This window comes from Pristis pectinata, chromosome 24, assembly GCF_009764475.1.
Source record: "Pristis pectinata isolate sPriPec2 chromosome 24, sPriPec2.1.pri, whole genome shotgun sequence".
Taxonomy (NCBI): domain Eukaryota; kingdom Metazoa; phylum Chordata; class Chondrichthyes; order Rhinopristiformes; family Pristidae; genus Pristis; species Pristis pectinata.
In genome coordinates this window covers 18,322,832-18,571,956 of record NC_067428.1, presented here as the reverse complement: position 1 = coordinate 18,571,956, position 249,125 = coordinate 18,322,832, and the positions used below count along the sequence as shown (strand labels likewise).

Below are 249,125 nucleotides of genomic sequence, written 5' to 3'. Positions count from 1 at the left end.
GATTGGATTCCAGATTTATTGATGCTTAAGTTTAAACTCCCTGCCAGCCATTGGTGGAATTGAAACCTGGGTGTCTGAATCAATGCTCCAGAACTCTCGTTCTTCATCCAGTAACTTAACCACTGCCATATCCTCCTTCAGTCAAGCCTGCTCAGATTCACATTGTTTTGGGATAAGGGGCTGCTCATTTTGGATGGGGTGAGAAGAAATTCCTTCACTTAGAAAGTTGCAAATATTTGGAATTTTCTACTTCAGAGGGCTGTGGCTGTTGAAAATACCCAAGACAGAGACAATAGATTTTGAATACCTAAGAAATCAAAGAATTTGGGGACAGGGACGGAAAGTGGACTTCAGGTATAGGATTAGATGTGGTCTTATAAGATGTGAATACTGTATCTGCCTTTGTAGGTTGAATGCCTGCTCTTGCTTCTATTTCTTATCAGTTATGCCCTTTAACTTTCTGTCATCTTGCAATCCCTTTCATTAATTTTATTTAGGTCGTTGTTTTTCTTCCTCCCCACCCCCAACCTACCATGAAATGTCTGTGGAGATATTCCTTATGAAAGGTGTAATAAAAATTCAAAGTTGTTGCTGAACTGGCTAAATGCAGAGAATGCTATTTGATTTCTTTGTTGTGTTTAATGTATTTTGTATAAGGCAGTGCAATGCATCAGTTCACTGATGGTGTTAGGGGTCGCTGTATTTTATATTGGATATTCACTCCTTTCCCTGATCTAGCAAGATACACAGGCACATCAGAGGTCAAGAATCTAATGGTAAACTGAAGGCTTAGAGGAATATTGATCTTGAGGCCTGAATGTGGAAAGGCACCTTTTTTATTAGTTCTTCTCAAGGGCAGCAGGCACTTTTCTGTTGCACAGTAATACTCACTTTCCAATTTCCAACCAACTCCCAACTCGTACTTGCTCTCCCTCCCCAGTCCAACCTATAGAAAATGAAAAAGATGATATTGTACTATGAACACAAGGCTTAATCAAGCGCAGATCTTCAAATGAGCCATAAAAATAGTTTCACTTTACCCAATCCCCATCAACAACACTCAGTGGTCCAATGTCCAAGGTCTTTGAACTTTATGCTGCTAATGCATGAACCATCTTTGTTTATGGAAACTCACTAATCAGTACACAATTAACCAATAAACTACTTCAAATAAACAAACAATTAGGGGAGAAAATAATGTCGGGCGGTAAGCAATAAATGTGTATGAGTGTATTGTTAGGACCCACCCCTGCAGTCAGTTCTATTGGTTTCTTTAGTCGCACTTGGAGGTGAGAGTGAAGCCAACTGAGCCACAACTGCCCTGGTACAGAGGTCATCATGTTTTCTGCTAGGTTTTAGAAACACCTGCCTTAAACAGCCCATTGCTTTGATGCAACATTAGTATGGAGGCAGTGATTTTCTACAGGACATTCCTTGGCATTCTAGCAAACAAGAAGTCAGCTATAAATCACGTCAGTGTGATTACAGGCTGCAGAGTTCCTAGGTAATTGTCAGTGTATGGTAGATCATGAAAAGACAGCCATATAAGAAGTACTTCAACTACATCTATTTTCCTTGTTTTTTTTAAACTGCCTTTGTGAGAGTCTAAACAGATCCCATCTGGGAATTTGTAGAAGAATTGTAGATCTATGGGACAGAAAAAGGCTATTTGGCCCATTGTGCACATTCTGCTCAAAGGAAAACACTAATTAGTCTCACATCCCACTCTCATTTCACAACATTTTAAGTGCTCATCTAGGTACTTCTTAAACATGGAGATGGTTTCTGCCTCCACCTCCCTTTCAGCCAATGGGTTATAGACCCCTACCGCCCTCTGGGTGAAAGAAAGTTTTCCTCATCTCTCCTCTAATCCTTTTGAACAATGTAAATTGATGTCCTCTGGTTATTGTTCCCTTGCTCGAGGAAGTGGGCCCCTCTTAGTCACTCTGTCTCAGTTTATAATTTTGATTAAATCACCCTTGTTCCAAATAAACCAACACCATTCCAGACAATCTCCCTTGATAACAATAATTCTCTAGCCCTTGCATGTGGTATTTGACAATGGTGTCATCGACAGGGTAAACTGAGTGAGGCTGCAGGATTAGCATGCTCTGTTCAGCCTCCGACACTGAATAATATGCATCTGCAGGCAGAGAGGTACAATTCTCACCTTGGCCAGTTTTAAATATTTGTCACAGCTTGAATGATGGATGGATAGGAAAGGATTAGAGAGATATGGATACTGAAAGGCCTAGATAGAGTGGATATGGAGAGGATATTTCCATTAGTAGGATAGCCTAGGATCTGAGGGCACAGCCTCAGAATAAAGAGATGTCCCTTTAAAACTGGGATAAGAAGGAATTTCTTCAGCCAGAGGGTGGTGAATCTATGGAATTCGTTGCCACGGAGGGCTGTGGAGGACAAGTCATTAAGTGTACTTAAGGCAACGATTGAAAGGTTCTTGACTGGTAAGGAGGTTAAGGGTTACGGGGAGAAGGCAGGACAATGGGGTTGAAAAAAATTAGACATGATTGAATCGATGGGCCGAATAGCCTAATTCTGCTCCTATATCGTATGGTCCTATGGTCTTAAATGGGACTAGCTTAGATGAGCATCTTAGCACGGACGAGTTGGGCTGAAGGGCCAGTCTCCATGCTGTATTAATCTATGACTTTATGATCCCTACCAGGGATTGTGTACAACCAAGGACTGTTACTGCTTGCCTTGATTTTGAACCTCCTCCTCACAGGAAAGGCAATTATATTGAGTCCAGGTTTAGGGGCAGTGCCATTGTATGCAAGGATGCATGCCATGATAAACAACGGCCAATGCATCCTGCACCCACAAATAGATTCAGCACGCATTAGCTCCTGGTGCGTCTGTCAGCAATAGCTTCACAGGCTCCACAAAGCAAGGCGCAGAGACCTTTTTGCAACATAGAGGCTTGCAACTGTCCGGTGTAATAGGATGATCACACCTGGCTGAAGAGAACGAGGGCTGCTGTCAGCTGAAACTTGTCTCCACCATCTTGCAAATACTGCAACATTGACAAGGAGAATGGAACTTGTCCTTCCTCCTGTAGCATGAAAAGGGGGCAGTTACTGCTCTTGTTCAGTGTCTTAGCTGTGGCTCACTGGGTCACATTCATATCCTGTGTCAGAAGGGTGGTATCCAAAGGTTGAGTACAAAAGCCAAGGTTGACACTCTTATGCAGTACTCAGGAACTGCAGCATTGTTGAAGGTGCTGCCTTTCGGAAGAAATTTTAAACTGAGGTTCTGCTTTATAAAAGTTCCATGGAATTATTTTGAAAAAGATCCTGAGATTCTCATGTGCCTGGGCCAGTGTTTATTTCTTAACCTACTTCACAAAATCAGGTTATCCGGCATGCACAAAGTAACTGGTGCCTTCACCACAGTGTCTCAATTAGCTATAAAACATTCTGGGACCTTTTGAAAAGTGACATGTAAATGCAAGCTTTTTAAAAATGGTTACAAGTGTGTATGGGTCTTGGGTTTTCCCTGCCTTCAGTTTTATCTGTTGCTTCTTAAAACCCATGTCTCTAGCTGAGTTTGTACCCTTGACATTGGTTATTTTGTTCAACCAGCCAATGCTCATTGAGTGGAGTGATGTGTATATGAAGCTGCTCCAACTGTTTAATGTGCAGTGAGGTGCTATGGCTCAGATCCATAAATAAGGGATGTTAGGATCCTGCATTATAGATCTTCACTTGGGTGGAGAGATGCAGGTAATGTTACTGGAAAAGCTTTGTTTGGCTTCAATACAGACAAGATTCCAGACAAACTTCTTTGTTCAGGAAAACATCCCCTGAAGATAATGGTCCCCAGGGCTGGAGCACATTTTCCAACTGGATGCTGTGAATGGCAGTCGAACAATTTCTGGAGCGAGGTGCCGGTTGAAACGCGATCTCTGTCTTCCTGAGGTGGATAGCAAAGTCAAAGAGCTGGGATACCTCAAACTATCAATCGTGGATTGATATTCCCTGATTTACGTCTCTTATGGTATGATTAAGGACGAGGTGAGAACAACTGGCCAACACACAACCATGCTTCACTTCATTTGAAATTTTGAATTTCTGAGAAGAATTACCATTGGGGAGTACTTATCAAGTCACATGGCCATAGAAGACTTTTATTAACTTTATCAGTTTATGTAGAATAACTTAGACTTTAGACAGTAAATGTTAACAGCATACCTGCCCACGTTCTACTCGTTTTTTAGACCTGCCTAATGATGAAAGCCACATCTGTGTGATGAATGGTCTAAAACCACACTGCAATGATTCTGTTTCATAGAATGCTACACATAGGAGGAAATTGCTTCTGCGGTTTTTACAGTCAGCTTGTTGCTTTTATCTTTTAACCGAAAGACAAAAGTAGCATCCTTGAAGCCTTGTGGCATTTCTGCTTCCCATCCACATAACTGCTGCTCAAGATGACATGAACTAGCATTTGAACCTGCTGCTTTAAATAAGTTTTCTGGATTCCATTCTTGTCAGGCACCTTCCTATTTTACAACACTTCAACAAGTGTTTCAGTGCCACTAAAGTACATGGAAAGTTCCAAGGTCAAGAAAGGCATTACAGTCTAGGATTTCAAATTGTGGGGTTTAGGCAGCCATTGGAAAGTTAGAAGTGGTGGCATGCAATTATGAAGACAAAATGTTTTTATTCAAATTTAGAATCAGAATGGAGAATTGTTGGGAGTCAAAAAAAAGTGTCTTTGAAGTGAGGTGCAACAAAAAATTTGGGAAACTGCACTACAGAAGTGCAAATTCTTTGTTTATTTTGATATCCAGGGGTTGAGATGTGTGTTGGACAAAAGGGAATGTCCTGTCCATTCTCCATTTTGAGGATAGCTCATTTGCATGACCTCAAGTGTAGATTTTGACAGATATGCACTCTACCTGTGTGAACAGTCATGTGTAGGTAAAAGTTAAATGAAAGGTGAGTAGGTCATCAAATGTGATTAAAGGCTTTGGATGCACACAAAGGGCAGCGCAACTCATCAAAGAAACACCGCCGCAAACACACTTGGGAAGAACCAGATATGTCATCAAAATGGAAATACATTACCACTCAGAAAACATGTCCTGAATGGAGAAATGAGACAGAACGGGTGAAAGAAGGGTCATTTGTTCATGTGCTCCCAAACCCAACCTGAAGAACAGTCTCCAGTGGGCTGAGATCAATACCAAAGAGCACATTCAAATAGTTTGATTCAAGACTCACCAGCATGAGATCAGCAGACAATGATTTCAAGCAAGTTTGAGTAAAGCCACCTCCAGGCAGGATGTGAATGGAGGCACAGGGCTACATTGTCGATTGGTAGAGTGCAGGAAACTTTTGTGCTTCAGAGTATAGACTTCAGAGTCTTGCGTTCAGTTACAGTCAAGATTTGTGACAACATGGACATTGTTTTTACCAACAGATATCCAAGAAGAAATGTGGAGTAACCCAACAGCCACTTGATACCAATATGGAAATTGCCGAGTTTGTTGTCTGCAGATCTGAGTGAAGAATGGCAGGGGTACTGAAAGAACTGCAGAGTCATAAGAAATCTGGTGAAAAGGTCGATAGTTGCTTTAATATCTTTATTTGCAGCTCTGCAGACAGAGAAAGATTCCTGTGCTTGCCCGTTAAGTGCTGTTGCCCTGAAGCAGGATGCAATTCAGAGAATCCCATCTCCAGAAGTGTCATTGTCTGACTGGAGGAGCACAGAACCTGACAGAATTTGTTTTCTGCATTAACACAGCCACTCTTGCTAGCTTGATGCACATTATGTCAAAGGATCAGGCTCCTGTCTGCATACTAATTTACTGCAGGATGATGAGACCTGAATTCCCAATCTCAAGCATGCTCCAATATAATTAGAAAGGAATAATTGTAGGTGGGGTGAGGGATCGGTCACAAAGGGTGAAGGACATCGATAGTCTCATTGCATTGAATGTATCTACTGGCCCTTTCTAAATGTAATTCTTTTTATTATTATGGAATTTAGTTGGTGTTAGCCTCTGAAGCAGGGCTTATGTATATGAAAGTATTCAATTTTCCTTTTATTCCTATTAATATGATCTTCCTTTACTCCTGAAGGAAGGAAAGGTTAGATTTTCAACTGCTTTTTTTTTGCTTAATACATTCCAAAGCACTTTGCAGCCAATTAAGTACTTCTGGTGTGTAGTTTTTTTGTAATTTTGAAAAATAAAATGCACAGAATAAGATCTTAGAAACGACATTGAGATAAGTAACCAGATTTCCTTTTTTTTTAAGATGATAGAAATGATGTAAAAGTACTGTCCAGGACAGGAAGGATGCTTCCCTGCCTTTCAAACAATGAGACGGGCAGATAGGGCCTCATCTTAATGTCACATACCATATCTTCTTCATGGACTGTCTCTTGGCATTGAGGATGACTTAGTTTCACTCTGGTTTTGTGGGTTCTGAGGTGACTGTGGTGTCAATGTGGGAATCACAGACTCTTCTGCTGATGCAGCAGGAGGTACCAGATAGGTGTGGTGGATTGGGGAGTTTGTAAGATGGTGAGCTCCTTCCATTGTTTATATAGGCTCTGATGGCCCAATATATTGAATGACAGCTTTAATATTGTGCTCAAGTCTTTGGAGTGCGAGTTGAACCCATAATCTTCTGATTCAGGAATGGTCTCTTTCTGTGTCATACATTTTCTATGATTCTTCCCACTAAATCAAAGGTGGCCGTGGTGCACAGTTTGATGTCTGCTTTTCTTTGAAGCAGGGCTCATGGAAACAGGCAGGGGCAGTGATGTCTGCCCTCCTGTATGCTTCTGAGACATAGGATACATATAGATGGGTGCTCAAAACACTGGAGAGATAACACTAATGCTGCCTGCACAAAATCCTCCCATCCCACTGGTTGGGTAGGTGAATCAACATAAACGTTCTCTCTCCAGGTCAACATCCCCAGTACCAAAGCTCCATTTGTACTCAGTTGGCTCTGATGGGCAGGCTACGTCATTCATATGCCCAACACCGGACTCCCAAAACACTCTATTCCAAGCTCTGTAACAGCAGGGGGTTGTTGATGGACAGAGGGGAAAAAATTTAAGGATGTTCTGAAAGTCTCCTTTAAGGAGTGTAACACATCTATCAACTTATGCAAATGCCTGACCTTCATCCAACACAGAGAAGGAGCAAATGGAATGGCATTATGAATCTTGAGTCCATTTGTTAGGAACACACACAGGCTCAGCCTAAGCAATATAAAGAGTGTACCACCTCTTAAATGATACATTCCTGTGGGTGCAACACTGGTCCACCTCAGAACTCAGAACTGAAGTGGAAGCAAGTCAGCCTTAGCCCTGAGGGACTGCCGAAGGAGAACCTGTGGAAATTTCACATCCAGAGACCATGGACAGGCACCAAATGTCTACTCATGCAGGCATGAACCTGGAGAGTGAAAGAGGCATTTTCTGGTAAGTGTTGTTGAAAGGCATTCATGAGTGGCACCCTTGACTGATTTATTCACCCCTCTTTTGAGTCCAAGTTCATTGCAGCCATTGGTTGTGCTTTTGATTGGCACCCTAGCTGTGCCACCCCCTGGACTGACCATGGAAGGATCCCTCTGGACCTCAAGGTTTAGGCCAGGCCTGTCGAGCCAGCCCACCCATTTCCCTTTGTCTGAGACGGGAAAAAGAAATTTAAAGATTTTAAGATATGTCTGCGTGTAGGTGGGTGAGTGAATGGGAAATATTTTGGACATTCTGAAACGTCTTCCTTCACATCACTCTGTGCTGATGAGTCCAGTCTTGCTCTGCTGGTGCCAAACTTTCAAATAACAAGTGCAAATTAAAAGTTTGAATGCAAAATGTCTCAGCCCCACAATGACCCTATTTGTGTCACAGATTGTCCAGATAAGCCCTTTGTCAGGATTCTGCTGCTCCTACCTAATGCCTAAAGAATTTTTTTTTGCTGAGAATCCTGCACAGATACGGAATCGAGAATGGTTGGAGGGGGAAGGTTAAGAAAATTGATGCATTTTGTGGGGCAATTAAATCATCTCATCAGCCAACAGCAGCTGTTTTCTTTTACAGAGAAAAGGCTTCAAAGAGAAATGAATCTCAGATGGCGATGAGGAGGCGTACAGGAGTGAGGTAGATCGGCTGGTTGAGTGGTGTCGTAACAACAACCTTGCACTCAACGTCAGCAAGACCAAGGGATTGATTGTGGACTTCAGGAAGGCGAAGTCTGGAGAACACACACCAGTCCTCATAGAGGGCTCAGCAGTGGAAGGGGTGAGCAGCTTCAAGTTTCTGGGTGTCAACATCTCAGAGGATCTATCCTGGGCCCAACACATTGATGCAATCATGAAGAAGGCATGCCAGTGGCTCTACTTCGTTAGGAGTTTGAGGAGATTCGTTGAGTCACCAAAGACTCTTACAAATTTCTGTAGATGTGTGGTGGAGAGCATTCTGACTGGTTGCATCACAGCCTGGTATGGAGGCTCCAATGCACAGGATCACAGAGGCTGCAGAGGGTTGTAGATTCAGCCAGCTCCATCACGGGCACAACCTTCCCCATCATCGAGGACATCTTCAAGAGGCGTTGCCTCAAGAAGGCGGTATCCATCACTAAGGACCTTCACCATCTGGGACATGTCCTCTTCTCGTTACTGCCATGAGGGAGGAGGTACAAGAGCATGAAGACCCACACACAGTGATTTAAGAACAGCTTCTTCCCCTCTGCCATCAGATTTCTGAACAATGCATGAACCCATGAACACTACCTCTTTATTCCTTTTTTTGCACAATTTATTTATTTTTGTAATTTATAGTAACTTTATGTCTTTGCACTGCACTGCTGCCGCAAAACAACACACTTCACATCATATCAGTCAGTGATAAAAATCTAATTCTGATTCTGATTCTGAAATAAGGGCACCAAGCCAATGAAGCATCAAAGGCCATCCAATAACATAGAACCACCATGTATTTAATGCCAACCAACAAACAATGAATTCCAACTGACTTTTCACCCTTTTAATGTATTGGTACACCCACAATTACAGCCATCTCCAAGATATTCAGCGCATAGATGCTGCCTGACCCATTGTGTAACTCCAGCACGTTTGGTTAACATACCAATAGTACATTCACCCACTTTTATTTTACATGTTAATCCCCAGATACACTTAAGTTCGCGCCAAAGGATATCTGTGGGTCAATTCTCCTTCCCATTTCAGCCTGATGGTAACAACCTCTCTAGAGTATGTGCACGATTTGGGACTGAGATGAAGGGGAGTTTCTTCATGCAGGGGGTTGAGAATTCTTGGGGTTCTTTAACCTGGGATGAGGCCAGGCTGGCCCCAGTGAGTGGAACAGAAGCGGGCTAGGGTGCAGTGGATGTTTAACCATTGAGGAGATTCACCAACCATAATCATATTGAATGGTGGAGCAAGTTCAGGAGGAATAATGGTCTACTTCATTTCCTATTACTTTTTGTTGCAAAGCCAGTTGCTGTTCTCATTTAATCTTTCAACCCCAGGACCTGCATGAATTCCTTCCCATTCTGCAGGCAACAGACAGAACCAATTACAGCACCCTGATTGTTGCTTCTCCTCAGGTTAAATAATTGAAATTTTCAGAACCTGCTCATCAATGCTCAGCTGGGGTTCTGTCAGGACCACCCTTTCAAACTGGCCATGGACCAAAGAACTGAATTCAAGATAAGAGTGACTTTCTTTGGCACCATGGCAGCGTTTGCATGAAAATGGCATCGAAGAACCCTGGTAAAATTGAAGTCACTGGGATTTAAGAAAATTAACTCTCTACCAGCTCGAGTCATCCCTCACATAAAGGAATATGGTTGTGGTTGTTGGAGGACAATTATCTCAACCCAAGGACATCCCAGCAGGAATTCTTCAGAACAGTGTCCTAGGCCCAACCATCTTAAGCTGCTTCATCAATGACTTGCCTCCATTATTAGGTCAGAAGTTGGTCTATTTGCTGATGATTACTTGCTGTTGAATTCCATTTGCAAGACTTCAGAAAATGAAACAGTCTTTGCCTGTATGAAGCAAGACCCAGGTGACATTCAGGTATTGCTTGATAGGTGACAAGAAGCATTCCCATCTTACAAGTTCCATCTTCAACAAGGGAGAATTTAACCACCTCTGGTTGACATTCAATAACATTGCCATCAATGAGGCCTCTACCTTCAACATCTGGTGGTTCACCATTAACCAGAAACCAGTTCACCATTCACCATTAACCAGTATTTATGTGGATCAACCACATAAATACTGTTGCCACAAGAGAAGATCAGAAGCTGCATATCCAGCAACAAGTGATCCCCTAAAATGTTTCCACCATCTACAAGACACATCAGGAGTGTGATGAAATGTTGTCCAGTTGCCTGGTGAGTGCAGATCCATTAACAGCAAAGCTCAGCACAATCCAGATAAAACAGCTTGATTGATCAGCACCCACTCCAGCATTCTAAGCATTCACTCTTCTCCCCTCTCCTACTCTATTGCGCTATGACTCTTGTGTTTAATATCTACAAGATGTGCAGTATTAATTTGCCAAGGCTTCTTCGGCACTCTGCTGCATTTCCTAATGCATGGTTCTATATGTCTTCGAGCTCTGTAATTGTACTGATCATTTAGTGTAGAGTTTGCTAGAAGACCAATTCCACGAGAAATATTCATTACTAAAATATATTACAAATGACAGCAGACAAGGCACTATTCAAGGCTATGGGTTTGTTATTATGCAGAGGAGTTCTTGGTGTGCTGGCCAATATTTATCCCTGAAGCTATACCCAAAACAGATTGTCTTGTCACTTTCTCTTAGCTCTTTGTGGGATCTTACTGTGTGTCATTTGGCTACAGCATTTATTGTATTTAGAAGAACAAAATAAACGGTACTTCAGTGGCTGTACAACATGTTGGGCTGGCTGTGGTTATGTAAGCCAAAAAAATGAAAATTCTCTTGCTCCTTATTTCTCCTTTTTAAATATTTTATTTCATCTTTCTCTTTCCTTCCGTAATTCTCACTTTCTATAAACCACACACTTTCCTTTTGATGACACTCCTGTAACAATACCAACTCCACCATACCCCTCACTACCTTATCCACTGTTTTGCTCTCTTTAGCATTAATTTTACTGACACATCATTTTCAACCTCATATACTTCAACTTCAAAAATGATATTGTCCAGCTGTCTTACACTCATGCCTTCTCCCACATTAACCTTTGCTCGACTATTGTCAGCATGTTTCCCAACATAAATTGGCTCCTTGCATCTCTAAACGGATTGAAGTGAGAATTGTCATAGACGTATCCCACCCGCAATGTTGTCACCTCCTTCAGCACCAGGTCAGAATGGTTTCCCGTGGCTGTGATCTGCTGTGCATCTTTCTCCTACCGTCTACCTGCTATGCAGAGCCTATAGCCCTCTCTCTGACACTCTCTCACTGCTTTAAGCTTTTATAAGATAAGATAAAATCTTTAGTAGTCACAGGTACACTGAAACACACAGTGAAATGCATCTTTTGCATAGAGTGTTCTGGGGAGCAGCCCGCAAGTGTTGCCACACTTCCGGCACCAACATAGCATGCCCACAACTTCCTAACCCATGCGTCTTTGGAATGTGGGAGGAAACCGGAGCACCTGGAGGAAACCCATGCGGATACGGGGAGAACGTACAAACTCCTCACAGACAGTGGCTGGAATTGAACCCAGGTCGCTGGTGCTGTAATAGTGTTTTGCTAACTGCTACACTACCTTGCCTGCCCTACATCTATACAATGGGGGAAAATTGTTGATGAAAATGCCAATAAGGCCAATTATCACCCATGTCTATTTAAAAAATGAAGTGCATTCATTAGCTTACAAATCCTATCAGAAGTGATTACTCTTGAAGTTAAAATCCTTCCATGAGCTCATCTTATGTTTTCTGTCTTAATGTTAATTTTCAGATTTGAGACCACCATTCAAAGTTTGCTCTCCCAGTGGTACTGCTTTCTGAGATTATGATTTCCTTACCAACCACCTGATGCTGTGCTTGATTTTCCCTGTGTAAGCCTGACTATTTGGCTATATGGGGCACACCCAGTGCTATTTCTGCCTAAATATGACAAACTGCTCTTTATAGCTGCAGTCACTGGGACAAATATTTCCCATCTCTGGATGGTAACCATAATATTCTCATGCCTTCCTGACTGAAATCAGCTGTAGCCTGGTGGGTGAAAATCAGAATATTGCAAATGCTGGAAACTGTCAGCAGGTCAGGTGGTATCTGTGGAAAGACAAACAGAGTTAACATTCTAAACTGGAGTTTGATTTGTGATTGTCTTGACCTGCCTGGTTCTAAACCACAGCAACATTGTGCAGTTGTCCATTGGGAAAATTAAGAAACCCTTCCCCATTGCCCTCCAGGTAATGGTGATGTGGTTGTTGAGATCAGTGATCCTCCTCCAAATTAGAATGCTTTCTTTCATAGAACAGAATTATAGAAAAGATGCCCATTTGGCCCATTGTGTCTGTGTTGGTAAAACACTCCTTGCACAAGAGATTTTTTTTATTTTGTTAATTCCTCACCGCCACTCCCCCATTGCCAACATGTCATAATTCCTCACTTCCTACTTGTGTTACTAAGCAGTGTCCATGTCTGAACATTATCGTATTCCTTGGGACTGTAATACCTACCTAAATGGTGTAGGTGGGACAGAGTAACATGGTGGTTTACTTAATGGACACGTGAACTGTTGATCTGAGGACATAAGTTTAAATCCCACCATGGCAGCTAGAAAATTTAAATTCAAGTAATTAAAAATAATTGGGGGAAAAAATCAGTTATCATGACATGAAACCACAGCATTGTCTTTCCAGGGAAAGAAATCTATCACACTTACCCAGTTTGACTTATAAGTGACTCCAGACCCAAAGCAAAGTGTTGACTGCTGGCTGCTCTCTGGAATGGTCGAGCAAGCACACCGTTCAAGGGAAATCAGGGATGCACAATAAATCCTGATTCAGCCAGCAACACACACATCTCGTGAACAAATTTTACAAATCCTTGCTTTTTTTAAAGGTATTTTCTGCCACTTGCATAAAAAGTCACAGGGGTGAGGTCTCAACTGCAAGTGTTGGTGCTGCATGTTTTGAAGGATATACCACAAAGGTTGAAGCTTATCACTTAAAACTACATTTTAGGATTTACAAGCTCTGTGCAGAGTCTGAGCTGCATTGAAATGAACAACTAATGAATGAAGATAATTAAGCCATTAATCAACCAACTTGGGTGACATTTCATGTTAATTAGTGGCAACCTTTCATACCACGTCATCTTACATGATCCCTTTCTGACCTGTTTCAAACTGATCCTTCCAGACTTCAGAGCAATTTTGTATGATGTGGTGCTGTGGACACCAGATGTATCCCGGAGAGCTGCAACATGTATTAAATAAGTAGAATAAACCATGACCCAACCCATTACACTGCACAAAAAATGAAGCATGTCTGATCGAGTCTGTTCAAGATTTGAAAACTACACCCATTTATGGCAAGGTTCTTCAAGTATTAGTTTCTTCTTCACCACAGCTTTTTGGGTTATGCATACTTGTCCTGAGAAGCAGAAAACCTTTCTTTCAATTTTTAGCCTCCATTCTTTCTATCTCTTTGGAGCCTTTAATGCAGCCTTTAGTTCGATTAACAGCCATCACTTATTAGCATCTTCTTTTCTGCTTTCTTATTCCCAATAGACATTCTGGGGTAGAAATTTGTTATTGATTGCTGGCATTAAAGAGACCGAAGAAATGTTAAAGAAGACCAACCTCTACAAAGTATACACACCCCACTGTGCTGCCGCACAAGTCAGGGATGTGGTCTGTGACAGAGTACTGATGCAGGAAACTGGACGCACTTAATTATTGGTGCCAGTGGCAGATACTTGTAATCCATGTCAATAAGAACCTTCCCCGTACCGAGCTCTGTTGTGGGAAACGGTCAAAACACTTGATTTGGCATGTTACCTGGTTCTGATCACACCAGAGCCTTGTTCACCATCGTCAACAACATATGCCAGGATGGGAGCTGATCTCGGGGCAGCCCATGATGACAATGCTTGGTTGGGATTCACTTCAAGTACTGCAGGCTTGGACTGTGCTCAGTGTGGTGCAATGCTCAGCATTGTCTCCTAGGTGCCAGCATCCTCTGACCAGGGACAAGCCACTAAAAGTACGGAAGGTTGTTTTCATAAGTTGGCCTTTTATAGGACCCTCCATGGAAAATTGGAAAGTAAGTTCACAGAGATTTATAATATTAATCACTGTCTGAACGGCAAAACACAAATTTGTACCATGATTTTTCCCACCTACATCCTTCGGGTTGATTCAGCCACATACGCAAAAGTATGTATTCTTTGACCTTAAACTTGTGTTTTATCCAGCAACCTGTAAATTTTTAAATCCTATGCTAATGTATTGCTGGAGCAATAGATTTGACTTCTCTTCCCTTCCAATTGTCTTGTACCTTTTTAATGTTCCATGCATTGCCCTTGATTGTTCTTCACTTGAAGACAACAGTTCATGAGTTCTTGGGAAGGTTGATTCATGCAGATGCTTGCAGTCTGGTACACCAATGCAAAGCCTGCCTCTACGTGTTTGCCATTTTAACTCCACCGCTGTAATTCCTAGAATAGATATTACAGATTTGGATTTTACACAGCGCATCATCTCCTTTATTTCATAGTGACCAGTGTTATCTAACAACATCTCACTTGGAATTCTTCATGTATTTCCCTCTCAACATCGTCTTTCAATGAGGTGTGGGGCTGTCATCTGATCAATCACACAAGAACCTCCCAAAAAATTCCCAAAAATTTCAAAGGGAAATATTTTAACTATGACAGGATAATCAATCCTTCAAAAATTCCCCTTGTGACAATCCCTTTAGATCAGCATTTTGCAAAAATTCCCTATGCATTGGACACCCCCTATATCAAACATCACATTCTTCAATTATATATGAAGTATATTTAAATCTCTTAGGTTATATCCTATGAAGAAGTATTTGTGGTGCTGTTAGATTATGAAGTTCCCAATAAGTTGCTGGATCATCTGCTTAATAACTAGGTCTTGCAAACCAGGTCCAGCCCTAACAAAGTTTCACTGATCTGAGACATTAATTAGTTCGACACTGGTGTGCTGGGTATTTCCTGACTTATCTGATTTACAAGTTTAGGTTCTATACTCGAGTAGCTTACCTGTTCTGATTTGCCCATTTCAGCAGGTATTACTAGCTAGCAACAAGGTGTAAGGAGCCTGTGAGACGTAGGCTCATTGTCCCATGAACTAGCAAAGTGGAATCCGTTGAGATTTACCACAGACTAATCTAAACATCTTAGGATCTGGAAGCTTCTACCATTAATTCAATTTGTCACAAAAAGAGGGGTATTTTTGGCAGAGCATTCTGAATGGGTTGCTGTCAGATCACTGTGTGATCCGGAAAACCTTGTCTGAAAAAGTAGTGGAAGCAGATCTGATAGAAACATTCATAAGGGATTAGATATTTGGAAAGGAAAGCATCAAAAGACTTTGGGAAAAGAATAGGGTATTCAGACTACTTAATAACTCTTTCAAAGGTCTGGCATATCCATGATGGGACAAAGAATTACCTCTTGTGATGTATGATTCACAGGTTCCTTTTTTTACATTTTTGGAAGACATGGTGGAAGGGGAAGATGGTGGTGCATGGGATGTGATTAAAACTAAACTTCAGCAGATAGATGAGGTTGTAGGCTGGGTACTGCTGTTGAAGCTATAGTGAATTGCTCTAGTGTATCCTAGTATATCATTCCGTTAGATTTACTGGACAATGGTTGAAGTTGGTTTGACCACCATGAAAGTTGGGGTGGGGAATATCCATAAGGTTAAGGTCTTTTAGTTCAGTGAGGTAAACATATATTGTTATTGTGCACAGCTTCAGAACAACTTTGATGAAAGGTCATCAACCTGAAACATTAACTCTTTCTTCCTCCACAAATACTGTCTGACCTGTTGATAATTCCAGCTTTTTGTAACATTTCTTCAGAATAGTTTTGTACATTCAGTGTTTTCAATGTTCTGGTGATAATGTGTGGTGTAAACTTGCTTTTATGGAAACTAAAATTAGGCTATTAGAACACATTGCCACAAATTAATGTTTATGCTAATTTTACATTTGTACTTTGAATTCAATTAAAAAAAAGATGTTACTAAGCACATCACGACACAAACCTCAAAGTTAACAGGAGAGGTAGAACACAAGCAAGTTCAGAGAGAAACAGGATAAGACAGGATAAAGTTGCTTTAAATAAGTAAGGTATGCAGCAACAAATAATAACAAATTCTGGAAGAGAAACGGAATGTTGGAAATACTCAGCAGATCAGGTAGCATTTGTGAAGAGAGAAAAAGAGTTAACATTTTAGGTTCGAAAAAAACAGAAACTTTTTTCAATCATACCTTTTTAGGTTGCAAAGAAAGGGGAAGGTCTAATAGAACAAAGGGAATGCCTGTGATTGGGTGGAGAGAATGAATGACAGCAACAGCAGTGCTCACTGAAAGGGCAGTGAAGGGTATTAGTTATAGTTAATTTGTCTGAAGGAGACGTAACTAGGAGATGGTAAAAACAGAAAAAGAGCAAGAAAGAATGAACAATAAACAACGCAGAAAATGTGAGATATGAACCACTGGAGAATCAAGACACTGCACATGAAACATAAAACGTAAAATGTATACTCAGCATGTCTTCCAGCACCTGTGGAGAGAGACACTGAGTTAACACAGAGATAACATTGTTAATGTTTCAGGCTCATGACTTTTTGTCAGGACTGGTTAGTTTTGAAATTGTTGTATTCAATGTTAAGCCCTGCGGACTGGAAGATGAGATGCTATTCCTTGGGCTGTTGTTGGGCTTTATTCAATCAAAGGTGTAAGAGGTGCACAACAGAGAGATCAGAATGGGAGAGGGATGGAGAATTAAAGTGACAGGCAACTGGAATTTTAGGATTACCTTTGAGGACTGAATGGAGGTTGTTTGCAGCCTAACCTGGTGAGTATTTCTAACAATTTCTGGTTTAATTGCAGATTTCCAGTATTTGCAGTTTTTTGCTTTTTGATGAGTGGCTCTGGTTCTGACTAATCCAAATGATGGTGGACAATTCACTTAATTATGAGAGCACTTTTGACCATTGGAAGCAACAACAGGCAGAGGGTAACAGGGTTGTGGCAAAGTAGACACAATCATTTTGTTATGAGATTTTATTCTCAACTTCTCCCAAATATGTTTCTGTTTGTCTTGACTCATCATTCCGTTATTGCCTCTACCAAGTTACCACTCTTCATTGAATGGAGGGGCATAATAGGCCAGCCTGATGCTGTCTTAGCTAATGTTCACATGTAAGCATTTCCAGTAAGGATTGCTAGATAGCTCTATGGATGGAAAGCCTGCCTGATTTATGCTCCCTCTAGCCTGGGGGATGCTAAGGCTAATTGTGATGGCCTTATTGCAATACCACATAAGACTGACAAATTTTGGGTAGAACAGGAATTAAAATTGCGACATTCCTCATTTTTACATATTAGTGGCCCACGCTGCAATGAGCCACTGGGACAGCCTGAAGCATAAACAAGACTAAGCACGCTGCATTATACACGTGTGCACACTAGTGAATCAATGTCTAAAAGGGATCTGTACAACAAGTTTTTGTAAGCAGAATAAAACTTGTAGGTAATATTCTGCAACCATGGTTTTGTGCACACATTTGCCTTACTTTCATGTGCAGAATGCCGTCCTTCAAAAAGTTTACTTCTTATCAATTAACATTTCCTGCCTTGGAAAAGATCAGTGTTTTTTCAAAGCATTTTGCCAAGTCCTGTTATAAACATGCCACTTTATCACAGGAGTTTAATGAGGCACATGTAGCATAAATGTGCCTTGACTAAGTTTTTAATCACTTCCATCGGCTCTGAGTTCATTCTTCTCCATTGTTGCTTCTGTAAAGTGCTTACATTACTTGCTTTAAAGGGACCATACAAATGCTGGTTGTTCTGTTTACCTCTATCATCATGTTGTTCTTGGGTCTCTCTCTGCTTTTTACCCTGGACTTTTTAAATTCTTTTATGGGATGTGGGCATTGCTAGCAAGGCCAGAATTTATTGCCTACCCCTAATATTTCTTTAGAAAATTAAACATTTTATTTCATAATGTCGGGTCGCGTAGAAAAACATACTAAGCAATCTATCTCATTTTTACACATACAAACTCAACAGGCTTTGTGTGCAAAGGAGTTTTGGTGGCAATAGCATAACACATTATCTTTTCCTCGTTGTCCCTCCATGTAGGTTGCCTGCTGCTTGATGAGACTTGCGGGATCTTTGATTGTGTTAGTGGACAACACTCAATTGTGGAAGCTCCTTCTTCTGCCCATTTCCATTCACCCGAGCCACCTTCCATTTCATACAGAGGCCCAAAATGAAATGAGTCTGCAGGGATACAATGAAGAAATCGCCAGAGAAAGGGGAGAAAATGCACCCAATCTAGCCCCTTCCTGATTGTTACCTTTGTATGTGGCTGCATCAAGCTGTGCTTAGGTCCTAAGTGTGCAAATACCAAATGGTACTATATGGTAAGGTTTATCTGTACCCAGTGTCGCGAAGCATGGGTCTTGCTGTGTTGCTGTGGAATGTTCCATCCATTTGGACTCTGCCGTTAAGGGAAGAGGAGATGATGGATCCTGTTGGATATCACCCAATGCAGATTGTTGAAGTATTTTGGCAGAATGTCTCAACACGAGAACTTCCAAATAAGCGCCAAGCCCTTGCTTGGCTGGTGGTGAGAGTGGCCCTCCCCATCAGATTTTTCATGCACAGCTAGAGTCACAATGCCACTGCACACTGCCCTTGTGGTGGCAGTGGTACAGATGAGACCATCATTTCCTTTTGGCATGTGCCTTTGCCACAAACATCTGGAAAATGATGCAGTATTCTTTGTTGAGGTTCATCCCGAGCAGCTGCATAACATAGGATCCTGCGCTCTATGGGCTGTTCCCAGGGTTGTACACTGAGACAAACATCGGCTGCTGCTGGAAGATCATCAACTTGGTGTAAGATGCACTTTGAGTTATCTGAAATTTGCTGGTCTTCCAATGCAAGGCACTATCCACAGTTGAATGCTACAGACTGGTAAATACCAAGTGCAGGACCACACGCTGAGGGAGGAACTGAAGCTTGGTGCAGCCGCCGTAAAGGCTCTATGGGAAAAGCCCACAATTTGGGTCCCCTTACTCTGGATAGTAAGTAACTGGGCCCCGTGTAATAACCTCTCAAACCTATCACTAGTACAATGTTTGGGATCAGCAAATTGATAGCATGTTGATGTAATGTAAATACTGTAAGCAAATATGCTATGTGATTGATGACAAATGAATTTTCTGTGTTGTATAATTGGACATTCTATGAACTAAGTATATTTCTGGTGGAAAAAAATGCCCTTGAACCAAATGACATTTTAGACTTTCACAGAGGGAAGTTAAAAGTCAACTATAATGTTGAGTCTGGAATCGCTTATCAGCCAGTTAGGGTAGGGGTAGCAGCCATTAGTGAAGCAGCAATCTAGTAGTTTCATTGTCACCATTACTGTAATTAATTGTTTTATTCCAGATTTATTTAAATAACTTTATTTAAGTTCCCCAGTGTCAAGGTAGCACTTAAACTTATGCCTTGGGAATACTAATTCAATGCCTTCATGACTACATATTCCCATTCTTCCTGGTCTAACAGAATTTGACTCTGGATTTTACTTGTGATATCTATCTTTACTAACCTGGAAAGTTCTATTTCAGACCATGCTTTTGATATTTTCATGACTTGGAGCAAGAAGCGGGATTCTCGGTGCAAGAAGTGGGAGCCATATAAAGAGGTGAGTGTCAGGACCCAGTTCTTTTCCAGGTAGTGAGGGCCGTGACTTGGAACGAGAAGCAGGACTCTCGGTCTGTAGTGCCTAGCTAAAGCAGTGACAATGGATCCAGGGTCAGTAGTGTGTTCTTTCTGCCAGATGTGGGAGATCTGGGAGATCTGAAGTCTCCCTGACAGCTACATCTGCGGGAGGTGCATCCAGCTGCAGCTCCTTACAGACCGTGTTAGGGAACTGGAGCTGCAGCTGGATGACCTTCGGTTCATATGGGAGAATGAGGAGGTGATAGATAAAAGCTACAGGGAGGTAGCCACACTTAAGTTACAGGAGGCAGGTAGCAGAGTGACTATCAGGAGAGGGGAAGGGAATAGGTAAGTAGTGCAGAGTACCCCTGTGGCTGTTCCCCTCAATAACATGTATAACACTTTGGATACTGTTGGGGGGGACGACCTACCAGGGGAAAGCTGCAGCAGTCAGGTTGCTGACACTGAGTCTGGCTCTGTGGCTCAGAAGGGAAGGGCGGAGAAGAGGAGAGCAATAGTGATAGGGGACTCTATCGTTAGGGGAGCAGACAGGAGATTCTGTGGATGTGGAAGAGACTCCCAGATGGTGGACCTGATCTGAGACGTCCCAGGGTCAGGGACGTCTCAGATCAGGTCCACAGCATTCTAAAGGGGGAGGGTGAGCAGGTACAAGTTGTGGTACACATTGGTACCAACAACGTAAGTAGGAAAAAGGATGAGGTCCTGAAAAGTGAATACGGGGAACTAAGTAAGAAGCTGAAAAGCAGGACCTCAAGGGTAGTAATCTCTGGATAGCTGCCTATGCCACGCGCCAGTGAGGGTAAGAATAGGTTGATTTGGTGGATGAATGTGTGGCTGAGAAATTGGTGCAGGGGGCAGGGTTTCAGATTTGTGGATCATTGGGATCTCTTCTAGGGAAGGTATGACCAAGGGACGAGCTACACGTGAACTGGAGGGGGACCAATATCCTGCAGCAGGTTTGCTCAAGCATTTGCGGAGAGTTTAAACCAGTTTGGCAGGGGGATGGGAACCCCAGTGATAGGCCAGAGGATGGGGCAGTTGGTGTGCAGGTTGATGCAGTGTGTAGAGAGACTGTGAGGAAGGATAGGCATTTGACTGGGCAAAACTGCAATCAGCTGGATGGGTTGAAGTGTGTCTATTTTAATGCAAGAAGTATCAGGAACAAGGGTGATGAACTTAGAGCATGGAACTACGATGTCGTGGCCATTACAGAGACTTGGCTGTCACAAGGGCAGGAGTTTAGATGTTTCAAAAGGGACAGGGAGGGAGGTAAAAGAGGTGGGGGAATGTCATTGCTAACCAGGGATAGTATCACAGCTTCAGAAAGGGAAGACGTCCTGGAGGGATCGTCTACTGAGTCAGTGTGGGTGGAGGTCACAAACAGGAATGGAGCAATCACTCTTTTGGGAGTGTTCTATAGAACCCCCAAGAGCAACAGAGATACTCAGGAACAGATCGGGAGGCAGATTTTGTAAAGGTGCAAAAATAACAGGGTTGTTGTCATGGGTGATTTCAACTTCCCTAATATTGATTAACACCTCCTTAGTACAAAAGGTTTGGATGGGGTGGAATTTGTTAGGTGTGTCCAGGAAGGATTCCTGACACAATATGCAGACAGGCCAACTAGAGGAGAGGCCATTCTGGATCTGGTACTAGGCAATGAACCTGGCCAGGTGTCAGATCTCTTGGTGGGTGAGCATTTCGGAGACAGTGACCACTTCTCCCTGACCTTTACCCTTGCCTTGGAGAGGGATAGGAACAGATGGTATGGGAAAGTATTTAATTGGGGGCGGGGAAATTATGATGCTATTAGGCAGGAACTTGGGAGTGTAAATTGGGAGCAGATATACTCAGGGAAATGCACAATGGAAATGTGGAGGTTGCTTAGAGATCACTTGCAGGGGGTTCTGGATGGGTTTGTCCCATTGAGGCAGGAAAAAGATGGTAGGATGAAGGAACCATGGTTGACAAGAGATGTGGAATTTCTAGTGAAGAGGAAGAAAGAGTTCAGGAAGCAAGGATCAGACAGGGCTCTAGAGAATTACAAGGTAGCCAGGAAGGAGCTTAAGAATGGACTTAGGAGAGATAGAAGGGGGCCTGGAAAGGCCTTGGTGAGTAGGATTAAGGAAAACCCCAAGTTGTTCTACTCGTATGTGAAGAACAGGAGGATGACTAGAGTGAAGGTAGGACTGATTAGAGATAGGGGAGGAAATATGTGCCTGGAGTTGGAGGAGGTAGGGGAGGTCCTTAATAAATACTTTGCTTCAATATTCACCTGTGAGAGAGACTCTGACATTTGTGAGGACAGCGTAAAACAGGCTGATAAGCTAGAACATGTCGATGTTAAGAAGGAGGATCTGCTGGAAATTTTGAAAAATATTAGGATAGATAAGTCCCTGAGGCTGGATGGGATATATCCCAGGATAGTATGGGAAAAAAAGGAAGAGCTTTCTGAGCCCTTGGTGATGATCTTTGCATCCTCACTGGCAACCTGAATAGTACCAGATGATTGGAGGGTGGCAAATGTTATTCCTTTGTTCAAGCAAGGGAGTAGGGATAACCCTGGGAGATATAGACCAGTGAGTCTTACTTCAGTGGTGGGCAAATTATTGGAAAAGATTCTTAGGAACAGGATTTATGAGCATTTGCAGAAGCATAGTCTGATCAGGGATAGTCAGCATGGCTTTGTTAGGGGCAGGTCATGCCTCATGAGCCTGATTGAATTCTTTGAGGATGTGACAAAACACATTGATGAGGATAGAGCAGTGGATGTGGTGTATATGGACTTTAGTAAGGCATTTGATAAGGTTCCCCATGATAGGCTCATTCAGTAGGTCAGGAGGCATAGGATCCAGGGAAACTTGGCTGTGTGGATTTGGAATTGGCTTTCCCATAGAAGGCAGAAGGTGGTTGCAGATGAGCGTATTCTTCCTGGAGGTCAGTGACCAGTGGTGTTCTGCAGGGATCTGTTCTGGGACCCCTGCTCTTTGTGGTTTTTATAAATGACTTGGATGGGGAAATGGAAGGGTGGGTTAGTAAATTTGCAGATGACACGAAGGTTGGTGGTGTTGTGGATAGTGCAGAAGGTAGTCGAGGGTTACAACTGGACATTGATAGTATGCAAAGCTGGGCTGAGAAATGACAGATGGAGTTCAACCCAGAAAAGTGTGAAGTGATTCATTTTGGAAGGTTGAATTTGAAGGCAGAGTACAGGGTTAATGGCAGGATTCTTAGCAATGTGGAGGAACAGAGGGATCTTGGGGTCCAAGTCCATAGATCCCTCAAAGTTGTTGTGCAAGTTGATAGGGTTATTAAGAAGGCATATGGCATGTTGGCCTTCATTAGTCAGGGGATTGAGTTCAAGAGTCTCAAGGTAATCTTGCAGCTCTATAAAACCGTGGTTAGACCACATTTAGAATATTGTGTTCAGTTCTGGTCACCTCATTATAGGAAGAATGTGGAAGCTTTAGAACAGGGGCAGAGGAGATTTACCAGGATGCTACCTGGATTGGAGAGCAAGCCTTATGAGGATAGGTTGAGTGAGCTCGGGCTTTTCTCTTTGGAGTGAAGGAGGATGAGAGGTGAATTGACAGAGGTGTACAAGATGATACATAGCATAGATTGAGTGGACAGCCAGAGACTTTTTCCCAGGGCAGAAATAGCTAACATGAGGGGGTATAATTTTAAGGTGATTGGAGGAAAGTACAAGGGGGATATCAGAGGTAATTTTTTTTTATACAGAGAGTGGTGGGTGTGTGGAACACGCTGCCAGGGGTGTTGGTAGAGGCAGATACATTAGGGACATTTAAGAGACTCTTAGGTAGACACATGGATGATAGAACAATGGAGAGGTATGTGGGAGGGAATGGTTAGATTGACCTTAGAGTAGGTTAAAAGGTCGGCACAACATTGTGGGCTGAAGGGCCTGTACTGTGTTGTAACGTTCTATGTTCTATGATAGTAAGATCTGATTACACATGCCAATACTTTCATAATTCCATTATCTTTTTCTCAGTTTTTTATTTGACTAAAATTCAATTATAGAAAACAATTTGCATATAGCATCCTTAATGTTGCATAAAGTCCAAATGTTCACAGGAGTGTTACTGGACGAACTTTGGTAATGAACCACAAAACAAGATATTTGGACGCATGATCAAAAGCCGGGTCAAATAAATTGATTTAAGAAATATCTTAAAGGAGAATTTATGGCAAGAGAGATGGAGAGGATTAGGGTTAGAATTCCAAAGCTTAGGTCCTAGATAGCTGAAGATATGGTTGGTACTCATGGGGCAATTAAAATTGGGTCTAGGTAAGAGGCCTGAATTGGAGGAGTGCAGAGATTTTTGAGGCTTTAGGTGATGGCAGAGCTGAGAGCTGGCTTCTAATGACAGAGGGCACAAATGTTCACCCTTTGGGCCTTCCTAACAACACTAGTCTTTATAAATTACTCAGCAGCAGGCAGTTGTAAGGGGCCCACTAACCTTAATCTTAGAGCCTGAGGGAGGGGGCGATGATGACTGCCCTCACTTCCTCGTTCTGCATGTGTGTTTGGAATTTGAAGATGTTGCAGAGAAGAGGAGATTAGAGAGGCATTTAAAATCAAGGATAACACCTTGAGGAGATATTGGACTGGGAACCAATATATGTCAATGAGCACAGGACTGATGGTGAACTGAATGATGTGAACTGGAACATGTGTAATAGATTTTGGAAGAAGCACAAATTTTACAGTGTGGAAGATGAGACACCATTTGTCTAAACAAAATGGCTGTTGTAGAGTATGACAGAAGTACCTTGGTGGTCCAATAGGTGGTGTTCTGAGGTATGGTCAGGATAGGGGTAATGGAACTTCAATACAGATGAAAACTGTGTTATACCTGACAGCACGACGCAGACAGTAACTACACGAAATTCAAAAAGGTACAGCTTCACAGTAATAAATATTGAACACAATGAATATAACATTTGAACAGAAAGCAAAGCTTAGAAAAAATATCTTGAGAATACAATGTAAAATGTATGAATTTAAGAACTTTAATTGGCTGCCACCTTCCCAATTTTCCAACACTGAATATAATTCAAAAATGCTTAATTGGCTGTAAAGCTCTTTGGAGTGTCCTGCCATGATAGGTTCTTTATTACTGCAAATGAAAATCCTTTCTTTCTTTGAGATTAGTATGTTTATTCATACAAAAAGTTGCCTCACAGGTGGATAGGGTAGTTAAGAAAGCTTATAGGATGTTAATATTCATAAGTTGTGGGATCCAGTTTAAGAGCCGTGAGGTAACAAAACTCTGGTTAGACCACACTTAGAGTACTGTGTCCAGTTCTGGTCACCTCATTATAGGAGGATGTCGAAGCATTGGAAAGGGTGCAGAGGAGATTTACCAGGATGCTGCCTGGCTTGGAGAGTATGCATTATGAGGAGAGACTAAGGGAGCTAGGGCTTTTCTCTTTGGATAGGAGGAGGATGAGAGGAGACATGATAGAGGTGTACAAAATATTAAGAGGAATAGATAGAATGGACAGACAGCACCTCTTTCCCAGGGCACCAATGCTCAATAAAAGAGGGCATGGCTTTAAAGTAATGGGCGGGAAGTTCAAGGGAGATATCAGAGGAAAGTTTCTTACCCAGGGAGTGGTTGGGGCATGGAATACGCTGCCTGGGGTGGTGGTGGAGGCAGGTACATTGGTCAAATTCAAGAGATTGCTAGATAAGCATATGGAGGAATTTAAAATAGAGGGATATGTGGGAGGAAGGTGTTAGATAGACTTAGGCGAGGTTTAAAGGTTGTCACAACATTGTGGGCTGAAGGGCCTGTTTTGTGCTGTACTGTTCTATGGTTCTATGATTCACTATCTTATAAACAGGAATTTTCAAATATAAATTAATTATGAAGTAGTAAAATATCCCTAGCATTAACAAACAAAATTTAATTCCAAGTTACACAGAGTTATAACAGGTGCCCAAAAACTGGGTTAGAGATGAAGGTTTTAAAAGAGAAGGGAGAGATGGAGAGCCTCAAGGTGAGAATTCCAGGCAACTGAGGACAAGGCTGCTGAAATCTGGCCTCTTGTGCATTTAAATTGGCAATGCACAGAGGCCAGAATCAGAGAAGCCTTGAGATTGTGGAGGATTGTACAGTTGGAGGAAATTACAGAGATAGTGAAGGGAGAGACCATGGAAGGATTTGAATACAAGAAAGTTATTTTTCAAAAGGAGGTAATACTGCATCAGAAGCCAATGTAGGTCAGGAAGTAAAAGGGTAATAGAAGGATGGGACTTGGCATGTTAGACTTGGCAATGGAATTTTTAATGTTCTCAATTTTATTAAGAATACAAAGTGGCAGTGGCATGTGTAAGGATTTAACTTTGCCATCTTTTGTTAGGGTTGCTTGTGTGCCCTAAATATGAACATGTGGCCATATTTCTTCCATAACCTCTTACTTTTTTTACATTGCTATGGTGAATCCCCCTTCCTCTTGCAAAGTGGAAAGCCAGGCAAGAGCGTGTGGCACTGGAAATAAGAGTGTTTAATACATCTGTTAAAATGGCAGATAAAGAAAATGTAAACATCCTCATGAAATATTCACACTTTACTACATCAGTTATCCTTTAATAAACAATAACTCTTTAGATTATTTTCCTTAATTCCAATCCAATGAGATCAAAGCAGCCTTTATTTTCTTTATCATTGTTCAGTCCCTTTCTACGAATCCTGTTGTTTGCAGCCAAGTCCAGATATTTAATTTGCTTTTCGTTGCACTCCGTGTTTTTTTTTAAATATCAGAGTCCGGTCCATGAAGCTGTTGGTTCCTGGTTCATGTTTTGCAGTCGTCCCGTCTCCCTTCCCTTTCCACCCCCTCTCTCTCCCTAGGCTGGCGGCGCTTGTTTACTCGACACAGCTAGAAGAAGTTTGCGTTTGGTCTGTTGGTTCGAGGCTTTTCGATTCCTCCTGGTCGTCTGTTTTTTTTGGTGTTGCATACCTACTAAAAAAATAAATTTCATTTCATTTTTAAAGAAGCATACGAAAGGGAGAAAGAAAAACAAAAAAACGTTGTTGACGAAAAAATATTGGGGAAAAAACAATCACTTTGGAATGTGTTGAAGCCAAAGGGGAGAAAAAAGCCTTCAAGGATTTCTGGCGTTGTTGATCAGTTTTGCGCCTGGTGTTCTGATAATTTATTAAATATTTTGATTGATATCTTCCTCTGGTGAATTGGGCACTTGTGCTGATTCTTCTTGTGGGGATAGTCTGCAATATTAAAAAAAGAACGCAGGAAACCAGAGGAAAATCAAGTTTGGATCATCTTGGAGAGGATTTTGTTGCTGATTGATTTTCTCAACAGACTGGATTTTGTTTCTTCCTCTTCTCAGGACCTGGTAAATGTGACAGGAAAAAAACCCCAAACAATTCCATCTTCTTCCAGTGATATCATCGGGCTAAAAGGAAATTACAACAAAAAAAAGGCAGTTTGAGGATGAAATAAAAGCGAAGGAAATGAGGGCTTTCTTGTATTGGGCAGTGAAGCCACAACCTTTTCAACTCAAATGTGATTTCCAGAGAAGATTTTGTCTTTGAAGAAACAAAAGATTGCAGAAAGCTTTTTCAGTTGTTGTGGAAAAAAATAATCCTACAAAGAAATAAGAGGGAAAAAAGCTGCAAAACCTCTAACAAACTCTCTCGAAAAAGACTGGAGAAAAAGGAACGATTAATCTCATTTCCCTCTCTCATGGACAAAGTGAAGGATTTGATCCAGCCTAACTGTCAAGATCACTTTATTTAATCTTGTCGAAAGAGAATTCAAGATTTTTTTGTGCTGGGGAAAGTTGTACTTTTATTTGCGAGATATTTTTCTTCCTTCTCTTTCCACCCCTAAGTATCCCCGAAAAAAATCTAAAAAGAAAACAATTTTTATTGCTGGTTGCCCTTCAACCCAGCGTTTTGTTTTAGTTTTTATTCTGTTCTATCCAAGGATTGTGTGTGTTTGGGGGGGAGGGGGGTGTGGGAGTTAATTTGAAGTAGGAAGATTCCAGACCCAGAATGGGGATAAAGACTTTGATGTTAGCCTTGGTGACTCTCTTCATTCTGGCCAATACTGGCCCAACAGAATCAAAAAGTAAGTATTTGCTTAAAAGCACCATTAAGAAAATATTACATTTAAAGAAAGCTTTACTTAACATTCAGGAAGGTTTAGCGCTAATTTCGATAATGGTTTTCTTCATTTATTTACTGTTTACTTGTGTGGAAACATTTCTTACCTTGTTTTTTTTAAATGTAATTTGAGGCCTAATATAGACCCGAAAGCCTGTGACTCGGTTAGAAGGGTAAAGGCGGCAGCTAACCCTACTTGGGCGAACCTAAAACTGAGAGCCGTGGATTTGGCAACGTCTGGGCCCAGGGTCTTCAAAACGCAACCAGAATAATAAATTGAACCTTTAATTTTGCAGTCTGAGGAGACTTGAGATTTTCTAATAATAAAGATTGGTGAGAGAACAGGGTAGATGCAAGCTGTTTAGAGAGATCTCACAAACTAAATTTTAATTGCTTGCGATTAGTTGCAAAAGGAAATTCTAATTTGCTATTGGAACAGGCTTGCAATATGATTTAGAAATAGTATAACATATAACTGAAAAGTTCCTTGTTTGCTCCTTTTCCCAGGAATGTGAAAATATATTGGTTGTAAAGAAATCTACAGATGTTAAGATGCTTACTTCTAAGTCTAGCATTTATTGTTTTTTAATTACAGAATGGTGGTACTCAGACCTAATCAGTTGATTATGATGATTTCTTGGATGGGTTGTGTACAAGGACATGACTTGTGTTCCACAATTTTGATCGATCAAATTCACCTTCCTCTGCTCAATTACCATTGAATGTCGAGGAAAAATAAAATCGAGATCTGATTGCTATAGCAGTCTGTCCAAAATATTGGACCAAGTTGCACTCAACATTTCAGGAACAGGTTCTTCCCCTCCGCCATCAGATTTCTGAATGGTCCATGGACCCATGAACACTAACTTGTTATTCTTCTTTTGTACTATTTATTTATTTTTGTAACTTATAGTAATTTTCAAGTCTTTGTCTTGCGTTGTACTGCTGCCACAAAACAAAAGATTTCAAGACAGATGTCAGTGATAATAAACCTGATTCTGAAGTGAGCAAGGGTTGATAAGAGAGACAAAGCACTCAAAACCTCGAAATCCAGTGAAATATCCTGGGATCTCATACTCAGTAAAAGGGAATTTTTGCTTTTTTGCTTTTTTGCATTACTGTGAACTGATACTTTTTCATGGAGGTTGGGATTGCCTTCTGTCAGCTCTTGTTAAAGAATATTTTTTGGTTTTAATGATGCATAATACAATGTGATCTGATTTCTCTCTACCACTGGTAGTATTTATCTTAAAACATGGATGTTTGCTTGTGTAGCCAACCTCATTACTCTGATGGCTTTAATTTGCCCCAACGAGAAAGGTAGTAGTGTGTGTCTAAGGTTTATTTTTCGAATATGAGTCTTGTTATTGTGGGTGACCATTATGATGCTGGTACTGACCGTGCTCTCCATGAATATGTTGTCACTTGTCTCGGGTTTTTGTCATTGAATAAAAAGTAATTAGGAATGAGAGTCTTATTCACAAATAAGGACTAGAAGGATATGATTATATGCATTTGATAACAATTCTTCTCAAAGCCACACCCTGTTGAAGACTTTGTTAATGATGTGTTCAGATCTCAGGACTTTCCATATTCTTGATAGCCCTTGTAAATGTTCCTATTTTATATTTTCGAAAAAATGCTTTGCTTGTCTGTGAAAACTTTCATTCGGATGAACAAATTGCTCTGCTGGAGTCTTGAGTTCAAGGTCTCTTAGTCTAGGATAATAATTGGTCTGTGGATGGGATTGTTACAGTGGGCATCATTGAGAAAGGAGGGAATTGCTGATGATCTGTTTACCAGGTCTTAACCTGTTGGGGAAAACTAGAGCAGGAATCGCTGGGAAAATTAATGTAAAAGCCTGTCCAGATGACACAAATTATTTCTCCACTTCCTTCAGCCACCTCTTACCCTCAATCTATTTTGTGGGGAAAAATACATGAAATTTAAATAGTTACAATTAAAAGGTAATTTCTGAAATGTGCTAAGTTAACCTAACATGGTGGCAGTAAAGACTATGCTGGAGGTAAAATATGATTGCATGTTATTTGTTTTTCTAAGACTAACTAGTGACGAGGCCACTTTCAAAATGACATACGTAGACTTTGAGAAGAGGTTAGACTTAGTTTTTCTGTGCTGATTTCTTAACTATTGTTACTTTGCTTGCTGACATAAATTTGAACTTGAACAGAAAATTTGATGGCTCAGATGGTACAAAACTGATCATCAACCTTTCGAGGCTTAGAAGGGGAAGGTGGAAGTGAGGCAAAAGAAAGTTCAAGAAAAGCACATTGTTTGCTGAAGGTTAAATCTCCTGTTGAGCTCCAAGGAGACATCGTGTACAAAGCAGATCTTGTTTACTGTTGTGGCACAATTCTCATGTAAAATATCTGATGGAACAAGTTACATGATATTTTTATTTGTGGATAAACAGCAATAAGTGAACAGTGATTCAGTTTCTCTTTGATGTGAATAAAGGAGGAATATTGGGCAGGCCATTGGCCTTTTTAGGCTGACCGAGCCATGGCTTAACATTTCACAAATTGATGATACCTACTTTGCTAGTGTCAAGCTTGGATTTGTGCTTAAATCCATAGAATAGTACCTGAACCCACCCCTCAATATTCTGTTTTTCATTCATTCATATATAGCATTCTCATCACCACACAAGCTTTAATTAAGGAAGCTCTCTTGTAAGCAATTGTAAAGGATTTTAATTCCCATCTTGGGCACTTCAAGGCAGTTTAGAGTGTCACCTTTCTGTGCCTGAGTCACAAGTTTGTGATTTCATTCCTGACCACAGGATTTAATGATGTAATTTAGGCTGACAGTACTGATGGAGAGCTGTATTGTCAGAAGTAATGCCCCTTTGGACTAGTACTTCAATTATACAGGAAACGAATAAAGAAAACTACATGTTTGTGTTGATCTTTATCCTTCAAATGAGAAGATGTCCTATACCTTTATGATCACTCTGTCCTCCCATATCTTTTCCATCTTCCCTCTTTCCCTTCAGAACTTTTCCTTAAATGTTGACATAATCTCTGCTTTGGTCTCATTAAACTGAGGCCCAGTCTGTGTAATAAGGTAGGTGGCAAAAGATCCCATAGCACTTTGGAAGAAAAACTCTTCTGGTGCTTTCAAGTTAATGCCATGGTAAAATGAATTGGTTCCTCATGGTTGGAGTTTGTGGGATCTTATTGTGCCTGCATTTTTCTTTCCCTAGTACTTGATTTTAGCTTTCCTTTCATCTTCTGTAGATGTTTTGATTGTTTCAAAGTATTGATTTTTTTGAAGGCATTATGGGTAAATTTGGTCCTGCAAATGTGTTCTCTTTCCAACAGAGGGCAGAAGGATTTGGAGTTCACTGGTTAGAGTTCAGGGACTCTCAATTCCCCACTTCTTTTCCACCTTTCTCTTCCACTGTCTTTGGGGCTCCTGGGGCAAACACTTGTGGAATATAATAGCAGATGTTCTTTGAAAAATATTCTGTGGATTAAAATCCTTGGTATGGGAAGCACGTTCTTGCTGCTATCTTTGCTGCTTTCACTATTTTTGATCAAACTTTTTGTGTCAACGTTTATCATTAATGAATTCCTACACCAACATTTCCCATTTAATTTTCCTGCATCAGTTGTCACCAAGTACATTGCAGATTCTGACTCATTGGCTCTTTAGAGTATCATGGGATATGTGTTAAATAAATGAAAGTTTGTGTCTCCCATGTCTGCAGCTTCTTGGAAATCAAAAGAAAAGGCATATTCATCAGGTGTCTGTGGTTTATGAATAAAAATATTTTATTTGTTCTTGGGCGTAGGCAGTGCTAGTTCTGAGAAGCTGTTCTCTGCTGCTCTCCTTTTGGTGATGGGCTTCTGCAGTAATGCTGCTTAAGAGTCACTGGAATCTGATCCAGTGACCATGAAGGAATGGAAATATATGTCCAAGTTAGGATGATGTATGATCTGGAGATGGTGGTGATATTATGACTGTTGCACTTCTCAGTGGTGTAAGATTACCATTTTTTTTCCTGAAGTTAGTAACATCAATAACTTGCTTTGTGCAAGGCATTTTTAACATAGTAGTGTGAGCTAGGAATGCTTTCCATAATTCATAATTGAATTCTGAGCAATTGCACATGAGAGTTGTTACAAGTGTCAGACATGTTCTAAGGAAATTAGGAGAGTAGTAGCAGGGTTTGAAGGGTTTTGGGAGAGCAATACTTATGTACCCGTAGCAGCTAGCAGTGCTGTCAATGGAGGAATGCAAAGGAGGCCAGAATGGGTAGTGCACAAACTGCACATTGGTATGCTGCTGAATTCTTTAGTAAAGCGAAGGCTCATTTATCTCTCTGTAAACAGATAGGTGGAGTTCAAAAAAAGGTGTATTCTTTGAATTCCGAATGGGCTGTTCAGTTTTAAGTTTTGAGTTTCATATTTAATGTTTGTGAATGAATGATTTTCATATAAAATTCTGTCAAGTTTTTATGTATAAATAATTATTTTTCTTACTGATTGGAATGCAGTAAGGGGAAAATGTTTTAAATATTAGCCTTTGCATGGGGCTGGTCACAACCAGCAGAAATGCACTAGGACATGAATCAATTTATCATCTGCTATGTTCCTTGCTGCCTTGAATAAAATTTATACTTTCTGGGCTTAAGACAAGGGCATTTCGGAATGAGATTGTTCCAAAACAGCCTGTGTTATTCAAAGATTAGAGCCTATTTAACCGTACAAAATGTCATTGTGTTATTGCAATGATTTCCTGTTTTGAAATTGCACTGTGTCTTAAAATTCTTTATATAAATTGTTAACTGATTATTGTAGGTTACTTCCATATTACTCAATGGGAATTTTGTGATTTATTTTCTCCATTTGTATCTTTTCATTGTTACTGCTTATTTCTGCTTGTTCATATTCATTGTTTCATATATTCTTTTCTACTGCATCTAAAATTCATTGCCCCACCTTCTGCTCTAGTTTAATATTTCCCAGAACCTCAAACTTTTGAAATTTTAATTATAGAATACTACAGCAAAGCTAGGAACCATTTGCCCCATCAAGTCTGCATCAGATCTTAAAGATCAATCCAATTTGTCCTACCCCCAGCTCTTTCCCTATATCTCACCAGGTGTGTCTCTTTGAGTATTTATCCAACTCTCTTTTTAAAGCTACAGTTGAATTTAGCAGTGCATAACAGATCCTAACCTCTCTGAATAAACAATGTTCTTCTTTCTTCTGCTTCATTCACATGCCAGTCACCCTAAAACTGTGTCCTCGGGTTATCAACCCATTATCCATTACTTTATGTAGGCTCTTCATGATTTTAAACACCTCCAGCAATTTGCTAATTTTTCTTCTGTCTTTCTCAGAATCAGGTTTATTATCACTGACGTATGTCATGAAATTTGTTGTTTTGCGGCAGCAGTACAGTGCAAGATGTAAAAATTACTGTAAGTTACAAAAATAAATAAATAGTGCAACAGAGGAATAATAAGGTAGTGTTCGTGGGTTCCTGGACCATTCAGAAATCTGGTGGTGGAGGGGAAGAAGCTGAAATATTGAATGTGGGGCTTCAGGCTGTTGTACCTCCTCCCCAATGGTAGTAACGTTAAGAGGGCATTTCCTGGACAGTGAGGGTCCTTAATGATGGATGCTACCTTCTTGAGTTGCTACCTCTTGAAGATGTCCTCGATGGCAGGGAGGGTTGTGCCCGTGATGGAGCTGGCTGAGTCTACAACCCTCTTCAACGTTCTGCAATCCCATGCATTGGAGCCTCCATACCAGGTGGTGATGCAACCAGTCAGAATACTCTCCACTGTACATCTGTAGAAAGTTGTAAGACTTTTTGGTGACATACCAAATCTCCTCAAACTCGAAATAGAGCCGTGGGTGTGCATTCTTTGCTCTGAATACACATTTTTAAAGCTTAAACTTGGGATTGGTTAATTTCAATTTCCTAATTTAATTATTTTTTTCCCTGCTAAGTTAGCAGACTCTTATATTTTGAGTCATCCTTCTAATAATTTACATATTAGCCATTATATGGACATGCAGTGGTGGTGAAAAATTGTCAACAAATCATACCTTTTGTCACTTCACCTAGTCATCTGGTTTGTTTTATAGGACCAGCTTCCCATATGTATGTATATGATTTTCAGCACTACCTTCCCAGTCCCTCCGACCCTTCCACTCTCTTGGCTACCTGTACGACATCTGCTCTTGGGACTTAAACTTTCTCCATTTAAGCACTGGGGAAACCAAAGCTATGGTCTTGTTATCTGACCAAAAAAAATTGTACTTTTATCACTAATTTCATATTCCATTACTGGACATCATCTTAAATTGAGCAAGATTACATTCTATCCATGGCATCTTATTCTACCACCTGGGATGTGCATCCAGCTCCATAAGTTCTCCACAGTAAAGGTCATCTGCTTCCGTTAATATTGTTTACCCCTTCCTCAGCCCACCTGTTCTGCATCCATTTCATTCTGGTTTGACTATTCTGTGCCATCTTACAACCACTAAACTTTTTATTTCATCTTGAACTCTGCTACCTTTATGTGTATCGTTCCATTCACCACGTGCTTGCTAACATAAGTCAACTTCCAACTCAAAACAGTGAGCTTTAAAACCTTCATTATTAAATCTCATCTAATAGTGCTTATCCTCCAGCCCTACAATACCACCCTTAATTCCCTTTCATCAGTGGACGCCAGGGTGTGGAATTCCTTTTCTGACTCTCATGTTAAGATGTTACAAAACTTATTTCTTTGATCATTCTTTTTAGCTCCCTCTCATATCATGTCTTGGTGCCTTGATCAAGTGCTTTGAATACCTCTTTCCACCTCTTGAGTTACTGCTTTATACTATTTCCTTTTAAAATTCATTGACCCATCTTCATTTTTCTTCAATGTAATGTTGCTTGGTTAGTGAATGTTTGTGAAGCATGTTCTTCATAGTGAAGACAGTTGGTAAATAAAATTTGTTGATTGTAGACAAGCCTCAGATTTGAACACACAATACACCTTTGTGCTTCACTGTAAGAGCTGTCCTTCAGACATGATGCTTCAGTAATTTAGGTTGACTTTAATGATCCTGAGGATTTTTTTGGTCCAGATTAAGCATCTCTCAATCATCACAAGTAGTGACAACTTCAGGTTGTATTTATAAGGTGCTGTTAACATCGTAGAGTGTCACAAAGTTCTTCGCAACTATAATCAATCAAACAAAGCCACATAAAGCAACATTTTTACAAAACCCAATCAAAGTATTTGGTTTTAAGCAGTATCCTAAGGAGGAGGAAGATTTAGGGAGGGAATTTTACAATTTAATAATATTTGATGATATGATCATCACCGATAGAATGAAGATTATTGGAAATAAGCGAAGATCAGAATTGAAGGAATGCAGAGATTTTGGATAGTTCTGTGGCCAAAATATAGATTAACTGGCCATTCCCATTATTGTTTGTGGAACCTTGCAGTGTGCAAAATTTATTTCTTGCATAACTTTGATGATTGCATTCAAAGGCAATTTGTATCAGTATAGCATACTTGAGTAAATCCAGCAATTTGTTGTTCTTTTAGGTATTTCTGAGATACCATAACATAATATGAATATTTAAAGTTTATCCGTTTTTGAGGGAGGCCTATTGCAAGGAAATCACTTAAAGTATGATGGAATTGGTATGTACTCTTGAGTGGCTTGTGTAAACTATTCTGAGAGATCCAGTTTCTTGTAGAAACATGCCTTAGAATGAGTTAGTGTTTTTAGGTGTGACAAATCTTTGTCTGTGGGGGAAATAAAACAAAAATCCTTTGGTTTTGTTTCATTCAAACTTCAAGACACCCCAAAGTCTGTTGTTAATAGGCAGAGATTTCCATTTCATTCAAAATGCCAAATCAATTCTTTCATCCAATCAGTACAATAGCATTTAACCACCAGGCAATAAAGTATTTCTGGAATGAAGTCAGAACTGTAATGCGGAAACAAAACAACCAATTTGCACATAGCAAGCTTCCACATTGTGTTAACAACCAGTTGATCTGTTTTTATCAATGTTGGTTGAAGGATAAATATTGTCTAGAATGGCAGGGATTACCAATCTGCTTTTCTTCAGAAGTGCCTTTGGATCTTATACGCCCAATCATGGGAACATTTGAGACTTTATTTTTGACATATCTTCTCAAAAAAGACACCTCTGACAACGTAGCACAGGAGCGTCAGTCTTGTTTTATATGTTTGTGAACCTGAAGTGGGACTTCAGTCCATTACTCCGAGGCAAGAATATCAAGCCAACTGTGTGTGTTTTGAATGTCTTTTGCTGTTTTAGTTCCTGTTCATAATCTAAAGAATTAAAAGAAAGATAATCAAAATAAGAGATGAAGTGAAATGAGGGGTATGAAACTTGCAGTGTAGATGAGCGATAAGTATTAAGTCCATGTACTGTTCAATATTTTGATAGCATTTTGTGACTCAACTGGTTATGTTTATGTGCATTAGGACTCCATCCCTAGCCTGTGGTAATCCAGCCCATTTTGGATGGTGTCATATGATTTTCTTTAAATCATTCTTTATTACCTTTTGACTTTTGGGGAGGATCTGAAAAAACAATCAATTTAAATGCTGCAAGACCTGAAGAAAAACCTTTGCAACTTTCCAAGTGGTTAATGTGTCTCAGAATTTTATTACTTTAACTGATTTACAAGACATGAAATTTAGGTTATATTGACACACATGGATAGTAAGTTATGAAAAAAAGAAATCAAATTGGCAGCGTTTTTGCTTGTGCTGCATTAATTGGCATATATGCACCTACTATTGTTCATGAACTCTGTGTTTGTGGGTACATGTAAAGAGCCCTGTGTAACTGTTTAAAGGGTTATGTGATATTGTTCCTACCATTCTTGTATTTCTATTCTTACGTTTAATGGAGTATGTATAATCCTTCCCATTGTTGCTGTGTTTGTATTAATGGGGTATATGAAATGTGCCATCATTATTTGTGTGATGTCACTGTTTAAGATTAATTTCCTAGTTTTCTGTGGAATTTTTGACAGGTAACGTGATTAATGGGTAGAAATGTCCAATTCAATCAAAATGCCATATTAATTCTTTTCTTCCAGTCCATACACTTAACCAACTCTTGCTCTTATTTACTGTCTAATTCCCAAAACACTTGCCAAAGAAGGAATCCCTACCAATGGAGTAGGTTACCTTTCTGCCTTGGATGTATTGCAGTGGATACATTCCACTGTTTTCTTATTTTGTGCATAATGTCAAAGGTTTCCCAATCCATTTTTCTCAATGTAAGCTTGTTTTTCCTTGGGGGCAGCCTATGTCTATTTGTGCGATATAGTGGTAGCTTTCCAGTTTTGCTATTGCCTTCCATTATTTTGGCAGCAGCCTGGGTTCTAAGCTCTGGAATTCCCTCCTTGAGCCTTTCTGTCCGATGCTTTAAGGATACATCTTGAAAACCTACCTTCTTGACTGGATTCTGCTATGGTTCAGTCTGTAGGTATTTTGCCATTTTAGTCAGAAGGTTGGAGGTTCTAATTAAAAAAAATGCCTGACACTCCAGTACATAACTGAGGAAATGCTAGACTGTTGGAGCTGTTTTAGGTGAGATGTTAAATAGAGATCCATTCTGCTTTTAAGCAGACTTAAAATGATTCTTTTGAAGAGCACTGTAGTTGTACCAGTGCCCTGGCCTATATTTATCCCCATCAATCAATGTTGCTGAACTAGATTATCTGATCACTATCATGTTGTATTTTGTGGGATTTTGAAGTATGTAAATTGATTGCCACTTTTTCCTACGTTACAACAGTGACTACACTTTAAAAGTACTACATTGGCTGTAAAAAGCTCTGGGATATTGTAAAAGAATAGAAGAGGATCATTTCTTTCAAGATGGTTATTGATTCTTTTGGCTCACTTAGTTTTTGTTTGATTGTGCCTTTGTAAAGTACCTTGGAATATTTCACAGTGAGAGGCTATACATAGATGCAGATTGTTGATAACATTAGCTGAGGGACAGTAGGATACTGAAGACTGATGGACTGTCTGCTGTCCAGGTGCTCATCTTTAACAGTAGTCAGCAATTGGATAATATTCCTAACTGCAGATGTTTTTATAACCTACTCTTTAACCTAGCGGGAATGAATACTGTTGCTGCCATAAATGAGATCATTTAATTCAGTATAAACCAATTATTGCATCATGTACCCCCTGTGTTTTGAATGGATCAGTAGCATATTGCCTTTGCGAGGAGAATCATTTTGGGTACGCTATAGCACTTTTGACTCGTACAGCTTACTACAAAAATGTTAGAGTAGATGGGGTAAAGTGGAACAGGATGTTGTCTAGTGCCCCAGATTGCATGGATTTCAAACTTCATCTGGGTTAAGGGGTGAGATGCTGTCAAGTACTTGTATGTATTCAGCAGCCTGAGGTTTAAGATCATGGGCAAAGTCAGCTAATTAGCATAAAACTAGATTGTTGTGCACATGTTGCTTTGAGGCATTGGTCATTAGTTGCAGTCTGAATTTGGGCAGAAGAGAAATAACTTGTCATGGATAGCTTCTAGCCATTACGTGTCAGTGAATGCCATTTTTGAGTTACAGCCTGTGCTAAATTGACCTACTTGGGATACACTTAGCAAGACTGACTTTATGGGATCTAATACATATAGGCTTTTCCAGCCATGAAAGTTAGTCACTAGAACCCTTGATCTCAAACATTTCAACTGAATATTTTCCTATTTGGGGAGGAGAGAATTGTTTTTAAAAAAAATTGATTTAATTTTGCTTTTTGTACCTTCCATGCAGGGACTGAATGTTGATCCCCTGTATTTTTATAAATAAAAAAATAATTCTTGCAGTGTTTCTCCATCCCCAATCACTTCTGCCAAAATTGGATTTCTCACTGTCTGAGAATTGTTCAGGAGCTGGCTCTTTTGGACTTCTCTGAAGTGCCTGATTTCCTGTGCAAGCCCAAGGCTACATGTGTCAGCAGGCTGCCTGACAGTAGGGATGCTGCGCAGCTCGACCTGATCCTGGACTCTGTGCACATGTAGACTGCGCTGGCTTGTTTATGCACTGATTTGAAGCCCTGTCAAAGTGTTTTTGTATCTCTACTCTTTGTACTTTAATGTTGCTAAGCTGAGATGCTCCCTGCCAAGTCTTTGTTTTCTTTAAATGAAGAGTCAAAATTCAATAAAAGCCGTAACGAGGCAAAGGAAAACTGATTAAAATCAACTGTTTCCACCCATCTTGGCAAGAAAAATATTGATAAGGGAGCTGATTGAACAGTGCAATTACCTGTCTGATGTTCAGTATTCCAGAAAGTAAACACTTGAGTCAGCTGTCTTTATAGCCAATGCAGAGCCCTTAGAATAGATACAGACTGTTTAATCCTTTAATCCTGATATATGGTGTCTTGTTGGAAAACTACTTCTGAGGCTTACAATGAGTTGGGAGCTCCTTTTTTTGGGAGGCAGCTGTATTGCCACTTTAGGGATGATGCTTTGTAATTTTTGACTATGCATTGAAATAGCCCACAACATAATTCAAAATGTAATTAGAGTAGTACTCTGACTTTGGAAGGCACTGCAGCCAAGCTTTGGAAGCATTGGTTGTGGGTTTGGAGAAATACAATGAAGGGCTTCTATCTCCTTCGATTGGGACAAAATTTAGTGATGAATATAGTTGGGCTTTTGCAAAAATGGATTAAGGAGTGCCTTGTTGTTAGATCTTTTGAGTTGTTTATAAATACTGATCTTTGCTATAGTTTGAGAGAGTGAAGTTACCTACACTCTCAAAATGAATCCATCATGGCATGGAGCTCATCCGGGCAGTACTTGCTCCAGAGATGGTGCTGTAGGTTGATCTTTGCATGCTGCAATATAGCCTTGGCATGTGACCCTGTTTGTGTGCATCTCTAGCAGTACAAATTACACACTGAATGTATTTGAGTAGGTTGTATGTTGACCATTTGAACGCTGTGTTGACAAAAGATGAGAGTACATCTGTTTTAAGAGCAGAAAGAAAAATCCTGTATTTATGAAACAGCCTATGTACTTGAGACAATCAACAACATTTTGGAGATAAATATGGAGATTCTGTATTACAAAATTGCACAAACAACAAATAAAATTAATACTCTTAATTGAGATTGGAATCTTGAGTGAGACAACAGCAGAAAAGTGACATGAGATTTTTCTTTATGTAAACCTGAGGTACAGTTGCACCTCATTTTAATGTCTTGGTCCACACCTGGTACATGTAACAGTTGAGTACGGCTTGACTTTTGCTTCCACTAGCCAACAGTCTCTCTCTATATCTGCTTTTGAATATGACAGCATTAGGGGTGACACAATAGCACCTCGAGTAATGCAGCTGTCTCTCGGATCCAGTGACCTGTGTTTAATAATGACCTCTGATGCGGTTTGTGGAGTTGGTACATTCTCCCCTCTTCCTCTGTGAATTTCCTCTGGGTGCTCTTGTTTGCTCCCATATTGGAAAGATACACTAACATAGGTGATTTGGCCACTGTACGTTGCTCCTGGTGTAGTTGGGTGGTAGGAGAATTGAGGAACAGGGGGACAGTGTTAATGGGGCATGTGTGAGAAAATAGATTGCAGGGAAATGTGAAAGAATGGGATTGATCTGAGAGCTGACATTGACTTGATGAGCTGAATGGCCTCCTGCATTGTAAGGAAAAGTATATGTGATATCCAGCAATATAATGCTATCAATTTTGAAGGAATTTTCACTATCTGAGATGTACATTATATTTTTTTAGCTATTGCATAGCTGCATATAGCTGAGGAAAAGACTCTCTAGCCCATCTGGTTTAGTCCAGTATTTCATGATCCATGAAATTCATCTTGTCCTTATTCATTTTATAACCATAATCCTTTATTTATTTGTTCCTCACCCTTTCTCTTAAAAGCACCGATGCCACTTATCTCAACTACTCCGTGTGCTAGCAAGTTCTACATTCCAGTCACTCTCTAGGTAATGAGATTTTTTTTCACGGTTCTTTTTAGATTTATTGGTGACCTCTTCATGGAAGCTCTTTCCTCCATTTATTCAAATACTTAATATTAGAATCCTCTTTTGGATCACTCTTTCTCTTTCTTGGAGAACAGTTATTTTTCCCCTTTATTCTGTTGTTGAAAGTTGAATTTATTCACGAACAAAACCATGGCCAAGAGCTTCAGTTTCTGTGTTAGAGTATTTTAAATTGATTTGTAATAAATATTTCATATCTGCACTCTACAGTAACCCTCAAATTATTTAACTTTGTAAGTTTGCAGTTCCCTAAAGTATTTTGACAAAGGGGAAGTCAACCCCTGTGTGCACTTATCCAGAAGGAATGCATTTTGCCCAAATTCCTGTTCTCTGCTTTGACTCTACAGAACCTCGTGGTGCAGTGAGTTGGCAAACAACTGAAACAGCAGGTATAATCTGAAAAAGAAAAAATATTTTCCTCAGTTTGAGATCTTGAAAAATAAATACTTTCTTCATCAACACTGCTTTTTCTGAAGAGGCTGATTTGGTATATGCCTCCAGTGTCTCTCCCATTGGTTAGAAATGTCTATCTTTCATGCATGAGTGTTGAAAAGTTATGTGGCTGTGCAAGGCTGATTGTTTTCTGTTAGTTTTGGAAGATTATTTGCCCATGTGGGACAATTTTTTAGGCACAGTTAGACACAGTACTGCCAGTTTGAGTACATAAGGGAGTACTGTAGTTATATTCTCACTTGATATTCACATGTACATATTTTACGGTAGGAGTCACTTAGGGCAATCAGATGGGAAAACTAGCTGATTATCTCCTTTTTCCATACCTCTCATCCCCACCCGTTCATTAGACCATAAGATGATCTTGATTTGCAGTTAACTAACTGCTCCAAAGGGATTAACCTGGAACTTTGCTCATCTTCATGGCTGAGTTACCACTAGATGTATGCTTCCAACTAAGCCATTGGGGAGTGATATCTTATTTTCCTTTAACTCCTTTTCCAGTTTTCCAGTTTTAAGTAGCTTCTGGAAACTGATGTATGACCTCTGTCTAAACCTGACCTGTAACATCCGAATGCAAGCTCACAGGAGGTGGCTGAAAGTCGACTTCATAATATATGTTTAGACAACAAGCTTTCAAATTTTACAGAGGCTATGCATTAGGGAATAGAGGTGTCAGCAAGGGTCTCTGTTTTTGTTTTAGAAGAAGAACCTAGCAAATTAAGAAGAAAATGCATGAATTAGTGGCTGATCTTTTGAACATAAGTATTTATTTAGCACCTTTCAATGTAGCACAACATTCCAACAAGATTCACAATTGGACACAATTGGCCTTTTAAGTTGATGTTAGTTAAACAAATACCTGGTCCAAGAGGAGAGGCTTTAAGGAACAGCTTAGAGAGAGGACATTTGTAGCTTATGGCATCATAGATGAAGACAAGACCATCAATGATGGAGCCTTCTGAAAGAGGCTCATTGCATTCCAAGGCTCGAGGAGGTCAGAAAGACAGAAGGACACGGATTTGTAAAACAACTATGAGAGTTCTGTATTGGTTTAAATGGGAGCCAATGTAGGTCAAGGAGTTGATGTAGCTTACACAAAGGTGCAGTTCAGGATGGCTTCACATTTATATAAAGTAAGAAAATGAAGCCAAATCTAGTCTAGGGGTAACAAAGCATGAGAGTTTCAATGAAGGTGAACCAAGGTATAGGTGGAATTGGGCAATATAACCGAGGTAGTAATAACTGGTCTTTGCAGTGGGATGAATGGTAGTCTGAAGATCCACACTGAGGTCCTGTATCACACCAATGTTGTGACAATCAGAATCAGTTTCTGATAAATATCAGAGATCTGAATCGCAATTCTGGTTATCGGTTTATTATGTTTTATCAGCCATTTGGGAATGTGCAAGAGCAGCTTTTTGTTTGGTAAAGTATACCACAATTGCTGACAAATATTGGCCTAAGTTTTGGAACTGCTGTGAACCTACTTGCCTACAATTGTAAAGACTATAAAAATTTGTGGTTTTATTCAGTGCAACAATGTGCTCATAATTGAACTGTTATATAACTTGTGGTTGTGAAACGCGAGGCAGCAAGGTCAGTTTTTCAGATTGCTTTGAATAAATGTGTTTCAAGCAATGAATGCTCTTAGAGGTTGCAGGATTGTTTTTTTTAAGTTTTCTTATCCAGCTGCAGATAAAAGCTAATGAGGCCACAGCTGTTGGCAGCATCAATAGTTTATAGTTTAAATATAGTTTAAACCCGTGTTCTTACTAATTTTCAACTTTCTGAACCTTTTAAACTTCAACGCGGAACTAGACAGGGATGCACTTTGAGCCCTCTACTATTTGACCTAGTCCTAGAACCTTTAGCTATTGCTTTTCGAGAATCTACAGAGATTGCCGGTATCTCTAGGAGAGGTACCATCCGTAAAGTTTCGCTCTATGCTGATGATTTACTGCTCTTCATTTCTAATGTTGAGACTTCGTTACCTTCTATGCTTTCTTTACTTTCCCATTTTAGCCAATTTTCAGGATATAAATTGAATTTACACAAGAGTGAACTTTTCCCTTTGAACAGTCTGATACCATTCGATATTAATCTTTTAAAACTGTAAGAAACCATTTTACCTATTTGGGTGGAACTATTACTAAGAATTATAAACATTTATTTAAAGAGAACTTTCTTGCCTTATTGAATTATGTGAAAAGGATCTTACCAAATTGGTCACCCCTCTCTATATCGCTGATTGGTCGCATTAATTCTATTAAAATGAATATTTTACCTAAATTTATGTATTTATTTCAGGCTTTACCCGTTTTTATTCCTAAGTCTTTTTTTGATTCTCTTGACTCAATTATCTCTTCTTACATATGGGAAAATAAACATCCTAGGTTAAATAAAGTTCATTTTCAGAAAGCTAAAAATAATGGAGGGTTTGCTTTACCCAACTTTAGGTTATATTACTGGGCAGTCAATATACGAAATCTTACTTTTTGGCTACATGATATTAATCATGAAGCCTGTCCAGTATGGGTCTCTTTGGAAGTTAATTCTGTTAAAATTTTTTTTTATTATTTCTTTGCTTGGCTCTCCACTTCCTTTATCAATAAATAAATTAACTGATAATTTGGTAGTTAAACATGCTTTGAGGATTTGGTTACAATTTAGAAAATACTATAGTTTATTGAGGTTTTCTTTGTCTATAGTCCCATTTTTGCTAATTTTTTCTTTAAACCTTCTATGAATGATACAGTTTTTAAAGAATGGGATAGATTAGGTATTACTTGTTTTCAGGATCTGTTTGTTGGAGGAAATTTCTTAACGTTTGAACAGCTGGCAACTAAATATAATTTGCCAAAAACTCACTTTTTTTGATATTTGCAAATTAGAGATTTTCTCTGATCTCAAGTACATACCTTCCCTATAAGTCCTGATAAGAACTTATAAGATGTAATTTTTAATTTGAAGCCTTTCTATGATAGAACATAGAACAATTACAGCACAATTCAGGCCCTTTGGCCCACAAAGCCACAAATGCTTCAATATCTAAGATTTATGGTAGATTATCAGGAATGAATAAGGTCCCTTTAAACAAAATTAAAAATGCTTGGGAACGTGATTTGCAGATTTCAATTTCTGAGGAAACTTGGAATCAAATTTTTAAACTGGTTAATACTTCATCATTATGTGCACGTCACTCCCTCCTTCAATTTAAAGTGGTGCATAGAGTCCACTTGTCCAGAGACAAGTTATCGCGTTTCTATTCAGATATATCTCCTTATTGTGATAAATGCAATAATGGAGAGGCTTCCTTAATCCATATGTTTTGGTCATGTCTGAGTTTGGAAAAATTCTGGATGGAGGTATTTCAAACTTTTTCCGTACTTTTTAAAATAAATTTTAAGCCAAATCCTTTAACTGTATTATTTGGGATTGTTGGAGAAAAAGACATAATTCTGGAGACTTCCGACTTACACATATTGACTTTCATTTCTCTTATAGCCAGGAGGGCTGTATTGCTTAAATGGAAGGAAACTATTCCCCCTACTCATGCTCAATGGTTACAGGATGTTATGTCATATCTAAATTTAGAGAAGATCCGTTGCTCTATTTCTGGATCTATTCTGAACTTTCAAATATTATGGGGACCTTTTTTGAACTACTTTCAAAACCACTGATTTGGTGCTAAATGTACAGATATTGGCCAATACTACTATGTCTTTAGGATGTTACTAAACAGCTTTGGTTTTGGTAGTGGGGTTAGATTTTTTTTTATAATAAAATTATTCCGACTTATGAATATCAGTCGATTTTTTTTTTGTTTATCAATATGAAGCATTGTGATTTCTTGTGTGATTCAATACAATCTATTTTGTAACATTTTCTTTTTTTTCCTTTGTTTCATGCATTTTGTACTTCTTATTTGAAATTAATAAAAATATTGAGAAAGAAAGTAAATATATAGGGAAACGGGTAGCTGGGAAGGAATTGTATGATTAGAATGCAAAGCCTATAAAAATGGAATTGTGCTGTTTGGTAACTTAAATCTGATTTTATTGATTATATTACAAATTTACACTCTTGTTTGTGCATATATGCATTTCTAATTGTAAATTTTGAACTTAACAATATTGCTGATCAGAATCACAAGATTGGGCTTGTTTAGTTGCAGACCAACATTTGTGATGTGTTGCGAAGATAGGAAGTGACTCATTGTTGTCACTTGCAGTGTATACAAGGGGATTACTATTCAGAATGTTCATCAGATGGTGTTATGAACTGATAAGGTATTATGAGCAAAAAATTGAATTTAACATGTTACTTTGCTGTTTCAGTAAGTCTTTGATGTTCTACAATAGTAGAAACACTTATTCATATCGTTGTCAATGGTTGGCTGCACTTCTAAGCATTTTCATCAGTCAAACATTTACAACTCCAAATCATAACTTCTACTGCCTTTGTTCTATCTTGTACTGCTTGCCTATCATCACATCCTTACTAACCTCCATTGGCTTCTAATCCCCCAAATACATTGAACCCAGTATCTTGATGCTTATTTGCAAATGGTGTGGCTTTTCCCTTCTGATATGTTTGCAATGCACAGTCCAACATGCTAGGCTTCAGCCTTAATCTCTCTTATGCTTTCACTCCCTTTACTCCACACTTTGCAATGGAGCCCTCAGTCATTATCAGGAATATTACTGTTGCATGTTACTTTTCAAACTGGGTTATTTTTTGCTTGGGTCCATAACTGATTCTTGGCTAATTCCCGTATAGTACCCTTAAAAATCAGACACTACGAGATACTTATTAAATACACAATATGAGAACAAAGTATCAGTAACTTGATTCATCACCTGACAGTCCACTACAAGTGACAAACCTTTAAACTACATCCTTGCAATATTCAAAATGTCCAGATGAAGTAGGCACAAAGAAACCCATTACTGTTGAAGTCTTATTGAGATGCTGAGGTATAAAACCATTACTGATGCAATTTTATAACACCTCTTTGCTTCAAAACTGAAACAGTGACACAAGTTATACCATACTTCTGAAATACAATGATTCTCATTTTTTACTTGGTATCAGATGGACTCATCGGAATGAAGAGAATGGCACATTTAGGAGAAAGTAAGCACATTAGGGGGAATGGACAGGCAAATGGGGAGTGTGAGCACAACCATGGGCCGGTTGGGCTGAATGTCTCTCTATGCTGTAAACTCAGTCCTTAGTCAAAACTGATGGTTATTTTGCATGCAGCAATTCCGGTTGTGCAGCTTTCATGAAATCTTATGACTGTAGTTGGAGATAATTAGTGTTTTACAAGCAGAAAACTTTCTTCTTGGTGATCAACAAATTTCAAAATCAAATTATAAAATTAATCTTTAAACTCTTGATAAACACTTATCCTTAACTAAATTAGAGGAAGGGAATAGAATCTTGTATTTATATTATGTTTTAATTATTCCTTCCATAAATTGCATTACAACAAATCACCATTAAAATTTAGATGCCTTTGTACCTTTGGGATTAACAGGAAGTAACCATAATCACTTGTTAAAGTAGTGAAAATGGGAGAACAGAATAGTTCCTGCCAGAGTTTGATGTTGAATAATCCAGATGTTCAATTTAAAATTTCCATAAGCAATTAAACTTTGTTTCTGCATTTCTTTAACTTCATTGATTTAGTGTGAGTTTTTAAGATTGCAAATATTTTTTAAGAATATTCCTTTTTTGTTTAAAACTTTCCTAACAACATTGTTTAATATAAAGGCCAATCTTTGAGTGACTCCTGTGATTGGTTTAACAGACTCTTAACAAGCTTTGTTGTGCTTGATTCCTAGAAATATGTATTTTAGACTGGGCATATTGCCATCTCTATAATTCTGTTTGAAGTATCTGTTAATGCATTTAAAATTTATTGTCAGCTTTTTATATTCCTGTGTTTTGCTTGTATTTATACTAGGATATGATGTGCCTTGGCCCCTTTACTGCTGAAATCCTGAAATCCCATGCCTTTGTCATCATTTGGCTTGATCAACAATGAAAAAAAAGATACTTTATACTGTACTGTGATGGTACCATCTTTCAGATGAGACTTTAAATCTCTAATTTAGTTGTTTAAGCATAAGTGCTGATCAAAAGTTTAAAAATTAATTTCAAAATTTGTTGATCAAAAAATAACTTTCTGCTTGTAAAACTCTAATAATCTCCCACTACAGTCATAAGATTTTATTAAAGCTGCACAACCTCATCTATCCTCTGAAATGGATACAAAAATTTGCAAAGTACCACCACATTCAGCATGCTCTTGTGCAGAGGGACTTGGGAGTGCTTGTGCATGAATTGCAAAAGGTTGGTTTGCAAGTGCAACAGGTTATTAAGAAGGCAAATGGAATGTTGGCCTTCATTGCTAGAGGGACTGAATTTAAAAGCAGAGAGGTTATGTTGCAACTGTACAGAGTACTGGTGAGGCAGCATCTAGAGTACTGTGTGCAGTTCTGGGCTCCTTACTTGAAGAAGGATATACTGGCTTTGGAGGCAGTGCACAGGAGGTCCACCAGGTTGATTCCGGAGATGAGGGGGTTAGCCTATGAGGAGAGATTGAGTCGCCTGAGACTATACTCGCTGGAATTCAGAAGAATGAGAGGGGATCTTATAGAAACGTATAAAATTATGAAAGGGATAGATAAGATAGAGGCAGGAAGGTTTTTCCACTGGTAGGTGAGACTAGAACTAGGGGACATAGCCTCAAGATTTGCAGGAATAGATTTAGGATGGAGATGAGGAGAAACTGCTTTTCCCAGGGAGTAGTGAATCTGTGGAATTCTCTGCCCAGGGAAACAGTAGAGGCTACCTCATTAAATATATTTAAGACACAGTTAGATTTTTGCATGATAGGGGAATTAAGGGTTGTGGGGAAAATTCAGGTAGGTGGATCTGAGTCCACGGCCAGATCAGCCATGATCTTATTGAATGACGGAGCAGGCTTGATGGGCCGGATAGCCTACTCCTGCTCTTATTTCTTGTGTTCTTATGTTCAAAGAAGAGCAATTGAGTTCTTGCAGCTGTCTTGCCTAGTATCTGCCATGATTTGTACATTTACAGCAATTTTCTGCACTTTAAAATGTGCCTCAAAGGCTGTAAGTTGCATTGAGATGTCCTGGGGTTGTGTAAAGCATGATCTTCCTTCCTCTTTAATTTGCAGTAATAAAGTTCCTGGTCATCTGGGAGTTGTACTCTGTCCAAATGGCAACCTTCCATGTGTTAGACTGGACGGTGATTCTTGATGGTCTGCTTGGCAGGGAGGAGACTGCAGCTAGAGCCAGATCTGAACATTGTTTGACATCCTTTCATTCATAACTTGCAGTCAAAAGTCATAGGATAATAATTTCTTCTTACTGATTTCTTCTCTTCCCCTTCCCACTCCTCCAATTACACCATGTCTTTTTTTTGTTCATCCTTTAGCTCAGGATTGCTCAGATCAAATACAGTACTTCTGCTGTGGCAAATGAGATGCATAGATTCACTAAGGGCTGCTTTTCTCACCACGAGCCTGCGACATGGTGGAACAAGAAAGACGAGTTAGCATCTATATGGCGCTTTATATGACCTTGAGTTTCCCAACATGCTGGCGCCAATAAAGTACTCTTTTTGGAGTGAACTACCTGCTAGAGTGTTGGGAACATGAGGAAATTCAACAATGGTTTGCATTTCTAATGTAGGAAATGTGGAGAAACTTACTCTTTGGAAGTGGGAAGTGCATTCTTTGCAAGCACAGTTCTTTTCTGCTTTTCTTAGTTATCTGCTGAGGCTGTGCCAAAAGGAAGTGCACCAATGGTAACCAGGTATAAGAGTGTATGCCAGCACTCTTACAGGGCTGAAACAACTAAGCGGCAAATTAATCCAGGATGTACAGTAAATGCAAATAAAGTAGTTTGACTTTCATTGTAACAAACAAATGTGTTTATTGATAAATCACCATGTGTTCATTTTAATTGTGTTTCACTTGGTACAGCTGGTTGATAGAGGACCAGAGGCACTTCAGCTTTTTATTTTGAACATTGATTTACATTGTCACTAAAAAGCCATTTAGAATTTTATTTTTCATTTTTTGGGAATTGGTGGAATTTATTGCCCTTCACTTGTTGCCCTGTGAGGTTTGTGGTGAATCACTTTCTTTGTTTGACAGAAATGAGGAGTGTTGGGTCATTATGGAGGGCAGTTAAGAGTCAGCTGTTTGTGTGGAAGTGGAGTCAGTCAGTTTAGGTAAATAATCATAGCACTTTCCCTTTCTTCGAAGAATGTTAGTAAACCAGTTGGCATTGAATATCAATCTGACAGGGATTTTTTAAAAACTGAATTCAAATTCACAAACTGCCCTAAGAAGTTAGAAACTTATGCATTGGATTACTAATTCAATGATAAAATTAGTACATTGTTATGCATATAAACTCATTATTTCTGTGTGATACTCTCCAGTTTAAGCCAACATACTTGCATGGGTGTAATTTTCTTTCTGTGGTCTGCAAATTTTAAAGGGATGACAACTAATAGCATGTTTATACAGTATATCGCTATGATTTTTTACAGTCCTCTGGTACTGTGTTCAATTTCTCTATACCAGTTTATAGAATGATTTTATTACTGCGGGACATCACTAACAGGACTTATTCTGATGTGATCACCATGGTCGAAAAATACCACTTTTTTTTAAATACACTTCGTTTTCAATTCCCTTTATGGCCTCTCCCCTCTCTATCCCTGTGAATGAGTCTAAGCCTACAACCTTCTGCAAGATCTGCACTCTTCCAATTCTGTTTTTTTTTGTGCATCCTTAATTTTAATCCAAGGGCTGATATTGGAAAACTGAAACAAAGCCAGAAAATGTCAGGAAAACTCAGGTCAGGCAACATCTGTGGAGACAGAAACAATGTTAACGTTACAGGTCAATGACTTTTCAATAGAATTGGAAGTGTAGCCGAACCTTCATTTATTAAGCCATAAGCTCTTGAATTTCCTTATGAACTTCTCCCTTCCCCTCTTTCCTCCTTTGGCTGCCCATTAAAATCTTCTCCAGTATATCTTTATGTGGCATAATGCCATATTCTGTTTGATAACACATATGAAGTGCCTTGGGACCTTTATATTACATTAAAAGCACTATATAAATGTCAGTGGTTTTTGAATCTTGTACATGTGTGCACTTATTCACCAGAGCTTACTGACTGGCAACAAGGAAGCCCTGGCTGCAATCAGTCAACTTGAGAATGAAACTCTTGGCCTTACTGGTTTGTGTGGCTCAAGAGAGCATGCTCTTCCTCTAGTTGAACGGATTAACCAGCCATTCATCTTGCGTGCATTTGGTTCAGACCTTGGCTGACATATTTACTTGGATGAGAGCTGCTGCACTTACAGTATAATTCATTGGCATACAGAGAGTTTTGGATTGTGATGATGCGTCATATAACTTCAAACTAGTTTGTAATTTTGTTTTATAATCTTTCTGTCCAAGTTAAAATTTCAGTTGTGTTCTTTACATACACACTCAGGTTTTCTATCGAAAGCAATTGTGGCATTTTGTTCCTGACAAAGCAGTTTGGTGGAAAATATCATGTACATAAATTGAACTTGACCAGCAGAACAATCTGTGACAAAGACCCTTAATCAGTCAGCTCTTGTTTTCAAATCTTTATTTTCATATAGCTGTTTTCTTTTGCCTTTAGATATAGGAAATATTATGTCATACAAATTGATGAGAAAAAAATCTTTGTGGTGATCCAAGCAGTTATTAATATCTGTCCTATTGAAGAGATCAAATGACACAGACACTGCTCCCATGGTACTGAAAGTAAAAATAAAGTTGAATTGCCTCGTCAGTACTGCTGTGTCTACTGAAGATAAAGCTTTATGTTGGCAGATTCTGTGAGATTTTATCTAAACTGGATTGGTTGAAGAGCAACTGAGCCAGTCTAGCAAATGGTTACGCAACAATTCTTTTTTACAAAGACGAATAATCCTAAATGTATTTCGTGCCTTGGAAACTAAAGTAAATAGAGGACATAATTAGTGTATCTTTTTTTTCCTGTGTTTTTTTGAGAAACTCTGAATATTCCTCTTCTCTGTGTTTGAACTTTGAGCTTATTAGCGGAGCATTTTCCATTCTTGGTATGATTGTGTTTCTGTATCAAATCTTCACCAGTCAGGCATAGCCAAGTTAAGATTTTAGAGTAAAGTCCTATTTGTTCCTACCACAGAAATGCTAAACCAAGCCCTTGACTGCTTTGTCAGGTGAATGTGTGAGATTCCTTGGCACTATTTTAAAGTGCAGGAGTATTGGCTCCATTGACTTGGCCAATACTATTCAGTTAATTAGCATCCCATTTTTTTTAAAAAAAGCTGCTCTTTGTGGAAACTTGCAGTCTTCAGGCTCATGAGGTTCTTGCATTACATCAAGACTGCACTTACAAAATACTTTGGATGTAAAGCACTTTGGGGAGAATTTAAGTTGAGAAAGGTATTTTATGTATACTAGGTTTTCTTTCATATGAGTTTTGTAGCTGAGTTTGGGATTGCAAGGATTTAGATTGCCAGATTAAAAATAAGATCAATGTGATCTTATATGTGGATTACAGTTTGATTCTAGGTCTTTTGTGTGGGAACAAGAACAGGCTACATTGAGAAACAGAAGGGGTGCCAGGGATGGAAGTATTTAGTACATTTGGCATTTTCAAAATCTGCCTTGCTCAGTCATAAGTTTAATTGTGGCACTGCATTTACTCAACTAGAAGTCTTCCCTGCTTCCAAAATCAATGCCTTTGTTTTCTTGTATTTATCTCTCAAAATGATTTGAAAGCTAGAATAAAAGACGTATGCATCTACTCAATCCTATCCATGTAATCTTTAGGTAAACAAATTAAAAATGTAGCCAGTATAAATTTACTTGTTTGAGTCTGTCACAGCTGTGTGGGCTGATGATGAGGTCACTTATCAATTGGCATCTGCAGCTTAGCTTGACGCACATAGATCTGTCTGTCTGGATGACCTGAGCGTATCTGTGACATAAGCATGTTAATCATCTATCCTGGTTTTTGACTGATTTAATGGATGATATTTGAACTACTTTTGAACTTTAGAGCTTTGTTCAGTCGGTAAATGCAGTAATGAGTTTTGCATTTAAAACAAGTTGCCAGAGCTGGCTGAGAGATAAGTGACTAGTTAATCACTTTTTGTGTTTAATTGAATTGGTTGAATAAGATACTACCGAGTTACTTGCTCTGTTCAACCAACCCTGGGGTCTACAATTACATTGGGGCTGCACCTGGAGTATTGTGTACAGATTTGGTCTCCTTATCCAAAAATGGAAAAACTTGCTATGGAGGGGGTGCAGTGAGGATTCACAAAACTGGTTCCAGAGATGGTGGATTTTCTGTCTAATGAGGGATTGAGTGGACTAGGCCTCTGTTCTCTTGGGTTCAGAAGAATGAGAGAAAATCTCATTGAAATACAAAATTCTTACAGGGCTGAACAGGCTGTTTACCTAAGAGGTAAACCATTTAGGATTGAGATGAAGGAAAATTTCTTCAACACAGGGAGTGGTGATTCTTTGGAATTCTCTATCCCGAAGGGCTGTGGATGCTCGTTCATTGAGTTCATTTAAAAAAAGAGCTTGAGAGGTTTCAGCTAACATCCAAATGAACAGCAGAGTAGGCTTAAGGGTCAAATAATCCACACCTAGTTCTAAAGCTCTTGTACAAAATACACAGAAATGAAGAGACCACATTATCCCCAACTTGTGGTGGTAAGAGAATTGGAATCAAAATTCATATAACATGGGCATTGTTATTCTCATTTCCACATAAGTCAGTTCTTCTGTGTAGCAGGGTGAAGGGCTTAATGCCCACTCCATTGGTAATGCTTATATGAAGCTATGTTATTTTGTAGGTTACGGGAACATTACTCTGAAATTATTTTATTCTAATTTTGTTAGAGATTTATCAGAAATAAGTTCAACAGAGGTAATGTGAAAATCAAGTACTGATCTTGAAAGCTGAGGGACTTTCTGAATTTGACATGTTAGAATCTGTGGTACATTGGAGAAATGGTTCAGGAAACTTTAAATCTGCTGATGTAACTTCTGAAAAATGTAATCTAATTTCCACCTGACATTTTCCATTCCTGTTGCTTCCTCCCTCAGAAATGTTTCCACATTTTCTATATTTATGTTAGATTCCAAAAGTCTTTTGAATTTTGGTTTTAAAATATTTATCAGTGCTTTTTTGTGTAGTGGTGAAGAATGATTGTTAGTGCTATGATTTGATATTGCTCCTTGGGTGTTTTATTGCGTTTATAAGTGTTGTATGAATGCAAGTAGTTGTTTCAGAAATGCTGGGAGTTACAGCAATAGAAGCAAAGAGCAGCCTCGGGGAAACAATTACAGAAAATTGAGGTGAAAGTTAGTTTATCGATGTGTTAGATAGTTTAATAGTTTCAAACTTCTCTCCCTGATGCAGATAATGGATAGGATATTTATAATTAGCATTGTAATTCAGCAGAGTAGAAACTAAATACATGACAAAGAAAACCTGCAGTTCATTGTTGAATTTTTATAGTGCCTTTCAGGTACTTTCTATAATAGGCTTTTACTGATTTGTGATAAATACTGTACTGGCCATTCTAAATCTTATACTCTGCTTAATGTATCCTAACTTGTACCTTTCTTCCATTAAACTTATGTTCACTAGCCCATGTAAACTTCTAGTCTCGTAGTGTTCCAGTTTTCAAATTCCTCCATGCCCTTATCCCTCACTCTGTTCCCTCTTCAACTCTATAAATACTGCAAGATCTCTCTGAGCTCTTTGTGCATCCTCAGTTTTACTATTCCATTGGATGAGTTATTTTAGGCTACAAATCCTGGAATTAAAACAGTTAATAAAACTTTGTTTTTGGCCAACCTTTTGGTTACCTGTTTTAATATATCCACATGCCACAATAACATATATTCTTTTGTAATGCTGTTATGGCACACCCTGAAATGTTTTACTGTGTAAAGCACACTGTATATATACATAAGTTGTTGGTGTTGTTAAATGTGATTTTATTTTTCGTTGGTTTAAAAGTTTTATGGAAATAACCCTTTTGGCATTGCACACCAGGATACACAAATTAATTTTGAAATGGGTAGCTTTCAGCTAGCAATGCAGGAGCAAGCCAAATGGTGGATTAAACCTATTTTGCCATCTTTTAGTAGAGGCAATGTTTTGCTGCCTTAATTCTAAATCACAAATCCTAAGTAAGTCTCTATAAGGACACTTCCTGAAAGCCCTCAGTGGAATTGGAGCCTTAGAGTTAATGTGAGTTGTTAAAATTTTAACTTGGAACCAATGTTTCTTATGTTGAGATTCATTTTGTGATGCTCTAAACATTAACTTTTTTCCTTCTTTCTCATAGTTTGTCAAAGCATAGATATTCGAAACAACATCACACACTTGGAACGACTAAGGAACTGCACTGTTATCGAGGGAAGTCTGCAGATCCTGCTGATGTTTGGCACAAAATCTGAGGATTTCCGTGGTCTGAGCTTTCCAGAACTCACCATGATAACTGATTACTTGCTTCTGTTTCGTGTCTATGGCCTGGAAAGCTTGAAAGACCTCTTCCCAAACTTGACTGTGATTCGAGGGACACGTCTCTTCTTCAACTATGCGCTGGTCATCTTCGAGATGCTGCACTTCAAAGAAATTGGCCTGTACAACTTGGTGAACATCACCCGGGGTGCTGTACGAATTGAAAAGAACCCAGAACTTTGCTATCTGTCTACGCTTGATTGGTCAAAGATTCTCGACTCAGTGGAGGATAATTACATCAAGTCCAATAAAGATGACAGAGAGTGTGGCAACGTGTGCCCAGGCACGCTGAAAGGGAAGACCAATTGTCCCCAGACCGTCTTCAACGATCAGTTTAACCACAGATGCTGGACGAGTGAACATTGCCAAAGAGGTAGGATTGACTGAAGAGTTTGGGGTTATCGAGTGCTTTTTCTGAATGATGTTTTATTCGTTGTGAATGGAAGATTAGCTGAAAGTACAAGGTCAAATCTGTGAGTGTAATTCTTGCAGGATCCTGTACTGTCCTACGTAGATGCTGTTTTTCCTGGATCAACTGCATAAACGTTGTGGTTGCCAGAACAAGTCAGACATGGGTAGAGCTGCGTATTCTGTGCATGATTTGCAAGATGTGCTACATTAAACCTCAAATGCTTAACCTCCACAACCAAGGGGTTCAAATGCAACAGGTCCATGGGCACATCACAATCCCCATGTTTACCTCCAATTTGCGCCCAATTCCTGACTGTGATATGGATTGTTATTATCTTTATTGTGGATGTGTCATGTTTTGGAAGTTTCTATCTAAGATCACTAAAGGAACACCTTCACCTTACAGACTGCGGTAGCATTCTGCACTGGTACTTTGGAAGTCCCCAGGCTGTTTGAATGTGGTGAGAATGCTGTGACTGTGTAGCTGACTCTGTGCTACAGTGGTTTTAAGGAACCATTGTCGATTAAGTGTGTAACAATGCTGTTGGCTTTGAAATTGATTTCATGGCTGCATAAAAGTGGCAGCACAGCTTTGGATTCATGGCTTGATCAGAGTCCAGATCTCAGCAGCATGAGGCCCCTGTGCCAACTGGGGCAGGCAGTAGTGAGCTATTGCTCAAGTGCAATATCAAGCCATGTTAAAAGTGCTGGGCCTCCATTACTAAGTTTCCTGGGCACTTTATAAACTTTATCAGTTTGTAAAATGCACACATTTCACAAACTTATTGTATTCCATGCATGTGCCTGCTCTTGACCCTATAAAAAGTGCTATCTCCAGGGATCAAAGCCTTTGGGAAGGTATCCTTTAGAACGTCTTGCAAATATCAGTCTGCAGTGATCTATTTTTGTTGCTATTTGGGCACTCAAGTTTTTTTAATAAAAATGTTGTTGATGTAATATTTGTGGAGGTGGAGAGCTGGGACTGGTTGCCTCTTGCATATCATGTGGCACTTGCAGTGTTTGGATGGGTGGGGAAGAGGAGGTGGAGGTGGAAAAAAAGCCCCCATCTCTACTTGGAAGCAGTTTAGTTTGTGAGGATTTAGCTGCGATTATAAACTGTTATTCACTCAGTGGTGCACGTGATTTCTTGCATGTCTTTCAGTTTGTGAGGTTTATGTAACCATATAATAATGTGTTCAACTGATGGACTAGATTTTTTTGAAGCCACGTATATAGCTTGAATAGCATATAATGCAAAGACCCATGGAGACAGGGAAGACTGTCTCAACAAAGGAAATTAAAGGCAGATTATCCATGTGCTGTCAATTAAAACAGGGTTGCTTTATTTGATATTGATAGTTTTAAACCAGTAAATTCTTTTAATAATACCACAGTAATAGTTTCAGAATATTGTTAGTTCTACTCTGGGTGGAGATCAGTCATGGAAAAAAAACCTGCAGTTTTTTTAAATCACTGAAATTCCTAAAATTCTTGGTTTTTGATCTGTAGTTAGTTTTGTCTGTTCCCCAGTCTGCAGGATTCCACTACAGTTCTTTGTCTTGAGAGTTAGCATGAATGTCCTGTGGAAGGCAATGCCCCGGCTGTTTAATCTGTGATAAAATTCAAGAACATGGGCAGGAGATGTTCCACACTCTCAGCAATGCTTTTATTTAGGGTTGGATAGGAAAGGGATGTGGTAAGGAAATTCTTCTGAAGGCCCAGGTGGGCTCTGAGAACTTTAAATTCTAGAAATACTTTGTTGGAATTGTTTTCTGTGCATGACTGGAAAATCAAAGCCCTCGTGCTATTATGTGCGTGTGTCAGAAATGCATCGGGGCCTGGCTCCAGAGTTACACTGCCTCTTGCTCTCACTTGGGTTCTTTTTTTTGCAGAGATATAACTATAATTATGTAACAAAGTGGTTCTCAACATGCTGTGTGCAACCCCCAGCACCCCCTGCCACTCCCCCAGGCGTGACACCAAGGATTATAGATAATTTAATTAGGAAGTTCACAGAGGAAGTAAAAAAAACAAAAGTATAAGTACTCGGCAAACTTGCTGCCATGCCCATTAGACTGCTAGCAGGCATTGGGAATCCCTTGGGCAGCTCCATCTCCTTAAAAGAAGCAGCCTGTAGCATCGGGGACTTTTATTTGGGATGGGGTGTGGGAGAGTTGGTGGTGGGGGGCGCAGGTAGGTGTGTACAATTTACCATGAACAAGTGGGACTTCTATTCAAAAACATTCCACTGAATGAATATGGGAGGCAAGGACAACACCTCGAGTGAGTTTCACTGCACAGGCTGCAAATAGTTCAAGATAGAAATTTGTTCTTTATGATATGGACTAAATGTTTGATTTGGTAATCTATTTAGTCTTCTAAGATATGGCTTCATAGTACATACAGCAGATGAATTTGCACTCCTATATCTCTTATCCAAATTGAAATGAAAAGGCTGAATAGAATAAAATGCTTTAGGTGCATGGTGTTCAATTCAAGCAAAGGATTCATGCAAAATATGGGTTACTGAGATGGCTGTTTACAGTCAGGGGGAAAAATACCTACCTAATTTTGTAGCTGGTAGTTGTCCTTGGATTATTGTATCCAAATATGGGGTATCTTGTTCCCAAATGAAGACTTTCTCTTTAACCACAGGTAAGATTGTGACATTTTCACTGTCAAAACTTGATGCAAGTAACCTTAGTCTTAGAAAGAAAATAGTGCTGGAGAAATTAATGGCATTGAAAGCCAATTAATTCCCAATTAATAATTTTATCCCAGAGTACTAAAGGGTAGGCGCATTAGTTAGAATCTACCAGAATTCAATGGGTGATGAGATAATATCTCCAGATTGAAGGTTGGAAAATGGAGCCTACTGTTATAAAAAGGGGGAGAGAAAATGGGAATCTAGACTGGTTTGCAGAATGTCATTAATGAGAAAATGCTAGAGGCTATTATAAATGATGTGTTAACTCTATATTTGGAAAATATCTATGGGATTAGACAAAGTTAATGAGGATTTCTGAAAAGAAATTTGTTTTTGATAAACTGGTGGAGTCTTTTGAGAATGTAACCGATAGAATAGATAAGAGAAAGTCAGTAGATGTGGTTAACTTGATTTTCAGAAAGCTTTTGATGAAGTCCCACACAAAAGCTTGGTGTGCAATATAAGACGTCTGGTAATGTACTGAAAATTGGTTGACAGACAGGAAGCAGAGATTAGGAACAAATACGTATATTGGACTTCATAGCAAGAGCACTTGAGTACAGGAACAAGGATGTTCTGTACAATTATGCAGTGCCTTGGTGAGACCACACTCACAGTAATGTGTGCAGTTTTAGTCTCCTCACTTGAAAATGGATATAATTGCCATAGAAAGAGTGCAATGAAGGTTTGCCAACCTGAATCCTGGGATGGCAGGACTGTTGAAGGAGGAGCATTTAGATCAACCAGGTTTGCATTCACTGAAGTTTAGAAGAATGAGTGCGAATCTAATTGAAACTTACAAAATTCTGACATGCTAGAGAGACTGAAGAGGGAATTTGTTCTGTCTGAGGTATCAAGAACAAGATGTCACAGTCTTATGATTACTGGGCAAGAGATTTAGGGCCGAGGTGAGGAGAAATGTTTTCACTTGGAGGGTGGTGAACTTGTGGAATTCTCTGCCAAAGAGGCCAAGTCACTGAATACATTTAAGAAGGTGGATAATTTTCCAGATGCAAAAGGCATCAAGAAGTCTGAGGAGAGAGCAAGAGTATGGTATTGAAATAGATAATGAGCTATGATCATATTAAATGGTCAATTAGGCTTGAAGAACTGAATGGCTGACAATTATTTTCTGTATTTCTAGTCTCGATCTGTAGTGTCAGCTGTCAGCACCTTTGAACCTGATGTTGTGTCACCAACACTAATTAACTCCAGAAGTTATATGGTTAAATGTTTTCAGAGCTGATCTTTTGGCTGCCTGTTTAATTTCCCTCTGACTTTTTTTTTGTGGGGAGATGGCTGGTTAGTACCCTCTATTACTTGTGCTGCTTCTGTAGTTCATTATTATGTACAGTAAGTATTCCTTTGTTAAAACCCTAATTTTTCAATTGATAGGAAGATATTAATGGAAGGACTTGAAATTGTATGATGTTTCAACATTTCAAAATATATGCACAATATCTTAAAGGCGCAAACATCTTGTGCAGATCACAATACCACAAATCACGACACCACAAGTATAAAAGAGGTGATTGACCAAATCAATTTTTAATTGGAAAAGAAAATGTTGTATTTGTAATACTCCTTTCATAATTGACGTCATTGTTTCAAAACACACACCAGTTAAAGGCTTTTTGATGTGTAGTCGCTTAATTTAGGAAATGCAAGAGCCAATCTCCATGTTGCAAGCTCCCTCAAACTGCATGGTGATATAAGACTCTATATTTGTTTTGTTGATGGGGAACAAATATTGGTCAGGGCAGAGGGAGTAATTCTTCAGCCCTTCAAAAGCCCGGAGCGTGGCGACACTTGTGGCCTGCCCCCAAAACACTCTATGCAAAAGATGCATTTCACTGTGTGTTTTGATGTACATGTGACTATTAAAGATATCTTATCCTTTCCATCAGTAGTTGTTGGTTGACGAGAAGAATGTTGGATTCAGTGCTCATGACTTGCATCTTCTTTGTACAAGTCTACTGGGAGATTCAGCTTTGAGTTGACCACTGCTACTGTCAGATGAAATCTAAAAGTGTAACCTCTCATCCAAGAATTGGCATTTATATTTGTTCTTTCCAGAAAACAAAACAGCAACATTTTTTTCTGTCTCAATTTGTGTATCTGGTGGATGCTTTGGGGGGGGGGGGGGGGGGGGGGGAAATTCCAGACTCCCTGGTTGTCACTTTTAAAAGATAAAGCTCTTTATTTGCACAGTATGAAACAAACATTAGTGTTAAAGTCCCTCTCAAGTTTGAGTATTACGATGTATTGAAATATTAACCATATATAAATTATAAAGAGCAATTGCGCTCTATCAGACCACATTTAGTGGCCATGATGCCACTTGTTACGAGTGTTATTTGTATATGTCAAATAATATCGTAAACATTTCATTTCCAGATATTTTAAGAAGTTGGAGAACTCATTCATTATCACTGAGTTAAAATCCTGAAACTCCACATTGAGCAGTGTTAAGTGGATCATCCCCAACTGTTCCCAGCTCCTGAGTCAGGCCAGAAACTTTGCAGAGATGCAAATTGTGTTGGCTTAGCTTGGTGTAAGATAGCAAATAAAGATGGAAAGTTTGCATAATTTTTCAAACACATGGGAAGAACCAGTTAAAAACAAATTTAACTTCATTAAACACACTATGTTTGGAATTTGGGTGTATTCTGATCAATGTGGGGCTGCAGGTTTGGGGATGCTGGGAAGGGGAGATTCATAGAATAGCTCATGATAAAAAAAATCACAAAGCTGTGAGAAACTGTTGTTAAGAAACTTTTTCTTAAAAAAAGAATTGGTTCAGGTATTTTGCCTTTTAAACCTGCCTTTGATAAACAGATGATGACATAAAACATGGCTCTTAGACAGCTTCACTATTGCAGTATGTATTATGAGCTGGAGTGAGTTGGCTGTTGGGTTGTAAATTTACATACTTCAGTCTTCCCAGCACAACTCTTCATTCTCCCAAACTCTGAACAGCTTTTAGTGTTGGTGGCATTGATTCCATGTTACCATGATTCCTTTTAGTTACCATGTGCTCTTGGTGAATGAAGGTTTTTGCTTCTGATCTTGAGTCCTTTTAACATTATTCTTGTTAATTCAGTCATTTAAAGAAAAGTTTAGATTTGGGACCCAATAAGGGAAAACTTCAGGAAATTAAAATAATTGAAAGATGGTTTTGAATGTATTTGAAATTTGAACTGAGATTTGAATGTGTTATATAAACTTAAAGGTTGCAATTTGGATGTCTCTGGAAGAGATTTTGTAAATTTTGATGGCCTCTGAGACACCAGGGCTTAGATTTTGTTTCATTCCCAAGGGTATTGTCCATGTGGTCTGTTTTTGACAATTTGGCATTGGGATCTCATCGGTGTTGCTGTTCAGGCATTGTAATATTTTAAGGTGAAGATGGTCAAGGATTGGTGCTTGGAATTGTTTTCTTTGACAAGTGTTCTTAAGCCCCACTACTGCAGAACAACAATTTTCCTGGTGTAGGATATTGTTGGTTCACAGATGTCCATTTCTTGATGACAGACCATGAAGATGAACAATAGAATGTCTGCCACTGGGTGAACAGAACCCTGCATGGAAATGAAAGAAATGAGTTTCATTTTTTTATGTCCTATTTTATACCCGAGAAGCATTTCGTATAAAAATTACATAGAAGGGCAGTAGCTGTTAAGTAAACAAAAAGCTGGTCACTTTATTTACAGAGTTTTACTGAAGAATAATTACTACCACTGGTTGCTTGGTATTATTATTAGTATTATTGAGCATGTGGATGGGTTGAATGACCAGTTGGTCTATTTTTGGTGACACTAGCCATGAGAAGAATGTAGGGGGAGCTCCAATTCACCTTCCCCTCTCCCTGCACCCACCCATGCATGCACAGACTCACATGCTCAATGTACACACGCTTTCTCTTTGAATGGAATCCTTAATGCCCACCAAAGGAAGCAAAGAAATACTGGTGTTACACTCACTCTGGATACAGTGCAGTGTCTATCTACAAATCTCAGGAGTGGGGAGGATAGGAAGAATCTACTGGCATTAGATAAACACGGAATAAATTCTGAACAAGGATTAAAATGCAGGGAGGAATAACACACAAGGGTAGTATTAAATGGTGCAGATGAAACAGTGATTGGATTAAAATTTTCAAGTTAATAGGAGGAATTGATTGGTAGGTAGAGGAAAGTTATGTCTATCTATCGGAAGATCTAGGACTAGAAAGCATAGTCTTTTAGGACTGAAGTTTGTGAACATTTTTCCATTTGGAATTTTCTCACAGTCGGCGATTGATGCTGCGTCATTTGTTTAATTTTAAATCTGAGATTAATAAATTTTGGTTAAGGGATACAGGGAAAAGATGGTATCAAATTATAAATCAGCCATGATCTCATCGAATGGCTGAACAGACACGAGGGGCTAAATCGTTAATTTCTATTCCCGTGTTTAACTAATCAGACAGATCACTAAAGTAGACTAATTGGTGCTGAAATTTAGTTAATTTTCAAAGTTTGTAATTTTGGATTCAATCACTGAAGTCTCGTGATGAAACACTAAATCAGGCTTGTTCAGTCTCTTTTACATAGAGCATTTGAGTCAGTCATGGTAGTTCAGGCCATTTAATTAAATGTGTTTGTGGTGAACCACACTGTCTAAACAGCATGTCAGATTACATTAAAACGAAATACAGTGATTCAAGTTTCAACCAAGAAATAATGTTCCAGAGCAGTGGATGCTCTATGACTGCTCAAAAGAAATTGTTTTGAGGTGTGTTGCGTAAATAATTTTAACAACAGTGATGGGATGCATATTTCCACAATTTGCAGGAGCTCATTCTTCTTTATTCTGGAAGTTGTACATAAAAAGATAAAGTGACTTCTAGTTTAGGGTCTGTATTTATGACAGCTGCGTTACTATGTTTCATCTATCTCCACTAGGCTAGGAATGCTAATGTTCTGTGGACTGTAGCATAAATATTCTGGGACTGTTGATCTGGAGCCATGAATTGAAAACTTGCCGTACCTGGGAAATTTAAATTCAGTTAACTAGATATATCTGGAATAAAATTATCATATCAATAATGATAACCATACGAATTTGTAGTTTAAAAACCCATTGGCTTCACCAGTCATTCTGCTACCCTTCTATAATCTGGCCATAGTATTCACAGAATCATAGAAATGTACAGCACAGAAATGAGCCTTTTCGGCCCACCTCATCCATGCAGACTATGATGCTTGTCTATGCTAATCCCATTTGCCTGCAATAGGCTGGTATTGCAACATGTCTTTAGATCCAAGAACCTGTCCAAACACCTTTTAAACATAATTGTATCTGCCTTTACCACCAGCTCTGGCACCTTGTTCCAGATAACCACCATCCTCTGGGTGGAACAACCTACCCCTCAGATATCCTTTAAATTTCTCCCCTCTCAACTTAAACCTGTGCCCTCTAGTTCTGGATTATCCTACTCTGGGGAAAAAGATTCTGACTGTCTATCCTATCTATGCCCTTCATAATTATTATAATCTTCTTTAAGGTCATCCCTCAGCCTCCTACATTGTAGTGAGAATAAAGCCAGTTTATCCCATCGTTCCTTATAACTACAGCCCTCCATTCCAGGAACATACTGGTGAATCTCTTCTGTACTCTCTCTAATGCTGTCCTATCCTTACTGTAGTGTGGCAACCAGAACTGTACACAGTACTGTTAAGTGTAGTCTAACCAATGTTTTGTAGACCTGCAACATGACGTTGCAACTCTTGTGCTCAAATTTGATTTTGAATTGTTTTCTGAAGTTGTCTAGAAAGTCATTCGGTACATGGGAGTTTGGTGATGGGCAACAAATGGAGCAATGCCTGCTTATCTATTTAGTGAATAAAAAAAATTCAAGGATTAGTTATTCAGGGAAGTTTAATGTTTCCATTATCCCTGTGGTTTAGGAACAATATCAGTTTCACTTAAAACAAGTTAAATTATTTGGGTTAAATTAATTCATTGACTGAATTATTTCACGCCTCTTTCTGTCCAGTTGTATTGCCACTAGATGAGAGAGACTCCTTTTGTTCAAGGGATACTCCATTGGAAGTAAATGAATAAACTATGGTTTAGTAGCTTAGCACATTTTCTTCTGAATCAGAAGGTCATGAGTTTGCACCCCACTCCAGAGACTTGGATACATAATTCAGACTGACTCCTGCACTATCAGAGCTGCCCTCCTTTGGTTGAGATATTAAATCAAGGACTCAACTATCCCTTGGGTAAGCAGATGCCACAGGCAAGAAAATGTGTGGAGTTTTTCCTGGAATCTGAGTCAATATTTATCCCTCAGTCATCAATTATTTCCATAGTGCCTCTTAAAAAAGCAAAAATGCTTCAAGGTGCTTCATAGGAGTGTTATGAAACCTATCCACATAGGGTAGTACATTTTAAAATTTGAGCTCTTGCTAACTGGTAACAGGTGACTAATAAGGCTAGTGAGTTAGAAGCAGAGTTTTGGAGAACCAGTTTTATCAGAGTAGAACAAGGAAGGCCAGCTTGGAATGTGTTTGAATTATTGATCATGAGGGCACAAAAGAGTGATGATGAGTTCCAGCAGCAGATGAACTGAGATGGGTGGAATTTGAGGGTGTTAAGTGGAAATTAGAAGGCTTAGCTTTTGCATGGATAGCTAAACCAGCATCATGAAGAAAGGAATATTTGAGATGGTATTGATAACCTTGGCCTGCATCAGGAGTACACAGAAGTCCTGCATAAGTGATAGAAGGACCTTACCACCTCACAAACTGCCCACTCTGTCAGCCACTGCTTACCCATCTGTGGAAGAGTCTGCAGTTTCACCATTGCCCTTACTAGTCTTCTCAGAACCCACGAAACCAGAGTGGAAGCAAGTCTTTCTCAATCCCAAGGAACTGCCCAAGAAGGTTATGTTGTCATCTTGATAAAGTTTCTACTATGCTTCCTGCATTAAAACAGTAGCTACACTTCCAAAGTGTTTTTATGGGCTAAAATTTGCTTTGATTTCACCTGAGATTGCAAAAGGCACGATGTAAATGTTCTTTCTTTGATCAGAAGCCATTTGTGGGAAGTTGTGGAAGATGTTGCTGTTAATATTTTGGAAGGATCTGTAATTGATTGTTATTTGTAATTTCCATACACTGGTCCCAGACGCTATATGAAGGAAATGAAGTGATGAATTGGCGAGTGTGAACTCATCGTCACGACAGATTATTGGCTATTTGATGCCATCTGGCATGAATTGTTACAACAAAAGAAGCTAAGTCTTACCTGGAGAGTTTGTCTCTCATTTGTCTATTAGGATTTATACAATCCTCACCTGCATTCTTACCACCGGGTATTGGGATTCCTTGTGAGCAATATGGCCCAGAATTCTGAGCAGTGACTGAATTTGTGATTTAATTATTTCAAAATTCTACTTTTCCCTGGGCTTGTGATACATGGTCAAGTAGAACAGCTCTAAGTTTTTAATCTTGGTATGGCTCTTTTCAGCACAGCAAGAATTATTTGAAGACTTTCTTTAACACTGCCAGAAATGAATGATTCTATGTTGCAAATAGCTTGAGGAAGGACTTACTCTTGTTGACTTGTACCTGCATGCTAACATTTTATGTTTCATGTGCTAGGACTACCAGATCCCTTTGTACTGTGATAATTTGTAATCTCACTCCTTTTAAATAATTGTTTTTTTTTAAATTTTTACTTCTTTACAATATTTTTATTAAATCCATGAAAAAAATAGAGTACATGCATCAAAAAAGAAAGTAAAAATACTACTGAATACATTGTATTGAGTCGTACTTAGGATTACGATACTCTAAATCAATAATCACATATAGTAGTTAGTTAATAAGGAAAGAAAAAATTGAAATATTTTATTACAAAAAAAATCTGCCCCCACTACCAAAACCCGAAGCTGTTAGCTAGAAGAAACAGCAAGGCAAAACTTAAAAAACGTAACAGTGTCAGCCAATATCTGCATTTTAGTCCCCAAATCAGAGATTTAGAAAATAATTCAAGAAGGGTCCCCACAGGGTTTGAAAGTCTAGGTTAGATTCAAAAACTGAACAGCGAATCTTCTCTAGATTCAACTATGACATAACATCCCGTAACCATTGAACATGCGTAGGTGGACTAGCTTCCTTCCAGTTAAGCAATACTGCTCTCCTGGCTATAAGAGAAATAAAAGCCAGAATATGTAAATCAGAAGCCTTCAAAGTTATATCTTTTTCTCCAATAATCCCAAATAGTGCAGTCAAAGGATTAAGTTTAAAATTTATTTTAAAAAATACAGAAAAAGTATGAAAGACCTCTGTCGAATATTTTTTAAGACTCTGACAAGTCCAAAACAAGCCACTCTGTTATTGCATTTATCACAGTAAGGAGATTTTTTACTTCTAAAGAGGATAATTCTTGGATTTTCCCACATTGGCTAAATGCTTGTCCACTCATTTAACCTCCTTGTCTTCCTTTGCAGTATCTTTGTATTCTCCTCACAATTTGCTAACCCACTTATCTTTGTGTCATCAGCAAATTTGGCTTCAATATACTCAGTCCTTCAAATCAAGTCATCAGTATAGATTATAATTAGTTGAGGTCCCATGGCATCCAACAAGTTACTAATTGTCAATTCAAAAATGATCCATTGATCCTGACTCTCCTTTCCATGGCAATGGATGGCCTAGATTTTTGTGTGTCAGCTGGTTCCAGAGACTTGAGCAGAGTTAAGAATGGTTTAGCAACTGAAACGGAGAGTGCAATGGAGCATTGGTCATAATTGTGCTTGGAGAGATGGGAAATGCCACAACAGTTAAATAAGAGATAGAGTTTGGCGAGGGAAAGGATGACCTATTAATTCAGTATGGAATTTTTATCTAGGTTTCATCCAAGATGAAGTAACTAATCAATCTCCTGGTTCTTGCAAAGAGACAGCTTTAGGACTTCAAGCTGTGCAATATGTTTTGCATTGCACTATATTTTGTATTGTATTGTATGAACGATCTGAGAGAGCTGTAGTTTGCCATTTTTATGTGGATATTATTTGAATCCTGCATCACAAACGAGGTTCTTTCTATGCCAGATGTGTGTTTAATTTTTATTTATCTAATCACTTCAATTTCTTCTGATTTGGGAAAGTGGACTTTTTCTGTGGGCTCCTTGATAAGAGAATTATTTTGAGTAGATTAGTGGGATGAAAGGGAAAAAAGTACTGTTTTTAGTCTGTTTATTTGTTCAAGGGATGTGGACATTGTATGCAAAGCTGACATCCCTAATTACCCCAAACAGAATATAGCAGTCCGCTTGATAGGCACCCCTTCCATAACCATTCACTCACTGCACCACCAACGTATAGTAGCAGCAGTTTGTACCATTTACAGGATGCATTGCGGCAACTCATCAAGACTCTTTAGACAGCATCTTCCAAACTCATGACCTCTGCTAGAAGGAGAAGGACAGCAAAAGCATAGGAACACCTCTAGATGGAAGTTGCCTTCCAAGCCACATGCCATCCTGATTTGGAAGTATATTGCTGTTCCTTCACCATTTCTGGGTCAAAATCCTTAAACTTCCTCCTTAACAACATTGTGGGTAAACCCACGCCTCCAGGACTGCAGTGGTTCAAGAAAGCAGTTCACCACCACCTTTTCAAAGGCAATTAAGGATAGGCAATTAAATGCAAAGCCCACATCCCTTGAATGAATAAAAAACACTGTAGATGGTTACGAGTCAACCACATTGGGTCCTCTATCAAGCTGACATATTAGTGGCCAGATTGTTTTTTGTAATCTGGTAGTTTCAAATTCAGCAACGCTGATGGTAGTTTTTTATTCCAGACTTATTTTTATAATTTGAATTTAAATTCCCTGGTTGGTGTGGTGAACTTGTGACTCAGGGTCTTGGTCCAGGACTTTGAATGCTCGTCCAGTAACTTTATTATGCTGCTGTATCTTGCCAGTTAATTTTCAGGAGTTAATAACTTTTGAAGAAGACAAAACACTTCCTGATCAATCTTTGTTGATCAAAATGTTATCAAATGAACACCTAGTATTCTGTTCCACTTAACTACTCTCAAACTGGCAAAAAATGGGCTTTTTCCCAGGACAGGGCAGTCTAGAACAGGAAAGCACAGTTTCATTGTGAGAGGGGAGAAATTTGAAGGAGATCTGAGCCATTAAGTTTTTCACACAGGGTTTCTGAATATCTGGAATGAGCTGCCAGTGGAGGTGATGGGGGTAGATATGATTGCAACTTTTAAAAGATATTTGGACAAGGACTTGGATAGGAAGGGTGTAGAGGAATACTGGCCTAATGCAGGTAAGTGGAATTAGGCATTACGGTTGGCATGGGTGAGGTGGACTGAAAGGGCCCGTTTCTGTGTGCAGGATTCTAAGATTCTATTATCCCTTTGTGTTTTAGTAGGATATATAGATTAACTATAAAGTTTGTCAGCCTAAAGACTTGGACTTCAAAGTTAAAACCAGAAGCCAGTTCTGGGAAACTTTTGCTTGTTTTTATTTGACCTGCTATCCCTTTGTGTGCCTGGTCAAATATGCAGTTGAACCACGTAATGGTTTCATTAGAAATCTGATAAATTAGCAGTGTCACTATTCAGATTTTTACCTGTTTAAAGATTGCAAAGTACATCATATTTGGAAATGGCAGTTATTTTGAATGAAAGGGTGATAAGGAAATAAGTCACAATTCAAATGAACCAGTATCTATTTGGCATTGACTCGCAGTAAAATCCGTGTGCATGACTCCCTGACAATTATTTTGACTAAACGTCAAAATTCCAAGTTTATTTTTCAGAAGCACTTTGCAAAGACAGCTGCCTGCTTAATCTTATCCATGGGGAAAAAAAGAACTGCGCCTCCACATGTAGGCAGATGTCTGTGTGTGCATGTGCTAAAGTCCCAACAGTAATTCGATACGATTCAAATGAAATGATGCTGCCCTTTGTTATGATTTCTCTCAATGTTTTCCCTTTTCAAACACATTTTGTTTTTCCAGATAGTTCCAGTAAAATACTAATTGTGATTACAAGACAAGTTGTGATTCCCTTTTGTTATTAACCCTAATGTTTGCAACAAATTTAAATGTGCAAGAGTATAAATGCACACTTAATATTTCCTAGGACTGATTGACCCTGTGTGGATGAATAGGGTGGAATTGGAAATGGCTGGTTATGCAAATTGATTCGGTACCTAGGCATTCCAAGAAAGTAGACTTCGTAATCTAGATATGGGTAGTGTTAATCTTTCAAGAATAGATTTAGTAACATTGCTGGAAAATCACAGTTTCATAAACTGGTTAGCCCTTTCAAGATGAGCCCATATATTTTTTTTGTTCAAAAGAATTCTTCAAATGTTATTTATCTCAAATTCACCTGTGTGTATTGGTATTCTTTTTGTTAAAATAAAGGATCGAGTGACAAAAGCAGAAGCCAGAAGTCTGTGTGTATTTGGGAAATTTTGCCATGAAACGTTTACTTACAAGATATTGATTTGGCAAAATCATTGTGATATCCACCACCTGATCTTTATAATATCCAAAAATGTCTAGGGGAAGGTGAGAAGAATTTTTATCAAGTTGTTGGAATAGGGCACATTTGACCTGTAAATCTTGTGGAAGTTTAATCTATAAATAATTTTTAAAGGGAAATTGAATAAATGAGGATGAGAAACTTTGAAGGTTGCAGCCAAAAAGTGAGGACCAGACACAAAGCTCTTTCAAAAGTAAGTTGGTAGACCTACTTATAAGGAAAATAAACAGTAGGACAGGGAACCTCTGGAAACTGCATTGTTGATCACTCATTAAAGCTCACGCATTTTATTTTCCAAAGGTTGAAGCTTGAAGTTCTTCCTTGTAAAATCTGGGTTTGGCTAATGATATAACTGGCTGACTGACCACCACCTTTGCTGAAAGTTTCTAAATAGGCGAAATGCTGAAATATTGGTTGCTTTAATAAATCAGCAAGCAAAAAGAGGGATTGATAGATAACTTACTTGAATATTGAATCAGTAGATTTAAAAATCAAAATCCATTTTTTGACATCACATTGGATTGGAATAGTATATGAATTTACTATGTATAACAAATATATAGAAATTGCAGCATAGAAACAGGCCACTTGGCCCCACTAATCCATGTCAACATTTACCCCTTATACAAGTAAAGTGCCTTCATCATGTTTATCCACCCTGTTGCTACATTTATTCAATCCTAAATGATTCATTTACCAAAGCAAACAATCTAATCTTGAATATTGACATAATTGAAGCAATTTCTGGCTTAGCCACAACCATGGAATTTTGTTGTAAAAAGAATTTGCTCTAGTCCTCCTCTAAATCTTTTGCATTTAATCTTACATCTGTGAGATCTTGTTCTTGACCCTTCAGCTGCTAGAAAAGATCTATTTACACAATCCTTATTCTTCATTTTAAACATTTTTGTTATGTTACCATTGTAGATTGTTCTAAAATGTCACATTTGTATTTTTTTATGCCATCATACCTTTTCATTGTTCTTTTCCTGAAGTTTCAATATCCTATAGTAGGGACCCCAATAATGATTGAGCTCCCTGACGTCTTAATTTTGGTTGTATGCCAGCTTCATAATGTTCCTTCATAATTTTTATATTTCACAATCCCTGAGTTAAAACTGGAATTTGATTTAGCACTTAAAAACAAAAGTTTGGGTGCTACCCTTTAATGTTCTTTTAACAATATCCCCAACACCCTGCTTTTCCACAGAACAGAACCTTGTTTCCTTTGGAGAAAATGTTTTGCTCTTTTATAAAATGTACTGCCTCCAACTACTGCATTATTCCGTTCATTCAATAAATCATTGCTACTTCCCAGGTGTGAGTGATGTCAAAATTTTGAATTTAGCATGTAACATGGCAAAGGAATGATCCATGTTATGAAGTAATTTTTTTTTAAATGCATTGAGTTGGGGATAAAAGTGTAAATTTGCAAAGCGTCAGTATTTCTTTTGGATCCAGGAGTTCAAAAACTGCTTATAAATAATTCAGTTCTGTGACCTGAACCTCACTCCCAAAGGCTGGAGTAAAAGGTTCAAGGCAGTAGGAAGAGCAGGGGAATTCTACTGCTCAACTTCCTGTTCAGTATTTCTCCTTGATTCAGCATCATCGAAGTAGATTTCCTGCTTGTCATTTTGCTATTTGTAGAATCTTGCAATGTGTATATAGCCTAGCATGTTTCCCATCTTGCAGCAGTGATGCACTTGAGAAGTATTTAATTATCAAAAAGTATATGGGACAAACCAAGGTCCATAAAGGTACCTGTTTACCTTGTTTTTCTCTCTCACTGACAGAGTAATTGAGTTTAAGATTTGAGCATCATCCAGGTTGATAGAAACTCTGCTCAAAGCTAGATGAACCTTTGAACATCATCTAGGTTGTTAGATAGTATTTCCTTTGCACTACGGAGATACTTTCTAACAACCTCTCGGATATTGGGATCAGGACAGGATGTCACCCAGTGGTATTGCTAAGTTTGAGTAATGTACTGACAATTGAGGAGTATCCGCAAAGCTGAAACAGTCAATTTTCTTGAATGGGGAAAATTGAGTGGGATTTTTTACAAACATATGTTCAAACACAGGAATTGATTTATTCCAGGCTAACATAACATCCTATTCAAACTCTAGTGCTGCGTCTTTTAATGATTGCATCAAATAAAGTGAACCATAGCCATGCATGTCTGACAGCTATTTTTTTTAAATATTAGTGATACTTGCAGAATATCTGCTTCTCCAAACAAACAGGATTTAATATTCAATGATTGGAGACTTCGGTTTCAAATTTGGTCTGATTATGGCAATGAGTGTGCAGGAGGATTGTATGGCCGTTAATGTCACAATCGTCAAGCTGTTCAGGATGTAACGTGATATTTTCTCATGTCCTATTTATAGCGTCAGTCAGATCTGGACTGTTCCGAATCCCTGCGCAATTTGCTTTCCTGTTGACAATGAAGTTATTGCTTGATGTGCTTGTGGAGCCTCTTTTAACACCTCACAGGCTCCTGAACAGGATATAAACAAAAGCTCATTGTCCGAAAGGAGATCATTGTTCACCTCTTGCATTTAATCTCACTTCTTAATTTTTCTACTTGGCTTTTAATTTCCCCCTATCCACTTCTACTTGCCATCATTATCACTCTCCCCTCCATTCGTGGAAGAATTGTTCAGTTCTTTTGCCAAGATACATTGTGTAGCATGGTTCCAGTTGAATGAAGTGCAGCAGAAATTACCTTGGGATGCTTTGGTCTTCATCTGGGGGCAATATTGGTCTGGCTTCTGTTTTCATCCTTGCATGTGCATACACTATCAATATAATTTCGTTTAGAATAATGGGTGGTTCATGATGAAAGGTTAATCTCATTCAAATATTCACTTGCATTTTGACCAATATATTCTTGAAATGTTAACAACCACAGCACATTTCCCCTCCAGCCCTCACCCCCTGCTTCTCCATCGGGAGGTTGCTAGGCAGAAGGCTAATTTGCCTTGTGGCATTTTAAAATCTTGTTAAACACTGCAACGAGTGACATGGGGTTAGTTGACATGATGCAGAAGTTGTGAAACTAATTGTACGTCCCTGGCCATTGCACTGCTTCGAGCTGCTAGCTCTAAACAGATTGCTTATCCAGACTGCAACTTTAAGGTAGTCCAAGAATATACTTTAATGCAAGTGTCCAATAGTTAAGAATTTGTTATATTTGCTGAGCAGGAAAGATGTTTGGATGGATATAATAGTAATACAAGGAGAAAGGAAAATTAAGATAACGAAGGTTAGAGGACAAAAGAAAGATGAAGATGATGTCAATAGATGTAGAAAGGAAAAGGATATTGGAAAAATAAAATATGTGGTGAAAGTAAACATAAGAAAAAGCAGTAGGAATGGGCCTTTATGTACTATGCACCAGCTTTGCCATTCAATAAGATCTTAGTTTTTTTTACACCATCTCTACATTTCTGTCCCATCTCCAGGTTCCTGAATTCCTCTGCTTCCCAAAAATCTGGGGTTGAGAAATCCAAAGCTTCATATCCCTCTTAGTGAAGAAATTTCTCTTTACCTCAGGTGGAAGTGACCAAACTGTTATCCTGTGACTCTGAATGACCCTGAGTTCTAGACTCTTCATCTACTTTGTTCCAGTCTGACAAATTTATCTGTTTAATAGTATCAGCTAATGGAAGAGTAATGAAAAATAAGAACACATTATATTTCCCTTTTTGCATTTTGGGTATCAGCATCAAAACAAAAGAACTGGAGACATCACCTATGTAAGAGAGCACATGAAGCCTGAATAACTAAAACCTGCAGACAGAAGAGGATTGATGGCTATTGTAGACTAGAATGTATCAAAAATTAAAGTTGGGGGCACAGTAATGAAGTAGCTGCTGGATAGACATTATAATGCACAAGGCATATTAGAAAGGATTGAGACAGAATCCATATTGGTTGTGCTATAAATAGCAAGGGATCAGTCAGGTTATTTGGGGCACAGTCCATCTCAACAAAGAGTGGAAATGAAATGAAATGTAGGCTGATATGTGAAAGAAGTAAAAGTGAAAAAGAGAATTATTGAGGATGGTGGATTTGGGGATTTGAACTATCCCTGAATAAACCAGAATAAAGATAAAGTGACTGACAAACAAGGGAATAACAGCAGGTGGCTTTGCTGCATGCAAGATGACTTTCTGATTCTTTCATAAAAGGCCAATAATGGAAAAAAAACACCACTATGACCTAAGCATGGGAAATAACTTGAGCTGATTGCAATTATGAGGAGCCAGTCATAACCTCAGACCATCTCAAAGGGCGATAGTGAATTTCATCACTGATATATTCCTTCGCTGATGGATGGCTCCCAAGGTATGAGAAATGTTCCACTTTTTTCCATGGTTTTGCCATGAATCTTTCTTGTCAAAGGGCAGTGTTGTACAGCAGGGGTAGGTTATTTGAGGATCTTTGTCTCGTGGAAGATAGAGTGTAAGGCTCATCCTCTCATATGCTTCAGTCAACTTGTTGACAATAACTTGGAACTTGGCCTACACATGTGTGCATATGTAAGTGTGGAGGAATTAATATTATTCAGGTCACCAGGGAGACCTCGCTTGCAGTTCTTTGGGGGGAAAAATTTTTATGGGATATTTTATGTCCACCTGAGACTGCATCTAGGATTCTTTACTCCAACTGCACAAATTACTGAAGCTTCAGTACAGATTTTTCTGCTGAAATTTCTGCAGTGGCACTTGAGCCTACAACCTTCTGATTTGGGATGGGGAGAGGGGTAAGACATATGACAGATAAGAAGTAAGTTGTGAGGATATCTTGAGATTAGTGATTGTATTATAATATTTATGATGAAGATCAAATAGACTGGATGTCCAAAAATGGAAATATGGACTAATTGTCTTAATTTATTTGTTCACAGGATGCAGACATTGCTGGAAAGCTGGCATTTATTATCCATCCCTAATTTCCCTTGACTAGAGGAGGCAAACTAGATATGTAGGTCTGGAGTTGTATAATAGTGGAGTAGTAGATCAGGATAGTAGATTTATGGTTACTCTCATTAGTTTTAATTCCAGAGTTAATTACTGTACTTGAATTTAAAATCTCCAGCTGTCGTGGTGGAATTTGAACTTGTGTCTTTCAGTCAATGGTTCAGAACCCTGTCTGCTAGTCTAGAAACTTAACCACTGCACTACTGAACCCCATAAGTTTGGTAAATGTAAAAAAAACTGAGAGTCCAGAAAAACAAAATAACATTGTGCAATGTTTAACTGCAAGCAGATATAGCTCAGAAGTAAGAGACTGTACAAATGAGAAGTGTGCATGAGTCAAGAATAAGATATACCAGACAAATGCAGGTGAGGGTCAAACTGAACTTCAAAATAAATGTACATGAAGGTATACAAAATAGTAAAAAGACAATGAAAGAAGGTAATATGAGGAATTGAAGAAATTGAAAGTGCAATTAGGAAGGCAAAAGAAAAGGTAAAATAAAACAGTTAAATAATAATAAGGACAGAGTTAGAGATTCTCTTGGCATGTGAAACATGGGGATGAATGAGTAAAATAGACAGGTGAAGGTATTAAAATAGCTGGGATATTGGGCAGATGTTTACTTAGGTTTACATCCAAAGAGGCTATCAGAGAGTGAGTGGCAACTACTTAAGTAGTCAGGAGATAGATTACAAATATAAAGATGGAATGCGTTGAGATATCAGACCAACACCTAAATTGAACTAGGATAAAAACCTGGATCCAGGTGGATTACACCTATGTGATGTATACTCAGGAGGAGATTACACAGGCTATGTACATAAATGATTTCAATGAGTAAAGGAATAATGCCAGCAGACTGGTAGTTCCTCCCTTCAGTTTGGGAGATGGAACTAATTGAAGGAACTAGAGGTCAATTAGATTAATATCCATGGTAGGAAAGACACTAGAATGTTTAGTTATTTGATTTTTCAAAAACATCTAGAGATGGGAGATAAAATAAAATATAGTGACTATTATTTCTAAAAGGAAGGTCATGTTTAACCAACCTTACTGAATCCTTTGAAGGCATAGCAGGAAGGTTAGTCAAGGGCAATGCACTGTGTATAGAACTGAAGAATGATACAGCACAGCACGACAGCTCTTTAATAGAACTTTTCAGTTAATCCCACTCCTGTACTCTCTCACAATAGTGCTATGAATTTTTTCCCTCCAATTATTAAACATCTAATTTTCTTTTTGTATGTTTTGAATTGAACTGCTTTCACCACTTCTTCACATATGATATATTTGGATTTTCAGAAACTGCCACATAAGAGACCTGTAACAGGTTGAGCACAGAGTCAAGGACCAGATAGCAGAATGAACTGAAAGGTTGCTACAAAAGGAAATAATCAGGGTGTAGGGGTTATTGTTGCTGATGGACAAAGTGAGAAATGACTACATATTGGAAGTGTGAGGAGGAGCAATAAAAACTTACAAGGTGAACTGAATGAGTTGAGGCAGTAATGACAACTAAAAGTCACTGAAGCAAAGTGTGAGGTGGCTTACTTTGGGAGGAAAAATAAGGCTGTCATTTATTCCTTGGAAAGTTTAAAATCTTAATGGGGTGAAGGACAGTACAAGAATTGTATCTGAGAATATGACTTGTAAATTGCTCTTTGACGTCCATGAAATGTGCACAGAATGTACTGGGTATTTGTTTTTAGAAGGTTAGGCAATTACAGCAGGGAAGTGATGTTAAATTTATGGAGAAACTTTGTTAGAAGACATATGGAGCACTGCAGAATTCTGGTGTCCATATTACTAAAAGGATATTGAAGCAATGGTCAGTTATAGGTCTTGCATAAAGTTGGTTTGTGGTTACGAAGGGAAAGTTTTACTGAAACACATTTCCAATATTGCATGTCCTACCAAATTCTTCTACGCTGGTGGCGGGCAAGTTGGGGGTGCACAGTGGATGCTTGCTAAATCAACTTGGACTAGGATAAAGTCTTTGACAGGCTGTTACACACTTCATGACAGAAACCTTCTTGAAAATGGGTTTTTGGGGAGAGAACCCACAGTTGGATATCGCTGTTCTAGATGGGTATCAGTAGTCCAATCCTAGTTAACAGGTAGGAAAATGAAAGTTTCTCGATTAAATCTTGCCTGTCTCATTTTGTGTTTTACGTCAAGTCTTTTGCCAAGTATATCAGGAAGGATGCAAATGTAGGAGAGGTGGTGATTGCAGGTAGCAGAGGCACTCAGATTAAAGCCTTGCTGGACAATGTTGCCATCTTCTGCTCTGATATAAATCGGCTGACAGATTGATGAGCCTCTGATTAGTATGAACTTGTCTTGGGATTGTGGGATTGAGTTAATTGTAGCAAAAGTGAGGCCATATTCTTTTTGCAAATGGCCTGACTAGTCCTTTGTGCACTTCACTAACAGGTCCAATTTAGGTGCTGGTAATATGGTTCCAAGGAACTGGGGCATCTGGTATTGTAGAAATTATATCTTCTCTTGATTGTGGGAAGGAACCTATTACCAGGTGTAACTGTTGCTGTACATACTGCAGGCTGTACCTGGTGCCTGCACTGTTGTTGAATATCAAAAAACTGCAGATGCTGGAAATCTGAAATAAAGTAAACAGTGGTAAAGTAACATTAGACTGCATTCTATGAGCTGATTCCAGGGAAACACATAGAGACGAACATCACCTGCTGCTGAAAGATTATCTGTTCTGATGTTGGGTCTCTAACCTGAAGTGTTAACACTGATTCTCATTCCATAGGTGTTACCTGACCTGGTGAGTGTTTCCTTCATTTTCTGTTATTGTCCTTACACTGTAGCATTTTCCCATTTTATCTGGAGATCAAAAAAGACCATGTCCACTGAGATGCAATGTACAAATTTCCTGAGAAAAATATGCCCATTATGCTCCTCATCCTTTTGACTACCTTTGTGTGTGCCTGCATCAAACTGTGCATTGAACCTTAGCATGCAAACTGTGCATTGAACCTTAGCATGCAAACGTCAAGTGTTGATTAGCACTGAGATTTTATCTGCCTCTAATGTTGTGGAGGATGGGTATGGCCATGTTGCCTTGGAATGTCCTTTTCAGCTGGACTGTGCTGTACCATCTGTCCCTCAAAGAAAATGTGTGCTGAACACCTTTGAATGTAAATCACTTAGGTGGTAGTCTGCTTAGAATGTTCCTGAGACCATGTGGGAAAAGTGGATAGTGGATTCTGTCAGTTGGTTTCCCAAGAAAATTGTCAAAATCATTTGGCAGAATGCTTCATCACCAGAACTTTCAAATCAGCTTCATGACATTGTTTGGCTGGGGTGTGAAGGGTGCTTATTGTCAGCTCTTCCATGCACAGCTCGAGTCACAGCAGAACCATACACTGCTCTTGATGCGGCTGTGGTGCATTTGAGACTGTCATCCATCTTGCCAAGAAGGTCTGGAAAGAGCTGCAGTATTCTTTGTCGAGGTTCATCCTGAACAGCTGCATAATGCAGGACTCTGATCTACAGGCTGTTCCCGAGGAAACACATTGAGACAAACACCACCTGCTGCCAGAAGATTATCAGTTCAGTGAAAGATGTCCTCTAGTCTGTGCAAAATCTTCCAATGCAAGGAGCTGTCTATGAATGAATGTCATGGGATGATGCATTCTATGGTCCAATATTACATGCTGACTGACCAAACGAAGTTTGTTGCAGCCTTCACTGATGGGCTATGAACCTCTCGGTAAATAAAAATCAGAAAACTGCATATCCGAAATAAAAACGGAATATGCTGGAAATACTTAGCAGGTCAGGCAGTATCTATGGAAAGAGAAACAGTTAATGTTTTAGATCGGAGACCTTTGCATACTCCTCAGAATATTTGCTCAAGGAATATATGTAAAGGAAAATTTGCTATCATGCAGATGCAGTGTGAAATGAATAATGTGGCTTGAAAATAATGTAACTGAAAATGACAACATGTATCATCATCATGGGTGAGTTCACCTCTTTCCACCTTGGTTACATTGCCTGCTTTCCCTTCTGCTACTGAAGTCCTCACTTATCTCTTGTCTATTCCACTGCACTCCTAGCTAGGCTCCCTCATTCTATCCTCCATAAAGATGAAACAACCTTGGCTTATGTTCTTGCTATCCCTGTGCTGTGCTTAATGACCAGCAGTGGCTCTCAATTAATCATACTTCCATTTTAAAGTTCTCATAATTTTCCATCCACAGTCCTGCACCTTCCTAACTGTAATCTGCTCCAACTCTTTCACCCTCCCAAAGTATTGGTGCCCCTTGATTTTGTGGTCTTGATGGGAATCTGATTGACGTCGTCCAGTTGGGCCAAAGGGCCTGTTTCTGTGCTGCATAAATTTATGACTCCATGACTCTATGAATGAACTGTCATATCTAATTTCAAATTTTATGAATGAAATATATTTATAAAAATTAAAAAGGTTTGTTTTTGCTTGGATATTGGCGCTTTAAATAATTTTTGAGATCTTAGTATGTTGCTTAAAGCCTTATTCATAAAATGGAATATTTAGCTTTATGCCATTGGATATGTCATTGGTGAAATGATAAAATATTGGTAATTTCTGACTGGAGTAGTTAGAGTTCCTTAATCATCCAGTTGAGGCTTGAGAAGTTCAGAACTTGTGCTGCATTGTTGATTGAATTCTTTGGAAAAATGCCCGATTCCTGCTGAAGTAGCTAATTTCAGATTTTCTAAACGCAGCTTGCTCTTCTTACTGTATGCTGGGGTACAATGACATGGTAATTAAGAACTCTGAGGCAACTTTCTTGAGTGGCCACTCTTCCTACTATTAAAACTGCAGGTATCAATAAACCACATGAATGATGTTTACGGCTGCTGATTTGAACATCTGAGATGAGACCATCGGATGGCTCCGTAGAACAGATGCAATAGGTGATTATCCTTTTCCTTAATGAGGGGCACCAAGGCAAACAAGGTCTTGTCACCTTGAAATGGGTCAATCTTTGTGCTTTTGGTGAATAGTTTGACCCAGACCCCTTGATTCCGTGTGTTGTGTTGTGTGCTCCAGTCCATTTTAATTTACATTTATTGTGATTACGGTTCTGCATTTGAAGTGAATATTCAGCAGGTACCTGCTTAAAAGTTTGTGGTAATTTCATCAAATATATAAAGAAATGGATGGTGAGAGTTGTGTTCAAAGGAGGGTTTACGTCAAAGACAATAACCAGTTGTGATTGCAGCTTTCTGTCAGACTAAACATTGAGTAGTTATTTAATGACCACTTCTTTGCTGAGTAATGTTGGGTATCGAATATTCAGCTGCCAAAGGTTAAACCTCATCGCAGTTATGCAAAATAGTTGAATCATTATTTAATGTTCAATTTGAAGTTTACATTTGTAGCCTATAGTCTGTATATGAAGCTCCTGCTCCTGTAAATGAAGCCCCCTGTCCCAACAACCTCCCACCTTGCATAACCTTCCTGGCTTTTTGATGTTTCTATCAAAATAGGTTGGTTGAAACTGAAGCCAAAGTGATGTATTGAATGGAAATTCTTATCAATCCCTGCATTGTTGCTGCAATAAACATGTCCATTCTGTGAATGCTGATACTTTTTCCTGTAAATATTTTTTCTTGTTACTTGCCCAGATAATGGGGGGGGGGGGGGGGGTTCTGTCTGTGATTTACATAACATTTATCCTTCAAACATTATCATGAAAGAAAAGATTTAATGGTCACTTGGCTCATTGCTATTTGTGGATTTTTGCAGCATAAGTTTTGTTTTCATGTATTTACACTAGTGACTGCACTTTTAAAGTCATTTATTGGATGTAAGCAATTACAGCACCTGCAGTAATGTGCTGTGTCAATGCAAATCTGCCCTCTCTGTTTGCATTTCAAAAAAAAGCTTAAATTTTCTTCTTCACAATCCAATTAGTGCCGCAGGGACTTCACAAAACAAATCTTATTTTGCTCCCAGGCTTGTGAATAATTTTTGCAGAAAAAATGGTTTAGGTTAGTTAAATGTACTGTACAGAATTTGTAGTATCCAAGTCCCCCTTGTGCTCAGTCTTGGGGTGTTAAAAGAGTGAAGGCATGCCTACCTCTTACTTTGTTATTCTGTGCCTATATTTGTCTGAAGACCTGTTACCAAATATTTCCAACACTGAAGTAGGCCATTCAGTCCAACAGATCCATGCCCTAAAGCTGGCTGCTCACATCCTCATCCAGCCATGAAATAAGTTTTGGGAATTTACAGTAGCAGACTTTGGAAAGAGGAATCAAATTTAGAACATAGAACGTTACAGCACAGTCCAGGCCCTTTGGCCCACGATGTTGTGCCGACATTTTATCCTGCTTTAAGATCTATCTAACCCTTCCCTCCCATGTAGCCCCCTATTTCTTTATCATTTATGTGTCTAAGAGTCTCTGAAATGTCCCTAATGTATCTGCCCCCACAACTTCTGCAGGCAGTGCGTTCCACGCACTCACCACTGTCTGTGTAAAAGAAACTTACCCCTGACATTCCCCTTGTATCTTCCTCCAGTCACCTTAAAATTATGCCCCCTCGTGTTAGCCATTCTTAGGCACATCCTTTTTCTGAAAAAAAAATTGGAAATCAATGTATTTGGTATTGAAGTACAGTGAGGTGGTGTTGCTTTCTGAACATTTATTGGCCTGAAAAGAGTAGGGAAGTGTACTTGTCTTTGTAGTGAGTTGATGATTTGGATTTGGCTGCCATATTTAACCAGTGTTTGTGTGCTAAGTAAGCAATATGTCCTTACATGTTTGTAGTCAAATTATTACACATACTTTATTTGTTTTTCATACTGTATCTTAAATAAAACTGAATATAAAGCTGTGTCTGTTCAGGGAATGTGGAAAGTATCTGTGTTGGAAAAATGGTGCAATATCAAGCCTGCTGTTCCCAGTTGGTCAGATGGCATGACTCAGTGATTTATAATGGCAGCACATGTGAGACCCAGAATAACTAAATGTGATAGACAGGTGCTGATATTGGAAAAGTAGTGTTCCAAATAGTATAGTGATAACAGGGTAACTGGACTACAAGCCTATTGTAAGTGCATATTAACAGTTTGAGCTGGAGTGTCTAAATCCTGCATAGTGTTGAAATTGCGTAAGGTTCTTGTTTGGCAAAAAATAGTTTTTTAAAAGCTTCTATCCTTAATTAACTTTTTATGCTCCATAGCTGTTAAAGTTGTTAGCTCTACTCTGCCCTCTGAAATATTCTAGCAAGCCATTCATTTGTCTCAAAGTTACCAAGAGATACCAAAATGACCACCTGGCATCAACCCAGGAACTGGATTTGGATGTGATAAAGGGATACTTAGCCCTGCAAAATTCTCATCTTCAACATCTATGAAGTGCCAGAATGGGAAAAACTGAGACTAGTTGAGCAACAGCCTGGGCATCAGCATTCTCAACAGATCCGTACCTTTTAGTCAACATTACACACTCTTCCATTACCATCTCTTAATGTCCTATATTCCATCAATAATAGAGGTGGTGTCACATCAGTGAGAGGGAGTAGGCCTGTTCTTCTCAACGTTGACTCTGTACCCTACAATGTCTCATGCTATCAGTTCAAGAAAAGGCAAGCTGCAAATGATGATGTAGAAATTGATCCTCTTCCATGCTGAACACCACTTGGAAGAAGCAGTGAAGGTAACAATGCTGCAGAATGTATCTTGAGTGGTGGGGGAGCTTCAATGCCTGTTAGAAGAGTGCTTCAGTAGCAGCACTACTAACCTAACTGTCTGATTTCTGAAAAAAATGAATGGGCATACTGGGTCTTCAGTAGATGTTGAGATGAAGAAAAATCGTACTTGCTCTAGTCCTGGTGGATCTACCTGTTGCATTTTCATCTGTCCATTGCTATGTTGTTAGAGTAACCTTGACACAGTTCTTAGAAATTAAGAATAACCCAGGTTCAATGTAGAGTCAAGAAGAGCACATCAAAAATGAGATGCCATTCTGGTGAAGCTATAATGCATGCATAATAAATAATGGAAACAATTCACTATAGGCAAAGTGAGTGACTACACAAATGATTGATCAGATCAAATGTCTGCAGCTTTGCCATATCCAAAAGTGATTGGTGGCGAACAATTTGATGGGTGATGGAGGTTTCCTGATCCTCTGTTGATGAAGCCTACCAATAAGAGCAAATGAAACATTTGCAAGCACGTGGCAGGTAGAGTTACTGGATGGTAGGTCTCTGTTTGATTCCTCCTCAAGTCCCAAGGGCAGCCAGTTTGATCCATTCCATACATTCAGTTCTATAGCTTATACAACTGCACAGCAAGTGTCCATAATCAGCAGTTTGATGATGATGATCCAATAGAACCATAGAACAGTACAGCACAGAAAATAGGCCATTCAGCCCTTCTAGTCTGTGCCGAAACTTTATTCCGCTAGTCCCATTGACCTGCACCCAGTCCATAACCCTCCAGACCGCTCCCATTCATGTATCTATCCAATTTATTCTTAAAACTTAAGATTGAGCCCGCATTTACCACATCAGATGGCAGCTCGTTCCACACTCCCACCACTCTCGGAGTGAAGAAGTTCCCCCTAAACCTTTCCCCTTTCACCCTAAAGCCATGTCCTCTCGTACTTATCTCTCCTAATCTAGGTGGAAAGAGCCTACTCGCATTTACTGTCTATACCCCTCATAATTTTGTAAACCTCTATCAAATCTCCCCTCATTCTTCTTCGCTCCAAGGAATAAAGTCCTAACCTGTTCAATCTTTCCCTGTAACTCAACTCCTGAAGACCCGGCAACATTCTAATAAATCTTCTCTGCACTCTTTCAATCTTACTGATATCCGTCCTATAGTTAGGTGACCAGAACTGCACACAATACTCCAAATTTGGCCTCACCAATGACTTATACAACCTCACCATGACATCCCAACTCCTATACTCAATACTTTGATTTATGAATGCCAGGATGCCAAAAGCCTTCTTTACAACCCTGTCTACCTGTGACGCCACTTTCAGGGAATTATTCATCTGAACTCCCAGATCCCTTTGTTCCTCTGCACTCCTCAGTGCCCTACCATTTACTGTGTATGTCCTACCTTGATTTGTCCTTCCAAAATGCAACACCTCACACTTGTCTGCATTAAATTCCATCTGCCATTTTCTGGCCCATTTTTCCAGTTGGTCCAGATCCCTCTGCAAGGTTTGAAAGCCTTCCTCGCTGTCCACAACGCCTCCAATCTTAGTGTCATCAGCAAACTTGCTGATCCAATTTACCACTTTGTCATCTAGATCATTGATATAGACAACAAACAACAATGGTCCCAGCACAGATCTCTGAGGCAAACCACTAGTCACAGGCCTCCAGTCTGAGAAACAATCATCCACTACCACTCTCTGTCTTCTCCCACACAGCCAATTTCGAATCCAGTTTACAGCCTTTCCATGGATACCTAGTGTCTGAACCTTCTGAACTAACCTCCCATGTGGGACCTTGTCAAAGGCCTTACTAAAGTTCATGCAGACAACATCCACAGCCTTTACTTTCTTGGTAACCTCCTCAAAAAACTCTACAAGATTCGCTAAACACGATCTACCACGCATAAAGCCATGGTGACTATCCTTAATCAGCCCTTGGTTGTCCAAATACTTGTATATCCGATCTCTCAGAACACCTTCCAATAATTTACCTACTACTGATGTCAGGTTCACTGGCCTGTAATTACCTGGTTTACTTTTAGAGCCTTCACTTCTGCGGCCTGGAGGAGACAGTGTACCGCGTGTACATGGAGTGCGAGAGGTTGCAGCCCCTCTTCGTGTATCTGAAGGGGCTGCTGCTCAAGTTCTGGCTGCACTTCAGCCCAACGCTGCTAATCTACGGTCATCCAGGGGATCTCCTGGTGGGTCTTCTGCTGGGCTTGGCCAAGCTGGCCATCCGTGGGTCCCGGCGGCGGGTGGCCAAGGGCTCCGGCTGGTCCGCCTGCCTGCCCGTCTTCCGGGCTTATATGCTTTAAAGCAATAATATGCTTTGAAAAGATTAATTGAGAGTTAAATATTGTCCAAAACACTGGACTTAAATCCTCTTTCTTTGAAATAAATGTAATTGGATCTTTTGCCTCCATCTGGGAGAGCTAACAGGCCTTGACTTAACATCTTATTCAAAATATAGCACCTTTATCAATGCAACACTCCTACAGAACTGTCAGCCTAGATTTTTATGCTCAACTCTCTGGCCTGATAAGTGGCAAGTAACATTCGTGCTATGGAAATGCCAGCCCATGACTATCTCTAAACACCTACCCTTAAACATTCAGTAGCATTAGCATTGCAGGTCATCATCATCCCCCATCCCCCAGAAAACTCATTTTCTCCACCACTAATTGCAGAGGCTGCAGTGTATATCATCTACAAAGTGCATTGTTACTTGCCTAGATTACTTGGACAGCACGTAGCAACAGGTGCATGAACACTTCCTCCTACAGGTCCCCTCTAAAATGCATGTTTTCCTGACATGGAAATGTATTGCTGGTCAATGTATCTAAATTCTAAATCTCCTTACCAACATTTCGTGAGAGTACCTTCACTAAAGTGAATATAGTTGTTCAAGAAAGTGGCTCACCACCATATTCTCAAGGGCATAAAGAGATGAGCAATAATGTTGGCCTTGCCAGTATTTCGCAGATCCCAAAAAAATGAATAAATTGACAGTATGTGGCAAGATAGAGAGCTAGTAAAATTGAAGTCAGTGGGAACTAGGGAAGAATCTCTTCCACTGATGTAATACCTAGCATAAAGAAAGATATTTGTGGTTATCTTTGCTGAGATGAATAGTCTGCAGGACATGGCTGTGTGGTTACCCTCAGGGGGGTTACCCTTAGCCCAGCCATCTTTCGGCGCTTCGCCTTCCATCAGTCACTCCAGAGCTAATAATCTAGACCTGGAGAGCATTGTTTCATAGATACTCTGCCATCATGATTGGGAGCTTTTGCTACTCTCACCCCTGGCTTAGGGTCACCCTTTGGCTCTGACTAGAAAGATGAGAGTTGAACGTCAATCCTCAAGAGACTTGAACAGGTAATGTAAGCCATATTTTTAGTGTAGTACCAAGGGAGGGCTGCATTCAAGGGAAGAACTATCTTGCAGATGAGATTTTAACCATGGCCCCATCTGTCTTCTCAGGTGAAAAATCGCATCCTAATTCAAGAATAGTGATCTTGAGCAATATTTCTACCTCATTTTGTTACTATTTATGAGATCACTTTGGCAGCTCTGTTTGCTGGTATTTTTGCAGGAACTGGGCTTCAATTGTACTACTTTGGCATGCAAGGTTTTTAGGAATGTCATGAAGTTTAAAGTACAATATTTAAATGCAAGTTATTATATGTGTGTGTTTCAGGATTATTGAACGAACAATGTGTTGTATTTCTATCATTGTTTCTGAGTTGAATTTCATCATTGTGCCATAACTGATATGACTCTGGGTTGACACGATTTAATAATGTAAACTTCTGAATTGCCACCTATTTCTTTTTCCCTTGTGTATTTTAATTACTTTCACAGCAAAATAGGAAGTGATATTGGACACAGATTTTATAGTTACATTTTCTTTGGGAACTTTCCAACTGGAATTTCAGGCAATTCAAGGGTTTAAAAGCAGTGAGAAGAGTGGGTTTGGCGCCAATTTGCTTTCAAGCCCTCACAAAGGCTGATTAAAAGTTCATTGAATGAGCTTCCTTTCTTTGTGTTAGGGTTCCTTTTGGAACAGGATGAATGAAGTTGTTGAGACGAGTAACTGACTACTAATGGCACAGAGTAACAGTGTTGTACAGCAAGAAAACAAGCTCTATGGCCTACACACCCATTCCAACCATTAGGCACCCATCTACCCCAATCCCATTTCCCTGTCAAATCCCCCTCAACTGTCTCTGACTCTTCTGCCACCTACCTAAACTAGAGGCAGTTTACAGTTGCCCATCACATGCTTCTATGTATATATAAAAAAAATCCCAAAGTAGCTTTTTGGGTAGAGTGCTTTTGCACCACATAATGACTTCTGTCTGCAAGATCACATTGTATTAGGCCTAAACTGGGGACAAATCTCTCCACTGCCTTGCGTCATACCTAACACAAAAGTAGATGGTTGTGGTTTTTGGAGATCAGACATCTCATCTCCAGTACATTGCTGGAGTAATTCGTCCAGTCCTTTGTTAGTCAGAATCTCTGCCTGAGCAAATTGTTTAAACAAATAAATTGCTTGCTAATCATTCTGCACTTGCCCTCTCTCAAGGATTCTCACATTTGGTGCATTCAAGTAACAAATGTTGTAGGTTTAATCTGGACTTCTTACTCATCTGGATAGAGGGCTGTGCTGTTGCTTACTGCTTATGCTTATAAGGTGGTCTGGCTGGGACATTGATGGAACTTGCCCAATAGAAGTCTACTATTTCAAAAGGCTGGAATGTGAGCTCTTGTGTTTTCTGGATGGAGATGCTGACATTCATTCTGCTAGTATTGTTGGGTCCACATGGCTATTTATTTAAATGAACGGCAGAATAATGTTTGTATCCAAACTTGGAAAAGCTTTAGTGAATGGACAAAGTTTTATCTGACTAGGTGTGAAGAAATTACATAAGGTGAGGAGTGAATAAAAGTGCATATTTAGCCTTACTATGTGGTGAGTTTTAAAAAAAATACCTTGGGCTAGTTTTCCCCTCATCCTCAGTTTGCAGGCAGTGGATGTGCAAGGCAGAATTCTGTCATAAAGTTTCTGAATGGCTCGCTCCCTAGCCTCCCCACCAAAACACATCCAGACACAAATATCGGATGGCCAGGGGTACCTCATCCTCTCAGCAGCTATGCGATGAAGTAATGCAATACTTGGATGCACTCATATTACTTCATAAGTAACAGCAGCCTGTTGTGCAGGAGCTCCCATTGCTCGCCTAGTTACGTTGCAGAGGGGAAACGTGCTCATTGTGTACTTTTTTTATTTTGACAGATTATTCAGAGTACAATGCAGGCTTTGGTCAACTGCCAACAGCAGCTGGATGACGGCATTCTTTTTTACAGCTTTGTTTAACTAAATTTTCTTTTCCACATTTGCCAAAGAAAAATGCTCAGCGATTGGCTTGGGAGTTAACATAGATCTCAGCATTGGCTCTGAAATTGAATTGAGTAAAAGATGCACCTTGACAGAGCCTCATGAATGTAACAAAAAGTACTGGTTATTCGTGAACTTCTTCAAAAAGACTACTGAGGGTTGTAATAGCCAAAGATATGAGCAGAATTGTCATTGCCGAGAGTAGTGAAGTGATATCCTAGTAAACCAAATGCATTGTTTTGCTGTTTGAGTTTTTAGAATGATACAGTTCTGGAGGCCATTTGGCCCATTTTGCTTGGGTTAGTTCTTAAAAGGAACTATTCTCACTCCTCTGTTCCTTTTCCCATGCTGTAATTTTTTCCCACTTTGTTCAGCTTTCAATTCTATTTTAGAAAATTACTATTAAATCTGCTTCCAAATACCCTTTTGTATATCTCACATCATGATAAGTATCGGCAATTAAAAAAAATCTTTCTTCTCCCTTGTCCTATCACTTAAATCTTTCTTCTCTCCCCTCTGTTTCTCCTGCCACTTAAATCCATATCCTTTTGGACCTTCCTGCTTTTGGAAAGGTCCCTCCTAATTTGCAACTTCAAAAGTCCCTCTAATTTTGAATACCTGTATTAAGTCTAACCTTAATCTTCTGCGCTCTAAAGATGAGCACAATCTCAATTTAGACCCATTAAGTGCAAACTTCACTAAGTTGGATTAGTTGTTGTTTTCTTAATAATCAATCCACTAAAATTGAAGCCAAACACTCCCTGGCAAAAATTAGTAATTTGGGGCTACTTACGTGGTTCTATTGTGTTCTGTTAGCTTGACTGATGTTGTCTAGCTCAATGCTTTGACTATACAGTATTCTGAGCTCTGATCATGTTGTAATTATTTCTTTTTAAATGGGAAGGAAGTATTCTGAAGACTTTTTCCCCCTTCTGTGGGTATCTGTACAACTAGAAAGTGAACATGTACATTTATTTTGTTTCCCTCTCCTCTGAAAGCATTTGGAATAGATATACTGGTATCTAAATTAAACATTCAAAAAGAACAATAGTCAGTGAAGGAAGTGAGTCCCAAAATATAAGCTGAGTGCTTTCTTCTCCCCTGCCATATTCCATAAAATAAGATGGAATATTTAGGTTGGTAGTCACTTTACACAAATATTTTTCTAGAACTGGAGAATGGGACTGATAGAATTACTTTGCAAAGAACCAATACAGACTCAGTAGGTTGATTGCCATCCTCCTGTGCCATTATGATTGTGTGATTTGAAGCAAAATAGAGTTTTAAGTTCAGTGATGATGTTCTTAAGTTTTGCATATTGGTGCCTGCAGATATGTGCCGTACTTAGGGCAAGGATGGCCAACATGTAACTCATGAACCAGCCATGTTCAACCTTCATGAATAGGTTATATGCCTGTGGGAATCCAGACAAATCTGATTGATGTTTAGATTTTCATCTTACTGACTTAATCTGCTTTCAGTATTGTGGGTTTGTAGGAATGTCTTTCCTGGCACAGTTGTCCCTTGATGGCTAAATAAGGACACCAGCATTGGTTGAAATGGAATGTCAACAGAAAGGTAATTAATTTCAACTGCTGTTTTATTATGTTGTGTACTTTATGTAATAAAGGGCAATATTTATCCAAAATGAGTGACCTTAGATGAAGGTTAATTGAATCTAATTGGAAAGTAAAACACAGATCAAGCTTAATCTCTACTTTTTGGATTCCAAGGGTAAGGTTTTTTCTAAATGCCTGATATTCTCAAATCTTGTATCATTGCATTGAAATCTTGCATTTCTTTGAGTTTTGAATTAATTCACATGTGGCTTAGGTTGTAGAACTCTTGTCTAGTTCATTAGGTGGGGCCAAATCTGATGAGCAGATTCTGCTTTCTGCCAACTGCTGTATCTCGTGACAAATAAAGCACTTTCTTTATACATCCCTGAATGTCAAATTCATTTTGTATTGTAGGTTTCTGATACTAACTCTTTCATACAGACCCAACAGGAATTTAAAAGGAACATAGAAGACAGGTGCCCTGAGTCCAAGGGCATTGTATACGATGAGTAATGATGGCAGCAGAGTGGGATCCTCCCACTCTCACGTGGTGACTCTGCCTCCATCTGCCAGGAGGTTGCCTGGCAGAACTCGCAGAGCAGCAAGAAACTGTAAACAGCTGGTATTGGGCAGGACCAGAAGGTGATTGAAGATTCTTCAAAGGTTTTCTGGGAGAGGTCTGGGGTATCAGGGCATGGCTGCTATGATTGGGGCCTGGAGGGGAAGTAATTAGCTTTCGGTGAGCAACTTTGAAGAAGGCTAGCTGCAGCAATCATTGAGTGGCCTTGTTCTTGGAGGGAATGAGCAGACAGTAGCTGAAGAGGGAAGAGAGGCCATGGTGAGGAGCAGATAGGGGGAATTGAGAAAGTGCCGTGAAAGAAAGTGCTAAGGTAGAATGGGTTGAAGAGGAAGGGGACTGAGGGAGTGGTGATGCCGAGCTTGACAAGGGTAGGAAGACTGAAGAAGAAAGGAGATCAGGGTGGACAGGGGTTGCGAGGTAGGGGGAAGGCTGAGAACTTGAGCAGGTATTACATAATTTTTTGTGTATCCACGTGTACATAGTATGTATGCGTATTAAGTGCTGGTTTTAATTGCCTTGGGCCTCCTTGCCATTGGACCAAGACCTTGCTCAGCCAGCAACAGCAATCCCATATTAAAAGAATTCATGCACTGGCATCTTCCACTTCTCAGAACAGGACTGGAAGGACTACCTAAGATGAAGAAGAAAGGTTTGGGTTTAACACCAGAAATGACCAAATATTTTAGGCTGATGCTCTTGGTTCACTTTGTTAAAAAGGACTGAATGTTAGCCAAACAAAAATGTTCTTTGATTGGTAGTTCATTAAACATAGCAGTACATACATTAATATATATATAATATATATATATATAGTTTCAGAATCATTTTCCCTCATGAGCCATGAGAGAATTGATTGGCTATAGCCTTGACCAGCAATCTCTACCAAGTTTTCTGCCCTTCCTTCACCCACGAGGATGGGTGCTAGTACATGTGAAGAGGGTACCAGCTTAGCTGCCGTGCCTGAGGGTGTGAAATGGTCTTAGCTCCTCTTTGGCTTTATTGCACATGTTCTTTTGCTTGTTTAATGCATCCCTTTATCAACTAGATGAACAGTTATAGATTTATTTGCCAACCTGATTTTAGTAGTGCTTATTTTGGTTTGTGTGGACTGACTGATTTAGTCAATTTTCATGAGAGATTTATTCATTGGTACAAAGGCAGTTTTCAAAGACTGATTTTTGTGTATCATTGGAAGCAGATGCATGAGTTAAGTATGCAACATGAGAAATCTGAGCATGAATAGGCTATAGCATCCCTTGAGCCTGCTTCACCATTTAATAAAGTTATCGCTGAATCTATATACTAACTTCATTTTCCTTCCCTATCCCTATATCTTTATTATCTTACTGTCACTGACTATTATTTTAATGTCGTCTGTGACTCATTTGATACCAGTCTTCTCACTTCTTGAGTTCCGTTCTGGGTGCTTGAGCACAAAAATTCATGTGATGTTCTAGTACTGTGGGCAGTTGAATCTTTCAAATGAGATATTAATCCAGGATCCCATGTGTCCCCTCAGGTGAATGTAGAATACCCCTTAGTACCATTTTGAAGAAGAGCAAGGGTTATTATCCCTGATGTACTGGCCAATATTGGTGCTCTAGTCTGTGTTACCTAAACTTACTATCTAGTCTTCATCAATTTGCTGTTTGGGTTGGGGGGGGAGCCTACAGTGGGCAGGCGCTTGTTGTTTTGTCCAAATTTATTTTCTATATTGCAATAGCTGCTACGCATCAGAAATACTTCATTGGTTTAAGCATTTTGAAGCATTGTGAAAGGGAGTTAAAAGCTAGATATAAATGGAAGTTTTCTCTATTTGTTTTTGTCTTTGTCTTTCTTTTTCATTTTCTAACTTTGTCTTTTATTCTTTCTACTTTCTTTTCTCCTTATTTTAATGCACTTTGGAGTTGCCCCTTGTTTTATATAGTCATTCTTCAAGAAACATTGGCAATACTGCATCTAAGTCCTGCACTTGAAATGTGTGGAATATTGGGTGAGAGTTGCACTTTTTTTGGTGGGGGGGTGGGGAGACATTGTTTGTAAGTTATCCAGTAATTCTTGCAATTCCAAATCCATGAAAAATAGTTTATTGGTCTGTCTAGATTTGTGTCTTCCTGTTTGTTCAGACCTATCCATGTGGTCTCCTGTAGGTGACCTCTTGACTTTTTTCTCCCTAAGTGAAATGATAATGGGTGTGATGTGACCTTTGCTGAATTCTTGAACTTTGTAGTCACGGGACTCTGAGCAGACTGTAAATTCCATTCCAGATGGACCTAATGTGATTTCTCTTGTATCATAAGTGGATTATTTCATAATTTTCCCTTTGTTGCTTCATTCTGATTTGACAGAAAAATGACAACTCATGACCAATCTATTTATGATCATAAAATTGTATCTTCTCTTTTTTTCCACACAATGGCTGCTTATTTTGCAATTTTGTAATTTGGCAATATTCATCAACTGGCTAATCATCATAGTTCTTGCAATTTTTCTGATTTTTTTTTTATCTAATCGTTATCATGATGACCAAAGATCCACTAAAACCAAATTCTACACAGCTGTCTGATCTTAATTAAATGAATAACAGCAGAAGGATGTGAATGAATACTTAAGGCAAATATGTGGTTTGCATTGAGAACTAGTGGAGGGGAAGAAAATTCTTGTTTCTGGCAAATAAGATGATCGGAACATGTTTGGTTGTGCTGACGATATAACTGCTTCTGATGTCTATGGGACTTTGTTGCTTGGTCCAGATAGATTAGCTTGGAAATTCTGGTGCACCCAAAAGGCTATGCCTGGGTGGTGCCAACAATTCGAATCAAATTTTAACTTAAAGGCAACTGACAAGCTGTACATTTGTGATAATGGAGATTGGGACTTTGGAGTGTTACAAGGGGGCACAGATGATGAGGGTATTGGTGCCCTCATCATCTATTGCTTGGGTGTGGGAGGAGATAAGTTATTGATGTGCATAATTTACTTGACGAGATCCCAGTCTGGTAGTGCGCTGGAACGACCGGTTTTGTCCTTGGAGTGGTCTGATCAACATCGTAATTCCATTGGGGATAAGGGTGACTAGTGCCCAGAAATGCCAGGTTAAATTAGTCCAGGTCATTTGGATTAATTCAAAACAATTCATCAAAGGGTATCTCCAAGTTGAATTTCCAGGCATACACTTTTTTAGGCAGGATAAATTGCCTTTTGAGGAAGTGAGGTTTAGCTTTATCAGAGTGGTATTGTACTATAAAAGTTAAATTATAAATTGAGATTACACACAAATAGGACTTTATTCCCTTTGGAATTTGATCATTTGCAAAATGCTAAAAGGACAGAAATATAGATAGAGATGTAGATAGGTTAGGAAAATCTAGGACTTGGGTGCATAGTCTAAAAATTAGAGCCAGGCTTTTCAGGAATTAAGTTGGGAAACTCTTCTGGATAAGAAACTTGGAGGTTTTTTCTTCTTCAACAAAGAGATTTCAACTGCAAATTTTAATCTGTAACTTTTAAATCTGAGATTGAAAGATCTTTATTGGCCATGCCCTCTTCTCAATGCTGCCATCAGGCAGGAGGTACAAGAGCCTGAAGACCCACACCTCAGGGTTCAACAACAGTTTCTTCCCCGTTGTCATCAGGTTCTTGAACCAACCTGAAAAACCCTAACACTAACTCAGACTATATTTCTTCTTCTCTCTGTCAACGTGCACTGGTATAATAATGTTTATTTTGTCATGTAAGTTATGTACAATTTATGTTAATTTAAGTGCATGTTCACTGGTGTTTGTCATGTTTGTAATGTACTGTGCTGCTGCTGCAGAAAGCTAATTTTCATGGCATTTATACCCTGTGTATATATACCTATGACAGTAAATTTGAACTTGAACCCAAGGGATATGGCATATATGGAGTTAGGTCACAGGTCAGTTGTGATCTCATTGGGGTACATGGATGGGGAAAAACATTCCTGGGTACTTTTTTTTAGTTCCATTGGCCCTTCTCTAGCTCCACAATCCTCATGGTGTGTATAAATAAATACAGAAGTCATCTGTCTGAATTCACAAAATACCAGGCATCTCCATTAGATATTAAAGGGATATCAGTATTTGAGGAACTTGATCCCATTGAGAATTCAAAGGTTTGAGGTGGTGGTGGGGAAAGGGGGAAGCAGGGAATGGGAGGGCAGTGGTGGACAATGGCTAAGTTATTTGAGATTTGTAATGTTAAAATTTTAAAGGAAGTTATTGACTAGCTGACACTTTCTCTAAATTCTCTATATTGCTACATACTCTTAGTCATGAAATAAAATAATCTGAATTCTGAACAGTTGCAGGTGCAGCTCTGCTTTCAATTGGATGGTCTAGAGCAACCCAGAAACATTTTTTTCAGTTCTTTTTTCAGCCGAACATTAATTTTCTTTCAGCAGCTCACTGCTCTCCATCTTCTCCTGCTTCATCCAACCAAAGCAAACTTCTCTCCATTGCCTTAAGTAGAGATTGTGCTGAGGGCTTTTGTTCAGAGGATTCCCGAACTTGCAGATGTGCAGCACGACCCATGGTTGACAGGCATTGAATCAATAACTTAGATGTCAGCATGGCAAATTATGAATACTGAATTGAATGAATCTATTTATTTGTGAGCTGTTGGATTGTCATAAAATTTCATTTGTTACTTGTGACTTCAGTCCTGCATGACTTGATGGACTCTTAATGCTCTGAGTGAATCTGTTGATGATAGGAAATTAAATAATTTATTAGTTTTATTCACAATACTAAGAACAATTACAGATTTAAAGAAAGATTGCTTCTGTATCTGAAATGCAGAGGATGGAATGTTTGTAAGTGGTCTCTTACAAAGTGTTTGCAAAACAAAAACTGCTCCATGGTATTCAATATGCTGCACATAACTTTGCTGTCTTTCTATGAATATGTTCTCCTATTTCTTTCTTCCATATGTGCTTATCTGATGTTCCCTTGGAGTATCCAGAAATGCACCTCAATTACTCCTTGTGGTAATGAGTTCCATGTTCTGACCATTTAATGTGTTGGAAAGTTTTATCGGTGACCATCTTGTATTGAATGATCCTGTTTTTGTTTTAGGAAACCAAGTTTGGAGAAATAATATATCAATGAGATGACTCACTTTCTTTTTTAGTATTATGAAGCAATTTTGATAAATCTAGTTCCCTATTTAAGCAACTGTTAGATTGCATAATTTCATGTGACATTGTGGTTTGGAGAAGTGTGGCTATGGGATTTTCTTTTCCTATTCTTATGTGCCTTCCTGGCTTCCAATTCTTGCTTGAATTGAGCCTTTTGTGATCAATGAGCCCCAGTGGAATAATTCTATCCAGAAGAGTTTCTTCATCCTTCCTTAGAATTGTTTTGCATATGCACAGTGACATGCAGTATTTTTAATTAAAAAATGTTTGTGGTAGGTCAAGAGAATGAATCCCTTGTTTTGGCATGTGGATTTGCTGATAGGCTCTGGTATGTAGACATGTGAGAATTTTAGGGTCTTAAAATGACAGGGTTTTTGGAGGAATAATACTGAGAATGTACATCTTTTTATTTCTGTCAATCACACAAGCAGTGGAATGGATTACATTAAAATGGATGTCATATCGCTGCTTTTGGTGTTGACTTTAAGTGTGAGAACATATTAAATCATTTGATGAAGACACTATAGTTGAACTTGCAGACCAGAGACTTGAAGTTTTAGTTGTCTCATTTTAGCTGGATTGGATGGGGTGCCTAGTCTGGGGAGGTTGAAGGTCATCAAAGGTCCCTCCCTTGATCATTGACCCCTGCTTAGAAGTGAGCAAGCAGAATAGAGTCATAGATAGAGAATGGAAACATACTCTTTGGTTTACCAAGTCTGTGCCAACCACCAAGCACCCATTTGTATTAACCCTATACTAATGACGTTATATTCTTCCCACATTCCCTTGACTCGTCCCTCCCCCCTCCCCCCTCCCTCCTCCCCCCTCCCTCCTCCCCCCCTCCCCCCTCCCCCCCTCCCCCCCCTCCCCCTCCCTCCCCCCCCCCTCCCCCCTCCCCCTCCCTCCCCCCCTCCCCCTCCCTCCCCCCCTCCCCCTCCCTCCCCCCCCTCCCTCCCTCTCCCCCCTCCCTCCCTCTCCCCCTCCCTCCCTCTCCCCTCCCTCCCTCTCCCCCTCCCTCTCCCCCTCCCTCTCCCCCCCCCACGTCATACTACTGCTTATCTAATCACTTGGGACAATTTACAGTGGCTAATTAACCTATCAAAATGCATGTCTTTGGGAGGTGGGAGGAAGCCAGAGCACCCAAAGGAAACCCACATGGTCACAGAAAGAATGTTCAAACTTCACATGGACAACATTGGAGATCAGGATTGAATCTGGGTCCCTGGAGCAATGAGGCTGAAGCTCTACTAGCTGCACTACTGTATTGCCTGTGCCCTAACAGCAGGATGTTGGATAATGGTATCTGCAGTGATTTTTTTTTGATATAGCTTGATTGCTGGACTTGGATTTGAATGGCCATTTTGGGGAGGGTCCTGAAGGATGCCTGGAAATGCTGCAAATTGGCAAAAATTAGCTGATAGTGTTTAAAACTCAATTTACAACGACATGAGAGGATCTCCAAATGACCTAAGCAGCTTTGTTTGCATTCAGTCTTTTTTTTTGTATATAGTTTTCAAAGAATTTGATATCTGAGTAGTGTGTATGGGAAGTATACAGCATTGGGACAAAATGTAATTTACGATTTTATTTACACTGTGAATTTGTTTATAAAAAGTGCAGGAGTTTTTTTTTACTTTGCTTGTGTACGTAGGCACACGTGTTGCTAACCTCTGCAGCACTTGACTAATTGATGTGAGGAAGAAAAAATAGCTTTTGACAGGAGGAAACAAATATTCAATTGCTCAGAAGTCACTGAAAGGATTCAGTTTTTGCTATTTGTGGTTCATTGTTCTGTGGAATGCAAGTCTCTTCTGGACTGGCAAAAAAAACAAGATGTGTTTATTTAGTGCCTTTCTCAACCTTCATGCCCCAAAGCTAATGAAGTACTTTTAAAGCATAGTCACTGTTGCTTAGCGAGAAATATGGCGGCCAATTTGCACATAGCAAAATCCCACAAACTGCAAATATGGTCATGACCAAATACTCCTATATACAATGACAATTAGAAATTTGGGAATTTCCAGAGTTGGGGATTCTAAGGCTATCCAGATGTATGAATGGGAGATAAATTGGTAGATAGCATTTGGAGTCTTCTTCTGAAAATAATTGTTCTCTGACCACCCATCTTCAGTTTATCACTATGTATGTATGTTGATAGGTGCTTGCTGCTCACGTTATTTCCTTACCTTTTTGATTTAACTGTGCCTTAAATTGTTGAATTTTCTGAAATTACCTTTTAAAATGTCATAAGATGACTCACCCCAAATATTAATGCTCCCCTCTGTTTCCTGAACAGCTAAGTAATACAGTCATTACCATGATGCTCCTAGCCAAGTCACTCTAGCCCTGACCAAAAGTTTAACATCATGACACTGGACATCTCTCTGACATTGCAATCCTTTCCCACATGTTGCACTGAAGTGTCAGACTATATTATGTGATGAAGTAAGATTTCTGGCTCCAGTTACGGTGCTGTTGAATGCCAGGTTTGACATTTACAAGAATTATTATTTTAAAATGTTAATACTGAAATTTGGACTTTGTATAGCATGTCTGTATTTGAAACATTAAACTTTCTGTTAGATATTATGTTTATTCCCAATGTTTCCTGCTCTTATTGCAATTTAAAGTTAGCTCACTTTATCTTCCCATGCTGGCCCTGCTTATGGGACCCCTGAGTACAGATACAGCTCTCTGTTACGCTCACTTTGGAGCTACGTTCAAACTTAACTTATATTGGCATGAGAACTTTTAAAATTAGTATGGAGTGAAGACTATCAACACCCCACCTAACTTACCAAGTATTTCCAAAGCTGAATGCACTTGACACTCTGCCTGTGCCATTCACAAAACATTGAAGTCTAGAAGAAGTTCATTGGTGCAATTGCTTGGACTGCTTCAAAGAGGAATCCCAGTTTGTTGCACTCTACTACTGTTGTACTATAGACTATCAAGTTTTTATCCAGTTCTTTTTCTAAAGCTGCTACTGATCTTTTTCCATCATCTTTTTCCGACAATGAATTCAGAATCTAACTCCACTGATTTTCCTCATGTCACTGATGGTTCTTTTGTCAATAAGCATAAATCTATATTGCTTGTTTTCAGCCCTTAAATCATTTAAAGTGATTTCCCTTTGTTTATACTGTCTGAATCCTTCACGATTTGAAACATCTCTGTTAGATTTCCCTGCTATAGACGACAACTCCAGATTCTCTTGTTTTCCCAGAAATGGTCATAATACTCCACCTAAGGCTGAACTAATATTTTATATGTTTAAAGTTACTTCTTTGTACTTGTACCTGTATCTCTATTTATAAAGTTCAAGATCCTTTGTTTTATTCACTTCCCTTTCCCTTCAAATTTTTTGGGAAAAATCCCCTATGTCTCTTTCCTCCTACACCCCATCAAAAATTGTATTGTCTCCCCATTCTTCCTGCCAAAATGCACCATCTAACACAGTGCCGATTTTCTATTGCCATATGTCCACCCATCTCACCAGTCTGTTAGTGTCTCCTTGAACTCTAATACCATTTTGCTCATTTTGTTTTAAACTTCAAAATTTGGGAAACCAGAGTAATACTAGTAAGGAATCCTGAGGAGTATTACTGTACGCCTCATTCCAATCTGGAAGAACAGTCATTCACCACAAATCTTCTTTTAATCCCTTTACCAGTTTTGTATTCATGCTGCCATTGCCCTTTTATCCCATGGCTTAATACTTTTCCTCTTGAAGCAGGACAGTTAACCCTCGTAGTTCATGGTGAATGAATCATCTTTGATTATATGGCTAATTCTTGATTAATTTCTTTGTTCAATGTAATTGATATCTGATACCCCTCAGATTTCTAGTAAGTATATTTTAATAATTTTTTTTCTCTTGTATGATCTAATCAGTTTCCCTCTGGAATCACAGGAGCACAGAAAGGGGCCATTTAGTCCATTGAATATTTACTGGTTTATTAAAAGCACAGTTGTGGTTAATCCCTCCTTGATTTGTTTTTCCAAGGTAGTTTGTCCACATTGGCTTTGATTGTATTTTAATTTAACTTAACAGAAATAAAATGACATTGGTAGTCAATTTGTTTGCATTCATGTTAAAAATGTTTAAATACACTAAATCATTGTTATTTGTGAGGGAGGGGGCGCGGACTTCCCACAAATACCACTATGGCTGCAATGATGTACAATGGGCAACCCTTCCATGAAGAAAACAACTGTAAATTTTAGCTGGTCAAAACAAGCTGAAATATAAAAGCACTCTGGCCACACATCTGAACTCCAGTGTTTCTGACTCCAACCCTGATCCACACTGACTATTGATATTTCACCATTTGCCATCACGAGACTTCCATCACATGGCAAATAGGATTTACTGGACACCACAGGAGAGGGCACTGGAGGAACATACTATATTTAACAATATTCCCAGTAACACATGGCCAACCTTGCAAGTATGCAGATCTGTGGATAGGAGGTCAGTAGATAAAAGGGACTTGGTGTAGTCATGGTGACTGTGAAACTCAGAGGGTTCAATCTCGAGCCAGTCTGATTTCACCTGTTGCTTTGCAGTTGGCTGTCAGTGGCCCCAAGTTAGAAAAGAATTCCCACCTTAACTACTACCTGTTATCTCTCACAGATAAAGGGCAGGATTGGATTCAATGATAATGCCATATGCAGTTTAATAACCTGCTTGCTTCCTGGTTCTAGGGTGAAGAACAGTGACTTTTTTTATGCTTGTGGCATCATAATTCTGCAAGGAATTGATACTCTTCCCCAAGGCAGAGAATGAAAGAGGAGAAAGATGTATCTTATTGACAACAGAACAGAATGATGACTGAATCAGATTCAAGTGAGGAGTAGTTTGGTTTCCTTGTTTGGAGTATGGAAACTTGCTTGTAGCCAGCTGCTGCCAACCTTGCAATCACAAATAACTACATGTAAATGTATTTTAGAATGTTTGTTTATTAGTTGGATAGTAAATATCTCCATTGGCTCGAAAATATCTGCATGAATAAAGGCCTTTTGGTTCTGTTTCTTAGTAACTGGGTTCAACTAATTGCACAGCAACAGATTGTTGTTAGGCTGAATGAACAAACTGAAGCTTGAATGTATTTGGATTTTGATTTGTTTTTAACTTGGTGCAAAATATTTAGTTACAGACATGAATTCACTGCCTACAACTGTTAGTGCATGTAATGGGGTAGTGATATGGCAAGTGGACTAGAAGACGCCATTCATCCAAAGCCAAGTTCATTAATTGCAAGTCTAAAGAAGTTATCACTGGAGTGTTCTGGAGAGTGTAAACAGCACAGCAGGGACTGGATGCACACTGGTTTGAAAATGAGAACAGAGACTGAAACAGGAGACTAAAATTCTGTGGCTGGTTGCCTGACAAGAGATACAGAATAATATAAATAAAGAGCATAGAAAGAGACTACTCAGCCCATCATGTGTGTGCCAGCTGTAAAAACACTATTCAACCTAAATAGACTTTCCAGTTTTTAGTCCACAGTGTTGTAGATGACTGCACTTCAGCTATATACCCAGTATCTTAAATGCAATCATGTTTTCTGCCTTTTGCGCCCTTTCAGTCAGTGCAATTTCATTCCAGATTGCAGCTGTGCTCTGGGTAAACAAAGTTCTCCTTGTCTCTCTAATCCTACCAATTACTAATTGCTAAGAGAAATATGCATATAGAGAAAATTTTGAGTTTTTGGAATTACATTTTTGTTCTTTTTTAAAAAAGCTCCCACCTTCCATTAATTTTTCTCCCCTCCACCCTGGGTGGCATTTCTGTCAGGATACTATCCAACTTATTGCCCAAGTGGTCATTCTTTCCCTGTGCTTAAAGTCGATACAGGTCATTTGTCCGTGAGTACAACACTTAAAAAAGGAAAGCTTGCATGTATATAGCTCTATCATTCCAATATACAGTTCAGCCCTTTTAAAATTTAGCACTGTAGGAAATGTGGCAGCCAATTTGCAAACAGCAAGGTCCCACCAACAACAACATGATAATGACTGGATGATCTGTTTATTTTCAGTACTTTTGATTATGGATGAAATATTGGCCAGGATAATTCCTCTTTCCAATATTTGAAATCATGGAGGGCCACTCAAAAGGGCAGCTGGAGCTTTACTTTTAACTCTGGTCTGAAAAAGAGCTCATGCAATGATGCACCTCTTTCTCCGTTCTGTACTAAGAGTGTCTTTACACTTTTATGCTGAGGTCTATGGACCCAATTGACAGTGATCTGCAGAAACATGGGGCAATATTTAGGAATGGGAACCCTCTCCTGACATTGAACTCTCTGACATTGGTCTCTGCATTAATTTCTAATTTTCACCACAACTAATGTTTACTCAGACTGTTTATAGCTTTGGTTCAGGTAATTGATTGCCCAAAGCTTCTCACTGAGGTGGCTAGGATGTTTTTGAATTCTGGGGTTAGAAGCAGCTGCTGAGGTTAGATATTTTTTCTGTGGTTTTACGTGGAATTGTGGGGCCTCTGGAGCAGATAAGGTTTATCTTACAAGATAAAGTTGGAAGTCCCAATTTGTTTTGATGTGGGATTAAATTTTGTTCAACGTAGCAGATGTTCGGATTAGCACCTTATCCTCATTTGCACTTGTTGAAGATTTTGCAAGAATTGTCTTCCTATTGTCATATTTGATAAAGAGTTGCAAGATTTTAATGAAGAGTATCAGGTGATAAAGAATAAATGGAAGTGCAGTAAAACTCTATAATCCACTATCCAATTAGAAATCCCAATGATGTGGCATTTGGATCACTGGATACTGATCCATTCAACACATCATGGCCCTGGTTTCTACACCCCCTTTAGCACTCTAGGGCCCTGATTCCCATGCTTCCTTTAGCAAATCGGAGCCCTGGTTCCCACACTCCCTTTAGTCCATCAAGGTCCTGGTTCTGGCACTCCCTCTAACACACTGGAACCTTGGTTCCTTTGTTCCCTTTAGCACATTGAGGCCTTGGTTCTCACACTCCCTTTAAACTTACTGGGCTTGCTGGAAAATGTATTATACTACAGTGTAACACTTAATGAAAAGTGAATTCAAAGTGGGTTGGATTATTAATTGAAATAATCTACAATAGTCTGGAAACTCTGCCAGTCCATCACCACGAAAGTCCTGAGTGTGCTGAATTTATGGAATTTTATTATAAATGAGATTGAATTACAGATCAGCATGCACTTGTATGGCTGGATAGTTCAGTGAGCTGATAGACTCCTCATCTATCCAAGTGTCAATGTGGAGGAAATGATTCGATTTGACTGAGATACCCTTTGCAATCATATCTTTTGAAGTGTATATGGAGGCACTGCTCTGTGTATGAAGGAGACATCATTAGTCTATTTACATCTTTCAGTTTGAACTAGTCTTAATCCCAATCAATTGCTGTGCAGTTAGAACCCTCCACTTGAAAGGGGACTTCTGTAAGTTCTTCCTGTCTGCAACACTCTGGCATGTGTGTTGATCTCCAAGTTTGGCATCTGTAACTAACCAGACGCCATTCAGACTGCTAGTTCCACTAAGCAACGCCCAGAAAGAAGCCCACTTGTTTTCAAAACAAAAGTATTTTCACACTTTGAAGAGTACCAGCATGACTCTGCCGTAATCAGCAATGTATAAACACAGACCTCTGTTCTGCTAAAGCCATCTTAACCTGATCTTAATTGCTTCTGAAGTTTAGTTTAAAAAGCAAAATATTTTCCTGTAAATACTGCTGAAAGCAGTTACGTGCGTCATTCACTCGTTTCCTCTTAAGCTGTGTTTCCAGTTCATTGAGTGAGGGAGGATTTGTGCATTACTTAAGATGTTCCAAAGGTTGAGATTATGACTTTTCTTGACATTGAAGTTAGGCAGGGTCTTGAGTTATTAGCTACAAGATCTGTTACAGAGTGTTGAGTTATATTTAAAGAAGACTAATGAAGTTCTAGAATATTAAATAATGATTAAAATTTGGAGGTGGAAGGGCAGAAATGGGGAAGAAATTCAGCAGCACTCCCTTTCCCCTTCCAGAAAGTGTAGACTTGTCTATGTTGAGTTGGAATAGTTATGAAATTATATACTTGTGGTTTGTGATCACCCTATCTGTGGATTCCCATTCCTGGAAATTAGATTTTTACCTGTTTTTTGAGCTAATGCATTGTCATGTTTAGCCCTAGTAGCAAATCAATGTCCCTCAGAATCTCACAAAATTAACCAAAAGTAAACCTGAATCATTGTTAGGATGATTTACACCTGTTTCTGGTTAATACCACACTAAGTTCAGTGCAACCAGATAGCAATAAATTATGGGTGCTGTGGAAGAGTGAGAGGCTGTGGAGAAAAGGATAGAGCTTTTCATTTTTCTGAAAGGGACGACCTCATAAATGAAGGGCAGGAAGTGCTGTGTGTCTTGGGTGCCAGGAGACTCACTGGGACCAATATAAGAGCCTGGCAGGAGTTGGCTAGAATGGTCCCCTCCAGGAATAAGAATATATAGACAATGGAGTGATGCTGCAAGAAATTTCATGAGCTTACAAGGTAAGCCAAGGTGAATTATATGCCACTGAAAATGCTGTTCTTTCATACAAACATGCATAACCATCAGATACATATACGTGCATTTACCCAAACTCTTAATTCATACAAAGTGTTCTTCATTCAACCACAACATTCTCTCCATTCTGTTCTTTCCCCACCCTTGCCTCACCTTTGACATTCTATTCCCTACCACACCAACTCTACAAATATACAATAATGAAAAGATGCTCAGTATCCTTCATCTTCTCCATTCAGGCTAAATAGGTGGTGAAAATGAGGGAGGACACATGTTGGGGGGGAGGGATGGTATGGGGGGTGGTGGGGGTATGAATTCAGTGCCTTGCCAACCTAGACAAGACGTTTAATTTCATGGGCATGTAGTGGGCAGCCATCTGCACTGCACCAGAGACTCAGCTGAGGATCATAATTGAGATGACTTTGTGCCTTGACTGATGTATATACAGTAAGATGTTTAGTTCATTGTTAATCTGGAGGTCATGCAGACTTCTTTGAGAGGGCTGGTCTTACAATCCCATCATACAGCATCTTCTGGTTCAGGTGACAGCTACCGTGGAAGCTTCAATGCTGTTTCACCCTGCGCCAGCTGGAGGTTCATTCTCTGCCATTTGGGAGCATCATGAAGCTGTTCAATGATAAGCACTCAGGGAGCAAATTGCTGTTCTCATTGCTTGACCAAAGTGTTGATTTTTGCCTAGACAGTGAATGATGCTTTTCCATTGAAAATATTGCCTCACTACAATAGAGCACATGACTGAACTTTTTTGATCTATGCCATAACAGCCATGTTATTTTGGGGAACCTCCATTGTGAAGTTGGATCCTGTCTTGGGATTCATCACTCTTTGTATGGCATTGACCATGGATAACTTCTCACAGTTGAAGATCACAGTACATTCAGGGAATGAGAACCCTTACTGTCGGTAGAAAAGTCAGGATTATTACTTGGACCCCTTATGGACATGTGTGTTGTCATCGGCTACCTGAACAGTTCTGGCAAATATTGAACGTCGTCTGCAAAATTTCCGATGTCTTTGTGATGGTAGTTTTTGAAAACTGGAGTCTGTGAATACATCATTCTTCAGGTGGGGTTTAGGTAGGATGTGGTGTCTGTCAAGTGTGGGAATAGGCTGCTCGCAGATCATCATATTGTTGCTTCCTTCACTAAAAATCCCCCACTCATCCCGAGTGGGCTGTTGCAGCTATGGCATGCTGCTGGTCTGTTGCCATTGTGGCACTGACTGAAAGAGCAGATCACTTACAAATGGCTGGGAAAAAAAACACGTCCTGATAGTTTTAGCACACTCTTTGGACTTTGGGAGATATTTGAGCATTTTATATTTAGTTCTGAGGCTACCCAATTAGTTTTCCCAATGCCAGTATTAGCACCCCTTTAAATCGTGGGAAAAACGACTCCAGAAAAATGTCAAGTGCTCAAGTAGGACTCCGTGGCTCTGAGTTTTGCAATTGGTGGAAGTTCCTCGGAAATGCTTGTAAATGCAATTTGGGTTGAATTGAATTGGGATCGCATAATACTTTATAAACAGTGCAACGTGATCCAATTTCTTGGCTCCAGTGCTTGTGGGAAATTGTTCATGTTCATCCGGACAGGCAAAGAGTGCCACAGTTTGCCCCTCATCCAAGAAAAAAAGCAGCACCTTTAATAATGCAGCGCTGTGAGTACTGCACTGAAGTGTCAATATGGATTGTGTTTTCAAGTCTCTGGAATGAAGCTTGAACTTTTGTATGTAGTTTGTTAATGGGTAATGGTGAGTGACGATGTGTGTATTTATTTTCATCCCTCCTTCCTGGAGGCAATGACTCATGTTCGTCTAGTTCCACACCTTTCTTGAAATCTAAGTATCTGTTATTCTTTTGTGATGTGACATGATCAATATTCAGAGTGAGAAAGAGACAGATTGTTTTCATTGATGACTACATGCTTAAGTGGAACAACATGCCATAGTACTGAGTCACTTTGACTAGAAGAAGCTAGGTCTTTTCTTCCTTCTGTGGTTAGTTTGCTCATCACAATCCGGGTAGCAGTAAACTGGGTCCAGGGACAGGGAAGATTATCAGCCAGTGTTTTCCTTGGTTATCTTGTGATTCTGCTGGAATGGATGAGGAATGATGGACTTTGGGTGAGAATATGATCCTGCAGCCCTCCATGGCCGAATTACTGATCATTGCTTCAATTTTTGATTGAAAATATGACTTCCAGTGACCCAATGCTCATGAAGTTGTAGTCCAGGAGTTAACACCTTAGATATTTTGCAGGGAATTGCATTGAATTTTTGTAGCATTTGCAACAGGGCATTTGACTTAGTTTAGTCCATACTACACCTAAATTTCACTGACTAACTAAACTGTCAGAACCTTCCATTAGTTTCTCTTTCATGTATATTGATGATTTTCTAAAATGCATGTTTGTAGCTACTCCTTGTGGGAATTGAGGAAGCAATCTGGTACACAGCAAAATAGATGAGTAAATTTTGTAGAATATTGGTGGGGACAGTGAGGAGAAAATAAGAGAATTTCAGCTCTGAATAACATGACTGGTATATAATAAGATTTAATGGTGATTATTTAATATGGTGGGTGGGGAAGAATCCACCACACTGGGGGGAAAAAAAACTACAGCAGCATATCTTCTTGTGGCTGATGCAGGGTTTTTTGAGGAATTGGCTGATTAATGGTTTCTCTTTGCAAATGGACTGCTTTCCTAGAATTGGAAGCTGCTGTTTCAATGTTTATCTGAGTGAGATCCCAGCCTAGTTTTAGTGGTTAAATGGGCTGGGCTGCACATGATATTTTTCTTATTAGAATAGGTTGTTTATGACTTTGAGTAGTTTGCATTGGTGTTAATGTTTAACATTGAGATGTGCCACAGCTAATGAATGGGGGAAGTACTGTGGGGGGGGGGGTGTCTTTTTTGTATCCTTGTCAATTCTACCTTTTTAATTTGAAGGTGCTGATGCCTTGCTTTGGGTATGACTTCACTTGAACCTACACCTTATGGTTGGCCCTCTTGTATTGTGCATTATTGAAGGCAATGGTGGGAGAGAGGATATAACTGGGGATGATCTAAATCATGTCTGACAGACGGGTTTCAGATTGACTCTTTGAGGAGATAAGACCAATTGTAGCATCCTGGTTTAAATCCAGATTGAGTAGAAGCCCTTCTGTTATTTATATAAGCACATTGTTTTTAGACACGGAGCCATCTTTGACACTTAATTTGACATTTATTGCAGTGGGTTCAAGAGCAATCATTCAGGTGATTAAATATTTTGATGCCTCAGGAGAACACTGAAAGACTCAAGGCTGTAAGTAGAAACTGAATTGACCAAAACTTCATTTCACAATGGTAGTGAGCAGACTTTCTTGATTTTCATGAGCTATCTGTCAAGAACATGTTTCCACTTGCACTTGAGACCAGAACTTTAATCAAGAATATTTCAAGACCCTGCAGTAACATTTAGGGTATATGGAACATTGCAGCAACCCTCCTCCATTTCACACTATGCTTGGTTGGCGTTGTTGACCTGGCCATACTAGAGCCGGTGCAAGGTTATTTGGATCACTCTGTATCATAAGTGATTCTTTGAGCAGATTGTGATATCCTGCTCCAGGTATAAATGGTCATTGGCTTGCAGCTCAATCACCTGTCTTTTGACATATCTTTTTTCATGTCCTCCTGAGAGTACACATGCCCTTCTTATCTGGACAACAATGCCTACATAGTTGACTGTGGAATACGCTGGTACACTTCGTGCTTCTCCATAGAGTGTTGATTGATTATAGTGTTGTTGTTCTTGAAGTCTGAATGCCCGTGTATTTAAAGTTATGTACCCTGATGTATTTTTTTTAAAGAAAAGCATTTGTTTGGACTGCTGTGGCAGGAACCTGGTGTGAATACAGTGTCCTTCATTGGCACTCCCCCAGCACCGAATTGTCCCATGGCTGGTTGTGGAGATGCTCCCTGTGAATGCTGGTTTAGGGCATTCCAGGATGAGTGGTGTGGCCATACTTGAGATATGGGCCTTAGGACTGCACTTTGGTTGGCATGGTAAGTGCAGGCATTGCTGGGGACTGCAGCTTTCTTTATGGTAAGAAACTCAACTGCTAATGACCACCTTTATTTTGTTACCACAGAGGAGTCTCTGAACTGGGGAGAATTGTGTGGCCAAACAAAGAGAGGGGAGAGTCAGCAGCTTCCATCGCATCCAACAGGAGGTGATCAGAGACTGAAGGATCCTATCAAAGCGTGGAGCAGGAGCTGCTAGTTCCTAACGATGGCCTGCACTCACTGCACCTGCCAGGATTGAGCCCCACATCTCAATGCTGAGCAGCTGCAATGCTTACCTGGGCCTTCCCAACACCAGCCATCACAGCCACACTGTGGGATGATTCACTGCTAGATTCATGCAGATTCCTGGCACAGCAACAGGGGATCATGCCAGGTTCCCAACACAGCGGTGGTAGGGCAGGGGTCTCCCTCTCCCCCTCTCTCGGAGCAGAGTTAGGCCATTTGGCCCATCAAGTCCGCTCTGCCATTCAGTCCTGGCCGATTTTTTTTTTTTGCAATCCCATTCTCCTGTCTTCTCCCTGTGACTCTTAACCCCCTTACCAATCAATCTCTGTCTTAAATACACCCAATGACATGGCCTTCACATCCCTCTGTAGCAAAGAATTCCATGGATTCACCACCCTCTGGCTGAAATTCTTCCTCATCCCAGTTCTATCTCCTCATCTTTATTCTGAGGCTGTGCCCTCGGATCCTAGAATCTCCTTCTAATGGAAAATCCTCTCCATTTCCATTTGACCTCTTGTTCCTGGGAACCATCCTGTGCACTTAAGTGAAGTACCATTGTACCATGTAACATATCTCAGGAGACTACAAATAAATAGCTACTAATAAATTCAGTAATGATTTGAGCATAAATGTCTGGATTGAGAGATTGCTTGGAGCCTGGAGCACACTATCACGAGTAGTAATTGAGATGATTAGCATGGATGCTTTTATGGGGAAGTTACATAAACACATGAGGGAATAATTACTATGTAATATAATACTATGTAATAAGTAGGTGATCAAAGTTGCCATGCACACTACAATGCAGTGCTGAAGAAACTATTATTAAAATAAGATTTTGCATTTAATTAGCACCTTAAATGTTACGTTTGCCTACATAACAATGGTGATTGCGCCTTAAAGGTAATTAATTGGATATGAATTGGTTTTGGTTGTCCTGAGGATATAATAGACACTATATAAATTCAAGGTTTTTTTTATATATCAAACAAAACTATGGAGCATTTTGTTTGAATACTCTACTGCAAATGCATTAATAACAATACAATTATTATTATGTGACAACAAAATTGTTTAAAGTTAAACAGTTATCTGCAGTGGTTTGTTACTTTAGCCCACAATTTGATTGCCATTTTCATTAGTGCTAATTTTGTATCATAGCTTGAAGTAATGGTCTTCTGCATAATTTATAGTATTGCTTCAGGAGCAGTGGGATTCTGTTAGATCTTCAAGAATGCTGAGGTGGGAAAGGGGTTGGTGGCTCAGGAGGAGGTTCACAGCGATAGCAGTGTGAATTGTGCATAATACACTTAGCTGTATAGCATTCAAGATTTTTTTGTACATAGGTAGTGGATGGCTTCTATTTCTGAAATCTTCAGGTGATAATAGATTGGAAGGGAGTTTGAGGGGGACAGTGCAGTTTGCTGGGTATGGGAAAAGCTTTGTGGAGTGTTTGGCTGTTTTTGGTGAGACATGGTACAACATTATCATTTGCCTTTTGGTTGTTGACTTTGCTTTGCATAGAATATATCTTGGACAAAGTGTTCTTGCCTGATTGCACTTTTGGGATTTCAATTTCCATGGCTGTCTGATCTGGAATCCCAGTATAACTACTTCTGAAGGTGCAGAATCCATGAGTAACTTGAATGATGCTGACTTAAAAGTCATACCAAAACAAAATCACTGCATGTGATTGAGATTAGTTTTTATTTCAATTCCCTACCTTTGTACTTTTCTTTAATATAGATTCTGGAAGAGTGTATCTATAAATCTCCTATTCTCTCGGTTGGCCACTGAGTGCTGATTAATGGGTAATCAGCTGGGAGCTGGCTCACAGACCCAGAAGCTGAATTAAAACCAGCTATCGGAGACAGATGCAGGAATCTGGAGCAACACACACAAAATGCTGGAGGAAATCGGCAGGTCAGGCAGCATCTATGGGGAGAAATGAACAGTTGACGCTTCGGGTCAAGACCCTTCATCAGGACTGGAAAGGAAGAGGGCAGAAGCTGGAGTCAGAAGGTCGGGGAAGGGGGAGGAGTACATGCAGGCAGGTGATAGGTGCACATGGTTGAAAAGCTGGAGAGCAGCAGAGATCACAGAGGGGGAGCAATGAGGGGGGGCCTCAAAGGACTTGCTTTGAAGAGAGGAGGAAAACTTCTTCAGGGTAGGCACACCATGAAGAGACTTCACAGTGGAGCAGCAAAATGGAGACATGAGATTCTGCAGTTGCTATCACCTGCCTGCATGTACTCCTCTACCTCCCCTGACCTTCTTATTCCGGCCTCTTCCCTCTTCCTTTCCAGTCCTGATGAAGGGTCTTGACCCGAAATGTCGACTGTTTATTTCTCTCCATAGATGCTGGGTGACCTGCTGAGTTCTTCCACCATTTTGTGTGTGTTAAAACCAACCATCCTTACCTGCTTCCGTGGCACTGCTGAATTATGGCAGATCTGAGAAATTAGAGCCATTCATACATTGTGCAACAAACCTGCATTGTCTGGAAGTTGTTCTGGAAGGGATTCAGAGCACACTGAGAGCACATACTTCCTGAACTATCTTTGCTTCACGGTATATAGAATTTGCAGATAAGTGTCTTTAGGCCCAACTGGTCTCTGCCACTGTTTGTGTTCCACATGAGTCCCTCCCCACCTTGCACAGTCTTCCTTACAGTCCCTTGTAATGCATTGGATTTGATCAGTAAATAAATATTTCAAATTGCCATTTAAATAAGCCTCCTAATTTATGAAAATGACTGCATGTAATTACATCTTATTACAGCTTTATATAATGTCTTCATCTGACAGCTTCATGAAAAGGTATTTATCTAGTACCTTTAACAATCCAAGATGCCACCCAGCACTTTATAGTAAATGAGGGTCCATAGCAAGACCATGGTAGATATGAAACACATTCCATACCTCAGGAACCACTTCTCAACTAAGGCAGACTTGTATAATGACATTTACCATCATCTTGAGTGTGCCAGCACAGCCTTTTGGCCATGTGGGGAAAAATGTTTTTGAAGGTCAAGACCCCAAACCCAGCATAAAGCTTTATGGTCTGCCAGATAGTAGTAATCCCTCTCCTCCGAAATGTTTCTAAGATATGGACCACTTGCAGCAAGCATCTCAGACGACAGGAGGGTTACCATCAATGCTATCTCTGCAACATCCTCCAAATCCACTGAACAGATAAGTAGACCAAAGTTGGTGTTCTGTTCCACTCCAGCATTCCCAGCATTGAGGCTGCCAGGTTTCCAGAGGAGATGATTTAAGGATGTTCTCAAAACCTCCTTGTAAAAGTGTAATATCCCCATTGACTCATGGAAAACCCTGGCCCATAACCACTTAAAATGGTGAAAGAGTACCCAAGGTGACTTTGAAAAACTTGAATCCCTTTGGGAGCACACAGAAATCTACCACAAAAAGTGGAAGGAATGCACTGACTTAGCATATGTGGTCCTATCAAATGTTGATTCCAAGGTGTGTAGACTTGGGTTGAAAGCCATTCTTCCTCTTCCTCTTGTATGCGTTTCTTGGTTATAATAAGGGGCAGGAGACAGTGATATAAAGGAAATCCAAGCTCACTTAGCCAACAACCTTCAGGCAGCATCAAGAACTATTTTATTCAAAAGCTGGATAGGCAGAAGACAGAATCTGGGGTTGACCAACAGATAAAACAAGTGAAGTACACATCTACCATACTGTAGGTACACTGGTTTCAACTTAAAGACAGTTAAGCTATGCTTGCTGTTGGGCAGTCCATGAAGATTCCCCAGGATGATCAGTGACCTCTGTCCAGCTTGTCAATTTCTAAACATTTCTGCATTCTCTTTTACAATGCCTGTATGTTATTTCTGACACTGGATGTTAAAAATGCATGTTTTCTTATTTTATCAGCTGAAGTTCTCATTTGAAAGTCGGGCAATGTGGTTCCTGGGTGTGTGCATGATACAAAATGTAGTGCCCTAAGTTCATCAGTGTTTTGCAGAGATCCCCTTGAACAGCCTTCAATCCACTGTCCCAGATTGAGGAGGAGTGCTTCTTACTGGAGTCGCCTCTTGAGTTAACACTTTAAGGTTGCCCAATGATTTCGATGAATGCATTGACTTTGTACCAAGGCTGTAGTCTGTTGGTGTCACAATAAATGTAGTTCTAAGTCATTTGAGAAATACTATTAGTTTTCAGTTTTGACCTGTTAAGTAGATGGTCTACAGCTTGTCCAACCTCCAGTAATAACCTAAAATATCCAGCCTATCTCAGAGCCACATGTGGGCTAATGAGGATTTTTCAGTTCATTTGTGAGGTCAGACATTTGGGCAGCAATGAATGTCAAATCATGGACACTTGATGTTTACTATGGTGACAGTTCCATACAAATGTTTATTAAAATATAATGTTTCCTCATTCACATGTGTTAATTGTAGAAATCCTTCACACATCATTGCAGATGGGTGATTTTAAATTGGTATTTGTGAGATATCACTCTTTGTGTGAAATAGTACAGAACAAAGCTTCACACTTAGAAAAGTTAACTTTCCTGTTGTGTGTCTAGTATTTTCTGATATGCATCCTCTGCAGTAAATCATTCTACCCATCCCATCCACACTCTTTTTATTACACTGAGCAGCTATGGTGGTGCACACCCCAAAGTAAAACATTTCATAAGCATTAATATCCATTCCTCATAGTGGCTCTGTAATTTTGATTTGTAATAATTTCTTCAATGATCATGTGATTAAAAAAAGAGGTAGACTTGCAATATGATGTTATTTTTCTAAAGCTACTTTAACAAAAGCAATGACAGAATTTTCATGTTTATTGTTGGGCGAGTCTCTCTTCTGTGAATTCTCTGGTTACGTTGACTGTGCTAATCGCTTTTCATCTCAATTTTCTTGATTCCCTTTTTTCAGTTATGTAAGTAATTTTTAGCATACGAAAATAGCTGGAGGGAGGGCATTAGATTCTTGAGGAATTGGGGCCATTTCTGGGGAGATAAGTTACACCTCAAAAGTACAGTGTCCTTGTAAAGGAGATTGATGGTGATATTAACTAGTTTAGCAGGGGTGGGTGGGAGCATGACAGTTGAAGCAGAAGGGAGAAAAACTGAGCTGGAAGCAGAATTGGAGGTTCAGATGAAAGGGGTGTTAATGAAGGAAAAGGCAATAGTGTAAGGCAACGATAGCTAGAGTGGGTCAGGAAGGTGCAAAGCATACAAGCATGGGTGTCAGTGAAAGTGGAATTGATTATAAAATTTCATTTACCATGTTTGTAAGTGAATGCGTGGAATGTGGTAAATAATGTATGTGATTTATGGATATGAGATGGGAACGTGATGTGGTGGCAATAACAGAAATTTGTCTCAAAAAAGAGCATAAATATTCCTGGTTATGGTGTTTGGGAATGATAGGAAAGGAAGAAAGACAGCAGGGTTGATCAGAGAATATAACAATGCTGTAGAGAAAATATGGCACAGGTGTCAAAGAGCGAACATCTGGGAGAACATTACAATGTTAGGTGTATTCTATAGGTCACCAATGAGTGGGAGAAATATAGACAAGCTAATATAGAAATATAGACAAGCAAATATGCACAGAGATTACAGAGAAGTGCAAAAGGTAGAGGATTCTCTCTGTCTCCATCTCCGGAGACAGATTGACCACAGACATCTACTACAAACCCACTGACTCCCACAGTTACCTTGATTACACCTCTTCCCACCCTGTCACTTGTAAGGACATCATCCTCTTCTCCCAGTTCCTCCGCCTCTGCCGCATCTGTTCCCATGATGAGGCTTTCCATTGTAAGACATCAGAGATGTCCTTCTTTTTCGGTGACCGGGATTTCCCTTCCATCACCATCAATGCTGCCCTTACCCGTATCTCCTCCACTAACTGCACATTTGCCCTCATCCCTCCCACTGCCAACGTAACAGGGACAGGGTTTCCCTTGTCCTCACCTACCACCCCATGAGCCTCCGTATCCAACACATTATTCTCCGCAACTTCTGCCCCCTCCAACGGGATCTTACCACCAGGCACATCTTCCCTTCACCCTCCTCCGCCCCCCCCCCCCCAAGAAACCGCTCTCTCCGCGATGCCTTTGTCCATTCGTTCCCCCGGCACTTGTGCCTGTAATCGTACCAAGTGCTACACCTTTCCCTACACCTCCTTCCTCACCACCATTCAAGGTCTCAGACAATCCTTCCAGGTGAGGCAGTGCTTCACCTATGAGACCTCGGGTGTCATTTATTGCATCCGGTGCTCCTGGTGTGGTCTCCTGTGCATTGGTGAGACCTGACGTAGATTGGGTAACTGCTTTGCCGAGCACCTTCGCTCCATCTGTCACCATAGCCAGGACCTCCCGGTAGCTGCCCACTTCGATTCCACAATCCATTCCCATACTGACATGTCTATCCATGGCCTCCCCTACTGCCATGTTGAGGCCAGGTGCAGATTGGAAGAACAACACCTCATATTCTACCTTGGGAGTCTCCAACCTGGCGGCCTCAACGTTGATTTCTCTAACTTCTGGTAACCCCCCCCCCCCATTCCTTTGTCTTCCCTTATTCCTATGGCTCTCTTCCCATGCCTTTATGACCTGCCCATCTCCTCTCCTCTCCTCGCCTTCCCTCCCCCATCCTTTATTCCATGGGCCACTACCCTTACCTACCGGATTCATTCTTCTTCAGCCCTTTTGCCTCTTCTACCTATCACCTCTCAGCTTATTACATCTTCTTCTCTCCCTCCCCCACCCACCTACCTTGCCCCTCTCACCTGGACTCGCCTATCACCTGCCTGCATGTGCTCCTCCCCTCCCCCTCCCCCCACCACCTTATTCTGGCTTCTGCCCTCTTCCTTTCCAGTCCTGATGAAGGGTCTCGGCCCGAAACGTCAATTGTTTATTTCCCTCCATGGATGCTGCCTGACCTGTTGAATTCCTCCAGCACTTTTTTGTGTATTGTACAGGATTATATTATGTTATTCCAATGAAAATTGAGAAAGTAGTGGTGTTAAGGGCAGAGAAGATGCGAAGTTTCTAAAATGTGTCTAGGACAATTTTCTCAAGTAGCTGTTTCTGGTCCAACAAGAAAGGGGGTATTGCTAGATCTGGTTGTAAGGAATGAGTTGAGGCGAGTGCAGCAGGCTTCAATGGAACATGTAGGAATTAGTGATCATAGCATAATAAGATTTAGGTTTATTTAAAGAAAAGAAGAAAATAATTAGGAAGTTGGCCAATTTCAAATCTATAAGAGCACATTTGGCCCAGGTAATTTGGAACTGAAAATAGTCAAGCAAAACTAGCAAAACAATAGTCTGCTTTTAAGGAAGAGATGGTTCTAGTACAATTGAAGCACATTCCCATGAGAAGCAAAAGAAGAACAAAAAATATCCAGAGTTCCATGGATGACAAAAGAAATAGAGTAGAAGGTTAAAGCAGAAAAAGACTGTTTGAGGCAAGTAATGGGGTTGTGAATGTGAGCTAGAACCGGTTGATTTCAAAAGCATTGGAGGGGAAGTAAAATACAAGGGGCAAAGAAAGCATATGAGAAAAGGTTAGCTGCTAACATAAATGGGAATCTAGAAGTGTTCTGTCAGTATATAAATAATAAGAGGGAATTAATGAAGAAGTGAGATTCTTGAGGACAAAAGTTGGAATTTGCATAAGGATGCTGGGGCATCGTTAAAGTACTAAATGAATAACTTGTATCTCTCTTCTCCAGGCAAGAGGTGCTTTCAAAATAATAGAGAAAAAGGGACACCAGATATATTAAAATTTGATGGCATGGAGCTATTTAAAAAAAAGTTGGGTGAGCTTAATGCAGGAAAGTCATCAGGTTGGGATGAGATGTATCCTACAGTTCTGAGGGATGTACAGAAGAAAATCATGTGGGGCCTTGACCGTAATCTTCCAATGCTGTTTGGATACAAGTATGGTACCAGTAGACTGGAGAGTGGCGAAGTTACTTCCTTGTTCAAAAAGTTAACCCCAGCAACTACAGGCCAGTCAATTTAACCTCAGAGATGGGAAAGCTTTTACAAACATTGATCTGGGATAGAATTGATCATTACCTGAAAAAAGATGGATTCATTAAGGAATTTGGAGCCAACACTGATTTATTAAGGACAAATCATGTTTAACTAATTCGATGGATTTTTTTTAAAATTAGGAAATAGTTGATGAGGGTAATGCAGTCGATGTGGTTGCATGAATTTCCAGATGGCTTTTGATGAGATGCCACATAACAGACTTGGCAGCAAAGTTAAAGTGCATGACCTAAAGGGACATTGATAACATGGATTGGCTAAGTAACAGACAACAGAGGATCATGGTTAATTGTTGTTTTTCGGACTGGAGGAAAGTGAATAGTGACAATCCCCAGGGATCAGTGCTCTAGAGTGATTGATTTTTGATTGACCTACATTAATGATCTAGACTTGGGGGTGTAAGCCACAATTTTTAAATTTGTAGATGACACAAGACTTGTTAATACTGTGAAGTGTGAAAAGGATAGTGATAAATTGAAGCAGGATATAAACAGACTGGTAGAAGGGGCAGATACATGGCCAATGAAGCTTCGTTGTTGAGGACTAGAGGTCATTGGTATAAAATAAGAAGAGAATTAATAGTGATGAGGAAAATCTTTTTTACACAGCACGTAGATGGAATCTGGAATGCATTGTCTGCAGATGTGGTTGAGGCAAGATCCTTTGTTTTCAGCAAGAAGATTAAAAAGGACACTTAACTAAGTCTTACATTATTTTAAGCTCCATTACTACACCAAGTCTTGTTTTAAGAACCGTGTTGCCACTGTGTGTAATGGTGGATGTGTGGAATATTCATAGTGTGCCTTGAACTATGCAAAGATCCAGGCATTTAGTTTTGTATATGCCACATTTAGAATTTGCCCTTTAACGTTTGAGTCATGTGAGAGTGATAATCTTCTGAAGATTTTTTAATAGCCTTGCAATTGTTATCAATGACCTTTTTTATAACAGTATTTAACTTATGTTTGTGTTGTTAATTAACTTCCGGCTCCTGGATCAAGGATCTTGAATGGATACAGGTGGATTTTTACCAAGGTAGAACTGTTTAAAGGAGAAAAAACGTCTTTGCCCTTGGTGCATTTGCATTGGTTTCTCCTGGTGTTGATATTATGAAGAACTGTTTCTTCACATCAGGATGAAGGACTAATGGGGTTCAGCTTTAGTGTGATGAACTCTGAGGATTGCTCTGGAGCATGTCACACAACATTAGAAGTATGTTGGCTTAAACAGGGCTGTGCTTGTTTCCTATAACCTAGCGACCACAGTACGATCTTTCTATTTGTAGGAAAGAATAGAGATTGAAATGTTCTGAATGATACTGGGTTTACTGTTGTTGTGGTCACAAAGGAAGCTTTTGTATTTTGTTTTGCTGGAAGTAAGCTGCCAGTTTGAGTGTTAAAAGGAAAGCACCATAACTGCATTTGTTTAATTTTAGTTTTTCCAATGTAAACTAGCAACCAGTGTTGTTCCCAGCCTGAAGTAGCACAGTGTTGATTCATGGCAAAGAGCCCATCTCAGAATGGTCACCTTTTTTTCAGCTTTCTTTTGTGTGGTAGGAAATGTCATGATCTCCCGAATGTTTTCCCACATGGGGGTCATGCAAGAGCTGCAAGTTACTATATGCTCTGGGTCATGTGCTGTTCTTATATTAGGAAACGTGATCTAATGTTGTAACAAGTGTTTTTCAAAACACAACTCTGCACTGTTGCTAGGTACGCCAGGCTTAGTCTTTTGTTGTAGGAAATTTGGTATCAAAGTGCTATTTCATATGGAGTTGAGCAAGAATAAGTGTAGGCTGGCTGATTATATGACAAAACCCAAAGGTCATTTTGTTGTTGACAGTTCTCAGTTTGAAAAAGAGGAACGTGCAAAGTCCGTTAAGATGATGTTGAGCCATTTCTGAAAGATTTTAACATTCCATTTTATTGCTGTGCTTTCCTACTTAATTAAACCTTCACCTGAGTACTTTTCAAGTGGCTGTTGAAGTTGTATATAAATTCTGTCATCTGTTGGCAGCGCCACTCTATTTTGTGGGGCCTAATGCTGTTTTGGTGGTGTTGGGGTTATCAATGATCTTTTGAAAACAATAGTAACCCTGCCACTTCGTGGCACGGGGGGCCCTTGTTCCCTGACATGATTTTTGTGCCAGGAGGGTGTCACAGGATGATATCATTCCATGAACACCTTCTTCTGAAGATGCCTGTTGTCGGTTACTTTTATTGATACATCTTCAGATGAAGACACTTATAAGATAAATGAATTCATCCTTGGACTGCCTTTACCTCGTAAGCCCAGTTAACAGAGTGATCCTGTGATAAAGCTGGTTCCAGTATTATTTTATTACCTACATCCCTTGAGTGATGACCTTCATTTTTATCTGTCTGTCCTCCTTGAACACAATCTCTCTGCCTTTGCCCCTTGACCACTGCCCCAGTTTATTGAGGTGGTGTCTGGGATTTGTCTTTGTGGACCATGACTTTTCACAGAGGCAATCCACAAAGACAAATCATGAGCAGATCTTGGTTCTTAGTGTTCTGGTTGACCATTACTCGCCATTAATAGAATTGTTCAAAGAACGTCCTTTTACAGATTGTCTGCTTAGTATTTGGCCAAAGGACTGTTGTTTGGCTCCCCACTCCTTTCCTTTACAAACCTAATACATCTTAAATTCCTGTTTCAAATATACCTGTCCCTCTGGATTGAGGATGACTTGCTCTTCCACTCTCCAGGGATGGGGCAGGAGGTACCTGACAGGGAGATTGGGTAAGTAGTTTGTGGGGTGGTGCACACCTTCTGCTATTTATGTAGAGCTTCCATATACTCCCAAGGAATGGACTTGAGATTCTCAATACTACCTTGAATGCTACTTCCACTTCAAGTGGTCATGGCCCAGGGAATCCTGAGTCAGTGGGAATGTTGCATTTTTTTCAAGGAAGCTTTAAGTATATCCTTGAATCTTTTGCTCTCTGCATAAGTATCTGTTAGGGAACAAATAACAATCATCTTCAGCAACCAACTTTCCTTTAAGTTGCATCTGTTTTTCTTCATGGATTAGCAAAGACCTCGATGTGTTATTGTGACAACCTAGGGAAGTTTTGTTTTCTTTGAAATTTGAACCACGTTTGCTACTTTGGTCCAGAGAATTTGCCTTGTGTGAACTTTGATATTGGATTGGATTCAATAATGTCTTCGTGCTATTCAGTGAATTTCCCCTTCCTTCAGTTATCCTGTCTCCTGTGGACATGAGCTACCCTCCAATGAAGGTTGGCAGGCTTTCAAAATTCTGGGTGGGGGAAGGAAGAGAAAGGAAAGGAAATCATAGTCACAGCCAACCCTGCCATTAACTGACATCCATGCACGCACTTCCCATTGGGCCACAGGGTAGGAAATGGGGGATGTGGTTGATTCGAACCTTTCCCATGTCCACCATTTCAGTCCTGAGTATCAGAGGTATTTGCAGTCATGATATTGCTGCATAGACCAGGTATTTGAATGTTGCACAAACTTGATTTCCATATCCTTAGATTTTAAAAGCCAGTTTTCTTCTTGACAAAAAGGGATTGGATGTGAATGTGGAAAAAAATCAAGGTAGTGGTACTAATTGTATAGCTCTTTCTAAAGGCTAATGAAGAAGAGGGGCTGAATAGCTACCTCTTGTGATGAATGATTCTAGTCTTGATATGTTGAATGAGGGAAGACACTGATCATTGGACAGTAGTGATGTGGGATAATCAATATAAAATGGTTCGTAGAGAATGTGGAGAGAGGTTTGGAGAAATTTCAAGGTTGTTTGTGCTATTGTTGCCACAGGGAGTGTTGAGGCAGAAGCCATTACTTTTTCTGTGGGTAAATATTTGAAAAGAAGTGAGGTGAAATGGGGAGAGCGGACTGTTGTTGGATTGCTCAGGATAGGCTGAATTGCCACCTTTGCAGTGAAGATTTATGAAGCATTGAAAACAAGAAGTGAGAAAGAAAATTTGTACAGTTATTGTGAAACCAGTTTCATGGAATAAAAGGATCAACTTAAAATGTCATACCAGGTGTATTCTAATGCATATTTGTAGCCCTTCACGAGACTGACCCCAGATCTTTAAAGAACTGGAGTGACTGGAAATAACCACTTTTCCAGCCAAGAATGTTTATTATTGAAGGAAAGCAAGGATTTATGACTTTTAAGTGCCACAAAAAATTATTTCCATCTTTCTATCAAATTCCAATACAACAAAAACTGAACATTGGAAGAACTCAGCAGGTCAAGCACCATCTGTGGAGGAAGAAGGTAGAAGTTGACATTTTGGGTCGAGACCCTGCATCATGACTGAGAGGAAACAGAAAGATTGCCAGTGTATAGCAGCTGGTAGGTGATAGGTGGAACCAAATAGGGAGAGGATGATGGACAGATGGAACCATTTGGGGAGGGGTAGGTGGGAAAGATGAACAAAGGAAGAAGAAACTAAAGTGAACAGGTGAGTTTTGGGTTACCTGAAAATGGAAAATTCAGTATTCGTACCATTGGGTTATAAACTGCCCGAGCGGAATATGAGATGTTGTTCTTCCAATTTGCATTTGCCAGTTCCAGAGCAATAGAGAAGGACTAGGATAGATGGATTGGAGTGGGAAGGAGAGATAAAATGACATGCAACTGGAAGCTTGAAATAGCCATTGCAGACAGAGCACAGGTGCTCTGCAAAACGGTCACTTAGTCTGCATTTGGTTTCACTACATTTGGTGGTCCAAATTGCCAGGGAATAGACGTAGTCTGAAGGCTCTTTGGTATATCATTTTTCCTAGGCAGTCTGTTCTCAATTTATCTTTAATGCATTATTCTCTCAAAGTCATTTTTAAATTTAGTGCTTGTTTAGTATAAATTACAAAAGAACAACATCTACATAATGTGCACTGCATTTAAAACTGGCCTTTTTAGCACAATGGTGCAGATGGAACATATTTTTCAAATTTGATGGGGTAAATGTAGAACAGTTTTGTTTTCTATGTGAGGGTGTCCAAATATAGTGCAGTCACTAATAAATCTAATAAAGACTTTGTGAGCAAAGTTCTTTAATCAAATCGTATGAGTGCCTGGAAGTCACTACATCAGTGATTAATTAGGCCATTGCATATGTGGATTTGAAAGGAGCTGGAAAAGCACATGAGGGAGAAAGGAATAGAAGTGTTATGAAGAGAGTTGAGAGGAGGATTGTGAAGAATAACTGTTGATTTGCTCCAGCATCTATAGCATCGACTGTTTTGGTGATGAAATTCAGTTATTTTTATGGTGAATTCTTCAAGATCGATATCTCTCTCTCTCTCTCTCTCTCTCTCTCACACACACACACACACACACACACACACACACACACACACACACACACACACAGCAGCATGTTCTCTGCTTAAATGTACATTACATTCTGGTTTGTGGTTCTTTTGTCAGGATGATGAAGATCGTCTTAGCAAATAAGTGTGACAATAGAACGGAGCAGGAGAGAAGATGTGTGTCATGCATCGAGCTGACTCTCAGCTGTTACTTTATTGTCTGAACTTGTAGTATTTCAGTTCAAAAACAAATTTGTTTTTTATACTAAAGCTTTGATGATTAAATAATTTGACTTAAGCAAAATGAAATACTTTTTCTTAAAAGATTCTGCTTATCAAGTAATTTCAAGGTGTTGGGCTTGTATTGCATGGCTGTGTAGTGCTCTCGCCTCTTGGCTGACGCTCCAGTTCACGAGTTCCACTGTAATGAAGCGCAGACTTTCAAATGAGATGTGAATCCAGGGTTCTTTATGTCTGGTCAAGTGAAGACATAAATCCTCACTGTACAATTTGAAGAAGAACTAGGATGATCATTGAATGTCGTTAAAACTACTCACATCCAGGCAAGTGGTCTGTGTGCCATCAGTCAGTCCCCTGATTTGTATCTTGCAGGGTGAGTCATTTGCCATAGTATTCACAGTGTCTGACCTGCTGTTCAAGCTACATTATTCAAAAGGCTTAAAATCAGAAGATGCTGGAGATCAAAATTATATGTAGGTACTGATGATAATTGACCTGAAACATTAATTCTGTTTCTCTTTCCACTGATGCTGTGTGACTGGCTGAGTAACCCCAGCACTTTCTGTTTTTATTTTGGCTCTAGTAACTGCAGCTTTTTGCTTTTAGATGGATCAATCACTTAAGAAATCCAAGTTTTTGTTTGGTGGTGGCTACCAACTACCCTCCAGGGACCTGGTGATGGTAATGCAGTTGAATGTCATTGGGGAAGTGGTTGAATAGAAAAGGAATTGGCCTGGTTGGATTAGTTTAAGAAGAGCATGAGAGACAGGAATAATTGTGTTATGAATTTAGGATGAGCACAGGAGACAGAGAGTACTCGTTCGGGATGGTTGTTGCCTGGCTCTTGTGTGGCATCAATGTCACTTACCAGCCTAAGCCTAAGTGTCTTCTGGTCTTGCTGGAATGAGAACATGCACTGCTTCATTCTCACTGCCAACCTAATGTTAGACGGGAAACCAGTGATGAAACTAAAGATGTCCTGAACTACGAGGGAAGACTGAGTGAGGCATTTAAGAATAGTGAGACTGAAGGGGTCATGACTGCAGAAAGGTGGAGATGTGAAAGGCTGGTGTGTGTTACCCTGGTCTACAGGTGGAATGTAGCTCATGAGATTAACAGTGATGAGCCCTTGAAGTTTAATGTCCCATTCATACTTAACTGCTCACTTGCACAAATAAACAATGGCATTGGGTGAGAAAACAAAAGTGCGTTGAACTTGGATCTTGGCATCAACTACTCCTATATAAAGTTAGACTTGGGAGGAGGGTGGAAGATGTATCCAGTATTCGTATTTTCCCTTGACCTCACTGATCAAGAACCATAGTGTCACAAACACAGATTTGATGCAAGTCCAGGTATGGGAATTGAGTATGGAGCCATAATGCATAATTGTTTTACACAAGATGAAGGTATTCCTGCATTTGTTACAGGAAGAGTTTCAATGAGTATCATTGAAAGATTTGTGGAAGTTTGCTTAAATATTAAAAGAAACCTGCTTTTGTGTACTGGGAATGAGAAAATGCTTGGTTCCCAACATACCATTAACTAGCTTATTCCTCATTGCTTATGTCACTTGCCTACTTTCAGCACGTAGCAAACGCTCTACATCTGCGCTTGACTGATTTGCATGTAGAAGCCCATTCATGAGATGATAATGTGCCTGCTGAAATCAGGCCTTGAATAGAAGGAAGTGACAATGATATGAGTCACCACAAAGATAAACAAAATTAATAAATGAATCAGCTGATCCATTTGAAATTAGTGAGGAGGAAACACAATTCACCTCCTCTCCATTTTACTGCCATTCCCATGGAGATGCTAATATTGTTGTGATGGCCGCACTAAAATATTACTGGGAAATAATTGCTTGGCCTGCAACAGGATCTGGCTGCTCCAATGGGACTGGTCTCCAGAGCATCCTTATAATTTTATTTTAAAAGGGCTGTGTTATCAGTGGTTCTCCAGGATTCCTGTATGACAAAAAAAACTGGCTGGTTTTAGGGGGAAACTGTAAATAGCCACAGATATCCAAAGTTTGCCACAATTGAATTTTTTTTTTCAAATTTGGAAGAATGTTTGTCACGTTCCAAGTTTTACTTTGGACAGATTATTAGATTTCCCCACTTCATGCAGTTATTGCTTTTTCTTAGCATTTTGTTATGAATATTTAATCCCTTTCTAATGTTCAAGCTCAGTGAAATTTGGAGGTGATCTCTTTTGCTCTTTCTTTCTTGTACAATTATGTACACACATCACTAATTTTTGCTTTAACAGCCCTGTCCACCAACATTGACTTTATATTTCTTAAGCCTGTGTAGCCGATTAAGTTAACTTGCAACAGATATATATTTAAACTTACTTATTTTTTTAAAGATCAATATTTAAATTCACTCCAAGTTACTGCATCTAACTTCACTTCCTGAATTTTGGATTACGACATGCAAGTTTTTATTTGTATTTTGCTTTTGCTGCTTTGGATCGTTTACTGATATGATTTTAAAAGAACTTTGTAGTGAATGTCAAAATAGCAGATCGTGCTAGCAGACATGTTGATAAATAATGGACCGAAAGTCGTGCACAAAACTGAACCTCCCTGTTTTTAATTCTTGGCACCGTTGTGTCAAGGCTGTAATTTAGTGAAGTTCAGGTAAGGATAAACTAATTTTTTAAACCTTTCATTTAGATGGAAAAAAAAGTTCCTGGAAAGCTGAAATAGACACCAAAAAAATTCTGGAAGTACACAGCAACCTCTGTCAGTCTCTGGAAAAAGGAATAAACAGGTTAATTTTTCAGATAGAAACTCTTTATTGGAATTGGAGAAAAAAAGCTCTTCATGGGTCAGCTCAAAAGCATAGGAGAGGAGGCCAAATTACAAAAATTGTCAAATACTGACGTAGCAAGGTGCTGCTAATGCTGTGCATAAGCAGAGATTGCTTCTGTCTGTGTAAGGCATTAGTATAAAAGTGGCCCTAAGATTGAAGAGAGTGGAGCTTAATGGGAATGGAAAAATGTGGAGTAGGTAGCTCAGCTCTGGAGTCGCATGTGGTCTGGAGTGTGAGCAGGATGGAGGTGAGAACCAGCAGTGGCCAAAGAATTTTATTTTAAAAGATAGTAAAAGGCATTGAGAAAATGATTATTAACATTTATTAATAGAATTTCAGGGAAAAACAAATGAAAATAGAACTTGCTCCTGCTTCAAGAGATACTAAATACAAATTTTGATCAACGCTTCCAACTGCAAGTTCCAGTTGAGATACTGCAGTCGAAGTGGATGGAAAAAACATGATCGGGAGCACTGCGAACATGCTGTATCAACTCCAGCATCTGGGAAGGCTCGGCTGCCAATCGACAAAATGCCAGGCCAGGGAATTCAATTAAGGTTAAGAGGTCTGGTGTTAAGCAAGCAACTGTTACTCGAGACAACTCATTTTACCTGTCTGATCAGGCTCCCTGTGCTATAGGTGCAGCTGCTGTTGTGGATACAGCTCTTCTCTCATCAAGCACATACAAAACAAACTCACTCACCTACACCTGAATATGAATATTAGTCTGTTGTTAAAAGAAATAGTGGCTGGTACACAAAGGCCACAGAATTGTAAGTGTGAAAATATCTTTACCACAATGGTGGCAATGGTTCAAGAAGACTCCCCCCCACCCTCTTCCTCTTTGCAAAATGTGGCCTCATCTACAAATGAGTAATAAATTGTCCTTGAGACATTTTGGGAAGTTGGCCCCAAGGGAGAAAGAGAGCATTTATTCGGCTTTCATAACTTCAGGAAGTTCCAAAATGCTTCACAGACAATGAAGTTTTAATTTTTAATCATTTGTGTAGTGTTGGGAAATGTAACAATTTAAGTACGGTTGCATACCAACAGATGAGATAAGAGACCACATAATCTATTTTAGTGATATAAAGGAAAATATGGGAAAAGCACACTGGGGAAAATTAGACCATAGGACATAGGAGCAGAATTAGGCCATTTGGCCCTTTGAGTTTATTCCACCATTCAATCATGGCTGATTTATTTTTCCCTCTCAACCCCATTCTCCTGCCTTCTCCCCGTAACCTTTGATGCCCTTACTAATCAAGAACCTATCAACCTCCACTTTAAATATACCCAATGACTTGGCCTCCACAGCCATCTGTGGCAGTGAATTCCACAGATTCACCACCCTCTGGCGAAAGAAATTCCTCCTCATCTCTGTCCTAAAGGGATGTCCTTCTATTCTGAGGCTGTGCCTGCCTTTTGAAATTCTCCTGCCTTTTGAAATTCTGCACATGATTGTGTATGTCCATCTGAGAGAGCAGACAGGCTCAAGTTTAGTGTCTTGCTCCAAAGGTATTGACATTGTAGCAGTCACTCATTTCTCAATATTGAATGTGTCTAACCAGATAAGATGCTTGAGTCTCTGGTGTGGAAATTGAATCCACAGCCATCTGACTCCAAGGTAAGCAAACTACCCCTGAGCCACAAGAATCAGAGCCAAAGATGTCATGCTGAGATTCTGTCCTTGGACAGAATGGAGGGGTGTGACAGAGCAACCACCTGATCTTTGTCAAATGGGAAGAGACTTGCATTGTGAGTGTTGAATGGGGCATTGTTGAATGCTGTGAGTTAATTTGTATAAATTTTTGTCTGTGCAGAAAGTGTGTCAAGAATCTTGGACTGGGAATAAGTGGATGAGTGTTGCAGCCAATTTAGATTTCTCAATGGTCTCTGATTTCCTTTTAGGGGCCATGCGCCAGCCTTGAAGTTTGATGCGAAGCTGATAGACGAAGTTACACTCTTGGCTTCATAATAAATAATGGCACATTTTAAACTTAGCTCTTCATGAGATAGTGATTCTACAGCAGTTCATGTGCACTACAAGATTTTCGTTGAGGTAGTCTTGCATATTATAATTGGTGTGTTCTGCCGTCCATCTTATTCGATTTTCAGTTTTCATTGGTAAACATAGCTAAAGGAAGAACGATTTCCATTTATAATGGCAATCAGAACCCCAGAGTGTCACAAATCCCTTTAAAATCAACAAAGGACTAAAGTGGTGTGGGAAATTTGGTAACTAGTTTGCATACAACAAGAACTCAGAAGCTGCAATATGATAATCAGAATGTGTTTCTTTTGTGTAATGTCGGTCAAGGAATAAATACTGGCTCTTACATAAGATATAACTTTGAAATAATAGTCCTATGGGATCTTTTTATTTGCATCAGAGAGAGAAGATTGGATCTTGGTTTAACATTGAATGACTTCACCCTGCACTAGTTTTGACCTCAAGTCTTTAGAGTTGAACTTGAACCTACACTGTTCTGGCTATGAAATAAGTGTGCTGCCCAAATGAGCCATGCTGTTAGTATTTGTGATGTTGTGAGAGCTGTTTACTAGCTTTCTACAGTGTATTCCCATTAATGCAGAAACCTAGGAATCCTCTTGATTTCTTTTTACATTTTTTGATTCTGTTGGCAGAGATATGGCTCTCATTTATAAGGCTCTAAGCTCCTGCCAATTAAAAACATAACATATGAAATAAAAGCAGGAATAGGGCATACTTTGCTTATGCCTGTTCTTCAATTCAAGAAGATATTTTGCCACAACTCTCCTTTCCTGCCATGTCTACACATCCCTTGATTCCTTCAGTGCCTAAACCTGGTAACCTCAGCCTTGCTGAACTTAATGACTGATCCTCTATAGTCCTAATAAAAAATCAGAAGTAGGAGTGGGCCATTAGTTAAGTTTAAACTTGGTTGTCCACTAAAGTACAAGTACGCAACAGGGTTGTTCATCATTTGTTTATTCATTTTTCAATTAGCTCCTGGATGTTCTGCAAAGTTTCCTTTACTATGTTTAACCGTCCGAGTCATAAATTGTACTCTGCAGTCAGCTAGAATATTATTTTAATGTCTGGTGTCTATGCTAAGCTAGTTGTTCTCACTGTCAATTTAAAGTTCTACCTGGAGTGAATTTTGGATCTTCATCCCCCACCCCCACTCCTCTCTTATGTTGCCCTATTTTTATACTGCCCCAGGTTTGATTCGGATTTTGTTTTAGATATGGCTGCTGGCATTTTTGACCATGGAATCCAGTTCCCTGATTTTTGCAATCACTTTATAAAACTGGATCTAATATTCTGCTCCCAGCATAAGAGAAAAGTGTACCTTGAATCCCTGTCAAAAATCAGCATTGAAAGATACACGTCCACAGCACAAACTGCTTGTGAAATAACTAATTTGAGGCTAAATTGTAATTTTGAGGGGGGGTGGGGGGGTGGATTTGAAACATCGTCAAGGGAGAGGTGGTGCTATTATAAGGTTGTAGCTGGGGCTCATTACAGGGAAGAGTAAAGGGAGTTTTATACATGCAATAGCTGATCTGAATGTGTTTACTAATACCTGGTGGAGAATATTAATTCCCTTGCATTGACATGGTTTGCACAGCTTGAAGCTATAACAGCAAAAAAAAACTTGCGTTTATATTGCACTTTATCATGACCACAGGCCATCTCTCAGTCAGTATATCATTTTTTAAATTCGCTGTTAAGTAGTCAGGATTCCACACACAAAGAGTGAGATGAATCACCAGTTAAATCTGGTGATGGTTGTTAAATGATTAAATGTACTTTAGAGTAGTGGGGGAATTCCTTTGCTTTTCTAAAAATTCCATATGATCTTTTACAGAAAGAACCTTCAATGTCCTATCTGAAAGTCTGCACCTCCGGAAGGTCCAGCAGTCCCCCACCCCGCACCCTCACCCCTCATGCTGCTTTCCCTTGCTAGTTCCAAGATTGAACTTAAACCATTGATATACAGTTGCATAGGAGTTCCCAAGCTTCCTTATTCATTCTCTCACCTCTCTAATTTCACATATGTTTACAATCTTCTTCCACTCACGGTCAATGCCCCTAAATAGATCCAATTAACTAGTGGTACTCTTTACATGAAAGTTGAAGACAACCACAACTTTGAAGTGTACTGTGGAGACCCGTTGTAATTTATATGAAAAGGGAAGAAAGTGTATTTAAAAATTTCGAAGTAGGAATAGGCACCAATTTTAGAAAAGACAGTAATCCAAAACTAACAATTTTTATTGTTTTTGATTAATAGCATGTGTTCTCATTTGTTTCCACATAAACGGCTGCAACGTCATAAATATAGTGAAGTCAAGCAATTAACCATTCACCAAATTTTGGGGGTGGGTGGGTAAGCATGTGCATGGGAAGGAGTTATTGTAATTTAGTTTCTTGAAGTATTTGTGAAAATAAACCGTTTCATGTTCTTGAAGAACAATTTGACAATGTTAACTGTTGCAAATGCTTGTGGTTAAGAAGCAGTAGTTGCTTGATGTTTATCTGGTTGGTTGATATTCCCCAATCTTACATCTGGCAACTGTAAAGAACTCTGTACACATTCCATGCTGCGAGTGCACACCTGCAATTTTTTTCCAGTTAGTCAACAGTCAATTCTGAGAATCATCTACTATTTGCTTCTCTCTTGCTCCTCCCATTAAAGTTTTCTACAATTCTCATCGTGGTTAATAAAGAACTTATTGGGTTTTGCTTTGCCTTTGGCTACATTCCTGTAAAGCTGCAGGGAAAGAGTGAGCAAATGGAACTAACTCGGCAGGCATTTAAGTCAGTTGTCCATGTCGTCCACATATTTGACACCAGATTCCAAATGCAGACACTCTATTCTGAGCTCTGTCAATGGAAGCAATTACCCAGTAGACCAAGGAAAAGATACAAGGATGTGCCCAAACCCTTCCTGAGGAAGTGCAGCATCCCCATCAACTCCGAGGAATCTCTGGCCCATGACTACTCAAAGAGGAGGGGGGAGCATTCCTCAAAGTATTGAGACACTTGATTTCATGCATCAGGAACACAGAAACCCTGTGTAAGTGGCAGAAGGAGCACACTACGTCACAAACTATCCAACCACCTGCCCTATTAGGCAACTCTGAGCCATCTCAGGAGGAGTCTGGGGTTCCCACATTGGGCTCATCAGCCACTTAAGAACCCACAAAACCAGAGTGGAAGCAAATCACCCTTGATCCTGAGGGACTACCTAAGAAGAAGAAGATATGAGTGAAATTAAACTTCAATATATATTGCTGTGATGTAGTTTATTAAGTACATTTGAAAAGGAAAAAAATGGTGAATATTTGAGTTATTTATTTACTGTGTTGTGAAATTACTGTCTTGCAACATCTTTGAATTTAATTCAGAAGTGTGTGAAGGTTTAATGATTTGTTCTTAGCGGTCCAGTTTTGGAATGATGAAACTTTCTTGTTGTATTGCCTGATTAAGGAACAACAAATGTTCCGTGGCAATATTTATTCCATGCAGTAAAAGTTGTCTTGTGTGTGCACCAAAGAAATGTTTAATTGTTCATAATGTAAACGTAAAACTTGTTAGTCTGCTGGGAATTGTTATCACCCTAAAATGTTTATTGATGTTTGGCAAAGTATAACAAGAACTGCGTCACTGAAGTTTAAAAATATAAACAAAAATTGCTTTTGGTTTGACATTTTTTCTCCTAGTTGGAAGGTGCCATTGGTTTCACAGGCATTCTCCTTCACTTCACCCTGGTGGTCATTCTTTACACATGACCCCAGAGGGTGAGCATCATCGATCTCTAGACCACAGAGAGTGAAAGACAGTGTGTATTACATAAAAACAATTGCATTGATCATTGCATCATTCTTCTTGACCTGGAGCATCTTTGTGCCTAAATGATGTCATGCACAACAAGCCTTGTTTTCTGAATATTTAAAAAATATTTTCTTTTAAATTTTTAAAAATGCTTTTACAAGTTATCCTTACTGCATTTTAGCATGTTGTGTTGCCTGTTTGTTCCATCCTGTTTGTCTCTTCCATTGATATCCTTCTGCAGTCCTTTTCCTCCCATGCCCTCTCTTTTCTTCCTTCCAGTATCTCTTCTAATTTAGTACTATCTTCCTTCCATATTAATCATGGGGTACACTAGATACATTTCACTGTCAACTATACTGCCCTTCTTAAATACTGAGCTGAACATAATTTTTATGTTGGGTTTTATTGGGGACTGTGGAATAACTAACAGTATTTTGCTCCATTAAAAGAATTCCAGTCTTGTGTGTTCCTATCACCTGTCCTGATTAATTCTTCCATGTGTGCTGGATGGATATCTATCCCATCCATGAACCTGGATGGTAAACAGTAAACTCTAGCAGGCTCCTTTGACTATTCCAATTCCAGCTATGTGCTTCATGCTTTAAATTAGTCCCGTTTACCTGGTTTAGCATATTAGTGAAAAAGAATCAACTTGCGATCAAGCAATCCAACATGAATCTAGTGGTCCTAGGCCTAAAGTTTTCATGTGACTCAGCATGGACTGCCTGTTAGAAGAATGGATTTTAAATTTCCACTGCTTTGAGTGATTTCATCCTTCAATGGCATGAATCCAATTTAAAACTGTGTCCCTTTAGCAGAGGTTTATCAGATTATGAAAGACTTTTTTATAGGGAAAAGAGAGGAAAAAATTTCCTTCCTTTGGTTGGGGAGAGGTTGACCAGGACAAGAGTTTTAAAACTAGTGCCAATAAATGACCAGTCCCATGGTTGACAAGAGAGGTTGAAATACTTAGTCGAGAGGAAGAAGGAAGCATACTTAAGCTCTAGGAAGGAAAAATCAGGGAGGGCTCTTGAGAATTATAAGGTAGCCAAGAAGGAGCTTAAAAAGGGACTTAGGAGAGCTAGAAAGGGACATGAGAAGGCATCGGCAAGCAGAATTAGGGAAAACCCCAAGGCGTTCTACACGTACATGAGCAACAGGAGGATGACTAGAGTGAGCGTAGGACCACTCAGGGATAAAGGGGGAAGCATGTACCTGGAAGCGGAGGAGGTAGATAAGATAAGATTTCTTTTTTAATCACATGTACGTCGAAACACACAGTGAAATGCATCTTTTGCGTAGAGTGTTCTGGGGGCAGCCTGCAAGTGTCGCCACACTTCCAGCGCCAACATAGCATGCCCACAACTTCCTAACCTGTACGTCTTTGGAATGTGGGAGGAAACCGGAGCACCCGGAGGAAACCCACGCAGACACAGGGAGAACGTACAAACTCCTTACAGACAGCGGCCGGAATTGAACCCAGGTCGCTGGCGCTGTAATAGCGTTACGCTAACCACTACATTACCGTGCCTGCTGAATACTTCGCTTCATTGTTCACTAGGGAGAAGGACTTTGATGAATGTGAGGTCAGCATAGAACAGGCTAATGTGCTGGAGCATATTGAGGTTAAGAAAGAGGTAGTGTGGAGCTTCTGAAAAACATTAGGATAAATAAGTCCCTGGCACCGGACAGGATATACCCCAGGTTGCTACGGGAGGCGAGGGAAGAGATTGCTGGGGCGTCGATGATAATGTTTGCATCTTCCCTGGCCACAGGAGTGGTACCTGAGAATTGGAGGATGGGAAATGTTGTTCCCTTGTTCAAGAAAGGTAATAAGGATAAACCTGGAAATTATAGACTAGTGAGTGTTACGTCAGTGGTGGGCAAACTATTGGAGAGGATTCTTTGGGACAGGATTTACAAGCATTTGGAGAAACATAGTCTTATTATAGTCAGCATTGCTTTGTGAGGGGCAGGTCATGCCTCACAAGCCTAATTGAGTTTTTTTGAGGAGGTGATAAAACAATTAGATGAAGGTAGAGTGATGGATGTGGTGTAGTAACTTTAGTAAGGTGTTTGACAAGATTCTCCGTGGTAGGCTCATCGAGAAAGTCATGAGGCATGGGATCTAGGGAGGCTTGGCTGCATGGATTCGGAATTGGCTTGCCCACAGAAGGCGGAGGGTGGTAGTAGATGGAGAATATTGTGCCTGGAGGTCGGTGACTAGTGCTGTTCCGCAGGGATCTGTACTGGGACCCCTACTATTTGTGATTTTTATAAATGACTTGGATGAGGAAGTGGGGGGATGGGATAGTAATTTTGCAGATGACAAAAAGGTTGGCAGGGTTGTGGATAGTGTAGAAGGTTGTCATAGTTTACAACAGGATATAGACAGGATGCAGAGTTGGGCGGAGAAGTGGCAGATGGAGTTCAATCCAGAAGAGTGTGAAGTGATACACTTTGGAAGTACAAACATGAAGGTGGAGTACAAGGTTAATGGCAGGATTCTGAGCAGTGTGGAGAAACAGAGGGATCTTGGGGTCCAAATCCATAGATCCCTCAAAGTTGCCGTGCATGTTGATAGGGTGGTCAAGAAGGCATATGGTCTGCTGGCCTTCATTAGTCAGGGGATTGAGTTCAAGAGGTAATGTTGCAGCTCTATAAAACTCTGGTTAGACCACACTTAGAGTATTTGTTTAGTTCTGGTCACCTCATTATAGAAAGGATGTGGAAGCTTTGGAGAGGGTGCAGAGGAGATTTACCAGGATGCTGCCTGAATTAGAGAACATGTTTTATAAGGAAAGGTTGAGCAAGCTAGAGCTTTTCTCTTTGGAGCGACACAGGATGAGAGGCGACTTGATAGAGGTGCATAAGATTATGAGGGGCATAGACAGTGGACAGCTAGCACCTTTCCCCCAAGGCGGCAATAGGCAATACCAGGGGACATCCGTTTAAGGTCAGAGGAGGAATGTTTGGGGAGGTGTCAGAGGTAGGTTCTTTACACGGAGATTGGTGGGTGCCTGGAACGCACTGCCAGGGGTGGTTGTCGTGGCTGATACAATAGGGACATTTAAAACAATCTTAGATATGCACGTGGAAGTAAGAAAAATGGAGGGTTATAGGCTGTGCCATACTATTCTATGTTCTATAAATGAGAATTGGAAAAAATACTTTGAAAATAAGATGACCAGGTATGACTTGTGGTTGTGGTAGAAGACATTTTTGAATTAGAAAATAGGTTAATGTGAGAAGCAGAATACAAGGCTATGGGGACTGCTGCAAGTTTGTATGAAATGGTTTCCTTGATTTGCTATGGACAAAGCTTTGTTAATTATGGCCAACTGAACACTACCCATTTTCATTACATAAATCTTCCAGAATTGTGCATTCTTTGGAGTTTCTAATTTTCCCCTTTCTCCATGATAACCCAAAGCAGTGACTTAATGGAAAATTTTTGGGGCCAGCTTCCTTGTACATATTATTCTGCCTCCTATTACTCTGGAGATGTGTACAACAATTAAAAGAAATACACAATAGTTACACAACTCAAAGAATTCCAATGAGCAGGTGGTTAGTTACATGGTTTAATCCTCACCTGTTTGAGCTCCTCTGTTCACGTTTACAGCTTCCTCCAAACCACTCAATTCGATTATTGCCCTGCAACTTCAACTGCTAGGCCTCTCATCCTGCATGAAAGCTGCAAAGACATAACTGTAATTTCCACGTGTTAATGTCTGTAATTATTTTATCACACCCAGTATCTGTTAACATCGTGTACTGTCTCAGAGGCCATAAACTTCAAACACTGCAGCTGGCAAATTTCTTGGGTTCAAAGCATCTGTTATAATGACATTGTTTTATTTAAAAAATAATAAAAAATAAAGTTATGTTCTGAATGTGAACAATTATTGTCCATTTTTAGTTTCCCCAAGAAATTTGTAATGGACTACTACCTTCTATTTGAAAGAAGTGAGTGGATTGCTGATCCACTTCAGATGGCAAGTAAACCTAGGGAGAACAACCTGCAAATAGAGGGGGTTGTGGTTTACAGATAAGTGAAATCAGCATGATGAAGAGGAGGCGTGCAGTATGGTCGGTAACTGTTGTGATCAAAGGTGTGGGGGGAAGTAATTTGCAGTGGGAGTTGAGGGAAGTGGCTATTAAAGGGGCTTGGAAGGGTCAGTGAATGGAGGGAAGAGTAAAGCAACAATGAGGCTAGAGGTATGTGGGGTTGGCGTGGCTAAATGGATTTTGGTTGGTCATGGTCAAATGGGCAAACATTTTAAGGGAGGCATGCAGGGCTGATGTTTGGAGAGCAGTCTTGTGTTGTTGGGAAGTGGAGTTCATGTAGAGGCCAGACTGGAGCAGAATTGTAATGCCAATCCTTAAAGGACATCAAACCAGATAAATTTTTACAGCAATACAGTGATAATCCCTTTTACTTGATTATTGGTCTAGACTCTGGATTACCAGACTACAATTAAACTGCAGTGCAGATCTTGATGTCAAAAACATTTTGTTTGAAACAGCTGAACGGCACAGGATCTTACCAAAACCTTTAATGGGCCACATTTTGCTGACTGATGGCCAGCAGTTCTGAAGGGAACTGTTGGCTATCAGCTGTTCATGCCTCTAGAAGTTTTAGACTTCTATGAACACACAGTTAGATGTTGCACCTGACTGCCTGCTCGGACATGGGATTGTCATTGAACTCAGAAATAGAGTGGTGACACCCTGAAGAGAGTGTCTGAATGCACTCCACATCTGGCCATCACTTCCCACCAGGGTGGTGACATTGGAATGGCACAAAGCCTCTGGAGGAAAGTGAGTCATTTACTTTTTTCAACATATTTAATGTTTTAATTATTTGTTAGCATTTTTAATGTATTTTTAATTATTTAAATCTAGTTTTTCAATGTCTTTTGAGATTAGGGATGGTCTTTGACAGCTGGAGAACTGTTAAGGCTTTCCAGAGTAGACCATGGGGTCAGGGCCTATGTATTGGGTGCAAAGAGCCAGTGAGATCAGCCCTCCACATCTAAGAAGAATGCAGGTGGGCGGGGATTATGGGCGGCAAATTGGGGCAAGATCCTGGATTCAGCAAGATTCAACTCAATGGTGATGAGATGCTGAAATGTAGATTCCAGCCAAGCAATGTTTTGGAGAAGGTGCAAAGAAGATTTACTGGAATCACAGTGAGTCTTTAGTTATGTAAAGAGATGAGAGAAGCTGGAATTATACAGGCAGATGACTTAATAGAGGAGGTCAAAATCATAAAGGGTTGTGCTAGAGTACATAAAGAACAAGTGTTTCCACTGGGAGATGAGGTGGTTTAAAAAAAGTGCAGACTTATGATAATTGGCAAAAAGAAACAAGAGGTAAGGGGAATTTTTTCTTCCATGCAATTAATTGTTATAGTCTAGAATAGATTGCCTGAAAGGATAAGGGAGGTGGAGGCAATAATAACATTAAATGGGAACTACTTGTAAATTCAAGAGGGGAAAAATAATTCAAAATTATTGGGCAAGACTTGTGAAGTGGTACATGCAGTTGATTGGATGAGAATTGTAGTTCTCCTGTACAGGACTGAGTTATATTCATCCAGAGATCTCTCCCAGAGTTTGAGGTTTAGAAAGTGTGAATAGGAGTGCCCCATAATACAATTGTTTAAATTGTGGGCCCGTACTGCACTTCCTGTTTGATGCCATGTTGGAACATTCTTCCTTGTTGCTCCCTCGCCTCTCTGTAAGGGGTCTTGTGTTGCTTTGCTGTGATACTGAGGCTGCAGAATAACCACATCTCCTTCCAGTGGATAAGCTGGTATGTGGGAAGAAGTGGGTAGTTTTTATTTGTTTAAATTTAATATCAAGGTTGTTAGAGCAGAATTTAAAAACTGACGCATGTTAGATTTTGACAGATAGGACAGCATCTTGAAACCAAGTGAAAGTGGTTCCATGCACCTTTGGGCATAGCTCAGAATGACCTTGTATAGTTGGTATAATTTTGCAAACACCCTTTTGCCTCTGCCAACTCATATGCCGCTGATGTTCATTTTTGTGTTGGAATGGTGAATGTTAGCAGGTCAGTTGCAATGTAACCATTATGAGATGGTAATGATACCAAGGGTGGTGTTCACTGAAAAACTTCAGAAATAGGAAAAGGTGACTTGGTTTAAAAAGTTGTAATTCTTACGGTGAGGTGACACAGCCTGTTCGAGTCAAATCTGAAGGTTCCAGTAAATTGTACAAGTGCACCTTAAGTAGGTTGCACTTGATCCAGATTTCTCATATTTAATGAAAGCCTTTGCATTGCCTCAGCTTTAAACCCTATACCACCCTTGTTCTTTGCTGTTCTTGTCCTGTCTTCTTCTACCTTTTTAACCAGTATAACCTCTCCCACTCTCACCCTATAGCCTTGCACCTCCAGTCTTGCCCACATTCCTTCACTATTCCCATTTCCCAGTTTTGCATGCGTTTGCTTGTTATGCCACTCACAAGCTCCATTTGTTGACCCTCTCCAACTCCTCCCCCTGCCTCATTTGCTTTTGCCGCTCTCAAGCCCTGCCTTGCCTGCTCTGAGCCCTACCACGTTGCTTCTGAACCTGGCATCGCCTGCTCTCATCCTCTCCCGCAGACTTGCATGTTCTCATGGTCCCTCCCAACCACCTGCCCCAATCACATACTGAGCCTCGCCTACTCACACCTCTGCAATATCCTCAGCCTCACCTGCTCTCATGATTCCCCCAACACCTTCAACCTCACCTGTTCAACCATTATCTCCCTGCCCACCCCAACCTCATTTGCTCTCGGTCCCCATGGCTGGTTTCTTTGGAGAATCCAGGCTGGGAGACATAATCTTAGGAAAGGGGACTATAGGTGATCTCTGCTTTACACCCATTCAGGTTACAAAAATTTGCCCTCGTAGAATTCACAAAACACTATCCAAAAATGTTATCTAGTTATACTGGTGCACTGAAGTTTACGAAGGAAAATAGCAGTCGAGTTACCTGACAAAGAACCTTTTGCATAGTACCTTTTGTGATCTCTAGTCACTACAAAGCCCATTACAAAGAATGAAGTACTTATCGATTATAACTACTGTTATAATGTAAGAAATCTGCCAACCAATTTGTGCATGGAAAGTTTCCATAAACAGTAATGTGATAATTACATTTATTTTACTGATGTAGGTTGAAGGATTGGTTCTAGTCAAGGTGAGCTGCTTTGCTCTTCATGAAATGATGCCATGGGGTCTCTGCCCAGACACAAGGACAAGCATCTTTGGTTCAACATTGCATTCAAAAGACTGCACCTCTAGTAGTGCAGCACTCCACTTATCCATGGTTGTATTGGAAGATGATTGATCCATATTTGTGCACTGAGTATGTTTACTTGGCTGCGGCACTGGGGAGGTGCAGGATTTTGCAGAGTTGTACCTCGGCAGCAGTCAGGGAAGAAATAGAAAAACATACAGGATAAACAAGTAAGATAAAGCAAATGACTTTGCATTGCCCACAGTTGTTTAGCAGCTGGGGCACAGCAATCGCAGAGGCTCTCTTTGAAGTGGTATTACTATAGGTGCCAGCATTCTAAATTCTGAGCAAAGAGCTAAATTGCACCAATAGGGTGCAGGAGTTGTGCCACTATAATCTTTGGTACGTAGAATTAATTCTTGCTGTGTCATGAAAACTGTAAGAATAGTGTTGGTGTTTGAAGAATAAGTAAGTTGCTGAGGGATTTTGATAGAAGATGTAGGGAATAATTGTTTCCTTTGATGGAGAAGTAATTTGAGGACATGGATTTAGGGTGATTTCCAAAACATCCAAATGCAAGATCAAGAAATACTTTTTATACCGCGTTATTCTAACCAAATTTTCCTGCCCAAATGGAATGTATTTGTTACAACTTTGAGATATGAATTGGATGTATAATCGAAGAGCAAAAATTGCAGAACTTTGAGGAAGTGCCAGAGCAGAAGTACCAATTAATAACTCTTTCAGTGGTGGCACAGGCATAATGGGCAGAGTGGGTTCTTTGTGTATGGTATCCTTTATGATTATACAAGGCCAGTGGTCCTTGTATTGCTCACCTAGTTTGGATTTAAGGTGCTCATCACCTGCAAGTTGTTCACATCACTTCTAAGTCAGAGGAAGTTGATTTTGTATGTGTTTTCTATCCATCACACACACAAACACAATCAGCTGGACAGCATTGAAAGGGCTATTCATTACTTAAAATTTCTTGGTTTCCATCTAGGTTGGGAACAAGCCAATATACTTTGAGCCTTCTGAGTCTTTCTTAAATTGATGGCTGGGCTTCATGTTTGAAATAATCATAGACATTTCATCTTCCAAATTTAGTGGTCAACTGTCACTATTGACCAGAAACTCAGCAGGCCTAGCCACATAAGTGCATTTACCAAGAGCAGGTGAGGTGTTGCGCATTCTGTGATAAGTGATATCCCTGTATCTTTCCACCATCTATGAGGCACAACTCAGGAGTGTAATGGATTACTGTTCATTTGTCTGGCAGAGTATAGCTCTGACACTACTCAAAGCTTTGTGCTATCCATGACAAATGCCACTTAATTGGCATTTTATCTATCACAGTGGGCATTCACATTCTCCTCCACTGGCATATGATGGCTGCAATGTGTACCATCTACAGAATGCACTACCACTACTTGACTAAGCTGCTCTGACAGCACCTCATAAATCTACAACTTGTACCACCAAGGATAGGGGAAGTTGGCACATGGGAATCCCACCACCTGCAGTGTCCTCTCCAAGTTACACACCATCAAGGCTTGGAAATGATTTACTGTCCCTTCATTGTCACTGGTTCTAAATCCCACTCCATTGCAGTGACTTGAAGTGTTTCGCCACCCTCTTTACAAGGACTATTAGGGTTAGACATTGAATGCTCCTATTGCTAGTGACACACACATCCCATAATGTGAATATCTGGGGGAGAGAAAGTGCAGTAAGCCTAACCTTTGCATACAAGAGTCACCATTTGCTGATGTTTTGTTCTCAATCGAATGCATGGCTGCTGCCAAGGAGCAGCCTGATTTGTCAGAACTTGCCTAAATCTTGTTTATTGCAACCAAATAGCATATCTGATTGCTTACAAATGAAACATCTTTGAATTTTTCATATTGTGATTCACAATGATTGTCCTTTCTCCTAAAAACAGTGTGGTACGAACCGGACAGAATCTACAATCTCTCCAGGCAGGCTGTTGAATTGTAGACTGGACCACAGGAGGATAACCCAACTTTATTTGAGTTCCCCATGCAGGAGGATTCCAGCAGAGAAACCATGCAAGATACTGATTACAGGAGATAGACTCTGGTGCTGGTCAAGCATCAAGTTATCATTGTTGTAGACTGAATGGCAACCCCTGGCTGTTCGGTATTTTGATTGGGTTTTTGAATGCTGGCTTTGCTGTGGAGCAATAGGATGTACATTTGTACCTTTTAGAGGAAGCTTGAATTACCAGATCATGGTAAAGCTGTTAACTACTTGCTGAGTCGAGACCAAATACCATATGTTCTTCACCATAGCATGGCAGTGCAGTGGATACTACTATTGCCTCATAGCTCCAGGAACCTGGGTTCAGTCCCAACCTTAGGTACACAGCGTACAGAGCAAATATATTTTCCCTGTGACTGCATGGGTTTCCACCAGGTGCTCTGGTTTCCTCCACATCCCAAAGATGTCCTATTGGCTACTGTAACCTACATCTTAGAATAGTAAGTGCAAAATAATCAAAGGAGAGCTAATGGGCATGAGAGTAAATTGCAGGAAAATAAAGATGGGAGTACTAAGGCAAATGGGATTGCTTTACTGAGGGCCACCATGGACTGAAGTGCTGAATGACCTCCTTTGTCGCACTAAGTATGGAAGGAACGTTGTTTTCTTGGAGGCAAGTAGTCATCTTGCAGTTGATAGAAGGCAGAAGAGTACGTCATTCTTGAACAGTTGAACATTCAATCTAAAGTACATTTCTGCTGGCTGGGTAAAGATACTAATGGTTGGCAGAGGCCCACGAGCAGGTCGCCAGTCTGCCTTTTCAGTCTGTGGATGGTACGGGAGGACCAAAAGAGGGGCGATGAAGAGAAGGAAATTTTAAGGGAGATTTATTTCAAACATAGATATCTTTAATCGTGAGCAGGTTTTTCCCTGGAAAAAAAACTAAACATTCAAATCTGTGCATCGTACTTTAGACATTAGATAGACAATTCTTTGATTTTGTCACGTAACCATTTCCAGACACGGAAAGGCTGCTAAAGGGTTAATTGCTATTGGTTCACGCAGAGATGGGAGAAGCCTTTTGAGGGCTCCTACCTCAGGCTCCGAGCACATTGGTTAAGGTTGAGGGCGGTTCTCTTGTTGAGCCTGTTTCCTGTTATGGATTAGTAAGGATCGGAGCACCCTCTTCGAGCAGTTTAATCGCTCTCGCCTCCTGTATAAACAGGTCTGAAAGGACTTTGATTTGAACGAAAGGCTGAAGTATGACGCATGACTGCCACATGCTCCCAGTAGTAAAGAATGAGGGGAAAGAAATACTTGCAGACAGGCAGTTCAGCAGTCACCTGGACTGGTTGGAAAAGGGTCCACGTTGTTTGTGCTTCAGTCAGGCTGACCCAGCGTCACATGATGGGAATTTTTCCTGATGTACGCTTCATGTCATCGTATCATTCAGCTACTGCTTTCTGAAAGAGCAGATTGATTTTAGCAGCTTTGTCAAATTGTGCATTTTTTTTTTGCTGCTTCCACATTTGATTGTGGTGATCTGCGTGTGTGGTGGGGGAGGAGGAGAATAAATGTGGATTGTGGATTCTTTATCTTTTAACATATAATGTTACACCTTTGATTTTAAGTCCTGATTAACATTAATTTTATCTGAATTACAGGGTTGAAAGAAAAAAATTCCCAAAAATATTAGTTAGTTTCAGCATTTCTGAATGCTTAACACGTAGATGTCTGGGTGCCTATTTGAATGACTTCAGTGACTGAATTTGTTGTTTTTATTCGGGACGTATTTGGCTATGTGCCTATACCAAGCTCATTGGCAATTTCTAGTTTCCTTTCAGTCACCATATATTTCCAAGACTCATGTTGATTGAATCTTGAAAGTCTAATCTGTCGTGAAGATTGCTTGATCATTGTTCATGGGCTTTGCTGCTTCTTAGGCCATGTAAGTTTTGTTTTGCTTACTGTTACCCTGATGGGTTTCTATTACTGTTGGTTCCCCCTAAACCCAAGAAGGAAAAAAAGAACCTCCATTTACATAGTGTTTCTCACAACTTCAGGGAACGTGCCTTGTAGCAGGTTTGTAATTTTTAAAGTGTAATCACTGTTGGAATGATGGAAATACAGCAACCAATTTGCACAATGCAAACTCTCACATATATTTGAGAAATACAAATGCACACATGTGACTTATAATATGGACTCAATGAGTAAATATTGGTAAAGGCACTAGAGAAAACTCCCAATATCTTTGAAATAAAACCATAAATCCTTTTTTTTTAATCACCTGAAAGAGCAGGAGAAATCTTGGTTCACTGCTTCATCTGAAATGAACCTCTGTCTCTGCACTGTTCTTTCACTGCTACATGGGAATGCCAACCTCTGTTTTGTTTAAATCTTCAAAGGGAGACCTGAACTTGCAACCTTCTGGTTCAGAGGTAAGCATGTTACCAACTGAGGCACAGCTTGAGTAACTGTAAAAATTGCAGATTTTTTTAAAGTTGTGTTTTTAAATTGAGAAAGCTCCCATAAATATGTTGAAGATTAGATCTGTTATGTTCAATGAAATTGGTTCAGAGATGTTCTTTGGGAGCCCCTCAGGGACAAGGATGACTTGCTTGCACTATGGTTCTGAGGAGTGGAACATGCCTGTATGTAAATTCTTCCCAGAACCACTAACTTCTCCCAAAAAATCTTGTGAGAACCTTTAACTGTTCACTATGCGCAACCCAATGTTGGCAGATCATGCACCCTGGTGCTTAATCAGCAGGTTGATGGATCATGACGTGATTGCTTGGGCAGGTGGATTTATCCTGAGGGAATGTGAGCATCTCACTCAGCACGTACAGTGATGCTGAATAGAAAGGATCTCTATCACTTGCTCTTTAATTTAAGGACAGTCAGTCACCTGTGGGTTTTTTCAACTCATGAAGGTCTCTAAGATAAGACAAGATATCTTTATTAGTCACATGTACATCGAAACACACAGTGAAATGCATCTTTTGCATAGAGTGTTCTGGGGGCAGCCCACAAGTGTCACCATGCTTCCGGCACCAACATAGCATGCCCACAACTTCCTAACCCATATGTCTTTGAAATGTGGGAGGAAATCGGAGAACCCAAAGGAAACCCACACAGACACGGGGAGAACGTACAAACTCCTGACAGATAAAGGCTGGAATTAAACCCAGGTCGCTGGCGCTGTAATACCGTTACACTAACCACTACACTACCGTGCCTGCCCAATGTATGATGGCCAAGACTCCCATGCTGCTTTTTAAAACACTGCCATGTATTCTGACAAATCACAATCAACCTGAAACTTTCTCTGCTGCCTATTTCTGAGTACCTCCAATATTTTCTACCTTTGTAGCAACTACTGCCTTGAAAAGTGATGGGGTTCTGTAACTCACTGCCTGAAAGGGTGGTGAAGGCAGACACTCGCACCACTTTTTGAAAAAAAAGTACTCACTGAGCCACATGAAGACCCATAATCTGCAGGGCTATGGACTAAGTGTCTGGGAAATGGGATAAGTCTGGACATGATCTGAATGCTTCCCATGCAATATAGAAATGTAGAAAAACTACAGCACAATTCAGGCCTTTCAGCCCACAAAGCTGTGCCGAACATATCCCTACCCTAGAAATTACTAGGCTTACCCATAGCCCTCTATTTTTCTCAGCTCCATCTACCTGTCCAACAGTCTCTTAAAAGACCCTATCATATCCGCCTCCATATAGTTTTATCTTTATACAACAACATACAGTAGTGTAGACGTAGAGTCCCCCTTTATCTCTCTGCGATATTATCATCACCTTTTTATCTCTCTGTTGCGCTACAGAGCCAAGAATCCACTATTCCCTACTATAAGTTTACTATCCCCTACTACATTAGTAAATCAAACTGAGCTTCTTCAAAGGACCTGCTTGTTTTAATTGGATCACAGATTTTTAAAAGATGAGTGTAGTGAAGCAGAGTACAAATGACACATGAAGTGTGTCCATACCTTTAAATTGTAACAGCATTAGTAAAGTATTATTAAGAGAAGGCAATGTAGAAAATAGTTCAATTGCATTAAAGCTTTTATGCCTTGGCAAAGTTTAATCTGCTTAAGCACAAGCATACAAAAAAAACATGATGGATACATTCCATGTCTGCCTGCACCATTTAAGGTGGTGGAAGTAGGAGAAAAGTAGATGACGGACCCCAGGGTACTTGTGCATACCTTATATGCTAGAGAGAACATTCCTCTCCCACTAGAGAATGATGTGCAATGTAAATAGATGGACAGAGAATGGCTGAAATATGTAAAGAATTTTTAAAAGAAGCAATAAACTTAAAATTAGTTTGCAGCTAGCTTAATCAATAGAATTTGCAGAGTCAATGTCAGATGCAAACATTCTCCTCAAAAAAAAATCAAAAACAGAAATATGTCCCTTCCTCAACAAATATTAAACATTAACTTGATGAAGGTTGACAGAGCAACAAAAGGAACTATCTGAGCAATAAAACAACTTTTCCCAACAGCTCAAGAACGTGTTGAAATCAAAACTGTGGGGTCAGTAAATACTAACTTTTAACCCTTTTGTTCATTTCATCTTTTTGACAAGGCTAGAAAAACTGTCAGAGTATAAATGATTGCTCAGTATTGTTACTAGAATTTCCATGAAATATGATGCAAAGCATAATATATAAAATCTTCATAATAAAGTGAAAGCACCGAGCAGGAAAATTGAGAGTCCCCAAAGTTGGGTTGTCGCTGAGTCAGCTAATTGCCATGTTTGCTGGAACCTATTCAGATGCTTATTTCTTCCATTTGTACCATTTCTTCCATTTCCAATGATGGTGAGAATCTCCAGCCTCTTGCTCATTCGGCGGGTTATTGCTGAACTTCATTCCGTCCACATCCATTGCATGCGAGTAGCAGAGGTCATTAGTTTATTCTGTAACCTGGTCAACATTTATTCTTTATTGAACATCATTAATGTAATCTGCTCCTTTAACATTTCTGAGTTGGGGATCTTTTGTGCACGGTGGCTGTGTGTTCCACAAACTATGATGATGAACATTATTTAAAAATATTTATTCTGAAGCACAATGCAGAGTCCAGGTGTTGTGAAAGACATAAGATATATCAGCATTCCAGAAAGTGCATTTTCAGCTGAACCATGAATAGAGTTGGGATATTACCGTCATGCTTTTTGTTTATTGGGTTTAGTGCATGGAATTGTGCGCTTGCTAGCAATAGCAGGGTAAATTATCTGACTTACTATGGTAGATTTGATGTTTGGAAGCCATAATAATGTTGCAATGCATAACTTAGTAGAAGCCAGTCCAGTCCTCTCATATTATACTCATTTTTCCAGAAGATGTATTTGTGTTCACTGATTGATCAGGCACTTTTTGAGGCATTACATATCCAAGGACCTAGTCAAGCATGACTAGAAGAAATGTGTGAAGGCAAATTGATTTATCACTTTCCCTTGGGCAGATACATTAGGTCTGCCTTACTCCGATTAGAGCCACACTACACAGAACAATACTGAGGTCACCTTAACCGAGGTTAGCATGGCCTGCCTTAGGAAAGTAACAGCTTAGCATATGTTATGAAATATACAAAACTTCAGCCACGTCTGGGATAATGTGGGTATAGGCAATTATGGGTATAGTCTCTGTTCTCTCTATCTCTTTCTCATTTCTCTCTCCTATTCTGTCTTTCTTGTAGCCTTGTTTTCTTTTCTGTTTCTCCTTTGTCTTATTTAAACACTCTTTCTCTTCCATTTTCCTTTTTTTCTCACTTCCCTTTTCCTTGTGGTGTCTCCACATTTTCTCATTTTTTTGTGTCTCTTCTTTCCCTTCTTCTATCCATGTTCTTTACTTTTCCTTCTCACTCTGGGTCATTTTTTTCTTTTTTCCTTTCCCTCAGAGGGATGGAAGTAACATTAAGGAATGCAATGTAAAAGCCAGATTCCCTACTTACTGCTGCTTCATAATTTCCTTTATGACTAACACAAGACATAAGTTTTTGAATTCCAGATTAAGTAGCATTGGTAGGGGCAGCAGCTGTTGCTATCAGGTCATGGTAGTAACAGAGATTGAGTTAATCCTTGTCCATCTGGTGATCTGATATACATAGAATGCTGGCTCGTTTTTTGGCCCGCAACCTGTGTAGAAGTGGCACGTTGATTGCAATTGCATAAGGCATGAAGGAATGCACTAGGAACTGCTGTGGTGTGGAATTCCAGCAACAGAAAATAAGTTAGAAAATTACAATGAGAGACTATGTGGACACAGGTCTCAGCTGCTTTAAACAATGGAATGAAGTCATCAAAGTTTTATGGAGACACAAGAGACTGCAGATGCTGAAAACTGAAGCAACAAACAAAATGCTGAAGGAGTCCAGATGAAGACCCGAAAAGTCAGCTGTCCATTTCCCTCCATAGATGCTGCCTTTTCTGCTGTTCCTCTGTTGTTTTGTGTGTTTTATCAAAGTTTCAAGTTGTTTCAACCAAATATGCTTCCAATTTGGAGACACAAGACAACAGATGCTGGTATCTGGAGCAAAAAGCAAACTGCTGGAGGAACTCAGCGGATCAAACATCATCTGTAGAGTGGGGTTGAAATGCTGCATCAGTTTGTTTTATGCCTTCAGTATCAATGTTAGTCTGTTCATTACTGCATCTGCCAAGGTATGACCCTGTTAATTCCATTCTTATTCATTGTTAACTACATGCAAGGAGATGAATGGATGACTTCCAATTTTATTTTCAAAAGTAAGAATTAAACTTTCATTTTTTTCCCCTCAAAGTAAGGATCATGTGCCTTTTACCTAAGTGAAGATAAGAGTATATTATGTGAGCAATCATGAAGTTTTGACGTTCCAGAACACAAAATAGCTTGTAGTTAGATTGTTCCTACCCAGCACCATATGACCTTTACCATATTTCAGGACTTGAATTACTGACCTTTCTAAACTTTATAAGGCTACAGCTTTTGAAAATAATGTAATCAACACTACAGTGCGATCTTAAGTGACAGGAGAGGTCTGGCACTTCCTTATGTCTAGGGCAGCATCAAGGCTGGAGATGCTAATCGGCCAGTAGAGGTCCCAGGCAAGACTTAAATTCAGGATACTTTGTGGACCTGGAATAAGAGAAGTTCTCCACCCCAGATCCCAGAGAGTTCTTGGATCTCCCCATTTCAATTGTGGTAGAACACACTTTCACTTTATTGTCTCCAAACTCTCTTCTACGACTGCTAAGAACAGTTCCCCTGATCTCTGCCTCCAAATCACCATCTCTGGCTACTATCCAGGTAGCACTCAGACTGAATGTCATATAGAACCTGATGTGTTAAATTTATGAGGTCCGGGTATTGGGTTAACTGAGCCTCCATGTTCTAGCTTTAAAGCTCGAGGGCACTGATCTCATTCCATTGTTTGAAGTTGCAGCCACAATGCTTGTTTTCAGTTGACATCAAAGTACATGTGCAACATTTATAGTGACACTGTAAAGTACATATGTGGGATCATGTGTCAAATAATTTGCCTCTACATTTATTCTTAAATTGTGCTGATCTGTACATTTAGTTGGCAAGAAAGACTTTAAGTTATATAACCATTTGACTTATAGAATGCCATTGTTCTCTGACAGTGTTCATACATTGTAGCTACCCATCCATAGTAGGATATTTAAATAGAAATTACATTTCTGTATTGCCACATCCACACTTGGGACATTTCAGAACAATGCATATGCTGCAAAGCTTTATTTTTCCAGTTCATAATTGGTCATGGAATCATAGGTATTTCTGACACATGATGAGGCCATTTGGTCCATTGAGCACATGTTGGCTTGATGATATGTGGATAAACACAGTCAATTTGCATTGGGTTCTATTCCACAAGCCACAACAAGATAATTGACAAGATAGTTGTTTTTTTTTGGTGATGGAATCTTGGAGAATAATAATAACCAGAGCTTCCCCTTTAAATAGGGCAATGGGTTCTTTTGCACAAAGCTGAACAGAAGACTGAACCCTTATTTAAGAAAGACAGAAAACGTCAGGTTTTTATCCAGCTTTCCATAAATGGTTTAATAGTTGGTTAAGTTCTTGATAGCTGCCTCTCTAATTTTTCTTAATTTCCTAACTTCTGGTTTATATTAGAAGTCTTGTTGCAGTGTCAGAGTCACCTAGACCAGGAAAGACCCCAGGTTAGCCTGGTTTGTTTCTATCTTGGCAGCAGACAATGGTGTTTTAGTTTTGTAATTCTCTGAAATGTATTTGAGGGGTGGTGGGATTGCAAAATGAATCACCCATGTTTTCTATCAAATGTGTTCAGAGGAAAGTTCACGTGAAAATGGATGCAGATGAGATCCAGATTGGGCTTGCCTGAATGCCTGTTTCCAAGCTCTCCCTGTTTCACCGCAAGTTTGGGTTACCATGTGGTTCTGCTCCATTTGTTGTTGGAGCCTTACTCCAGCAAATATCATATCATCATCTCTGCTGTAGTTCATAAGGCAAAACTTCACACCACCAAAATAATAAGCACAGTTTTGTGTAAATGGCATTTTTAACCATTAAATGTATCTTTTGCTCTTTTCCCTTCAGATTTATGCATTTTTTTTAAAAAAGCAAAGAGCAGGATAGTTATAAAAGCAAACAATCATAACGCAATGGGATAGATTGCCTACTGGCCGAAAGGTTGCTGGCTGCCTGTCCCTTGTGTCATTCAGTATGGTCCAGGGCATAGTCTTCTGTTTGGAACTCAGCTTCTAGCTATTGAGCAATTCCCAGCATAGTGGAGTGTAGGGCCTTTCCCAACATAAATGGCTAGCCACAGCTTTGACAGCCCGTGATCCCCACCCTTAGGCTCACCATCTGTCAAAACTGTCGCCTTTATGAAATGTTCATGATATCTTTTACATTTCAAATAAAAATTAATATTAAAAAAGCACAAATTTTAAATTCAATAAAAAACATTTAAACTTGGACAAGTTGAGTATTTTTTATTTGATTTTCTCCTGGTAGATGATTTCCCACATTCTTTTTAATGGGACCACTTTACTAGCTCCACAGATTCATCCTGCAATTTTACCTGCTTGAGAGCTAGGAAATCTGTAGAAGTTGGCTCTGTGGTGCTTTATTCCATGAGGAATCCACCAAAACAGTGCAGATGTTCTGAGGTCATTGTCCTGCTGAGTGGAAGGCTGCACCTCAGCTTACATTGAGAATAGCCAATTACAGACTTGTCTGTCAATGACCTAGATAGACCTTTGTAGTGGATCTGTTCCAATATAGATGGTGTATGTGGTTACATCAAATCTTTGAATAAATACTGCATAAAAACTTGGGTTGAGGATAGCAGGAATTCGGCAATCATGGATTGCTTTATTGTTGCATTGCTTCAGGATTTTGAAGTTTCACTAGCACTTCATCTTCAATGCTGCAAATTAGGTTCTTGAAGAATTCCTGTCTTCTCCACGCCTTTTTTTAATCTCGTCAACCCTCTCTTCCTACCCGACCCTATCTTTGCCATTTTTGTAAAAAAACAAAATGAATGTGGATTTCTCTACCCATCTGATTTTGAGCTAGTTTGTGGTAATTTTGCGATTGGTTTCAAAGCTTTGCGATAGTCCTGTTGAAATGTGTGGAAATGAAAACTAGAGAAATATGTAGCACATGGGTGATTTGATGAAGCCTGTTGACACCATTGCCCAAAGCTTTCCTTTGTCCAATAGAACAACTCTGAAGGCAGTATTTAGCCTTCATTACATCACACCATTCCAATTTGGAAATATAGTGCCTTCATCAATGCTAGCTGAAAATTCTTATGGTGTGCTGAAAGTGAGACTTTCTTGAAAGTGCGATTGTTGTTCCTTGGTGTACTTTGTTTCTTCTCTTCCCTGTCATCCTTGGACTAATCAATCTTTTCCCTTCTTGCAAGTTGATGATAACTTGTTGAAGTTATGGTGTGAAGCTGCCTCAATCTGAGTGGTTGTTCATCATATCGTAACATAACCAATGAGAACATCAGGCAGGCAGTTTGGTTAGGATTAGCATTATGGCTGATAGAGCTCCTCTTCTGTCTGCTATCCTTGATCTCTGCCAGGTGTAACTGCATAGGGATTAAGTATAGGAACCCTGGCTGATCCATTATTTTCCCTCCCTTTTAAAGCTGTCTGACCCAATGGCTGACTTCAGCCTCCTTCCCCCCCCAAAAAAAACACTGCTGTTGCCTGTGGCTTTCTTTAAAGTTGGCAGCTGGTAAATGTCCCAGAATTGCTGTTGCTGCTAACTGTGAATTGCCAGACAGACTTTGTGGCTTATAAAAAACCAAACAATTTCCTTTGGACAGAAGATCTGGATGTGCACACTAATAAAAAGCATAACCCAATGAAACCACAAAGAGGATCACGCTTCTGTTGTATTTTCAAAAAGTACAAAAATCCCTTAATTATAGTATAACTCCTACTAAACAGATTGCTGTTATATGATATTCGTAACATGCAATTAAATCTCCAGATTGGGCTATGCGTGATTATACCCTAAAGTAGTGTTTTAACAAAGAACTTAGTATTGTAAGTTGTAGATATATTTAGATACCTGCTGCAGTACGTGCTTCCGCCATGTGCATCCATGCATGTTATATGAATTCTGATAACTTAATATTGTCCTTTGTTCACGTAGATGATACTTGGCAAAGAACTAAACTGTCACATAAATGTGTCACAGTTGGGCAATCTCAAGCCTGTGATTATCACTGTTGTTGCTAAATGTTGTGTGTACCTGATGCTGTGTGAGCTGTAGATGTATTGTGCCACTTTTCAAACAATTCGCAAGGAGGGCACTGTTAGTGTCATAAAAGATAAAAAAGCAAATTTACACATGCTGTACTTTTTTTAAAAGACTCGTCTAATACAGGACCACAAATGGAAAATATCCTTTCAACAAATGGAATGTTTTAGTATAATATTAATGCATATGTTTCATGAATTGAGGTGGGATCTTGATACTCCTTCTTCAAGTCCACCTGATGCAACTAAGTATAAAATTGCTGGGATTGACTGAGAGTTTGTCATGACCTATGGACATCCCGAAGTATTTTACAACTAATGAACCACTTTGCAAGTATAATTGCTGTAAAAAGGTGGCAGCTCATTTGTGTATGGCAAGCTTCCACAGACAGCAATGTCATAACCAGCTTTGGCAAACTTGGTCAAGTGATTAAATGCTGGCCTGTACACTGGGCAGAACTCCCCTACCCTTTAAAAGACTATAATGGAATCTTTTACGTCCATCTGAGAGGGCAGACGAAGGCTTAGTTTACTGTCTCGTCTGAAAAACTGCAGCTCCAATGTTCTCTCACCACTGCACTGGAGTGTCAACGTAGTTTTTGTTTTTACGCAAATCTCAGCAGTGGGACGTGAACCCACAACTTGCTGATGCAGAGGTGAGAGTGCTATCCAGTGAATCCTTGATGACACAATAATCAGGAGCAATGATAGTTACCATCCTGCTTTAAAACCCTCTATTCCTCCCAGTGCGGAGACACCCTTCTTCATCCTTTTAACCCTGGATCTGGTCATCACATTGGGATTGGTAGTGTGGGTTGGTATCACATCAGCCACTGAACCATTCTGGTGAGATCTAGTGTTAATGAGGGCTCCTGCTGCCAACCATCAGTCCAGGTCATTAAAGGTGTGTGTTTGAGAAACATTTGGATTTGGCTTCAGTTTGAAGTTGATTTGAGGATAGGGTGTATAAATGTGTTGTAGCTAATTTGCAGCCTCTCCTGACATTGAATAATTCTTTGTGCAAGAATGATGGTCTTCTATTAATTCCCAGTGGAATGCCATTTAGATTTAAATACTCAAGCACCGATGATTTGGTGTCATCGTTCCCATGTCCAAGTTCCAACAGCGTCCTGAATTAGGGGTGTAGTTAACATCGATTATTGGATGGCAGTTCCTTGCACAGTACAGCTTTTGAGTTCTCAGCCTGATTATACACTTTGGTCTTTGTGCAAGGCTTGATTCCACACTTTTTTTTCCCAAATTAGTTTATGGGTATCACTGACAAGGCCAGAATTTATCGCCTATCCCTATTTTTAAATTAGAGTGATGAGTAACTTGGGCAATAGCCTACAGACAGTTGTGGTCTTACTTGGCTGCATGTTGACAAGACTGCCGTCAATTAAGGTGGGATGACTGTTCATTTCTGGTTGTGTCAGCTTGCAGAATAGATGATAGAGCATTGAAAAGCCATTATAACTTAGTTTAAAGTGATGTGTTGCTGTTACCTCTGAGTTACAAATTTGAGTTTTTGAACTTCTGATCAGGATGTGTGTTTTTAATTTATGCCAACATTCCGGGGTTGTTCTGAGGGAATGCAGCATTGACATTGAACTTTTTCTATCACTACCCAGATGAGTACTAGAATTCCAATGGAAACTTGGGCAGTGTCTAGGACAAGATTTCTTGTGACCTGTGTCTGTATTCTCCCCTAGCTCTGCAACCCTTGGGTCTGTGCTCCTTCAATTCTAGCCTTTTGTGCATCCCTGCTTTCCTCCATACCACCAACACCATTGGCACCCAGGTCTTAAACTGTGGAATTCCCTCTCTAAACACCAACCTTTCCTTCTCCATCTCTTTCCCCCTCCTAAGATGCTGCTTTAAAGCCTACCTCAAACCACTATTGGCTACCTGTCCTAATATCTCCTTGTGTGGCTTACAGTCAAATTTTGTTTGATAGCACACTCTCGAAAACTCTTTAAGGTGTTTAACTACTTTAAAAGTATCGTATAAAGTACTTATTGGAAGTTCCAACATGAAACCCAATCGAATGCAAGTATTTTTAAATTAAAGCTTTTTTTTTGTCCTTTTTTGCAGTTTGTCCTCCTGAGTGCCGTCGGAAAGCTTGCACTCCCAGTGGTCATTGCTGCCACGACGAATGCTTGGGCAGCTGTACAGAACCAGGCAATGCAGCAAAGTGCGTGGCATGCCGGCACTACTATTACAAAGGCAGGTGTATCCCCGACTGTCCTCTTGGCACCTACAGGTTTGAGGGCTGGCGCTGTGTGAACTTCTCCTTCTGTCAAATGCTACACAACGAATGCAAACCTTCCAAGGAGACCGAATGCATTGGTCATGTCATCCACAATGGAGAATGTATGTCTGAGTGCCCATCAGGATACATAGTGAACTCTACCAGGTAAGAACATAACAAAGTGTTAAGCCATGAAATCAAACTAAGCTGAGTGACTGGGCTGCTGTTTTTTTGCGATAACTTTGAATTGTACTACTAGCCATAAAGTAGAAGTAATTCCACGTCCTATGTACATTTTCTTTTTAAATTTAATTTTTGTTCCAGGTTGGGAGTAGCAGAATTAATGTTTCTACAGCCACCGTGTCGAAGATCAAATGTGCATCTCTGCTGTGCCTTTTACTACTCTTATTGAAGATTTTTTGTAGTGCATACTCTGTTGTTCTATTGGAAATTGCTGCAGCAGTTACCTCAATATGTCTTGGGTGGGAGCTTTCATCATTGTTTTTTATTAAACTCTTGCAACAATATCCAATCTTATTACACTTTGAGCACTACATATCTGACTGTGCTCGCAATTTTTTTTATATAGGAGCTGAAGAACATTTGTTGAAGGGTTATATCATTGATGGGGTGCTTCTTATATTCTCAGTGGTCACATTTATATTGATCTTGCACTTCTCTAATGTTCCTGGCTTCCATTTTATGGATTTCATAAGAAAATACATAAGAATGTAAGAAATAGACCCGGAAATAAGCCATCTAGCCCTTCAGGTTTGCTTCACCATTTATCAAGACCATGGTTGATCCTCTACTTCACTGCCATTTTTGAACACTATCACCAAGCCTCTCGATTCCCTAAATATCCAGAATTCTATTGATATCTGTTTTGAATGAACACAATGATTCAGCCTCCACCATGCTTTGGTGCATAGAATTCCAAAGGTTCACCATCCTCATAAGATAATTTTCCTCATCTCAGATCCAAATGGCCAACTCTTTTATTGTTAAACTGTGCCCTTTCGTCCTCAACATCTTTGGGGAAACATTCTCCCTGTGTCTACCCTGTCAAGCCCTTTAATAGTTTTCTAAGTTTCAATGAAGATCTCTTCTCATTATTCTAAACTGCCAGAGAATACAATCCCAGTCTACTCAACTCTTGTAATATAGCAAACCCACTATCCCTGGATCCAATCTAGTGAATCTTCGCTGAGCTCCCTCCATGCAAGCATATTCTTTCTTGGGTAAGGAAACCAAAACTACGTGGTGCTTCATGTGCACTCTCACAAAGGCCCTGTACAATTGCATTTAAGCTTTCTTACTCCTGTAATCAAACCCTCTATGCGTAAAGGCTAACTTGCCACTTATCTCATCACTTGCTACATGTGCATGTTGGCTTTCAGTGACTTGTGTACAAGCACAACCAAGTCTCTTTTGAAAGTAACCCTACCCAATTGCTCACCACTTTTATTATGTTCACCAGAGTGGGTGATGTCACATTACTCCACATTATATTCCATCTGCTGTGATCTTGCCTGCTCACTCAGCTTGCCTATATTCCTCTGAAGCTTTTTTTTTAAACAGGTGGTCCATATCTCCTTGAAGCTGCCTCAGTACCCACCCAATTCAGTATTGTGCAGTCTGTCATTTGTGGCATGACAGTAAAGCTGATAAAAATAGTCTATTAGGGTGTGAAGTCCTTCTTTACCTGACTGCAGGGAGTGACAAAGGCAGGTTAGCAGTTTCCTGATCTACAACAATCCTTCCATGCTTCTCTAATAAGTGTTCCTATGTTGTGGCTTCCTTTGTACCTGAAAGCTGCTTTGATGTTGATGGGAAATTGCAAGATCAATTCATCAATCAGTATTACAAATGCCATCTGCATCAGATCAGGAAATCCACAGAAGTACACCATACAAGGTTGGTCTCTGAGCCAACTTTCTTGTCAATCAATTGCTGTGTTGCACTTTTCATATATGCTTTCTGTTAGTCCTGCCAGTTTCAAACCCTATTCTTCTTTCCCCACTTATCATAGTTGTCTTTGTACTAAAATACTGAACTTTGTTCAGTTGGCATTCTCTTCACATGAATCTAGAGAAATGGTGTCAGCTAAGAATTGGGGGCTGAGAAAGAAATCTTGGCCTAATGCCACTTAGTCCGTACCTGATCTTGTAGCAAAGAGTCATTGGACAGGGATCTGAGAGGAATCCCTTGAAAATTTTCCTTTTCTTTTTACTGAGACCAGTTGGAGCATGGAGACATAAGAGACTGCAGATGTTGGAACTGCTGGAGGAATTCATTGGGTCAGGCAGCATCTGTGGAGGCAAAGTGATAGTCAACGCTTCAGGTCCAGCGTGGACTGAAAACTTTGAACAGTACAGTACAGTACAGGAACAAGCCCTTCAGCCCATAATGTTGTACCGAACTAACTAAATTAGTAATCAAATGCCCAACTAAACTAATCCCTTCTGCCTTCACAATGTCAATATCCCTCCATTTTCTGCACATTCATATGCCTCTTGAACACCTCTATCGCATTTGCTTCCACCATCACCCCTGGCAGTGCATTCCAGGGACTCACCACTCTGTGTAAAAAAAAACTTGCCCTGCACATCTCCTTTGAACTTACCCCTCTCTCTTTAAATGCATGCCCTCTGGTATTAGACATTTCAACCCTAGGAAAAAGATACTGGCTGTATACTCTATCTATGCCTCTCATAATCTTATAAACCTGTATCAGATCTCCCCTCAGCCTCTGTTGCTCCAGAGAAAACAACCCAAATTTGTCCAGCCTCTCCATATAGCTCTCTAATCTAGACAGCATCCTGGTAAATCTCTTCCGCACCATCTCCAGAGCCTCCACATCCTTCCTGTAATGGGGCGACTAGAATTGAGTGCAGTACTCCAGATGCGGCCTAACTAGAATTTTATAAAGCTGCAACATAACTTCCCGACTCTTGAACTCAATTCCTCAACTAATAAAGGCAAGCATGCCATACACCTTCTATACCACCCTATCAACTTGTGCAGCCACTTTCAGGGAGCTATAGACTTAGACCCCAAGATCCTTCTGCACATCAAGACCCTGTTAAGGGTCTTGCCATTAACAGTGTACTGTCCCTTTACATTTGATCTCCCACTTGTGAAATGTTTTGTGATGTTCCTTCCCGTTAAATAAGTTTTTCTTCTTTTTTTGTATAGGGTTTTTATTATAAGGTTTAGTTTTATAAGTTTCTTTTTTATCAGTTTTTATATAAGTTTCAATCAGGAATAGTGGGGTCTGGACTGCGCAGGCGCGTGACGTCAGCAGGTAAGGCGTGGGCAGTTTAAAAAGCAAACCGTCATATCCAGCGGGCAACGTCGGCGCAGGCAGCAGAGCAAGAGGTAGCAGAGTGTTTTGGGCTTTGGCTCAAAGGGCTTCGGCGTAAAGGGGCGAGGAAAGGTAGGTGACTTGAGTTAAGAGGTATGAGTGCGGTTTCCTGTACTCGGTGTCAGATGTGGGGGTTCCTGGAGTCTCCCTGCCCCCGGGAAGGCTACATCTGCACCAGGTGTGTTGAGCTGCTCCTGAGGAACCATGTTAGGGAACTGGAGATGCAGCTCGATGACCTCCATCTGGTCAGGGAGAATGAGGAGGTGATAGAAAGGAGTTATAGGCAGGTGGTCACACCGGGACCATGGGAGTCCGGCAAGTGGGTTACAGTCAGGAAAGGGAAGGGGAAGAGTCAGGTACCAGAGAGTACCCGTGTGCCTGTACCCCTTGACAATAACTACTCCTGTTTGGGTACTGTGGGGGGAGACAGCCTACCTGGGGGAAGCAACAGTGGCAGTGTCTCTGGCACAGAGTCCGGCCCTGTGGCTCAGAAGGATAGGGAAGGAGGGAGGAGGGCACTAGTGATGGCATTAGAAGACAAGTGATTCTGTGGATGCAGGAAAGAAACTCGGAAGGTAGTTTGCCTCTCAGGTGCCAGGGTCCGGGATGTTTCAGATTGCGTCCAAGATATCCTGAAGGGGGAGGGAGAACAGCCAGAGGTCGTGGTACATATTGGTACCAATGACATAGGTAGGGAAAGGAATGAGGTCCTGAAAAAAGACTATAGAGAATTAGGAAGGAAGTTGAGAAGCAGGACCTCAAAGGTAGTAATTTCTGGATTACTGCCTGTGCTAAGTGACAGTGGGTATAGGAACAGAGTGAGGAGGAGGTTAAATGTTTGGCTGAGGGATTGGAGTAAGGAGCAGGGATTCAGATTTCTGGATCATTGGGGCCTCTTTTGGGGCAGGTATGACCTGTTCAAAGAGAACGGATTGCACTTGAATCCCAGGGGGACCAATATCCTGGCGGGGAGCTTTGCTAAAGCTACTGGGGAGAGTTTAAACTAGAGTTGCTGGGGGAGTGGGATCTGAACTGGAGAGACTGGGGAAGAGGTGTTTGGCTCTCAAATAGAGAAAGCTAGCAGTAGGTACGATAGGCAGGTGATAGAGAAGGGACGTGCTCAGACAGGTTTAAAATGTGTCTATTTTAACGCAAGGAGTATTGTGAACAAGGCGGATGAGCTTAGAGCTTGGATCGATACTTGGAGCTCTGATGTGGTGGCCATTACGGAAACTTGGATGGCTCAGGGACTGGAATGGTTGCTTCAAGTGCTGGGTTTTAGATGTTTCAGAAAGGACAGGGAGGGAGGCAAAAGAGGTGGGGGAGTGGCACTGTTGATCAGAGATAGTGTCACGGCTGCGGAAAAGGTGGACGTTGTGGAGGGACTGTCTACGGAGTCCCTGTGGGTGGAGGTTAGGAACAGGAAGGGGTCAATAACTTTACTGTGTGTTTTTTATAGGCTGCCCAATAGTAACAGGGATATTGAGGAATAGATAGGGAAGCAGATCCTAGAAAGGTGTGAGAATAACAGAGTTGTTGTGATGGGGGATTTTAATTTCCCCAACATCAATTGGCATCTCCAGACAGTGAGGGGTTTAGGTGGGAAGGAGTTTGTTGAGTGTGTTCAGGAAGGATTCTTGACACTATATGTAGATAGGCCTACAAGAGGAGAGGCTGTGCTTGATTTGGTATTGGGAAATGAACCTGGTCAGGTGTCAGATCTCTCAGTGGGTGAACATTTTGGTGATCGTGATCATAATTCTATCTCTTTACGTTAGCACTGGAGGGAGATAGGAACAGACAGACTAGAAAGGCGTTTACTTGGAGTAAAGGGAATTATGAGGCTCTCAGGCAGGAAAGTGGAAGATTAAATTGGGAACAGATGTTCTCAGGGAAAAGTACAAAAGAAATGTGGCAAATACTCGGGATACTTATGTGGAGTTCGGCATAGGCATGTTCCAATGAGACCGGGGAGTCACGAGAGGATACAGGAACTGTGGTGTACGAAAGCTATAATAAACTTAGTCAAAAGGAAAAGAAAAGCTTACAAAAGGTACAGAGAGCTAGATAATGTTAGAGATCTGGAAGAGTATAAGGCTAATAGGAAGGAGCTTAAGAAGGAGATTAGGAGAGCCAGAAGGGGACATGAGAAGGCCTTTGGCGAGCAGGATTAAGGAAAACCCCAAGGCATTCTACAAGTATGTGAAGAGCAAGAGGATAATATGCGAAAGAATAGGGCCTATCAAGTGCAGCAGTGGGAAAGTGTGTATGGATCCGGAAGAAATAGCGGAGGTACTTAATACTTTACATTGGTATTCATTACGGAAAAAGATCTGGGGGATTGCAATGGGGACTTGCAGCGGGCTGAAAAGCTTGAGCATGTAGATATTAGGAAAGAGGAGGTGCTGAAACTTTTGGAAAGCATCAAGTTGGATAAGTCGCTGGGACCGGATGAGATGTACCCCAGGCTGCTGTGGGAGGCAAGGGAGGAGATTGCGGAGCCTCTGACGATAATCTTTGCATCATCAATGGAGACGGAGAGGTTCCGGAAGATTGGAGGGTTGCGGATGTTGTTCCCTTATTCAAGAAGTGGAGTAGGGATAGCCCAGGAAATTATAGACTGGTGAGTCTTACCTCAGTGGTTGGTAAGCTAATGGAGAAGATCCTGAGGGACAGGATTTATGAACATTTGGAGAGGTGTAATATGATTAGGAATAGTCAGCGTTTGTCAAGGGCAGGTCCTGCCTTACGAGCCTGATTGAATTTTTTGAGGATGTGACTAAACACATCAATGAAGGGAGAGCAGTAGATGTAGTGTATATGGATTTCAGCAAGGCGTTTGATAAGGTACCCCATGCAAGGCTTATTGAGAAAGTAAAGAGGCATGGGATCCAAGGGGACATTGCAGTGTGGATCCAGAACTGGCTGGCCCACAGAAGGCAATGAGTGGTTGTTGAAGGGTCGTATTCTGAGTGGAGGTCGGTGACCAGTGGTGTACCTCAGGGATCTGTACTGGGACCCTTGCTCTTTGTGATTTTTATAAACGACCTGGATGAGGAAGTGGAGGGGTGGGTTAGTAAGTTTGCGGATAACACAAAGGTTGGGGGTGCTGTGGATAGTTTGGAGGTCTGTCAGAGGTTACAGAGGGACATAGATAGGATGCAGAGTTGGGCTGAGAAGTGGCAGATGCAGTTCAACCCAGATAAGTGTGAAGTGGTTCATTTTGGCAGGTCAAATATGATGGCAGAATATAGTATTAATGGTAGGACTCTTGGCAGTGTGGAGGATCAGAGGGATCTTGGGGTCCGAGTCCATAGGACGCTCAAAGTGGCTGCGCAGGTTGACTCTGTGGTTAAGAAGGCATATGGTGTATTGTCCTTCATCAATCGGGAAATTGAATTTAGGAGCCGAGAGGTATTGTTGCAGCTATATAGGTCCCTGGTGAGACCCCACTTGGAGTACTGTGCTCAGTTCTGGTCACTTCACTACAGGAAGGATGTGGAAGCCATAGAAAGGGTGCAGAGGAGGTTTACAAGGATGCTGCCCGGAATACGGAACATGCCTTATGAAAGCAGGTTGAGGGAACTCGGCCTTTTCTCCTTGGAGAGACGGAGGATGAGGGGGGACCTGATAGAGGTATATAAGATGATGAGAGGTATTGATCGGGTAGATAGTCAGAGGCTTTTCCCCAGGGCTGAAATGGTGGCCACAAGAGGACATAGGTTTAAGATGCTGGGGAGTAGGTATAGAGGAGATGTCAGGGGTAAGTTTTTCACTCAGAGAGTGGTGAGTGCTTGGAATGGGCTGCCGGCAACAGTGGTGGAGGCTGATACGATAGGGTGTTTTAAGAGACTGTTGGATAGGTACATGGAGCTGAGAAAAATAGGGGGTTATGGGTAAGCCTAGTAATTTCTAGGGTAGGGACATATTCGGCACAGCTTTGTGGGCTGAAGGGCCTGAATTGTGCTGTAGTCTTTCTATGTTCTAAAGGAGTTGTGCAAAGGCAAATTGTTAAGCTAGCAAATTCTATTTATTTTATTTCATAATGATTGCACTCCAGAGATTGGAGCACAAATTCAAGTTGATACTTAATGCAGCATTGAGTGATATCTGCGCCCATGAAGTGGCTGAATTTCAGATGAGTCATTGAAACAAAGTCTGAAGCAGATGATGTCGAAGATCACTTGGCACTACAGTAAAACTCTGATAATTCGGCACACTCGGTGCCAGAGTATCTGATTTTCCAGGTTATTGGATGTTAATCCTATTAATACCTCAATACATTTTTTAATTCACTCCATTTAGATGTTACAAAGTTTTATAATAAATTCCCCAGTGAACCTAGTCAACTTAAAGGGAGCATGGGATACAGGTCAGTTTAAAGACAATGTGGGGAACAGGGCCCCAGCAAGTTGAATGAGAGTGCAGGAACTGGAGACCCCACTGGAGCCAGAAGGGAACATGGGAACCAGGACCCAAGTGAGTTGGAAGGAACTACTGGAATAAGGCCCCAGTCAGTAGGAAGGAAGCACAGGAACTGGGGCTCCAGTCACGGAGGAAGTATGAGCACTGGGGCCACAGTGAGTTGGAAGGACATGGGAACCTGGATCCCAGTGAGTCAGAAGGGAATGCGGGAACTGGGTCCTGGTAATTTGGAAGGAAGCATGGGAACCAGGGCCCCAATAAGTAAAAAGGAAGCAAATGGTGAGCAGAAGAGACACAGAAAGCATTAACTACTGTGCCAGATGCTGAACCATCAGGATTTCTGAATGGTCAGGTAGTAGATTATCAGAGTTTCATTGTATTTTGAAGATGGTCAGAGGAATTCTGATGTCCTGGTGGTTTGCATTCATCCATCAATCAGCATTACAAAAGACTGATAATCTGATCATTGTCTATAATTCAGAAATGCTTCGTTGGCCATAAAGCACTTTGTGATAGCATGAAGCAGTGAAAGACACTACACAAATGCAAGTTTTTTTTCCCACCCTTTAGTTTTACTTTTTTCATGTGAATGCTCTTGACAAACTGAAATGAGCTCATGTCTGTATTCAGAATTGGACAATGGCTGTTTACAAACTGTTGGACAGTGTGAAGCGGTAAATGAAAGAGCTGGCCTCCATGTGTGGCAGTTCATCATTCACTCATAAATGGCAAATTAGCGCCGTTGGACAGAGATGAAGCTGTCAGACTATCACGGGAGAAACAATCACAGTCTTTGTTCAGCTAAAGCCATTCTTTGTGTGCTGTGCTGTGAAGAGGTAAAGGAAATTCATTGCAGTTGATACTGTTGTGTTTGTTTTTCCACACAAGGAAGGCAGTGTAGCCTTTATTTAAAATAAAAATAGAAAACGCTGGCAATACTCAGAAGGCCAGGCAGTGTCTGAGAGAAGAAAAACAGCCAATATTTTGGCTCAGTGACTTTAATCAGAATTAAGAAACATATGTTTTAAATTGCAGAAAAGGGGGAGAAGTGGAGAGAACAGAGGGAACATTTGATGGAGCTAAGTTTGGAGATCAAGTCAGTCTTAATGACACAGGTGGTGGTTGAACCAGCTGAAGAGGGTAGTGAAAATTTGTTAATTGCATTTGATCTGTTATAAGGAGATGCAAGTAGAAGAAAATGACTGAACACAGAGGAGAGAGAGAGAAAAAGAAACAATGCTGGAACTGGGAAAACTGTTCTCTCCAGAGATGCTGCCTGTCCTGCTGAGTCTTCTCTTTTAATTCCGATTTCTAAAATCTGTGCAGTTGCTGGAAATCTGAAATTAAAGAGAATACTCAGCAGGACAGATGGCATCTTTGGGGAGAGAAAAATGGCACTGATGTTACAAGTTGATAACTTTTCAGAACTAGCCAGTCCTGATACTAACTTAAGGATTGGCTTTCTGAACTAGTTGAATGCAATATTGAGTCCACAGGGCTGTAATGTGCCTGGTCACAGGGTGAGATGCTGCTCCTCAAGCTTATGTTGGGCTTTGTTGGAACAGTGTTACAGGTCAAAGATAAAGAGATCAGAGTGGAGTGAAAGTGATAGGCAGCTGGAAGCTCTGAATAACACTTCAGACCAACAGGAGGTATTCTGCAAAGTTGCCACCCAGTCTGTAATTGGTTTCTCCAGTGTAGAGGAGATCACACTAAACGCCAAAAGCAGTAGGCTAAATTGGAAGAAATTGAAGGGAATCACTGATTCACTTGAGAAAGAGAAGGGAAGACAGATGGACCAAGTGAATGTAAGAACAGGGTGGAAATCGCAGCAAGGTGATGAAACTTCCGAGTTCTGCATGAAAGCAGAAAAAGAAGAAAAATGTGGTCTGAGTAGGATTGAAACAAGGAATGCTCTGTTTCCCACAGAGATTCAGCACAGCTTGGATCAATATGTATTCCTATAGCTATACCTTTAACTTTGCAAAAGTGAGTACAGTTAAAGGAGAAATTGTTCAATGTGAGAGAATAAGTTCAGCCAGGCAAAGGAGAGTGGTGGTGGAAGGAAACAGATTGGATCCTTTGTTAAAGGAAGTAGCAAGGGATCCCAAGGCCATTCTGGACTGGGATGAAATTGTAATTGGAGTGAATATCCTTGGTGAAAATGGGTTGACTGAGATCAGGAAACTGTCAAAGTGGCAAACGGTGTCCAAAGGTATCATGGATATAAATAAGGAGAACCTCGACAAGAAGAGATGGTCAAGGTGGGAAGAAATAAGTTGTACACTGTGAGAACAGCCTGAAATGCTGGGTCTGCTGGGCCATTTCTGCTTGTGGATCTTGGGGAGGAGGTAGAAGGGGTCTGGGGACTTTGCTGCTGAGGGGTCTCCAGAGGAATTAAGGTTGCAGAGCAATACAGCACTGATACAGGCCCATCGGCCCAACGAGTCCATGCCAACCATAATGCCCATCCATCTGGTCCCAATTTCCTGTGTTTGGCCCATATTCCTCTAAGCCCTGCCCCTGCATGTACCTATCTAACTGCTTCTTAAATTATACTATTGTACCTGCCTCAACCACTTCCACTGGCATATACCTGACATTAGACTGGTGTAACAGATACACTATTTGGAGCTCTTTTTTGGGAGGAGTTCACAGGCCAACAGAGGAAAAGAATCTTTTGAAGAAGTGACAGTGAAACGCCTTTTTGAACTGTAGCAGCTTTTCCAGTGAAGGTACTCCCATAGACCTGTCCAGTAGGGAGTTCCAAGATCTGGACCGGCAACGATGAAGGAATTGGCATTTATTTCCAAGCCAGGATGGTGTGCAACCTGGAGGGGAAGCTATAGATGAAGATGTTCCATGCACTCAAAGCTTCCTTGAGAACATGCATTTTCCCCACTGACTCTTGGGAATCCCTGGCCTATATCTGCTTGAAGTGGATAAGGTGGATGTGGGATGAAATTTGAGTCCATGTATCAAGAACACACAGAAGCCCTGTGTAAACACTGAACTTGTCAGACATCTCCTGTCACACCTGTGGAAGGGTCGCAGTTTCCCACATTGGTTTTGTGGCTTGAGGTGACTGATGAGACCAGAGTGGAAGCAAGTCTTTCTGGATCCTGAGCGGCTGCCAAAGAAGGAAAGGGATAATCAGTTGACGATCTGTGTGGATTTAGTTCATGTCAAATGGCCTTCTTCAAATTTCACTTATGATTCTGTGTTGAAATCATGAAGTCATACAAACCATTGCCCATCTCATCACCAGGGATGTGGATAAAATATACAGTATTTTTTGCCCAAAGTAAAATTCTTGTGTTTCCTTGAAGGAATAAAGTCAAAGCTTTTGATCCAATGGTTTTATCATGACTTGCTGCAACTCATGTTCTTTCTGATCATTCCTTTCTGGATTCTGTTTTTTAAGAACAACATGACTCCCTTTCATTTAAATTGTGCCGATCATTATTCATGAGGAGCCTCACAAGCCAAAGATGTCTTGGTGACCCAGATATTATTCTATTTCTGGGTAATGGGAGTGACCAGTTCAACACAGCTTACTGTGTCAAGCAGTCAATTTTGTTAACTTCCATTTCTTCCAGACAAGTTATTGGAAACCATATCTTTCCCAAATTTCCAAAAAGCATTTCTCTTAACACTTCATTGCCTAGGGTATCAACTTCATTTATGTTTCTGCTGATCCCAGATTGGCTTTATCAGTCATCTCAATTCACAAACTGGAGTGGAAGCAAGTCGTATTCGAATCCAAGGAACTATCTAAGAAAGGAAGAAAAAGATAATTAGCTGAAGACCTGCATGGCATCATTTTGGGTGTGATAATGGCCTTATTGCAATTGCTATTATTCTGTGTAGGTACTTTTATATTGTGTTAATAATAACATCAAAGAGTAGGTAAATAGTCTGATAGTCCTTCAAGTCTGCTGCACCACTCAAGTATGATCATGGCTCTTCTGTCTCCATACCATTTTTCTCTTCTCTCACCATATCCCTTAGAAACCTTTTATGTCTAGAAATCTATCTCCCCCTTAAATATATTTAGTGACTTGGTCTTAGCCTTCTGTGATAGAGAATTCCTCAAGTTCAACACCTTCAAAGTTAAGAAATTCCTCATCTCAGTCCTAAATGTCTAACCCCGTATCCTATAACAACACAGAAGGAGGCTGTTCAGCTCCCAGGGAAGCAATCACATTAGCCTTATTTACCTGTACTCCTGAAACTTATTTTTCAGTTACCACTGCAAACACAAACTCATATTTGTCAACCCTTTCCCATACTGCTGCCCAATGTTGTCACAGTAGTGTTAGGCTGCACTTTATAATTTGCTGCAGAAAGCCAAAGGTATGCTTGCCTTTTGCCCAGAACTAGTTTGAATCAATGAAATGCATCATTTGCATCTTTGGTCAGCTGGGGATGGAGTTTTTATTTGGCAATGCTTGATGTACTGCTTCAGTCTCCAGCTGGCAACATCCATCTAAATGGGTGTCTCATCATCAAGGGTTACTTGCTTCCACAATAGACATCTCCTGCTGCCTGATCAGGGTAGTGTTGGCAGTGAACACATGTGGTGTCTATTACCTAATTGCACTGCTGAAGATGATCTGCAGCTATGCAGCTTCCACATAACAATGTCCAAAGTTTCTAGCAACTGCAAATATTTTTTAAAGATAAGTTGTTGTGTAGCACCTTTGACTTAGAAAAATATCCCATGGCACTTTACAGGCGTGATGTAAAAAAAACAAGTAACCTAAGGATATGTTAGGCCAGAGAGGCAGGTTTTAAGGAAAGAAGGATTCAGAGAGGGAATTGCTGAGGTCAGGACTTCTTGGACCAGCTGAAGGCATAGAGGAACAATTAAAATTGGGAATGTTCAAGTGGCTAGAATTGATCAAAGATATCCCAGTGGAATGTCAAACTGGAGTAGGTCAGAGAGGCACGTGGTATTGGTTTATTATTGTCACTTGCACCGAGGTACAGTGAAAAGCTTGTCTTACAAACCGATCGTACAGGTCAATTCATTACACAGTGCAGTTACATTGAGTTAGTACAGAGTGCATTGATGTAGTACAGGTAAAAACAATAACAGTATGGAGTAAGGTGTCACAGCTACAGAGAAAGTGCAGTGCAATAAGGTGCAAGGTCACAACAAGGTAGATTGTGAGGTCATAGTCCATCTCATTGTATAAGAGAACTGTTCAGTAGTCTTATCACAGTGGGGGTAGAAGCTGTCCTTAAGTCTGGTGGTACGTGCCCTCAGGCTCCTGTATCTACTACCCGATGGAAGAGGCGAGAATGTCCCGGGTGGGTGGGGTCTTTGATTACGCTGGCTGCTACACCAAGACAATGAGAGGTAAAGTCCAAGGAGGGGAGGCTGGTGTCCGTGATGCGCTGGGCTGTGTCCACAACTCTCTGCAGCTTCTTGCGGTCTTGGGCAGAGCAGTTGCCGTACCAAGCTGTGATACATCCAGATAGGATGCCTTCTATGGTGCATCAGTAAAAGTTGGTGAGAGTCAAAGGGGACAAACCAAATTTCTTTAGCCTCCGGAGGAAGTAGAGGCGCTGGTGAGCTTTCTTGGCCGTGGCATCTACGTGATTTGACCAGGGCAGGCTGTTGGTGATGTTCACTCCAAGGAACTTGAAGCACTCAACCCTCTCGACCTCAGCACCATTGATGTAGACAGGTGCATGTACACCGCCCCCTTTCCTGAAGTCAATGACCAGCTCTTTAGTTTTGTTGACATTGAGGGAAAGGTTGTTGTCATGACACCATTCCACTAAGCTCTCTATCTCCTTCCTGTACTCCGACTCATTGCTGTTTGAGATACGGCCTACAACGGTGGTATCATCTGCAAACTTGTAGATGGAGTTAGAGCAGAATCTGGCCACACAGTCGTGAGTGTATAGGGAGTAGAGTAGAGTAGAGGGCTGAGGGCGCAGCCTTGTGGGGCACCAGTGTTGAGAATAATCATGCCGGAGGTATTGCTGCCTATCCTCACTGATTGCGGTCTGTTTGTTAGAAAATCAAGGATCCTGTTACAGAGGGAGGTGTTAAATCCTAGGTCTCGGAGTTTGGTGACAAGCTTGCTTGAAATTATTGTATTGAAGGCAGAGCTGTAGTCAATAAACAATAGTCTAACGTATGTGTCTTTACTGTCCAGATGCCCCAGAGCTGAGTGTAGGGCCAGGGAGATGGCATCCGCTGTAGACCTGTTTCGCCGATAGGTGAATTGCAGTGGATCTAGGTTGTCTGGTAGGCTGGAGTTGATGCATGCCATGACCAACCTCTCAAAGCACTTCATGATGGTGGATGTCAGAGCCACTGGTCGGTAGTCATTGAGGCATGTTACCTTGCTTTTCTTTGGTACCGGGATGATAGTGGTCTTCCTAAAACAGGAGGGAACCTGAAATTGAAGCAGGGAGAGGTTGAATATGTCGGCAAATACTCCTGCCAGCTGACCAGCACAAGATCTGTGCACGTGGCCCGGGACACCATGTGGGCCAGATGCTTTCCTCGTGTTCACTCTCTGGAAGACTGATCTTACGTCTTCCACTGTGATCACAGGTTCAGCTGCGTTGGTGGCTGTCAGGGTGGATGGTGACTATCCACTTCCCATTTGTTCAAAACACGCATAGAATGCGTTAAGTTCATCAGGAAGGGATGCGCTGTTGTTAGCTATGCAGCTCGACTTCGTCTTGCAGCCTGTTATAGCATGTAAGCCCTGCCATAACTGGCGGCTGGTCAGGGACTCTATTTTGAGTTGGTATTGTCTCTTGGCATCCCTGATAGCTTTTCGAAGGTCATACCTCGATCTTTTGTAGTGATCAGGATCACCAGATTTGTGTGCAGCAGTCCTCTCCTTCAGTCGGGAGTGGATCTCCCGGTTCATCCATGGTTTCCTGTTTGGGAACACCTGTATTGTCTTCTTTGGTACACAGTCCTCCACACACTTGCTGATAAAAGTCTGTGATGGTGGTGGCGGCATACTCATCGAGGCTGGCAGCTGAGTCTTTGAACATGGACCAGTCCACTGTCTCAAAGTAGTCACGTAGGAGCTCATCTGCTTCCTCAGACCAGCACTGCACGACTCTCCGTACCGGATCCTCCTGTTTCAGTTTCTGTTTGTATGCGGGGAGAAGGAGCACAGCCTGGTGGTCTGATTTCCCAAAGTGAGGATGAGGGATGGCTCGGAAGGCATCTTTGATGGTTGTATTAGCAGTGGTCAAGGGTGTTGGCGCCCCTGGTGGAGCAAGAGATGTGGCTATGGAAGGATTTGAAAATGTGAATGAGAATTTTAAAATTTGAGCCTTCGGTTTCTTGAAGAGCACAGGAGTCTATTAGTATTAGCTTAGGGGCAACAAAGGTACAGATGAGGGTTTCAGCAACAGATTAGCTGAGACAAGGCCAGAATTGAGTTTTCTTCAGTCCCAAATATTGAAAACATTGTGGATCAGCTACAGTGCAGAAGATTGTGAACCCAGTAACAATGAAAGGGATATAAATGGGTTCTTGCTTGCTGTTACAGAGGCTATGTAATATGCTTTTTTGGTTTGGTTTGCTTGTTTCTTATGATTTTAAGACTGTTTTATCAGTCTTCATGCTGTCCTGGTCATTAGTGTTAAAATCAGGTCAGTTGGGGCCAGAGGCGTCCCATGTTCTGATCCCTGGCATGTGCTAGGTTGGTGTAATCCCAGTTTGCTGTGCAGACAATGCGTCTTTACCATTAGCCTTGCAACCTTTGCAGCTGAGGTGAGGAAATATGTTGTGTTGGATCCACCAAGAAACAAACTACTTTGAATTTCTGTTGAGATAGGGTTCAGACTTGGCTGCGGTTTAGTCCAATGGGATAGATGAGTTTCATTTCTGGAAAGCTGAGTATTAACAGAGGGGCCAGAAGGCAGTTCATCATCTTCACATTGCGATGAGTTGATGCTATCAGCAAGGTAGGATGGGGGGAGCAAGCAGGTTCTTTCATTTTGTTCTGTATGGATATTCTAATCGTGTTTATTTACATCTTTGTTTTGCCCTAGTTTGTTGTAGATTGTCTGCAAGTTTTCTCAAACCCCTACTGGTGCAGTGTCCTAATTTATGGTTAAGTCTTGCAGTTTAATTAAGGCTGATTTATGCTGTGTATTTCTGCACATGTGGCTCTAAGTTAATGTTCCAGCATCTGCACGGCTAGCAAGAAGAATTGATTTTCATCCCTTCTGTCACTATTGGGTTTCCAACCTTCTATGCTGTAGCCAATCTACAGTGTTTTTAACGTTTGTGACAGAAGAAAACTCAACTATTTGCAAAGTTAAAATCAGTCGGTCCTTTGCATTCTGTCTTTGGTGAAGGCTTCCGTAATTTATTTTATTTATGTATATATTGGGCATGAATTTAGCCAATTTTAGTTGCCAATTTTTGGCCTTCATCAGCTTTACAATACAAACCACTGATTTAGCCCTGAGGATCTCACCACCCCTGTATCGACAGACTTCATCGAATGGCTCATTGTTGTTCGTCTGCACAGTCTCAATCAGCTTTGCAATCATAGGGTTGACATGTCCAAAACAGAAGCCACTGGTAGTCTTCCTATGCACAAGACATCAAGGTCTGGCTTTTCATTTGAGAATGTCTTAATTACTTCCAAAGTTCTTGAGTCTCTTTTCAAACAGAAGGTTCACTTCTTCTAACAACAAAAGAAGCCAGTGCCACCTTCATCTCCTTGGCTTTCTTTGCTTTCCCTGGGTCACATCTAATTTGGCATGAGATGCAGCAACACAATGGTGATTCTTTTCAGGTTTGCCAGAAACTGATCAACCTTTGGATCAGTAAGGAACACAAAATGCTTGGTATGGTGGCGGTGTTTTTAGGCCAAGACTGATCTTGGCTGAGGAGTGTGACTAACCTGAGTGCCTTGGGTAGAGAAGGATAAAATAGCTGGATGGCTTTTGGTTATCAATGAGAAGCCACCCAATTTAGAATTGTTCTATTTCTTGTTGTTATTTCATTCCTTCATTTAAGTCCAACACTAAATTATTGTGTATGGGTATTTGGGAAGATAGGAATTGGACTTGTTGAGGTCTCTGCAGAAAAAGAGAGGTGGTGTCACAAATGTCTTTACAACAAGGAATGCACATTTTGTAGTGTAGACACTGTAGTAACAGAAAATGCAGAAGCCAATTTTCACACTATAGCAGTGTAAAATTGAGCATATTTTTAATGTTTGGTGAGAGATAATTTCCCAGTTGTCCTTGGAAAAGAATAGTTAAAGGATCTTTTATCTCTACCAGTGAGGGCACCCATGAACTCCGTTTTACTTGGTTTTAAAGACAGCACCACTGACACTACAACACTTCTTCATTACTGCAGTGCATTAATTCCTGAAATCTTGTGTTCTTGAATCTCTGGGAACTGCTAACCCACACACTTATGACTGGGAGGCCAGAGATTTACCCACTGAACCGCAACCACAGCTGACACATTAGCTTCCCTGTTCATTAAGTTTGGCCATCTAGACAAATATCTATGTCAGTGTCTTTGCAGCTGTATCCTAATGAGTCGGCACCAATAGGTCTGGTGTAGCTGCTCATAGCTAGGGACAGCAACTTCTGCTATCATTTGAGATTGCAATTTTAATTGGAATGGATCGTAAGTCAAGATATGTTGTTTTTTCTTGGTGGTTGTAGTGGGGGTGGGGGGTGCGGGGGCTGGCATCAAGGCGTCCAAATGGGGAATTCACAACCACTGACCTATTTTATCAGAGTAGTTAACTAGTTTAATGGAAAAGACTGCAGGATCTGCCATGGATTTCTTGGTGTAGCCACTTGTACCTAAAGAAGGAATTTGAATTATTATAGCACCTTTCACGTACACTGGATTAACGTTTGCGGCTCACTGGATCCCTGTCTCACTGGGATAGCAAGATTATATTGCCTATTCCTAACTGTCTTCGAGAATATGGTAGTAACTCTAGAACTGCCAAGAGTTTTGGTACTACTGAATGGCAATTTTAGAATGCATTTGAAAGTCAAGCATATTGCTAATAGTTTGGGGGTAATAAATTAGCTTTCCCGGCTAAAAACAGCAGAATTCCTTGCTAGTTGCATGGTCACATAGAACAATTACGGCACACTTCCGGCCCTTCGGCCCACAAAGCTGTGCCGAATAGGTCCCTACCCTAGAAATTACTAGGCTTACCCATAGCCCTCTATTTTACTCAGCTCCATATACCGATCTAACAGTCTCTTGAAAGACCCTATCGTATCAGCCTCCACCACCATTTCCGGCAACCATTCATCACCATTGCTGATGCTAGCATTAGAACTCTACACTGGTGAAATCAAACATGAACTAGACAACTTTCTTATGGAACACCTGCACTTTGTCCATAGTGGCCATCTTGAGCTTCCAATAGCATGTCATTTTAACACTCCTTCCCACTGTCTTGTCTGTCCTCAACCATCTCCATTACTAAAGAGAGGTATTCTGATTTCCTCTCCCCCCCCCCCAACACATTCTCACCAGTCTACCTAGTTTCTTCTCCCATTGTTCACCTTTCTCATCTCCCACCCTCCTCCCCCCCCACCTCCCCATTCCACCTGCCCATATCCCCTCCCCATCTGGTTTCACCTACCATCTACCAGCGTCTATCCCACTGTGCCTTATACGACTATGTATTTGCAATCTTTCCTCTTCCCTCCCAGTCTTGATGCAGGCCTTTGGCCCAAAACCTCAACTTACACCTTTTGCCTCCGCAGATGGTGCTTGATGCACTGAGTTCTTCCAACGTTCTGTGTTTTTGTTCCAGATTCCACCATTTGTGGGTTCTTTTATCTCCCCTTGAAGAACTCATTTGAAGGAGGAGAGAAATCGCCTACTCCCTGAGGATGACAATCTTGTGCCTGGAGGGAGGAGACATCCCACTCCCCCAGCCTTGACAGAGGGGAGCTCGACTCCACCCCTACCCCCATCCCAGCCCCGACAGAGGGAAGTTTGACCTCCACCTCTGCTTGACTGTAGTTGCTTTTGTACTGTCCGTATGTAAAGCTTAGAATCCCATCTGCTTTTATGACTGCCTTCTCAGTCTCACTTGCAGTTTTCAAACTTCTGCACGCTTATAGTCCCAAGTCTTTCTCTTTCTGCATCCAAATCGGAATTATTCTTTAGGTTATATTGCCTGGCCTTGTACTTTTACCAGGTTGTATCACTTCACAATCTTTGGTGTGATGTTTTGTTGCCACATCTCTATCCATTCCACAACCTTTCCTATGCTCTTTCTTCACTATTCTCCTCACTTCTTTCCAAATGTAAATGCACATCCTATACAGTGAAGTCCAAGTTTACATATGTTTAATATGTTACCATGATGTTGATCATTTAATCTGCTTTGGTAGGCAAAGGGATACATGTTGAGCACAATAATAACTCCACAAGTACCATAGGATCTTTCACATCAACTTAAATGAGATATAGGGGACCCTATGTATCATTTCTTTCCAAAGTATTGCACTTTATTAGCATGCCATTGAGTAGTCATGAAAGTAAATGTTAGTATGTAGCTTTGACATGTTTGAGAGACATGGTTTTGTACCTTCAAGTGTTGCCGCCTTTAGTTGATGCAATGTAATATGCTTGGGCAAGAGCTTTTTAAAACTGAAGCCAACTGACTTGTGGTATAAAACACAATGGGAAAGCAAATGCAATTGCTTTATTAAGCCATGAGAAAGTATAGTAAGATTCTTGTTTTATTGGAATCAACAAAAACAATTTATTTCACATGCTGCTACAAAGTCTGTTTACTTCCTTCACTTTTTGGTTTTAAGCTATATTTCTTGACAAATGTCCATTTTGGGAAAATGTGCATAATATTGTCCTGAGAAAATTAGTAGCTGAAGTGGGATTCTGAGTGACTAAATTGATAGTTTTGTGGGTGCTCGGCACTTCCCTACTGAGATCAGTGATAATCGCTACAAGGAACGACAAGTGCAGCTATCCTGAGGTGAGGTGCATTGTGTTGTAATTCCCTGCATATGCTCCATTTAAGCCAGGGCACACTCCCTCTGTCGGTATTCCTCTTTGTTCTTGTTTAAAAGGTAATTGTCTCCTTTTCATTTCTTGTGTCTATGGAAGGAAGGCATTCCATCTGCCCATCTACTGCACCCATGCTGTCCCACGGGCATTGTTGCTTCTGAAACATTTGACTAATTTGTGGTTTGTGACTAAGCAGTCTTAATTTAAGCCAAATCCCAGCTTTAACATCTGTGTAAACTGTAAAACAAGGAGAGGAATTAATTTCCATTAAGACTGGGATTATCTTAACCTTTTTTTTGTGGGGATGGTGGGATTGGGAGGAAGTTAAGCAGGGTTTTGGTGACTACAAGGTAGCCTGTTTGCTGATGCAATTTGGTTGCCAACTAACTAACAAAAGAATGTAAGAAATAGGACCAGACTATTCAATCATTTGAGTCTGCTCTGACATTCATGGCCAATCTTCTGTTTTAATTCTACTACCGTCCTATTTCTACATTTGTGATTCCACTGGAGCGCAAAAGTCTGTTGTTCCCGTTCTTGAATATGCTCAATGATCAAATATCCAGAGCTCTCTGGGATAGAGAGTTTCAAAGATTAACAATTTTCTTGAGTGAAGAAATTTCTCAGTGCTAGATGGCTAATTGCCCTTTCTTGAGAGAATGATCTACAGTTTCTAAACTCAAAAACCAAACAAAACAGCCTCTCAGCATTGTCAAGAATTAAGAATTTTGTATGTTTCAGGACGATCACCTCTCGTTTAAACTACAGTGACAAGCAAGGTCCCGGCACTTGAGCCTGACTTACTAAAGAAGGCATAAGCATATCCACTCGCTCCACTTTCCTCTCTTTTCAAGCCAGTGCTTTAACCAGGATAACAAGTGCTATGAAGCTCATTGTTATGAGGCAAAATCATATTAGCCAGTAGATTGCATGATCTTGGCTAATTTTTCTCTGATCTCTCTGTCCTTCTAATGGAGGAAAAGGAAGAAAAGACCATTGATGATTGGTGCATGGTGAATTTACAGGCATTTCTAAATCTATAAATTACTTTTAGGTGCATCATCCCTTTGATTTACTCCCTTTCTTTGAGTAACTACCATAAGCAAAAGCTGAAAACTATGCTTCTGCCCTCATACAATCTGAAGGCTACAGTAAACCAACAACTTGCATTTATGCGGTGCCTTTGATGTAACTGATAGCTCAAAGGTTTACAAAGATGAGAAAAAATGGGCACTGTGGTAAAGGAGGAGAGAATTAAAAGAATAGTGGTGAATTTAAAAAAAAATTGAAGAGGTGGTTTGGCGATGGTCTTAAAGAAGAAATTCAAGTTTGAGGATTTCCATTTATTTTGATACTGAAATTGGCTATGCTCTTGGTAACTATCATGTCCAGTCCAGGTAACTATTCCTGTAGTGGGATTTGCATAGCTACTGATTTCCTTTATTTCATAGCGCTGTTCTGTGTGTTCACTTACATACGTGTGCCAAGTCTGTGCCACAGAACCTGCTCTGCAATTGTCTAGAACCTCCTTGCATTCAACCAACACCTCATTCAGCCAAGCCTGTGTGGTAACTTGATGTGTAATGGACACCCCATATTAAAAGAATTTGCACACAGCATCTCCCATACCTCAGAACTGGAGTGGAAGCAAGTTATCGTTGATCCTGGGGGACTTCCTAAGAAGGAGATAACTGTAGAACAGTTTAATCTGCTTTTGTGAATGTCATACAGGAACATCTCCTTCTTAGGAACAGGTCTGATCTGTTGAGCAAGCTTGCTTACTTACATAATCAAGTTTTTTTTAGACTTTTTTATTTGGCTACAGTACATACAGGGGCTTGTTGACCAGTTGGTGACGTTAATTGGCAGTTAATATCTTGCTCTTGTTTCTAAAATGAACCACTGATGATGTTAAGATGGTACTTTGTTTCCAGTCTCGTCATTATTAATATTTCAGAGTAATTTGCAGTGCTATCAAAGCAAATATCAGAACTGAAGGCTTAATTTGATCTCTCACCCAACTTACTGCATCAGAGTTAATGCATTCAGCTCCAAAGCACTCTAAACAATGATTCAAACCTTAACCTTAAGCCTCAAACCACTACTCTCCAACTCCCACCACCGCCCTGATCCGGTACTAGATACGAACACCTTCATGCTCTGACTTTTGTTCTCCCTTGCAACCCCGCTTCCTTCAATTCTGCATTGGAAGTTGGTGCTTTCAGTTTCTGAGTCACATGTTCTACACTTCCCTTCTTAAAGTTCCCTAGTTCCAGTTTCACGTCTTCCTTAAAATTTAGTTATCTCCTTCTTTGGCTCAACAGGTATTTCTTCCCCCGATATTTCGTGACATGCCTGGCATACACTTAATGGGACAATTGACCTTTTTCAACATAGCAATTCTATGGTTCCAGTGTTTTTTCATTGAAGGCATATTACGTAGCTGTGTGTTATTCTCGTCTAATTTTAGACTGCATGAGGAGATAATTCCATATTTTAGTAACACAGTGTCCCACACATTTCTCTTCCCTTTGAGTCAAAAAGTTGTGGGTTCAGATTCCACACTATATACATGAGCATGTAATCTTGGCTGATTCTCTAAAGCTAGACTAAGGGCGTGCTTTTGAAAGAGATATTAAACCATCTTCTAAGTCTATATTTTTGGCCATGTTTTATTTTTCAGGGAGTCTTTCAGGTGGACAAAATATCATGAGCAAAGACAGGAATCTTCTCCTCAGTGTCACAGTCAATATTTATTCCTGAATCAATATTTCTGAAACAGGTTATCTGACCATTTGTCACACTACTGTTTGTGAGAGCTTATTATGCACAAATTGTCTGCTGTTTTCTCCATTACAAAAATGCCTAGATTTAAAAAATACTGCATGCCTGTAAAAAAAAAAACTTGGATGTCCATGAAAATTGCTATAAGTGCAAATACAGGGTTAATTACTTTTCTGTCTGTGTTGTTTTTTGTTTACTATCTGAATTTCTTTGAAAAATTATTCTAGTTTCTGCTCTCTGGTTGCTGAGGATTGAAAGTTATGCTCAGCTGTCTGATGACTGGCAAAGGATAGGAAAGAAGAAGCAGCAGCAGCAGCAGCCAATGTCTCGATTTCCTACCACGGAGCAGTGTTGCAGAAGTCTGCCTATGTCAGAAATTCAGTTGACCTCCAAAAACCGAATAAATTAAGACATCAACATCACTTATGCCCTATAATACTCAAGCCCTGGTCATCAATATACATTAAAAAAACTCTATTTTGATTTTACTCCCTGGGGATCATCCAGCAGTCCCTGGTATTCAGTGGTTGCAACCAATCAGGCATTGTGCCTTTATAGCAGGTAAAAAACGTATCTAAGGCCAGCTTGAGGAGGTCATCGGTCATTTGGCCCTGTGGCTGAGGGTGGGGGAGGGGAGACAGTAGCCAGCATTGGGTGACTAGAGATGTTAGGATAATGCTGGCCAGTGCATTGTTGGGGAATAGAGGTCCATTGTGGAATCTCTCCCCTAGCTCATGCTCCACCATCTGGCCTGAACTTGACTTAATTTCTTTCACAGAATTTGCAATGGTATTTGAGCAGAGAACACTTAGCTCATGTACCACCTGACAGCTTGGGTGCTATTATATTGCCACATTGCAGGTCCATGACCAGAACAGACATCGGCTTTTCGCGCACTAAATGTTTAATGCGCCTCCATGGGTGCCAAGAAAGTTCAAGGCTAAGGTTTCTTCTACCTATTTAAGGCTAAGGTTTCTTCTACCTATTTAAGGCTAAGGTTTCTTCTACCTATTTAAAAAAAAGTCATTCATTTTTATAGCATCTGTATAGGTAACAGGGCATCACAATGCATTTCACAGCTGTAGAAAATGTGACAACTTGCGCACAGCAAGCTTCCACAAAGAGCAAAGTGATGCCTAGCTTATTTTAGCAATGTTGTATGAGAGTAACTTTCCTGGTGTTATTCAAAATAATGCCAAAGGATCTTTGTCTCTTTGAAAGATTTAAAGGGAACCTTTGTTTAATTTCTCTTCTGAAAGAGGACCCCTTCAACAGAGCAGTGCTTCAGTCTGGGTTTTTTGTTTGAGTCACTGGATTGAGAGAAGCATTTGTATATCACCTTTTATTTCTTGAGAATATCTTGACCTGTGAAGTACTTTTGAAGTACAATCATGTTTCTGCAGGCACACATAAGAATTAATTTGTGTGGAGCCAGCTCCCAAAATTTGAAAATAAATCATGGGATAATCTGTTTGCTGCTTTACCATAACAATATATTGCAAATGCTAAAAATCTGAGAAGAAAATGGAGAATGCTGGAATATTCAGCAGGTTGGGCAGCATCTGTGGAGAGAGAAACAAAGCTCTAATGTGGAGAAAAAAACAAACTGCAGGAGGAACTTGGTGGTCAGGCAGCATCTGTGGAGGGAAATGGACAGTTGACATTTTGGGTCATGACCCTTCACCTGAACTGAAAGAGTAGAGGGGAGATAGCCAATATAAAGAGGTGTGAGGGAAAGCGGTAGGACAAGAGTTGGCAAGCGATAGGTGGATCCAGGTGAGGAGGGATGATTGGCAGACAGAGGAGAGAAGGGTGGAAATAGCGGCACTGGCTTGGGAGGTGATATGTGGGGGCAACAATGGGCTGTAGCTGATGGAATCTGATAGGTAAGGAAGCTGAAGCATGGAACCAAATAAGGGAGCTGTAGGGGAAGTGGACCCAGTGGGGGGAGTGTGCGGGTGATAGGCAGATGGAGTTGGTGGAGGAGGGAGAAAGTCTGGGTGACGGGGGATTGAGGGGAGGGGTTTGGATGTGCGTAGGAGGAACTGGGTAGACCAGACGGAGAGAGAAAGGGATTGTTGGTGGGGGGGGGGGGGGGAGGGGGAGAGCCAGTTTACCTGAAATTGGAGAATTCAATGTTCATTCCATCGGGTTGAGGATGACCAAGCTCTAATGTGGCTGGAGTTTCCACAGGGAACTGAAACCCATATACCTCCAGCATCTTTGATTTCTGCATAACTGACCTCCCATTCTGCTGACTCACATTGAATCCCAGTGGCAGTTCCAGATTGTACTGAGTTGAGAAGCTGGATGCAATTCATTTGAATAGGATTGCTGACCTTTATGAAAAAGATAAGACAGCGTTAATTTATTTGTTTTATTTTTCTTAGTTTTTTTCTTTGTTTTTATATTTCTCTTGCTAAATAGCTTATAGGAGTTGTATTTTAACTTATTTTTACTTATTTAAATCCATTATAACTGTTTTGTAATGTCACTGAATACAAGACACATTTAAAACAGCTGAAAATGCCTTTGATAGCAATGATGTATAAAGCCCATCAGTTTGGTTCCAGGAGCAGGATATCAGGTTCTGGTGCACCTAAGGTCTGGTCCCCACTTGCAGCCCCTTCCAACTTGTGGAAGGGCAGGGAAAGTGGAGGCCTCTATTACAATGGATCCCACTAGTACTGCTACAGGTAAGAGATGCTGTGGGATTAGAGTGGAACTAGAGTGCGGACACCAGGTTTGATTGAACACAATCTAACCCAACACCTGGACTGGTGACGAATGAATGTCATTAATCTGAAATGTTAAATCTGCTTCTCTCCACAGATGCAGCCTGAATAGCTGTATAACTTTTATTTTTGATGCTTTGAATGAATGTTAACTAGGGCATGGCAGAACACCTCTCCTTTGAACAAATAACATCTGAATAGACCAACAGTATAATACTTCTCTCGATAGCATCACTCACTCTTAGCTAAATTACATCTTTAGGGTGAGGCATGTACTCTCAGACTTCGGAATTGAAGGCGCTATTGCTCTTTTTTGTATGACGTGAAAAGCTGCACAGTCAGATGTCCACTCTGTCAATACAGTCAATACCTTTCTGAGATACCATGTGGGAAAAATGAGATGCCTCCTGCATTAGATTCTTAACAGCCAGGGTGAATTGATATACACCTTAGTTTGGTACTTGTTGCTACATTTACTCTTTGGATTATCTTGCATCTTCCATTCTTGAAGCAGTTGACCACATCATCCATGGCCTTTTGGAATCTGTTGAGGACTATCCACTGTTTATCAGGAAGTAAAAGCCAGGGACCTTTACTGTGGGATCAGTTATATTTATTCCATGCATTGGATATGCTCCACAACTCTTTCCATCTAGGTAGTGAGTTTATACACACAGCATGGAAGTTGGTTACTGTTTTCCTGAATAGCTAGCGTGAAGTTCCAGTCTCCAACATTAGCAGATGTTTCCCTTGCGCCATGTCTGAATGCAGTGTTAATTATGCATCCTGACCATGAATAATACTCTCCATAGTTCCAGAATGATGACATTAAACATGTTTTCTTGTACTTGCAGTGATTAATAATAATTGTTTTTGTTTTCTTCATCAGCCTTCTTTGTACGCCTTGTACTGGTCTGTGTCCAAAGATTTGCTCCGTGAATGTAAAGACTATAGAATCTGTGACAGCTGCTCAAGACCTGCGAGGCTGCACCATCATCAAAGGCAGCTTGATCATCAATATCCGTGGAGGAAGTAAGTACAGGAAACCTGTACATTGTCAACTAAAGATGTTAAAAACAAACTGCTGAAGGAACTCAGTAGTACAAGCAGCATATATGGAGACGCAGGAATGGTCGACATTCAGGTGCAGGGTCTTGACCTGAATCACCACCCATCCCTTTGCCTGCGCAGATGCTGCTTGACCCACTGAGTTCCATCAGCAGTTTGTTTGTTGCTCCACGTTCCAGCATTTGCAGTCTGTTGGCTCCACATCTCAGGATGATGTTGCATTTCTGTTATGCACCTGCCTCACTCTGAGAGAACTTACAAACCAATTTCTGAAGAACATATTTTCTGTGCTTATTAAATTATGGCTGAAAATTTGTGCATAATATTAGCAGCATATTTGGCCTGTACGTTATCCCACAGGAAGAAGAAAAATATAAGAAACTAACTCTTTTCCACAGCAAAAGTCTCCCCTTTAAAGTCAGTATTAGCCTTTCATAAAAGTACTGGCTGACTAGTCACCACTTACTTTAGTTACGTCCTGCTGATGATATCTGTGCTGTAAATCTTTTCCCACTGACTACCTAGATTAATTTTAATGCCAACTAAAGTTTCAATAGGTGATTGGTGAAGTTCCAATGCATTAAGTGAAGAAGCTTAATACTTCTCTTGGAGCTTTTCCCACGATGAAATTATTAAGGCAGCTATTCATAAGAGAGAAATAGAAATGGACCATTCAGCCCCTCATCTATTCCACTATTTAATACAATTGCAACCCCATATTCTTTGAAATCCATAGTAAACAATAATGATAATATTGCTTCTGAATGTTTCAATTATTCCCAGCATAGAGTTACAGAATTTTTGTATAATAAATACTCCTTTTTAACTGAAGGCATTGAAAAAGCAGACAAGACCATTGGAACCAGGACTTAAATGTTGCATCCTCCTAAAGGTGACATCCTCCTAGGAATTATTGGTTGAAGCTTTGGGGTTTTTGGGGTGAAGATTCAGCATTATGCCTTGACTGGGCTGTGACATCTGAATGAAGGATCACAGTACCCTGCTGTTAAGAGAAGAGCTGAGCAGGTGTGGCTTAGAGACTGCCAAGAGTTAGGACAGAGCTGCACAGTGAAGGGGAAGCAACAGGAGAAGGAAATAAGAGAGTGCTGAGAAAAGCAGAATGGGTATGTCTCATGCCTGCCATTATATATTTAAAAAAAAGAATGAAAGGTTGTGTTAGGGTGACATAAATTGCTATGGGAGCTACAGACAGCTTTAAAATAGATGATACCTTAAGATGTTTAAAGGATAATTGTAGTATTTAAAGGGTAGTTAAGGTTGTTAAAGGATAATTCAGGTTGCTTAAAGGGTATAAGCTTTAGAGAAATCTGTAACAATATAAAATGAAAGCCTTATCAGTTATGAGAAGATGAAATGAGAGTGGAAGTCCTTGCACTGTTGTGTCAGGGTTATTGTCTGTGATAACTTCAAGGTATAACAAGTTTCCCTTACTTAATAAATAAATATTTTTGTCATACGTTGGCATCTTATCATATTTTAACAACCTTAAATTGTATTTAATCATTTAATTTGAAGACATCATGAGGAAACAAGTATTAAATAAGTAAAATAAATTAAAGTTAAAATGGGAGAGTAATAGAGAGAAAGATTGCAGTAAAAAATTTACAGAGAATGTCAATTGACAGTGCAGCTGGGCTGGCAAATGGTAAATTAACCCAAAGATTTTTCATCAATGTCAATGAGTATTTCAGATTAGTTGAAAAATTGTACATCATCTAATAACAACTAAATCAACAGAGAGGAATCTAGAGAAAGGACAGAGGGAGATGAGTAAACTATGCAAATGTTGTTAAGCACCTTTAAATGCTAATGAGTTTGTAGAACAGATAGCCAGCACCCTAAATACATGTTGAGGTTATATGGTCATAGAGTCATATACAGCATGGAAATGGGGCCTTTGGTCCAACTGGTCCAAGATGACCAAGATTCCCATCTAAGCTAGTCCTATTTGCCTGCATTTGGTCCATATCCCTCTAAGCCTTTATTATGTATTAGTTGGACTTCTTAGTCAACTGACCAATAAACTCAAAATTAGCGAAAGTACAGCAAATCTCAGATTCCGTAAAGAGGGACCCATTAAGAATATAAAATGCTATAAAGCAGTTAAATGCTTCAAATAAACCAGGAGAGGAAAACCAGATAATTTCATTTAAAACTGGTGGTAAGAATTTGTTTACAAAAAGTGGTGAATGTTTGGAATAACCAGACAATGAGATTGGCAAAAGCAAAATGACTTTGGGACATTACAGACATACTTGGGTGCTCTATTGTGTGAGCTCAGGGACCAGAAAGATAACATTTCAGCAAGAGTATGGTTGTTTCTCATCCTTTGGTTTTTAAGCAAAGAAGTGTTGACAGAACCCTTAATTTTGAAACACTTCTGTTTTACTATGACAAGTAAAGGATTTACAGTCTGAAAGCACCCCCTGATGTCTGAATGTGAATTAGCAGCCAGTTTGTACAAAGCACTTTCAGAGAACTCAAAACTCGTTCCACACTTTGTATACAGGTTCTTCTATATATCCATCCAATTCCCACCTAGTTTATTTTGAAGCAATGTTCTTCATTTGTTTTTCTATCCTGTTTAATATTTTTTATCCCTTAATGAGGTCTCACTTCATCCTCCACCTCTTTTGAACTCGTGCTATCCTTCCAGTTGTAGATTATCCCCCTTTATTCATATTGAGGTGATCAAGATTGAATACCAAAGTCCAAGTGAAGTTTGAGGTGATGCAGGGACAAATCTGAGTGATAGTTAAACTATTTTGGCATTTTTGAAAAAAAAAGTTGGGTTTTGCCCACTTTCCACCCCTTATTTTCTGATCTGACCTGCTACCTTGGCTTAGAGCTGCTCTGTTTAAGAGGTGCGGGAGAGCAGCATGTCCACTATATATTCTCTAGCGATAGCATCTGTATCCGGCTTCTACAAACTGTTTAGATTGGGAATTGCTGTTTATAATAGCCTTAAGTGTGAACCACATCCTGTCTCTACATGGAGCATGCTGACCTTAGATCACCTGTTTTTGATTAAAAATAAATATTACCTTGATTACCAGTAAGTAGCTGAGCCAAGCAGACTAAGTCCAGGCAATGGTCTCCATGGAGTTAACTGATCATCATAGACTAGCGGTAGGGCTAGACATCAAGTAAGTAAGAACATAAAAAAAATAGAAGCAGGAGTAGGCCATTCAGCCCCTTGTGCTTACTCTGCCATTCAGTAAGATCATGGCTGTTCTGTTTGTCTGGGTGATGCTTTCCTGCACTAGCCCCATATCTCTTGCTTTCCTTACTATCCAAAAAATTATCACCATCTGCCTTGAATATACCAATCAACTGAGCCTCCATTGCCCTCTTGGGTAAAGAAACCTAAAGATTCACTACCTTCGAGGTGAACAAATTTCACCTCCTCTCTATCCTGAATGGGTGACCCCTTATTATGAGGTTGTGACTCCTGATTCTAGACACCCCATCCAGGGGAAACATACCTGCTTTTACACTGTCAAATTCCATGAGTTTCATGAGATCGCTTCTTACTTTTCTAAACTGTAGCGAGTAGAAGTTCAGTCTGCTTAATTTCTTTTTATAGGATTAGCCACCTATCCCAGAAATTAAACTACTGAATCTTCGTAGCAGTCCTATTGCAAGTATATTTTTCCCTAGGTAAACTTACCAGACCTGTACACAGTATTCCAAGTCTAACCTGACCAGGACCTTTATAATTGCAGTAGCACTCAACTTATTACACTCAACTTAACTTGCAGTAAAGGCCAATACACTGCTTGCCTCCCTAATTGTTTGCTGTATCTCCCTGTTAACAAGGACCTCCCAGGTCTCTCTGGCCACCAACACCTTTGTCTCTCACCATTTTAAAAAATTACTCCTCTTTTCTATCTTTTCCATTCACAGTCAATTACCTCATACTTTTCTTCACTGTATTCTATTTGCCTTGTCCTCATCATTTACTGAATGTGTCTCTATCATCCTAAAACTTTTATGCTGCATCCTCACATCTCACACAGCAGCCCAGCTTTGTAGTATCAACAAACCTCGGTATTTTACACCGGGTCCCCTCATCTAAATCCTAGCACCAATTTCTGTGGCACCAAACTAGTCACAGCCTCCCAACCCAAAAACAACCCATTTTTTGCTGCTCTTTGCTCTTGTCCGTTAACTAATCTTTAATCTATGTCAGATATTACCCCATTCCTTGTGACCTAATTCTGCTTAACCACCTTGTTGAGGATCTCACCCACTGGTTTCCTCTTATCTGTTCTTCTTGTTCGACCCTCAGAAGACCGATCTGTCAAATATGATATCCTTCTCATAAATCCACATCATCATTGCTGGGTAAAGAAACCAGAGGCCAGTGATGTACATGTGCTCGACACATTCCCTGTTGATGTTGTGTAATACTTGAGAGATATTGTGACTACTTCGGTTAGTGAAAGAGTCAAGGCAGTGGACATAGAGTTAAAATGATTGGCAATAGAACCATAGTGGCATGAAGAAAATCTTTTTCACAACATATTTTCATGATTGCGAATTCACTGCCTGAAAGGGTAGAAGGAACAGATTTAAATGTTGGATTCAGAAAGGAAGGAGTAAAAAGTTAGAGTTGTAAGGGAAGAGCTGTGAATGAAAGCGTAATGGGTCAAATGACCTTCCTCCATGATTCTATAATTCACCCAATCATGGCCTTTGTTCCACGAACTCTCACGTGCATGTCTTGCCCACAGTGTCTCATCCATCACCACACAGTCATTCAGTGCTTCCACCATAACCATACCCTTTCTGCTTGGTGCTCTGCCTCCTTATATGCTCCAGCCACATGCCTTAACTCAGGGATTGCTGGATCAAAGCTATCTCATTTGGTAGTTTTGGTCATTTTTCCAGTTGCGATCCACTAAAAAATCTGCAGCCTGGAATGTAGTAATAAATCTGCAAGATTAAATTTCTCTTCCTCATTTTCTATCTTTCACCTCACTCTCTTTGCACTTGTTCATATCCATTTCTCTAGTCCAGCTCCCACCAAAATTCTCTCTCCTGTCTTCACCCCAGCACAATAGACTCCACACCGTTACTACTTCTAAGGCTTTGTTCTTTCTGCCTGTAGAGCATCTCATTGTACATATTCTTTGTACTATTGTCTGCCATCAGGAGGAGATAGTTTCAGCATGAAGAGTGGGAAGTTTATGCATCACTGCTGTGTAATGTTTCTTTTGAAGCCTGCGAGTTCTATGCCACTTCCAGTTTCTTTTGTACGTGTGGTGGCAGGACTGTATTTTCTTGCTTTCTTTTTCAGCCAATATTGCAGCAGAGTTGGAAGCAAACCTAGGTCTAATTGAAGTAATCACTGGCTACCTGAAGATCCGCAGCTCCTATGCTTTGGTGTCACTATCTTTTTTCCGCAGCCTGCATTTGATCCAAGGTGAAACTCTGGAACCTGGGTAAGTCGTGGAAATAGTGGTACCATATTTATATGTGCCCATGAACATTGCATATGTATACATGATGTTTTAATTGATTCCCTCTTGTTGCTGTTCAGTTCCTTAATTTTGTGGATTCTGTTGCAATGTTTACCATTTCTTTCTAAACTTTATTGTAGTCATTCGATATGTAAAGATTTTCAAAATATGTTGGAGGAAGACAAAAGGCAGGAAACTATTATCCAGTTAGTTTAACATCTGTTGTTGGCAAGATGCTACAGTTAGTAATCAAAGAAGAAATAGCTAATCATTTAGGAAAGCTTAACATAATCAAAGCAAGTCAACATGGCTTTATGAAAGGTGAATCATGTATGACAAATTTGCTTGAGTTCTTTGAGGATCTCACAAGTAGCTTCGATGGAGAGGAATCTGTAGAGTGGTATATTTAGATTTGAAAAGGGCAATTGACAAGATGTCATACAAGAGCCTGGTTCACAAATTAAGAGCTTGTGGTATTGGAGGAAGTATGCTGGAATGGATTGAAAACTGGTTATCATATAGAAAACGGAGAGTTGGAATAAATGGGTCTTTTGCAGGGTGGAAGGATATAACTAATGGTGTACCCCAGGGATTAGTTCTTGACCCTCAATTATTTACTAACTATATATTAATAGTTCTAATTCTATGTTCTAATGACCTGGAGGAGGCAGCAGAATGCAAAGTATCTAAATTTGCCAATGACACAAAAATAGGTGGAAGGGTAAACTGTGATGAGGATATTGTGACCCTACAACAGCATGTAGTTTGAATGAACTGGTGAAAATTTAACGAATTGAGTTTAATGTGGGAATGTGTGAGCTTGTGCATTTCAGTGAGAGGAATCAAAGCGTGGATTATTATCTAAATGGGGAGACTGCTAATGAGTGAAGTTTGGAGGGATCAAGGTGTTCTTGTGCATGAATCACAAAAAAATTAGCAGGAAAGTGCAGAAAGTAGTTAAGAAGATAAACGATATGTTGGCTTTCACTGCAAAGGTGTTGGAGTTTAGAAATAGGAAAGTCTTGTTGCAACTGTGCAGGGTGTTGCTGAGACCATACTTGGAGTACTGTGCACAGTTTTGGCCCCTTTAACTAAGAAAGGATATAGTAACCTTGCAGGCAGTCCAAAGGAGATTCACCAGGCTAATTCCTGGGATGAGAGGATTGTTCAATCAAGAGAGACTAATCAGATTGGGTTTGTTTTCTTTAGAAATTACAAGATTGAGTGTGATCTTATTGAAACATTTATGATCCTAAGGGGGCATGATTAAGTAATGAAGGGACATAGTTACAAGATAAGGATTTGGCTATTTAAAACTGAGGTGCATAGAAATTTCTTCTCTGAGGGTGATGAATCTCTAGAATTATTTACCCCAGAGAATTGTGGAGGCTTGATCATTAGAAGTATTTAAAGTTGAAGTAGATAAATTTTTGGAAGATCGAGGAATTGAGGGCTATGGGGAACTGGCACAGAAGAGAAATTGAGGCTGGGGGGGTAAGTCAGACATAAGGAGCAGGCTCGATGGACCAGGTGGGCTACTCCTGGTCCTGTTTGCTCGTGTACTTTTATGTATATTAACAGCAGTACAGGTAGTCCTTGTACTACCTGTGTTTGAATCAGAGCTGAAACAAAAGGAATAGAATATACATGGATTCTTGGTTCACTAAATTATTCAGCTAATTAATTCATCCATTATGCTATAAAGAAGATACATTAAGGAAAGAGCATGGATCAGCACGTGAAATTACGATGTTGTGGCCATTACAGAGACTTGGCTGTTACAAGGGCAGGATTGGCTGCTTGATGTTTCTGGGGTTTAGACATTTCAAAAGGTATCGGAAGGGAAGTAAAGGGGGGGGGGGTGACGACATTGCAAATCAGGGATGGTATCAGAGCTGCAGAAAGGGAGGACATCGTGGAGGGATCGTCTACTGAGTCAGTGTGGGTGGAAGTCAGAAACAGGATGGAAGCAATCACTCTGTTGAGAGTATTCTATAGGCCCCTCAATAGCCACCAGGACACTGAGGATCAAATAAGTAGGCAGATTTTGGAAAGGTGCAAAAATAACAAGGTTGTCATCATGGGTGACCTCAAATTCCCTAATATTGATTGGCACCTCCTCAGTGCAAAAGGTTTAGATGGGGCAGAAATTGTGAGGTGTGTTCAGGAAGGATTCCTGACACAGTATGTGGGCAGGCCAACTAGAGAAGAAGCCATACTGGATCTAGTACTAGGCAATGAATCTGATCAGGTGACAGACCTCTCGGTGGGTGAGCATTTCGGAGATAGTGACTACAATTCCCTGACCTTTAGCATAGCCATGGACAAGGATAGAAGGAGATTATATGGGAAAGTTGTTAATTGGAGGAGGACTAATTACAATGGTATTAGGCAGGAACTAATACCATTGGAAATGGTTCTCAGAAATGCACAGCAGAACTGTGGAGGTTGTTTAGGGACCACTTGCATGGGGCTCTGGATAGGTTTGTCCCACTGAGACAGGGAAAGGATGGTAGGGTGAAGGAACGATGGTTGACAAGAGGTGGAACATTTAGTCAGGAGGAAGAAGGAAGCATACTTAAGGTTTTGGAAGCAAAAGTCAGACGTGGCTCTAGAGAATTGTAAGGTAGCCAGGAAGGAGCTTAAGAAGGGACTTAGAAGAGCTAGAAGGGGACATGAGAAGGCCTTGGCGAGTAGGATTAAGGAAAACCCCAAGGTGTTCTACATGTCTGTGAAGAACAGGAGAATGACTAAAGTGAGGGTAGGACCACTCAAGGATAAAGGGGGAAATGTGCCTGGAGGCAGAGGAGGTAGGGGAGGTGCTTAATAAATACTTTGCTTCAGTGTTCACCAGGGAGAAGGACTTTGACGAATGTTAGATCAGCACAGAACAGGCTGATGTGCTGGAGCATGTTGACTTTGAGGTAGCGTTGGAGCTTCTGAAAAACATTAGGATAGGTAAGTCCCCAGGGTCGAACAGGATATATCCCAGGTTACTACTGGAAGCAAGGGAAGAGATTGCTGGGGCGTTGACGATGATCTTTGCATTCTCCCTGGCCATAGGAGTGGTACCAGTGGATTGGAGGATGGCAAATGTTGTTCCGTTGTTCAAGAAAGGTAATAGAGATAATCCTGGGAATTATAGACCAGTGAGTCTTACATCAGTGGCGGCCAAACTATTGGAGAGGATTCTTAGGGACAGGATTTACAAGCATTTGGAGAAGCATCATCTTATTAGGGATAGTCAGCATGGCTTTGTGAGGGGCAGGTTATGCCTCATGAGCCTAATTGAGTTTTTCGAGGAGATGATGAAACAAATTGTTGAAGATAGAGCATTGGATGTGGTGTATGTGGACTTTAGTAAGGCATTTGACAAGGTTCCCCATAGCAGGCTCATTCAGAAAGTTATGAGGCATGGGATTCATGGAAACTTGGCCATGTGGATTTGGAATTGGCTTGCCCGCAGAAGGTGGTGGTAGATGGAGCATATTCTGCTTGGAGGGTGGTGACCAGTGGTGTTCTGCAGGGATCTGTTCTGTGATCCCTGCTATTCGTGATTTTTATAAATGACTTGGATGAGGAAGTGGAGGGATGGGTTAGTAAGTTTGCAAATGAGACAAAGGTTGGAGGTGTTGTGGATAATGTAGAAGGTTGTTGTAGGTTACAATGGGAATAGACAGGATGCAGAGTTGGGCAGACAAGTGGCAGATGGAGTTCAATCTGGAAAAGTGTGAAGTGATACACTTTGGAAGATCGAACTTGAAGGCAGAGTACAAGATTAATGGCAGGATTCTTAACAATGTGGAGGAGCAGAGGGATCTTGGGGTTCGAGTCCATAGATCCCTCAAAGTTACCGTGAAAGTTGATAGGGTGATTAAGAAGACATATGGTGTGCTGGCCTTCATTGGACGGGAGAGATCTGGAGGGTTATGGACTGGGTGCAGGTAAATGGGACTAGCGGAATAATGTTTCAGCACAGACTAGAAGGGCCGAATGGCCTGTTTTCTGTGCTGTAATGTTCTATGGTTCTATTAGTAGTGGGATTGAGTTCAAGAGCCGCGAGGTAACGTTGCAGCTCTATAAAACTCTGGTTAGACCACACTTAGAGTATTTGTTCAGTTCTGGTCGCCTCATTATAGGAAGTATATGGAAGCTTTAGAGAGGGTGCAGAGGAGATTTACCAGGATGCTGCCTGGATTGGAGAACATGTTATATGAAGAAAGGTTGAGTGAGCTAGGGCTTTTCTCTTTAGAGTGATGGAGGATCAGAGGCGACTTGATAGAAGTGTATAAGATTATGAGGGGCATAGATGAAATGGACAGGCAGCACCTTTTCCTAGGGCAGCAATGGCCAACACCAGAGGACATCCGTTTAAGGTGAGAGGAGGAAAGTTTTGGGGAGATGTCGGGGTAAGTTTTTCACACAGAGAGTGGTGGGTGCTTGGAATGCACTGCCAAGGTGGTGGTAGAGGCTGATACAATAGAGACATTTAAAAGACTCCTAGATAGGCACATAGATGTTAAAAAAAAATGGAGAATTATGGGCTGTGTAGGAAGGAAGGATTAGACTGATCATGGAGTAGGTTTATGTAGGTTGGCATAACATCGTGTGCCAAAGGTCCCGTACTGTGCTGTACCGTTCTATGAAACCTGTTTCTCCCTGGCTGAAATTGACTAGTGCAAGAGCAGTTTACCCTCTCTTAATTTATAATTATATCCTGAAGTGTTTCAGTGAAATGTAAGTGAACCAAAAAGTATATGAATCTAGCAAAAAGGGATATTTCGAGGGGTGATCCAAAGTTTGGTCCTGAAGATGGATTTTCATTTACAGAGGGCCATGAGTGAGATAGGGAAGTGGAGAGTCAATGGTTTGGGGAGGGGATTTCTAAATATATTCACAGAAAATAAGGATAAAATCAAAGACATTCCTGGTTGCATGACACAGCAACATATCAGGTGCTCCTTTGTTCAATAAGGCATTAAGGAAAAATGTGTTTACTTTTGTCTCGTCTGACTTTAAATTAATTAAGAATTTATATTTTCTTTCCATATCTTTTCTGCCTTTATATTCCTTCACCCAGGAATTATTCCTTCTACGTATTGGACAATCAGAACTTGCAGCAACTGTGGGATTGGGAAAAGCACAACCTGACTATTGCCCAGGGCAAAATGTTCTTCCACTACAACCCCAAGCTATGCCTGTCCGAAATATACAAGATGGAGGTGGCTACAGGGACCAAAGGGCGACAGCAAAAAATGGATATTGCTCAAAAAACTAATGGAGACCAGGCATCATGTGAGATTTTAAAGTCATAATATATCTTTGTAGGAGTATTTGTTTAATAATCACGCTCTAAATAATGAACTGTTTGTTTGTTTTCTATTGTTGACTGAGTGCAAGTATTACCCTTTTGATAATAACACTGCTGCTTATTCTTTCTAATGTTAACTAATCAGTATTGGTGATTCCCCTCTATTGAATCTGCTTGTTAGATCCTCAAAGATCTCCAAGAATTAAGATGTGTAGATGCATATGTACAATTCAACTCTTTGAGCCATATAGCACAGAAATAATCCCTTAGGCTCGTCAAGTCTGTGCTGACCATCAAGTGCCTGCCATACTCATCCTATTTACCAGCACTTGATCAATAACCTACTATGCCTTGGCAATTCAAGTGCTTGTCTAAATGCTGCTTAAATGTTGTGAGACTATCTGATTTTTACAGCTTTCTCAGGCTGTGAGTTCCAGACTTCAACTAGCTCTGGGTGAAAAAATTCTTCCTTAGAACCCCTCTGAACCTCTTACTACTCATGTTAAACCAATGTCTCTGGTCTTGGACATCTTTCCATGGGAACACTTCTTACTATGTACTCTATCTATGGCTCTCATAATTATGTATACCTCTATCATCTAATACCTCCTCTTTAAACCTAACGTTCTCTAGAATTTCACCATCCCAGCTGAAATCTCCAAAAACAATCTCTTGCTCCTTAGTGAATACAGGTGTAAAGTGTTCATTTAAGACCTGCAATATAAGTCATTTAAAAAATGTTCTCCCCAAACCTCAGTTATCCTTGCTCGCTGTGTTCCATTGATTCCAAGAATAACAGTCACACAACCAGCATATATACAGTGCCTTAAATGTAGCAAAATCTACTGACTTGATGGGCTGCCAGCACTCTTTGATGTTTGTCTGTGTCCCATGTAATGTGTAACTGGTAAGACCAGCAGACCATATTTCCTTACAACATAGAAGGAGGCCATTCAGCCCACAGTCATCCTATTTCTCAGTCCATCCTATTTCCCCGTAACCTATTCTCTCACACAAGCCCCCTCCTGGCTGATTTTTTGGCTATCCACCTACACTGGGGGTATTCTTTTTTTTACAGTAGTCAGTTTAACCTAACATGCAGCATATCTTTGTTGGGGAATTTGCAGGTGGTGGGTACCCATGTGCCTGCTGCCCTTGTCCTTGTTGGTAGAGATAGTGGGTTTGAAGGTGCTGTCCAAGTAACTGCTGTGTGTTTTATAGATGGCACACACTGTACTGTGTGATAGTGTGGAAAGAATGAATAGGATTGTTGATGGGGTGCCATTGAAGCAGACTGCTTTGTCCTAGATAGTGTTGAGCTTCATAGCAGTTGTTGGTGCTGCAATTATTCAGGCAAGTGGAGAGAGTATTCCATTGCACTTTTGACTTGTGCCTTGTAAGTGGTGGAAAGCACAAGAAGGGTTCAGGGGGTGAGTCTGTCCCTACAGAACACTGGTCACTGCCCTGCTCTTGTAGCCATGGCTGGTCCGGTTGAGTTTCTGGTCAAAGGTTTCCTCCAGGACATTGATGATGGGAGATATGGCAATGATAATTCTCTTGAAAGTCAAATCTAGATAGAAAGATTCTCTCTTATTGGAGATGATCTTTGTCTGGCACTGCACAAATGTTACTTGCCATTTGTAAACCATGCCTGAATGTTGTCCAGGTCTTGCTGTTCGTAAGCAAAGATTGTTTGATTTGCTGAATGGAATTAATCATTGTGCAGTCATTAGTGAACTGCACAACTCCTAACCTTTTGATGAATGGATTGTCTTTGATGAAGCAAATGAAGATAGTTGAGCCTAGGACACTGCCTGAGGAACTTGTGCAGTGATGTCCTGGGGCTAGGATGATTGATCTCCAACAACCACAGCCATCTTCCTTTGTGCAAGGCATGACTCCATTTACTGAAGTGTTTTCCATTTGATGGCAATTGATTCCAATTTTACCAGGGTACCTTGATGCCACTCTCTATCAATTCTGCCTTCATGTTAAGGACAGTCAGACTCACCTCGCATCTGGAATTCAGGTCTTTGTCCATGTTTAGACCAAGGCTAGTGATGAGGTGTGGAGTGGAGCAGCCCTGGCAAAACCTAAACTGGGCATTGTTAAGTGGGTTTTTTGGTGAGTAAAGGCTGCTAATGGTACAATCAACAACAGCTTCCTTTGCTTTGCTGATAATTGAAAATGGACTGATTGGGCAGTAATAAGCCAAACTGGATTTATCCTTCTTGTGAACGCTCACACCTGGATTATTCTTCACATTATCGGGTGGACACTAATGTTGTAACTATATTGAACATCTTGGCCAGATGCACAGGTTTCTACTTCTGCAGCTTGGATGTTGTCTGGTCTCAAAGCCTTTGCTGAATCCACACAGAGTGAATCAAATTGGCTAGAGACGCGCTTCTGTGAGAGTGAGGATCTCAGGAGAAAGCTGAATTGAATCATCTCTTTGGCACTTCTGCTGGATATAGTTGCAAATACTTCAGCCTTTTTAGCACTCATGTGCTAGACCATGCCAGCGTTGAGGATGGGGATGTACTTGGAGCCTCTTCCTCCCATTAGCTGTTTAATTGTCCACCATAATTCATGACAAGACGTGGTAGACTGTAGAGCTTCAATCTCAACAGTTGGTTGCGAAGTTGCTTAGCTCTGTCTGTTATATCCTCTTATTGCTGTTTGGCATGCATGTAGTCCTGTGTTGCTGCTTTATAAGGTTGACACCTCAAAATGTTTAAAAAACATGCATGGTGCTGCTCTCAGCATGCCCTTCTGTACGCTTCATTGAACCAGGGCTAATTCTCTGGCTTGATAGTGATGGTAGAGTGAGGGACATGAGGTTACAGATTGTGGTGGTGTACACAGCACTTCATGGGTGCCTAGTTTTGTACTGCCACATGTGTTTGGAGTCTATCCCATTTAGCACTTACGTAATATCACACAACACGATGGAGGATGACCTCAGTGTGAAGATGAGACTTTGTGTTCACAGGACTCTGCAGTGGCTACTTATTCCAATGCTGTCACAGATATGTGTATCTGCTGCAGACAGATTTGTGAGAACAAGATCAAATAGGTTTATCCCTATTGTTGGTTCACTCACTACTTGTGGCATCCCAGTCTTGGAGTTATGTTCTTTAGGCCTTGGACAACTCAGTCTGTGGTGGTGCCACTCAACTATGGAATGTGATAGACATTGAAGTCCTCCCCATTCAGAGTACGTTCTGTGCCCTTGTTATTTTCAGTGTCTCTTCCAAGTGTTAAACAACTTGGGGAAGCTCTAATTCCTCAGCTAAGGATGGATGATAGTAAGGAACATGTTTCCTTGCCATGATGCCCCTTGCATTCAGGAGTCGATACTGGGAACTCAAAGGGAGACTCCCTCCTGCCTGTATATCACTGCGTCACCTTTGTTGGTAGGTCTATCCTGTCAATGGGACTAGCCATGCCCAGGGATTGTGATGAAAGAATCTGGAACATTATCTCGATGGAATGATTCGGTGAGTATAACTGTGTCAGGCTGTTGTTTAACTAGTCTGTGGAGGAGCTTATGCAATGTAGACGCCCAGTTCCTATGTGTACTAGTTGAACCTCAATAAAGACCTTCTTGGCAAATGTACCTTCTAGAAGAGTTGACAGTGTTAACCCCAACTTACCTGCCTCAAGGACAGCATGTGATGGCTCTGAGACTTTGGCTGTACATGAAGGATCTGGCAGAAAGAGCCTTCTCAGCACTAGCAAAGTAAGGAATAAAGAAAGAAAAACAGAAACCACAGTCAAAGGCTGGTTAAAGGGAAAGAGATCAGAGGCCCAACCTTAAGACACAAGCAATAGGAAAAGTTCCAGGAAAAGAATGGATAGTTAGTAACTTGTGGCAAGTGAAAATTGATACTTGCTGCCTGATAGGTGGACCCAATGACTGGCCAGGAAGTCTCTGTAACAGGTTAATGTGGACAAGTGACTTTCAGTGCAAGGAAACAAGTTCTCTCATAAAGTTTTATATATCCTGCACTGAAATATTAATTGGGGTAAATTTCAGAAGTTAGATTTGTTGAAGTCTTTGACTGCCCTGCTTCTGAGTCATAGCAAACCAGATAAATATCCCAGTAAATCCTGTTACTGCTTATTATGATGGTAGCAAATTGTACATTGACATCCAGATTTGGGAGCTAAGTTGCAGTATGGTGAATGTTAGTCATCTTTCCTGAAAGAGTTTTGGAAGGGCAGTCTTTGACAATATATTCCATTACTTGACTTAACTCTGTAATTGATTCGGTTAATGTAATGTATGTAAATAAACACAGCTGCAAATCAGCAGCATAATCACTGTTGTGGGGGAATGGAGCAGCCTTTCTGGGTGCAGTATGTTTCCATAAACAGTAATATGTGACCAGGTAATCTGTTTTAGTGATGATGTTTACACTCATTGATTGCCATTATTTTAATCTTCATGGCACAAGTCAAATTCTTCTTCTAATAACCCCCATAATAGACATAACTAATACACGGATATGTCTAACATGTTGTTTGGTAAGGCTCCTGGATTGCGGGCTCATTTGTAGTAAACACTGGTATTCAGAGGTTCCATATTCCAGGTAGTTCTCTGTCTGAGCTTTGCTGGTGTGTGTTTTTGCTCAGCTGATCTGTAACTTACATTTTCTCCCTTGGGTGTCGGTTGCCAAGTGATTAGATACAAATAATATTTACACTGATGTTTGTTAATTTCTTGATCTCTCCTCTCTTGTTATGTACGTCAATGTATTTTTTAAAGCACTATTGTTCATTCTTTTTTACATCAATTTTCAGACCCCAACCCTCACTCTTTGAGTTACGTGCACTGAAGTCTCTTGCCTCTTATCCAAGTGGCCATTCATATTTGGAAACTTTTTAGTTAGGTTGGAAGTTGCATCATGCTCAGCAACAATTTCCAAATAGTTTGAAAAATAAAGAGTTAATGGGAATTTTCTTTCCCTGTCCATGCTTAGGTGAAACCCAGCTCTTGAAGTTTGTTTACAATAAAACTACAACTGATAAGATTGTGTTGAAGTGGGAGTCCTTTTGGCCACCAGACTTCAGAGACCTCTTGGGTTTCATGGTATTCTTCAAGGAGGCGTAAGTATCATTTTGAGCTATCTGTACACAGAATACATGCTGTTTAAAATGAGTAGATACAATGTACTTAGGTATACAGTTTTCATTTATTTGTGTGTTTTATCTCTGTATATGTGTGCTTTGAGCATTCTTTGTGATTCTGTAATCAGCAACGTTCAAGGAGGAGGGGAAATTGTTCCTTGCAGAGCATGTTGCCAGTAATCACAGCTCTTGCTCTAAAGGTGCGGCTTGCAATTAAAACCAGCCCTATTCTTTACTCACTTTTAATTTTCCTTTGACACAAGATGTGAGGATTTAGATAACAAGAGAAGGAATGGATGGAAAAAGATCATTTGAAATGGGCTCAGTGACCTTTACCCTATTGCAAAAAAGTATCATATATATGTTATTCTCTGTTCATTTTGCATATGTATGTGGGTGCAAACAGTTCACAACAGAATTGTGCATCTTTTTACTGTGTGCTGTGGTTTAGTTTATGAAAATAATTGATGATAGAAGTAACCATTTGTGCATGCAGTACAATAAACAAGACTGCACAGTGGCTGCAGTTTGCACTGCTTAGAGGGTGCATGCAGCAGCTCACCAAGACTGTCTGAAACCTGTAACGTAGACAAGGACAGCAAGTGCACGAGAACACCATCAACTTATAAGACCTGTCCAAACATTAACACAACAAATAAAGCTGATAAAAGCCTAAAAAAAGCAAAAATGTCCTTTGACAGTTTCACAAGATTCCTGTAATAAACATTACTGAGGCTTTAATCACCAGTAACTGAACAGATACCATACAAGATTAACCACATGAATGTTTAGATATTACAACAGAGGCCAGCTATTCACGTGGCTGATTGCTGAACTCAGAATCTCCTGTAAGGCATATTAATAGTGTGAAAGAATGTGCTTCTCTTGTCAACAGAAGTGGAGCTCCAACAGCACTGAAGAAGCCCAACAGTCTCCAGAATCAAGTAGCCCCATTGATAGGCAGCTTCTCCATCCCCTCTATGTTTGGTTTACCAGATCTGCAGTGTGTACTTCCCAGTGGACACACTGATACTACTTAGTGCTGGTTGTTAGTTTTTTTCTAAGAAGGATAAGGAGAGTTGGTGTATGAGCATACCAGTAAATTGCACAATGTTAAACATAAAACCTTTTCAAAGATACTGGGTCAAAATTCTGGAACTTCCCATCTAACGGCAGTGCCCTCAACACATTGATTGTGGTGGTTAAAGAAGGCAGCACACTATCACCTTCTCAGGGATAATTAGTGATGGCAGATAAATGTCAACTTCCCAGTGATGTTTGTAACTTGAGGAGGATGACAGGCTGGTTATACAGGTCAGCAGTGGGTGATGCACAGAATGTCCTGTCAGCAGCAGGTTGATGGGTTTGTCTTTATGTTTGTGGTTTTCCTGAAATAGCCCTTATCAGAACGTGACTGAATTTGAAGGGCAAGATGCCTGTGGAACAAACAGTTGGAAGGTGGTAGATGTGGAGCCTCCGGGGCGATCAGATGGGAGAACGATTACTCCAGGGACGCTGCTTCTTGGCCTCAAACCCTGGACACAGTATGCAATCTTTGTCAAGACCCTACTCACGATAAGCGATGAGAGACACAATCATGGAGCCAAAAGTGAAATCGTCTACATTCGCACCACAGCAGGCAGTATGTTTTAAAACTTTATATAACTAATTTACATAATTGTCCATCAGTTTTACTTGCATGCACGTGCCATTAGCTTTTTACTGTTATAAATTTCTGTGTCCACTTTCATAGTGGAAACTGGCTATGTAAACTTTTACAAGATACTTGCACTCCCCCTTCCAGGGTGGCACAGTGGCAATACAGCTTAGGACTTTCTAATTCCCCTGGTTGCTCTGGAGAGAAAATCCTCTGCTCAAGCAACTTTGCTTTCTGAATTGCTGTACATTTTGCCATTTGATGATAAGTAATATAAAATTATGAGTTAAGTGAAAAGTCAGAATGTTTGACTTTAAAATAGACTCAATTATATTTATGTGCCTCCTCACACTAATTCTCCTCTGGACAAAATATGTTCTTGATGTCTGTACTGTAGCTGTAATGGATCAGCTTGTAATTATTTCAAAAGGTAGATTTTTTTTTCTTCTTTTCAATTTGAGCACTTGGTTTGGGATGACCCACCAATGTGCCTGTTCATTTCAAACTACCCACCACCTGCCCCGTCTGCAGCAGAGTCTGTGGATCCTCCTAAGACCCTTCCGCCACTCTAGAACTGCAGTGGGACCAAGTTATACTTAACCCCGATGAACCTCCTAAGGAAGAATGGATATCCCCACAAATAACAACAACTCTCCAATACCTTGCATTTGGGATCTTTGTGTGGGTGTTACTGGTACCCATCGGCACTTATTGCCCAAATTGATTTGAATGGCTTGCTCAACCTTTTCAAATTATGGTTAAGAGCTTTCATGCTTTTGAGTCACAAATAACCGCACTTGGTAAGGACTGCATATTCACATTGCTAAAGAACGTTAGAGAACCAGATGGGTTCTACAATAGTAGGGTACTTCGTGGCCACCATTTCTGATATTAGTTTTATTCAAAGTTTATTCTATTAACTCCATTTAAATATCCATCATTACCAAATGGGATTTGAACTCGCATCTTCAAGTGCTGTGAGTCAGACATACTGGAGTCCAAAATAAAAACAGAATATAATGGAAATACTCAACAGGTCAGGCCACATCTGCTAATGTTTCAGGTTGAAGACCCTTCATCAGTACAGATTTACTGAGTATATCCAGTATTATTTTGTTTTTATTTTAGATTTACAACTGCAGGTTTTTGTTTGCTTTTTACTTATCTAGTGGAGCCCAATTTTGTTGCCCTTTCACCACTTGCATCTGTTGACCATTCAGGTTTGCTGAAGAGGGGAGCAGCTTTTGACAGCAAGCGTTTTTTCTTGTCCTAAAATCTGAGCCCTCTCCAATTAACACAAAACATCATCGGTGTGTCAGTGTATGTTAGATGCAAACTTACCAGCATTCTATCCCAACATTGTTTGTTTTGCTCAGACTTTGGTACTGAAAAAGAACACAAACTGCAGTTTGTGATCTAAAGGTAAGTCTCCAAGCCCTTGAAGTCCAGTCCACGTAGCCAGTATGGTTATGTTGGTTTCTAATTATACATGCTTATTTCACAAGGTCTCAGCACTTAAATTTCATACTTGCTATTTTACTCGTTGAATTTCCTGGATTATATTGTTTGGCTAAAGCTGTCCTTGACGGTCATTGATGTATAAATCAGAAGAATTAGACTCCTATGTGAGGCAGATGGGGAAGGCCAGAAGGTCTTGTCTTCCCCATCGCTGTTGGTATATTCATCAACTTGCTTGGATTCTGAATTGGCCCTGTTTCTTCCAGTTCCTTCAGTGCCACTGGATCCAATATCTGTGTCCAACTCCTCTTCCCAGATCATCTTGAAGTGGAAGCCCCCAACAGATCCTAATGGTAACATCACCCACTACCTGGTGTTCTGGCAGCAACAGCCAGAGGACAGTGAGCTGTACGAGTTTGATTACTGCCAGAAGGGTAAGTGGCATCCTAAGTAGGTCAGGGTGTACTCTGGTGGATCCATTCCTGGTCTTGGCTACTATACCAATGATATAGCTACCAATTTGCTCCCTTTCCTACCTGTGCTCAAAGCATCCTTTTTTTGGTTAGCTACTTTTGCAGAAGTATGCTCAAAAACTTGTACTCTCATCTAATAAAATATGAACTTATTCAGTCACGACAAAACAATGGGTTATTATGTCAGGTTTTATGTCAGCTAGCACACTCAGACCTGCATAAGAAGGTTGTGGGTGTGAACCCCATTGCAGAGACTGCCTGTAAAACAAAAATCTGGCATTTCATTGCAGTACTGAGGTTATGCTGCATTGTCAGTGGTTCAGTCTTCTCTATTAGATGGCCATAAAAATTTAATGGCGATATTTGATTTCGAGCAAGGAAGTTCTCTCTGTTGACCAGGCCAGTATTTATTCCTCAACCAACAGCTAAACCAGGATATTGTCAGTTATTTCATTGCTATGAAAGACCTTGTTGTCTGCAGATTTGCTCCTATGATTTCCTCCATGACAGTAGTAACTACAGTTCAAAGATACTTAAATAGGAAAGGCATAGAAGGATACAGTCCTCATGCATGCAAATGGGATTAGTGCAGACGAGCAAAAAGATCAACAAGGACGTGGTGAGCTGAAGGGCCCGATCTGTGCAGAATGACTTCATGACTCTTGTGACTTAGTGGGCTGCACAGCATTCTGAGTCAGCACTAAAGTATCAGCAGAGGTTTTGCATTCAGATCCACTGTGGGAATCTAAATCTCCACTCCTGACTCTGTGATGAGACTACTATCATGGATCCAAGCTGAGGCTGATGGAGTCAATACAATTGTACAAGATTACCTTGCTTCGTCAGTGATTTGGTAGCTGTGTGGTATAGTGATATACCATGTAGACCAGAAAGTCCCAGTTCAATCTCTGATTTTTCTATTTGATCTCAAAGCACCAAAGTAGGGAAGAAAAGTATTCAGCCATGAAAAGGAAAAATACTTTTGTAAAGTGTTTATGAATATTGTGGTTTCATAACAGTTCTCGTAGATTAAATACCAATTAAAGCTCCATTATGTGTTCTCGTATGAGAGAGAATCTGTGAGTTCCTGTTGGGCAGTGGAACTTGCCTATCTGGACTTCAGCTCATTATTAATGAAATAAAGGGAGATTAAAAGGTAAAGGCACCACTATTGACGCAATGTTTGCTAACAATCCTTGTAACAATGCAGCTCAGCACTGAAATGCAGGTGCTTTGGGTACATTACAGCTTGATTTAACCAGCTGGACAATAATAAAAATAATTTTTGATCCCTGGCTTTTAGGATTAAAATTGCCATCTCGAGCATCTACGACTCACAGTGAACCTGAGGATGTCCAGAAGCAAAACCAGACTGACGTTTGTCAGGTCTTAGGTGAATGCTGCGCCTGTCCAAAAACAGAATCACAGCTCAAAAGGGAAGCTGAGGAAGCTGCCTTTCAGAAGAGGTTCGAAAACTACCTGCACAATGAGGTTTTCATGATAAGGTAACGCAGGGCAGAAAGCCTTTTTACTCTTCAAATCTTTAAAGAGTAGGAGAAAACACACAGAAGCCCATATCACATTAGCTGCCTGATAGAGATCCGACCTAACGCTCTAGACTCCAACTTTGTATTTTGGAGCTCAATATTGGGTAGGATGTATATCTAATGGTCTAGAGCAATATTACTCCTTTAATACCGCCACCCAAGACAAATTTCTGTTCCACAGTTGACAATTCTGAATCGGTTCAGAATCCTTGGATCATTGGATTGTTTCTGGGTGAAAGTCTGTGTTTATGGTGTGAATCCTTGAAGAAGGACTCTGCATCCTGGACAGACGACTATCACAACTTTTACCAATGCTCAGTGTCTAGACGTTCACTCAGGATATCACTTGCAATGCTCTTTAATCTGGAATAAAAGTAGAAAATGCAAGGAATTCTCAGTTAGGTAACATCTGTGGGAAAAGGAAACAAAATCAGACAATTACTGTCTCACAAGTGTTACAGGTCTTTAACCTGCTTTGCTTTGTTTCTAGTGTTATTCTGCCCCCTTGTGATAGTAAATAAGTTGCAACAATTCTGTTCCTCCACTTTCCCAATTTCAGCAATTAAGAAAAGTTTTCTTTCTTTATCCTTCTTTTCTGAGCATAGGTTATGTGAGCAGTCCATTTACTAGAGGGAAAAATGAATGGAAGATGAAGTGTAGATTTACAGTGAATTCCTTATGTTATTTCAAATGTGGATGTAATCATGACATTTGATCTGCATAACCAGATAGGTTCATTCAAGTCGGGTCTACACCATCAACTTAGTTGTTTTTGCTGTCCTATGGAGATAGCATGGTACAGACCCTTGAAAGTTTGGATGAATCCAAAACCAAAGTCAAAAAGGGAAGAGCAGGAGAAAGATTAGATGTGGTTTTTACAGATGGACAGGAAGCATAATAATCACAGATGGCATCGGTCTAACTTGACCTAATGGGAGCCGGGAGTCTGCATCCAGTGATGCATAAGAGTAATGTGGACTATAAAAGTGATCAGGTAGTCAGTGCTGGCATCCAGTACTGGCAGTGTGCAGTTTGCACATTCTCCGTGACCGGGTGGGTTTCCTCTGGGTGCTCCAGTTCCCTCCCACATCCCAAAGACGTGCAGCTTGGTAGGTTAAGTGGCCACTGTAAATTGTCCCTAGTGTGTAGGTGAGTGGTAGAATCTAGAGGAGTTGATGGGAATGTGGGGAGAATAAAATGGGATTAGTGCAGCATTAATGAATATGGGTGCTTGTGGTCTCGTTGGGCCAAAGGGCCTGTTTCTGTGCTGTATCACTCTATGACTCCATCACAGCTCATAAATGCACACAAGAGAAAATAGGCTAATTGCCCTCTGGCAGCTTTCTAATGAAGAATAACAGAAGACATTTTGCCTATTTTTCCTTATGCAGATGAGATTCTTTGAGCTAATGCACTGTATGTGAAATGTTTTTTTTATTTTGCACAGTATGAATATATTGTGTGAACAGAGGGAACATCTAAATTATGCCAGATTTCTTGGCTTTAAATCACTCCATCTATCTGTTACTTATCCCTGAATCCTAAAGTTCATGCCGAAAGTTTGGGAGCTTGCAACTGAGTCTGTGAATTTGAATCACATTTCATTCTACACTTTGAATTTCTTTTATGGTCCTACCCCATCACTTCACCACTACACTTCTCCTTATATTCAGGAAATGAAGTATTGAATGCTAAGAAGTGACCAGCCATTATCTTGGGGGAAAGGGGGATAGTCTGACATTCATTTCTGTAATGGTTAACCTATACCTCAGTTTTATTTAGCGGTTAGCGTAACGCTTTACAGTGCCAGCGACCTGGGTTCAATTCCGGCTGCTGTCTGTAAGGAGTTTGTACGTTCTCCCCATGTCTGTGTGGGTTTCCTCCGGGTGCTCCGGTTTCCTCCCACGTTCCAAAGGATGTACGGGTTAGGAGGTAGTGGGCATGCTATGTTGGTGCCGGAAGCGTGGCAACACTTGCGGGTTGCCCCCAGAACACTCTATGCAAAAGATGCATTTCACTGTGTGTTTTGATGTACATCAGTTACCATCCTTGATACCCTAACTTAATAAAGATGTCAATTTCAATCCTGGAAATTTCCTTTCACCTCTCCTCCACACCCAGCATCCACAGTGTGTTGGGAAGCCAGCAGAACTTCACTACAATAAAGTGCAAAGCACTTGTATAAAAGTTTATATCTTGACTTGCTTTTTGAGTTTCAGCTGTACTGAGTCCTTTTCTCCATGGTGTGAGGGCATAGAAACACTGAACATTTCTAACACATTTTTGCTGTCCAAAGCTAAACTTGTATTTTGACAGTCACTTGAACAGCGGCCAAAAGTTTGTAATGAGAGATAATAAACAAAGGCCTCCCTTACTATGACAGCATGACTGCCAGGTATTTTTCCTAATTATTCAATTAATTAATTATTTAAAAATTAATTATTTTATGTTACCAGGACTGGAGGGCTCGAGTTATAAGGAGAGGCTGGCTCAGCTGGGACATTTTTCCCTGGAGCGTAGGAGCTGAGGGCGACCTTATAGAGGTTTATAAAATCATGAGCGGCGTGGATTAGGTAGATGGTCACAAGTCTTTTCCCCAGGGTAGGGGAGTCGAAAACTAGACAGCATAGGTTTAAGGTGAGAGGGGAAAGATTTAAAAGGGACCTGAGGGGAAACTTTCACACTGAGAGTGGTGGGTGTATGGAACAAGCTGCCAGAGGAAGCTGTAGAGGCAGGTACAGTTACAATGTTTAAAAGACATTTACTCAGGTACATGGATAGAAAAGGTTTAGAGAGATATGAGCCAAACACAGGTAAAGAGGATTAGCTGGGATCTTGGCCAGCACAGACAAGTTGGGCCAAAGGGCCTGTTTCTGTGCTTTATAACTATGACTCTATGTATGTCCACTGTCTACTCTGAGGTGGGGGGGGGGGGGGGGGGCGCGGGGTTGTGGTGATAGCATCATTAGTTAAAACACATGTTTATCCAAGTTAAAGCAAGCCCATTATGTGGTTACACTTTCACTCTTCCAAAGTAAATTCACTCAGCAGCCAGTAGATAAAATTTAATATTACTGGGTATAAAGACACTGCAGGACTATTTGTTTAACCCTTTCCTTGGGTAAATGTGAGGAATGGTTTTGACTGTAGAGGCATTGGTAATGATGCTTGGACATGACCCATGTCTGCTAGTGTTGAATCCCATGTTAGCCTCTCTAAGTTGGTTGAAACTATCTATAATTTTATAACATCGCAGTTTATTGAGGAGTTTTAAGTGCAAACTATTCCCAGGTTATGAACTCCCAACTTATGGACATCCCCTATATATAAGCGTGCTCCCATAGTATTAAATTCAAAAGTCCAACGTACGTACATATGTTCATTCTTATGAATGGCAGAACTGGTCTCCTCTCACCACTTTTAGTAATTCTTTCTTATCAGTTGTGTTTTTTTGTTGCCATTCATTACAATACTGTGGAGGTATGCTTACCATATTGAATGATTTTTGTGGATCTTCCTACTTGCGGACAAAATTGACTTAAGGACTTCTGTAAAAGCAAAACCTTTTTTGTTACCCAGAGGTAGCCTGCAAGTTAAGCTCAACTAGAAAACAGAGTTGTTTTTCCACAATGTCTGACCGTTAACTCCTGGAAAATATATTTTTTATTGTATTATAGCTCAGGCCAGCTTGATTTGGTAGGGTGCAAAAACATGTAACATATTTGGTGTATGTGACTACAGGGCAAGGGAACTGAAATTTTCATATTTTTAGAAATCTGAGAAGCAGTGCAAATCTAAGTTTCCAAGAAAGCACAAAAGATAAGCACCTAGATGAACAGTGTGTTTACCCAAGTTGCTGGGTCTAATTTCTCTTGCACTTGCCCTGATTGAGAAATTAATAATAAAAAAATAATGCAATGAAAACAGAGGCCAATCACCCAGGAATCAAACCCCAACACATATTTTCAAAACAAAGCTCGTTTAAAGTGATGTTTTACTTTTGCAGACCTACACCTCAAGAGAGTGATACTAAGGACAGTAGGTAAGGGAGTGCCTGAGTTCTGTGCTTCTGAAATCATGCTGGGTGATGTGCAGGTGGCCGTGTTTTTAATTGTTAATAATTTTTAACAGGAAGAAATCAAAAGAAATAAGCCTAATTATATAACTGCTCTGGAAAGCCCTCTGTTTGAAAAACAATTAATTCTGCTTTTGCTTTTTATTCTGTGAATAATCATGTGTTCTGCACAAATATAACCAGTGAACGTTTTTGCCACTGATATTTACAAAGCTAACTGCCCTTCTTAAAAATAAAAAAAAACTTCAGGCTGGAATTACTTGTACATTAGAGCTCCCAATATGCACAATGTCAAAAGCCTCAAATGCACTCCAGGTCCCTCGGCTTCTTAAAAGATGTGTTGGTGTTTGAGGTGTAGACCTAATATCAATGGTGGGTCAATAACCAAAATACTCATCCACTTTTTTCTGTTTGCAGATGCTGATGATCTGCTATGAATTTTCCAACATTTTGTTAAACTTAAGATGGGGCAGGTATTTCTCAAAACAAAAATCCTCTTCCTCCTCCTCTGGTCCCCACTACCATGCACAACAAATCTCTCCACCTCTCTTGAAGTTGCTGGGATATACATCTGTCAGAATAAGATTTCCTCCATGTCATCAGTGATTGTTTCTGAGTCCCTGTGGTCTTTGAATGCAAGCAGGATATTGGTGTAATAGGAATTTGCCACAGATGTCAATCCCATCCTGACCTGACAATCTCTTTGCAGTAGAATTCTCTGGAGTGTGACCTGATGCTGGCCAACTTCTTCAAAATCCAGAACTGAAACCAAGTGTTCTTGAGATGTCTCACCAAGTTGAATACATAATTTATTTTGTTCCATATAATTTGTAAAAATCTAATGTCTTTTTGAAACATATGGAACAATGCAGTAAATGGGAGCTCATATACAGAGCTTTATCCCTGGGTCCCCTTTTATTTATGGACTTGTTTTTTTCTAATTCTATTTTTTTAAAAACAAGATGAAGTGACATTATCTCTGGATTACTACACTGAATTACTATTGAGGCATATGCAAATTGACATTGAGTCAGTTGAATGTGTGGCTCAAAAGTGGTTTAGGGAAAAAAGGGACTTTGATCCATCAGTACTGGAGAAAGAGGGAGCTCTTTCATTGAGGTATTGGTATTGGTTTATTATTGTCACTTGTACCGAGGTACAGTGAAAAACTTGTCTTACAAACCGATCTTACAGGTCAATTCATTACACAGTGCAGTTACATCAAGTTAGTACGGAGTGCATTGATGTAGTACAGGTAAAAAAAATAACAGTACAGAGTAAAGTGTCACAGCTACAGAGATAGTGCAGTGCAATAAGGTGCAAGGTCACAACAAGGTGGATCGTGAGGTCATAGGTCATAGTCCATCTCATTGTCTAAGGGAACTGTTCAATAGTCTTATCACAGTGGGGTAGAAGCTGTCCTTAAGTCTGGTGGTACATGCCCTCAGGCATCTGTATCTTCTACCCGATGGAAGAGTAGAGAAGAGAGAATGTCCGGGGTGGGTGGGGTCTTTGATTATGCTAGCTGCTTCACCAAGACAACGAGAGGTAAAGACAAAGTCCAAGGAGGGGAGACTGGTGTCCATGATGTGCTGGGCTGTGTCCACAACTCTCTGCAGCTTCTTGCGGTCTTGGGCAGAGCAGTTGCCGTACCAAGCCGTGATGCATCCTGATAGGATGCTTTCTATGGTGCATTGGTAAAAGTTGGTGAGAGTCAAAGGGGACAAACTGAATTTCTTTAGCCTCCTGAGGAAGTAGAGGCGCTGGTGAGCTTTCTTGGCCATGGCATCCACGTGGTTTGTCCAGGACAGGTTGTTGGTGATGTTCACTCCCAGGAACTTGAAGCTGTCAACCCTCTCGACCTCAGCACCATTGATGTAGACAGGTGCATGTACACCGCCCCCTTTCCTGAAGTCAATGACCAGCTCTTTAGTTTTGTTGACATTGAGGGAAAGGTTGTTGTCATGACACCATTCCACTAAGCTCTCTATCTCCTTCCTGTACTCCGATTCATCACTGTTTGAGATACAGCCTACAATGGTAGTATCACCTGCAAACTTGTAGATGGAGTTAGAGCAGAATCTGACCACACAGTCATGAGTGTATAGGGAGTAGAAGGCTGAGGTCGCAGCCTTGAGGTGCACCAGTGTTGAGAATAATTGTGCCGGAGGTATTGCTGCCTATCCTCACTGATTGTGGTCTGTTTGTTAGAAAGCCAAGATCCAGTTACAGGGGGAGGTGTTGAGTCCTAGGTCTCAGAGTTTGGTGACAAGCTTGCTTGGTATTATTGTATTGTAGGCAGAGCTGTAGTCAATAAACAATAGTCTAACGTAAGTTGAACACTGTATTGATTAATGTAAAGGGGGCTTCCAACAACAGTAATGCAATAACCATTGGTACAACCTTCATAATTTGGGCAAATCAAATTGACAAAGATGGGAACAGTTCATGGAATGCTTTTGAGACAGTTCCCTTGAACAATAAGGTGTGGACCCTACCAAGGACGGGCTATTTTAAATCGAATTAGATATGCTGAGATTAATTAGTGATCTTGTAAAGAAGGATCGTTTGTGGAAGAGTGATCATAACATGATGGAATTACACATTCAGTTTGAGTGTGACAAACCTATGTCCAAAGCTTAGGATCTTAAACTTAAGTAAAAAGCTGTAACAAAGGCATGAAGGGAGAGTTGGCTTAAGTGGGTTGAGAAATTAGATTTGAAATGTATGGGTAGGAAAAACATTTAGAGACTCTTTTAAACACGGGTCTGTGAAAACCGGTATCATTTTTGTTTGGGTTAATGGGATGTCTGTGAAATAAACGAGTTATTTAAAATTGGGGGAGGGGGGAGAGAGACCCTCTCTTGACCAGCTGTGCTCTTCCAGCTGGCAACAATGACCACTGGATGGTCAGACTGAAAGTTATTTCCTTGAATGATGTCTGATTTGTGACAAATCATAGAAATGTATGGCAGAGAAAGGAAAATGTTCAGTCCATTGTGTCCAGATTGGCCAATCAAAATTAATACCTCTTTCCCCCCTCTCCAGTCTGCAGTCTTGGAGCTTATTTTTTTAAAGCTAGGGAATACTGGTTAGCATTTGAAAGTAGCCTTTCAAGGGTTTTTCATTCCCCTTCTGTCCCTGCACCCTCAAACCCACCAACCAACATCCATCCCCTTGATGAACCTGAAGTCATTCAAATGTAGGGTTAAATATGGTATCTTGAGCCATATGTTGCCTAATTCCTTGCCAAGCTGGATGCTTAGCTATTGAGACATTGATGAAGTTCACCACTGACTCTTAAGGTTAATACTGCATTGCTTAATGTATATACAATTAATAATCCTTGAGCAAGTAACATTTTCCAGTGTTTCTTTGATTTCAAATGTTGAGTAAAGACTGGACATCCAGTTGTTTTCTGTTTTAAGAGCACGCTGCATCAGTGAAGTAACCTTTGCAATGCATTGTTGTGACCTGGTTTTATCTATACCCTATAGCACTTTAACTTGGGAACAAAAAACTGCTCTGAACTTTTTAAATATCCAGGCTACTGTGTTCTTGGTACAGAGTGTTTGGATATGAGTAAATCATTTGTCCAATTGGATTACTTGACTATTATCACTTTTGCCAGGTTAAGTTGTTGCAGGGTATAATGGCTTTAATGTGCCGCTTTTTTCCACTCATGCTCTTGATTCCTTGCTGTTGTGTTTTCACATGCTGGAAGTCCCCTCATTGACTCAGCACAGCTGCAGTAATGGCACTGCCTGGCATCCTGAAAGGGGCAAGTTAACAGCACTTAAATTGAATATAAGTGGCTGGTGATGTGGAATGAATTTGTGCAAGTTGGTTCACTGGTAACATACTTTGACACCATCTCTGTTTTAAATATCATGGGTTAGGGCAGCGTATGAGAAACCGCAGCGCAAAATCCTTACTATTTGTGTGCAATCCACTTCCGTTCCTTGTGAAGCCTGTAGGATAAACATGAAAGCAGTTGGAAGACTGTGTCCTTGCATTGCTTCTGCCCCTCAGACATAAAAACATTTGGTTCATGAGTGCTATTCACAGCACGTGTCTGCCCCTCAGACATAAAAACATTTGGTTCATGAGTGCTATTCACAGCACGTGTTCCTATTCCTTAAGTAGTCCAGTGTGGATCACAAGGAGTGTTAGAAATGTCATTGCCAGGGTAGATACTACCCCCAGCTATTCTCTGCCCATCCCCAAAAAACTGTATGGTGTCCTACATTTTTCCAGGTATGATAATATAGTGGATACCTAACTGGATGGTAATCCAGAGGTGGAGACAGATAATCCAGAGAACAGTATTTCAGATCCCACCATGACAGTTTGAGAAATTCAGTTCAGTTAAACAAAGGGTAAACAAAATAACTATTGTCAGTAAAATATCACACAGCTCTAATGAAGGACAATGTTATTCTCTATTGTCCATTGAGGAACAAAGCCATCCTTACCTGATCTAGTCAAGATGTGACTTCAGTACCACACCAGTGTGGTTGATTTTTAATGGCCCTCTGAAATGCCCCCCAAGCTGTTTCATTTTGTCAAACTCTGGGGAAATGGGAACGATAAATACCAACCTTTTCAGCAATGCCTGCATTCCAAAAATAACGTCATTAATTTTTTTGAGAATATTCCAGACACATTCAGTTATCGCTTCACACATTTTTAATCTACCGGCTATTTTATAATTGACTGTTTGTCATTCTTGATTTTAGACCTTCACGGAAACGCAGGGAACTGGGAACCTTGTCGAATAGCAGCATTCTAGAAGTGACTACGCCTACCTCCATCGGTAATGCATCAGCAACAAGATTACCAGAGGAAGAGTATCCAATATTATCAGAGAAGGTGTGGATGAAGGAGTCTCTGGTGATCTCCAACTTGCGTCATTTTTCAGGATATCGAATTGAAATTCATGCGTGCAACCATGACGCAGAAACTGTGGGATGTAGTGTTGCAGCTTATGTTAGTGCACGAACCATGCCCGAAGGTAGGAAGAAAAGAAATTATCCATTTCCAATACCTTCTGTACAGTTGATAGTAAATGACCCATGGAGTTGATTGACAGTCATTGGCACCCATGTTTTTCAATAAGATGCTGATGGAGTTGAGAGACAGGGAAGTCAGAATCTCAAACCATCACATACATTGTGACTATAACGTGGCTGTTGACAGGAAAGGTGACTGGGGAATGTTGAAAGAACAAATCAGAAACTTTAATCTGAAAAGGCCGAAGGTTTGTGTTGATTGCTAAAGTCCAATTGCACTGTAATTAGGAAACAAGTTGCTGACAACACACCCTTTTAAGTCACCTGTTACTCAAACTTCATAGGATTATGCTGGTACCATCCTGGGATTTCTAGAATATGACCAATATGGATTGTCAGAAAATGGTGAATTTGAGTGAAATTAGTGGCATTTTTATTTAATTATTGCCAATTTAACTATTGTTTAATTCAGATTGCTGGAAGTAGTCACCACACAAGCAAATTTTGCCCTCTTTGGAAAGAATTGAGTAAATTTGTTTTTATAGAGTGTCCTTTGTGGATTCTTATCCCAGCCAATGCAGAACACAATGAAGGGCACTTCAGCTTTTTCTGCACACCGCACAGAAAATTCTTATAGTACTGCTTGTAGGAATTTCTAGACCCTCCCTTTTTAACTAGCATCGAGTGATTTTTCAACAGTAAATCCAAGTCTTTCCAGGCTTCTTATAAACCATAACTTGCAGCAGCTGCAGTGTATTAAGATTCCTGGTTATAAACCTGGTTAGAAAGGCAGGTAGAGTGTCAAGTAGGGCTCCTCACAGACACCATCCTCCTGAGAGCAATCCACTCCAAGTGAGCAGTTGCAGAACAGACCTCAGTGAACAGTGCAATCTGCTCTCTGAGTTGTGATTCACGGTATGCATAGATATTTTCTGAGAGTTTATGAAATTGCTCCAGGTTTGCTGAATGTTATGGTAGCCTAATGGTTAAGTTTTTAGACTTTCTACAAGACGCTAGTCATGAGCGTGATGGCATATTCTCTGTTTGCCTGGATGAGTGGAGTGCTAGCATCTCGTGAAGCTCGACAGTATCCATGGCAAAATGTCTGCTTGATTGATACCCCATCAACCACCCTAAAACATTCATTCTCTCCTCCACTGGCATGTAGTGGCTGCAATGTGTACAAAATCAGCTGAAGTTACTTGCTCAGGCTACTCTGATAGCACTTCCCAAACCTGCAACCTCTTCCACCAAGAAGAACAAAGGCAGCAGAGACGTAGGGCTACCACCACCTGCAGGTTCCCCTCCAGGCTGCACATCATCCTGAGTTGGAAATGCGTCACTGGGTCTAAATCCTATAACTTCCTACCTAATCGCTCTGTGGGAGTACCTTCACCAGAAGGACTGCAGCAATTCAAGAAGGCAGCTCACTATCGTGTTCACCAGGGAAGTTAGGAATGGACAATAAATACTGGCCATGTCCATATCCTGTGAATGAATGAATTAAAAGAAACTCTTCGTTCTTTTCTAGAACCTCCCTTGGTTTACCATCCTGTACTCTGCACATAAATTCAGGCTGACCAATACTTCTTGACTTGCCCAGACTTTTATCCTTCCTGCATTGCCCTGTCATGTGAAATGTGACCCTTCACCTATCAGTTGGTAACACTCTCACCTCCAAATCAAATAGTTATGGGTTCAAGTCTATTCTAGAGCCATGAGTATAAAAATATAGGTTGTGCGGCACTGATGGACATGTCCTCTTCATGATGAATCTCTATAAGTTCTCTCAGGTAGTCATAAAAGATTCCTGACACAGTTTTTAAGAAGAACACAGGTATTATCACTGGTATCCTGGACAATATTTATCTCATACTCAGCCTTACAAAAGCAGATGGTTTAGGTATTGTCATAAAATTATTGGTGTGAACTTCCTGTGTGTGAATTAACCACTATCATGTGCACTCTTCAAAAGTACTTCATTGGCTATAAAGTGCTTTGAACTGTCCTTAAAGGGATGTGAATGGTGCTATAGAAATGCCAGTCCTTATCTTTATCTAGATTGTTAAATAAAAAGATTGAAATTGCATGTTGAGATTAACTTGATATCAGATCTTGATTTATTTACATAATGAAACGTGGCTTTGGTGGTTGTTCATTTGAATTAAGATCTTTTGGTTTACCTAACAGCAAATGCTGATGACATTGTGGGTCCAATCACACACAAGGTTTTCGATAAAGTGGTTCATATCAAATGGGAAGAGCCAAAGAATCCAAATGGTCTCATTGTGTTGTATGAAGTAAATTACAAACGTCTTGTGGACTCTGAAGTGAGTATAACTCATTTTGAACAACTGTCATCTAATTATTAGTAAATTGTGTACACTGTCAGTTTTTTGTGATAAGATGCCAGTGGATGACACCAACATTAGTGGTGTGGTGGACATTGAAAAAGTTGTCTAAGGTTACAAGAGGATCTAGATCAACTGGGAAAGTGGGTAAAGGAATGGCAGATGGAACTTCACTCACACAAGTGTGGCGATGCATTTTGAGAAGTTAAACCAGGGCAGACTTAAACAGTAAATGACAGAGCCTTAGGGCGTGTTGCTGAACAGTGAGTGAGGGGTACAAGTACATAGTTCTCTGAAGTTGGTGCCACAGATAGACAAGGTGTGAAGAAGGCGTATGGCACACCTGCCTTCATCGAAAGGGATATTCATTACAAGAAATAGGATATCACGTTATAGCTGTACAAGATGTTGGTGAGACTGCACCCGGAATATTGTGTCCAGTTCTGGTTGCCATACTATGGGAAGGTTGTGATTAAGCTAGAGAGGCTACAAAAAAGATTCGCAAGGATGTTACTGGGACTGGAGGGCTTGAGTTATAAGAAGAGACTGGATAGTCTGGGACTGTTTTCCCTGGAGTGAAAGAGGCTTAGAAGTGACCTTATAGCGGTTTATAAAATCATGAGGGGCACAGATGAGGTGGATGGTCATGGTCTTTTTCCCAGGGTAGGGGAGTCTACAACTGGAGGGCAAAGGTTTAAGGTGAGAGGGGAAAGTTTTAAGGGGACCTGAGGGGTATGTTTTTCCACATAGAGGATGATGGGTATGTGGAATGAGCTGCCAGAGGAAGTGGTAGAGCTAGGTACAGTTACAATGTTTAAAAGACATTTGGACAGATTCATGAATGGGGAAGGTTTCGAGGGATATGGGTCAAATGCAGACAAATGGGACTAACTCAGGAAGGCACCTTGGTCGGCATGGATGTGTTGGGCTGAAGGGCCTGTTTACGTGCTGTACAACTCTATGACTCTCTGAGGTTTGGAGAAACATTTTAGAATCTCGACTCTGCCACACTGCCTGCTGGCAAGTCCAGCAACTGCATTGTTTCGTTTTATTTCCTTACTGGATTTCTATTCTAAATCTAGAAGTAATAACTTTTAAGTATCAAATTTCCAATATACATGGCAGTAAGAAATTAAACAAGAAGTGCGTGCTTGCATGATAGTCACTGAGACTTCTTACTGGCTTAACCAGTTGGCGGTATATGTTTTCAGTGCAAGAAAATATGGTTTGATAGACAGGGTCACAGTGTGTATTTTAACTAAAAATAAAGTAAAAACAATTGCTTTCTATATCCTTGAGAATTGATGTTTAATTGTGATTGTTGGTGTAGGAAATGCAGCAGTGTGTGTCTCGTAAAAGATACCTCGCTGAGCAAGGCTGCAAACTGAAAGTGCACCATCCTGGGAACTATACTGTGAAAGTACGAGCTACATCACTGGCCGGAAATGGCTCTTGGACAGAGGCATTCTCCTTCTGTATTCAAGATTCAAACACGAGTGAGTTTTCTCAGGAAAGATGAGTGGGCCTGCACTCAATACCAACCCAAGCTCTACTTCTGAGTGCTGTGGGATTGAGCACCTGCCACTTCCTAACATCTCTTAAGGGTTCTCAATAAATCATAAGATAGCGAATCCCAAGACCTTGAACATGTTTGCTATTCAGCTAGAATTACTTTTCTTGCTCGATATAATTAATAATGTGAATTAATAATATGAAATAGAGAAATAGCAAAGATTTTAAATAATTATTTTATGCCTTCACAGTAGAAGACTCTAAAGACATCCCAATAATAAAAGGATCTGTGATAGAGATAAGTCAATGGAGATAAGATCGAAAATAAATCGATAGAGCCCATCCGCGCCCCCCCCCCCCCCCCACCGACTTAACATAGACCTCCTTAGTCCTCACCTACCACCCCACAAGCCTACACATCCAGCATATCATTCTCTGCAACTTCGGTCATCTCCAACAGGATCCCACCACCAGGCACATCTTCCCCTCCCCTGCCCTCTCCACTTTCCGCAGGGATCGCTCTTTCCGTGACACTCTTTTCCGCTCGTCCCCCCTCCAGGCACTTATCCTTGCAACCATACAAAGTGTTACACCTGCCCCTACACCTCCTCCCTCACCACCATTCAGGCCCCTAAACAGATCTCCCAGGTGAGGCAGTTCTTCACATGTGAATCCATTGGTGTCATTTATTGCATCTGGCGCTTCCGGTGTGGCCTTCTCTACGTTGGTGAGACCGGATGCAGATTGAGGGATCGCTTCGTTGAGCACCTTCACTCTGTTCGCTGTACCAGCTGGGATCTCCTGGTGGCCAGCCACTTTAATTCCACTTCCCATTTCCACATGTTTGTCCACTGCCTCCTCTACTGCCAAGTTGATGATAGAACCATATTAGAGGATCAGCACCTCGTATTCAACCTTGGTAGTCTCCAACCTGACATCCTTCCCTTTATTCCATGTTTCCACTGTTCTTTCCTATCAGATTCCATCTTCTTCAGTCCTTTATTACTTCTACCTATCACCTCCCAGCTTCTTACATCATTCCCACTCTCCTTCTCTCTCACCTGCCTATCACCCGCACTCCCCCCAAACTGGATCCACCTGTTGCCTGCCAGCTCTTGCTCCACCCCTTCCCCCCCCACCTCTTTATACTGGCCATCTCCCATCTTTCTAGTTCTGATGAAGGGTCTCAATCTGAAACATCGACTGTATATTTCCCTCCATAGATGCTGCTTGACCCACTGAGTTCCTCCAGCTCATTTGTGTGTTGATCCAATAATAGAAGGCAATCAAGGGACGACAGGAAGGGAGGAAATTGAAACAATCTCTATCACTTGAGGAAAAATTACTACTATTTCTTAAGCAGTTCTTCAGGATCAAGGATAACTTGCTTCCACTACAACTTGGTGGGTTTTGGGGGGATTAATGAGGCCCTTGTGGAAACCGCAGACTTTTTCACAGGGGCAGGTAATGGGAGATGGAGTGGGCAGTTTGTGAGATGGTCCACTCCTTCTGTTGCTTATACAGGGCCCATATGTACTCCTAATGCTTCACTGATGACACAAAGGTAGGTGAGTTAGCAAATTGTGAGGAGGACACAGAGACACCGCAAATAGATAGATAGGTAAAGTGAATGGATAGGTAAAGTGACCTATATAGATAGGTAAAATGAATGGGTGAAGAAGTTGGCAGATGGATTATAATGTGGGGAAAATGTGGGTTATCTACTTTGGAAGGAAAAGTAAAGGTACTGGGCAATCTGATGCATGTAAGGCAAACAAGTCCTCTGAACCTAATGACCTACATACTAGCATCTTAGAAGAAGTAGCTACTATTCTATTCTATACTACTGATTTCATAGAAACATAGAAAACCTACAGCACAATTCAGGCCCTTCGGCCCACAAATCTATGCCGAACATGTCCCTACCTTAGAAGTTACTAGGCTTACCCATAGCCCTCTATTTTTCTCAGCTCCATGTACCTATTCCAAAAGTGTCTTAAAAGACCCTATCGTATCCACCTCCACCACCGTTGCCGGCAGCCCATTCCACACACTCACCACTTTCTGAGTAAAAAGACTTACCCCTGACACCTCTATACCTACTCCCCAGCACCTTAAACCTATGTCCTCTCAATGGAGCCAGATTTTGGAAGTACAGGTTAACACACAGCTGTTGCTACTTTGCATGTTTCTTTGTTTGTACCATTTCCCATCAGATTTAGAAGTAGTCAGGGAAACTTGCAAAGAGGTGTACCTGGATACATTGAGGCAATTGATAAAGTATTTTCTGATGGGTTGGAATTTCCTTGGAATAGGTTGAAAGAACCTTCCTATTTAGTTCATTGTTCCTTAGCACATCTTGATTGGTTGAAACTTTGCTAAGAATGGAAATGTACTTAATGAAGGAGAATGTAATTAAGTGTTTTGTGATTGGTCCATAAAACTGTGGTTTTTGACTCAAAAACAGAAAATGCTGGAAAATTCCTCCAGGTCAGACAGCATCTGTGGAAAGAGATGCAGAATAAATATTTTGGGTTGAAGACCCTCGATCAAATGTTGGATTTGCAGTATTTGCAGTTTTTTGACTTGCATTTACTGTGGTAATTGACTTGATGGATTGATCGTTTGAACCTTCTGACAGTTGCACCTCAACATTTCTGTAAGTTAGTAATTTAGATTAATTACAATAATACTCCAGGTTAGTTTGGAACAGAGATGATGCTTCACTGATGAGCTGCTGGAATTCTATATATGGCACACCATCTCTAGTATTCACTTCACTGAAACCAGCTTCCTTAATTTGGGGTGAAAGGAGGACATTTGTAAAACAATTGGATCCACATATTATTACTTCTCCTTCTCACCTGCGCCATTACGTAAAATGTTTCACCACATCAAGTTCTAGCCTCACTAGTCCAGTGAATATTTCTTTTTCTTGCAAACAGATCATAATACTGATATTTACAAGATAATTGGGCCATCAATCCTCGCCATTCTGCTTGTCATCGTAGTTCCAGTTGTCTTTTTGGTAGTGAAGAAAAGGTAAGATTGTATCAACACTTCATGTTCATGATCGTATCTTGAAATGTATTATTTTTCACGTCCTCCTCGTTTCTTCTATCCACGCCACACAGCACTGTGTAGCCACGACTCCAGCTAAATGATCAGATCCTCACCGTGCCCATTATATGATGGTACAGTAACAATGTTTAGAAGTGTCAGTATACTGTTGCATTGCATATTTTTGAACACACTGTTCTGAAGTACTGCAAATTGATAGCAAATAAAGAGCAATTTTTCAGCCTTAATCAGACTGACAGGGTCATACTGGAGGTCTGTTTTTTCGATGTGAGACTCACCATAACAAATCACTGTTTGCCAAAAATATCTATAAATAATTGTTGGATTTAATTTTATATTTTGACAGATTTAGATGATTATTTTTACATAAAAGTAAAATTAAACAAGCTAAAATAGTGCTTGGTTCCTTTTGGTCTCTGTACAGCATGTTACTTTTTCAAAATCTTACCAGTTTGCAAATTTCATCTTCACGCAGGTTATTTTGACCTGCAAGGATGAGTTTCATCATCAGAATGTCAGAGTGAGCTTTTTTGCCGTCAGTGGCTGTAATTCCACTGCTCTGATATGCCATGTCCACCTTTTTACCACTTCCTGCAATAGCATAGATCTTATGATCTGCTAACTGCTTAGTGCAGAGAGTGAGGCGTGTATATAAAAGGCAATCCAGGAAGAAGGTAGGATCTAAATAGAATTTGCTTAGAACCGAGGGGAATAATAAGTTAATTTTGTTTATAGGCAAATAGAAGCATTTGCGGAAAATGAGAGAAACAATATGATGAAAATGGCAATTGTTCACCTATGACTTTAAAGTTGGTTTATGATTTGGTATGATCTTGCACTGTGAAATACAAATCTATGGCAATAATGGCCCATTCTTAAGAAAAATACTGATGCCCTGTTAAAATTTAAATCTTATTTATTTTCCCAAAAGTAAGCATAGATTTAACTGATAGCTGAAATACTAAAGTGAATCAAACTGAATAGTTAAAATAAATTGATTATCAGTAACAAAATATAGGTGTGCTTTAGTCATTGGGAACTTTTGTTGAATTAATTAATGAAGATATTGCAATAAATTTATTTTCAGGCGAACAGAATTGCCTACAGGAATGTTTTACACTTCTTCAAATCCAGAATACATTAGTGCCAATGATGGTGAGTATCTGAATTCTAGAAATCTGTTTCTCACTCTTCTGCCTCCTAGATTGCAAAGTGCATGGGATATTTTATTATAAATGCTATTTTGGTTTGGCAAAATAGCAGGTGTTGTGGTAATCAATGTGAAGGGCTTATTTTTAAGCTAAAATTAGCTTCAGTTTGGTTGATTTGCATTTTGTAGTTTTTCATTTCCCAAGACTTAAAGTTCATACATAGCCAACATTTTTGTGGGCTCTGTTTATTTTTTTATTACAATGTCACTAATTGCTTGTAACATTATTCCTTCTAGTCTACATTCCAGATGAATGGGAGGTTGCACGCGATAAGATAGAGCTGCTGAGAGAGCTGGGGCAAGGTTCCTTTGGTATGGTCTATGAAGGGAATGCAAAGGATATCGTGAAGGGATACCCAGATACACGTGTGGCAGTGAAAACTGTAAATGAGTCAGCCAGTCTTCGAGAGCGCATTGAGTTCCTGAATGAGGCATCAGTGATGAAGGCGTTCAGCTGTCACCATGTGGTATGATCTTTACAGTCCTCCTTTTCTTGTAATGTCTCCTTATACTTATTGTATCTTCCCTCCTTCCACACTCAAAAGGAGTCACAGTATGGAAATTTGGACAATGGGTAATGTCTTCGGGGCTGCTCACCAAGATGTAAAACAATGAGCTGATGAGTAAAGGAACACAACTGACAGAATATCTCTGCAGCTGCCTTGTATTCACTCACAGGTCAAAGATGGATTGAAATGTTGTGGTAGGCAACAAATTCCAGACTGATCCCAAGGGAGCTGAAGGCAGGGCCACCAATAATGCAGAGAAGGTTGGGTAAAGGAAGCCAATCAACATCTTGAATGACTAACCAGGCATAAAACAAATTTTGAATTTAAACTTGAATCAGTGGCTAAGTGTTAGTCAGTACTACCACTGACTCCAGTAAAGCATCATGTGAAGTTTTGATTAAAGATGCAATATGTGTTTGTCGGCATGGACCTGATCATTAACATTGGAGTTGAGCTGAAGCTTCTCTTTGTAGGTCCGTTTGCTTGGTGTTGTATCGAAGGGGCAGCCTACGCTGGTTGTCATGGAATTGATGATCCATGGGGATCTGAAGAGTTACTTGCGCTCATTACGCCCAGATGCTGAGGTAATTTCACTACAACATACTCACGAACTTCTTAAAACAATGGAAACCAATCCCATTGAGCTGCTTGTGTTACATGCCCTGATGTGGGATTATTAGCATTTAAAAGTAACTTAGTGCTGGTAGATTTTCAGGGGAATGAATTTTTAAAAAGTTGTGTGTAATCTATAAATTTATAATGTTACACCTGTATTCTAACTGCAAAGTACAAGGAATTTTTTAAAATTCTTGAATGAAATTGCTTCAGGTTAGTGAAACACTGTGTGTACACGAGTAGAAAATGACAAAAATATAAGCCCAATACATCGCAGATTTTTCAGAAAATTGTGGCTGAGGAACTAAGCAGGGGAGAGTCGGGACTGTGGAGTCGGTGTGAGAGTGGAGGGTGTGGAGAGAATGGTGAAATGACTGGGAATAGGAATGGGATGGAGGCTGCAGCATGTAGCGGGGAATGACAGAACAAAATAGGAGAGGGAAAAATGATATAACCCAGAAATGACATGCAGGTGAATGAAGTAATTTCCAGCATATTAACTTGCTGATATGACCTTTTTATTTACTGTCCCTGATTAGCAGCCTGAGGCCTTTCACACAAGTGTTACCCCTTATGCATAACAACTCCAAGGTTTTTGGAACCTTCATGTTCTCTTGTACCTGTAAAGAGACAAAATTAACAGTTAAACACTGACCATTTTCTGCCCTTTCAGATTAACCCAGGCCGCCAGCCACCTACCCTGAAGGAGATGATCCAGATGGCAGCTGAAATTTCAGATGGAATGGCTTACCTTAACGCCAAAAAGTTTGTCCACAGAGATCTGGCAGCTCGAAACTGCATGGTGGGAGAGGATTACACAGTTAAAATTGGAGGTAGGGTTTGGTGTGAAACGGATCACTCAGTATAAGACTTAAAGAGGGTTTAGGAAATAATGAATTGGGCTGATGTCTTTCCGAATGGAAATCAATCACCCTTAGCTGGTCAGATATCTGTAGTTCCAGACCTGTGGTCTGTGGCTGATAGAACGGCCCACTGAAATGGCCCCATAAGCTATTCATTTCAATTTAGGATAAGCAATAAATACTGACCTAATTATACTATCTGCACCACCTTACAGTTCACGAATGCAAAATAGAATGAACAACCCTTTACTTAAGATCTATGACTGAGCAAATGTAAGCTAGTGGAGATAGGATTGTGGAGAGGAGAGCCTTCAGCCGATTTTACAGTGATTTAGATGACATTGTTTGGCTCCTAATTCGAGATGGATGAGCTAGCTATCCCTTCATCTCCCTCTAACTTGTAGAGCTTGTATTTACACAGAGCTCTGTGTTTATATATGCAGAAATGTTTTGTAAAAGCGAAAAAAAAATCTATGAAAATATATTCCTGCCAAGCTGTTTTGCTGATGAATAGTGCCATTATCTTGAAAGTATGGTATAATTTGATTTGTTGCTGTACCTTTCTTGTTCTGTATATATTCTGTATAATTGCTAGCTGACATGTAATTGATTTTATTTTAATAAAGATTTTGGAATGACCAGAGACATTTATGAGACAGACTACTATCGTAAAGGTGGAAAAGGGTTGCTGCCTGTGCGGTGGATGGCCCCAGAATCCCTGAAAGATGGAGTATTTACTACGTATTCTGATGTTTGGTGAGTCTATTGCAGCGTAAAAGCTGGATTTTTCCGGGGTGATCATGGTTGGCAGAGGGTGAAATTCCAATGGAAATAGCATTTATTCTGTATCATTGTGTTAAGTGGAGCAACTAGTCTTTGCAGACAGTCAGTTTGCTTAAAAGAAAGGCATAAAAGTAGGCCAATGAACCCCTTGGCCCTTTCTGCCAGTAAGTTCATAACCCAATGTTCATCTGTCATGGCTCCATGTATAAAGAACATTGCTAATTATGGAGACCTCTCCTGTTCCTATTGAGGGTTTGCTCCACAATGGGGATATGTGCAATCTAAACTGCTGTAACTTTTTAATTCTATTTTGATGTTTAATGTTTATTTATTCATGGGCTGTGGACACTGCTGGCAAACTTAGTACTTGTTGTCAATTCCTTATTGTGCACTGAATTGTGAATGTCCAATTCAAAGGGCAGCTAAGAATCAAACACATGATGGTGAATCTAGAGTCATATATAGAACAGAATGCGTAAGGGTGGCAGATTTCCTTGCTTGAAGGACATTGGTGAACAAGATGGCTTTTTACAACAATCCAGTACATAACAAGATAAGAAATAGAAACAGGAGTTGGCAATATCCCCCATTCAATACGATCACGTCTGATCAAACTTGGCCTTCACTTTCCTGTTCTCCATAATCCTTGAATCTTCTATAGCCGTAAAATCTATCTCAGGCTTCAATATATTCAGTGATGCAACCTCCACAGCTCTCTAGGGCAGAGAATTTTAAAGATTTTACAACCCTCAGAGGGATGAAATTTCTCCTCATCTCTACCTTTAATGGGTGATTGCTTATTATGAAAATTTTCCCCCTTGTTCTAGGTTATCCTATGAAGGGAAAACCTTAATCAGGATATACCCGTTCAAGCCCCCTCATTATCTTACATGTTTCAATAAGATCACCTCTCATTCTTCTGAGCTCCAGTGACTGCATGAAAATGACAACAAAAACTGCACCTCTTTAGTGCAAGAAGTTTGGATGGGACAGAATTTGTTAGGGGTGTCCGTGCAGGATTTTCTGACACGATATGTGGACGGGCCAACTAGAGGAGAGGCCATTCTGGATCTGGTACTAGGCAATGAGTCTGGTCAGGTGTCAGATCTCTCAGTGGGTGAGCATTTCAGAGACAGTGACCACAACTCCCTGACCTTTACCCTTGCCTTGCAGGGGGATAGGAGCAGATGGTATGGGAAAGTATTTAATTGGGGGCGGGGGAATTATGATGCTGTTAGGCAGGAACTTGGGAGTGTAAATTAGGAGCAGATATACTCAGGGAAATGCACAATGAAAATGTGGAAATTGCTTAGAGATCACTTGCATTGGGTTCCGGATGGGTTTGTCCCATTGGGGCAGGAAAAGGATGGTAGAGTGAAGAAACCATGGTGGACAAGAGTTGTGGAATATCTAGTGAAGAGGAAGGAAGAAGCTTACTTAAGGTTTAGGAAGCAAGGATCAGACAGGGCTCTAGAGAGTTGCAAGGTAGCCAGGAAGGAGCTCAAGAATGGACTTAGGAGAGCTAGAAGGGGGCATGAGAAGGCCTTGGTGAGTAGGATTAAGGAAAACCCCAAGGCGTTCTACTCGTATGTGAAGAACAGGAGGATGACTAGAGTGAAGGTAGGACCAATTAGGGATAGAGGAGGAAATATGTGCCTGGAGTTGGAGGTAGGGGAGGTCCTTAATAAATACTTTGCTTAAGTATTCACCTGAGAGAGAGACCTTGACATTTGTGAGGACAGCGTAAAACAACCTGATAAGATAGAACATGTCGATGTTAAGGAGGAGGATGTGCTGGAACTTATGGAAAAACATTAGGATAGATAAGTCCCTGGGGTTGTAGATGGAGCATATTTTGCCTAGAGGTCAGTGACCAGTGGTGTTCCACAGGGATCTGTTCTGGGACCCTTGCTCTTTGTGAATTTTATAAATGACTTGGATGAGGAAGTGGAAGGGTGGGTTAGTAAGGTCACAGATGACACGAAGGTTGGTGGTGTTGTGGATAGTGTCAAAGGTTGTCAAGGGACATACAACGGGACATTGATAGGATGCAGAGCTGGGCTGAGAAGTGGCAGATAGAGTTCAATGTGGAAAAGTGTGAAGTGATTCACTTTGGAAGGTCGAATTTGAAGGCATAATATAGGGTTAATGGCAGGATTCTTAGCAGTGTGGAGGAACAGAGGGATCTTGGGGTCCCCAAATCCTGAGATCCCTCAAAGTTGCCGCGCAAGTTGATAAGGTTGTTAAGAAGGCGTATGGTGTGTTGGCCTTCATTGGTCAGGGAATTGAGTTCAAGAGCCGCGAGGTAATGTTGCAGCTCTATAAAACCCTGGTTAGACCACATTTAGAATATTGTGTTCAGTTCTGCTCGCCTCACTATAGGAAGGATGTGGAAGCTTTAGAAAGGTTGCAGAGGAGATTTACCAGGATGCTACCTGGATTGAAGAGCAAGTCTTAGAGGATAGGTTGAGTGAGTTCGGGCTTTTCTCTTTGGAGCAAAGGAGGATGAGAGGTGATCTGACAGAGGTGTACAAGATAATAAGAGCCATTGATCGAGTGGACAGTCAGAGACTTTTTCCTGGGGTGGAAATGGATAACATGAGGGAGCATAATTTTAAGGTGATTGGAGGAAAGTCCAGGGGGGATATCAGGGGTAAGTTTTTTTTACACAGAGATTGGTGGGTGCGTGGAACACGCTACCAGGGGTGCTGGTAGAGGCAGATACATCAGGGATATTAAGGAGACTCTTAGGCACATGGATGATAGAAAAATGGAGGGATATGTGGGAGGGAATGGTTAGATTGATCTTAGAGTAGGTTAAAAGGTCGGCACAACATCATGGGCCAAAGGGCCTGTACTGTGCTGTGGTGTTCTAGGCAGATGCAAGAAATCTGAAATAAAAACAGAAAATGCTGGATATACTCAGCAGGTCAGGTCGCATCTGTGGAAGAGAAACAGAGCTAATGTTTCAGGTCGAAGATGTTTGCTCTGTTTCTCTTCTCACAGATGCGACCTGACCTGGTAAGTATTTCCAGCATTTTCTGTCTTTATTCCAGTGAGCGTCGGCTCTGCTTGCTTAATCATTCCTCATAAGACAACTCCTTCCCAGGAATCAATACAGTGAACCTTCTCTGAACTGCCTTTAAAGCAATTATATTCCTCTTTAAATAAGGAGATGAAAACTACACAAAAATATAGGTGAAGTGTCACCAACTTCTTAGTGAAGATATATATAAATATAGCAAAATTTATCAACTTTTATAATCCATCACTTTTGCGGTAAAGCTCAAAGTATAATGGTCATCATTTTGTTGTTAGGTTTTTATTCTGGATTTACTTAATTACTTGAATTTAAATTCCCTTGCTGGTTGGAGGGCTTAGAATTTGTGTCTCTGGATGAGCAGTCCATGCTTTTGAATACAAGTCCAGCAGCCACAACTCTGCTTTGAAATTTTAAGAGGTTTTAATATAGTAGATAGGAATAAAATCTTTCTTGTTTTGGACTACAGGTGAGTCATGGGAAACAAGTAAGAAAATGGAGTTGAGGCTGAGATTGGATCAGCCACGATTGATTGGCAGAGCATGCTTGAGGGGCAAATGGCCGCCTTCTACTCCAAAGGTCCTAGAATTTAAAATAATGGACAAAAGAATTGGAAATAAGAAATTTCTTCACATAGTTGTTGAAATCTAGAATGTACCACGTGACAGTATAGTGGAATGAGATTTCATAGTAGCTTTCAAATTTGTAGTGTTGTGGAAGAAGGCACTGGGGTTTGGAACTAAAGAGTCAGCACAGGCATGAATGCGATTGAACGTCCTCCTTCAATGCAATAAGATTTTACAATTTTCATATAGATTGAATGTTCTTGTTTAAAGTTCATTTTGCTTTCTTTTTAAGCTGTGTACTTTTGTGTTCATTGTTAGGTCATTTGGAGTTGTGCTTTGGGAGATCAGCACTCTAGCAGAGCAACCATACCAGGGACTATCAAATGAGCAAGTTCTTAAATTCGTAATGGATGGAGGCTTTTTGGATCGGCCAGAAAACTGTGCTGATAGACTGTGAGTCTGATTTTAGTTTATTTTCCTTATTAACCTTTTCCTCATCTTATCTTCAACAGGTAGTTAATTCTGGCTTGGTCCATCAGCAAAGCCAATTATAGCATCTTTACCATTAACCTATCATCAGAGTGAGTCGATCTTGGGGTTTTTCTGATTAAGACAGCTTGATGATTATTCACTCAGGTTGCAATTTTCACCAAATTCATATAATGTGACTTGCTTCTTCCTCTCCCACACTCTTTCCCCATCTAATTACCCGCAACTTTTTTCTCCTTTGTCATTCATCACTTCCTCTTTGCTCTGTGCTTCTCTTAACCATTCCTCACATAGTTTCCACTCTGGGGTGTGTGAATCGGAGACTAGATAGTCATAATTTTCCAAAGTTTTTAGCATTTCTGACATTAAAACAGTTTCTAAGTATTGCACTGGAGTGCCAGTCTAGATGTTGTGTTCATGTCTTAAGGGTGGTGCATAAACTATATGCCAAAGTTACATCAACTGAGTCAATGCTGCCCTGGCTAAAAGTAAAGAAGTTCATTTTATGCTGGGAATTGCAGTTACTTTCTGATTGCAGTGTACAAACTGTAAACATGGACACATGGATTTTCTGCTGTGCTGTTGGAATAGTGGAATTGTTATGACATGGGGAGGCCATCCAGTCCATCGAGCATTAGAGCAATCCTGTCAATCTTATTCCCCTATTTTTCTGCATTGTAATTTATTCTCTCTCAAATTGAACTGGTTCCACTAATAACTGTCTTTTAAGTTGTACATGTTCATTTCTTCATCTAAATGATAATTGTATGTGACTTTGGTATCTTTATATTTTCTAAAAACTTTCCTGCCTGCTCTTGTTGTTTCAGACACACCCTGATGCAGATGTGTTGGCAATACAATCCAAAGTCAAGACCCTCTTTTGTGGAGATCATTGGGATGCTCAAAGACGATCTTCACCCAAGTTTTCGTGATGTCTCCTTCTACTACAGTGAGGATAACAAGCCTCCTGATACGGAAGAATATGACATGGATTTTGAGAATATGGAAAGCATTCCGCTTGACCCTTCTTCTTACTCACAGACAGAAACCCCGCTTAGTCACAGCCGAGACAATGGGCCCACCATGGGCCTGAGGGGCAACTATGATGAACATATACCATACACCCACATGAACGGAGGCAAGAAGAATGGGCGAATATTGTCCTTGCCAAGGTCAAGCCCTTCGTAACATTTCCTCTACCTCCCATTTCTTTATCATTTTCATGTATTGGGCCCTTAGAATCTCAGGACTCAATTATGGCTGCCACAGTTTGCCACATAGGGAAAAGGACCTTCATTCGTCTAAAAGAAATCATTTTTCTGCCAAGTGGCTGGTTATGTAAATGAATCAAACTGTGAAGAGACAAAGAAAACTCGCGCATATTCTATAACTGTAGAAATATATACACGTTCATATGGTGAATACATGTACATACATCAAGCAGACATACAGCTGTACATAACATATGTACATATATATATTCTGATACACAGGCATGTATGCACATCCACACATTTGTACACAGACATGCACACACATCTGCCAGAATCATATCAGTGGTTCATTTCTAAGGCTGTATCAACATCCCTGTCCCAGCCAGGAAGTGACCTTTACAACTTTCTTCTGTGGAGCGCTTGAGGCTGAGTTTAGGCCTGATCTTGAGGGAGGGAAGGGAAATAGTGGTGGGGCAAAATTTCTACAGATGGAAACAAAAAAACCATCTACAGTATAAAATGACAGAAATCCAATTTAGTTTTCCTGACATGAATATTTTAACAGTGGGAATCTTGCGGATCAGAAAATCAAAAGTAAACTGAAATCTTCTGCCAAATTCCAACTCTAGCATTGATATATACCTTAAGAAAAAAAATCATGGTTGGAAGTTATTTTAGACACAATGGTTGGATAACAGTTCCTCAGACCAATAGCTGCTGTTTTTTTCCTTTCTTTTGTGAGTTTTGTTTTGTGCAAAATTGATGCTTGCTGTATTCTCTCCTCTCCAAGAAAGGCTTTGCAGAAATGAAAAGTGTGCCTCTGAGGGCCAGTGCTCCTTGTGATGCAATTTGGTTTTATAGAATTTGGACCAGTGCAAGTGATTTCTTTGTTAACATCTGGCACAAGGGCATTTGTCAGGGAGCAAAGAATTTACAAAAACTAAGCTCTGGGTTTCAGATTCTGCTTTTTGCTCTTCACAGACCTCTTTTAAAGCTTTATGTGACTAGAGACAGTATGAGTCAGGGGGTTGACATCAGCAAGCAAACGGTCTAGCCTTAAAAATCAATACTCTGTGTGACTAGTTTCAAAGGGCCTAGCTAGTAGGAGGAAAGGATGAAGTTTTCATCACACATTCTGTCTCAGTTTGTGTTGGTAAGCAGTGAAGGAATCGTTGTTGGACAGGTAGGTGCAGGGAACTGGAAAGGACATGTTTCAGATGACTTCAGGGCTCACGTAGTCAGCTGCTATTCTCCTTGGACTGAAAAGAGAGAACTACAAAGTGGCTGAAGTGCCAAATTTCAAAACAAAAGTTAGCACATTCATGTAGCAATGTAAACTCAATTCAATTTGCTTTTTAAGCTTCCTTTTATCTGGTACAATGAACTGGCATTCCAAACTCACATAGGAGTTGGAGAGGCTAAAGGAGGATTGGTCAGCGTGAAAGCAGCATGGAATGAATTATTTTCCAATATAACAATGGATGAATAATGCTATATATCATGTTCATGATTCTTAACTTTGTCCTCAGTTCAGGAGCAATTAGGAATGGCATTGCTATCAAAGTCCAAATCCTGTAAATGAATAAATAAAGACATCAATGCTGGGTCTTGTCAAGAACACTAAGCCCAGTGGCTCACAGACACTTGGCCATCTGTAACCATCCTCAACTTTATCCAAAGCCTTACCATTAAAATTGTATTCACCTGGTGGTGGACAGGATGGATTCCTTCCTTGTGCTTCACTCCATTAATTTAAGGGTCTGAGCTTTAAAACTTCTTAAACTGCTTTCCCATGGGAGCTGGGAAAGGAACTTGTGCTGATCCTAATTTCACAACAATCGTGGCCAGTCCATAAATTAAGATAAATGCTGATGGTGTGAGCTGATCTTGAACTCCAGCTCCTTGTAAGTTTAGGCTGGTAGTCTGGAGGGAAGGAAGTCTTGTAAGGGTAGTGAATGTCAGTTTCACTACTCTTGCCCTCTGCAAGGTTGACTAACTCATGTTGGCATTGAAAATCTGAATGGTTATTGCCAAACTAAATTACAAGTCCACATTAAATGTTAATACTTTCAGTATTTACCCCGTCAGCGTGAGCTTTTTTTTTTGCCAAAGTACAGTTTTGCATGTCCTAGAACTCCCAAGTTTTACTTTATCATGAGATTTTGAAAATTTAAACTTCAGTCATATCCCTCTGGAGAGGAATAATCTTCTTCAGTTTACAAGTATGCCAGTCACCTCATTGGTCACCAGATCTTTGTTGCTGATCCCCACCAGGAGCTGTTATTTCGTACAAGTCAACATGATGATTTGCTCTTCTGAGATCCCACTGTCCTCACCACCCACTCCTCTCTCTGACACACCCTGGCCACCCAAAGAGGCTTTTCTCTGAATTGCCTGCCCACTTCACAACCACTTGTGTGCACTTGGAATGAAACAAAGCCTTTTCTGTCAGGCTTCTGTGGTTTACCCTTTGGCTGCTAAGCTAGTTAGGGACATGAAGCTCAAATCCCCAAAGCTGCTGTCATCTTAATCAGTGATTGAATAGGATTTAATTACCTTCCTCCTTAATCTGCAACAGCAATGTATTTGGATAAAAATTGACCACATCCATAAATATTAATTACATTCTGCCTCCTTGTTAAATATGCAGTCCACAGATGTTATCAGCTGGATGGGAATTTCAGGAATTTCGGGTGGGGAGAAGGTAACAATTCGAGCGTGGAGAAGGCAAGCAATTTGCCACTGTTGAAATTACACACCAAATGGGAAATTGTGGCCAGTTTCAAGGGGATGTTTTAACTTCTTTCAATTGAGAGTGTTTATTTATTTTCAACCATCCCTATAGTGTCTTTCAAAGTATTTTTTACACTGCTTCTCTCAACCTGCCGTTCCATATTGAAAGTAACTGGCCTGGTCTCACAGGCAGGCAGGTCACTTACAATGTGACCATGAGAGATAGGAGGAACGAGAGAACTGGCACTTCAGGACTATAGGAGGCTGACATTTATTGCCTGCCCCAGTTTGCACTCCACCCCCCAGATGTAAGCCACCTTCTTGAACCACTGCAGGGTTGGCTGGGAGGTGGCAAGTTGCAGGATTTTGACCCCATAAGCCAGGAAGGGAGTTGTGCTGTTCAGATCAGGGATATTCATCAACAAATCATGCTGTCAGTCAGAAGGAAAGGCAGTAGCTGTCCATACTCATTGAGAGCTTTAAATCATCTGTCAAGGCTGGCTTAAAGCCTGAATAACGGAGAGAGGAGAATGACTAATAAAAACAGAAGATACTGAAAAAGTTCAGCCAGTCCAGCAGCCTCTGGGGAGAGGGAGTGTTTCAGGTCATTGATCTTTTATCAAGTGAACCAAAGGTAAAGGAGAAAGGCAAGAGAAGTGTGGCTAGTGATTGAGGCCTTTTAGATGTACAATTGTGTTGCCTTTTGGGTGGGACAGAGTCTATAGTGAGTCTGGGAGGAAAATAACAAGATTATTAATAGAAATTGTTTTGTTGATATAGTGTAAAGTTTGTTAGCTCTAAGGTGCCTAGATTTCCTTATGTAACTAACCTAGCAGAAACCAAGTAACAGCCCCTCACTCTAATATACACTTAGTGGCTGTTTCACACTACAATAACCAGAAAAAAAATTCACAAACTTTTGTAATTCTGAAGATTTTCTTATATTCAAAAAATTAATATTTTATTTATTTTTATTAATGTTATAGAGATCACTGTACAGAATCCCAATTTACAGTCTACGCAAAACAAGAGGTTTAGAGTATGAATATGTATTATTGCTGAAAATGGGGCAGAAGGATATGGTGCGATGTAATTTTCTGGGACAATCTACCTCAGTACTTCTAACAGATATGATATGTGGAATTCTTGATATTTCACAGTATTCTGTTCTGAATCGAAATGCATTTTTTCCTCGGTGTAAAGGGTCGACTGATTTCCTTCTTAATTTGTATATTTTTGTTTTGTTTAGGGAGTTGTCCCTTTCTCAAAAAAGTCTACTTGTTCAAACTGGAAACTCCAAGACACAGAGAAATGGGTGTCCATTAAGGGGAGATAATGGTTTGGCTGGGCATGCAGTCAGGACAGTGAGGGACTGAAGGTTAATTTGAAACAAAAAACAACTCTTTTATATTTAAAGTATGCACAGCTTTTAATCACCAAAAGTTACTGGTGCATATGGCCATGTAAGTTAGGGTTGCAAAGATGAGCATAAACACTAATGATTCGGAGTGGGATTCCAGCCCAGGAACTGTCAGGTCGTGCTCTTAATAAAAGTGAATATGTCAAGAGGGGAGGGTGCAGCCTGAAAATAAAATCAGGGTGTAATCATACTTCATTACTTTCCAAAGCTTTCACTCCAAGCTCTAGTAGCCTGATCCATAACTTGAGTGGCAGCAACCCTGAATTTGACCTCAAATGAGGACAGTATTTAGATACTTGTCTGTCAACAGGAGTTTCCTGATCTCCCCTCAAAATGTTATGGAAAAGTTATCAACAGAATATAAAAGGTTGGCTCTGCATTGGTCAGTGTATGGGAATCGGTCGGCTCTTTATACCTCAGGCTGTGCTGTGATCTCCAACAGCTTAGTAAAGAAGAGGGTGAAAGTGTTCAATTAAACTTTATGAACCAGGCAGTCCATACACAACACACCTACACAACTAGTAGATGTGGCATTGTTCCTTTGCAATGAAAATTGTATTCATCAGTGTATGTTAAGACTTGCTCCAAAAATCCTTCTCATTTTTTCATTGCTGCTATACACCCTTGCTCCAGTTATACAACCCCACTAAGAGAACTTGTTCAGTTTTTTTTCAACCTTGTATGGTTATGAAATACCTAGCATTGGTGAGAGATTCCTCAACTTTTGAAAATGTGTGCCATTGAAGTTGCATTGTGCCATATAATCAGTATGTTAATCAGATCATCACAAACAAATTTTATTAATTTATCAGTTTCTTTTAAAACAACAAATCAGGGAAAGGAATACCGTATAATCATCATTGCTGTTTGGGCAGGTATATTGCAATGAAATCCCAAACTTGATCATTCTTATTAGAGTTCTTCCCCTTGGGTTTAGTTGCTTAAGATTTTAGTGAAAAGGCAAAGTTCCAACAGGTGTCCTGTCTGAACAGAACCAGATCAGAGTACTTAGTGATTCTTCATAAGCATCCCTTAGGTTTAAGGATTTTCCAGTTTAGAGGCAGCTGAAGAGGCAAACATGGGACCTGCAGAACCTGCCACAAGTTGGGCAGGAGGTGCTTGTCAAGGCAGATGGGGTGAGTCATTTGGGAGAGGATTCAGACTGGACTTGTGTGCTGCTGACAAACGGACTCAAGGTTCTCAATGCCATCCTGAATGCTCCTCCACTTTGAGTGGTCCTGGGTCAGAGGTTCCAGTAAGTTAATAAGGGTATTTTTTTTAATATCAATGAGTTTCTGGGAACATCCTTGAATTGTTCCTCTGTCAACTTGACGGAGCTTGGAACTGAGAATCTGGTGTTTAAGCGTGGAAACAACCTAGCCTGCCCATCAGAATTGACTGACTAATTAGGGCTTCAGTGCTGGAGATGTTAACTGAGCAAGATGAAAAGGAGGAAAGCTCACTACCTATTGTTCTTAAATTCAGGCACCGTTAAATATCTGAAGATTCAACTATTCTTGGTCACATTTTTGTAAATATAGTAAAGCATCAGAACTGGGAAAACTAATGTATTATAAAAAGCTGCATTTGCATTTTTGCTGAAACGGGTTGTTGCTTCCTTTGAGGAAGCAGCAGTCAGGACTATAACATGACTGAGCCATTCTCTCTTCACAGTAAATGGGAGACTAAAAGATGTCATTGGTCCTGTCTCAGTTAGGTTAGGTTAGATTTTGATAATTGGATTAACCCCAATATTGTGGCATGGAGACTACAGATGCTGAATTCTGGAACTCCAGGGGTTCCTAGTAAAATTTTACATCTTAAATACACAAAGCAAATTGAGTGACCAAAACCAAAATGCCTAATAGTGGGTATAAAAGAACTCAGCAGGTCAAGCAGCATCAGTGGATTTGCTTTGTGCATTTGAGATGTATAATTTCACAAGGAATTCCTGGAGTTAGCAGTGAAGCATTCCCTTCAATATGAGCATTTCTATATCTCAAGTGATTTCTTAATAATCTAAATCAGGCTGGAGAAATAAATATCAATGAGTTAGTTCTCTTTAAGAAATAGTTAACCAATCAGATTGCAGAATGAGCTTCCAAGAGAAAAGTAGCAAAAGTCTGTTGATTACCAGAGATGCAGACTATTATGGATGTTTGAATCTCAGATGAATTCTGAGGCTTGGAGATCTTAAACAAGAGGGATTCATGGGCTGTTTTAAGGGTTTTTGTATTCTTTCCAGACTAGAAGTTAATGTTGCTAACAAAACAATGGCCAATTTTTTTTTGTGCAGCAATTGGTTCTTTGTTGGAGTCTTACATGATGGGATTCCAACAAACAGAATAAAGTTCAATGGTACCAAATGTTTTGACCACTATGATTATTATGGCAGTTTCATGAAATGAATTATTTGCTAATGTTATGCAAATGTTTTTACCGTGCTTTGGGGACAATTGTGTTTTGTTCCATTCCCCTCTAAAATCTGAACAAGTCTTTCTGGCATTTACTGGAGCAAGGGTAAACCCAGTTATCAGGTGTGTTAATATGCAAACCAAGCAGGGCCATGAAAACAGATTTCCCTTTTTAATTATTAACCAACTCAGAATTTTATTGTGTTTTTTTTGGCAAGAATTTAAATGAAGTGATTTAATATATGTGATTGAGAGCTGAAGGGAGGGTGGGTGCAGTAAGTCTTTGTGCAGATGTAACATGTCTTTTGCAAACTACTTTTATTTCTCTTGTGCAAGAAGATGAACAGAGTGGAGATGTATGGGTAAGCGTAGAGATTTTGTGCACAATTTATTTTTGCATTTTGAAATGAGCCTGGGAGGGAGTGTAAATATAAATTACCACTGTTCAAAGTGGTTGCTTCTAAAAATTATATCTGTCTGATTGCAAATTATGCCAGTTAGCACAAGCAAATGTATTGGAATAAAATGTGTTGGCTTTCAGTCTGTAAATATACATCTGGTGTAAAATGAAGAAAGTGTGTTTTATTAGTGAACGAAGTATTGGCAGGACAACTGTGTGTTATTTCTGATACAGACTCCAATTGCGGAGTCTTCTGACTGTGTTACCAGTGCTCAGTGACAGTCTCCAGCAATATTTTTCGTTATCTTTTTGTTTGGAAAACTGGAACTTTGTTTATGCCAGATTGTCTGTCTGTATTAAACCGAAGAAAAGCAATCCCTGTGTGCCATGGTAGCCCATACAACCAGAGGAGCATACAGTACCTTCACAGAGTGAGTTATGAAGCAAAGTTAAACCCAAACCTTAGAACAAAAGTGGAATTGCCCTAAGTTTGGAACTGTCAAGTTGTCTGGTTCCTTGCCTAGCTAGCTCTAACTCTTGTCTTCATGTCTGTACTCCAGTGTGAAACTAAATGTTTTTCTATTGGCAAAACTGTCATTTGGAAGAGACGTTATAAGCTGTGGACTCCAAAAATTGGACTGCCCTGGACATTGTAAACTATTCCTCTCACCTCAACACACGCAAGGTTGGATGGGGGAATGAAGAGACAGTACAACTGCTGCACCCGAACTTTTAAACAGCTTTTGTGGACTTAAAGCTGGCTCCTTTCGAGGGCTTGGATGATCACTTCTTGAAATTTGAAGTAAATGGGAGACAATGATTTAATCTTTTCTTTGTGTATTTTGAGGGGAAAAAGGCTAAATTTTAAGTCAGTTGTTAATACTGTGCTTGGCTTGTTGTTTCTGTAGTAAAAATGCAAAACTGATTCTTGAAAGGAAAAGTGGTCTCAAACTGGCTTTTCTGCCTGCTTTGTTTCATAACAGAATTGCTTACATTGTTTGATTGCAACCTCAGTATTTACACCAAAAACAACATGTTGCCTTGCTACTAGATAACCATTGATCTTGGAACAATGGTTTTCCAAAAATTGCAGTGTTATGTCAGTATACCAAGGTTTGGCAATACATGTCCATGGTCATTGTCAGCCCAAACCCAGTGAAAGTGCTTTCCATATTCTGGGCTGTATTACCACACAGAATTTGATGGTTTAATTTTGTCAGAGCAACCCGTTTCTATTGACGTGCTGCTCCTTGGTAACATCATCTAAAAGTAGTATCAGTTTTTAAACATGGACATTATGACACCCACTTTTACTGCACCATACTCCATCTCTCTTGACCATTCCACTTTATCTAAATTGTCATTTGTTTTGTCTACTAGCCAGTGCTGGAGAAATGGGAAACCAACATCTTTGATTCCAGTCACAGTACCCATTCCTAGCTGGTAATTACTGACTTTCCATAGCAACTGTCTAAAACTGTACCAGACTGCTCACAACCTTGCTGTTATGTGACCCCACCAGGTAGAGTTTCATATCTGCACCATCAAAGCCATGTGTATCCACTTCTGTAGCTGTAATTCTCCCTGTCTCAGCCCACCTATTGCTACACACCTTCCTTACCTCCAGTTGTAGCTCCAATCCATCACCAGCTGGCTCCTCTCAGTTTCCTTAAAATCGGGTAGCAGAGCTTTGAATGACTTTATGTCCTAACTAGTGTGTCTGTTTATTCTTCACCACTCTGCTTATTGACCTACACTGACACCCACTTAAGCAGAACCTCAATTGTATAAATTATCATACTCATTTACAGTGGTGGGAGGCCTAGACCAACAATCCAGAGACCCAAATTCAATTGTATCTTGTTGAACTTGAATTCAGTTGATAAACTAGAAATTAGCAAATGTTCATTATTACCAATGACAATCACAAAAATACCAGATGGTTGCAAATAAAATTCTCTGATGTCCTTCTGAAAGGGAAACCTGCCATCCTTATCCAGTCTGGCTTATATATGACTCCAGACTTACCAATGTGGTCACTTCTGAAATGACCTAGCAATCTACTCATTGGTAATTTGGGATGAACAATAAATACTACTCTTGTCAGTGATACCTACCATTAAAAAATGCAAATTCCTCCACAGTCATAGCCCTCTATATTGAGTTTGTCTCCTCCAGCCCTATAAATTTCCAAGACATCTGTGTGACTATAATTCTGGCCTCTTGCTGAACCTTGAATTTAATCACTCCAGTGGTGGCTCTACCAAAGCTCTGGAATTCACTTCTTCAGCACAGATATGAACATTGATCTTTTCCTGAGAATGGAATTTTGAACATTTGTACTTAAAAGCCTTCCTCTTTGACCAAGCCTATGGACACATGCCCTAATATTTTGTTTTTAAGCATCAATTACTTCAGTAAAAGCTCTGAAATGCCTTGGGATATCTTGCTGTGTTAAGGATGCTAAAAAAAAAATTCCCTCCCAGCTTGTATACAAGAGATCACACAGCACTATTTCAATGAAGAGCAATGGTGTTCCCCTGCCTAGTGTACAGTATATCCCCAAACAAACCAAAATATACAGTTTAGTCATTAGTTGCTGTTCATGGGACATTCCTGCAAAGAAATAAGCTGCCATGTTTCTCATGTTGCAACAGTAACTGCATTTAAGTACATCATTGTGTGTAATGGGCATTGATGGAAACTGGGATTGTGAAAATTTCTGTAAAAATGCATGCCACTCACTGGCACTTGTCTGTTTAATGTAGCAACTGTTGGATACCTCTCCAGAGCTTGAAGAATGATTGTTCTGTGTGGCTGTATCAGAGATTGTTAAGTTTCAGTGTGGAATCACTCAATTCTACCCTGTTCTCCACAGCGAGAAGAGCACTGAGACAGGAGACTTTGGTGTCATAGTACTGACTGCCAGGGCCATTTGCCAGTCTCACTCCTTTGTCACAGAACATCAATCTGTCCCTAAGTGTGACCTTTAGAGCATTCTAGAGATTAGAAATGTGGCATTCAACAAAAGCACACGCTGATCACCTGTTGAGCCTGCAGTTTAAAAATGCTGTTACTTCTGCTCCACCCAAACCACCACCATCTCTTCTCACCCTTTCAGCATCACTTTACTCTTGTGACCCACCTTTTTGTGTCTATGCTTCTTGCTCAACTATTTGTGTTAGTAAGTTCTAGGTTCTGACCATCACTGAGGGAAGCAGTTTCTACTGAATTCCTTATTGGACTTAAAGACTTGTATTTAGCTTTTCTAGTTTCAGACTCTTCTCCAGTGTTAACTCTTTCAGACTATTCTCTCAATCCTCAGTCTCACATTTTCTAGATAGCTTGTTCAACTTTTCCTGCCAAGTATAATTTCTTGGTTCTGATATCATCCAAATTATTTTTGTACATTCACCAACATCTCTATATCCTTGTTATAATAGAGACCAGTCACATGCATGGTCAAGTCTGGACTAATTAAAATTACCGTAAATTTCATCTCATTATGAACCTCATTTGATGATCACCCAAAAATCTGCTTCTTGAAGCATAATTCACCCGAAGGTCCAAACATACATAACACCTCCACTGGTTACCCGTTTTAAAATTACCATCCTTGTCAAGTCTTTCCATGGCTTCTCCCCTCCCTATTTCTGTAATGTTCAGCCTTACAGGAACAAGCATTCTTCTGATTTTGGCCTTTTGGCAATCCCGAGTTTCGAACACTTGACCGTAGGGTGTATGGTACTGGTATTCTGCTGTTGAGGCTCTAGGTTCTAAAATTCCCCCTCAAGCCTTCTGTGCCTCTCTGCCTCTTTATTCCTTCAGGATGTTCCTTAAAATCTAACCCTTTGGGACTCTGCCCTGAATCCTTCAAGTGGCTTGATACTGTTCTTGTAAAGCTTGGGATTTTTTGTGGCATCAAAGATGCTATATAATGGAAGTTGATATTAAAAATTAACCTCAGCTTGGTTTCCTTTTGTTTTAGGCTTATTAATTGGAGTCACTACCTTTTGGTGATTTCTGAATATATGGTCCCAGATTCTGTTGTTATTTACCCATATCTAGATCTTTATTATCCAACCAATGTGTGTTCTCTTTATTTTTCCTGTCAAAATATACTATCTGCCCTTATCTATATTGGTTAATTAGCCAAATACACACTCATTTGAGATTATTAATGTTGTCTTACACTTTTGGAATAGAATCATAGGAATCTTACAGTTTGGAGGGAGGCCACTGAGCACACGTTAGCTCTTTGCAAGAGCTATTTCCTCACCCTCACCTCCTCCACACCTGTCTATAACCCTGTACTTTGTTCTCCCTTTTGAAGGTGACAATTGAATCTGCTTCCTTTGGATCGTGACCATTTGCTTTGAAAGGTTCTTCCTATCTTCATTATTGGCCATCATAACTTCATGTATCTGCATCAAGCCTTACCAACAAAAACTTTTTCTCTTATTTTGTCTCAATCATAATGTGAACATCTGTCAAATCACTGGAACTTGCTCTGTACAGAAGATGCACATTTTTCCATCCACCCAAGTAATTGAAGTCCCTCACACTGAAAGCTATTTTGCCAAGTCCTTGATCTCTCTTGAACCTTCTCATTATTCTTCTAGACTAGAATTGGATTGAATATTCTAGTTGTGACCAAAGTAGAATGGTATGGTTGAGAAACAAAGGACTGCAGATGCTGGAATCTAGATGAAAAACACAATGATGCTGGAGGAACTCAGCAGGCCAGGCAGCATCTGTGGGGAAAAGCAGGTGGTCAATGTTTTGGGTCAGGACCCTTCTTCAGGACTGAAGATAGGAAACAGGGAAGCCCAATATATAGGAGGGAAAAGCAGAGCAGTGAAAGGTGGACAAAAGAGGGGAGGCAGGGTGGGCACAAGGAGGTGATAGGTTGATGCAGGTAAGAGATAGTGATAGGCAGGTGCAGGGCAGGGGAGAGCAGATTCGCTGAGGGATGGGCAAAAGGTAAGAGAGGAAATAAAGGGCTAGGAAAGGGAAGAGAAGCAGTATGAGGGGGCTGGGATTAGCTAAAGTGGGAGAATTCCAAAATTCATGCCATTAGGTATGGTAATGCATCAATTAAGTTGATAAGCAGCAAGAGTTCAGAACATTGATCTCAAGACATGTTCAGGTCCCACCATGGAAGCCCCACTGTGGGGCATAAAATAATTAAATAAATCAGGAATTAAAAGTGGTCTCAGAAACTAGTCATGGATTGTTGCAAAACCTGCCTGATTCACTGATGTTCTTGAGAGAAAGAATCTGCCATCTGCCACTCTGACCCAGTAATGACCTCATATCCACCAATATGGTTGATTCTTATCTGCCTCTTCAATTCAGAGCCATTAGATCTAGGCAGTCAATGAAAGCTATTTTGCTAAGTGGCATGGAAATTCTCCGAATTATTTTTTATTGAGGTTCATCTTGCTTTTATAGTGTTTGCCTCTATTTATAAAACCCTACAATCCTACACTTTTTTTAAAAATCATTTCCTGAAAAGTTTAGAATTGTATTTATTGCCTTCATGTTGTACTGCCTTCCATTGTTGTTCTTGGTGTTAAATGTCATCTCTTATCCTGTTTTCCAAGTTGTGACATCTACAGATTTTGAAATGGTCTCCCTTACAAGCTTGTTGGGTGGAGACTTCCAAAAATTCATGACCTATAAGACAAGAAATTGTTCCTCATCTCTTATCTTGCATTCTGAAACTACGACCACTAGTTCTAAGTACCTACACCACAATAAACATCCATCCTGTCAATCTCCCTCAGAATCTTGTTTCAGTAAGATCACCTCTCGTTCTTCTAAATTCCAAAGAGAATGGGCCAAACCTATACAACCTCTCTTTGTGTATTAACTTCATCCCAGGAATCAACCTAGTGAACCTTCTTTGCACTGTCTTCAATGTAAGTATGTCATTCCCTAAATAAGACCAAAACTGTATATAGTACTCTTGCCCATTGTCTCACCAACACACTGTAAAGTTGCATCAAAACTTCCCAACTTTTATACCACTTGCAAGAGGCCAACATTTTATTCCCTAATTACTTGATACCTGTTTTGCTTACTATGATCCCAACACAAAATTTTGTAGTCTCATTCCATTTAAATAATATTTAGCTTCATTTTTCCTCCCAATGTGATTAACTTCACACATTCCTTCATTATACTCTATCTGCCAACTATATGCCATATGCCTTTGCAGGCTCTGTCCATCTCAGAACTTGCTATCATACCTCTGCATCAACAAATATGGCTACACTCCACCCCTACAAAAAAGCCAACAGTCCATTACCATTGGTTGTGTAGCTCAAAATTACAGGTAACACAAATAACTGATTAACTTTAAAGCACCTCAAGTATCACCAACCAACTAGAACTGGTCTTTGTTTTACTGGAAACAGTATGTAGTTATTACTGCGTTTCATATTCCAGCACAGCAGTTGCCCAAGTCAAACAGATCAAAGCTCTGGTTAGTAAACATAATTTGAACATTTTAAATTATTATACAGTTTCTGTCATCATCCCCACTGCTTGTCCCACCTTGAAGTTTCAATATTTGTTCTATTCTTGGGTGGGTAAATACACAAGACCACTGTGACATTCTGCTGTCCTGATGATAAAACTCTCACACTGATGAGTTTTGAGCTTTAGGACTTTGAGCCAGTGATGAAGGAAAAGCACCCTCATATCCAACTGTGTGACTGGAGAGGAACCTGGAGGAAATGATGCTCTCAGGATACTGTTGGTCTTGTTTTTATTGGCAGAGCTCATGGAGAAGAGTTACAAAGTCATCTTGGCCTCAACGATCAACAATGCAGATCAGTTGAAGTGCTGATCAGAAAAGCAATTTAACCACATGCACTTTAACATCTCTTTTGTCATCTAAAATCTTGTGACTTTCACTCTCCCTTTTTCTTTTATACTTCCCAACTTCTATGCGTCTTTTACCTCTTACCAAAGGTCATCAAACTGAAGCACAAGCTCTCCAGATATTCAGAATCTGTAAGATTTTGTTTGTTACCATCTCCTCCATTTCTACACTTGACTGCTGTAAAACATTTCAAACCCATTCTCTGATGAGACTACCATTTTGCAAATGAAACCCTTATCTGAGATCATGTTCCTTCCTCCTGCGTTTTGAAAATTGTGCAAGCAGCAAGAGACACTGTGCAAAACCATTGAAGACTTGACTACATCACCTTCGTTCTTGGGGATCATTGCAACATCATGCTTTTCACATTGATTGGATTGATTCTTGGGATGGGGGTCAGGGTGGGTTTGACCTATTGGAGAGCCTAAGCAGACTGGACCTATACTCCTAATGAGTCGAGAAGAATGAGAGGCAATCTCATTAAAACATACAAAGTCAAGCCCTGTAAGAATTTTGCAGATGCAGGAATAATGTTGTCCCTCACTGGGATGATCAGAACTGGGTCACAAAATAAGGGACAGAGATAAAAAGAAATTTCTTCACTTTTTGGGGAGTGAATCTCAATTTTCTATCCAAGAGGTCCAGGTAGGCTCAGGAAATTTACATAACTTCTATGTATTGAAACCTTGTAAACAAGGCAGTGGCAGCATGGATACAATGATGGCTTCTGGCCAGGAAATGGTGTGATGGCACATGGTTAATTTCAGATCAGAGGAATGTATACAGTGGTCTTCCCCACAGGTCAGTACTATGATAACTGCTCGACTCATGTGAAGGACTGAGTACAGAGGGAACCATTTTAAAATATGAAGATGACAAAAAATGAGGATATGTAAACTGTGAGGAGGATAGATTTGAGATATTTGGATGGCACTGGGCAGATATTATTCAACACTGATAGGTGTGAAGTGATAACTGTGGTTGGAAGAATGAGGAAAAGTAAAATAAAGATACAATTTTAAAAGGGTTGCAGGAACATGGAGGCCAAGGTATACATGTGCACAGATCTTAAAAGCTGCAGATTGAAAAGGAGGTTAAAATGCAACTGGAGTACAAAAGCAAGGACATTACATTGAATCTTTTGACCACAATTAGCATCCAATGACAGTCTCCACACTATAGGAAAGGTGTGGAAGTTGGATGTAGAAAGTATTTTATAGAGTGGTCCTGATGATGGATTTCAGTTATACGAATAGATTGGAGATATTAGGATTGCTTTTGTTAAACTAAATGTAACATATTGCTAGTTAGAACAGAACACTACAGCACAGGCCTTTCAGCCCACAACATTGTGCCAACATTTTATCCTGCTCTAAGAACTATCTAACCCTTCCCACCCACATAGACACATGAATGATAGGAAAATAGGGGGCTATCTAAGAGGCTCTTAAATGTCCCTAATGTATCTGCCCCCACAACCTCTGCCAGCAGTGCGTTCCACGCACCCACCACTGTGTAAAAACTTACCCCTGATATCCCCCTTATACCTTCCTCCAATCACCTTAAAATTATGTCCCCTTGTATTAGCCATTGTCACCCTGGGAAAAAGTCTCTGACTGTCCATTCAATCAATGCCTCTTATCATCTGGTACACCTCTATCAAGTCACCTCTCAGCCTCCTCCTCTCCAAAGAGAAAAGCCCTAGCTTGCTCAACCTATCCTCATAAGACTTGCTCTCCAATCCAGGCAACATCCTGGTAGATCTCCTCTGCACCCTCTCTAAAGCTTCCATATCCTTTCTATAATGAAGCGACCAGAACTGAACACAATACTCCAAGTGTGGTCTGACCAGAGTTCTATAGAACTGCAACATCACCTCATGGCTTTTGAACTCAATACCCCAACTAATGAAGGCCAACACTCCATACACCTTCTTAACAACCCCTATCGACCTGTGTGGCAACCTTGAGGGATCTATGGACTGGGACCCCAAGATCCCTCTTTCTCCACACTGCTAAGAGTCCTGCCATTAACCTTGTATTCTGCATTCAGATTCAATCTCCCAAAGTGTATCACTTCACACTTATCCAGGTTGAACTCTATCTGCCACTTCTCAGCCGGCTCTGCATTCTATCAATATCCTGTTGTAATCTACAGTAACCTTCCTACACTATCCACAACACCACCAACCTTTGTATCATCAGCAAACTTACTAACCCACCCTTCACATCCTCATCCAAGTCAGTTATAAAAAATCACAAAGAGCAGGGGTCCCAGAACAGATCCCTGCAGAACACCACTGGTCACTGACCTCCAGGCAAAATATACTCCATCTACCACCACCCTCTGTCTTCTATGGGCAAGCCAATTCTGAATCCACACAGCCAAGTTTTCTGGATCTTATGCCTCCTGATTTTCTGAATGAGCATTCCATGAGGAACTCTTATCAACGCCTTACTAAAATCCATGTACAACCACATCCACTGCTCTACCTTCATCAATGTGCTTTGTCACATCCTCAAAGAATTCAAATCAGGCTCGTGAGGCACGACCCTGCCCCTCACAAAGCCATGCTGACTGTCCCTAATCAGCCTATGCTTCTCCAAATGCCCATAAATCTCGTCTCTAAGAATCTTCTCCAGTAATTCCCCACCACTGAACTAAGACTCACTGGTCTGTAATTCCAGGTTATCCCTACTTCCTTTCTTAAACAAAGGAACAACATTTGCCACCCTCCAATCATCCAGCACTACTCCTGTGGCCAGTAAGGACACAAAGATCGTTGCCAAAGGCACAGCAATCTCTTCCCTAGCTTCCTGTAATAACCTGGATATACTGTATCCTGTCCAGCACTGGTGATTTATCTATGCTAATGTCTTTCAATAGCTCCAGCACACCCTCTTTCCTCACATCGACATGCCCCCCAGCATATCAGCCTGTCGTACGCCATCCTCACAAACATCAAGGTCTCTTTCTCTCTGGTGAATACTGAAGCAAAGTATTCATCAAGGACCTCCCCCTACCTCTTCCGATTCCAGGCACATTTCCTCTTTTATCCCTGATCGGGTCCTACCCTCACTTTGGTCATCCTTTTATTCTTCACATACATGTAGAATGCCTTGGGGTTTCCTTGATCCTACTCACCAAGGACCTCTCATGCCCCCTCTAGCACTCCTAAGTCCATTCTTAAGCTCCCTCCTGGCTGCCTTGTAACTCTCCAGAGCCCTGTCTGATCCATGCTTTCTAAACCTTAGGTAAGCTTCTTTCTTCCTCTTGACAAGATATTCTACATCTCATGTCAACCACGGTTCCTTCACTCTACCATCCTTACCCTGCCTCAATGGGGCACACTTATCCAGAGCCCCATGCAAGTATTCCTTAAACAACCTCCACATTTCCACTGTGCACTTCCAAGAACATCTGCTCCTAATTTACACTCCCAAGTTCCTGCCTAATAGCATCATAATTCCTCCTGCCTCAGTTAAATACTTTCCCATATCGCCTGCTCCTATCCCTCTCCAGGGCTATGGTAAACTTCAAGGAGTTATGGTCACCATCTCCAAAATGCAAACCTGATCAGACTCATTGCCTAGTACCGGGTCCAGTATGGCCTCTCCTCTAGTTGGCCTGTCCACATATCGTGTCAGGAATCCTTCCTGTACACACCGAACAAGCTCCATCCCATCTATCCCCTTTACATGGAGGAGGTGCCAATCAATATTAGGGAGATTGAAATCACCCATGACAAAAACCCTGTTATTTTTGCACTTCTCCAAAATCTGCCTGCTGATCTGCTCCTCAGCATCTCTGCTGCTAATGTGGCAGGGGGTGGCAGGTCGTCTGTAGAATACTCCCAATAGAGTGATCACTCCCTTTTTGTTTCTGACTTCCCCACACTGGACTCAGTGGATGATTCTCCAGGACATCCTCCCTTTCCACAGCTGTGACACCGTCCCTGATCAGCAAAGCCGCTCCCCCACCTCTTTTACCTCTGCCCGTCCCTTTTGAAACATCTAAACCCCAGAATATCAGTAGCCATTCCTAACCTTGTGACAGCCAAGTCACAGTTCCACGTACTTACCCATGCTCTAAGTTTCATCAGCCTTGTTCCTGATACTTCTTCACATTAAAGTAGACACACTTCAGCCCATCCGACTGCAATTTTGCCCTTTCAACTGCCTATCCTTCCTCACAGTCTCTCTACGCTCTGCATCTACTTGTACAGTAAATGAACCAACCTCTGACCCATCACTGGTTCCCATCCCCTGTCAAAATAGTTTAAACCCTCCCCAACAGTCCTAGCAAACTTGCCCACAAGAATATTGGTCCCCCTCCAGTTCAGGTGTAACCCATCCCTTTTGTACAGGTCATACCTCCCCCATAAGTGATCCCAATGACCCATAAATCTTGAAACCCTGCCCCCTGCACTAATTTCTCAGCCACACATTCATCTGCCAAATCAACCTATTCTTACCCTCACTGGCACATGGCACAGGCAGCTATCCAGAGATTACTACCCTTGGTCCTGCTTTTCAGCTTCTTACCTAACTCCCTATATTCCCTCTTCAGGGCCTCATCTCTTTCTCTACCTACGTCATTGGTACCAATATATACCACAACCTCTGGCTGTTCACCCTCCCCCTTCAGAATGCTGTGGATCCAATCCGAGATGTCCCTGACCCTGGCACCCAGGAGGCAACATACCATCCAGGAGTCTGTTCACGGCCACAGAATCTCCTGTCCGCCCCCCTTACTATGGAATCCCCTATCACTACCACTCTCCTCTTCTCCCCCCCCCCCCCCCCCCCCCCTTCCCTTCTGCACCACACAACCAGGCTCAGTGCCAGAGACCTGGTCACTGCAGCTTTCCTCTGGTAGGCCACCCCCCCAACCAGTATCCAAAGCAGTATACCTGTTGTTGAGGGGAACAGCCACAGGGGTACTCTACACTATCTGCCTATTCTCCATCCTTCTCCTGACATTCACCCAGCTACTTGCCTCCTGCAGCCTCAGAGTGACTACCTCCCTGTAGCTCTTGTCTAGGTACTCCTCGGTATCCCATAGGAGCTGAAGGTCATCCAGCTGCAGCTCCAGTTCCCTAACACAGTCTGTAAGGAGCAGCAGCTGAAAGCATCCTGTGCAGATGTACTTATCAGGGAGACTGGATGTCTTCCAGAACTCCCACATCTCACAAGCTGAACACACCACTGACCCTGGAGCCATTCTCACTGCTCTGCACTACAGGGAACACCAAAAGAAAGAAAGAAACCCACTGGAGACTTACCTTTGCCTCTTCTCACCAAAGCCTCAGCTTTCCCCCACTCCAACAATGGCCACTCTGCTTATACCTGCCTTACCTTTATTTGCTGCTGTTAATAAGCCAATTAGCAGGTAACAATTTGCAAATGTGCCTCATTTAGACTCTTGCAAGGTGAAACTCACCAGCTCAGGCACAGAGAGTCACCTCTTTTCAAGTGTCCCGCTCCAATTCCTGACTCTGCAAGTGAAAACTCACCTAGTATCTGTAGCGGTATTGCTTATGGTTCAATGTATAACATCGTCATATCTGAGTGAACAGGTTGCAGGTTAGTGTCCCTGGTCTAAGGCTAAGATTCTAGGCTGCCACTCCAATGCAGGACTGAGGGAAAGTTGTATAGTTGGGGTTGCTGTCTCTTAGGACAGATATTCAACCTATTTTCTCTCATATAAAAGTGCCCCGGGCTTTATCTGGGTAAATTAGTTTATTATTGTCACATGTACCAAGGTACAGTGAAAAACTTTATCTTGCACGCCATCCATACAGATCATTTCATTAAAACACTGCACTGAAGTAGTAGAAGGAAAAACAATAACCGAATGCAGAATAAAGTGTTACAGAGAAAGTTTGGTGCAGGCAAGAAAATGTGTAAGCCTATGACAAGGTAGATTGTGAGATCAAGAGTCCATCTTATCGTACAAGGGGACCATTCAATAGTCTTATAACAGCGGGACAGAAGCTGTCCTTGAGCCTGGTGGTACGTTGCTTTCAGGCTTTTGTATCTTCTGCCTGATGGAAGGGAGAGAAGAGAGAATGCCCAGGGTGGTGGGGTCTTTGATTATGCTGACTGCTTTACCAAGGCACCTAGAAGTATGGACAGAGTCTACAGAGGGGAGGCTGGTTTTCTGTGATGTGCTGAGCAGTGTCCACAACTCTCTGCAGTTTATTGCATCTAAGGCAGAGCAGTTGCCGTACCAAGCCGTGATGCATCTGGATAGGATACTGTCTATGGTGCATTGATAAAATTGATGAGAATCAAAGGGGACATGCCAAATTCCTTTAGCCTCCTGAGGAAGCAGAGGCACTGGTGAGCTCTCTTGGCTGTGGCATCTACGTGGTTTGACCAGGACAGGCTATTGGTGATGTTCACTCCTAGGAACTTGAAGCTCTCAACCCTCTCAACCTCAACAGTGTTGATGTAAAGAGGAGCTGAAGTCAATGACAAGTTGTTTTGCTGACTTTGAGGGAAAGATTGTTGTCATGACACCAGGCCACTAGGCTTTCTACTTACTTCCTGTATTCTGACTCATCGTTATTTGAGATTCAGCCCACTATGGTGGTCTCATCTATAAACTTGTAGATGGAGTTAGAGCAGAATCTGGCCACGCAGTCATGAGTGTATAGGGAGTAGAGTAGGGGGCTGAGGATGCAGCCTTGTGAGGCAACAGTTTTGAGGATATTTGTGGCAGAGGTGTTGCTGCCTGTCCTTACTGATTGTGATCTGTTGGTTAGAAAGTCAAGGATCCAGTTGCAAAGGGAGGTGTTGAGTCCCAGGCCTAGGAGTTTGGAGATGAGTACGCTTGGCTTTATAGTACTGAAGGCGGAACTGTAATCAATAAACAATGTTTATCTAACGTAGGTGTCTTTACTGTCCAGATGCTCAAGAAATGAGTGTAGGGCCAGTGGGATGGCGTCCACCGTGGACCTGTTTCAGTAGTAGGCGAATTGCAGTGGGTTGAGGTTGTCTGGGAGGCTGGAGTTGTTGTGTGCTGTGACCAGCCACTTGAAACACTTCATGATGGTGGATATCTTGAAGAAAAGCAGAGAGTTTCTTTCTAGTGTCCTGGGCAATAATTATCCCTTAACTAACAACTTAAATAAAAGATTGCCTAATTCTCTCATTTGTCTTTGTGAAAGCTTGCTGTATGCAATGTGACTGGCATTTTCCCTGCATTACAACAGTGACAATACTTCACAAGTATCTCTTTGGCTTTAAGGGATTTTGAAACATCCTGAGGATATAAAGGCATTAAGTTTTTCCTTCTTTCTTGGCCACATCAAGGTTCTAATGAATATATGATTTTAATACAGAAGAAGGTAGAAAAAATTGGGAGCATTTACAACAACCATTTTTTCACAGAATTTTACTTCTGTCAGGTAAATGGCACAAACTATTTGTCAGCACCAAGAATGTCAGCGTCAGGAGGTAAAGATCAAACTGTGTGAAACAAGTTGGCTACTTTGTACAGGGCAGATACTTAAGACCTCCACTGAGTTCATGTTAAAAAAAATCAAGTCTTCAATCATACATGGAAAGGGGAAATGCTGAACAGGTCAGGCATCATCTATGGGAGAAAAGTGGACTTAATGTTTTAAATCAATGACTTTTAATTAAGACTGATAGTTCATAGAATTATACAGCCCAGAAACAGGCCCTTTGGCCCAACTCATCCATGCCGACCAAGGTGTACATCCCAGCCAGTCCTGTTTTCCTGTGTTTGGCACATATCTCTAAACCTTTTCTATCCATGTACCTGTGTGAATGTATTTTAAACATTGTAATTGTACCCACCTCTACAGCTTCTCCTGGCAGCTCGTTCCTTATACCCACCACCCTCTGTGTGACAATTTCCCTTCAGGTCCTTTTTAAATCTTTCCCCACTCACCTCACCATAAACCTATGCCCTCTAGTTTTAGATTCCCCTAACCTATGACCATCCACCTAATCCACGCCCCTCATGATGTTATAAACCTCTATAAGGTTGCCCCTCAGCCCCAGGGAAAAAAGTCCCAGCCTATCCAGTCTCTCCTTATAATTCAAGCTCTCTAGTTCCGGGAGCATCCTCGTGAATCTTTTCTCCACCCTTTCCAGCTTAATGACTTCCTTCCATTAGATGGGTAACCAGAACCGTTTCATCTGAAACTGTAACTCTGTTATTCTCTCTCCATGAATGTTATCTGACCAGCATTTTCTTTTCTCAATACAAATTTCCAACATCTGCAGTAATTTTCTTTATTAATGGCTTAGGTGAAGGGACCAAATGTATAATAGCCAAATTTGCTGATATGAAATGAAGATTTATAGGTGTGAAAACAAATTGTGGGGAGGATTAAAGAGTCTGTGAAGGGATACAGCAGGATTAATTGTGTGGGCAAAAACTGACAGATAGAATTTAACATGGGGAAATGTGAGGTTTTCCAAACAGGTAGGAAGAATAACAGAGCAGAATATTGATTGAAGGGAAAGAGACTACAGAATGCTGCTGAACAGAGAGATCTGGGTGTCCTTGTACATGAAAGACAGGAGGTTAGTATGTAGATACAACAAGTTCACAATGCAAATGGAACATTGGACTTTATTTCAAAGACACTGGAGTTCAAAAGTAAGGAGGCTTTGCTACAACTGGACACCTGGAATACCTTTGGTCTTGTAGTTTTGGTCTCCTTATTTAAGGAGGGATAATTGCATTGGAGGTAGTGCAAAGTAGATTCCCAGCTGAATTCATGGTATTGAAAGGGTTACTTAATGAGGAATGATTGAACAGGTTATCTAATACTTGAAGTTCAGAAGAACAAGATGTGATCTTATTGAAACATAAGATTCTGAGGGTGGTTGTTGATAGGGTATATAGTGAGAGGATGTTTCCATTCAGGGGGGAGTCCAGAATTATGAGACATAGTTTCAGAATAAAAGGTTGCACATGCCCCAGAAAGCTGTGGAGGTAATGTCATGGAATCGAGGCTGAGAGAGATGGATAATTGGACTTACGGGGAACAAGCAGGAAAGTGGAGCTGAGCCAGGTCAGATCAGCCAAACGCTTATTGAATGATGGAACAGGCTCATTGGGGCCTCACGACAATCTCTGCTCCCGTTTCATATGTTCTTAAATTCTTTTGTTTCACTTTCTTGATCAGTTGTTTGATTTAGAATACTTTATGATTATCATCCACTGTGTAAAATGGGCAAATCCCATGTGCATCAAGGCACTCAGTACACCCTGTGGGTACTGCAGTAATGTGACGCCGCTTAACACCTGGCTACTGTTGTCCATTACAAAGCAGGGGTGAGGGTGCACTGCACAAGAGGAGAATGCCATAACATTAGGAATAGGAGCAGGTACGTCCGTACACTCCATTGAGCCTGCTCCATCATCTGACACATTTTACCATTAACATATAACATGTTAAAAGCTATAAATGGAAAATGATACAATAGATGTTGGTAAGGTTTGCTTGATAATGCAATTTCTAATAAGTACTCATAATAAGGAAACTGAAAGATTTTTTTGTCTGTGTGCTGACATCATCTTCTGAGAATGGGTTCCTCTTTCTCTCTCAATAGCATAAGATTCAATGACATGAAAAATATGAAGAGGTTC

At 40.4% G+C, this 249,125-nt stretch overlaps 1 protein-coding gene across 3 annotated transcripts; it reads left to right on the top strand.

Annotated features, from left to right (window-relative positions):
- Nucleotides 1-26,764: 26,764 nt before the first annotated feature.
- LOC127582757 (insulin receptor-like) lies at nt 26,765-229,131 on the top strand. Of its 3 annotated transcripts, XM_052038330.1 has the most exons (23): nt 26,765-28,117; nt 55,145-55,693; nt 152,676-152,997; nt 179,064-179,206; nt 184,566-184,710; nt 189,809-190,023; nt 195,028-195,154; nt 196,573-196,817; nt 198,557-198,724; nt 200,067-200,268; nt 204,317-204,352; nt 209,125-209,201; nt 209,307-209,399; nt 211,588-211,727; nt 213,079-213,244; nt 216,206-216,302; nt 217,429-217,496; nt 217,789-218,018; nt 218,534-218,644; nt 219,349-219,508; nt 220,165-220,294; nt 224,246-224,380; nt 225,244-229,131. In XM_052038330.1, the coding sequence occupies exons 1-23, from the start codon at nt 28,042-28,044 to the stop codon at nt 225,602-225,604; spliced, it is 3,996 nt and encodes a 1,331-aa protein (XP_051894290.1). In that variant the 5' UTR covers nt 26,765-28,041; the 3' UTR covers nt 225,605-229,131. The 3 variants fall into 3 exon arrangements, with proteins under 3 accessions (XP_051894290.1, XP_051894288.1, XP_051894289.1); XM_052038328.1 differs by having other exon boundaries at nt 209,125-209,399; XM_052038329.1 differs by lacking the exon at nt 204,317-204,352 and having other exon boundaries at nt 26,766-28,117; nt 209,125-209,399.
- The last annotated feature ends 19,994 nt before the right edge of the window (nt 229,132-249,125 follow it).

Excerpts from the sequence above, each read along its gene's own strand:
- LOC127582757 (XM_052038328.1), top strand. The coding sequence starts at position 28,042 with ATGGGGATAAAGACTTTGATGTTAGCCTTGGTGACTCTCTTCATTCTG. Across the intron at positions 198,725-200,066 it reads GTTTGATTACTGCCAGAAGG|GATTAAAATTGCCATCTCGA; the intron begins GTAAGTGGCATC and ends CCTGGCTTTTAG. Across the intron at positions 204,353-209,124 it reads AGTGATACTAAGGACAGTAG|ACCTTCACGGAAACGCAGGG; the intron begins GTAAGGGAGTGC and ends TCTTGATTTTAG.